The sequence below is a fragment of the Balaenoptera borealis genome (assembly GCF_965194805.1).
Source record: "Balaenoptera borealis genome assembly, chromosome: 3".
NCBI lineage: Eukaryota > Metazoa > Chordata > Mammalia > Artiodactyla > Balaenopteridae > Balaenoptera > Balaenoptera borealis.
Window position 1 is genome coordinate 49,396,676 of NC_138866.1, and position 288,358 is coordinate 49,685,033.

General features: G+C 39.7%; 5 protein-coding genes and 1 pseudogene across 14 annotated transcripts; 5 read left to right on the plus strand and 1 right to left on the minus strand.

The window, feature by feature from the left end:
- Positions 1–900: 900 nt before the first annotated feature.
- Positions 901–56,408, plus strand: CDKL1 (cyclin dependent kinase like 1). 2 transcript variants are annotated; one of them, XM_082384862.1, is made up of 10 exons: positions 901–1,033; positions 1,667–1,954; positions 30,621–30,742; positions 40,977–41,049; positions 43,456–43,546; positions 44,131–44,331; positions 47,218–47,300; positions 50,833–50,889; positions 52,053–52,208; positions 54,436–56,408. In XM_082384862.1, exons 2-10 carry the CDS (start codon positions 1,787–1,789, stop codon positions 54,541–54,543), a joined length of 1,059 nt encoding a protein of 352 aa, XP_082240988.1. In that variant the 5' UTR covers positions 901–1,033; positions 1,667–1,786; the 3' UTR covers positions 54,544–56,408. The 2 variants fall into 2 exon arrangements, with proteins under 2 accessions (XP_082240988.1, XP_082240989.1); XM_082384863.1 differs by lacking the exon at positions 901–1,033 and adding an exon at positions 1,242–1,520.
- On the minus strand, positions 56,350–67,837 carry DMAC2L (distal membrane arm assembly component 2 like). Its single transcript, XM_082384895.1, is given in 7 exon segments — positions 56,350–57,809; positions 59,587–59,758; positions 60,350–60,558; positions 61,857–61,968; positions 67,687–67,717; positions 67,719–67,744; positions 67,747–67,837. Coding segments are annotated over 7 exon segments (741 nt in total). The 5' UTR covers positions 67,823–67,837; the 3' UTR covers positions 56,350–57,694.
- Positions 67,838–67,924: 87 nt separating this feature from the next.
- On the plus strand, positions 67,925–126,862 carry L2HGDH (L-2-hydroxyglutarate dehydrogenase; the record flags this gene model as incomplete). 3 transcript variants are annotated; one of them, XM_082384852.1, is made up of 10 exons in its annotated part: positions 67,925–68,064; positions 75,838–75,953; positions 76,636–76,787; positions 81,785–81,916; positions 104,939–105,101; positions 106,362–106,396; positions 114,497–114,664; positions 115,562–115,719; positions 116,814–116,945; positions 124,830–126,862. In XM_082384852.1, the coding sequence occupies 10 exons, from the start codon at positions 67,925–67,927 to the stop codon at positions 125,023–125,025; spliced, it is 1,392 nt and encodes a 463-aa protein (XP_082240978.1). In that variant the 3' UTR covers positions 125,026–126,862. The 3 variants fall into 3 exon arrangements, with proteins under 3 accessions (XP_082240978.1, XP_082240979.1, XP_082240980.1); XM_082384853.1 differs by lacking the exon at positions 114,497–114,664; XM_082384854.1 differs by lacking the exons at positions 67,925–68,064; positions 75,838–75,953; positions 76,636–76,787; positions 81,785–81,916 and adding an exon at positions 101,750–101,820.
- Positions 108,290–114,486, plus strand: LOC309625404 (histone PARylation factor 1-like; annotated as a pseudogene). The gene is made up of 3 exons (XR_014249423.1): positions 108,290–109,629; positions 110,537–110,821; positions 111,194–114,486. The product of XR_014249423.1 is annotated as a histone PARylation factor 1-like (transcript).
- Positions 126,863–132,835: 5,973 nt separating the features above from the next.
- SOS2 (SOS Ras/Rho guanine nucleotide exchange factor 2) lies at positions 132,836–232,842 on the plus strand. 4 transcript variants are annotated; one of them, XM_082384801.1, is made up of 24 exons: positions 132,836–132,999; positions 160,102–160,227; positions 162,656–162,787; positions 163,729–163,893; positions 170,461–170,538; positions 172,741–172,944; positions 177,231–177,374; positions 180,051–180,161; positions 183,741–183,839; positions 198,027–198,154; positions 198,668–199,323; positions 199,420–199,501; positions 200,912–201,034; positions 205,319–205,422; positions 207,059–207,281; positions 210,668–210,787; positions 210,955–211,117; positions 215,044–215,161; positions 216,116–216,288; positions 219,713–219,829; positions 221,416–221,677; positions 222,220–222,261; positions 230,002–230,111; positions 231,121–232,842. In XM_082384801.1, exons 1-24 carry the CDS (start codon positions 132,913–132,915, stop codon positions 231,628–231,630), a joined length of 4,077 nt encoding a protein of 1,358 aa, XP_082240927.1. In that variant the 5' UTR covers positions 132,836–132,912; the 3' UTR covers positions 231,631–232,842. The 4 variants fall into 4 exon arrangements, with proteins under 4 accessions (XP_082240927.1, XP_082240929.1, XP_082240928.1 ...); XM_082384803.1 differs by lacking the exon at positions 210,668–210,787; XM_082384802.1 differs by lacking the exon at positions 170,461–170,538.
- A 137-nt stretch (positions 232,843–232,979) lies between these two features.
- VCPKMT (valosin containing protein lysine methyltransferase) lies at positions 232,980–239,476 on the plus strand. 3 transcript variants are annotated; one of them, XM_082384870.1, is made up of 6 exons: positions 232,980–233,748; positions 233,845–233,955; positions 234,134–234,206; positions 235,050–235,169; positions 236,135–236,239; positions 238,358–239,476. In XM_082384870.1, the coding sequence occupies exons 1-6, from the start codon at positions 233,483–233,485 to the stop codon at positions 238,370–238,372; spliced, it is 690 nt and encodes a 229-aa protein (XP_082240996.1). In that variant the 5' UTR covers positions 232,980–233,482; the 3' UTR covers positions 238,373–239,476. The 3 variants fall into 3 exon arrangements, with proteins under 3 accessions (XP_082240996.1, XP_082240998.1, XP_082240997.1); XM_082384872.1 differs by lacking the exon at positions 235,050–235,169; XM_082384871.1 differs by lacking the exon at positions 234,134–234,206 and having other exon boundaries at positions 233,845–233,944.
- The last annotated feature ends 48,882 nt before the right edge of the window (positions 239,477–288,358 follow it).

The window sequence follows — 288,358 nt, forward strand, 5'->3', positions numbered from 1 at the left end:
GACCCCATCTATATGCCACTCCATTTTCAAGGCAGCCACCAATCTCTCTCCTCCCAGCTCCAGCTCCTTCCTGAATCCTATCCTGATTTACATTTAGTGGCATGCTGCTTGGCACAGGATTGGTCCCCGTTTCTAGGCAGTATGCAAATTTTCTCTCCTCAGCTATTGCTTCCAGGCAACACCCATCTCAATGCTGGGCATATGGAATGGGATAGATGATAAAGTACTGAGGCAATCTGCCCAGTGGCAAATTACCTTATTTAGTGATTTCCTCCAAGTCCGTTAATTTTCCACCATTGTGCTCCGACCTGAGCGAGTAGGAGCCAGTCGGGAGAAGGATGTAAATAAGGAACGTAAGATAGGGCAGGCTCTGTCAGCCTCCATCTCCCACATTATAAGCCCAGCTCTAGTGGAAGTCAACGGTCAAGCACCGCCCCGCCCCACCACAACTCCCAAGCTAGTGGGGGTACGTGCAGACTCTCACCAATTTCAGTCATCGTACTGTCATCATACTTCCTCTTTTCCTCTCCCCCTTTCTCTCATTCATTCATTCATTCATTACTGGCTGCTACAGCACTGACCAGGACAGACACAGAAGCTGCCCTCAAGGCGTTCAGTCTCGCGGAGAATACAGGGGAGTAATCACAGTTATCACACGGGGTGGTACAGGCTGCGTGGGGTGAGGGGCTCCTAGCGCAGGCGTCTTCCCGGCAGACTCTGCCAGAGCTGCGTTTTCCACGACCTGCTGGAGTTTGCCATCTTGCAGGCCTCCTCTCCCCGGCAGAGGGACGTGCAGGGACCCGGGCCCACGTCCAGAACAGCTTCTCCCAGGCTCCGAGGCAGCCCACCAGGGCCTTTCGCCGCAGCAAGGACGGCGACCGGGTCCGGGAGGGAAGCTGGGGCGCTGCGGCCCCGCCCTGGCCAGGCCGGGGCGGGGGCCGGTTCCCATAGGGATCGCGGGCCGGCCGGCCGCGACCGAGCTGGGCGGGAGTCGGCGAGGCAGGAGCTAGGCCGGCCCGACAACTGCGGCACCGTGAGTCCTGGGCGGTGAGGGAGGCGGGGGCCGGGCCGCCACGTGGCGCCGCTCGAGGCTGCGCGGCGCGGGCCGGGGCGCGGGTGGGAAGCCGGGGCGGCGCTGGCGGGTTTCCCCGCGGCCGCGCAGCAGCGGCGGGGCGGGAGATGTGGCCCCGCCCAGCGGCGGGACGGCGCGGCCCTGCTTCCCACAGAGCTCCGGGCCCGCCCCTGGAGGCGCGGGGCGCCGGGCGCGGGGCGCGGGGCGGGGGCCTCGCAGGGCTCTCCCCTCCGGCGGGGCCTCGCCACTGCCGCCCGCGCGGGGAGCCGGGCGGTGTCTTCTTGCCGAAGGGAAATGAAACCCGATATCAGAACCGGGGAAGCCCTTACCCTTCCCGGTCCTCCAGCCAGCTCATGTGTCTTAGATAGGATGAACTTACCATTAAAAAGATAGATTGTCTTACAACTCAGTTCGTTTTAGGATGACGGGTTACATTTTAACTTGCAGGGTACATAACAGACGATTAAACTTGAGTTACCAAAGGCAGCTGACTCCAGGCTGTCACCCTTGATCAAGTGGCCACGGCTGAGGGGCGAGGCTTTAAGGGAATGGGTCGGTTCCTAATTCTATAACGAGTGCCGTCTTCTGTTCTAGGTCCTTGACAAAGACCCATCGTTGAGTGAAGCTCTAGTGCAGTGTGTTCATGTCAAGATTTTATAAGCGACATTTTCAAACAATGTGAAGATCCGTTTAAAGAAGATTTATTCTTCTGTGATGGAGAAGTATGAAAAAATTGGGAAAATTGGCGAAGGATCCTATGGAGTTGTTTTCAAATGCAGAAACAGGGACACGGGTCAGATTGTGGCCATCAAGAGGTTTCTGGAATCAGAAGATGACCCTGTCATAAAGAAAATCGCCCTTCGAGAAATCCGCATGCTCAAGGTAATGGATTTTTTTTTAAATTAATTTATTTATTTAGGCTGTGTTGGGTCTTCATTGCTGAGCGCAGGCTTTCTCTAGTTGCGGCGGGGGCTACTCTTTTTTTTTTAACATCTTTACTGGAGTATAATTGCTTTACAATGTTGTGTTAGTTTCTGCTGTATAACAAAGTGGATCAGCTATATGCATACATACATCCCCACATCCCCTCCCTCTTGCATCTCCCTCCCACCCTCCCTATCCCACCCCTCTAGGGGCTACTCTTCACTGAGGTGCACGGGCTTCTCCTTGCAGTGGCTTCTCTTGTTGTGGAGCACCGACTCTAGGCACTCAGGCTTCAGTAGTTGTGGCTCGCGGGCTCTAGAGCGCAGGCCCAGTAGCTCTGGTGCTCGGGCTTAGTTGCTCTGCTGCATGTGGGATCTTCCCAGACCAGGGATCAAACCCCTGTTCCCTGCATTGGCAGGCAGATTCTTAACCACTGCACCACCAGGGAAGTCCTGGTAATGGATTCTTTAAAGTGAATTTTCAGGGACTAAAAAAATGAAAGTGAGTCATGTTATGTGAAATAAATGCCTTGAGATGTGGTCACATCTTCTTCCTTCACGGACTTCTGTCCTCAGTGACACAAATGGGACATCTGTGCACGAGTCACCAATTATATAATGAATTAGAAAGTGGAGACATAAGTGCAGGGAACGATGGTATTCACTTTCAGACTTGCTGTGGGATATTTTATTTTTCTTCCCAGTGGCTTCTTTCCCATGTCACCTGTAGATCTGGTTCATGAAAAGCCATCAACTTTTATAGTACAGGAACTTTCCATGATTTTTAAACTTCTAGACTAGTTTCTGTTGATGTTCTGAGTCCATGAAGAGAATTAATCATTCACCTGTTTTCAAACAGCTAGGAAGCTGACAGGTTTTCATTATGCCTCACATTTATCTACTGCTGAACTATATAACGTCTTGTCTCTAGAAGAAGGATTTTTCTCAAAAAAGTGAAATGATTGCTTTAAGACTGTTCATCAGTTAACTCTTGGAGACCGTGATATGGGGGGGGAGGGGAGCTGTTTATTATAAGCTGAAGGTATTTTTTTCCTGGAATGGAAATGAAGAAGGAAAGTATCTTTCCTTCTTTTCTGAATTTCTGTGAAGATGAAACCCAAATCCTACCCTACGTAGAATGCGCCCTGTAATGAATGCAGTGTGGGTTAACTTTCAACAGATTAACTTTCTCCGTAGGGGTTGGTTAGGGCCTCTGTGTTCTGACAAGTACAACTAACTATCCAACAAGGAAAGAGCAACCTCGTGCGAGCTCAGTGGAACATCCAGGAGATTTTCTCTTACCTTTGCTTCTCCATTTTCTCCAGGCCTCTCTAAAAGTCTTCTTCTCCCCATGAATTGAGTGTGTGGGGTTATCTCTGGATAAGGACCCCAAATGGGAAGTGGAGGGCTTTGGATAAATTAAAACGGGTGGGGACGACTTTCTCTATTTGGGTCTAGGACATTCTTTACCAACTGGATGTTGTCAATTCTGAGAAGACACTTCCAAAGCCCCTGTGAAGTACTCCCCTAGGAAAGAGCGAGACAAGCAGTGTTTGCCCATCCCACCGCCTGGTTGCCCTGCCCTCCCACTCTACACAGGGAGAGAGAGGGTCTCACTGTTTCTCCGGGGCCCATGGATGTTTTTCACTTTCTCAGGCTTTCGCTAGCGGACAAGGTGATAATTGTATTTCAAAGGGCCCATTTACTCCAAAGAAAAGCCAGTCTGTTTCTAGTGGAGAGATACTCTTTTTCTGATTCTGAAGGTCACCTGTGAGCACCTCTCTGAAACCTCTCACTATTCTTTAGCAATACGGTGTTTACAAGTTTAGTCCCTGAATTAATTCAGTTCCGTCAGGATGGGGACCTCACCTCTAGATCTCTGTATCAACCACTTGGCATGTAATACCAATAAATGTTATTGTTGGATTGAAAAAAAGATGTTAACAAAATAAACTCTTAGGAAGGGTAGATGTTGCCAATAAATTAGGAAGTCAAATGTGTTCTCTTGAGTAACTGAATATTGATGTCCTCTGAAGGATACAGCTGAGTGCACAGGAGCCTGATTACAAAGCACACAGCATTCCATTCTCCAAAATCAAGTGCACAGCTGAGACTCCCCTGATCTGTATCAGGTGATGGGACTAGATTATCAGTAGAGCCTGTCCCTTCAAGCCCTAACTTTTCAGAATTCTGTGATATTCCTAACACATAATGGGTGCTTAAATATTTGCTGGATAAATGAATTGAGGGTTTGTTAAATGAAGTCATACTTTCTCCATTTATTTATTCAGTAAATATTTATGGAGCCCCATTGTACCTAAAACAATGTTTACGTGAAGTTGTACATCCTGCCTTTCAGATGCTTAACTGGCGGAAGATGAATTTCCCCTCAGCTCTTACACCCAATAGACTGGGTTCCTAATGGGCAGGGCCTGTGTCATTCACCTTGTCTCTCTATGCCTGTCATGAACCCTCTAAATAAAGTGTTTGGAGGCTTGCTTGAACTAGACTTTGAAATGTTTAGGGAGACATGGAATAAGAGATAAGGCATTCAGGGCAGACAGTCTCTCCTAGGGAAAAAAGAGGTGCATACGTGGAAAACAGTATATTGAAGGAACACAGGTAATAACCCCAAAGTCTTAGCCAAGATGCCTGCTGGGCTAACAGGCCTGGGAGAAAAGAGAAGGAAAGGAAGCCAGCGTCCATTAGGAGGGGGTGTGAGGAATTTCTTGGAAAACAGGTCTGGCCCTGGGATAAGTGATGATTAGCACATAGCTGCACCTTGGTCCCAGGTGGCCTTTGGGGTTTGGAACCTGCCTTGGGGACATGTTGTTGTCCCTGAGAACAGGAAACTGCTGAGGTCTAAGCTAGTGTTTTAGGGCCCCATCTGAGCTGCATTCAAGGCAGAGCTCTAGGGCCCATGGAAGGGGAATACTAAACCGGAACCAAGCACAGTTCCATGGGCCCAGGTTCAAGGGCTCAGGGGCTCAGTGAGTGTGAGTTCCTAGGATTTTCCTTGCACACCCCTCACAGAACTGGGGCTGTTAATGACCCCTGCTAAGGTCAAGAACTAGGAAGACTGAGGCTGAAGGTACCTCAGTGACCTTAGCAGGTGAGAACAAGCAAGGGCTGAGGCCCAGACTGCTCTTATTATGATAAGGAAAGCAAAAAAGGTAGATTAAGACCAGATGTAGAAGGCTTTGAATGCCAGGCTGAGGAATCTGGCTTTCACGTGAAAAGAGGGAAGCCAGCCAAGATTTTTTTTTAGAAAGTTATCATTTGCAGACTTTTGAATTTCATGGACCAATAAAATTTCAAAAAAATTTTTTTTTTTTTTTACAGATTGGTCGGCATTTTAAGAGACTGGGTTATCACCATCACTTCATAAATGAAAGGACGTTTTAATATTTTAAAAAAACTAGGAAAGACCCAATTTTAGGAAAAAAGCAGTCTTCCTGAGAGAGTAGTTGACAACTAAAACAACATCTCTCTATATATACATTTCTCAGGTGTGTGAGAGTGTATGAGTGTAGGTGTGTGTGTGTGTGTGTGTGTGTGTGTGTGAGAGAGAGAGAGATCATTGCCCTTATTTTTCTCATTTCACTATCCATTGATGAAAATGAAGACATCATCTGTTTTGTGCAGCCTAAATTTCATGAAAGTTAGTACTATGTCTGCGAACAAAGAGACTCCCCAGATCAGATGATGTCCTACTTATAGGATCTATCTTATACAACGAAATACTAGTACCACAAAAGAACTGAATGGTCCCTTGGATTTTTTTTTTTTTTTTTGGCTGCGTTGGGTCTTCGTTGCTGCGCATGGGCTTTCTCTAGTTACAGCGAGCAGGGGCTACTCTTCGTCGTGGTGCACGGGCTTCTTATTGCAGTGGCTTCTCTTGATGCAGAGTGCGGGCTCTAGGCAAGCAGACTTCAGTAGTTGCAGCATGAGGGCTCTGTAGTTGCAGAACGCGGGCCCTAGAGTGCATGGGCTTAAGTAGCTGTGGCACGTGGGCTCAGTAGTTGTGGTACATGGGCTTAGTTGCTCCGCGGCATGTGGGATCTTCCTGGACCAGGGATCGAACCCGTGTCCCCCTGCATTGGCAGGCAGATTCTTAACCACTGCGCCACCAGGGAAGTCCCTGGATTTTATGTTATAGAATTTGGCATGTATCTGTCCTCAGAGAATTGCTTGTATGTTTTTTAAACCATTTATTTAATGATTTAAAGCAGCTCCCAATAGTTGCTGTCAAACTCTTTTAAAAATTACAGTTGTTTCCGTTAAGCAGATAAGATCATGGGAGTGAATTGTCCAGCAGTCAATTGCATAATTATTAAGGCACCACATCTACAGTGTTTCTCGTTCTTGATGTGAAAGCATATATGAAGATGTAACTATACATTGGTAAATGATTTTAAGGATAATAATTATTATCAAGAAACCTATTTTGCTAATATTTTTAGAAAACATTTTTTCTGAAAATTTGAAACACTTTTCAAATAACATTACTTCATGCCATTTGGGGAAAAAAGTGTGACACATTTTTATGAGATAAATTCAGTATTTGTGCTAATAAACTGCTCCCTAAACTAAATGTAATTCGCTCTTCACCAAGAGGTCCTACTGCAGTCAACCCTTTAATGTTTTCATTTGAATCTTATATTTTCCAGGCTTTTAGAAGAATAAACAATTGCTCCAGTTAAAGTTAGTCAGCTCATACTCTAAGAACATTAAGTACCATTCTAGTGACAGTAATAAAATTATACTGCCATACCTGAGCTCAAAGCAACTATCCTACCCTTTCTCAAGCTCACTTTCCATTGTGGAAAAAAAAGAAAGAAGTCAATATTTTCAGTCAGTGTTTTTGATGAGACACCTGTGTGTAAGATAGTTGACATGTGTTCATTTGGCAAGTTTTTACAGAATTCCTGCCATGTACCAGACACTGTTCTAGGCTCCTGTCCTCACAAATAAGGAGAGACTAACAGTAAACAAATGATTATATGTCAAGTGGTGACAATGAAGCAGGATAAGGGGGTAAAGGTGATGGAGGGGCTTGCTTTTTTATATAGAGTGGTTAGGAAGAGCCTTCCTGATGAATGACATTTGAAGACATTCCAGCAGAAATGTGAAGGAGTGACTCTTGAAGCTATTTAGGGGGAAAGCATTCCAAGCAAGGGGAAGAGTAAGACAGAGGCCCCAAGGCAAGATCAAGTGAGGTGTTCTAGGTGTGTTCTGGTGTGTTCTAGGAGGAGCAAAGAGATGAGGGTGGCTGGAGCAGAGGAAGTGAGAAAGAGAGCCATAGGAGATGAAGTTAGAGAGATGAGGGGGTTAGATATGAGGGCCCTGTGGGCCATAGTAGGAACTGTGGATTTTACTTTGAATGAGATGGGAGCCATCAGAGGGTTTTGAGCAGAGGGGTGCCCTGGCATGACTTATACCCTAGAAGGGTTCCTCTAGCTGCTGGTTACTACAGCTCCATGAGCAGGAAGATCTGTTAGAAGACTGCTAATGTGATCCAGGTGTGAGGTGATGGGGTTTGGGTCAGAGGGGCAGCAGTGGAGGTGGTCAAATTCAAGATTTATTCTGAGAGAAGAGCACATAGGAATCCGATGGTTGGATGAGGAATCACGAATGACTCCAAAGTTCTTCAGTTGAGTACCTGGAAGAATGAAGAGATCATTCACTGTGATAGGGAGACCCAGGTGCAAATCTGGGGGAAAGGAAGTCAAAAGTTCTGTTTTGGATATGTTATATTTGAGGTGTAAACCCTCTGTAAAGTGGGCAATTAAATGCACAAGTCTGGCATTCAGGGAAAAGTCCGGGTTGGAGATACCACCATGGGGAATGGAGAGACAAATACCAAAGATTGAGCCCTGGAGCGCCAGCATCTGGAGGTCAGGAAGCTGAGGAACCAGCAAAAGAGGTAAGAAGGGGTGATCTTCAAGGCAGGACAATCCCAAGAGCAATGTTCTTAAGAGCTGAGAGAAGGGAATTCCCTGATGGTTCAGTGGTTAGGACTCTGCAGTTCCACTGCAGGGGGCCCGGGTTCGATCCCTGGTCTGGGAGCTAAGATTCCATGAGCCGTGTGGTGTGGCAAAAAAAAAAAAAAAAAAAAAAAAAAAGCTGAGGGAAGAAAATGTTTCAAGAATGAGGGGGATGCTCAATGGTGTCAAAGGTCACCTTTAGTACAGGCTTAGAATTAGCCATTGGCTTTGAAAATATGAGGGTCATTTGAGACTAATGAGAGCTATGTGGGTAGAGTGGTAGGAACGAAAGCTTCATCAGAGAGGGTTCAAGAGAGGATGAGAAGAGCAAAGTGAAGACAGTGATAGAGGCAACTCTTCTGAGGAGTTTTATTATAAAAGGAAGCCGAGAAATGGGGCAGTGTGTGCTTGGAAGGATGTGGCATCAAGAGAGAGTTTGTGAAGTCGTTTTTAATATGGAGAAATAAGTATATTCGTATGCTAATGGAGGGAGAGAATTCCTGTAGCCATGACCTTGAGTTACCAACCTAGACCATGACCCAAAATAACTATTATAATAAAAGACCAGTTCATGGACCAGCTAGGAGATTAGGCCACTTCTTCTTTTTTTTTTTTTAAATTAATTAATTAATTAATTTATTTATTTTTGGCTGTGTTGGGTCTTCATCTCTGTGCGAGGGCTGTCTCTAGTTGCAGCAAGCGGGGGCCACTCTTCATCGCGGTGCGCGGGCCTCTCACTATCGTGGCCTCTCTTGTTGCGAAGCACAGGCTCCAGACGCGCAAGCTCAGTAGTTGTGGCTCACGGGCCTAGTTGCTCCACGGCAAGTGGGATCTTCCCAGACCAGGGCTCGAACCCGCGTCCCCTGCATTGGCAGGCAGATTCTCAACCACTGCGCCACCAGGGAAGCCCCACCTCTTCTTTTATTTGGAATGTTGCTAGGTTCTTTCCACACACTCTTCTTAGTCTTTAGGTAACAGGACCCACAGCTGTCTTAAAGCTGTTGGTCTAGAACTTCTTCTAGCAGGGTGTACGACATCTGATTTGTGTGGTGAGCCATGACCCCTTCGGGAAAGTGTTCACCCCTTTTCCATAACTAGGGTTCAAGCATATAAAGGTATATTTTTCTAATTAATTAATTAATTAATTAATTTTGGCTGTCCTGGGTCTTTGTTGCGGCGCTTGAGCTTCTCTAGTTGCGGCGTGCAGGCTCTGGAGCAGGGGTCCCCAACCGCTAGGAACCAGGCCGCACAGCAGGAGATGAGCAGTGGGCGAGCAAGCAAAGCTTCATCTGCCGCTCCCCCATCGCCAGCATTACCGCCAGAAACACCCCACACCCCACTCCCGGTTTGTGGAAAAATTGTCTTCCACGAAACCGGTCCCTGGTGCCGAAAAGGTTGGGGGCCGCTGCTTTAGAGCGCGGGCTCAGTAGTTGCAGCATGTGTGCTTAGTTGCGGTATGTGGGATCTTAGTTCCTGGACCAGGGATGGAACCTGGGCCCCCTGCATTGGGAGCATGGACTCTTAACCACAGGACCACCAAGGAAGTCCCAGGCATATAAAGATATTTTGGATATGAGGCGCCACGGTCATGACAGAAGCCAGGTTACAGAGAGAGAGAGAGAGACAGTTCCTGAAAGGAAGTCATCTTAAATCAAGAAGTCTGGCATCACAGGCCTGTGGCGGGAAGTGGGTACTGCTTCTGCATAAAGCAGGTGGCAGTAATTGAACCCAGCCCCCTGGGGAATATCTGTGTGTCCAGCAAGCAAAGAACTGTGTGGTTCAAAACAAACACAAGCCAACCAACCCAGAATCATTGTATTACTAAGGTCCCAAGCCTCTATGCTACTGAACCTTCTCTCTGTGCGATGCAAATGGTAGAACTATTGGAAGAGGAATCAAAGAATTCCAGCCAGCAGCTATGAGGTGCCTGGGCAGATGTTGGGCAGCGAGGCAGACGGTACAGGGGCCTTAGAGTAGATCAGACTAACATCAGTCAGAGTTTGACTATTCTCCTTCCAGAAGATGAGAAAAGCAAGAGCAACAACAAGGAGAAGGAATCATATTGCCATTTGGTGACTCAGTGGTCTTGGGTGAAATGCCAAGGATTGTTACCTAGGATGCACAAACTACACTTATAACAACTTTAGGAGGTGTGTATTGTTATCCCGTTTTACTAATGGATGTAGGTCAATGATTTGTCATGGCCTCCGGGTTAGTGAGCTGGATACCGACACAGTTCTGTCTGTGCCCATGTCCATGCCGGGCTGCTGCCACACCTCAGAACCATCATGTTACACCAAACATGTACACCACTGTACTCTTTCTCAAGTCTCCCAGAGACTGGTCCTCAGGGTTTATCCCGCCCTTGCCTCCAGCTGGCCTTAGTGCTGAGACTCATGGCTTTCGTGGAAGCCTGGGGTTCTTACTGGAATATCAGTTTTTTCCAATTCTTATTCCTTAACTCTATAGATTATTTTAGCAGGCACAAAGTTATGGTTTGCTACCAACAAAGGTGGGGATAAGCATGGGGGAAAAGGTCCGTTTAAAACTTTACTATAAACATTACAATAAAGTTCATTCACTCTTAATGAGAGCAGTGTCACCCCCAGGAGGATGAAAATTGGTTCTTAGGAGTTGAGTCCTCACATTTTTATTGTATAAAGCACAGGTATACATACAGTACATATACATATATACAGTATATTTTTGGAATTAAAATTTCATTGAGAGATGATTAGGGAAAATGTGTAAAAAGACTCTTTTGAGTGACAAATATGAAAAAAAACAAAAAGGTCCACGGAGTATGGGAGGTTGAGAATGTTGAGTGTGTACTGTGTGCCAGAAACAGGCTCTCATTTGACTGTAATTAATCATGAATAGTAGTAACCTACGGAATGTTCAGAGCATTCCCTTTTTTCCTACTGTCTCCTCACTTTCAGTAACTTCCAGCGAGGCTGTGGGCGGTGTGACTGCTCGGGGACAGGAGCCACAGTTAGGAACTGCAGTTTCTGATCTGGCTCAAAGCTGTTGGGTGACCTTGGGCAAAAGCTCCAGTGCCCGCTGGAATCCGGCCCACCTTATTGCCGTGATTTATGTCTCTGTTTGGCATTGCTTTGCTGACGTTGCTGAAGGTAGCAGAGTGCTTTGGGGACAAACACTGAACAGCAGTCAAGCAGCCTTAAGGATGCCAGGGCAGGAAAGTAGAGGGTCCAAAAGAGCAGTAGCAAAGGAGAGAGGAGAGAGGAGGAGAGGGGAGGAGCAGTAGAGAAAGGAGAGAGAAAGGCACAGGTGGGAAGGCAGAGGTGGGGTTTCAAGGGGAGGAGCTGGAGGTGAAGCACTTCACGTGGTCTCCCCCGTTTCAAAACATCAGACCAGAAACACTGCTGGGCATATTACCATCCCAGTGACGGTAATGTGCTGCGGGGAGCAAGACTGTCAAGGTTCCCTGTTTTTCAAAGCATTTATGCAGTGCTTAATACCACGTGCTCTTGTGTCAAGGCCCCATTCCATGGAATGCTAGCAGAGTACCATGTAAATGCTCCCTAGCATTAGAATCTAAGCAGAGTTTTCATAATTTCTGAAGGCTTCGTCTCCCCTAGTATTAGTTGAAGGAATATTTCCCCTGTATTAGTTGAATAGCATTTCCCAACTCAATAGAAGTCTCCAGGGGAAATCCTGTGACATCTTTAACAATTTAATCTTGCTGTTGCTAATTGGTGCCATTTCTAGGTCCCTTTTCTTCATATTGCTTAATTGGCTTATTGAAATATAATAGATTAGTAACATATTTCTGTAACTTGTTTTAGCCATGTTCAGCATTCTCTGTTATGGTTTATGTGGGATTACAAACTCAAAAGTCTGTGGGGAATCACAATGGTAACATAAATGAGTGGAGTGGGCTGAATGCAAGACAAGATGGAGCAGTGGAGACTAGGGCAAACTGGAGACTGTCTTGTGGGAAGTGGGTGGCCACTGCCCACCCAGCTCACAGGCTGCAAGGGGGCTAGACTTTCAGAGTCTTTTTTTTAAAGCCAGAGATCAAAATTTTGTGTTAAGTCTCCTGGGTTTTCCCCCATAACTCTTGTTTTGAAAAAAAATTCAATATATATGCACACAAGAGGAAAGAATAATACAATGAATACCTACATATCTTTAACTAGATTCACTAATCTAGTTCATTCTAATGTTAGAATTCTGCTTCATTTCTTTTCTATCTCTGTCTCTGTCACACACACACACACACACACACACACACTTTTTTGGCTGACGCACACACATTTTTCCTAAGTATGCAGCATGAATCTCCTAGAATGAAGAAAATTTTCTATGTACCACAACGTGATTTCCACACTCAAGAAATGTATCATTGACTCAATACTATTATTTAATATACAGTCTGTGCTCAAATTTCTCATATTGTCTCAATAATATATTATTATTATATATATTATAATTATATATGTATATGTGTGTATATATGTGTATATACATATGTATGTATGTATGTGTATATTTTAATCCAGGATCTAATCAGTGAGCATACATTGCATTTAATTACCATGTTTCCATAGTCTCATTTAATCTAAAACAGTATTCTAAGTTTTTTTAAATTGAAGTATAGTTGATTTAGAATATTGTGTTAATTACTGCTGTACAGCAAAGTGATTCGGTTATACATATATATACATTTTTTTAATATTCTTTTCCATTATGGTTTATCATAGGGTACTGAATATAGTTCTCTGTGCTGTACAGTAGGACCTTGTTGTTTATCCATTCTATATATAGTAGTTTGCATCTGCTAATTCCAACCTCCCACTCCTCCCTCCCCCAGCCCCCTCCCCCCATGGCAACCACCAGTCTCTTCTCTATGTCTGTGATTCTGTTTCTGTTTTCATAGATAGCTTCATTTTGTCATATTTTAGATTTCACATATCAGTGATATCATATGGTGTTTGTCTTTCTCTTTCTGATTTACTTCACTTAGTATGATAATCTCTAGTTGCATCCATGTGCTGCAAATGACATTATTTTGTTCTTTTCATGACAGAGTAGTATTCCATTGTATATATGTACCACATCTTCTTTATCCATTCATCTGTCGATGGACATTTAGGTTGTTTCCATGTCTTGGCTATTGTGAATAGTGCTGCTATGAACATAGGGGTCCATGTATCTTTTTGAATTATAGTTTTGTCTGGGTATATGCCCAGAAGTGGGATTGCTGGATCATATGGTAATTCTATTTTTAGTTTTCTGAGGAACCTCCATACTGTTTGCCACAGTGGCTGCACCAGTTTACATCCCACCAACAGTGTAAGAGGGTTCCCTTTTCTCCACACCCTCTCCAGCATTTATTTGTAGACTTTTTAATGATGCCCATTCTGACTGGTGTGAGGTGGTACCTCAATGTAGTTTTGATTTGTATTTCTCTAATAATTAGTGATGTTGAGCATCTTTTCGTGTGCCTGTTGGCCATTTGTATGTCTTCTTTGGAGAAATGTCTGTTTAGGTCTTATGCCCATTTTTCAATTGGGTTGTTTGTTTTTTTGTTGTTGAGTTGTATGAGCTGTTTATATATTTTGGAAATTAAGCCCTTGTCGGTCGCATTGTTTGCAAACATTTTCTCCCATTCTGTCAGTTGTCTTTTCTTTTTGTTTATGGTTTCCTTTGCTATGCAAAAGCTTATAAGTTTGATTAGGTCCCATTTGTTTATTTTTGTTTTTATTTCTATTGCCTTGGGAGACTGACCTAAGAAAACGTTGGTACGATTTATGTCAAAGAATGTTTTGCCTGTGTTCTCTTCAAGGAGTTTTATGATATCATGTCTTATGTTTAAGCCTCTAAAACCATTTTGAGTTTATTTTTGTGTGGTGAGAGGGTGTGTTCTAACTTCATTGATTTACATGTGGCTGTCCAACAGTTCTCTAACTTTTAAATTCTTTTTTCCGTCTTTCATGGTATTGACATTTTTGAAGAGTCCAGGTCAACTGCTTTGCAGAATGTGCCTCAACATAAGTCTCACTGTTTCCACATGATTTGATACAGGGTAAATGTTTTCAGCAAGGATACACGTGGATGAAGCTGTGTCCATCACACTAGTTCTCTTCAGGAAGTACATGATATCATTTTGTCCTGTAATTGGTGCTCTCAGTTTTAATCTCTTGGTTAAGATGGGTCTGTCATATTCCTCAACTGTAAAGAAACATTTTCCCCTTTATAATTAATAAGCAATCTGTGGGGTGACACTTTGAAACAGTGTGACTGCCTTGTTCCCCAACAACTGTCACCCAATGATCCTTGCCTGAATCAATTATAATAAGAGTTATTGTAAAATGGTGATTTCAAAAATTCTTTCTACATTCATTAGTTATAATTTTTCTGTAAAAAGAGCTTTTTTCACCCATGCCCCTGCCCCCAATACACACAGTTTTTAGTGTCACTGTGAATTATGGATTTTTAAAAAATTCAACGTGTTACAAATCATCGCTGTCATTCTTTTTGATTCTCATATTGTCACACATTTGTCCATTTGGGGCTCCTTGGACCCAGCTCCTTGGTCTGACAGATGCCTATCATTCCTTGTGTACTTCTTTACCGTGGGGCATAACGAAATGTTCCAGGCTCATCCTGCCCCAGCTCTAGAATCAGCCATTTCTCCAAGGAGCCCTGGTTCCTTTTAGTGAGAATGCAATATGATTTTAAAATGTTGACAAGAAATTAAAAAAAATTTTTTAACACCATTCAGCCCCAACAAAACACATCAGCAGACAATGTTTAACCTGCAGGCTCAGTTTGGGACCTTTCGATTATACAGCTTTTATTGTATGCAGATGTTCTCACTAGAGACTGGCAGATCTAACCCTTCGAGGTTCATTGCTAATGTATGTAGGTGTTGGGAGTTTATGGAAACTGGTTGTCAGTTGGAGGACAAAGCGAAGCATTCCCTTGCCCACAATGATAGAAACCAAACAAAACCCGTTATCATCCTCTCTCCCTATTTGTTCTACAAGTGGAGACCTGTTTGATTTTATTTTTACAAGATAACATACTAACTGCAAATAGTAACAGACTGTTTTGTTTATTAGAGGATTTTTTTGGCTTAACTCACAGTGTATTTGTCTAGAAAGATTGTTCCCCCTGTGTAGTGACCTCCTAAGAAATAAAGCTGCCATGCTCATACTTCAAGAACAAAAGAAGCAGAAATCAACAAGCTGGCTCTTTACCTTTTTAAAAATACCCAATTTGCAAGGAGATTAAGCTCATACCGTCATCTGTCAGTGCTCTAAACGCCCTTACACACATCCTGCCACACACCTTACTCTAGAAAATAAAACATCATAGAGCAGGAGGAGGCTGAATAAATGATTTTATAATGCACATTGATAAGAAATATATTCTGTTGCTTTCTTTGCCACTTAATTTTATTTCCAGCAAAAAAGATTTATAGGTAGACAACTATGTTACATATAGTTATTATCAAATATTCAAACCACACTAGAAAGTAGTACTTTTTACGTGCAATAAAAAAATTTTTTAACGGGCCAGGCTCGTATCTTTCATTCTTATTTTTTTAATGTTTTAATTCACCTTTTTATTTGGCAGGATTGATGTTTTAGGCCACAAATTTGCTTTCAACAGGCATATTTTCTTGCTAATTATTAATCTTCTTTGTTACTTATTAACTTTAAAAAGCACTGTAGTAAAAATGCTTTGATGTAAAATTGCCCTGTTGAAAATCTTTGAACTCCATTTCTCTTTTTGTTAGAATAATGAAAGATGGGTTTCTAAACCAACTGACACTATCAACCAAACCAAAAACCTAAAAACCAAACTAATCATTTGTTTTATAACTATCAGTACGTTGCTGCATGAATATTTGGCCGTGTCATTGTTAATTCTCATTTTGATCTCGTTTGTACTATTGCTTCTTTCCTAGTACTTTTCATATACTTTATTAGTTAGTAAAACAGTTTAAGCCTCTGCTGTGTACATCCACATCCTGGGCTGGGTCCTGAGAGGAATCCACAAGAGGTCTCAGCCCAGGTCTCTGGCCAGAGGACCAGCCTGGCACATTCTGTTCTGTCCGTGTTGTCTGTTGCCGACCTAAAATAAATTAACTTCACCTCTTCACCTGTAATTCCAGGTTTTTTGATACTCCTCGCCTCTTCTAGCCATCCCCAAAACTAAGCCATTAGCCAGGGTGTCTACCACGGGGTTCTTGGCATTTGGAGAAAATGTGGGATCAAGGCAGCTTTTCTTTGTCAAAAGAGAGTGTTCTTCCACTCCTGGTTCCCAGACCAACGGATTAGCCACTGAAGACGCGGCACCATGTAGTGGCTGCTGGTTCAATGCATATACCCTTGAAGGGCTGGGGTACAGGTCCCACCATTCCATTAGGCTGGCTGGTTGTAGGTGATGAGGTAGGTAGTAAAACCAGTGGATCCCATGGCCATGTGCTAACTGTCATGCCTCCTTTGCTGTAAAACGGGCCCCCGGTCTGATGTTGTGTGGACTCCCATGCCAGTAAAGCCCTCGGATTGTGGTGCTGGCGGAAGAGGCAAAACCCATATCTAGATTTAGTATCAGTCCCAGTAGGGACAATCTCTACCCGCTCCGAGTGACAGCTGGTCTCCTTAAAGGACAGTGCAGATCAGTGCCTCAGTATCTGTTTTTTCTATTGGAGAGAAAGCCAGTGCTGCTGGGCCACGTATAACCACCATCCCTGCAGCTGTGGCCACTCTGTTCATAGGTCAATTACACAAGGGTTGGGCCGGCCAAAGACAAAGCAGGCTGACCCCTGAAAAGACATCCTCTGCCTGGTTGCTCAGTGCTTCCTCTGCAGTAGATGCTCTTTCGGTGGGTATTAATATGAAGCCCAAAGATCCTCAAGCTCTGTGCTCACTCCCACAAGTACAGTTTGTGCCTCTTCTCCAAATGATCTTTCCGTCTCACTCCATCTGGACTCTTAATCAACTAGGTGAGCTATGTGCCCCTGCCCACAGGTCCATGCCTGTCTCAGGTCCTTTCTTCCTCCGTACAGAGTCAACCTGTCCAGTGCACTGCTTGAAGCTCTGCTCGGGGAGGATTCCCTTTCACCACGTCCTTCGAGGCTCTGCCAGGTGGGGCTATAAGTATATTGGCAGTCCGTCTACAACTAGGTGACACAGGAGAATAGGCCACCTATTATTTGTAACTTGCTTGTTCCCTCCAGACCTGCTTAAACTGGGTAACAAGTGAATACTTTCCATAGTATAGTGGATTGCTGTTGCATCCATGCAGTCTTATGACAGTGGATCTCTATCACCCACTTCACAGTGGGCAGCTCTGGATCACATAGTTACTTGATGTCCCATGATCAGGTGCTCAGTCTCTACTAGGGCTCAGTGACATGTCAGGAGCTGGATACCTCTAGCATGATTGGATATACAGAGTCATCTGGCCTGAGTGGTAGTGTAGCTTTGACCCACTGTAAAGCTCTGTCTTGCTTTGGGTCCTACTCAGTATTGGCAGCCTTCCAAATCGATTGCCTGGTAAATTAAACAGAGCAGTATTCCCAAGGACTATATACGCTGCCTCCAAGATCTAAAGAGAACCACTAAGTGCCATGCCCCCTTTTTAGTGGTGGAGGATACAAGGTGCAACAATTTGTCCTTTCCTTTAGAGGGGATGTCTCATCCTGCCCCAGGCCATCGGACCCCTAGAACATTACCCGTATGCCATGCCTCAGAGGGTTTTCTCCCATGCTCTGGCAGACGTGTGTCTTAATTGGGCATTCAGAGTACTTGTCATTTCCTGCTCACGCAGGGGGTCCGATTAGCTTGGTGTCCTCAATGAAGTGGGCCAGCTTGATATTCTGTGGAGTGTCAAGATGATCAAGGTCCCTGTGGGCTTTTTGTAACAGGGAACAGGAGCGTTAACCTAGGCCTTGGGCAAGACAGTGAATGTGAACTGCTATCCAGTCCACAAAAAATGAACTGTTTGATCCTCTGTACTGATAGGGATTTGAAAGAATATATTCATCAGATTAGTAGTTTCATGTCAAGTACCAGGGACCGTGTAGATCTGCTCCAGGAGAGATAACCATACCTGGCTCAGTAGCTGCAACTGGAGCTACGATTTGGTTGAGTTTAGAGTAGTCTCCCAGGTGAATTGAGTAGGGGTATGATGGGGACCACCACTCCTGCATCCTTTAAATCTTTGATGGTGGTACTAATCTCATCAGTTACTTCCTGGGATGTGGTTTTGCTCCTGATTTACTGTTTTGGCCAGGGTCATGTTGGGGGCTGTGCAATTTCAGGCGCTTCTATTTGGTTCCAAATCATGGAACCAATGTGTATCCATCCCAATTATTCACTTGGGAGAAGAGGAAATAATCTCAAAAGTGGATCCATGGACCCTTTAGGCCCACTGTGAGGCATTACTCTAACGTGGGGCATGATAGCCTTTTGGGTCCCCAGATATCAGTGCCACCTTGGACTTTGTAGCCACAGCTCTTGAAAGGTCTGGGTATTTCCCTTTCCTCAGCTACTCTGGTAAATGGCTACAGATTGCTTTGGGAAAGGATTGAGGAGTACTTGTGGTAGCATTGTAGGATCCTTTGGCAAGGTGACTCAATCAACAGCACCTTTTGGCCTACAAACTTGACTTAGATCTAGAAACTGGGTGAGGACTGCAGTTTTCTAACAGTTGACATCAACTTTCTGCTCGCCATGTCTCCATTTCTTCTGGTAAGACAAACCTAGTAACACACCTGCCAACTGCCCTTCTATTTTACCTATAAGAACTCCATGGTGAGTTCCTATCTGTGCATTAGCACAGATTTCTGGGAAATGAGGCAGCTGGCCTTACTTCCCATAATGGTCTCTATGTACATCTTGCCACTGTCAGCACCTGGTCTCAGCCACTCCAGAATCTTATCACTCCCACTGGAACCAGAGAGCCTAATGCCATGGTAGCATCTCTAGCCTACAAATGACAAGCCTGTCCACCCAGCCTACAAAGGACAGCCACCATTGAGCTTCTCAGAGATGCTGTTGATCTCCTTCCCTGTGCCTTCCTTACTGCTTTAGTGCAGGGAGTATTCTCCTGGCCTCCCAAGGAAAGATAATGAGGATGTGGGTTTTGCAGTGTCGCCTAATAGGTCCACTCTAACATTTCCACTTCCTTGATTTCCCAGACCCCTTCCTCAATACTCTGCTGAGGCAGTTCCAGCATCTCCATCTTAACCTATTGAAAGCCCAAGTTTCAAATACCAGCAGCATACTAAAGATTGTCTCCACGTGTCATTGTCAGGAAATAAGTCCCAAGTTACAGGAGAGTGCTTCATGTCAACGAATCCTCCTCCCCGCATCCAGCTGTATATTTCACTACTGTCATGGTCCAACACCCTCAAGATTACTGCTGTTACATATGAGCCAGGCCTTGAGTTCTTTGAGTACAGTTATTTCCTCCTGGAGCAAGAGCCGTGCTGCCCTGCTCAGGCGCTGCTATAACCTCATCCTAGCTACAGGTCTGTGTGCCCTGGGAGGAGGTGGGGATAGAATCTAAGGAGGATGCACATCATCTTCTTAAAGAGGCATTTTCCTCAAGGAGGTGTTTTCAGGGTCTCTGTGTGAGAGGAAGTGTTTCACTTTGGCTAAAGGGCAGAAGTTGCTTCTCCCAGCCCAGAGAGTTTAGGGAAATTTGAGAGTTTAAGAGTCTCAGGCTCATCCTCCTAAATGTCCCTATTCCAGATCTCAGCGTCCCTCTCATTACTCACCAGAGCCCTTACGTTGGCCTAAGAGACCTGTTGAGGCTAAACGTTGTCTCCTTTGTATCTCTGCTACTCTTATTAAAGTCCTGAGCCTGGTTTTAGCACCTGGTGTCTGCAGGAGATAAATGTCTCTCTAAATACTGCCTTAGAGGCCTTCTGATTCCTGCAGTTGACCGGTGGCTAACCCAAACCTGTCATTCTTCTCTCTTCTTTTTTCAACAACATAAAGGTGTTAACAAAAGTCAGCTCATTCAGTAATCCCTGTAGTCACCACTGCCCCACACCACGCGTGTGCACTGCCATTGCGTGAGCCAAACCTGCACCTCATTCAAAACCAGCCTAATGGAATCTTAGTGATTGTGTTGCTGCAGCTCCCTAGGGCTTCTCTTACCCGACTTACCGCCAGCAGAGGGGTCCTTGTTGCCATCCGCCTGGTGATCGATCCAGTTCCAGAATCCCATTCTGAAGACCCACTGGCTAGAGTCACTTCTGGTACCACCTGTCTTAGCCTGTGTATCTACCAGAAAGTAAAGTCTGAGACAAAGGATTTCTGTTCCAGGATCCCATCTAGGACACCACATTACATTTAGTTGTCATGTGTCCCTAGGCTTCCCTTGGCTGTGACACTTTCAGACTTTCCATGTTTTGTTTTGTTTTTTTTTTAAAGGGGAAGAGGAGGAAAGGAATCTTTTTTTTTTTTAATTGATTGATTGATTGATTGATTGCTATGTTGAGTCTTCGTTTCTGTGCTAGGGCTTTCTGTAGTTGCGGCAAGTGGGGGCCACTCTTCATCGCGGTGCGCGGGCCTCTCACTATCGCGGCCTCTCTTGTTGCGGAGCACAGGCTCCAGACGCGCAGGCTCAGTAGTTGTGGCTCACAGGCCTAGTTGCTCCGCGGCATGTGGGATCTTCCCAGACCAGGGCTCGAACCCGTGTCCCCTGCATTAGCAGGCAGATTCTCAACCACTGCGCCACCAGGGAAGCCCCAGACTTTCCATGTTTTTGATGGCCGTGACACTTTTGAGGAGTACTCGTCAGGTGTTTTGTAGGCTGCCCCCTATTGGAATTTGTCTGGGGTTTTTTTCATGGCTAGACTGGGGTTATGGGTTTTGGGAAGGAAGACCGAATCACATCAAGTGTATATACTGTCACTATTGATGTTGATCTTAATCACCTGGTTGAGAATCACCTGTTTGACTGTTTTCTCACTATAAAGTTACTCCTATTCGGCTTCTCCACACTGTACTCTTTTGGAAGGAAGTCACCATATGCAGCCCACACTTAAGGAGTGGGGAGTTAGGTTCTCCTCCTTGATGACAGAGTATTTACATAAATTATTTGGAATTCTCGTACATAGATTTATTTATTCTCTCCATTCATTCATTCATTCATTCAGTATTGACCTATGGATATTTGTGTCCCTTTGACATACCTCCATCAATGTAGGGTTTGTTTTTGTTTTAGCACTTTCCTTTCTGGCACTGCAAGATACTTCAGCCTCATCTTGGGTTTTCCCGCCCTATATGGAATCATCCATTTTCTTTAAGGAGCCCTGGTTCCTTTTATTGGAGAAAGGTATTAGAGACTAAGATCTGAACACTAGGAGTAGCTGTTGCTACTGGATGTGGTTGTTTCTAGGCCCTCGCAGCTGAGGAAGCAAGGTAATGTATGTGTGCATACTAACCTGTGTGTATACACTTAGCTATCGTTATTCCTATTTGTGTCTGTATCTATCTTAAACTAAACATGACTTTATACTGGTGCCTCCGGCTCTAGTCCGTGCATGGATTGGATCATGAATTACACTAGCCTCCTCTCCTTGCTTAGATGTAAAGTCCCGCGCTAACAGGGAGAACCTGGCTTCCCTATCCGACATTCATTTACTTCATTGTTCAATTCCAACGTACATGTACAGCATTATCAGAATTGCTAATTCCTACTCCCATGGGAAACAGCTTTATCAACAAGATTATAATGCTTATGTGTAGTTCCTTTTGACTCTTGTCTTACGCTGTCTACCCATTTCCAAAGTTACTTAGGTCAGCACTTCCTCCCCTAATCCTCTTCAGTGCGGTGGTTTCATTTGTAATACAGTTAGATTCTTTTGTCACATTCTGCATTCCCTAACCTCCTAAATGATTTTTTTAAATTTGCATACATTAAGGTTCACTCTTTGTGCTGTAAAGTTCTATGTGTTTTGACAAATGTGTAATGTCACATATCCACCATTGCAGTATCACACAGCATAATTTCAGTGTCCTAAAAAATCCTGTGTGTTTCATCTGTTCAACCCTCTCACATATCCTTTGAACCCCTGGCAACACTGACCTTTTTACCGTCTCCATAGTTTTGCCTTTTCCAGGGTGTCATATAATTGAAATCATACAGTATTTAGTCTTTTTAGACTGGCTTCTTTCACCTAACAATATGCATTTGTTTCATACATGCCTCTTCATGCCTTAATAGCTCATTTCTTTTTATCACTGAATAATATTCCATTTTATGGATATAGCACAATTTACCTATAGGAAGACAATTTGTTTGCTTCCAGTTTTTGGCGATTAATAAACATTCGTGTTCAGGTTTTTGTGTGAATGTAAGTTTTCAAATCATTTGGGTAAACACCTAGGAGTGGATGGCTGGACCTTATGGTGCAACTGTGTTTAGCTTTGTAAGGAACTGCCAAAGTGTCTTCCAAAGTGGCTGTCCCATTTTGCATTTCCACACCAATGAATGAGAGTTCATATTGTTCAGTATCATCACTAGCATTTGGTGTTGTCAGCTTTAGCCACTCAAATAAGTGTGTAATGGTATCCCATTGTTTTTGTAATTTGCAATTCCCTAATGAAAAAAGATGTTGATCATCTTTTCATATATTTATTTCCCATCTATTTATTTTCTTTGGTGAGGTGTCTGCTCAGATTTTTTGCCCATGTTTTTGGGGTATATTATTTTGATAAATATTGCTTAAACTTTCCCCAAAAGTTGTAGCAGTTTGCACTCTAACCAGCCATGTGTGAGAAGATCCATTTCCCTGTACCCTGGGCAGCACTGGATGTTACCAATTTTGGAATGTTTGCCTATACGTTAGGAAAAAAAGTCGCACCAAGCTGTTGCTCTGATTTGCCTTTCTCTTACTACTAGTGAGATTAAGTATCTTTTCATGTCTCTTGATGGTTTATATTTCCTTTTCTGTGTATGTGTTACCTATTTATAGCTTTTGCCCATTTTTTCCACTAGGTTGTCTTTTTCCTCATAGTACATACAACTTTTTTGTAATATTAGGACTACCATTCTCTATTTGTCATAACTTTAACAAATATTTCCCTGACAATTATTTGTCTTTTGACATTGTTTATAGTGCACTTGTTGTTGTTGTTTTTTCTCTTGCAAACCAACATTATTTTATCTTTTTATTATGGTAAAATACACATATCATAAAACTTACCATTTTAACCATTTTTAAATGTACATTTCAGTGGCATTAAGTGAATTCACATTGGTATACAACCATCAGTTCAACCATCTTCAGAACTTTTGTCATCTTCCCAACATTATTTTATTTTTATGTAGCTAGACTTACCTATCTTGTTTTTTTTTCTTCTGGAACTCTTGTGTTGTTTTTAGGATGCTTTCTCCCCAAGCTAAGGTCCTACAAAGTTCTCCTAAATTTTTTCTACTATTTATATTATTTTATATTAGAACATTTAATATATTTATGTTAAATGTTTACAAATGTTTTAATGTATGTAAAATTTATTCCTGTATATGGGGTGATGAGATATGGTTCTAATTTTCCCAATGAGTAGCCAGTTTTCCCAGAATCATTATTAAATAAAGCACATTTTTCAACTATATTGAAATACTACCTTTGTCATATGTTAATTTCCCTTACGTATATGGATCTAATTCTAGACTCGGTACTGCTTCTGTTTGTTCATTTCTGTGTCTGTAGTCTGCTGGGCTGTTGATGATGATGACGATGACGACAATTACAGGTGCTTTATAGAAAATTTAACCATTTGGTAAAGCAAGTTGACCCAATTTTTTCCTTGATGATTTTAAAACAGTTATAGTTCTATATGAACATAAAAGCCATTTTATCTAGTTAAAAAGATCCTTTTTGTATTCTGATTGGAATTGCATTACATCCACATATTTTTCAGAAGAACTGACATTTTTATGATATGAATTCTTCACTGGTATCATTTTATCAGGACCATACTTGTACTTCCAAAGTCCTAAGTCCTTAAATGAGGTAAAGGTAAAATCTAGAGCTTTCTTTCTGAATCAAAAGCGAAATTGGGTACTGCTGCTATTAACTCTTACATTGAGTTGCATGATTTAGTTGAGAGCATTCATCCGGGTGAGAAGGAAGAACGAGAGGAAATATGAAGAACCTTGATTCTTTCTTAGTTTAGACAAGCTCTAAACCTTGCTGGGTCTCAAGTTCTTGAGAGTGTTATAATATGCTGATCTGGGAATCCTTGGGAAGTACCCAGGATTAATTATTATAAAGGAGGGGGACATCACTTTTCTCCATTCTGGGTGAATGTTAACTGATAAAAGATTCTTGCAAAGGGATCTGTGTAACTGAGACCAAGAGTCGAGTTCAAAAATTGTAAAGGCTTGTGAAAAACATTTTACCAAGACAGCTCTCAACTTTCTAAACTTTAATCCCTGTTCTTTTTTTATTTACCACAAATTTGTGGGAAAAGAAGAATGTTTTTGAAAGGAAAACAAGATATGATCCTTGAGAAAATGGTCTGTTTTCCTCTAAAGCACAGACAGGATAAATATCCCCCCATGCTCTGCACAAAGAACAGAGACCAGAGAATCCTTAGCACTTGAGGGATAGGAGAGACCACAGATGTAATGGTCTGTACACTGGTCAATCCAGAAACGTGTGAGCGCTGAGGCGTCCCTAGGGTAGAGGTCCCAAACCCAGTACCTACAGGGGCCAGGCAGGTGTGGGAGAAATGATTCACTCTCACAAACAAATATATTTTTTCTTATTTGTCTTAAAATATGCAGTTATTTCTATTGCTTGTACATTTTCCCACTTTTGATAGAGATATGGGCACATTAAATATGTCACTTTTAACTTTAAGAAAATTAATACTGGAGAGTGATGATAAAGGGCAACTTTCACTTGGCCTTAGTGTCAGGGAGTGGTCGGGCGTGTTGGGACTGTAATGAACTCAAGTATTCAGCCTTATCTAACGTGGACAGCTGCTTCTCAGTCCCGACCCACTGACGCCACCGACTGCAGGATTGCTAGATCGCCAGCGTTTTCAAGAGGATCTTGGTAACCAGGGTTTTAAAGTAACATTTCCTGATCTGAAATGTTGGCAGCTGGGTCAAAAATTCTTCAAAATGCTAAGGCCAAACGTTTGACCTTAGAGGATGTAGAAGCCTGAGCTTATCACAACGGATAGGTGGGCAGTGAGGACAAAGGGCCGATGACAAGGTGGAGGCGGCTGCCCAAGAAGCATGTGTAGCCTTCTCAGCTCTGCGGGGGAAACCAAGCGGGGCTCAGGTTAAATTCAGTGGGTGAAAATAGCATTCTTTTTTTAATGTCAGAGAAAATGCTTCGCTTCGCAGCATAATAGGAAATATCCATATTCAAAAAGCAGAGAAAATAAAAAGGAGACCAAAATAAAATAGCAGCAGCAAAGGCAGAAACTTTATATAAGAGACACTAAATCTGAGTCTGAGGCGGCCCAGGCTTCTAGGTATAGAATAACTGAAGGATGGTGACTGGCCTGGGAAGAGGCACTGACATCCTCAAGATTGAGCCAGCACAATTCAGAGTGCTGAGGAATGAGACCAGGCCTGAGGCTTTGGTTTCACATACTCATAAACAGGAAGGAATTAGAATGGAAAGAGCCCTGAACTCCATCTTCGTAGTACATATGGTAATTTAGTCTGTTCTATTAAGACTCCTATGTATAATAAGCATGTTGAGTAAGCCTGTGGACAGTCCATCCAGCATGTTGCTTGGTTCCTCTCATCTAATTCCTCCCAATGCCCCTAAAGGAACCCATTCAAGGTTGAAGAAGAAACATCCAAACCTTCGTCAATGCAAACATTCACAATATCGGAGCCTTGATCAAGACCTCCAGGCTACCAATTGCAGACTGGATTCAGGACCAGAGGTGTCCCTCTGAGCTCTGCCCCTGAGGTCAGGGGAGTCAACAGAGAAGAGTACGGTTTGGGGATGCTAAATCCGCCACATCTGGCTCCTGATCTCACCACTGCACTGACGCTGCTTCCAGTGAGGTCACACGAACCCCTTTGGGACGCCCCCCCGGGCGCCTCTCAGGCTTCTTCCCACTTGACTCTTCAGCACATCATCACCGTGGACCACTTCCTCCTTCCACGATATCTCTGTAGTGTCACGTTCTGCTGTCTTCTCTCTTATCTTGGGGGACCTTCTTCCCTTTCCCCTCCTCTGCTTCCTCCTCATCTACCACATATCTGGGTGCTGGGGTTCCTTGGCCTCTTCCTTCTCGCCCACTCTTCTGGGCAATCACTTCTAGCCATGGCTTTGCTTACACTCACACTGACTCCCCGGCTTTTATCTTCAACTCAAACTCCAGCCGACCTGACGACTGTATTGGTATCTCGGAGTCCCTGTCAACCCAACATGCCAGAACAGTAGTTCCTTCCCCCCAAAACCTGCCCTTCCCCGGAGTCATGGCACCACCATCCACCCCCATTATACAAACCTTTGGTCATTCTTGACACCCTCTCCTCCATGCCTCACCTCCAGTCCATCACCACCTCTGGACTATTCTAATGATAAGATCTCTCTCCAAACAGTGCCTTTCTTGCCATCGCTCCTGCCTCGGCACTGGTCCAAGCTGTCAGCTATCAACAGGCTCTTCACTGGTCTCCTCTCACCATATTGCCTCCTCTGAGCCATTCTGTATCCTGCCACCATAGTGAGCTTTTAAAAACCCAAATGGTAAGTTATCACATCTTGCTAAAAATTACTTCTGGTAGCTTCCCATTGCACTTAGGATGAAACGTAAATTTCTTAGTATGTCCTGCAAGGCCCCACAGGACCTGCCTTCTGCCTGTCTCACTGGCATCAGTTCCATGTGCTTGACACTCAAACCACACCATCCTGCAGTTCCTTAAGTGGCCTAAGTTCCCTCCTGGGTCAGAGCCGGTCCTCTGCCTGGAAAGCCACCATCTCTCTACCACCACCCCTTCCCTTGGTCTGGTCAGACCTTTCTCACCCTCCAGGACTCAGTTCAAAGTCACTTCCTAAGGACAGTTTCTCTAAGGCAGCCTAGTCTTTTATATATGGAGGGCTCTTCATGGCACTTCTTTGCTTAATGCCCGAGTCCTCCGTCCCATTCACCAGTGTGTCCCTAGTGCCTTGAACAATGCCAGAGGCTGAGCAGACACTCTCACATCTTTGTTATAATATAACAAAGAACACAGCCAGGACAGGGACTGGCTCCCAGATATCTGCTGCTCTGGAGTGTTTTCAGGTCACCCAGAATCCTGGCTACCTACAGAGAGTTAATAATTTATTTTAAAATATTTATAATTTAACGTTTGTAAGTCCTAATTAGAATTTAGGCTTAGCAATTGAGTTTTCTAAATGAAGAATTTTCTGGAAATCAGTTGAGAAATAAGTCATTGGCTATTTGCAGCTACATAAAGGTTGTCTCATGGCAGGGGATAGGAGAGACAAGTGGCTTAAGTGTCACATGACATCTTCCTATGTTGCCAGAGGCATTGGAAGCCCTCGAATTTGACGATAAACGTCACAAGCCTTAAATGTCTATATGCGCCTCAGTGGTATGGTGAAAAGTACTCCCACACTCCTGGCAGAGGTGTAAGTATGTTTGATCCTTTTGGAAAGCAGTTCAGCCATATCTGTTTAGAGCTTTATGTTGTACTCCTGGGACTCTAAATGGTGCCCAACTAACTTCTTAAATGGCCACCTTCCCCAAGGAGATCTTCCCTGGGCCACTCACTACCCTCGAGCCAGGTACCCTTTCCTGGGGGCTTTTTGTAACACTTATCATGTCTGTAGTTACTTGTTCCACATCTGTCTCCCCTCCTAGGTTCTAGGCTCCTTGAGAGTAGGGTCAAGTACTTGCTTTGTTTGTCTCTATATCCTTAGGACTAGCAGAGTGCCTTAAGCACATTAAGATAGATAAATACTTGTTGAATAAAATGAATTGAGAAAGTCAGCCTAAGTAGAAATAGATTGAACCCCCAATAACAATATTAACAGTTAAGCTTCCTGGAGAGAACAATGTGGCCTGACACTGTTTCATGTCCTTTGTGTTATGAAGCTGTCACGGCAGCCCTTGAGCTTCCTGCTCTCACAGATGGAAAACTGAGGCCTAGAGACATTAAATTAAATTATTCAGAGTCAAGGTCAGCTGGCTAGTAGCTTGTTCATCAAAACCTTATTTATAATACACAAAAATTGGAGAGAATCTCTATGTTATTTGAATAGAATATCCAGCAATTATTAGAATCTAGGTTTTCAAAAGGTGTGCAGTAACAGGAAGATGGGTGTAATATAATATTTACAGTCTCACTCGGTTCAGTGGATCCTGCTGTGACAATGCTCTTTACCTGCCACATGGTCCCCATGCTTGGGTTGCGGAGTTATAGCTCTTTTAGTTCATACCAGGGTGTCGGGTGGGGCAGAGGCGGGCCAGACGTAGAAAGTGCCATCTGGAGGATGGGAGTGTTTCAGAGAGAGAACTGGGTGAACAGGTCCTGAAGTGAGAGGAGGTGTAAGCCTTTGAAGAAGTGAGAGAAATTCAGTGTGTCTAGGGTTTAAGAGATGCGGCTGCAGAAGTAAGCAGAGGTCAAATTGAGAGGATCTTTGGGCTTTATCCTGTGGCAGCAGTGCCCCTGGTGATCACTGCAGGTATGGATGTGACAAGTTGGAGGTGCCAGTCTTGGCATCTGAGAAGGTCCAGGTATTTGTTTCGGTAGAATTGATACATTTGTACTTTTGCTAAAAAAGTTGGCTGAAGATGTGAGGACTACATATGGAACATGGAAAATGAAAAGAATCTAAGATTTGAGGTCTGGGCCTTCGGACAGTTATTTTTCAGAGGCTGTAGGAAAATCTCTGCTTTCCGCTAATTGTCATAAAGCTGCTATTTACCCCCTTTAAACTTGCTTGTTTGCTTTCTGTTTGAGACATCTGAGCCAATGCAATTCTTTGGTTTAAAACAGCAGTCAGTTCTGTCCTCCTATATCTGGAAAGTGTTAGTTCAGGCGAAAAGTTTCCAGCTATGGGAACGTGAATCTGGGGCTTTATAGCCTGGAGTGCCTTCTGTTCTAAGGCCCAAATGTGGCTAATGGGCTTTAGAGTGTCTTGGCTGTTTTATATTTGTTTCATCAAGTGTAATCGCTGGAGCAGGAATTTCACATCTTGAAGATAGAGGGGTTTTACAAAGAAAATGAGAAAATAATTGTCTTTTTTAGTATTTCTCTCGATGACTGTTTCTCTTCTCACTATCTATACAATTGTGCTAGAGTGTGCAGTTCAAGAACTTCAGTTTTTCTCCTTCTGTCTTTTACCATTTATGAAATATCTGTTTACCTATGATTAATACCTCTGTCTACATATCAAATCACCTGGAGAATTTGGGGAAATAAACCAGATGGCTGGGCCCCTGTCCAAGACCAATTCAGGATCTCTGGGGGTGGTGCTGGGGCATCTGCAGTTTTCAAAAGTTCCCCTGGTGATTCTGCTACAGGGTTATTATCTAGTGCTGCATTAACAAACCTCCTCAAAACTTAGTAGCTTAAAAAAGAATGATTTCTTACTTCTCACAGCTGTGCCTTGGCTGCGTGCTCCTTCAGGGGGTCTTGCGTGGGCTCGCCCACGTAGCCGAATTAGGTGAGGGCTGGCAGGGGCTGAGCTCAGCTGGGACACCTGCGCCCTGCTCTCCTCGTGGTATTTCATCCTGGGCTGGATCTGGGGTGGGGGGGGTCTCATGATTGCTTTGACCACTAGAATGAGGCAGAAGTTATATCACCTGATTTCTGAGACTAGGCCTTAAGAAGCTTTTCGGCTTCCTCTTTTGCTCTCTTAGATCACTGCCCAGAGGCCTTCAAGCCCTAAAGAAAGTTAACCATTTTTGCTCTCTTCACAGTAGTTTGCTTAGTTGTAGTGTTTCCAGTAAGATCATGGACAAGGAGGGGCCAGAAAGGTAAGTACAAGATTTATCTCTGTCAACACCGACATTCATTCCTGCCTGTGTTTTCTAGATACACTCCTTCAGGCATATCAGATTGGAGAGTCTTCCTCATTTTTCTCTTTTCAAAGGTTTCATCAGCCTAGGAAACCTGATTTACTCATTCATTCACAAATAATGATCGAATGCCTATTATGTGCAAGGTCCCATGCTGGGAATACAACATCATTCTGCGTAAACAAGAGAACACAGACCCTGATGTTTGTCATGGTTCTTATATTCTATAGAATGTATCCATTATATCTGTTGGCAGCAGAGGACATTAAACAATCAACTGAACAATTACTTAGTAGTTTTGAAAGAGTCCAAAAGATTCATACTTCAGGGGGGCCACGAGGGACACTGAAGCAGTCTAGGGAGATCTCTTTAGGAGGGGACATTTTCATTCTTTTTTCCCAGCCTTCTCATATCTCTTTTTACCTTCACTAACCACCAGGGTCATGATCATTTTTCACTTGCAGGCTGCTAACGAACAGCTCATAAAGAGAAGAAAGATAGTGCTATCGACAGCCTCCATCAATACAAGACAAGAATTTTTCTAAAGGACAAATAACTTTCTTCTATTGGGCCAAAATTAGAGAAAACTGTCTTTCACACTTCCACTTTAACACCTTGATTTTTGTATTTTCAGCAACTCAAGCATCCCAACCTCGTCAACCTTATCGAAGTCTTCAGGAGGAAGCGGAAGCTTCACCTGGTGTTTGAATACTGTGACCACACGGTGCTCCACGAGCTGGACAAACACCAAAGAGGGTGAGTGACCTGTCGTTTACAAACAAAACACAGCAAAACACCCTAGGGTTTGCGAGGGAAAATGAGTTATGACCCTTTTTCACAGTAGACAAGGACAGCCAGTGTTTGGCCAGCATACTCTGCTGCTGAGGGGTTACCGGAAATGTTGAGAAAGAAATCATAACTCATCATTTTCATGAAGAAAGCAGCAACTACATTATTCGGTTGAACTTGATTTTTTGGTATATTATCTCTGCATAAATGCTATGTCAGTCTCTAGGAAAGAAAAGGAGGGATATTAGTTACTCCGTGCCTGCCTAGGGAAGCATAAGGACTTGGAGGTTGAAAGGAAGAGGTCAAGGACAATGGCTAATAGGAAGTTTAAGGCTAAAACAAACGTGGTGTTTTATCTGAAGCAACCCAGGTATCTGGTCTGCTCTATTGGTCAGAACTTTTTTGGTTACAAATGACAAAAAAACCCAACTGAAGCCGGGTGTAGGTGAAAAAGGAAGTGGTGGTGGCTGTGATTGGAGAGGTGACTCTGGAGGTCCCGCTGATCTTATAACACATTTCTAGCACAGGCAACACCTTTGTGTGCAGCAGCAGAAGGCTCGGTGAGCAGACAGAGCCTTTGTTTGAAAAAAAAAAAAAGGCAGGGGGTGGGGGTGAGATCCCTTCCTCTTGAAGCTCGCTCCTTGCCAGGGCGAGCAGAATGCAGGCTGGATTTTGGCTCCCACCCACTCCCCAGCTGGGCATCTTTAAGGCACAGTGCCTTAGGTGGGGCCGTTCTCTCTCTCTCTCTCCCTCTCCCCGGCACCACCGACTCCCAACTCTTCCTCTCTGTGTTGGCTTCATTCTGCCTTGGAGTTGAGTCTCCTTTACAGGGTTGATTTTGGAGGGTATGCGTGTGTGCTGTGAGATGGAAGCAGGTAGGAAGGGAAAAGTGTGAAATAGAAAGCATTGCCACAGACTTTTATCAACCTGTGTAGCCATTCTAGAAGAAAGGAAGTTCTAGAAGAAGGTAGCGTCTGCATACAAAGTCCAGTAGAAGACTGATTGGCTCAGCTCAGGTGATGCAGCTACTCCTGGAAGCAGTCACTGTGCCAGAGGGAGAGGGTAGAATGATGAGAAGGCCCTGGGAGATATGATTCAAAGTGGGTCAATCAAAGAAGACTTCTTGGAGGAGGTGGCCTTTGACTTGCAAGGTGAGGAGACTCCAGAGAAGTCGAACAGGGAAGGATATCTCCTCTTCTCTGTCTTTTGCTGTGTTCCTGGGAGCCCAACTTTGGCTGAGGACGATATGCAGAGTGCACTGGAGATCAGAGTGATGGAATGGCACCCCATCCTGGCTCACATTCGCACTCCAGTGGCTGGAGGCTGAGGCTCTTTCAACAAGGCTTTCAAGCCTTGTCCAAGAGCTTGCTCTGTCATGTGGTGGTGGTTATGTATGATCTGCCATGACCTCTGGGCAGATGGGATTAAAGAGGTTCATGGTTCGTTAGTGACCATGGCACAGGCTTTTCTTGTTAATTTACACAGCCAGAGGGAGCCAAGAGAACAGACACCTCCCTCCCTTCAGCAAGTCATTGATACAGAGAAATGATGTGTTCAAGGGAGAAAACATTGACTATGTTGATATTTGCTCTTTTGACAGCTTGCAAGTGACACTTCAATTAAACCTACTAGTATAAGTTACTCGTGCTATGTGGAACTAGGGGGTTGTTGCAGGGAGTTTGATTAATCATGTTAGATGGAGTCACTTAGAAACACTGATTAGTGGGGGGTTGAAAGCAATTGGGAGTCAGTTCTTTTTTAGCATATAGTTTAAGCAGAAGAATAAAAAGACAGGATGAGGAGTGACCAGAGTCTTGGAAGCAGATTTTTTTTTAACTCCACTGGCTAAAATCTGTTATATATGTTCCAGAAAATGCTTTAATATAGAGGTGGGTTAGAGAAGGGAAAGACTGGTAGACATGTGTGTGGTTAAATACAAGCAGCTTCATTTCCAACTGACACTGTGCCATGGTTTGTCAAATATAAGATTGACTTAAGGAACACTAATAACTGAGCAAGTTTGAAAAGTAAGATTTATTCTAAGTCAGATCATATGCATTTACTTTGAAGTTTAAGGATGTGTGTGTGTGTGTGTGTGTGTGTATGTGTTTTAAAAATGAAAGTTATTTTCCATTATCCTGACTGTTTGGATTCTCCGATCTTTTAAATGCTATTTCAGAATTTTGCTTGTCATCATTAAGGAGTAAATGTTATTAACTCTGTCAACCAACGATTTTGAAATTCATAGGAAAACTTTATGTTTCAATGTAGAGATCTACAAAATAAAGCTATACTATAAAATAAAACTTTGTGAGTGTATTCCCAGTAAAAGTGGGCCAGCATCACCTGTGTGACCTTTAGCAAGTTGCTTACAGGTGTCCTTACCTCTAAAAATGAGAGTTTAGTACCAGGTAAAATTTAAGAGAACTTCCAGCTCTACAGTGTTATGAGTTGATGATCTAATACCTAGAGCTCAGAAGACTGCAGTTCTCTTTTAGTTTCATATGTGATCTGTTAGACAATATCAACAGAAGATAATGTGCTAATGCTGATGTTTTTCCTGCCTGGTGGCAGGTTGGTCCTCCCTGGGTTTGCACGTTTACCCCAAGAACGTCCTGTGATCACTATACTTCTGGGTACAAATTTCTAAAATATAAAGTGGATCATGCCACTCCCCTACATAAGTCATTTAATAGCTCCTCAAAGCTTACTGGTGTGGTAAAAACCCCTAGCATGGGATACAAGATCTCACTCACTCTGCAAGATCACCCCATTTCCCACCAGTTTCCAATCCCATGGAGTCATTTGCATCCTAGGCTTTAGGACACCTGGGTTGCCCTACCTTCTGTACTCTGCCTGGCAAACTCCTGCTTGCCCTTGGATACAGCTTAAAGATGACCTCCTTATGATATCTACCTTAGGAGACTCAGTAGTTCCTTCCTCTGGTATCCATTACATCTTCTGGAATTATTTATGTTTGCCCAGTGAACTATAAAATCCTCAAGGGCAAGAGCTGTGCCTTCCTCATCTGTGTCTCCCCAGTAATTTTTAGCTTAATTCTTGGCACTTGGTATATTCTCAATACTTGTTGTGGAGTGACTGAGTCAGCAAACTGATAAATTGATCCTTAAAGATGATTTTAAAGAAGAGTAATCATAACAATGTTTTATTTTTCATTTAAAAATACTTACTTTGATTAAAAATTTCTAAAACCTAATATTGTCAAAGGAAATTATTAGTACACTGCTAGAGCAACGTGTCCAGAGGGCAGTTTGGCAGTGGGTCTACTTCTGTTAATTTACCACAAGAAAATAATTGAGTATGTGCGTAAATATTTAGTTTAAAAAGTGTCTATTGTTAAAGTATTGTTTATAATAAAAAAAATTGGAAACAACTGAAATGTCCAATGATAGAGGATTGGTTAAGTAAATTATAGTATGTCTTTGGAATACAGTGGAGCTGCTAAGAATCATGCTTATAAGATAAAACAAACATTGACATAGAGAAATGTTCAGGAGTGGTTGCAAAATGAAGAAAAAATGCTGTAATAAAAAAACATTTCACTTTCATAGAATTTATATATAGGTAGAAAATAAAGAAAAGTAATTAATATACACGTTTTAATAGAGATTATCTCTGAGTGATGATTGTATAGATATTTTCCACTTTGTTTTTTTATATATCTCCATGTTCCATTTATTACTTTGGCAATGTTTTAATTATTAAAAATAATTCCTGCTAAATCAGACTCAAAGACTTATCTCTACTTTGAATCTGAAATGGATACTAATTTATCTCCTTGTAAGATGTTGGTAACTTCTTGAACTCATTTGGAAGGCTTTTGGAGAAGATTCACATTCATGTTGCTACTAACAAGCAAGTTTATGCCAGAATATATCCTGTTATAGTGGCATAAATACGTGTCCATTATAATTCCCAGTGCTGTGTTCGTGTTGCTTATATTTGCTCTCACACAAGGATATTCCTTATCTTCTGTAGGACTGAATAGGCCTTGTACTTGTTATTCTATTAACTATTGGTCTCTCCTCTGTTAAAGTTTCATAAACAACTGGTTTAGGTGTTCTCATTTTTCTGCCCCTAAGTGCAGCCAGACACTTCACCCATTTTTTTCCTGTGCAGATTCCATTACCACCAGATCTTCCTCTGACTCTCACATAGTTTGTTCAAAGAACATCTGGTGGGTAAAGGGAATTACTACAAGTTTTCAGTTTCTGACAATGGAATTCCAGAACTTTTCTAAAACTCTAAAAATCTCTTTTTTAAAGTGATGCACTGTTTGTTGTAAAAATGTCAAGCAACATAGAAACATATAGAAATAAAGTTTGAGAAATGGTTTTCTAATTATTTTTCTATGCATATATATATTTAAAGAGATTGAACTCTACATACTGTTCATTTTTTAAGTGTGTTTGGGAGCTGTCTCCCTATTCATACATACATCTCTACTTTTATATTTTTAAAATGGTATCGAATTCCATGGTGCAAATATACCATGGTTTCTTTATTCAACCCCCCCATTGATAAATATTTAGATTGTTTCTAGTTTTTCTCTAATAATAAGGCTACAGTAAACAACCACTTGCATAAATATTTCTATAGGATAAATTTCGAAGAACATATTATTTCTGTAGGAGCTTGGCCAGCCCTTTCGTCCCCATCTTTGTTGTAGCCTTGTGTAGAAGTGAAGCTTGAATGGATGTTGATTGTTTGACTTCTTGTAATGTGACAAATATCAGAGGAGCAGTGGTGGAAAGGACCGTTACTGTATTGAGAACCTGGGAAGAGATCCATGGTCTTTCTTTGTCATCTCTCTCATCTCTCTTATTTCTGAAGATGTGTTTAAAATGCAGTTTGATCTGTTCACTTTCACACAGCAGTTGTTTAGGTTTCTCTCTGCTCATTTCAATTTTGTTATCAGGACATTAGGGTCATAGTCCATCCTTTCCAAAACTTGGAAGGAGAGACAGAAGATTGCTTTCTGGGAGTTATTTTGTGAAACCAACACATTATGCATCGGGGCAGATATGCAAAGCATCCTTAAAGGGATAGGAGGCTGCCGGGCTGGTTAGATGTGACTGATTACATACGTTTTATCTAAGGAGGACACCTTCCTAATTTGGAGATGGGTGCAATTAAACTGTCTCAGCATAAAGGCAATAACCAGTCAAACTGTGTACTTTCTCTCATTCCAACTCTTTGCTCATCAAACACCATTCTGATTAGAACTTGAGTTTCTCTATGGAATTGCCTACAACGAGAGCATAAGCTGGCACTCAGAATTTAAAGATGGATGAATAAATTAGCATTCTGGCTTTATATATCAGGCTGGTAAATTTGTGTAATGTTCACCTGCCCCTTTGAAATGGATGCTGTCTTGGTGTGCTGACAGAACTAAGTGTCTGTATATGAAAACCCTGAAGACCATTGTAAAAGGAGCCAGGCTGCTGGCTGCCCTTCCAGATGAAGCACCACATTCGCTGTGTTGCTGTGATGAGATGACTTTCCCCCCGAGTTCTGTTCTTCACTTAATATTTTCTCATATGCATTTCTCTCCCCCACTCCCCACCCTCCCGCCTGCCTCTCCTCTCGGCAGGCACGCGGGATCTTAGTTCCCGAACCTGGGATCTAGCCCGCACCCCCTGCAGTGGAAGCACGGAGTCTTAACCACTGGACCGCCAGGGAAGTCCCTCATGTGCATTTCTATATATGCTGCAGTATAATTTTTAGATCTATTATTCACTATAAGATGTTACATCTAGTTACATTACCATCTAACTGTCCCTCCATTGTTGAACATTGAGGCCATTTTCAGTGTCTTGTCTGATAAATGATTCTACTCTCAAAATCTTCCTACAAAAAGAAGATTTTTCTTCTTTTGCACTTTTTCTTTAGAGGTTCTCAAAATGGGATTATCGGCTCATAGGGTTTGTCAAACTGAACCAATTCACCTTATCACCAATGATGTGGATTTATATATATTTTTTCCTTATAGTCATGCTACTTTGATTTCTATTATTAAAATATTTGATGAATGAATTCCTTCAAACGTATAAGGTAGAAATAATAGCAATCCTACAGAAACTCTTTCAGAAAATACAGAAGGAAGAGATACTTTCCAAATCATATTGTGAGGCCACTATAACCTGATACCAAAACTAGATGAGGGCATTTCAAGGAAAGAAAATGACAGATGAATATCCCTTGTGAACTTAGGTGTAAAAAACCTTAGCAAATTAAATCTAGCAATGTCATGTAATAAAAAGAGTGATGTACTGCTATTTCTTGATGTATTAATTTTTAGACATTTTTAGACATTATCTACAGACTATTCTGATAGATGAGGATTTAGCTCTCTTACACCATTATTTCCTCCGCTTCCCCTTCTCCCCCCAAATAGTTACATTAAAGTTTTATTAATTCAGCATCCACTGTTCCCATTATTATGCCTATGTAAATATTACTTATAGCTGAGCATTTTACCATACTAAGGTTTCTTTTTGTATTTTTTCTGCAAATTATATTTGCCTTGCTTTTTAAATTTGCTTATTCTATTGCTAACTTTTCCCACTCTTTTTAATAGTCTCTCAGTATACTTTTCCACAGGATAATCACATCAGGTAATCCATTAGTTCATTTTTTTGCCCCCTTGGTGATATCCTACCTTTAGACCCCCATTCTCCATCTGTTTGGCTTGTTGTTCTCCAAGCCCGCTGACCAGCTGTCCTCCTGGGACTTCCCTTTGCTGTCATCCTTTGAATCCCGTCTTGGAATTTCTCTATGGTTTGATTCACCACTTCCTGGATCTCCGGTCTTCCTCTTTCTGGGTTTGCTTACTTAGTGTGGCCAAGGATCTCTGTCTCCAATTGGCTAAAATGATGGTACAGTCACACAGAAATCTAGACCACAGACATTTCTAATGATACCCCCTTACTCCTCCTTGGAGCCGGACACTTGGGAAGCTTTTATGTTCCTGGGGGTGAAACAAAGTCCCCAAAGCAGGCAGGAGGAGTGCCGCGAGGTCACACTGGTGGAGGACCCAGGAGTGCACTTCTCCTGCACCTCTTCCCACGAGTGGAAGATGGATTCCATTCCACCCTCCCTGGAGGGAGTACCTCCGTCAAGCTGGACCACAGCTCAGTGGGCTCCAGAGGGACAGCTGTAGCTCTCACCTGCTGTCACCATGTCTTGTCTTGTACTTTTATTTTCCCAAAGATACTATAAGCTGCCTGAGGGTGAGATGATGTCTTATTATATTTAGATTGAGTTTCAGTGTCGTTCTAGTTAGGTTTTAGGAGAGAGTGAAATAGATGGGTGTGTTTAATCCACCATCTTAACCCAGAAGTCCTTTGAAGCACTTTTTTCAGTTGGCTTCAGTGACACTGTGTTCTCTTGAGTGTCATCTTAGTTCACTTGGTGTTCAACCCCAGTCTCTTGCTGGGTCCCCCTGCTCTTTCTGATCTCTACATGTTGCAGGGCCTCAGGGCTTGACCTTCTTTTCTTTTTTCTGGATTCATTCCTTAAGTGGCTTCATCCACTCCTAGGCCTGTAAGTCCCATCCTTATGCTTATGCTTCCCAAATTTATCCTTCTGGACCTTCCTTCTGAATTCAGGACTCCTTTCCCAGAGTCTTCCCTTGTATGGCTGAGAAGCATCTCACCCAGCCACCCTCCCTTCCCCTTCCCGAAACCGGCTTCTCCCCCAGTGTTCTCCACAGTAAAGGGCCCCACCATAAACCAGCAACTTAGGCTAATTACTTGGTGTCATTCCTTGATTTCTCTCTGAATCTCACATCCAATCTCTCAAAATCCTGAAGACTCTATTTTTAAAATATAGTCCAAATTTGGCCGCTTCTCATCACCTTAACCACTACGTCAGATGTTGTCCTAAGCAGAAAAGCTTTCTGGAGCACGTGTATAAGATAGCACCCTTTTCAGCACAGCACCCTCTGTACATACGTGTGTATCCAGTCCCAGTGAGGCGCCACAGAATAGATTCTATTTTTCTTCCTTTCCGTATCTGTAACTCCCTCCACCAACACTGAAAAACCTGGCTCCTATCATCCTCAGCTAAAAAGGGTCTTAGAGATAGAATCTGAGGCCCTGGCATTCCAGAGCAGAAACAGAGTAATCAAGAAGTGAAGTGAGGGACCTCCCTGGTGGTCCAGTGGGTGGGACTCTGTGCTCCGGATGCAGTAGGTCCGGGTTTGATCCCTGGTAGGGGAACTAGATCCCTCATGCACACACAACTAAGAGTCTGCATGCTGCAACTAAGAAGTCTGCAAGCCACAACTAAGAAGTCTGCATGCCGCAACTGAAAGATCACGCATGCCCAACGAGGATCCCGCGTGCCAAAGCTGAGACTGGCCCAGCCTAAATAAATAAATAATAAATAAATAAATAAAATATATATTAAAAAAAAAAGTGGAGTGAGTAGCTGACCCAAGATGACACTAGGTAGCTTGAACAGAATTTTTACGTTTGAAAACTGTGTAACAAGGTTGCTTAGTGTTAGAGGAGCGCTAATGATACGCTATTATAATTTACTTTTAAATGCTCTTTTTGCGTAATTTCTTTTGGGAAATGTTCTTAGAGACTAAAATTGCCTGGTACTGAATAACCTTATATTAATACTTAATTCATTACATAATCAGAATATGTTTTATTATTTTCTGGGTAAAAAATGGAGGCTGGGGGAAAGCACGTCCCCTGAAATGTCCTCTTCTTAGTTGTATTTTTCTAGGCCTTCTTTCTAGACAGGTGAGATTTTCTGGCATCTGTACCTTTATGTCGCTAGAATAAGGAAGGGAATTTGGAGAACAGCTACTTCAGCCCAGGAATGTCCCAGCTCTTCTTCATGGAAGTGGCCTCTTCATTTCCTCCACATTGTCCCCTGTTCCAGCTTCCCCTTATCTGCTTGAAAGGATTTCCTGAACATCTGGCCTGTGACAACAGTAACAGCCTCATAGCCCCTCCCGGAGGCTGGAAGTGACTTTTTTGGGTCACCTTGACACAAGTACTCCAGAGTTTCCTCCCTGGTGTACATATTAGTTCTGGCTGAGGATCACAACAACATTGTTTAATGTTTGATTTGTAAAAACAGTTAAGTCTAACTGGTGGGCGGGGGTCTTTGAAAATAAATGTACTCTCTCTGTAGTTCGTTTTGCTCATTGCCTAATATTTTTTTAAAAAATGCTCTCAGAGCAGGTACTGTTTTCTGATTCACACGAAGGACCTACTGGGGCCACTGGTTGCCCTGGTTATGTAAGCTTAGAGTCAGGGAGGAAGTGCTGGGAGCAGTGGCATGAGGTTTAGATGCTGTAATAGAGGACGGGGCAGGGAGATGTGAACAGGATGCAGCCAGCTACCAGAGAGGAGCGGTGTGAGGAAAGAACCAAGATGCCTACGTGGGCGTCTACTTATTCTGACCTTCTGTTGCCTGGTGTGCAATGTAAACCTCTTCCTTACCATGAGTAAAATCCTCATTACCTTAAAAAAAAAAGTGCTGGGGCTTCCCTGGTGGCGCAGTGGTTTGGAGTCCGCCTGCCAATGCAGGGGTCACGGGTTCAAGCCCTGGTCTGGGAAGATCCCACGTGCCGTGAAGCCTAGAGGGGAGCCTGCATGCAGCAACGAAGACCCAATGCAAGCATAAATAAATAAATTAATTTTAAAAAAAAAAAGTGCTGCCTAGGGAATCTGAAGAAACCATGTGCCCACCTGTGGAAGATGAGTTCTGCTTCAAGGCCATCAGTTGGGGCAAACTTGAAAAAATAAACAGCATCTTTCATGCTTGATATTTACTAATAACTTGCCATCAACAAAAAGCTCCTTATAGAGACGGAGCTCAAGTTACCAGGCAGGTTCCCAGTGGTGCCACAGATATTTGAGGTAGGTGGTCTTAAGTACTGGTTGAAATCCCTGTGGGTCTTCCTGGTCCCTCCCTCTAGACGTAGATGTTACATTGTTGTTACCTTGCTGTCCCTGGAATTCAGCAGTGTTCTGATCACGTGTTCTCTACACTTTGGACCCCTGGAATGCCTGTCGCATGAGTTGGATGACTGTATGTGTGACCTAGGATTTTCCACTACTTAAGCCTGTCTTAGTTTGCTTTTTTCTTTTTTTGAGCCGAATTCCATGGCAACACTAAAGAATGTGTCTGTGTTGCTTTTTTTTTTCTTTAATAGGGTACCAGAACATCTTGTGAAGAGCATAACTTGGCAGACATTGCAAGCCGTAAATTTCTGCCATAAACACAATGTAAGTCTCATGATCTCCCTCTAAAAACCAGAAGGCTGCCCTTAAGCTGAGGTGGAGCCTTTGTACGAAGTTTATATCATACTTTTGTGGATAGAATTTTTTACCCAAATCTTCGTAAGCCTGGTTGGAGTAAGTAGACGCTAAAAATGCCAACCTCGCTAGGTCTTCTTGTTCAGGTTTTAAAGATGCATTTTTATGATTTTAAGAAAGTAGTTATTTTTACGTTGCTTAGGAACTGCTCAGATTTAAGGTAGAATCCCATTCACTTGGAGTCCGTGTTGGTCTGGAACCCTCAAAATACTCTGAAATTGGGGAGGGGAACCCCAGGTGGCTCATGCTTGTTGAGTGCAGTACGTGGAGTCTCAAGTGCAATGCACACGTACTAGTGTCTGCATTGGTGAGATAGAGGTGCCAAGTCTGCAACAAAGCAGCCAGTGGAAACCTCTAGCGCTCCCAGCCACAGCAAGGCTGGCGGGAAGCACAGTGGACCGCTGCCCAGGTGGTGTGACTTCACAGATGCTGGGAAGCCTGCTGTTCCTTCCAATACAACATGGCCCAGTCCCCGTACACAGAAGCCAGACTCCAACATCAGAGCTTCATTTTGGCCACAAGGGCAATTTACTGCAATATGTCATCCTGACAACAGCCAGGGTCCAATTTCACTGGTGGGGCTGAATCCCCTTCCTCACGCTGTTCTAAATGGCTTTTTTTTTTTTCCTGAAGCTGCCTTCCCAGACAAGCAAATATGAGAGTAGGCAGCACTTCTCCCTGCTGATTCTCCACCTAGCTCACGGCTACAATCCTTGTCCAAATGCATGCGTAGCAGGGAGCGTGAACACCTTATAGGTACTGCGAGTGAGGTCTAGCAGTTTCCTGAGAGCAGGTTTTAGGACGGAGGAGCAAGAGAGACTGCAGAAAGGCCCTGGTGGGGAAAAGCAGAGACACTAAGAACAAATATAACGCATACCACAGTTCCCTGGAGAGCCCCTGAAGCTGTTTGGCCACATGTGCATGGGGGGAGGGTTGTAGAAACTTGTAAAGAATTCCCAGAACAGAATAAGAGCACATTCTTGCTTACAAGTACTTCTGACCATCTGTCATCATGATATTCAGGGGTGTACCCATTTATAGTAATATTTGAAGCCAGTGGTAAAAAAAAAAGTGGAGATCTCAGGGCCATTAATTGCTGAGAATCAGATAGTTTGTAATAAAATAATTCAGAAACTGTCTTCCCCCAGTTTTTCCAGAATAATAAATACCCATGGGGAAACACACTGAGGTCTCACCCTGAAGATCCTTTGGAGTGAGAACTAGGCCAGGCCCAAGAGGAAACTCTGTCATCTCTCCAGATTCTAGAGAGTCAAGAACATCCCAGGGTATCAGCCGCAAGCCAGAGAGGGTCTCTCAGATTGCAGAAGGCTCCAGCATTCTCCTCCAGAGAGGAAAACACTTGGAAGAAGGGAAGGTTATTAGGAACCTGGACAGTACGATGACCCCACAGTTGTTTTTGTGTAATTTTAATTAGGTTGTTGATTTGTTCCTTGCCAAAAAATTGCTATTTAATAAGAAAATCATGTGAAGATTCTTAAACATTCTTCCAGCATCACCCTGTTAAGCAATGTCAGCTGTGGTTTGGAAACCACAGGTGATTTGTGTCTAAACCCTGGCATGGGGGCTACATCCCGTGGGGTGGAGGCACAGAAAGAAGGCTGGATGTGTGTGGGATGGAGCTGACATCTAGCGACTCCCCAGAGGGTGAGCACTGCCTGCTCTTACTTATCTGGTGGGGACGAATGTCAGAGCTGGAAGGGAGGTCTCTTGGCAAGCTGCTGCTTCCCGCCCTTCTCTTTCCCAGCTTATCTCAGTAGGCCCAGGGCTTGTCCTGTTTACCAGGCTGAATGTGTTCTGTTCTCAGTTAAACAACTGGATTGTGAATTCTGCTTAGGCACCAACTTGCAGCTCCTGCAGCCACGCTGCAGGCCTCACCCAGAGGCCTTTTAACATTTTCCCTGTCACCTGAGGTAGCCAGATTAAATACAGGACACCCAGTTAAATGTGAATTTCAGGTAAACAATCATAACACTTCAGTATAAATATGTCCCTAACATTGCGTGGGGCATACTTATACTAAAAAATTATTTGTTGTTTATCTGGCTACCCTATTTTCATTTTGCCTTTCACACTTGTTGGTCTTTAGGGGCCCTTCAGGAGTTTGGGCTGACTCAGGCTATGATGGGTATGGTACTAGGTTTATTTTAGGCTGCTGTTTTGTAGTCTGTTTTCCAAAAGGCCAGTGAGAGGTTCAAACAATTTCTCAAATATTTGCTAAATATTCATATGTTTTATTTAGTCCCTGTGTTATAGTTGCTCCTTTTTAATCTGCTTTGGTTTGATGTTTGTGATTAGTGCATACACAGAGATGTAAAGCCAGAAAACATCCTTATCACAAAACATTCTGTGATTAAGCTTTGTGACTTTGGATTCGCTCGGCTTTTGAGTGAGTATTGAAGTTTTCTTTAGTTAAGTGTCAAAGTTGGAAAGATTTTTAATATGATAAAGAATCTAAATGCTATAGAAAGCTGGTTCCTGTATATTTAGGGCATAAGCTTGCTATAAATTACATGTCTGCAATTAATTGAAAACATGTAGATATACACTGGTTTAAAATGTATGCTATCTGTAAATTTTACCACAGTAAAGTGCTTATTAAAAAGTATGTTACCCTCCTGGTTTCTACCATGTTTTGCTAAAATAGTACTTTTTAGAACTACTATTTTAGAAGAGTAGTTTTCAACCTCAGCTGTAGATTAGAATCATCTGGGAAACTATAAGCTCTAACTATAAAAACTATACTGATACCCCTCCAGGGATTCTGGTTTAATTGGACTGGGGGGTGCCCAAACACCAGTAATTTTAAGAATACTGTATTCCAAGTGATTTGAATGTACAACCAGTATTGAACCACTGATTTAGGAAAGCCACAGATGGAACACAAGCTTGATTTCTCAGGTCTTCCCCCTCCTGGTTTTGATTCCTCGCTTGCACTGCTCTCTCTCTTTTCCATGTCCCATCACTGGCCAGCTGGACCGAGTGACTACTACACAGACTACGTGGCCACCAGGTGGTACCGCTCCCCAGAGCTGTTGGTGGGGGACATGCAGTACGGCCCCCCAGTAGATGTTTGGGCAATTGGCTGTGTCTTTGCTGAGCTGCTGTCAGGAGTGCCTCTGTGGCCCGGAAAATCAGATGTGGATCAGCTCTATCTGATTAGGAAAACCTTGGGTAAGTGGTGTTTCTGTCCCGCCTTCTGAAAACTGGATAGTTTTACCTGTGTCAGTGCTAGGCAGAGCCAAGTTCCTAGTCTCATCTAATGCCCTTTACAGTCACAAAGAGGGAAAGTCTCAAGGAAAGGGCTCCATGAAAGGTGTCCGGGTTTGTTTTAAGAAAAAGAATCAACAATTTTGAGTATGTTCTAATTGTCCAAAAAGACACAAGATTCTCTCTTCAACGTAGTTTGGATCAAGTTAAACTCCGAATAATGATGATAACAACAATAAAAACATATATTTCTATAAGGACCTAGCAGTTTACAGAATGCTGTTGTGTTTCGCTTCATTTATTATGATGTGGTAATTCCTTCTCTGGATGTCCTTGACTCCAGCCTGTCAGGCTAGTTTGCATTATTCAGATGCCATTTAGAAGACGCTCAACCTTCTAAGTGTCGGGAAGAAAGCCTGGTTCTTCTTATGTCATCCTTCTTGTTTTACTTCCCCACCCCAAAGTCCTTTCCTTTGTTTCTACTCTTGGGGAATAGGGGGGAGGAGAAGAGGGGGAAGGAAGGGACAGATGAAGAGATCTGTGAGCAGTGATTGATCCCTTCAGAAGTCAGGGAGTTGAGCTATGACTCCCAGTTTAAAGCAAACTTTTCTTCCTTGAAGCTCATGTAGCATCTGCCGTGGCCATGTCTTGTCTTGTACTTGTGTCTTGTGCTTGCATCATTCCAAAGGAACTGTAAGCTGCCTGAGGCTGAGATTCTGTCTTTTATTTCTATTTATCCACCACCAACATCTGCACACAGTAGGCAGTAAATATTTGCTGGTAGCTTTTGTTGAGTGACATGTAAGTCACCTTGGAGCCCTGCCAGGGGCACTAAGCCTTCCTTTGCTGTGTTTTCCCAGTGATTTTAGGGCACTATGTCCACGTCCTACCCCCCAGCTCTCTGGTGGAAGAAAGTTATTAAGGTACAGACAATGTGCTCATGAGGAAGCTCACTGAGACCTGGGACAAGGCATTAGAGAGCGTATTTTGGCTGCTCGTCCAAAATGGGCAAGGACGGCAGTTTTTGGATTTGAGTGAAAGGTAAAGTTCCGAGACAAACTGGTAAATTTAGACAACTTGATACCCTGAGGTCGGAACTCCAGCCCAGTCCAATAGCAGCGTTTCCGGGGCCCTGGCTGGCAGGCTTTCACTGTTCACTCTGCTCTGGGAAGTGGGCCTGGGTGTGCCAGGGGCGCCCTTCTGAGCATCTCCGTCTGTTCTCTGAACAAAATTCCTCTTCAGGTGTCATATCCCTGGAATTTTACATGAGGGCGATTTTAGCTTATTTGGCTGAAATGTGGGCAGGTGAGCCTCACATAATCCCCCAGAATATAGAAATGCTCCTTTTGTTTTATTACTTCACATCTTAAGTACTTCTAAACAGTACATAAAGTGGGATTTCCAAGTGATTGCTATTTGGTATAACAAGTAAAGGTGGTTCCAATATGGAAACATATTCCTTCTAGCTAGATCTTCCATGCTTTGTTTCCTCCCTCCCTCCTTCCCTTTCTCTGCTCCTTTCCTAACCCTAACCCTTCCTTTCTCAGATATTTATTGAGTGCTTGCTACGTGTCAGGCGCTGTTCCAAGCGCTAGGCCAATACACTTTTATCTCGACCCATCAGTATTCAGTGAATACGATTTTGATTTGTGGTTGTTGCACTTTTGCTATTTTTTTAAATTTAATTTAATTTATTTATTTTTTATGAAGCAGGTTCTTATTACTTATCTATTTTATACATATTGGTGTATACATGTCAATCCCAATCTCCCAATTCATCACACCACCACCACCACCCCCCGCCGCTTCCTCCCCTTGGTGTCCATACATTTGTTCTCTACATCTGTGTCTCTATTTCTGCCCTGCAAATGGTTCATCTGTACCATTTTTCTAGATTCCACAAATATGCATTAATATACGATATTTGTTTTTCTCTTTCTGACTTACTTCACTCTGTATGACAGTCTCTAGATCCACCCACATCTCTACAAATGACCCAATTTCGTTCCTTTTTATGGCTGAGTAATATTCCATTGTATGTATGTGCCACATCTCCTCTATCCATTCTCCTGTTGATGGGCATTTAGGTTGCTTCCATGACCTGGCTATTGTAAATAGTGCTGCAGTGCACATTGGGGTGCATGTATCTTTTTGAATTATAGTTTTCTCAGGGTATACGCCCAGTAGTGGGATTGCTGGGTCATATGGTAATTCTATTTTTAGTTTTTTAAGGAACCTCCATACTGTTCTCCATAGTGGCTGTATCAATTTACATTCCCACCAACAGTGCAAGAGGGTTCCCTTTTCTCCACACCCTCTCCAACATACTTTTGCTATTTAAACAAAGCCATTATTTGTTAGTGTGTGTATGTGTATGTGTGCGCACACGCTTCTGAGTTGTTTGGTTTGGACTCCTGAAACACTTTGTGAGCCTTTGAGGGACAAGAACGTTGCAGCCTTCAGTTTCCGTTCATGCCTCCTCTGTGCCTAACACAGTACTCCACCCACTGTGGGTCTCGGCACAGTTTGTTGCAAGTTCCCTCAGTGCCTCTCCCTCTGATTGGAGAAGCAAATTGCAGCCTTTGTAGGTATAGGCACTGACCAACACAGCACCAGTGGAAGGAAACTACAGAGCAGTGCTTGCTAACTGATCTAATTTTTTTTTTGAGAGGATGAAAAAGACTTTATTTTCTATTTATTTTCTGTGGGTTTTTTTGGTTTTGTTCTTTTAAATTTTTATTGACGTATAGTTGATTTATAATATCGTGTTAATTTCAGGGAGCTATACTCAGTATTTTGTAATATATACAACCTATCTAATTTTACCTTTCTCTTTCTTCTTGTCCAAAGGAGACCTCATTCCTAGGCACCATCAAGTATTTAGCACAAATCAGTACTTCAGTGGGGTAAAAATTCCAGACCCTGAAGATATGGTGAGTGACCCATTTTGGAAAGAGCTCTGCACGTCAGGGCTAAGGTTACCAGGGTGTTTAAGGGGGATCATTCATTCTCACTCGATGAATGTACATGAGGAGTTGCAGGCTAACTAGGTTTTGGTAGCTATGCACCACCCTGAGCCCCATGGTCCACTTTGCAATGGAAGATCAGTCTAAGAGTAAAAAAGAAAACTGGGGCAAATTGGCTAGCAAGATCATGGCCTTCAGTGCTAATTTATAGATTGCTGATAGCAGAGCTTAGCCAGCATGTTGGACAGGAATGCAGAGCTACCTGCCCCAGCCTCACTTGTCCTTCATCATTTTCAGCAGTGGAAGCTATGAAGCTTAGAGCCAATTAACTTTTAGACAATGTCTCATCCAGGGAAAATCTAGCGTTGTCCAAACCCCCTACTCTACTGTGCTTTCACTCCCAGACTGGGGGAAAACGGTGATGAACTTGCTTGGCCAGCCTTACTCTCATACCTGTCTTCTATGGCCAATGTGGGGAAAACACTTATTTTTCAAAAATTGAAAAAAATTTCAAACGTGCATATCCTAACCCACTTTCAAGAACTTATTACAATGAAACTATTAGACAAAGGCATAAAGATATGGCATTCTTTTTTTTAATTGGTGTATAGTTGTTTTACAATGTTGTGTTAGTGTCTACTGTACAGCGAAGTGGAGTTCCCTGTGCTATACAGCAGGTTCTCATTAGTTATCTATTTTATACACATCAGTGTATATATGTCAATCCCAATCTCCCAGTTCATCCCACCCCCACCCTTTTCCCCCTTGGTGTCCATACGTTTGTTCTCTACATCTCTGTCTCTATTTCTGCCTTGCAAATTGGTTCATCTGTACCGTTTTTCTAGATTCCACATATATGCGTTAATATATGATATTTTTCTCTTTCTGACTTACTTCACTCTGTATGACAGTCTCTAGGTCCATCCACGTCTCTACAAATGACCCAGTTTCATTCCTTTTTATGGCTGAATAATATTCCATCGTATATATGTACCACATCTTCTTTATCCATTCATCTGTCGATGGACATTTAGGTTGCTTCAGTGACCTGGCTATTGTAAATAGAGCTGCAATGAACATTGGGGTGCATGTGTCTTTTTGAATTGTGTTGTCTCAGGGTATACGCCCAGTAGTGGGATTGCTGTGTCATAGGGTAATTCTATTTTTAGTTTTTTAAGGAACCTTCATACCATTCTCCATAGTGGCTGTATCAGTTTACATTCCCACCAACAGTGCAAGAGGGTTCCCTTTTCTCCACACCCTCTCCAGTATTTATTGTTTGTAGATTTTCTGATGATGCCCAATCTACCCGGTGTGAGGTGATAACTCATTGTAGTTTCAATTTGCATTTCTCATGACATTCTTTAATAGAAATCATTTCCTTTAGTGTTCCATCAGTAGGGAATTAATTAAATAAGTTATGGTATGTCCTTACAATAGAAGTACCACATAGCTAATAAAAATAGAGTCATATGTAATCACCTAAAAAAAAATGTCCACAACATATTGCTAAATGAAAAAAAAAGTTACAAAACAGTATATATAATTTGACATAATTTTAATAAATATTTAATAAATACATGCATTTACATGTATAAATATTTAATAAAAACATATATTTACATGTATAAATATAAAATAATATGACAACCTCTGGAAAATCAGGCAAAGATTTTTACGTTTGTGAAATAAATGGCTGCAAAGATATATACCAAAATATTAACAGTGAATGTCTCTTTGTGGTGGGATGATTTGTTTCTTTCTTTATGGTTTTTTAATATTTTCGAAAGTCTTCTAATGAGCCTGTATTATACTCAAAAACATTTCTGAGCACAGTTAAGGTCTGTGAGATCCTGAGTTCCTACTGCCTAAGGAAGGTACTTTCAAACTGAACTAACCCTTCTCCATTGCTCAGTTTCCAGATGGAAGTTCCATCCAGTTCCACTGGAGCTGTCTGTTCTCCCAACCTCTTGGCCTGTCCTGCAGTGAAGTCTCCCACCTCCCACTTCCCCGCCACCCCTGCTCCTGCAGCGCTAGGAATAGGAAAACTGGGGCAGCTGGGAGCCTGCGGGGCCGCAGAAGCAGGAATGACACCTGGCATATGGGAGGTGACCCAGCCGGCTCCCTTGTGACCTGGACGTTCCCAGTTTCACGCTAAATATCCCTTAGCGATTTCCTGTTCGCTTTTCTACCGGGGAAGCCTCCGAAACAACCCAGGTTTCATCAGTTTCATCAGTGTAAAAGGCTTCCTATGGTTTCCCAGAGGTTGTGCTGCAGGGGATTTCCTGTTGACAGAAACACAGGAAGAAGTAGTGCAGGGGCTGTGCTGGTTGAACATCTGTGCCCTAGTCCCTCTGCCGGTCAGCAACCCTGCCCGGGAGAGGCCTGCTTGCTTCTGGGGCAGGGAAACCGGCTAAGCAGGCGGGATGGGCCCATCCTATCACAGCCAACCAGCCGGCCTCCTCCCAGGCGTCCTTGCTGAGACAGCAGGGCTCAATGTCAGCAATGTCAAGCCAATGTCAAGGCAATCCCCAGAGGTGCTCAGATTCAACACACAGAAATAGCAAGAGAAATAGTTTAGCTATGGGGGTGGAGAGGGCCGCTCTCAAAGGCTGATACAAATCCGCTTTAGGATTTTTTTTTCCCTGTTGGTCTTAAGAGCCTCAGTTTTCGAGTTTCCTATCTCTTACTCTTATTAGTGATGAATAACTGCACACTCAGGAATTGGTCATTTATTTGACTCCGCTTGGCTAGCTCTTAATTTCTCAGCTCCCCTCCTCTTTAGCCTCTTTATCAGCTGTATATCTCTTTAACTGGCCTGTCTGCCTGACATAGGCATTCCTTCTACTTTATAGTGTTTATTATTCCTGATTGTCTCCTGCCTGTGACTGGAGCAAAATAGTCTTAAAGGGCCAAAGGGAGATTGATGAATTGTCTGCTCAGGAGACTCTTTAAATAGTAGGATGATCAGGGAAACAGCAGGCTCTTGTGGGAGGAGAGGACAGTGTTTATTCCAGAAAACCAAGAAACATTTTCTGGGTAGGGAAAAAAAGTCTATTTTGTAGCTCCCTTTATGTAAATGTCAATAAATGCAATAATCAGAGCCCCTTTCTATAAATGCCAAGATAAATGCCAAAAGTTATTCCAAGGCAAGGCAAGTTATATAAGTTGAGGCAGGAAAAAAAAAGGAAATAACAATTGCTTGACGAGTGTTTTGGGTTTTTTTTTCTTTCATTAGTATTCCCTCACAATTTGCTACCTGCATCAGTTCTTCAGGAAGTGAAGGGGGTTAATGGTTAGGAAGAAAATTTGGAAAAGCAATTTGGAGGTGGGGAGAGAAGGAGCTTATGAAACAGACACAGGGAGGTGGGGTGGGCAGAGGGCGGGAGAGGCGAAGAAGGTGCCAGGAAGATGCTTCTCTCACTCAAATTCAATCTGAGGTAAACTTATATTGGAATATATGCTGTAAATAAACTCCCTGTTTTCTTTTCTTTAACAGGAACCACTTGAATTAAAATTTCCAAACATCTCTTATCCTGCCCTGGGGCTCTTAAAGGTAAAATCATGGCTTCCAACAGACCTGGAAGCACACGGCAGCTGTATCACTAGAGAATCTGAATGATGTATGTCAATCCATGGATTGAAAAGTGTTCCTTTTAGAATTCTTCTTCTCCTTTGAAAAGTATACATATTTTCCATTTTTAAAAATGGGTCACATAACAGTGAAAACATCTGAAAGTATTTTTCACTTTAAATAAACTTAAACTGCATTTGAAATCTAAATTAACACAAAATAGAAATTTAAGATTGGGGTGGTTTGTTTTACAAAAGGATCCTTTTCTTCAAAAAAATGTTTAGCCATAGGATTCTTTTAAATAGCCAACTCCCTAGCATATTGGAAATAGGTTTTGATTTTAAAACTTGATTTATATACACATTTTCAGAAATATAATAGCCCTTATGTAAAATGAGGTACCAATTAAAATGTTTGCAAGTTACAGACAATGTCCCACCCATTTCAAAAAGTATGTAAAACATTTACTATTTTAAAAAATGAGACAGTTCCTCGGGGTATGTAGTTGTGAGATTTAATCTGTCCAAGTATGAGCCCTCTGGCCTATTTACTGGCAAAGCAAATAGTTAAGAATGATGTAACATAAAGAGATGTATATTATGCCTCTCCCTCCTTACATACACATAGATACTTGTAATGCATGGACTATTTCTGGAAGAATATACTTAAAATAACTGATTTTAGAAGGGAGAATGGAAGAACTAGAGTGCTAGAGAGAGACTGCTGCATGCTGTATAAATTTTATTTTTACCATGTGTGATTTTTTAAATAAAAAACTAGTTTTTACTAAGTACAGGCAAGGAACCAAATGGGTTAGGTGGATTATTCTAGTGAGACACTGAGGTGAACTCAAAAATCGTATCCTACTCCCTCAGGGCAGAGCACCAAATGCCTCAAGAACAGAACAAGGTGGAGAAAATGATTTTTTTTGTTACTATTCCTAGAAACTATTTATTAATTCATTATGTGGTTACCCATGAATGATTGTGGAAGGAACGAAAGTCATGATTGGTGTGTTTTTTCCTACTTTTTCCCCCCTTTTGTTCCCAACTGAAGAGTTTAATCTTTCAAAGAAGAAAAAAATGACTTTAATAAGTTAATGCAATTTTAAAGAAGTAAGAAGAGGGTATTTTCTGTTCTTTCAGGGCTGTCTCCACATGAATCCTGCCGAGAGATTGACATGTGAGCAGCTGTTGCGGCATCCATATTTTGACAGCATCAGAGAAATAGGGGATTTGGCAAAAGAGCATGAGAAATCAACAAGGAAGACCCTAAGACAGAGCCAAAAGCACCTGCCGCGGGTAAAAATGGGGCACTGCTTTACAGAAGCATCCAAGGTTGCAATTTCAAATAAGCTCATACCTGCCACCTGGTGTGGAGAGTCTGAATCTATACTTGAGGTGGCAATTGTGGCTTGCAGCTCCAGCACCTTTATTCCTGCATGAGGACACACAGGTCACAAGATCTACCAATCAGGGTCCCAAAGACACCTGCCTGCTAAGGGCCCTTCTCCCAGAATCCTAAAGGTGACCTTGCCCAGCAGCTCCCTGCTGCCAGCCAGGGGCCAGGGCTTTTGGTGTGCGTGAGCATAGGTCCCAGCCAGGGACAAGAAGCGTGCTTCTTATGCTTTGGAAAACGAAATCAAATTTATCCCGGTTAGCTCTCTGTCATCGTGTTTACCTTCAGTATTGATTGGCATTCCAGGTTTATCTAAAAAAGGAACTGTTTTCCTCCCTGATCCATTAATCATCAGAGTTGGCTAGTGTACATGTGGTGATGATGAGTGCTTCAGTGAGAGCAGCCGAACAGTGCATTTAATCAGATCACAGCATCCAAGCTGCACTCTGGGAGCCTGTGGAGAATTGTGATTGGTGTAAAGTGGCAGAATGGCCTTACATTAAGTGTCTTGTCATAAGCCAAAAGCCGTAATAATTTAGGATGGACTGTAGTTGGAGCCACAGTTAAGATGAGCTGGCTGCTCCTGGTTGCTTCTGGATCTGCTCAGGTACCCCTTAAGCTATAAGTTATCTTGTCTTAGTCCTTCCCTTTGCAGCCTCCTCTGCCCAGTATGCTGAGTGGCACCTGGGTGGTGTTTGTGAGGTTTGGAGGAGAGAAGAGGGTGGACAGTCCATTATGAACAGGTACAGCATGAAACGCAGGGCCCTAAGAGACCAGAGTTACGAAATTAAGAATGCTTTTAATGCAAAACAGACTGGAAATAGACTTTCCCCTCAGAGTTACCCCTTATCTTGCTGTTTCTTTATTTCAAGAATCTTAGAACCCTTGACTTACAAGGAATTTTAGAAAACCTCATCCCTTCTTTTAAAGAAACTGGAATTAAAACTTTAAAAAGTGGGACTTCCCTGGTGGCGCAGCGGTTAAGAATCTGCCTGCCAATGCAGGGGACATGGGTTAGAGCGCTGGTCCGGGAAGATCCCACATGCCGCGGAGCAACTAAGCCCGTGCACCACAACTACTGAGCCTGCAGTCTAGAGCCCGTGAGCCACAACTACTGAGCCCGTGAGCCACAACTACTGAGCCTGTGTGCCACAACTACTGAAGCCCACACACCTAGAGCCCATGCTCTGCGACAAGAGAAGCCACCGCAATGAGAAGCCCGCGCACCACAACGAAGAGCAGCCCCCACTCGCCGCAACTAGAGAAAGCCTGCACGCAGCAACAGACCTGACGCAGCCAAAAATTAAAACAAAAAACAAAAACTTAAAGTGGATTGTCAATGGCAGAAAGTGAGACTTGTAGCAGAGTTGTGACTAGAACCTCAGGATGAGCCACCTGCCCGTAAATGCTACTGAAATAGGCACCAATTTAAAAAAAAAAAAAAAGAGGCTCTTGATGGAAGTATTTTTACTTGAAAGACTAGGGGAACCCAACTAATTTGTGTGTTGCTTGTAGGTCCCAACTGTTTGATTTAAAAGTACTTGTTTTTCAGATACCTAAGGCCATATAGTACTGTACAAAAAAATATGTGTTCCCTTACTTTCATTTGACATTGACGATAAATTCAAACATTTTCTGGCAGCGTGAAAGGAGCAGTTTTGCCTTTTTAACTAAGGTAGTAGGTGGGCAAATCACCTAAGTGCTCCAGACATCAGTTTTCTTCACTACAAGACAAGATATTGGCTTAAATGATCCCTAAGGTCCCAGCAAGCTCTTAACCCCCATGAATCTATGCTTTTTTCCAGTAATGTTAACATGTAGATTTTTCCCTTCTTTTTCATATTCTCTAAATTTCCTTTAATGTGCATGTTTTGCTTTATAATATAGAATAAATATTGAAAAGAAAAAGCAGAGACCAAATTTATGGGAGGGGGTGAGCTCCAAATCCTTCAATTCCGCCCCTGAGCAGAGACCAAATTTAAACATTTTGTCCTTTCTCAGATCCTGGATTCTGTGCAGAAAAAAGTATTTCTGTGCTGGAAAAGTTGTTTGTTTACCTCTTTTCGATGTGTTATCAATAATGAAAAAAGTGTACGGCGTTGAACGTAACTCTGTGTTTCGTATTTTCAGTTGCAGTACCTACCTCAGCTGACTAGCAGCAGCACCCTCCCAGCTTTGGACAACAAGAAGTACTACTGTAACACCAAGAAACTTAACTACCGTTTTCCAAACATTTAAAGAGCTTGGAGATTGATAACAAAAAAAGAATTGATCATTAATCTGAATAAAACATACATTTGATTGGAAACAAATCACAATGTTGAAAAAAACATCAGGAGAAAACATAAGTAACTAACTGGGGGAGGCCACTTGGCAAGACGTGAAGGGAAATTCCAGAGGCAGTGTTCCATGCTTGATTGACAATGGTGTCCAGAACAGAAAGGAAAAACTTCTTTGGATTTTTTTCACTTTTATTTTTGTTGTATCTAAGTAGCTGAGCTTATGGACAGAATATAAACTATCTACTGCACTCGCCCATACCTCCGGCAAAATTAGAGATAAAAAAGTTTATGCTTCAATTGTACCACATGCAACAAGTGAAAAAATGGATTACAGAATGCCCATATATGTTTCCTTGGATCTCTGTTGCTTTGAGTCCTACCTCCTGCCTTTTCAGATTTTCTCATCGTATTTAAGGAGAGTTAAGGTTCTCGAAACCAAAATGTTTAAAATTCCATTTCTGCTTGCTCTAGCTCTTGATTTTTATATATTGAAACTTTTTTGAATATATGAGATGTTTAAAATATTTAAAATCATATGGATGATCATAAAAGACTAATTTACATGCTTATATATTTAATGATATGTTTATAGACATTTCTTACATACACTTTGGTCTTTACCTTTAGTAAAGGATGCATCTTAGTCATTTTTGCAGGCAAGATGGATTTACTATAATCCATCTAAACTTGTTCACCCAATTCCCCTTGCAAACAATGGCATGAAGCTTGGCAGCTGACCCAGGGGTAGAACAAGAACTACAGGCTTCACAGGAACTGGGCCTGCCAGCCTGAAAGTAATTAGTACTTCATTCTCTCCAGCTCAGCCTCAGACTTGGAGACAGAGATACTGTCAGGACTATAGTGATCTGGGTTTTGGAAGAAACTGCTTATGAGCTTTTACTTGGGTCATAAAAGACATAAGGTTATAAGCTAATGTTTTCCCTGAAATATCTTTTTACACTATATGTGTATGTGTGTATATCTATAGTGCACACACATATATATGTGTGTGTATATACCAACCTAACAACTAGAAGTTAACAACTAATAAGAAAATAGACCAAAATGACATTATTGAGAATTCCTAGCTTTGTACAGTGATACTTAAAATGATGACATATAACTAGCTTTGATTTGGCCTATTGCTCCTATTCAAAAAGCTTTTTCATCCTTGTCCCCTGGACACAAGGGCAATATGAAGCTGATGTCTGCTTCTTATTGCTCAACCCCATTTTTGATTGATGTGCTGCTATTTCCTAGCAGTCCTCCGCCATGGTTTTTGAAGATGTATTTTACTGTATCTTCAAAACCTTTCTTCTGCATTCTCAGTTTACTGCTATGTTAATTTTCTTCATGAGAGCATTTGACCTTATTCACTTACTGCTAAGTAATCCACCAAATTCTGGCATCTGTTCAATAATTTTGGCTACCCCAGACCGTTTAGTGATATCCTGAGGCTTCCTAATGTATGTAGCTTCTTGCATAGAGCTGATAGCGGGTTAAATACTAGTCACAGTGTAATCTAATTCTTGTTATGTAGACTTGATTCAAATGACAAAGAAGGACATCCAACTTCTGCTAATAGTTTACATTTTGTGTTTTTCTTTTTTTCCTTACCCCCAACAGTGTACCTGACGAGGCAGATGACTGTAACAGCCTAATTTATCCAGTAGTTTTAAGGAATACCATTCAGAGTAGAAAAGTAGCTCCAGACTAACCTGTGGTCAATCAGTTGCTTCATCACATAGTAATCAAACAAGCCTGAGATAGAAGTGGTCATTTATTTCTAATGAGTTCTATTAAATATATGCTTATACTTAATTTAACCATATCTGTGATCTTTTCTTCAGCATGGAATCGCCACTGTTTCACATGAGACTGTTCTACATCCTTATCATTTTTTTATTTACTATTTTCTGATTTTTAAAATGGCAGTGGCAATTATATTAGTAAACAGTATATCATTTATGGTATGTGCTATTTACATAAGCTGGTTCCTAACACAACTAAAATTCATTTTTCTACTTTAATGCTGCATCACAGAAAGTGTTTATTTTAAAATTATCTCCAGTCAAGGTTATATTCAACAGATTAATATTCAAACCAAACATACAGAAATACACAAACAAGTTGGCATATAACTAACAAAAATAGAATCAGGACCATTTGAAGCAGGTAAAAATAAAAATCTGTTTATACCTATTTATGATATTCTTTATCACTGCTTTCTAGATGTAAAGTGAATTTGTGCTTATACTTCTTATGATGTCCCTTGAGCTCATGGGAAGTACTATCCAACATATATGAGGGAATACAAATTAGTTTCTAATTGACATGTTAAATTTTTCTGTTTGAAGCAGTTTTTTAATTTAAGCAAAAAGTAAGTATAGCTCTGATGGCCTTCATCATTGTTTCCTCTGTTCTATTGCAATCAGCAAAGCTATTTAAATCCAGCCAGGTATTTATGTCTAGTTTTAATAAGACACTAGACTAAGCCTACAAAATAGACAAATTAGCCAGAAACTGTTCATTCAGAGAAAGGATGTATGGTATAAAGAGCACAGGAATGCAGGATCATGACAAATGCATGCAAATCCTGGGAAGCAATATGAATGCCCCAGCAACCACTGACTACTTTGCATAATTGACTCCATCAATGAATATGAAATTCAGCTTTCAGTTTTTCATAATTGTATATTTATAGTAACATGCTTCAATAACTTTAAAGTAAAATGCAACAAATTACTGTTAAAAAATAAAGAATATCTGTTGTACCTTTAAATCATTTTAAAGAACTCTTAAGTATCTACATCAACAGATATTTATATAGGATTGATATAAAATAAGGAATATATAAGAATTAAAATGGTACCTGGTTTGCATTTTTCTTAAAATGGTTTAATGTACCTAAATTCTCACTTCTAACTTAGTAACTTTAGTGAATCACATCTGAATGTTTATTTTCTACATGATGGACTCTGCTAGAATGTCGTAGTATAACATTCTTATAGTTCTGTTGACGATTATGTAATATTTGTTGCTGTTTAGGATCAACAATTGCACATGATACTTTATATTGAAATAAGCACTTACTGAATATTATTATTTTACTTCAAGTCTAATTTTAGTTCCAGAGAAGGCAGTGATGTTTTAAAGGCTTGGACAATTTTTTCTTTTTCTTTTACGCCAGGAAGATCACTTAAAAACAAATACTTGAGGTTTCTGCAAAAAGAGAAATTTTTAAAAGTTAATTTAATTTGGCCTTTACTCTTATAGCATTAAAAATAAACTTGCTTTATTGACTTAAAAAAGCTACACACAGAATGTGTTCATATCATCCTACACTTTCAAAATGACTTTTAGAATGGTAGTCTTAGAGTACTACTTTAAATGAAATTCATGCTAGGCACTAAGCCAGACCTTGGACAGTTTAGTTGTTCTGAATTACATCAATAATGCTGAATTCTTCCAAATATTTTATGTATATTATGGCATAGAACTCCTTTGCATGTTAAATATAAAATATGACATCAGTCATGGTGATGATTTTTTGCACCTGACACTAAAAGCAAAAACAACTAAAGCAAAAGTAAACAAGTGGGACTACATCAAATTGAAAATCTTATGTACAGCAAAGGAAACCATCAACAAAATGAAAAGGCAACCTACTGAATGGGAGAAAATATTTGCAAATCATATATCTGATAAGGAACTAATATCCAAAATGTATAAAGAACTCATACAACTCAATAGGAAAAACCCCAAACAATCCAATTTTTAAAATGGGCAAAATATCTGAATAGACGTTTTTCCAAAGAAGACATACAGATGGAGAACAGGTACATGAAAAGATACTCTACATCATTATCAGGGAAATGCAAATCAAAACCACTATGAGATATCACCTCACACTGTTGTTAGAATGGCCATTATCAAAAAGACTAGAAATAAGTGTTGGTGAGGATGTGGAGAAAAGGGAGTCCTTGTGCACTGTTGGTGGGATTGTAAATTGGTGCAGTCATATGTGAAACAGCATGGAGGTTCCTCAAAAAATTAAAAACAGAACTACCATATGATCCAGCAATTCTACTTTTCAGTATTTACCTGAAGAAAACAAAAACACTAACTCAAAAAGGTATGTGTACCCCCATGTTCATTGCAGCATTATTTACAATAGTCAAGATACAGAAACAATCTAAGCGTCCATTGATGGATTAGGTAAAGAAAATGTGGTATATGTATACAATGATGTAGTTTCAGCCATAAAAAAATGAAATTCTGCATTGGCAACAACTTGGATGGACCTTGAGGGCATTATGCTAAGTGAAATAAGTCAGAGAAAGACAAATATTGTATGATGTCTTATATATGGAAGCTAAAAATAAATAAATAAGCAAGCTCATAGATACACAGAACAGATTGGTGGTTGCCAAAGGCACGGGGTGGGGAGTGGGAGAAATGGGTGAATGGTTTCATGTTTTTGTTTTTAGTTTAAGTAAATTGAATTTTAAAAATATGAATCTTAACCTAGAAAGGAAAAGAAATCGGGAAAGTTCTTAAAGGAACTCAAGTGTGTATTAAAAGGTGAAGCCTTAAAGCCTCATGTAAGAGATAAACAATCTAGTACTTTTGGTTCTAATGTTTAAGATTTCTCAGACTTCTGTGATGCTGAGGTTATTGGCAGAACATAAGGGAAATTAAAAGATGGGGAGGAAGTATAATAGCTAGTGCTTATTGAAAGCTTTCTGTAACAGGAACCATGCTAGGTGCTTTATGTAGGTCAATTTTTTAAAAAGATGCTCCCTAAAAAATGCAATACAACCATAACATATTAAGGGTGATAATTTAAACTGTTTTAAAATATTATAGCTGACAGTTAAGTCATTTTCATAAATTATATTTTTCAGAATTAAAAAAAAGACACCACCTCTCAACTGTTTTAAATTCCGATTATTCACCTTAACATTATCAAGTTTCCATTTTGGCACTGACCACCTACCTTAAATGATGCAAAGCAATGATACCTTTGTCTGTGATATTCCCACATGAAATTATTTCCATTTCCAACATGCTTTTTTGTAAATTTTCAAGTTGACTAAGTCTCTTCAAACAGTCATCCTCAATATAGTGACACTTGCATAGCCTTATTTTTTCAACATGCTGTAGGCCTTCTGGGGGAAAAAAAGTACAGTTTAAGAACCTGCTTTACCATTAAGATGATCAACTATCCTAGTTTGTCCAGAATTGTTCTAGTTTTAGGATTGAAAGTCCTAAGTCCTAGGAAACCTCTTAGCCCCAGGAAAACAGTAACGGTTAGTCACCCTATTAACCATACAAGGTATTCACTATACAGGTTGTGCTGATGGACAGGGCCATTCTGCAGTCAGATGCCCAATGCACTGGAGGAGAGAAATGCCCACACAAGCAGAAGCTGTGTGGATATAATTATTTCTACATTAGTGAGCGTTTCTCAATGACAGAAGTTTGACAAAGATAATTTGACAAACAAGGCCTTGAATTTTAAGTCAATAAAGCACAGAACAAAGGCATGTAGAGACAAGCTTAGTGCAGGGAGAAAGGAGAGGAAGGTATCTGTAACCTCTATTTAATTTAAAAATAAATATCATACACAGGAAGAAACAAGCTGGATTGCACTGAAAAAGGCAAAAAGGACACACCTATGACTATAATAGTGAGTCAACTGCAACCAAATGTCACTGCAAATCACCTGCATTTCCCATAACAAATGATAGGGGAGTTACCCATGTGATCAAATCCAATGCTCATGATACAAGAATCAGTGGCATCAATTGCCTGGATCTTGTATTTGTCCAGGGGGCCTGTTGGGAGGTGGTTGTAATCCTTCTGCCACCTCTCCTGGCCGTGGTAGCGCACCACAGCCCCACAGCGCAGCAGCCACTCGGACGCCGCCCTGTCAGGGCCAACATCCCGGATGCGTTCATGGTCCACTCTGTTGGCAAGAGAACAAAAGCAGGTAGCTTTTACTATAATCACTAGCTTCTTAACTATGTTCACCAACGTAAATACAGAAGAGCAACCACTTTTCACTTCACGTGATGAGGAGGGAGATAAAGTATTAGTGAAATCCATGTAAAGAAAACATTCAATGGCTCTACCTGCTACCTTTTTTGCTTTTGTTTTTGTTTTCAAGTGAACTCTGTCAAGGCATGTTATCCTTATGTGAGTTTATCAGGCAGACATTGAGTCTTCGTTGATTCGTATGTGGCACAATAGCTTCACACCAGGAGGTACTCAGTATCTGTGTTTTGAATGAATGACTACACTTGGTTATCATTTTTATTAATGACAAAAGATTAAAAGGAATAATTTTGAACCTTTGTTCAAATTAATGTCATTAAGTGATATTCATTAATTTTAACATATGCTTTTTTCTCTAGTTAGTGGTATTAATGCTATATTAAGCAACAAGGAGGTTAGTTTTGTCAGTTTCAAAATATTTCTAAGCATGCCACCAACTTTTTATTTTATTTTATTTTTTAAAATAAATTTATATATTTATTTTTGGCTGCGTCGGGTCTTCGTTGCTGTATGCGGGCTTTCTCTAGTTGCGGCGAGCGGGGGCTACTCTTCATTGTGGTGCGCGGGCTTCTCATTGCGGTGGCTTCCCTTTGTTGCAGAGCACAGGCTCTGGCTGCAAGGGCTTCAGTAGTTGTGGCATGTGGGCTCAGTAGTTGTGGCTTGCGGGCTCTAGAGCGCAGGCTCAGTAGTTGTGGCGCACGGGCTTAGTTGCTCCGTGGCATGTGGGATCTTCCCGGACCAGGGCTCGAACCCGTGTCCCCTGTACTAGCAGGCAGATTCTTAACGACTGCGCCACCGGGGAAGTCCCCCAACTAACTTTTTAAAACCTTGATTTCCCTTGATAGTATTCAAAAGGTTAACTACATCCCTTAAGAAGCCATAGAATAAAATATTCTAAAATTACATTTACTGAGCTTTTCTGATTACAAAAGTAATAAATGTTCATTTCAGAAAACTTGAAAGGCATTGAAAGGATGAATGAGAAGAATCACTGAAGTCCTGTAACCCAGATAGTTAATATTCTGTAATCTATATTCTGATCGTTATTCAGTGCTTGTATGTTTTATTTGCTTTAAAAGAAAGTTAGGATCGTACTGCACGCACGACACAAAAAACATTTGAAACACAAGAAATAACCAAATTAGCTACTGGGAACTCATCAAGCTGTAACAATTCCCATGTTTCTTCACTTTAGTTAGAGTAACTTACTTATTAAACACTGCATTCAACCAGCCCCAGAAGTATCGGGAGTCACGTGACCTTGGGAGTTTCTTTAAGCCACAGAACTGCCGGGAAATTTTTCCAAACAGCATCACTTGACCTAGACACATAAAACAGTATTCGTATTAGATCATCAGCTGGCAATCAGAGTCCCATACATACAGTAACTGACTTTACAACTTCAGAGTCAGTGCTCTTGTGCTGATAAAGCTGATGACTCACTTGCCACTCAATACTTATTAAGCAAGTTACTCCTGTCTGTTTTTTGGTTTCTTCTGCTGCAAAAATGAGAGGCTGAATTGAATGGTCTCTATGGTTCCTTCCAGCCTTGACATTGTTCTTTCTACTTGTTCACTCCTCAATTGGAGTCAGCCTGCCGTGGTGCCACCTGGTGTCCATTCAGGCAGTGCATCTACAAATTTACTGAAACCAGCTCCAGTCCCAATCTACATTTCCAGTACCAAAATGACAAACTAAAATCACCTAAGGAGCAATGTGTCAAGGTTAAGACACTTACATCCAGAAAAGGAGAGGAGTCGTGGAAACAGATCTTCCTATCACAAGGCTGCAAGTAGTGTCCCCAGAACAGTGCAAAGCAAGAGCTGTACAAGGGCAGCTGGGAAAGACGGGGCAAGTAACTTCACCTCTCTGACCCTTGGTTTTCTCATTTGTAAAATGAGATGGTTTGCTCAGATGATTTCCAGCTGTAAAAACCCATAACTATGAGTTGAGAAAGCGATTTTGGAATTGGGTCTCAACCTGATTTATCTGAATTCAAGTTTCTCTGATAGTGTGCCAGGTGGGGGGAAAACAAAGATAAATGAAACATGGTCTCTGCCTTTGAGGAGCTGACAACTTAATGCAGGGTGGAGTGAGCTAAAACAAGTTACCAGGTAGTTAAAATAAATGATAGAACCTGGAAAATACCTCAAACGAGTTAAAGACACACAAGGATTTCAATAGGCAAAGATGCCAGGAAAATGTAGGTCAGGTGATAAACTGAGGCAGGAACCTTTAAGGCATGTTGTAGTTCAGTTGGCTCAGCACATGGGGGTCATGAGAAGAGGAGGGAGACAATGTGCACAGTCACATCGGGAAGGGTCTCCCATGATCAGCCAGAAAGTTTGTCTTCTGCAGGTGGCTGGGAATCACTGAGATTTTAGCATAGAGCACTGGCATGGTTAGAACTATGCTTCAGGAATATTACTCAGACAGCAGCATCAAGATTGAGGGTCATGTAGAGATGAGGAAACTGAAGCCCTGATAATAAGTAACTTGCTGACACCCTAAATCCTTTCTGGAACAAGGTGGGGTATTAATAAACGCATGTGCTTAAAGGGACTTGTCCAATTTTTCATGGCTAATTGTTAGCAGTGCTGAAACTGGAACCTAGTTTTCTCTCTTATTAGTCCGGGGCTCTTTCCTCAGTCATTGGATGGTTCTAGAACTCAGGAAAAAGAAGAGGACTAGAAAGAGGCCTGAGTGGGAACTACCTTAGAGCTGAGGAAGTGCCCAAGGATGTCGGGTTGTAGAACAAAGAGAACTGAGGTCTGAGGACAGAACCCTGGGGTCATCTACTAGCCTCTTTATCCTTCCTCCATCATCACTCTGCCTTCATTACTGCAAACTTCTCCCCCTGCTACTTCCTCCCACATTCTCAGCCCTTTCCAGCTTTTGGTTAAATCTCTCTCCACCTGTGCCCATCTCAGTAACTCCTTTGGCTGCCAACCTTATTTACAAATCTGGGCTTTCTGGCTTCATCTCAGGCTGTTCCCTCCATTTACCATCCCTCCCCGCCCCCCAGAATCCTATGGAAATCTTCCCCAACCTCAAGACCTTACTCAAATGCCATCTCCATCCATCCATTCATTCAATAAATATTGAATGTCTGCTATACTTAGTGCAAGAGATTCAATGGCAAGACAGAAGCAAAACAAAACAACACAGGAGAGAGAGACCGAGAAAAACATGGTTCCTGTCCTCATGGAATGTGTAGTATATGTACCATATATGTATAGATGACATATAAACAAATGAATAACATGCAACACGATGTCTTAATGGAGGTATGGACAAGTTCTGTGAGAGCTTAGGGAAGGGAGTGAGGGATAGGCTTCATACTAGAGGTGTCTTCTGAGATGGGTCTCAAAGGATGATTAAGAGTTTCCAGTTAGGCAGAAAAAAGAAAAGTATGAAGGGCAAAAGGAAGAGCAAGAATCACATATTATTCATTTCCATTTTCCTTAGCACCTAGCACAGCACCATCCCCTAATGCAAGTTTAATAAATATTTGGCAATTAATAATCTTCAATGGGTGATACATTTTCATGCAGAAACCAGGGAAACTCATTAAGCGGGTAAATTAGAGAGGTTTGTGAAAACTGAAGTACTTTCACTTGATTCATTTTGGCCCACCTTGTATTTCAGCTTAAGGGAAAGATTAAACCAAATTTACTTCAGCTTATGATCTGTAAGAATATTATATATTATATATAAAATAATTTAAACATGAAAATTAAGTTTTTATTTAGCGAAAAATTAAAAATACGAATTGGTAGGTTTTTGCATTCTCAACTGCTACTTTGTTAATTGATATTAGGAATTTTAGATGAATTCAAGCAGCTACCTCTGAGAATGCTTTCTAGAGGGAAAGAGGAGACCTCTGGCGGTGAGTTGATGAATTTAGCTTTAATAAATTAAAAGCAACAAGTGAAATGCAAGTTAAAAAATAACCACTACTAAACTACCGCTGTGATAAATAATTTAGGAATTAAAATTATTTTAAAAATTCTTCTTACTACCATAACACAGCTTAGAGCCATAAGTTTGTAACAGAGTTTCTAAAAGTTGCTATTATGTTTGTGACTTAGAGAAGACCAGACCTCTAATGTGTGACTCAAAATAGGATATGGAGAGTCCCGCAATTTGCATATAAACAAGTTTTTGTTTTAAAGTGAAAGTTCTTTTTTTACATATTAAACATAATTACTTAGGTGGGCTATTCAAAACGTTGGCTATTTTAGTGGTCAAAAAGACTGAACTAGCCAACTCGTTCTTGAGGGCAGTAAAAGTGTGAAGAGAGAGGTGGGGTGGTATCAGAACTGGGGAGGTTTTTTTCCCCAAATTATAACCCCACTTCACTGCAAATTCATCCATTACTGATGCCAATTCTTATTCCTGAGGTGTCTAGAGTCTAGTGAAATAGAACAGCAGAGCAATTGCTTAGGAATTAGAAGCAAAGGTTCCAAAAGCCACTCTTAGGCTAATATCACTTGACACTCATTGAACTAATTTCGCATAGGTTCTGACCTAGATGGAAGATGAACACGAATTCTTAGCTGAGGAGGGTGGTGGCTGGAACACAAATGTCTCTAGCCAAAGACATTACAGGGTGAATGAATGTAAGGTGAGCTCTTGATGTGAGATTATCTAAATGAAACAAATTAATGTACAGTCAAGCCTAGGGGAGAAGGTAAGCAGAGAAAATTTTATAAAAAGAGCATGTGTATTTTGAGTTCTTTCACTTTGCTAAACTAAGAAGCACATGCTCAAAATCACAGAGTAGTAAAAAAGTCACTACTCTGGGCTGACCCATGAAAGCCTGACCACAGACCCTAGAACTGTATAATTCTGTACTCAACCTAGTAACAAATCAACTACATCCCATGCAATGGTTAAAATAAAAAATAGTGATAGTACCGAAAGTTGGTGACACTGAAGAGGAACTGGATCACTCAACATTGCTGGTGGGAATGTAAAATGGTACAGCCACTTTGGAAAACAGTTTGGCAGTTTCTTACAAAAGTAAACATGTGCTTATCATATGACCCAGCAATTGGACTCTTGGGCATTTATCCCAGAAAAACAAAAACAGGCTCGCACAAAAAGCTGTACACTAATTTTCATAGCAGGTTTATTTGAAATAGCTAAAAACTAAAAGTAACTCAGATGTCCTTCAATGGGTGAATGGTTAAACATGCTGTGGTACATCCATACCATGAAATACTTCTCAGTAATTAGAATGAACTATCAATACATGCAACAATTTGGATGGATCTCAAGGGATTATGCTGAGTGAAAAAGCCAATTCCAGAAAATTACATACTGTATAATTCTGCTTATGTAACATTCTTGGCATGACAAAATTTGAGAAAGGGAGACTAGAATGGGGAAGAGGGTGCCTTGCAGGAGAGAGGTGTAGTTATAAAAGGACAACGGAGGAATCCTGGTGGTGATGGAACTGTGCTGTAGCTTGCCTGTGGTGGATACAAGAATCTACACATGCGGAATTCCCTGGCGGTCCAGTGGTTAGGACTCTGAGCTCTCACTGCCAAGGGCTGGGGTTCAATCCCTGGTCAGGGCACTAAGATCCCAAAAGCCCCACGGTGCGGCCAAAAAAGAAAAAAAAAAAAAAAACCTACACATGTGATAAAAACTATACAGAACTAAATACATGCACAAAGGTAAAACTGCGGTTAACTGAATAAGATCCATGGGCTGTGTCAATGTCAATTTCCTGGTTGAGTTATTGCACTATCCTTTTACAAGATGTTACCATTGGGGAAGACTGGGTAAAGGGTACACAGGATCTCTACTGTTTCTTACAACTGCGTGGGAATCTACAATTAGCTTAAAACTAAAAAACTGAACTAACAAAATAACCATTTCTTATTTTTTTTCATTTGTGATGACCAAGCAGGCAACATTCCACATTATTTTCGCAAATAAAGAAAATATGTACAACTGTCCAGGTGATAAAACCATATAAACATAATAAAAGCCATCATTTTATCGAGCACTTTACTGTGCTAACATCTGATGAGCCTTATCTCGTGTAATCCACACAAAAGTCCTATGAAGGAGATCCTGCTATTACTCCTAGTTCACAGAGAAGGGTCTGAGGCAAAGAGGTGAAATGACTTCCCCAAGCTACCCGACTAATAACTGGAGCCAAGTTCACGCAGGCAAGTATAAGTCCTTCCAGCAATAAAGTTAAATGATCCTATTTTTGTTCAGCTGTCCTGACCCTAAAAATTAAACAACTTCCATCAAGCAGAGAGAACAAATGCTAGTTAAACAGGCATGGTGATAAAGGATCACGTAATTTAACACAGGTCGTTCATACATTACACGGTCCACTTCCCTCATTTTACAGATAAACAGGGGTGAAGTGACCTGCACAGGTGAGTCGCTGTTCCCAGGCCCGCACAGCATATTTAAAAGTATATCTCGGTCCAGGATTTTTTTAAAAAGGAAATAGATTGCTAAATGATGTCAGAGACCGAGCCGTCTGGTTCATCTAGGCGCTCAATATTTACAGGACCAATAAATGAATGAATGGCACGCCAGGAGCCACATATACGAAAGTCCAGAAGACTGCAGGCTATCAGGCGCTGCCATGACAGAGCCTCCGTCCGGAGAGGGCTAGGGCTGGACAGCGAGCGGCTCTCCAGTGGCCACTCCACTGGGTGGGAGCCGGGTTGGAGATCGCGGTGCCCTGCAAGGAGCCTCGAGTGACGCGGGGCGGGGCTGAGGGGGGCGGGGGTCGAGGGGGGCGGAGCCTCGAGTGACGCGGGGCGGGGTCGAGAGGGGCGGGGCCTGGCGGGAGGAAGGGAGGCCGCTGGGCCTGCCCAAACGACAGTTTTCACCATAATCATCCCGACTTTGTCCCGCGGCCCCGAGTCCGCTCGGCGGTGAAGATCGAGGACGCCCGACTCGGCGGGCCAGATTTTCAGTCAGCCTAGCGATGGGAGAGGGGAAAGGGCAGAGGGGTAACCACCACCCTAGACCCGCCCCACCCGGGGCCTAGCTCCTCTACTCACAGCGTCAAAAGGAGAGAGTGAGCTAGCGTCCCCAGCGTCTACGGCGGCGCCGGCCTGCCCTTCGCCCTCTGCCGCGCGAGTCCATTGGCCACTGGAGGCTGCTCTCACGTGGGGTGAAGGCGCGCCCCTCATTGGCCTCTGCTTGGGGGCGGGGCTAGAGAGCGCCTGGACCTGAGCAGTGTAGGGCTCAAGGGCCGGCTTCTGGGGCTTGAGGCAGGGGAGGAGGCGCAGGCGATGGTGCCGGCGCTACGTTACCTAGGCAGTGTCTGCGGACTGGCCCGCGGGGGGTTTCCCGGGGGCTTCTCCGCGGCGTGCGCGCCCGCGCCGGGGAAGCCCTGGCTGTTGTGCCAAGGTGGCCGCAGAGCCAGCACCAGGTGAGTAGCCGCTGGCCCGACCCCCCGCGGTCTGCGCTGCTTCTCTCAGAGGTGCCTCGTGCTGGACCTCTGCCCCTGCGCTACTTCCCTGTCCTCGGCGTGGGAGAGGGTCGGGATTCTGTGAATCCCGGGCTCCAACCTGTGATGCCAGGAGCTACCTGCCTGGATCATCTGTAGGTTTGTGGGCGAGAGGAAAAGAATAAGAAAGGCAATGTTGAGTAGAGGTCAGGAACAGTTCTGGCTTTGAATACAACCCCGCCACTTCCTATTCAACTCTGGGCGGGTTACTTAAGCTCCTTAAAGGCTCAGTTGTGAATAGGATCCTAGTCTCTCGCGTTAAGTGGTCGTTTTGAGGATTAAAGGACCTAACACACTGTAAGCAATCAAATATGCTGTTTATTCGCTGGCCTTCCTGATGTTACTTGGAAGATCTAAAACCGGTCTTATATCAATCAGTTCCTGGCACACGCATGCTGCATAGAGTTGCCTCTGTGAGAAGCAGCTCAGTTAGTTTCTAATCAAACCCTGCAGAATTCAGCGTCCTGTGATTTGAAGTTTGGAGACCACATTCGCAACTACTGTTTTTCTCTGCTCTTTGTAGAGGGAATGGTTTATGCGAAGGTGTCAAAGCTGGAAATGTCTTGGCTGTTTCGGGAACTAGAATGTGGGCAAGATGAGTGTGACTAGAGCTTAGCGGAACAGAGAGGGTGTGGAATGACACCGGAGAGGGGCTACATCACAGCACAGTTTTTGTTTTAACTACACGTGAAATTTTATTCTAAGAGCACTGGGAGGCTTTTAAAGGGTTTTAAAGAAGTGGTTAAATGTTGATGTTTCAGAAGTTGATTCTGGCTGCTGTGTATTAGTGGATTGGAGGGGGATTAGAGTGGGATAGAATTTGTGATTCCTCGTGGGGGTTTGTAGACAGCTCTTTTGGGAACCTTTTTTTAAGGGAAGAAAGGTAAGGTTAGTGAAGGTTTTGTTTATACTTTTTATTTTTATTTTTTCTTTTTATACTTTTTATTTTGAAATGATTATAGATCCGTAGGAAGTTGCAAAAGAACAGAGAGCTCTCATGTACCCTTCTTCACCGAATTTCCCCCAGCAACACCTTACATAACTGTAATAACAGTATCAAAACCAGGAAATTGACGTTAGCACAATCCACCGGCCTTATTCAGATTTTCATCAGTTTTAGAAGTTTTGCACTTTTTTTTTTAAATTGCTTTACTACTTATAGACCTTTATTCTATATAACATTTAGTATCTTAAAATATTATTTTGAAAATATTATTGAAATTATATTAGGTATATAGATTTGGGGGAGATTTACTTCTTTATAATTTTGAGTTTTCCCATCCATGAACTTGACATATCTCTTCATTTATGCATACTCATTTGTTATTTAAAGTTTATTTATTTGTTGATTTTTTGGCTGCATTGGGTCTTCGTTGCTGCGCAGGGGCTTTCTCTAGTTGCAAAGAGCAGGGGCTACTCTTTGTTGCGGTGCGCGGGCTTCTCACTGCGGTGGCTTCTCTTGTTGCGGAGCACGGGCTCTAGGCGCGCGGGCTTCAGTAGTTGTGGCACACGGGCTTAGTTGCTCCGCGGCATGTGGGATCTTCCTGGACCAGGGCTGGAACCCGTGTCCCCTGCATTGGCAGGTGGATTATTAACCACTGCGCCACCAGGAAAGTCCCTCATTTGTTATTTAATAGAGTTTAAAATTTTTCTCTGTGAAGTTCTTTTTTCTTAGGTTAATTCTTAGATTCCCTTATTGCTTTGTTGCTACTGTAAACAGTATCTTAATTATATTATTCTTTAAGCTGGATCTTACTGGTATAGAAGATGCTTCTTTGTACTTCTTATCAGGTTTTGGAACCTGGTTCATATGTGCTTCATAAAATGAGTTAGGGAGTTTTCAGCCTTTTAAATTTTTCTGGAATATCTTTGATGATAGAGATTATCCGTTCCTTGAAAGTATGGTAAAATTTATGTGTGTGTGTATTTAGGTAGAAAGCTTTTGATGACTATTTTAATTTATAGTGATTGATTCAAAATTTCTATTTCTTTGTGCCTCAGTAATTTTGCCTGAGGAGTCCCCCACCCCGTTTCATCTATGTTATCAAATTTATTAGCATATAGATCTCCATGATACTCTTTGATTATGTTTAAGATCCTTGTTGTGTCTTTACGTATTTTTTCTTTATTATTCTTTTTTATTTATTTGTGTCATCTCACTTTTTCCCCCATTACTCTTGCCAGAGGTTTGTCTACATTATAAATCTTTTCAAATAAAAGATTTTTCTTCTTTATTATATTTTGTTATATGTATGTTTGTTTTATATATTATATATACATGTTTATATGTTTGTTTTTCTTTATTATATTTAACTTCTTGAGTTGATAACTTAACTCATTAATTTTTGGTCCAGGAGTATTTTTAGGAGTGTCTCTTGCATGTTAAAGTTCCTGTAGCCTTGTTTACCCAAGAATATCTTTATTGAATCCTCATATTTATTTATTTATTTATTTATTTTTTAACATCTTTATTGGAGTATAATTGCTTTACAATGGTGTGTTAGTTTCTGCTTTATAACAAAGTGAATCAGCTATACATATACATGTGTTCCCATATCTCTTCCCTCTTGCGTCTCCCTCCCTCCCACCCTCCCTATCCCACCCCTCTAGGTGGTCACAAAGCACCGAGCTGATCTCCCTGTGCTATGCGGCTGCTTCCCACTAGCTATCTATTTTACATTTGGTAGTGTATATATGTCCATGCCACTCTCTCACCCTGTCACATCTTACCCCTCCCCCTCCCCATATCCTCAAGTCCATTCTCTAGTAGGTCTGTGTCTTTATTACCATCTTGCCACTAGGTTCTTCATGACCTTCTTTTTTTTTTTTTCCCTTAGATTCCGTATATATGTGTTAGCATACTGTATTTGTTTTTCTCTTTCTGACTTACTTCACTCTGTATGACGGACTCTAACTCCATCCACCTCATTACAAATACCTCCATTTCACTTCTTTTTATGGCTGAGTAATATTCCATTGTATATATGTGCCACATCTTCTTTATTCATTCATCCGATGATGGACACTTAGGTTGCTTCCATGTCCTGGCTATTGTAAATAGAGCTGCTATGAACATTTTGGTACATGACTCTTTTTGCATTATGGTTTTCTCAGGGTATATGCCCAGTAGTGGGATTGCTGGGTCGTATGGTAGTTCTATTTTTAGTTTTTTAAGGAACCTCCATACTGTTCTCCATAGTGGCTGTATCAATTTACATTCCCACCAACAGTGCAGGAGTGTTCCCTTTTCTCCACACCCTCTCCAGCATTTATTGTTTCTAGAATTTTTGATGATGGCCATTCTGACCAGTGTGAAATGATATCTCATTGTAGTTTTGATTTGCATTTCTCTAATGATTAATGATGTTGAACATTCTTTCATGTGTCTGTTGGCAATCTGTATATCTTCTTTGGAGAAATGTCTATTTAGGTCTTCTGCCCATTTTTGGATTGGGTTGTTTGTTTTTTTGTTATTGAGCTGCATGAGCTGCTTGTAAATCTTGGAGATTAATCCTTTGTCAGTTGCTTCATTTGCAAATATTTTCTCCCATTCTGAGGGTTGTCTTTTGGTCTTGTTTATGGTTTCCTTTGCTGTGCAAAAGCTTTTAAGTTTCATTAGGTCCCATTTGTTTATTTGTGTTTTTATTTCCATTTCTCTAGGAGCTGGGTCAAAAAGGATCTTGCTGTGATTCATGTCATAGAGTGTTCTGCCTATGTTTTCCTCTGAGAGTTTGATAGTGTCTGGCCTTACATTTAGGTCTTAAATCCATTTTGAGTTTATTTTTGTGTATGGTGTTAGGGAATGTTCTAATTTCATACTTTTACATGTACCTGTCCAGTTTTCCCAGCACCACTTATTGAAGAGGCTGTCTTTTCTCCACTGTAGAATCCTCATATTTAAATGGGATAGTTTGGGCTTCCCTGGTTGTACAGTGGTTAAGAATCCACCTGCCAATGCAGGGGACACGGGTTTGAGCCCTGGCGCGGAAGATCCCACATGCCGTGGAGAAACTAAGCCCCATGTGCCACAACTACTGAAGCCCAGGCGCCTAGAGCCCGTGCTGCACAACAAGAGAAGCCACAACAATGAGAAGCCCGCACACCACAACAAAGAGCAGCCCCCGCTTGCTGCAACTAGAGAAGGCCCGTGCGTAGCACTGAACACCTAAGACAGCCAAAAATAAAAACAACTAAATAATAAATTAAAAAAAATAATAAAAGAGATAGTTGAACTCTAGGTTAGAAGTCCTTTTTTTCTCCTTGAAAATAATGCTCCATTGACTTCTTGATTTCAGTGTCACAATTTAGAAATCTGATGTCAAGTGAATTCATGTTTTTTTTAAATTTATATTTTATATTGGAGCATAGTTGATTAACAATGTTGTGTTAGTTTCAGGTGTACAGCAAAGTGATTCAGTTATACATATACATGTATCTATTCTTTTTCAAATTCTTTTCCCATTTAGCTTATTACAGAATATTAAGCAATGTTCCCAGTGCTATACAAAAGGTCCTTGTTGGTTATCTGTTTTAAATGTAGCAGTGTGTACATGTCAATCCCAAACTCCCTCCCTCCCCCGACCCTGCCCCCTGGTAACCCTAAGTTTGTTCTCTAAGTCTGTGAGTCTGTTTCTGTTTTGTAAATAAGTTCATTTGTATCATTTTTTTTAGATTCTGCATATAAGCAATATCATATGATATTTATCTTTCTCTGTCTGACTTACTCCACTTAGTATGATAATCTCCAGGTCCATCCATGTTGCTGCAGATGACATTATTTCATTCTTCTTAATGGCTGAGTAGTATTTCATTGTATATATGTACCACATCTATCCATTCATCTGTTGATGGACATTTGGGTTGCTTCCATGTCTCGCTATTGTAAACAGCGCTGCAGTGAACATTGGGGTGCATGTATTCTTTTGAACCATGTTTTTCTCTGGATACATGCCCAGGAGTGGGATTGCAGGGTCATATGGTAGTTCTATTTTAGTTTTTCAAGGAACCTCCATACTGTTCTCCATAGTGGCTGTACCAAATTATATTCCCACCAACAGTGCAAGAGGGTTCCCTTTTCTCCACACCCTCTCCAGCAGTTATTGTTTGTAGATTTTTTGATGATGCCCATTCTGACTGGTATGAGGTGATATCTCATTGTAGTTTTGATTTGCATTTCTCTAATAATTAGCGATGTTGAGCATCTTTTCTTGTGCCTGTTGGCCATCTGTATGTCTCCTTTGGAGAAATGTCTATTTAGATCTTCTGCCCAGTTTTTGATGGAGTTGTTTGTTTTTTTGATATTGAGTCACGTGAGCTCTTTCTAAATTTTGGAGACTAATCCCTTGTTGATTGCATCATTTACAAATATTTTCTTCCATTCTGTGGATTGTCTTTTCATTTTGTTTATGATTTCCTTTGCTGTTACATGCAGTCATTTGTGTGTGTGTTACTATGCAATTTAACCACATGTGTTAATTTGTGTAATTGCCACCACAATTAAGAAACAGAAATGTTCCATCAATACGGAGATTGTGTTACCTACCCCTTTATATTCACATCCCATTTCTCCACCCTTTCTAACCTCTGGCAACCACGAATCTATTTTTCAGCTCTATAATTTTGTCAGTTTGAAAAGGTTGTATAAGTGGAATCACACAGTATGTAAGCCTTTGAGATTGGCTTTTTTCATGCAGCATAATGTCCTTGTGATCCATCTAAGGTGTTGCCTGTGTTGATAGTGGGTTCCATTTAATTGCTGAGTAGCAGTCTATGATATGGATGTATCACAGTTTGTTTAACCACTCCCCAGTTGAATGGTATCTGGGCTGTTTCAGTTTTTGGCTATTATGAATAAAGCTGCTATGAACACTTATGTACAGATTTTTGTAGGAATGTAAGTTTTCATTTCTCTGGGATAAATGCCAAAGAGTGCAGTTGCTAAGACATGTAGTAAGCACATGTTTAGTTTTTTAAGAAACTGCCATACTGTTTTTCCGGAGTGGCTGTACTATTTTACATTCCTACCAGTAACGTGTGAGTTGATCCAGTTCCTCTCATCCTCACCAGCGTTTGGTGTTATCATTTTTTTTTTTTTTAAAGCCATTCTGATAGGGGTGTAGTGATGCCTCATTGTAGTTTTAGTTTGCATTTTCCTAATGACTAAAGGTATTGAATATATTTTCATGTACTTATTTGCCATCTATATATCTGTCCTCTTTGATGAAATGTTTGTTCATATCTTTTGCCTATTCTCTAAATGACTTGTTTGTTTTAATAAATTTATTTATTTATTTATTTATGGCTGCGTTGGGTCTTCGTTGCTGTGTGCGGGCTTTCTCTAGTTGCAGAGAGCAGGGGCTACTCTTCGTTGTGGTGCGCAGGCTTCTCATTGCGGTGGCTTCTCTTGTTGCAGAGCACGGGCTCTAGGCATGTGGGCTTCAGTAGTTGTGGCACGCGGGCTCAGTAGTTGTGACTCGCGGGCTCTAGAGCGCAGGCTCAGTAGTTATGGTGCACAGCTTTAGTTGCTCTGCAGCATGTGGGATCTTCCCAGAGCAGGGCTCGGACCCATGTCCCCTGCATTAGCAGGTGGATTCTTAACCACTGCGCCACCAGGGAAGTCTTGACTTGTTTATTTTTAGAGTTCTTAATATATATTTGAGAAATGAGTCCTTTGTCAGATATATGGTTTGCAAGTGTTTTCTCCCAATTTGTTCATTGTCTTCTTATCCTCTTAGCAGAGTCTTTTGCAGAGCAAAAGTTTTTAATTTTGATGAAGTCCGGTTTATCATTTTTTTTTCTTTTATGGGTCATGGTTTTGGTGTGAACTCTTCAAGTAGCCCTAGATACCAAAGATTTTCTCCTATGTTTTCTTCTAAAAGTTTTATTGTGAATATTTGATGATATTTAAAAACTGAATTTTTTGGTTAGAATAATGACATTGTGTGTGTGTTTTTAAAGAGCCCTTTTAGAAATAACATATTGAAATATTTACAGATGATGTTTAAGATTTAGATCGAAATAATATAATGCAGGAGGGGGTGAAAAAAAATAAATGGGGGGAAGAAGCAAGATAGGCCACGTTCCTGTAAAACCTAGATTTGTTCACCATGAGATCAGTGCTTATGGTAATCTTTTAAGCTTCTCATTTTGTATTTAGATAGACTATACATACCCTTTCTAATTTTTTAAATGATTGTGTAATCAGAGTTATGGCTAAAACTGGTTCTGAGCCCGTTTCTGGACCACTTATTTCCTTAAGTTTGATGTTCTCACTGACTGTTTCCTTCTCAGCAGAAAAAAAAATTTATAAATTTTTGTACACTAGGTGTTAAAGACTTAATGTTAACTTATCCTCAAGAATATTGCACTTGAATTTTTAAAGAATAGATGGTAGAGGAGAGATTGTGATAGTTAACAGAGTAACCACTGATGTAGCCAGATTGGGCAGAGTATTATAGAGACTTAGAGCAGCTTGGGCAACCAGCCACTCTGCCTGCTGGCTGTAGCTGATTATACATGCATGTGACTTTTAAAGGTTTCTTTGTTAGTATAAAGCTAAATATCACAAAGCCCAATAAACATTTGATTTTAATGGTTACTAATTAATACTTTAATTGTCAGTTGATGATGAAAATGTTAAGTTTGATAAAGTCTGTTGTAAACATGCATTACTTTAAAGGTGGCTTTCTCTTAAAGCTCATTTGATGTAGTCATTATTGGTGGCGGAATTGTGGGGCTTGCCTCTGCCAGAGCACTCATCCTGCGACATCCAGCTCTTTCCATTGGTGTTCTGGAAAAGGAGAAAGATTTAGGTATGTATGTTCTCAGTGTTGCTTAACCTGAGCACCTGCTCATTTTGTCAGTTCTACATCTTTCATGCTGAATGTCAATGTTAGTGTCCCAGTTTGGATTCTTTAGAAAGCAGAGCCTAGGACTAGGATTTGGGTGTCGGTGGTTTTTTTCAAGGTTATCCGAGGAGGCAGGCGTGAGGAGGTGGGGAGAGTAAACAGGGAAGGAGGAAAAACCTCGTGAGGGTGCGTTATCCAGGTTGCAGCTGTGAGCTTAATTCCACTGAGCCCTCCGAGGAGCTACCTAATGTTTCCCAGGATTGTGCTCATTTGTCCATCAGCTTCTGTCCCTTTGGTTGAGGGTTGTCCATAGGGTGTTGAGCCCCTCTGCCCCCAAATATTAGAAAAGGCCCTGGAGCAGAAGGCAGAGAGCTGTAGTGGACCCTTGAAGTGGTTTGCTGGTGGTGAGGGGGGGTGGTTTGTGCACCAGAGTTGTAGCTGAAGTCAGAGATGGGCTGGAGGGATGTGACACAGACGCCATGGTTGGCTGCTACAGGAGGCTAGAAGTGCTCTGACTATAAGAACAAACTCAGGCAGAATTTTAAATAGTGGTCTCTAATAGCTTCAACTGTAAGTGTATTCCCCCACTTCTTAAGTTTTGAATGAGTCATGTACTTTCTCTTAACCTGTTTCTCTTGTTCCATAGCTATTCATCAGACTGGACATAACAGTGGTGTCATACATAGTGGAATTTATTATAAACCTGAATCTCTGAAAGCTAAGTTATGTGTAGAAGGCGCAGCCCTCATCTATGAGTACTGTAACCAAAAGGGAATTTCCTACAAGCAATGTGGCAAGGTATGGCATTTTACTAGGGCCTTGACTTATTTATAAATAGCATTTTCTTAGTAATCTTTAATGTTTACTTAAAAAATGCCTGGCTTTTCTTTCTCTGTATCCATGTAATTTGCAAAATCTAGATGTTTCATATAAATGGGATCATACAATATGTTGTCTTTTGTGATTGGCTTCTTTCACTTAGCATAGTGTTTTCAAGGTTCATTCATCTTGTGGCATGAATCAGTACTTCATTCCTCTTTATACTCCATTGTATTGGTATACCACATTTTGTTTATCCATTTATCAGTTGATGGACATTTGGGTTGTTTACAGTTTTTGGCTACTATGAGTAATGCTGCTATGGACATTTATATACAAGTTTTTGTATGAACGTATGTTTTCATTTCTGTCAGGTATATATCTAGGAGTGGAGTTGCTAGGTCATATGGTAACTACATGTTTAACATTTTGAGGAAGTGCGAAACTGTTTTCCTAAGTGCTGTACTATTTTACATCCCCATCAGCAGTTAACGAGGATTCCAATATCCTCACATCCTCATGAACACCTGTTATTGTCTGTTTCATTTTAGCTATCCTAGAGGATGTGAAGTGCTATATCATTGTGGTTTTTATGTAATTAAACATAGTAATTAATGATGTTAAGCGTCTTTTCATATACTTATTGGCCATTCATTTGTCTTCTTTTGAGAAATATCTATTCAAATCTTTTGCTCATTTTAAAATTGAGTTATTTGTCTTTTTATTGTTGAGTTGTATGTGTTATTTATATATTCTGGATATATAAATATCCCTGATCAGCTATATGATATTTACTAAAATACTATTAAAATATTAAAATATATATATATTTTTAAATAAAATAATAGTGATAGTAATGATGGTATTTTAAATATTAGTAGATATTTTCTCCCATTCTGTAGATTTTCTTTTTTACTTCTTGATGGTATCCTTTGAAGCACAGAAACTTTCAATTTTGATGAAGTCTAGTTTATCTTTTTTTTTCTTTTGTTGCTTATACTTTTAGTGTCATATCTCAGAAATCATTGCCTAACCTTAGATCATGAAAATTTGCCCCTACATTTTCTTCTAATGTCAAAGCCTTAGCTCTGATGTTTAGATCTGTGATCGTTTTTTTCCCCCAAATGAGTTGGTTTAATTCTGAATGTTATAGAATTGGAGCTAGAACAAAGACTGAAGAACAGACTTTGGCAGGATTCTGGGCTGGGTTTACTCTGACCTCACAGCTAAGGTAGAAATGGCTGAATGAGAAGAACTAAAGAGAAGATGAACCACTGTATGATTTCATTTTTTTAAACTTTAACAAAAGTTTGTTCTTAAATGTACAGCAGGCTTCAAGACAGCACTTCGTTCTAACTATAGGTGGCAACAGATGTTATGGCAGGGAATCCAGTTATTTAAACAGGAATGGAATTAAGGATCACCATTGCCTTTGGCACAAGGAACAGCTTACTTTTTGGCAGATTTCTTAATTCCAACTGTCGCCAGGAGGGCCTTCCCTGCAGCCTTTGCTTTTAGCTCCTCAAGTTTCTTTTGCTTCTCTTTTTGTTTCTGCTTGAATGCCTTATCATCCTCATCCAACTCCTTGGCCTGCTTCTTGGGCTGCTTCAGGTGCTTCTTCCCACCTTTGCAGTTGGCCTACTGCCCCTTCCCCAGACCCCACCACCAGAAGCAGAGCTTCTACCCCTACACGTATTCCTCCAGTGTAGGTTCACTTTTTAATTAATTTTGGTATATGGTGTGAGGAAGAGTTCCAACTTCATTCTTTCGCATGTGGATATCCAGTTGTCCCAGCACCATTTGTTGAAAAAACTATTCTTTCTACATTGTTTTGGCACGTGTATCGAAAATCAGTTGAGCATAAATGTAAGAAGGTTCGTTTAGGATTCTCAATTCCATTCCATTGATGTGTGTCTATCGTTATGCCAGTACCACACTATCTTGTTTACTGTAGCTCTTTATTTTTTGAAATCAGTAAGTGTGAGTCCTCCAACTTTGTTCTTTTTCAAGAGTGTTTTGGCTATTCTGGGTCCCTTGCATTTCCATATGAATTTTTGGGTCAGTTTGTCAGTTTCTCCAAAAAAGGCAGCTGGGATTTTTGTTAGAGATTATATTGAATCTATAGATCAGTTTGGGGAGTATTGCCATCTTAACAGTATTAAATTTTGCAAACCATGAACTTGGGATGTCTTCCCACTTATTTAGATCTTTTTTAATTTCTTTCAACAATTAAAAAAAATTTTCATTTTACACGTCTTGCACTTCTTTTGTAATTTTATTCCTTGATATTTTATTCTTGCTGATGCTTTTGTGAGGGGAATTGTTTTCTTAACTTCAGTTTGGTTTATTCATTGCTAATGTATAGAATATGATTGATTTTTGTATATTGATCTTTATCCTTCAAATTTGGTGAACTCATTTTTTAGTCTAATAGTTTTTCGTATGTGTGTGTGTGTGGATTCCTTAGGATTTTCTATATGCAGGATCATGTCATCTGCAAATAAAATAGTTTTACTTTTTTTCTTGCCTAATTTACCTGGGTAGAATCTCTAATACAATGTTGAATAGAAGTAGTGAAAGTGGATATCTTTGTGTTGTTCTTGATTTTAGGGAGAAAGCATTCAGTCTTTCACTATTAAGTATAATGATAGCTGTGGGTTTTTTGTAGATGCCCTTTATCAGACTGAGGAAGTTCCTTTTTACCTGCAGTTTGTTGATTTTAATCATGAAAAGGTGTTGGATTTTCTCAAATGCCTTTTCTATGTCTCTTGAGGCAGTCATGTGGTTTTTGTCCTGTATTCTATTAATATGAATTTATTACATTAATTGACTTTTGGCTGTTAAATAGATCTTGCATTCATGCAATAAATCCCACTTGGTCATGGTATATAATCCTTTTTATATGTCACTGCATTCAATATACTAGTATTTTGTTCAGAATTTTTATATCAATAGTCATAAGGGATATTGATATGCAGTTTTGTTTTCTTTTGATATCTATGTCTCGTTTGAGTGTTAGCTGGCCTTATAGAATTAGGAAGTGTTCCCTTCTCTTCTGTTTTTTGGAAGAGTTTATGAAGAATTGGTATTAATTCTTCTGTAAACATTTGGTAGCATTCATGAGGCCTGAGCCTTTACAGTTACTAATTCTGTTTCTTGTTATGGGTCTATTCAGATACTCTTTTTCTTCTTGAGTCAGTTTCAAAAGTTTGTGTCTTTCTAAGAATTTTCCCATTTCATATAGATTATCTAATTTGTTGCATACAGCTGTTCATAATATTTCCTTATAACTCTTCTTCATGTAATTTTTAAGAATAAAAGTTCATTGTCGCCATTAAAGATGCTATGAAGAATTTTTTTTTTAACGATGTGGGAAAATGGTCCTGATACAGTGTTAAGTAAAAAAAGCAAGATATAAAACTGTATTTACAGTTTTTATGGTTGAGTTATGAGTTTTTTGGTTTTTTTTTTAATCCTTTAAGCCGAAGGAACCAGACAACATCCACAACATCCACCTTTGAGAAACATACCATGCACCATGCCTACCCATAGGATGATTTTGAGCTCTGTAACACCTACTTTCTAGAGCCCTGAACACTACTTCATATTCCCTCTTCACATCAAATCACATCATTGCTTCTAACCCATCTCAGCTCAGCTCCAGGTATTAATTTACAGATTGCTGCTTCCAGGCCACAACGGTGTCAATGTGACTTAATGACCTGATTTCAGAGTTTTCCTGGTTCAGTCACTGATTTGAGCCTCTGAGTGTCTGCCCCTCCCCAACTTCTTTTTTTTTTTTTTTCAAGTTTGAAGTCCTTTTATTTCTTTAAATTGAGGTATGATTAACATATAATATTATATTAGTTTCAGGTGTACAACACAATGACTTGATATTTGTATGTATTGTGAAATGATCACCACAATAAGTCTAGTTAACATCTGTCACCATTCACAGTAAGAAAAAGAATTTTTTTTCTTGTGATGAGGACTTTTAAGATCTACTTTCTTAGCAACTTTCAAATATGCAATACACAATTATTAACTATAGTCACCATGCTGTACATTACATCCCTATGACTTATTTATTTTATATTTGGAAGTCTGTACAGAGTTTCTAAAGAGTTCTTTATATATTCTGCATGTTAGAGCCTTATCAGCGATAGTGATTTGCAAGTATTTTCTCCCATTCAGTGGGTTATCTTTTCACTTTCTTGATAGTACCCTATGATTCCACATATATTTTTAAGGTTAGTTATTTGTTGATTTAAATAACCTTTACACCTTGATTAGAAGTATTACTTTATGGAGCTCGGTTGACTCCTTGCTATGAAATAGTGATTTTTGAATTCTAATGTACTTGTGAACATCATCTGTGCTTTCCTTTGCTGGTAGCTGTTAAGTAAGAAACTACCTCAAACAGATACTTTGCCCAGAAATAAATAGAAAAAGAGTCTGGATGGATTTTCTGTTTTTCTCCTCTGCAACAGAATGCATTAGTAAATACTTTGAAATGTACTTTATTCCAAAAAATAAAATAGTTTTCTGTTAGTGATATTCCATTATACTGAATATTGCCTGTCTTTCTGAGGTACTGGTTTTTGTTTAGTTTTGTTTCGCTTTTGTTTTTTGTTTGGTTTTTAATGTAAAGACTAAGCAACCTGTGCTTCTTTCCCCTCTGGGATTGAGGGAGTGATGGTGATACTTCTGGCCAAGGTGCATGTAGCAACTGTGATAGCAGATGTGACAATTGAGGCTACATCTCACCTTTGTTTTAATGCAGTCTTAAGACAAATTTTTTTGGTGGAGGAAGAAAGTGAAGTCGTGAAGAAAGGGAGAAGTAGATACATGAAGCAAAAACAGTTTTAAAAAATCAACCCAATTTGAATCATACACTAATATATGATTTTCTATTGATTTTATCTATCATAGCTGATGATATATTTAACTCTATTCATGTTCTTTATCTTTTTAAGCTTATAGTAGCTGTTGAACAAGAAGAAATTCCCAGACTTCAGGCCCTGTATGAGAGAGGCCTGCAGAATGGTGTCCAGGACCTGAGGCTGATCCAGCAAGAGGACATAAAAAAGAAGGAGCCATATTGTAGGGTAAGTGACTCACTAACTGCACACACAGGCTCACAGGGTTAGGGCTCAGTCCTGTGACATGGAGGCTGAGGGTGAGTTTATAGGAAGCAGGAATCATAGAGACAGTTAAATAATCCTGTTACAGAAGCATTAAGGTGCCAGACACAAGAGGGCCTTGCCACAAACTCTGGACACCTGATTTCTTCTTTTCCTACAAGAAACTACCAGGTCCTGAAGAACATAGGCAAAAGCAAGAGGAGGTCTGAGACTCTATGGCATGTTTGGAAACCACTGAGTGGTGAGATGTGGTTGGATCATAGGGTGTGTAGCAAGAGATAATAGATGAGACTGGGAAGGCAGAATTAGCCCACATAAAGGGCTTGATATCCATGCTGATAACTTTGAAGTTTATCCAGTAGGCATAGGTAGCCACTAAAAATTTTTGCGGAAGGTGGCTACAACGTTGGATCTGTTTCAAGAGGGTGGGTTATAGAGTTTCTGGCTTAAAACATGCTGTGGGGAAAACCAGATCTTCTTTCTTGTATTTGTGATAGAAACACGAATAATAATATAATAGTTACTCTGCATATCAACTTCCATTGATAACCTTTTAGAGGCTATCCGTCCAACTCTCATTCCACTGACTGTTCCAATGAATCGCTATATCTCCTGTTCCCCATTCCTCAGTGTTTTAATGACATATTCCAATAGCTGGACTGTGGGTACCTGTCTTAGCGAGTGTGACCTTGAACGCACTGTCAGGCAGTGCTTATCAAAAGCTTGCTTTAGAGAAACACTATTTAAGGGAGAGAGCCTGGATGATATGTAGACCATTCATTCTTGTACATCTCTCCAGACCATCAGATTGTAGTACACCTACACTGTAGTGTTTTTCTCTCCCCATCCTACTTCTTGACCCCAGATTACTCTCCTTGCGTTGTGTTTTGGTTTTATGGCATCAGCCTGTGGAGAAAGTCATTGTGTCACTCACTGAGGCCTCTACTATAAGGAGGTGGTTGAGGACATAGGTTCACTGTCAAACAACATCTCTCTGAGAACACTCAGGAGAAATTTCAGACTCCAGTTCTAAGAATAATTTTGTTTTTCCTGAGCACAATTGGCTTGTTTTTATCTATGGGCACTGTGAATTCTTTAACTGATTGTATTGTCCTGTTTGCCTTGGCTCTAAGCAGAAACACATTTGTGCCCTACTCTTGCCAAATATCTAGAGCATTAAGCATACATTTTTATTTTCATGTACTAACTTTGCTCTTTGTTTCATCTTATCTTTCCACCTTTGTTTTCTATATGCTCTGATTTTTTGGAACTATTTATTGAATCACAGCATACATCCAAAATCATAAATGTATACAGCTTGATGAATTTTCGTTAAGTGTGATCAGCATCCAGATCAACAAACAGAACATTACCAGCTTCTCAGTATTCCCCTCATGCCCCCTCCTAGACACTACCTTTCCCTTAAGGATGACCACTGTTCTTTTACATCATAGATTTTTGAATTTTATGTAAGTAGAATCATATAGTATGTGCTCGTTTGTGTCTGGACTTCTTTTATTCAGTATTGTTTATAAAATTCATCCATATTATTGCATGTAGTTTTAATTTGTTGTCATTGCTGTATAATAATCCTTTGTATGAATATAACATGGTTCTTTATACTGTGGTTGGGCGTTTTGGGTAGTTTCCAATTTGGAGCTCTTGCAAATAGTGCTACTAAGAACATTCTAGCACATCTATTTTGGTGAACACATGTACACACTTTCATTGGGGATGTACCTCGGAGGGAAATTATGGTCATAATTTATATATACGTCTAGCTGTGGCAGGTACTGCCAAAGAGTTTTCCATAGCATTTGTCCCAAATAATACTCTTATCAGCAGTGTATGAGAGTTACAGTTGCTCCTTACCCTCACCAACACTTGATATTGTTTGTTGTTTTCATTTTAACCATTCTGGTGGCTATGTAGTAGTATAATATTATAGTTTCCCTGTTGACTCATAAAATTGTACACCTTTTCATATGTTTACTGGGCATTTGGATATTTTCTTTTGTGAAGCAACTAAGTCCTTTGCCCATTTTTCTATTGGGTTGACTGTCCTTCTTAACGATTATTAATTCTTATTAATTTTATAAGTTCATTATATAGTCTGAATATGTGTCTTTTGTTGTATATATGTGTGTGTGTGTATATATATATATATATACAATAGATATCTTTTATGACTCTGCGGCTTGTGTTTTCACTCTTAATAGTGTCTTTAGATGAACAGAGATTCTTAGTCTTAATGTAATCATTCAATCAATTTATGCATATATTTGTCTTTTATGCTTAGTGCTTTTTTGTACTCTGAGAAATCTTTGCCTATTTCAGCATCAGGAAGATATTCTCCGCTTTTTTTCTAAAAGCTATGTTGTTTTATCTTTCGCATTTAGATCTACCATCCATTTGGAATTGATTTTTGTTTATGGTATAAGATAGGGGTCAAGGTACACTTCTTTCCCCTCATATGTAGCTATCCAGTTAGCCCAGCACCATTTATCAAAAAAACCATTATTTCCCCACTGCACTGCAGTGTTACCTTTGTGATATCAGGTGACTATATATACGGGGGCTCTATGTCTGGAGTCTCTTTTCTGTTGTCTCTTCTTGTACCACTACCATAATATCTTAGTTACTATAGCTTTTCAATAGGTCTAGACATCTGGTTGAGTAAGTCCTTCAATTTTGTTCTTCTTCAACATTGTATTGCCTATTTTTGGATCTTTGCATTTCCATATACATTTTAGAATTAATTTGCTAAAGTCCACAAGATAACCTGTTGTGATTTCGATTGAGATTGCACTGACTATGTAGGTCCACTTGCAGACAGTTGACATCTTTACAGTATTGAATCTTCCAATCCATGAACATGGATCACTCCATTTATCTGAATCTTTAATTTATTGAAAAAAATGTATTACAGTTTTCAGTGTAGAGGTCTTACATGTCTCTTAGATTATTTCTAGGTATTTGATTTTTTATACTCTCGTAAATAGTATTGTTATTTAAAGTTTATTTTCTACTTATACATTACAGATATATGGAAATCAAATTGGTTTTTGACCATGTATTCATCTTGGTTGTTGAAATCACTTATTGATTCTAATAGTTTGTCTGTAAATTCTTTTTTTTTTTTTTTTTTTTTGGCTGCGCCACATGGCATGTGGGATCTTAGTTCCCCAACCAGGGATCGAACCCACGCCCCCTGCAGTAGAAGTGTGGAGTCTTAACCACTGGACCACCAGGGAAGTCCCAATTCTTTTGTATTTTCTATGTACAATCATGTCGTCTTCAAATAATAACTTATTTCTTCCTTTCCAACCCATATACTTGTCTGGCTCAATATTTAATGCTAGCATATATTGTTTTGTATGTGTTTCTTGTTTGTTTGTTTTTACAGGGTGCTTCAAATCCTTTCACAAAAAGACAAGATAGAAATAGATTTTTTTCCCTTAAGTTATCTGTAGTTGTGCAGTTAAAGTTAGATCAAAATATTTGATTTTCTTAATTAGTATAACGTTCCCAGGAGACTAGGAATCCAAACAGTGTTAAATGAGTTCTTCCTGCAGAGAAAGTCATAGCATCTTCAACTCCAGAAAACCTCACCTTTCCCTCCCCTCAGACTCAGTCAGAATAATCAAAGTGTTTGGCTTCTGGGAGTAGGTCTTCTTCTCCCTTTTCCTCTCCCCATGTATTTCTTATCTCTCTGAGATGGTGAATGAATGACTGATTTTTTTAAAAAAAGAAGACACCTTCACTGAATATCTAATTTTGGCTATTTCTTTCAGGCTTTGGGCAAATGCTACATGGTCTTAAGCCAGGATTGGCGAACTATGGCCTGTGGGCCAAATCCAGCCCACCACATGTTTTTAAAGACCTATAAGCTGTTTTAAATGGTTGAAAAAATTAAAAGAAGAATAATATTTTGTGACACATGAAAATTATATAAAACTCAAATTTCAGTGTCCACAAATAAATTTTTATTGGAGTACAATCATACTTATTCATTTATGTGTTGTCTATGGCTGCTTTTGTGCCAAACAGCCAACTCGAGTAGTTGAAACAGAGATCCTAAGCCTCACATGGGCAAAAATATTTACTATCTGGCCCTTTACAGAAAAGATTACCAGCTCCTGATCAAACAGTAGGGAGCCACTGAAGGATTTAGGCAAGAAAATTATATGCATACTGTGCTAATTTAGGAAGGTTAATCAAGTTCTGGTACGTAGGATGGAACTGGACATGGGAGAGAGGGGAGCCTTGAGGTGGGAGGTCAAAGCCATTTATATTTATTTTTGGAAGGCAGCTATGCTCACCATGATACCATCAACACCACTTATTTATAGTTATTTTTAGAATACCTGATTTCTTGCTGCTACTCTTGAATATCATAGGTTAGTAATTTCTAGACTTCAGGGAATTTTGACATATTATTCTTTATTTTATCTCACTATATTCTGTCTTTTTTTTTTTTTTTTCCATAAAGTGAGATCTGACATAAGGTGAGCAGCAGAATGTGGTGGCTGAGAAGCCAGACAGACATAAATTTAAATCTCATATCTGCCTATTTAGCAGCTGTTTACCTTGAGTGGGTTAAAATTGTTCTAAACTTCAGACTACTCATTTGTAAAATGCAGGTTGTTCTGAGAATTAAATACAGTGATATATGTAAGGCATCCAGCATATGTTAATCCTCAAGAAGTGGTAGATGTTATTTTGGGCTTATTTAAGCAGTAATTCTAATGAATTCAAATTGGTTTTGTCTGAGATACTTGGGGATTTTTCATGAAATCTGTTAAGATAACTTAGTTATGTTTGTTCTTTTCCTCCTGCTTTACATTTTCCCCTTTTCCTGATGCTTTGCTTGTAACTCATTATTTTATTCTATTTATTTTCTTTAAGCCATATCAATTTCTCTGCAGAGTAAAATAGGCTATTTAAAAACATTGTAGAGAGATCCTAGGATGTCTTCAAACCAGGGTTGTGAATAACTCATATAAGAGCTTGTCTTAGTCAGTTGGGGCTGCTGCAATAAAGTACCGTGAACCAGTTAGCTTATAAATGTCAGATATTTATTTCTCACAGTTTTAGAGGCTGGAAGTCTGAGATCAAGGCTCTGGAAGATTTGATTTCTGGTGAGGACCCACTTCCTGGTTCATAGACCATCTTCTAGCTGTGCTCTCACATGGCATGAGGGGTAAGGGAACTCTCTGGAGTCTCTTTTATAAAGGCACTAATCCCATTCATGAAGCCTCCATCCTCATGACCTAATCACTTCCAAAAGGCCCCACCTCCAAATACCGTCACATGGGTCATTAGGTTTCAACATATGAATTTTGGAGGCACACAGACGTTCAGTCTATAGCAGAACTGGTTGTTTAGACTGATTCCATACTTAAGGGGGAAAGATACTAGTATTAAAGAGATTAGGAGATTGGTTCAAGATGGCAGAGTAGAAGGACGTGCCCTCACTTCCTCTTGTGAGAGCACTGGAATCACAACTAACTGCGGAACAATCATCGACAGGAAGACACTGGAACTCACCAAAAAAGATACCCCACATCCAAAGACAAAGGAGAAGCCACAATGAGATGGTAGGAGGGGCACAATCACAATAAACTCAAATCCCGTAACTGCTGGGTTGGTGACTCACAAATTGGAGAACACTTATACCACAGAAGTCCACCCACTAGAGTGAAGGTTCTGAGCCCCACATCAGGCTTCCCTGGGGGTCTGGCAACGGGAGGAGGAATTCCTAGAGAATCAGACTTTGAAGGCTAGCGGGATTTGATTGCAGGACTTCGAAAGGACTGGGGGAAACAGAGACTCCACTCTTGGAGGGCACACACAAAGTAGTGTGTGCATCGGGACCCGGGGGAAGGAGCAGTGACCCCATAGGAGACTGAACCAGACCTACCTGCTAGTGTTGGAGGGTCTCCTGCAGAGGCAGGGGGTGGCTGTGGCTCACCGTGAGGACAAGGACACTGACAGCAGAAGTTCTGGGAAGTACTCCTTGGTGTGAGCCCTCCCAGAGTCCACCATTAGACCCACCAAAGAGCCCAGGTAGGCTCCAGTGTTGGGTCGCCTCAGGCCAAACAACCAACAGGGAGGGAAACCAAGCCCCACCCATCAGCAGACAAGCAGATTAAAGTTTTACTGAGCTCTGCCCACCAGAGCAACAGCCAGCTCTACCCACCTCCAGTCCCTCCCATCAGGAAACTTGCACAAGCCTCTTAGATAGCCTCATCCACCAGAGGGCAGACAGCAGAAGCAAGAAGAACTACGATCCTGCAGCCTGTGGAACAAAAACCACATTCACAGAAAGACAGACAAGATGAAAAGGCAGAGGGCTATGTACCAGATGAAGGAACAAGATAAAACCCCAGAAAAACAACTAAACGAAGTGGAGATAGGCAACCTTCCAGAAAAAGAATTCAGAATAATGATAGTGAAGATGATCCAGGACCTCGGAAAAAGAATGGAGGCAAAGATCGAGAAGATGCAAGAAATGTTTAACAAAGACCTAGAAGAATTAAAGAACAAACAAACAGAGATGAACAGTACAATAACTGAAATGAAAAATGCACTAGAAGGAATCAATAGCAGAATAACTGAGGCAGAAGAATGGATAAGGGACCTGGAAGACAGAATGGTGGAATTCACTGCTGCGGAACAGACTAAAGAAAAAAGAATGAAAAGAAATGAAGACAGCCTAAGAGACCTCTGGGACAACATTAAATGCAACAACATTTGCATTATAGGGGTCCCAAAAGGAGAAAAGAGAGAGAAAGGACCTGAGAAAATATTTGAAGAGATTATAGTTGAAAACTTCCCTAACATGGGAAAGGAAATAGCCACCCAAGTCCAGGAAGCACAGAGAGTGCCATACAGGATAAACCCAAGGAGAAACATGCCAAGACACATAATAATCAAATTGGCAAAAAAATTGGCAAAAATTAAAGACAAAGAAAAATTATTGAAAGCAGCAAGGGAAAAATGACAAATAACATACAAGGGAACTCCCATAAGGTTAACAGCTGATTTCTCAGCAGGAACTCTACAAGCCAGAAGGGAGTGGCATGACATTTAAAGTGATGAAAGGGAAGAACCTACAACCAAGATTGCTCTACCTGGCAAGGATCTCATTCAGATTTGATGAAGAAATCAAAGGCTTTACAGACAAGCAAAAGCTAAGAGAATTCATCACCACCAAACTAGCTCTACAGTAAATGCTAAAGAAACTTCTCTAAGTGGGAAACACAAGAGAAGAAAAAGACCTACAAAAACAAACCCCCCAAAATTAAGAAAATGGTAATAGGAACATACATATTGATAATTACCTTAAACATGAAAGGATTAAATGCTCCAACCAAAAGACACAGGCTTGCTGAATGGATACAAAAACAAGACCCATATATATATATATATATATATGCTGTGTACAAGAGACCCACTTCAGACCTAGGGACACATACAGACTGAAAGTGAGGGGATGGAAAAAGATATTCCATGCAAATGGAAATCAAAAGAAAGCTGGAGTAGCAATACTCATATCAGATAAAATAGACTTTAAAATAAAGACTGTTACAAGAGACAAGGAAGGACACTACATAATGATCAAGGGATCAATCCAAGAAGAAGATATAACAATTATAAATATATATGCACCCAACTTAGGAGCACCTCAATATATAAGACAACTGCTAACAGCTCTAAAAGAGGAAATCGACAGTAGCACAGTAATAGTGGGGGACTTCAACACCTCACTTACACCAATGGACAGATCATCCAAACAGAAAATTAATAAGGAAACACAAGCTTTAAATGACACAATAGACCAGATAGATTTAATTGATGTTTATAGGACATTCCATCCAAAAACAGCAGATTGCACTTCTCAAGTGAGCACGGAACATTCTTCAGGATAGATCACACCTTGGGTCACAAATCACGCCTCAGTAAATTTAAGAAAATTGAAATCATATCAAGCATCTTTTCTGACCACAATGCTATGAGATTAGAAATCAATTACAGGGAAAAAGACATAAAAAACACAAACACATGGAGGCTGAACAATACATTACTGAATAACCAAGAGATCACTAAAGAAATCAAAGAGGAAATCAAAAAATACCTAGAGACAAATGACAATGAAAACACGACGATCCAAACCTATGGGATGCAGCAAAAGCAGTTCTAAGAGGGAAGTTTATAGCAATACAAGCCTACCTCAAGAAACAAGAAAAATCTCAAATAAACAATCTAACGTTACACCTAAAGGAACTAGAGAAAGAAGAACAAACAAAACCCAAAGTCAGCAGAAGGAAAGAAATCATAAAGATCAGAGCAGAAATAAATGAATTAGAAACAGAAAACAATAGCAAAGATCAATAAAACTAAAAGCTGGTTCTTTGAGAAGATTAACAAAATTGATAAAGCATTAGCCAGACTCATCAAGAAAAAGAGGGAGAGGACTCAAATCAATAAAATTAGAAATGAGAAATGAGAAGTTACAACAGACACCACAGAAATACAAAGCATCCTAAGAGACTACTACAGGCAACTCTATGCCAATAAAATGGACAACCTGGAAGAAATGGACAAATTCTTAGAAAGGTATAACTTCCAAGAGTGAACCAGGAAGAAATAGAAAATATGAACAGACCAATCACAAGTAATGAAATTGGAACTGTGACTAAAAATCTTCCAACAAACAAAAGTCCAGGACCAGATGGCTTCACAGGTGAATTCTATCAAACATTTAGAGAAGAGCTAACACCCATCCTTCTCAAACTCTTCCAAAAAATTGCAGAGGAAGGAACACTCCCAAACTCGTTCTATGAGGCCATCCATCACCCTGATACCAAAACCAGACAAAGATAACTACAAAAAAAGAAAATTACAGACCAATATCACTAATGAATATAGGTGCAAAAATCCTCAACAAAATACTAGCAAACAGAATCCAACAACACATTAAAAGGATCATACACCATGATCAAGTGGGGTTTATCCCAGGAATGCAAGGATTCTTCAATATATGCAAATCAATCAATGTGATACACCATATTAACAGACTGAAGAATAAAAACCATATGATTATCTCAATAGATGCAGAAAAAACTTTTGACAAAATTCAACACCCATTTATGATTACTCTCCAGAAAGTGGGCATAGAGGGAACCTACCTCAACAGAATAAAGGCCATATACAAAAACCCACAGCAAACATCATTCTCAATGGTGAAAAACTGAAAGCATTTCCTCTAAGATCAGGAACAAGACAAGGATGTCCACTCTCACCACTATTATTTAACATAGTTTTGAAAGTCCTAGCCAGAGCAATCAGAGAAGAAAAAGAAATAAAAGGAATACAAATTAGAAAAGAAGAAGTAAAAGTGTCACTGTTGCAGATGACATGATACTATACATAAAGAATCCTAAAGATGCCACCAGAAAACTGCTAGAGCTAATCAATAAATTTGGTAAAGATGCAGGATACAAAATTAATGCACAGAAATCTCTTGCATTCCTATACCCTAATGATGAAAAATCTGAAAGAGAAATTAAGGAAACACTCCTATTTACCACTGCAACAAAAAGAATAAAATACCTAAGAATACACCTACCTAGGGAGACAAAAGCCCTGTATGCAGAAAACTATAAGACACTGATGAAAGAAATTAAAGATGATACAAACAGATGGAGAGATATACCATGTTCTTGGATTGGAAGAATCAATATTGTGAAAATGACTCTACTACCCAAAGCAATCTACAGATTCAATGCAATCCCTATCAAATTACCAATGGCGTTTTTTAACGGAACTAGAACAAAAAATCTTAAAATTTGTATGGAGACACAAAAGACCCCGAATAGCCAAAGCAGTCTTGAGGGAAAAAAATGGAGCTGGAGGAATTAGACTCCCTGACTTCAGACTATACTACACAGCTACAGTAATCAAGACAATATGGTACTGGCACAAAAACAGAAATATAGATCAATGGAACAGGTTGGAAAGCCCAGAGATAAACCCACACACCTATGGTCAACTAATCTATGACAGAGGAGGCAAGGATATACAATGGAGTAAAGACAGTCTCTTCAATAAGTGGTGCTGGGAAAGCTGGACAGCTACATGTAAAAGAATGAAATTAGAACACTCCCTAACACCATATACAAAAATAAACTCAAAATGGATTAGAGATGTAAATGTAAGACCAGACACTATAAAACTCTTAGAGGAAAACATAGGAAGAACATTCTTTGACATAAATCACAGCAAGATCTTTTTTGATCCACCTCCTAGAGTAATGGAAATAAAAACAAAAATAAACAAATGGGACCTAATGAAACTTAAAAGCTCTTGCAAAGCAAAGGAAACTACAAACAAGACGAAAAGACAACCTCAGAATGGGAGAAAATATTTGCAAACGAAACATCAGACAGAGGATTAACCTCCAAAATATACAAACAGCTCATGCAGCTCAATATTAAAAAAACAAACAACCCAATCCAAAAATGGGCAGAAGACCTAAATAGACATTTCTCCAAAGAAGACATACAGATGGCCAAGAAGCACAAGAAAAGCTGCTCAACATCACTAATGATTAGAGAAATGCAGATCAAAACTACAATGAGGTATCACCTCACACCAGTTAGAATGGGTATCATCAGAAAATCTACAAACAACAAATGCTGGAGAGGGTGCGGAGTAAAGGGAACCCTCTTGCACTGTTGGTGGGAATGTAAATTGATACAGCCACTATGGAGAACAGTATGGAGGTTCCTTAAAGAACTAAAAACAGAATTACCATATGATCCAGCAGTCCCACTACTGGGCATATACCCAGAGAAAACCATAATTCAAAAAGACACATGCACCACAATGTTCACTGCAGCACTATTTACAGTAGCCAGGTCATGGAAGCAACCTAAATGCCCATCGACAGACAAATGGATAAAGAAGAAGTGGTGGGGGAGAGGAGAGAAGATGGCGGAAGAGTAAGACGCGGAGATCACCTTCCTTCCCACAGATACAGTAGAAATACATCTACACGTGGAACTGCTCCTACAGAACACCCACTGAACGCTGGCAGAAAACGTCAGACCTCCCAAAAGGCAAGAAACTCCCCCCGTACTTGGGTAGGGCAAAAGAAAAAAGAAATAACAGAGACAAAAGAATAGGGACGGCACCTGCACCAGTGGGAGGGAGCTGTGAAGGAGGAAAGATTTCCACGCACTAGGAGCCCCTTCGCGGGCAGAGACTGCGGGTGGCAGAGGGGGGAAGCTTCGGAGCCACGGAGGAGAGCGCAGCCACAGAGGTGCGGAGGGCAAAGCGGAGAGATTCCCGCACTTCCCGCACGGAGGCTCAGCGCTGACCAGCACTCACCAGCCCGAGAGGCTTGTCTGCTCAGCCGCCGGGGCGGGCGGGGCTGGGAGCTGAGGCTCGGGCTTCGGTCGCAGGGAGAGGACTGGGGTTGGCGGCGTGAACACAGCCTGAAGGGGTTAGTGCACCACAGCTAGCCGGGAGGGAGACCGGGAAAAAGTCTGCAGCTGCCGAAGAGGCAAGAGACTTTTTCTTCCCTGTTTCCTGGTGCGCGAGGAGAGGGGATTCAGAGCGCCGCCTAAACGAACTTCAGAGACGGGCGCGAGCCGCAGCTAACAGCGCGGATCCCATAGCGACAGGGGCGCAGAGGGAAAAACGGAGAGACTCCCGCACAGAGGCTCGGCGCCGAGCAGCGCTCACCAGCCCGAGAGGCTTGTCTGCTCCCCCGCCGGGGCGGGCGGGGCTGGGAGCGGAGGCTCGGGCTTCGGTCGGATCGCAGGGAGAGGACTGGGGTTGGCGGCGTGAACACAGCCTGAAGGGGTTAGCGCACCACAGCTGGCTGGGAGGGAGACCGGGAAAAAGTCTGCAGCTGCCGAAGAGGCAAGAGACTTTTTCTTGCCTCTTTGTTTCACAGCGCGCAAGGAGAGGGGATTCAGAGCGCCGCCTAAACGAACTCCAGAAACTGGCGCGAGCCGCGGCGATCAGCGCGGACCCCAGAGACGGGCGTGAGACGCTGGGGCTGCTGCTGCCGCCTCCAAGAAGCCTGTGTGCGAGCACAGGTCACTCTCCACACCGCCCCTCCCGGGAGCCCGTGCAGCCCGCCACTGCCAGGGTCCCGTGATCCAGGGACAACATCCCCCGGGAGAACGCACTGCGCGCCTCAGGCTGCTGCAACGTCACGCCGGCCTCTGACGCCGCAGGCTCGCCCTGCCTCCTCTGTACCCCTCCCTCCCCGCGGCCTGGGTGAGCCAGAGTCCCCGAAGCAGCTGCTCCTTTAACCCCGTCCTGTCTGGGCGGGGAACAGACGCCCTCAGGCGACCTACACGCAGAGGCGGGTCCAAATCCAAAGCTGATCCCCAGGAGCTGTGCGAACAGAGAAGAGGAGGGGAAATCTGTCCCAGCAGCCTCAGAAGAAGCGGATTAAAACTCCACAAACAACTTGATGTGCCTGCATCTGTTGAATACCTGAATAGACAACGAATCATCCCAAATTCAGGAGGTGGACTTTGGGAGCAGGATATATTAATTTTTCCCCTTTTCCTTTTTTTTTTGTGAGTGTATATGTATATGCTTCTGGGGGAGATTTTGCCTGTATAGCTTTGCTTTACAATAGCTTTATTTTACTTCACTATATTATAGCTTCTTTCTTTCTTTTCTTTCTTTCTTTCTTTCTTTCTTTCCTTCCTTCCTTCCTTCCTTCCTTCCTCCTTCCTTCCTTTCTTCCTTCCTTCCTTTCTTTCTTTCTTTCTATTTTTTCTCCCTTTTACTCTGAGCCGTGTGGACGAAAGGCTCTTGGTGCTTCAGCCAGGCATCAGGGCCGTACCTCGGAGGTGGGAGAGCCAACTTCAGGACACTGGTCCACAAGAGACCTCCCAGCTCCACGTAATACCAAACGGCAAAAATCTCTCAGAGATCTCCATCTCAACATCAAGACCCAGCATCACTCAATGACCAGCAAGCTACAGTGCTGAACACCCTATGCCAAACAACTAGCAAGACAGGAACACAGCCTCATCCATTAGCAGAGAGGCTGCCTAAAATCATAATAAGGCCACAGACACCCCAAAATACACCACCAGACGTGGACGTGCCCACCAGAAAGACAAGATCCAGCCTCATCCACCAGAGCTCAGGCACTAGTTCCCTCCACCAGGAAGCCTACACAACCCACTGAACCAACCTTAGCCACTGGGGACAGATACCAAAAACAATGGGAACTACAAACCTGCAACCTGTGATAAGGAGACCCCAAACACAGTAAGATAAGCAAAATGAGACGACAGAAAAACACACAGCAGATGAAGGAGCAGGGTCAAAACACACTAGACTTAACAAATGAAGAGGAAATAGGTAGTCTACCTGAAAAAGAATTCAGAATAATGATAGTAAGGATGATCCAAAATCTTGGAAATAGAATAGACAAAATGCAAGAAGCATTTAACAAGGACGTAGAAGAACTAAAGAGGAATCAAGCAATGATGAAAAACACAATAAATGAAATTAAAAATACTCTAGATGGGATCAATAGCAGAATAACTGAGGCAGAAGAAAGGATAAGTGACCTGGAAGATAAAATGGTGGAAATAACTACTGCAGAGCAGGATAAAGAAAAAAGAATGAAAAGAACTGAGGACAGTCTCAGAGACCTCTGGGACAGCATTAAACGCACCAACATTCGAATTATAGGGGTCCCAGAAGAAGAAGAGAAAAAGAAAGGGACTGAGAAAATATTTGAAGAGATTATAGTTGAAAACTTCCCTAATATGGGAAAGGAAATAGTTAATCAAGTCCTGGAAGCACAGAGAGTCCCATACAGGATAAACCCAAGGAGAAACACGCCAAGACACATATTAATCAAACTGTCAAAAATTAAATATAAGGAAAACATATTAAAGGCAGCAAGGGAAAAAAAACAAATAACACACAAGGGAATCCCCATAAGGTTAACATCTGATCTTTCAGCAGAAACTCTGCAAGCCAGAAGGGAGTGGCAGGATATACTTAAAGTCATGAAGGAGAAGAACCTACAACCAAGATTACTCTACCCAGCAAGGATCTCATTCAAATGTGATGGAGAAATTAAAACCTTTACAGACAAGCAAAAGCTGAGAGAGTTCAGCACTACCAAACCAGCTTTACAACAAATGCTAAAGGAACTTCTCTAGGCAAGAAACACAAGAGAAGGAAAACACCTACAATAACAAACCCAAAACATTTAAGAAAATGGGAATAGGAACATACATATTGATAATTACCTTGAATGTAAATGGATTAAATGCTCCCACCAAAAGACACAGGCTGGCTGAATGGATACAAAAACAAGACCCATATATATGCTGTCTACAAGAGACCCACTTCAGACCTAGAGACACATACAGACTGAAAGTGAGGGGATGGAAAAAGATATTCCATGCAAATGGAAATCAAAAGAAAGCTGGAGTAGCAATTCTCATATCAGACAAAATAGCCTTTAAAATAAAGACTATTACAAGAGACAAAGAAGGACACTATATAATGATCAAGGGATCGATCCAAGAGGAAGGTATAACAATTGTAAATATTTATGCACCCAACATAGGAGCACCTCAATACATAAGGCAGGTACTAACAGCCATAAAAGGGGAAATCGACAGCAACACAATCATAGTAGGGGACTTTAACACCCCACTTTCACCAATGGACAGATCATCCAAAATGAAAATAAATAAGGAAACACAAGCTTTAAATGATACATTAAACAAGATGGACTTAATTGATATTTATAGGACATTCCACCCAAAAACAACAGAATACACATTTTTCTCAAGTGCTCATGGAACATTCTCCAGGATAGATCATATCTTGCATCACAAATCAAACCTTGGTAAATTTAAGAAAATTGAAATCGTATCAAGTATCTTTTCCGACCACAACGCTATGAGACTAGATATCAATTACAGGAAAAGATCTGTAAAAAATACAAACACATGGAGGCTACACAATACATTACTTAATAATGAAGTGATTACTGAAGAAATCAAAGGGGAAATCAAAAAATACCTAGAAATAAATGACAATGGAGATACGACGACCCAAAACCTATGGGACGCAGCAAAAGCAGTGCTAAGAGGGAAGTTTATAGCAATACAAGCCTACCTCAAGAAACAGGAAACATCTCGAATAAACAACCTAACCTTGCACCTAAAGCAATTAGAGAAAGAAAAACAAAAAAACCCCAAAGCCAGCAGAAGGAAAGAAATTATAAAGATCAGGTCAGAAATAAATGAAAAAGAAATGAAGGAAACAATAGCAAAAATCAATGAAACTAAAAGCTGGTTCTTTGAGAAGATAAACAAAATTGATAAACCATTAGCCAGACTCATCAAGAGAAAAAGGGAGAAGACTCAGATCAATAGAATTAGAAATGAAAAAGGAGAAATAACCACTGACACTGCAGAAATACAAAAGATCATGAGAGATTACTACAAGCAACTCTATGCCAATAAAATGGACAACCTGGAAGAAATGGACAGATTCTTAGAAATGCACAAACTGCCGAGACTGAACCAGGAAGAAATAGAAAATATGAACAGACCAATCACAAGCACTGAAATTGAAACTGTGATTAAAAACCTTCCAACAAACAAAAGCCCAGGACCAGATGGCTTCACAGGTGAATTCTATCAAACATTTAGAGAAGAGCTAACACCTATCCTTCTCAAACTCTTCCAAAATATTGCAGAGGGAGGAACACTCCCAAACTCATTCTACGAGGCCACCATCACCCTGATACCAAAACCAGACAAAGATGTCACAAAGAAAGAAAACTACAGGCCAATATCACTGATGAACATAGATGCAAAAATCCTCAACAAAATACTCGCAAACAGAATCCAACAGCACATTAAAAGGATCATACACCATGATCAAGTGGGGTTTATCCCAGGAATGCAAGGATTCTTCAATATACGCAAATCAATCAATGTGATACACCATATTAACAAATTGAAGGAGAAAAACCATATGATCATCTCAATAGATGCAGAGAAAGCTTTCGACAAAATTCAACACCCATTTATGATAAAAGCCCTGCAGAAAGTAGGCATAGAGGGAACTTTCCTCAACATAATAAAGGCCATATATGACAAACCCACAGCCAACATTGTCCTCAATGGTGAAAAACTGAAACCATTTCCACTAAGATCAGGAACAAGACAAGGTTGCCCACTCTCACCACTATTATTCAACATAGTTTTGGAAGTGTTAGCCACAGCAATCAGAGAAGAGAAAGAAATAAAAGGAATCCAAATCGGAAAAGAAGAAGTAAAGCTGTCACTATTTGCAGATGACATGATACTATACATAGAGAATCCTAAAGAGGCTACCAGAAAACTCCTAGAGCTAATCAATGAATTTGGTAAAGTAGCAGGATACAAAATTAATGCACAGAAATCGCTTGCATTTCTATACACTAATGACGAAAAATCTGAAAGTGAAATTAAGAAAACACTCCCGTTTACCATTGCAACAAAAAGAATAAGATATCTAGGAATAAACCTACCTAAGGAGACAAAAGACCTGTATGCAGAAAATTATAAGACACTGATGAAAGAAATTAAAGATGATACAAATAGATGGAGAGATATACCATGTTCCTGGATTGGAAGAATCAACATTGTGAAAATGACTCTACTACCCAAAGCAATCTACAGATTCAATGCAATCCCTATCAAACTACCACTGGCATTTTTCACAGAACTAGAACAAAAAATTTCACAATTTGTATGGAAACACAAAAGACCCCGAATAGCCAAAGCAATCTTGAGAACGAAAAATGAAGCTGGGGGAATCAGGCTCCCTGACTTCAGACTATACTACAAAGCTTCAGTAATCAAGACAGTTTGGTACTGGCACAAAAACAGAAATATAGATCAATGGAACAGGATAGAAAGCCCAGAGATAAACCCACACACATATGGTCACCTTATCTTTGATAAAGGAGGCAAGCATATACAGTGGAGAAAAGACAGCCTCTTCAATAAGTGGTGCTGGGAAAATTGGACAGGTACATGTAAAAGTATGAAATTAGAACACTCCCTGACACCATGCACAAAAATAAACTCCAAATGGATTAAAGACCTAAGTGTAAGGCCAGACACTATCAAACTCTTAGAGGAAAACATAGGCAGAACACTCTATGACATACATCACAGCAAGATTCTTTTTGACCCAGCTCCCAGAGAAATGGAAATAAGAACACAAATAAACAAATGGGACCTAATGAAACTTAAAAGCTTTTGCACAGCAAAGGAAACCATAAACAAGACCAAAAGACAACCCTTAGAATGGGAGAAAATATTTGCAAATGAAGCAACTGACAAAGGATTAATCTCCAAGATTTACAAGCAGCTCATGCAGCTCAATAACAAAAAAACAAACAACCCAATCCAAAAATGGGCAGAAGACCTAAATAGACATTTCTCCAAAGAAGATATACAGATGGCCTACAGACACATGAAAGAATGCTCAACATCATTAATCATTAGAGAAATGCAAATCAAAACTACAATGAGATATCATCTCACACCAGTCAGAATGGCCATCATCAAAAAATCTAGAAACAATAAATGCTGGAGAGGGTGTGGAGGAAAGGGAACACTCTTGCACTGTTGGTGGGAATGTAAATTGATACAGCCACTATGGAGAACAGTATGGAGGTTCCTTAAAAAACTACAAATAGAACTACCATACGACCCAGCAATCCCACTACTGGGCATATACCCTGAGAAAACCATAGGTCAAAAAGTGTCATGTACCATAATGTTCATTGCAGCTCTATTTACAATAGCCAGGACCTGGAAGCAACCTAAATGTCCATCGACAGACGAATGGATAAAGAAGATGTGGCACATATATACAATGGAATATTACTCAGCCATAAAAAGAAATGAAATGGAGGTATTTGTAATGAGGTGGATGGAGTTAGAGTCTGTCATACAGAGTGAAGTAAGTCAGAAAGAGAAAAACAAATACAGTATGCTAACACATATATACGGAATCTAAGGAAAAAAAAAAAGGCCATGAAGAACCTAGTGGCAAGACGGGAATAAAGACACAGACCTACTAGAGAATGGACTTGAGGATATGGGGAGGGGGTGGGGTGAGATGTGACAGGGTAAGAGAGTGTCATGGACATATATACACTACCAAATGTAAAATAGATAGCTAGTGGGAAGCAGCCGCATAGCACAGGGAGATCAGCTCGGTGCTTTGTGACCACCTAGAGGGGTGGGATGGGGAGGGTGGGAGGGAGGGAGATGCAAGAGGGAAGAGAAATGGGAACATATTGTATATGTATAACTGATTCACTTTGTTATAAAGCAGAAGCTAACACACTATTGTAAGGCAATTATACTTCAATAAAGATGTTTAAAAAAAAAATAATGTAAGCTGGGTCCAACTAAAATTTTTTTTTATTAAAAATATTACACCATCTGCAAAAAAAAAAAAAAAGAAGAAGTGGTACATATATACAATGGAATATTACTCAGCCATAAAAAAGAAACGAAATTGGGTCATTTGTAGAGATGTGGATGAATCCAGAGACTGTCATACAGAGTGAAGTAAGTCAGAAAGTGAAAAACAAATATCGTATTTTAATGCATATATGTGGAACCTGGAAAAACTGTACAGATGAACCGGTTTGCAGGGCAGAAATTGAGACACAGATGTAGAGAACAAACGTATGGACACCAAGAGGGGAAAGTGGCGGCGGGGCTGGTGGTGTGATGAATTGGGAGATTGGGATTGACATGTATACACTAATATGTATAAAATGGATAACTAATAAGAACCTGCTGTATAAAAAATAAAATAAATAAAGAGATTAGGAGTCTGTACGTATGGGGGGCAGGAAGTATATGGGAAATCTCTGTACCTTCTGCTCAATTTTTCTGTGAACCTAAAACTGCTCTAAAAAATCAAGTCTATTAAAAAAAAAAATGAAGCAATTAAACTCACATCTAAACAGTGCTTTACAAAAATTATTGAGCGCTTCCTGAATATAAAACAGCTAAACCGGTTGCTGTTTTATAGCTTTATGTGATTTTGATGGGATTTGGTTGTGAAATTATGATGTCAGAATCTCACTGATCTGTATCAATTATTACCTTGCCATTTGAGAATAAAATAATTTATAACCTCCCCCAGGAAGGCATGCTAATTTTTAACATGTGTTTCTCTTTTTATGTACTAATGAAAAGCTCTTTCACACTTTAAGGTTGGTGTAAAAAAATAAATAAATAAAAGGACATATGAGCCCCTGACCCCACTGTGGATTTAGTCATGATATAAAAGCAATATTGATTATGGAGTTTGGAAAACAGGATTATTGGTTTCGTGGCAGTACTGAAATCTGGAGTATTTGGAAGATTCCAGCTAATCATCTGGAACAACAATCGTTGTCTGTCATGTATCCTTGTCAGCACTTTAAAGGTAGAAAAAAAATAGAAACATGGACCCATGGTTCTTTTTTTTTTTTTAATTTATTTATTCAATTTATTTATTTTTGGCTGTATTGGGTCTTCATTGCTGTGTGCGGGCTTTCTCCAGTTGCAGTGAGCAGGGGCTACTCTTTGTTGTGGTGCGAGGGCTTCTCTCATTGCGGTGTCTTCTCTTGTTGCAGAGCACGGGCTCTAGGCACGTAGGCTTCAGTAGTTGTGGCTCACGGGCTCTAGAGCGCAGCCTCAGTAGTTGTGGCGCACGGGCTTAGTTGCTCCACAGCATGTGGGATCTTCCCGGATCAGGGCTTGAACCCGTGTCCCCTGCATTGGCAGGTGAGTTCTTAACCACCGCGCCACCAGGGAAGCCCCATGGTTCTTTATATCATGCCTAACTGTTAAAAAAGAAACAAAAAACAGGACAACTCTTCATAAATCATAAAGGTTAAGGATGAATCTGGATATTGTTCTGTGTACCTGACCATGTGATCCTCACGTGTCTTGGAATGAGGTAGATGAAGTATGTGTGTATAGATAATCAAATTACGTATGCATGCATATTTTTGTGTCTTATAAGTAAAGAAACTGGTTAAGGTAATTCTCCAAGGTTGTACAGCTCCTAAAGAGTTCCCTCCTCCCAGATCTGACTCAGAACTTGTATGTTTTTGTTCAGTTTAACCGACATTTTCTTCTTTACTATGTGCCAAACACTATGTTGGGCACTGCAGATGTGAAGGTGAGTAAGACATAGTTGTCATCCTGAAGGAAGTTGTAGTATAGCAGAAAATACAATTTTAATACAGTGATAAGTCTTCTGATACAACTGATACTCTGTCTTGTGCCAAGGTAAGGGAGAGCTTTTAGCTTAGTCTGAAAGTCTAGGAAAATCTTTTCAGAAGTGAACCCCCCACTTGAAAGATGAATAAATAGTGTAACTTATAAAAGAGGTATATCCTACTTTTCTCTGAGTCCTCTGCAGTAGTGATCTGCTTTATAGAATGCCACATTATAGTTATCAATGTCTAGGTGTATTGATATTTAGGGGTGGCAATGCATAGCAGAAAATATACTCTGGTTATTTCATGGAAGTGTCTTCAGTAAATTCCTTCCTTTTCCCCCAACTTCACCACCACTACCAAGAATGGGTGGCAAAATTTCCATGGTATAGGGTCACATTTGTTTCTTCCAGGCCCTCCAGAAAGAAACAGTTTGCCAGGGGAACTCTGAAAGGGCTTCTTGGACCAGATCTCTTTAAGAAGAAAATTAAGTGCCCCTAGGGGAAGTATCTTGGAAAATTTTAAACTGCCTCTGTAAACTTTGACTTTGAAGGATAGCTCTTGTCAGTGCTTGCTATGGGTAAATCCTGACTGCTTCCTCTGACCTTAGCTGTGGTGATCCGTCTGCCTTTTCTTGAGCACTATTGGTCAGGCACACGTTCCTTTGTTCCTCTAGCCTCCTGACTGACTTCCAGCTCCCAACTTTCCCTGACCTGCTTGCCTGGTTCTTTTCCAGCCACCTGACCTACCATAACCTCAGATTCAAGCTCTGACCTGCTAACCTGGACAGTGCACGCCCAGCCTGCTGGCTGACAGACACAGTCAGCCTGTCCCCCAACCCTGCCCTGGGCAGAGTGTCCGACTGCTGGGCAGCAGTGACTCGCTCCACCTTCCCCCCACTACACATATAGGCGGGGCACACCAACATCTCATGGGGACAGTCACAGCCAAGGCTAGAAAGGGAAGGAAGAAGGAAAACTTGTTAGGGAAGGTCTGGGGCAGGGGAGGAATCTAGTATGTTTAAAGACAGCTCATTCAGTCAGTAAATAGTTGAGTGCTTCTGTGTGTCAGGCATGTGCTGGGTTATAGGAGTATAAGATGACTAAAGAGGATATTTGGGATTATAAAAAAATATTGATATGAAGCACTTTTACAGCATGTTTTTATCACCCTGTTATCACACTTGTCACATAGTTTTTATGCTACGTAAGGAAGTTTTTTGTAACTAAACTCTTATTTTTTGTGGCTAAACTCTTAGTATTATCCTAAGTTAGCTTCCAAGGTTATTGTACCCCAAATACCATTTGTAGTTTGAAGTTGAATTATACTTATTTGACCTGCGAATTTAGGAATTTCAGGCAATATAAGTTCTAATGTAAAATCTTACGTGTGATTGTATTGAAACAGAAGGAATGATTTCCTGTTCTTGGCAAACGCTGTCATATTCTGGAAGCAAGGCTGTCAGGAAAATGATGAAGCTTGCCAAATGTTATGTTCAGTTTGTGAAAAGAGACTGTGAGGCATTTTGTGAGCCTTCACCTTTAGTGTCATCTGGCCATTTGGAAGCATTGGTCAGGGATGGGTGGCAAAGTCAAAAGCTTTTAAAGGCCAAGCAGGTAAATGCACTGGGGTAGAGGTGGAGCAGTGAATACAGATGAGATATTTAAAATAATATTATCAGATATCATTTTAAAACTGCAACAACAGTGCAGTCCTGGCCAAACAGGAGGGTAGCAGCATTTACCTGTCGTGCTCAACTTCTGGGTGCCATTTATCCTGGGAACCAGGCTACCCTCTTAGGGGCAATTGATTGGGAGAACTGATATACTCTTATATACAATAAGGCAACAGAAAATGGTGCCATTTCCAAGGATTCACCAAAATGTAGTCAATACTTTGTGAAATGCTACTCGTTTCCTTTTCTTCAGAATTAGAAAAGCCAATGCACATTCAATACTTATTCCAAAAAATTAAATAGGTGTGGTTGTAGATCATTCATTTATAGGGTTTAAACATGTTTTGAGTGACAACACACACACACACCCCAACATAGCAACAAAAGACCCAGACTATTAATTTCTCATATTACCTGAAGAGAAAGTTTGAATTAACCACATAAAATCTCCATTCAGTAGTTGTAGTCTTGAAGATAGATTCTGCAGCAAATCAAATCAACACTCGGCAAACACTGTGAACAACTCTGAGCTCTCACTGAGTGTGCATGACATATAATATACAACTGGGAAAAATCTCTAGTTTGTTTAAAATATAATTGGTGATACACTATTTGATTCAGAATCAGATATGAATCAGAATCAGATATGGTAAGGGATAAATAAAACAGAAAAACTCATTGTAGCAGCTGGAAGAGCCTGGAAAAATTAACTCCTCTAAGGAGGAGAATTATTTCCTGACTATAGAGGTTTTCTTATTTAGCTAGTATTATTTCTTTTATCTGTTAGACAAATTATATATGTATTCAATTTCAAATTTAGGCATTGAATTGAGCACTTTTATTTTTCTTTAAGACTATCAGATGTTTGCCAGGAAAGGCTAATTGTGTGTTATCCATCAATATAAACAGTAAAAAAATTCAGCCAAAAATCAAATTTATTGCGCAACCTATGCTCAGTGGTTTTTAATTGTATTGTCTTGACGTTTTCACAATTCTGTCCCAGGGTCTAATGGCTATTGATTGTCCTTATACTGGCATTGTGGACTATCGGCAGGTGGCTTTGTCATTTGCCCAGGATTTCCAAGAAGCAGGTGGCTCTGTTTTGACCAATTTTGAAGTAGAAGATATTGAAATGGCTAAAGAAAGTCCTTCAAGAAGTAAAGATGGTAAGCTATCCTTGTCTTTTCTTTTGAATACTGAATTCTAAACAAACTCGGGACTATTTTTGGCTAGGGTAGCGCTGATAAGAGGGCCACCAGAAGCTAGGCTACAGTAGGGCACAGAGCTGGAGGCAGGTACAGAAGGGGTGAGGGTGAGACCGGATATGGGAGAACTGGGACTTCTGGTGAGTCTTGCGCTGGTAGAACTAGGCACTGATGGGACACTTGTGACTGGTGCTAAAACCCGAACTGCCAAGGCTGTTTATGGAAAATTAGCCTGCAAACACTTCCCTATCCAGTAGGTTAGAGTCAGAATCCCCTGGGAATGCTTGTTAAAAATGCAGATTTTAGCATCACCCAGTCTTACTGAATCAGACTGTCTGGGGATAGGGCATGACTCAGCCATTCTGAACTCCCCCTCCACCCCACCCAGTTCCTCCATCATAGCCTGTACTTAGAGTTTGTTTTGTTTTGCTTTGGGGACAAATTTTTGTTTAAAACCAAATGGATTAGTTTTTAAGCCTTAAATTCGTTGTTGGGAAATTTGAAGGAGAAAAAAAGTAGTGCTCAGTTCATTCTTCCTTGACAGGGTTTTAAGGAGATCTGGGCTATCTGAGTCATTCTCCCAGCGTCCTTTTAAATTCTAAGATGATGCGCAAAATTGTTAAATAATTGAGATTGTTAGGTAGCATAGTCAATCAAATCTATGATATAAGTAAGTAGATCATATGTTTTACCTGCTGCACATATGCTTTATAGGTCTTTGAGATCACATGTATCTGATTGGGAACTAATTTTATAAATAGTTTATCATTGGAAATTTTGTGTTGTGATAACTCTTGCTTCTCTATACAACTTAGAATCTGCAAGGATTCAGATAACCAAGACTTGAACAACAAGTGTCATAGCATGAGTCCTGTGGGAAGATGCATACTGATTTATGATGACCCATTTTCTAGCCTGTTTTCTAGGATTGCAGTTCACGGAAAAGCTAGGACTGCCTATTTTGGAGCTGGGGTGGGCATGGTTTATAAGTATAGATTAAATGAATTAAAATAAAATATGCTAAAAACATGCCAGAGTTTTGTATATTGTCAAATATGAACTAGTTTAATCTTGTTACTTGGTAAAAAACTTTAGAATGAAAAGTAGGGGGCAATAATGGTCATGACAGAGACAATCCTTTAAATTTATTACTAGAATAATATTTCATTTAATGTAGGCTTTCTTTTGCTAAAAATAAATCTTTCACTACTTTTTTTTCAGGGATGAAATACCCAATTGTTATAAGGAATACAAAGGTAAAGATTCTTAAGCAAAACTACTTTCATCTACTTTATCTACTGTCATCTCCTTTCTTAAAAAGTTGAATTAACCACAGTGCTGTATTTTATGTCATTGAGTGAAATTTGTCTAATGTAAAAGTTATTCAGAGAGAAATCCTTTGAGAGCAGTGTAACAGCTTTCATTCTAAGAAGGGTTTCAACTTGGAAATGTCTTCATGAAGTGATTGTGCCAGCAAAGGATAGGATTATAAGCACTTAGAGTAATAAAAACTGATAGTTTTATTGCTCTGCCTACTTATCTACATTAACTTATGAACTGTCTGCTAATGAGAAGACTTTGCGGGCAGGGAGCAGGTTGTGCAGTGAGAGATGGACTGCTTTTCTTCATCTTCTCATAGTCTAAAACAAGAATTATTGAATGGCATAGAAGCATTTCGTTAGCTGTATGTTCACTGAATGGTCAGAGTTCAGTCAGGAGAGTAGAGTCATCAATGAGTATATTATAGGAATTAGGCCTTACACAATTTTTAAAAATATTTGTTTATTTATTTTGGCTGTGCTGGGTCTTAGTTGCGGCACGTGGGATCTTCACTGTGGCATGCGGACTCTTAGTTGTGGCATGCATGCGGGATCTAGTTGCCTGACCAGGGATCGAACCCGGGCCCCCTGCATTGGGAGCGTGGAGTCTTCCCCACTGGACCACCAGGGAAGTCCCCTTACACAATTTTTAAAGGATCTGGGGACGTGCGGGTTCAGAAGGGGAGCTGGTAGATCAGAGGCATCTCCAGCCTGTCTGAGAAGCCACGTGTGTCTAGCTGCTGAAGTGGGAATGCAAGCAGGAAGCTCATGAGGAGATATGGGGAGCTCTTGCCTCTGTCTCTACCCAAGCAGTGGGCTGGAGCAGTGCTTGATCAGTAGGATCGGTAGTTGGGAAGCTGAATATGGAGCTGTAATTTACTCTGCAGTGGGTGTTTGTCACTTCATTGGACTAGAAGGACCTTCAGAGAATAGTGGCTGCTGCTGTACTTCTGCCTGCCAAACCATATGCAATTCCTGTTTGGTCAGCTTTAAGCTGGAACCATATAGGGAAGCATTGTCGTTCCCAGCTTAACCAGATCGACACAGTATAACCCCCTGCAGTCCATCCCTTTTCAACTTGGCATCCGTTCACACCCCTTATAACCATATTTAACTTCCAAATAAAGAGAGTAGAAAAATTATGCTTCCATCCACAAGGTGCAACTATCTTCCATACACCTGAAGACATGCTTACTCTCCAAAAAAGATACGAAGTCTACTTTATTGATCGTGAATGTTCATTTCTTTTCTAGCTGAGTCACTCTCCCCCTTTGAGATCCTGCAACTTAAATACTGAGATAAAAGGTTAACCACAATTCAAGCGTCTTATATTAAATCAGTAGTTCTCAACTGGAGGCAGTTTCTCCTCCTAGGAGACATTTGGCAATGTCTGGAGACATTTTTATTGTCACATCTAGTAGAAGGGGGGCAATGCTACTGGCATTTAGTGGGTAGAGGCCAGGGATTCTGCTAAACATCCTACAATGTGAGAGACAGGCCCCCAGAACAAAGAGGTATCTGGCCCCAAATGTCGATAGTACTGAAGTTGAGGTGTTACACAATAGGGAAGTGACAGAGATGGGTGTGTCAGTCGTCTAGGACTGCCTTAACAGAACACCACAGACGGGGTGGCTTTAACAACAGAAATTTATTTTTTCACAGCTCTGGAGGCTAGAAATCTAGGGTCAAGGTGCCGTCAGGGTTGGCTTCTGATGAGATCTCTCTTCTCAGCTTGTGGACGACTGCCTTCACACTATGTCCTTACGTGGCCTTTTCTCCATGCGTGCACATGTGCAGAGAAAGAGCGGGAGAGAGCAACCTCTGGTATCTCTTTGTCTTATAAGAACACCATTCCTATTAGATTAGGGCTCTGCTTTTGTGACCTTATTTAACCTTAATTACCTCCCTACACGTCCTGTCTCCAAATACAGTCTCGTTGGGCGTTAGGACTTCAACGTATGAATTTGGGGAAGACACAGTTCAGTCCATAATAATGAGGATAAAGAAATAATTGGGTAATTTATAGACAAATATATTTATTTCAAAATAAGGAAGAAATACCCATAGCCACTACACTCCTCATTTCTGTCGCCAGTCATGTGGTCATAGCTGATATTTATAATTTCCTCCTTCCACTACTCATTCCATAGTCCCTTTGCCCTTGGCAAGCATCTCAGCTGGTCATGATTCCTAGTTTGGTGGGGTAACTCAAACTTTCATTCCTGAAGTGTCTGTGCCATTAGCAGCCCTGCCTGTTTTGGGTTGTGGTACTTTCCATTAACTTTTATAATAATACATGGGAAAATTAAGACATGTCCCAGGAGAGCTACATTCCAGACGTACTCCTCTTTATCATCCCTGAGCCCTCTATGTGGTAGCAACTCAGTTTCTCCTTGAGAGTCAGAATCAATTACCCCACTCAGTACAGTAATCCCCTCTGCCTATTGATTCACTGGCAGGGGGAACCCGAAGTGGCCAAGTATTGCAGTATCAATTTCTAACTTAATGCAACCATTGCTTATTCTCTAATGGAAGCGTTTTTTCCCTTGGGAACTAAGACCTCTAGACCATCAGAGCCAAAAGTTGTAGGGATAGGAAGCAAAAAATTTTACTGTAATAGTAAGGAGCTACTCCCATTTTCTACCTCTTGATTTCCAGGCCTGTGAATCCTGGCTATGGGAGAAACAACACCATATATTAGTCACTGGTTTAGAGCATGTAGAGAATCCTGGAAGACATTGCCCCAGGCCTGTAGGTGTTGCCAGCCAACTAGTGCTGTTATTGAATCTTCAAAAGCCCATTCTACTTTTTGTCACCCAGCAGCTTCAGGATTGTGGGGAAAATGATAAAATCAGTGCATTACACAAGCATGAGCCTATTGTTATACTTCATTTCCTGTAAAATAATCTCACTGATCAGAAGTAATTCTTCTAAGTAAAATACCATAACAGTGAATAAGGCACCCTATAAGTTCACAGATGGTGGTTTCCATAGAAGCATTGTGGGCAGGGAAGACAAATTTGTATCCAGAGCAAGTGTCTATTCCAGTGAGCACTGAGTGCTGCCTTTGGTTTTTGATTGAAGTGGTCCAGGGACCATATCAGTGGCTCTGTTGATTCCGCTGTTGGCAAACTGAACATTCAGCAGTGGCTGTAAACAGATCAGCTTTGGTGAGTAAGTGCATGTTGCTGAACCCTTGCATTACCTCCTTGCTGCCATAAACATTTAGTTCATGAAGCCATTGGGTGAGGACAGGGGTGCCTGGGGAAAGAGGCTAGCTAACGTCCACAGAGCAGGTCATCTTGTCTACTGATTATTAAAATCTTCCTCTTCCATGATCACTCTTTAGTAAACATTCATATAGTACTCAAATATCTTTTTTTATCTGAGCCTGTTTGGAGAGGTCCATTCGCATACCTCTTCTCCAGAGCTCTCTTTTCTGACCATCCAGCAAACCATTAGTCATTGCATATGAAGCAGTGTAAATCCATACTTCTAGCCATCTCTCCTTCTAGGTAAGATAAATAACCAAGTATGATGTTCAGTGTTCTGCCCCCTGGGAGGATTTCCCTTCACTACAGTTCTTCAGGGCCACTCCCGACTGGGGCTCTGGTGCTGTAGCTGTTCATTTTCAAGTGATGCCAGAATGTTGTGCAGAACCATTTGTAAACCAGGCCTGTATTTTTTTTCTTCCTTGGTCAGCCGATCACAGAGAACTTTCCATGGGGCCATGGGGGCAGGCTGAGAGGGAGGAGATGATTTAGCAGTAGAGGTCATGGGAATTTGAGCCACTTGCCTGCACAACTTATGTGTGCCTACAGGACCTATACAACCCTTATCTTGTATATTCCACTTCCTCTTGATGACAGAGTGCTGTGTACACACCCAATTTTACGGCTTGGTGAGTCAGACAATACCTAGTTCATAATGGGTAGTTCACATGGTTACTTGGTGACCTGTGGTCGGGTGTTGAGTCAAAGGCAGAAGCACTTTCTCAAAAGGAGGCTAATTACCTGCAGAGGATGGTATAACTTTCCTCCAAAATCCTAAGGTTCTGTACTGTGATTCCACCTCTAGGGGCCTACCACAGTCTCCATAAAACATCACTATCGGCCACGCACTTCAGTTACCATCAGAGCTGCTGGATCATGTGGCCCAAGTGGCAGAGCAACCAGGGTCTCCATTCAAAAAAGGATGAAAAAGCAGAATGGTTGGCAGTGGTGGGAAGTGCAGGCCTGGTGTGGAGGAGCAACAGTGTGAAAAAACATTTGATGTGAAGGAGGAGTAAATCCTGTAAAGCTGATGTCTCCAGTGACTTTAGAAAAGAAGTAGAAAATCATCATAAGCTTTCTCTGCCTGAAGATTTCTTTTTTTATATATAAATTATTTTATTTATTTATTTTTGGCTGTGTTGGGTCTTTGTTGCTGCACGCAGGCTTTCTCTAGTTGAGGTGAGCGGGGGCTACTCTTCATTGTGGTGCGTGGGCTGCTCATTGCGGTGGCTTCTCTTGTTATGGAGCATGGGCTCTAGGCGTGCAGGCTTCAGTAGTTGTGGCACGTGGGTTCAGTAGTTGTGGCTCGCAGGCTCTAGAGCACAGGCTCAGTAGTTGTGGCGCATGGGCTTAGTTGCTCCACGGCATGTGGGATCTTCCCAGACCAGGGATCGAACCCGTGTCCCCTGCATTGGCAGGCGGATTCTTAACCACTGCACCACCAGGGAAGCCCTGCCTGAAGATTTCTATCACTTCTGGAATTTCTGTGAAGAACTTGATCCTGAGAAGTCGGCTGATTCACTTTTCTGCAAGCCTTGGCCTTCGATTAGTGGGTCTTTGCGAAGTATAAAATGAACAAAAAATTAGCAAGCCCAATGTTAACCTTCACTGGAGATTTTACTATGACCTTCCTGAGTTCCAGACTGTTATTACTGGAGATAATAAAATTCAGTTCCACATGGGGTATTTCAGGGAGTCTCCTGATGAACCTCCTGTATATGCTGGTACAGATGGAGCAAAGAAAAATTGTATAATTGGTCAAAATGGAGATAATGTGTTTGCTGCAGTCAAATTTGTTTTGATGAAAAACTTAAGTAACATAAAAAGAAAACTAGTCCCTTGAAAAACATAGATGAAAACTGCACAGAAGCGGCCAGAGCACTGGGTTACTCATTGGAACAGAGAACCATGAAGATGAAACATAGAGATAAGAAAGTCAAGACAAAGACTTTTCATGATGCAGGCTTAGTCGTCCCAGTAGATGAAAATGATGCTGAGTACGGAGAGCTCCCTGAAACAGATGCCAACTTCAAGGGAATTTGCAAGACAATTGTTGAAGTACAAAGTGATGAGGAGAGACTAAAAGCTTTTGCTCCCATTCAGCGATGACTTTTGTGCAGTTTGCTAGTGATGAATGGGATTATGGGATGGGGCTTAAGTGGGAATGGACTTCCTTGTTATGGTTCAGACTATTGTCATAAAGTTACCTGCTAGCTTTTACCTCTTACCTATACTCTGTTGAAGAGAAGTCTCTTTGCAGAAATTATTGAAGATTATCTGGTAAACAGGAGTAAAGAAAACACAGACCAATTTGCAGCATGAATGAAAATTGGCTTTCTTTGGTGTATAATACTTTAAAGCATTAATATTAAACCTGTGATTTTTTGTTTTTAAGTAGTATATAAAATAAACTGATGGAAACGTTTACTAAAAACTTTTATAAAGCTAAAAAAAAAAAAAAAGATTAAAAGTCTGCTTCTGCCCCTGCCCTCATCTAAGGAACATTTTCACTAGAGTACAGCATCATGTGATGCAAGATATGCAGGGGCCTATGGGTTACCAGTGGTTGTGTATTTCACCCACATTTGCTATAGTTGTTGCTTTTATTTTGACGTTTTCTTTTAGTATAGTTAAATAATATAACTTAAAATTTAAAATATAATATTAATATATATTTTAAATTATAAAATATAATTTAAAATGTTGAGGAACTTCCCTCGTGGCACAGTGGATAAGAATCCGCCTGCCAATGCAGGGGACATGGGTTCGATCCCTGGTTCAGGACGATCCCACACGCCGCGGAGCAACTAAGCCCGTGCACCACAACTACTGAGCCTGTGCTCTAGAGCCTGTGCGCCACAACTACTGAAGCCTGCTCACCTAGAGCCCGTGCTCCACAAGAGAAGCCACTGCAATGAGAAGCCCATACACCGCAACGAAGAGTAGCCCCCGCTCGCTGCAACTAGAGAAAGCCCGCGTGCAGCAACGAAGACCCAGCGCAGCCAAAAATCAGGTAAACTTAAATCTTTAAAAAAATTAAAAATAAATTAAAAAAATAAATAACTGGAATTGTTTAAAAAAAATGAAAAAATAAAAGTTTGAGTCAACTTATCAAGTTGAACATCTATGCTTTTATGACAGGTTAAAAGAAAATGAATTTTTAAAATAAACTTTTGGGGAGAGGATTTGCAAACTAAAGATTTATAGATTGCATATGGGGAAAAAGTCTTTCACTTATGAAATAGCAATAGTAATGCATAGTTTATTTTTTTAAAGAAATTTATGTTTGAACAAATAATTCAATGTAAATTCAAAATTTCCATTTTGGGTGTGAAATTAATGTGTTATTGAATTTAATAATTGTTTCGTGTATAGCATAAACTGATTTCAGAGATGTATGACAGTTTTTAATCATTTTTTTCTTCAGAATTGTTCCTTGAGCTTTTAAGAGAGAACTTCTAGGTTATTGCATTCTGGTACCATTCTATAAATTCTCTTATCTTTACATTTATAAAGCTCCTCTTCATTTTATGTTGTAAGAACAAAGAGTTGCTGACCTTTAAAGCATTAACTAGAAGATTTATATCACATAAAGAATTTTTTTGTACTTCTGGTATATAACTCTAGATGAACAGGAAAGATACCAACCTACTTTTGTTTTTGTTGACATGGTCCTTTGACTTCAAGCATCTTAAAACTTTCATGGTTTAGTCTAGCTAATTTGAATTCACTACAAAGAAGTTTCATCTGATTTTTATCATCAGTGTGACTTGTATAACTCTTGAAAAGATGCTTATCTTGGTAGCTTAGCAAAAATAGGATGCACACAGAGATAAAATAAGGCTGAATCAGTAAGGGCTACAAAGAAAGAAAAACCGTTGAGGCAGGTGAGAACTCCAAGGCTTCAGAAATAGGTCCTCGGGGAAGGAGATGTAGGAACGAATTACCTGAAGCAAGAAGGTGTTAGTTGTCTCCTCTGTTAGAAATAAAGCGATAGAAATTAGAGTGTGGTGGTGAATTAGGGTTAAATGAAATCATTTAGGAAATAGAGTTGCAAATTGGCTAACCCTGGCAGAGTAAAGCTAAAAATACGCAGATGATAATCACAAAATAAAATTTATGAGAAAACACAGCCTAAGATTAGCAGTCTCCTAGTCATTAAAGCAAACCTTGACTGTAGTGTGCGTTCTCAGTAATTGTGGGTTGAATGAATGAGTTTTTGAAAGTAGCCTGTTTGCAAAGTAGATACTGATCAGGAAGCAGAAATTGGTTGGTGGGTAGGTTACAGTTGGAATTGTGCAAGGTTATTGAGTAATAAGATCAATTACTCCTAGGTAAGACAGGAGAAGCTATCTGAAATACAAAGGAAGCCAAATTGGTTGGGGCCACCTAAATGAAGTTTGCTACTTCATGCAACAAGTAGTTAAGTTCCGTGCTAGGTCTTAGTAAAATCCGGGTGTATGTGTGTGTGGCTTGTTAGGTATCCTCACTAGGTCAACCACTATATCTCTAGATTAAAGTACAAAATTTAAGGTACATCCTCTTGTGTGCCACTGCCCTAAGTTCCTACCTGCCACCTAAATGCTGAAGAACTTATTTTGCTGATACTTGTATTTAATTTTCTCTTTTAAAAGGAATAAAAAGAAAGAAGTCCATATCTGTGCCCTTATTGTTTTTTCTATCATCTATCCGCCCTCTCCCTCTCCCCCTCGTCCACCTAATCTTTCTACTTCCCACAAGTCACTGTTCTTTTCTCTTGCACTAGGGAGAGGAGGTTCGATGTCAATATGTTGTGACATGTGCAGGACTTTACTCAGACCGTATTTCCGAGTTGAGTGGCTGCAATCCCAATCCGCGAATTGTACCATTCCGGGGAGATTACCTGCTCTTGAAACCAGAAAAACGCTATCTTGTAAAAGGGAATATTTATCCAGTAGGTAGTGATGCTTCTGCCTTCTCAAGATGGTTGTGGGCAAAAAGGGGAATGAAACAAAAACTTTTCCCAGGGTGAGAAGTAAGATATTTTGAAGGGCTTTTGGTGCAGTCATTCCACCTGTTTCTCTTGTGGTTGAATCCCCAAATCTTTATTCCAATATCATAGTCATTAAATTATAATGACTTGCCCACAAGTACAGGAAAGCTTGAGTGCACCATGGGAAGGGCTGTGAAGAAAGAACCCAATTCTTCCACTTCTCTGGTGGAAGGCGTACTCATAACAGAACTTTTCCTTGTAGCATGCCCAGATGCCAACCCTCTCTCTCAGTTCACTGTCTATAAGTGCAGAAAAGGGGATTTGGCCACTGTGTAGTTTCATGGTGTAGAGAAGACAGAGCCGTTTAAATGAAAAGCTCATTCTCCTGTCTGGAACTACTAGGTTGAACAACCAGTATTCAGCTATTTAATGTTTTTGACCTTGCCAAAACTTCCATTTCATCTGTTCCAAGTATTGCATTCCCACTTTACAAAAGCCTGTGCTATGAAGGTGTGTTTTTTTCCAGCAGCTCTGATTTTATTTGCCACCCACATATATCCCTACTTGGGGAGGGTGGAGGCGGGGAATAACCTAAAGTAGGACAGTTGTTTTTTTTCTTTACCCAGAAAGAGGAATAGATGGGACAATGTGCCTTATTGTCATAGCATCGGGTTTCCTGTGTGGCATTTCTAGGCAGAAGCATGTAAATAGAAAAGTATTATCTGAGTACAGATCAAAAGTAATGCAAATCAGATGCATGGGAAGAAAGTGTTTTATATTACCAGTTGAATGTTTGCATGTGTAATAAAATGCAGTATGAAATGGGGCTAATAGTTCTTTGCTCTGTTAAATCCATAGGTCCCAGATAGCCGATTTCCTTTCCTAGGAGTTCACTTCACACCAAGGATGGACGGCAGTATTTGGTTAGGGCCGAATGCAGTTCTTGCCTTTAAACGAGAGGGTTACAGACCCTTTGACTTCAGTGCCAGAGATGTTATGGATATAATTATCAAGAGGTAACTTTATTTCCTTAAAAAAAATGATTTTATGTGCTTTTATTTTTAATATGGAATTTTTTTCTTTCTCGATATTCTGTTTATTGGCTAAATCTTCATATTTGTGATTGGTATATTGATTTTTTAATTAATCCAAATCAAGAGCTTTGTGGAATAAGCATAACATTTTAACTAGTTCAAGAACACTCTGATGAGCCAGGGTGATGTTTTGGTTAAAAAGAACAAGACCAAGAGCCAAGAGCGATCACACATCTGAGAATCCAGATCTTGTTTTGCTAACCTTCTAGCTGAGCTTGAAAAAAAACAAGCTTCTCTCAAAATCAGTAGATGGTTTACTTTGATAAGATCATTTCAGGCCAGTCACCATGATTTTGAAAACCTCTGGAGAAACTGCTGATAAGCAAGATTGTTTCTTTTTGTGGAAGACTAACAATACTGCTGTGTTGACCGGGAATGCAGATTGTTTACTATTGTAAGAAATAACTCAGTGAAGTGTTTTGTCCTTTTAGCACTGTTACTCTCTAGAGGGTTTCACATCATCAAAATCACTAGAAAGCTTTTAAAGCTATACTTGAGTTTTACCCTGCACAGATTCTGAAACAGGTTTAGGATGTGGCTTCCTAGCACGTATGCTTGTAAAAATACAGATGTGCGTAGGTTCCCCAGAGTCTCACTTGAGAATCACTACTAGAGCATCTTACCTCTGGCTGACTAAAGAAAAGTAGGGTAAATGTCCCACATGTTTAATGCCATGATTTAAAGATCTGTAATGCCTTTTAGGTGTGTTTTGAAAGCATGTAACATTGCATTAGAAAGCCTTGATGTTGGCAGGCTTTATGCTAGTTTGAAACCAGTATTCCCTGGGAATTTGAGTTTGAATGGTGTTTACTTTTAGAGTTTGGAAGGTATCCCTTTGATGAAGTTTCCTTCTTATGTAGGCCAAAAGCTGATTTTCTTTTAATATGTGGTTTTTCTGACTTTGCATAGATTTCTGTGATGCCACACCCCACCCCCAAATCTAATAGTTGTAAAGGTGTTGTATGATAATAAAGAATTCCTTTCTCTCATAAAGATTTTATTTTCTTTGCTTTCAGTGGCTTGATTAAACTGGTGTTCCAGAACTTTTCCTATGGAGTTAATGAAATGTACAAAGCCTGTTTTCTCAGTGCAACAGTGAAGCACCTTCAAAAGTTTATCCCTGAAATTACTGTCAGTGACATACTTAGGTAAGGAAAAGCCGTAAGGGTTGTAAATACAGTCATGTCCTAGGTGAACTTGGGAGGTGGGTCTGACTTGGTGATTTGTAAGCACACTTTCAATCAGTGTGTCCACTGAATTTTTGTGTGCTCTCTCTTTCCCAACAAGCTGTTCATTCCCCTTGCAGTTTGGGCATTGCTGCATCATGGCCCTTAGTGCTTGAACTAGGTCCATTTATGGTTATCTGGACTACCTTACAGCATTAAGCTGAAATCTCCATTGCAGTTGTGTTATGATGCCGCCTTCACCTTTGTGTCTAGCTATCACTCATGATGAACATCTCACCTGAAGTTTTTTTAATCTCCCTGGCCACTTACTCTTGTGATTCCAAAGCCTTCTGACTTTTAATTCTGTATAAGATTATTGATCACCATGTTACCTAATTAGGTAATAAGCATATTAAAACATTATACTTTGATTGATTCTTAAAAGCTTTTAGAAACATACTCATACCTGGCATCTTACCTTGCTTCCTCTCTACTTATTTTGTTCTTTCTTGGATCCTACTTCCCTCAAGGACTATTTGCAGAACAGAAGTGGGAAATAGTATGGTAGCAATCAGTCTAATTCCTTGCTATGGGGGTGTGGGGCAAAGGAAGGATTACTTAAAAAAAATGTTTTTTTCTTAAAGATAAAAGGCTTTCTGGACTTGATCTATACCTTGTTCTAAATACCACACGAGCCTATTTTCTTTTTGGTGGTATTTTTAGGGTGTTCATCTTTTTCCCTGAACCAGCCATTTGTTAGGCCTAATCAGCAGTGGTCTTTGAGATCCTCTCCTCCCTGAATCCATCCTGAAATGAATCTCTAGAGCACTAAGTGTCTGTCTGCTCAGTAACAGCTGCTGAACTTGCCTGGTGTAAAATATCAGCAGCTCGATTCTGTATCTGGGAAGAGAGCAATAATCACATCAGCTGTCTCCCTCAGGGGAGCCTCCTGGTCTAAATCTGATTCTCATGTATCATTCTCAGACCAGCCTCTTTGAATCCTTAGAAGAACTATTAAAACCCAGCTAATGTTTTTAACTCTTATCTCTCTTACCCCTCTACTCACCTTCTGAAATAGAAGGGATAAAAATATCTAGGCTTTATGTTCTTTCACTCACCTATAAATGAAGGCTTTTATGTTTTCAGTGGTCTGCTTTAGCAGACTTGTTATGTTTTATATCTGAAAATAGATTGGTCAAATCTAGTATCTTTTACTGCTGTTAATATTCCTTGGAAAACACAATAGGTGGGCATAGTGAATTCTGTGTATAAATAGTTGCAGTGAATTCACTACCCAGATTTGATTACCACTCTTTTGTAGAAGCCTGAGGAAAACTCTTTAGACCAGTGGATTTCACATGGTAGAGCTGAACCTTGGGACTTGTGGGTTTTGGTGAATACCCTTGTCTCTGGGTGGAAGGGTGTGAATTTCAGTTACCAGTTTCATTACCAGGTAGTAGAAAAGGGCACACAACACTGTAGGCAGGTGCATTTGGGGAAAAATTCAACCCAGTCACAGATGAGTTTCTCTCTGAAGATAGAGAAGCTGAACATATTCAGCAATTCCATTTGATTCCTGTAGCTCTTAAATGTAGGAAATTATCAGTAACAAAAAGAAAATTGTAGAAGATATGTTTGATACCATTTATATGTTTATACTGTGTATGTATATGGATTGCACATGTAATGTGAAAATAAAAACAAACATGAGAGTGATAAACACCTAATTAAGGAGACTGTTTGTCTCCGGGGAGACAAGAGAATGGGATGCAGAGAGTTTGACAGGGGGCTTCTGTCATATCTATAATGCTTATTTCTTAAGCTGTTTGGTAAAAAAAAAAAATTGGTGTTCATTATGTTATTCTCTGTACCTTGTTATATGCCTAGAATCTTAAATAATAATAATACAAAAAAATAAGATCAATAGACTTCCCCACATTTTGAAGCCCAAGTCCTGTTTGCAACCAGTATAACACCATAAGTGCTCTATCATTAATATTGGGGAAGAAGCATATTAGGCAGTTCTGGGTAGTAAAAAAGAACCAAAGCAACACTTTTAGTGGGATGTTTAGCTCAAGATGGTGTCCTTTAGTTGCAGTAGCTACCAAAGGGGATCCAGTTTGACTTCTCATTGCCCAGCCAGAGTATCTTGGGCAATAACTTACCAGTGAACATTAGATTGGAATGTAAAGTTATAACCTGTCAAATGTATGCATTAGGTATACAAACTTCTCATTATTAAATGATGATCTCTAAGGTTCCTAATTTTAGCTCTAAAGTCCTTTAATTTGTTCTGTGATTAATTTTGACATGGTAATCTAACAGTAGTTTGTATCTGTTAGCATTGTAAGGATGTAAAATATGACGACATATTTGCCAAGATCCCGTCTTTTTCCCACACTTCATTTTGAAAATATCTTCTTGGGGGAATTCTGTAGTAAATTTTCGGGCAAGATGTTTTCATTGTAAGTGATAGCTAAAGACTACACTATTGTGAAATGCGAGGGTAAAAGCCAAAAATCCTGCAATAAAGGTGATCTAGACCCTTTTGCAAAAAAGGGTTTCTCATTCTTGGTACTGTTGACATTTGGGGCCAAATAATTCTTTATTGTGGGGGACTGTCCAGTTCACTCTAGAACGTTTAGCAGCATCCCTGGACTCTACCCACTAGATGCCAGCAGTACTCCCCTAGTATGACAACCAAAAATGTCTCCAGACATTGCCAAATACCTTCTAGGGGGCAAAATCTCCCCTGTTTGAGAGCTACTAGTCTAGAGAATTTGGTAACCCTCACACTACAAAATACTAATAAGAGAGTCTGGAGAAAATACAATAAAAATCCCTTGAAATACTTATAGCTGAGAGTGCAAGAAAATAAGGGCATCCCAGAAACGAAAACAGAGAGGAAGTTGAATACCCAAGAACTAAGAGGAATTAGTGCTGATGCTGACCTGGAAAGGTGGGGAGGATTTTCTGATTTTGATGTAAATATAACTGAGTTTTGTTTTTAATTGATATGTGATTTACAGACAATAAAATATGCAGATCTTGAGTGCTCAGTGAAGTTTGGAAATTGTATAAACTCATGTATCCACCACATAAATCAAGATAGAAAACATTAGGGACTTATATTTTAATTGCTACTCAAGTGCTGGAAAGGAAGCCTTGGGTCTGTAAAAGGTAAAAAGTTGGAACTGAGATCCCTTTGTAAAACCAGGGACTCTGGAAGGGCTATACCCTCAGTGAAAAGGAAGTCTAGGAAAAAAATCTCCTAAAAATCTAGAACCCTCACAAGTACTTGGAGCTTCAATTTGTACCACTAGTTTGATCTAGGAACTTTAAGCTGAGAAATGGATCTAGCTTAAAAAGTAGATCCATTCTTATTTGGATCCTGCTTCAGACTAACACTTCTCCCTCTCACTCTCTCACTTTAAACAGATTAGAGTGAGTGAAAATCAGGGTAATTTGACCACAGACTGAATATGGTTGATACTAAGCAGTTAGTAGTTTCGTATTAAGAATCCTTTTAAGAGAAATATACATTGAAGTGAAATGATATGCCATCTGGGGTTTGCTTTAAAATAATCCAGTGGAGAGAGGTAGACAGAGTGGGGATATAGATGAAATAAGATTGGCTGTGTGTTGATTATTACTGAAACTGGATAATACGTACATGGGAGTTCCTTATACTGTTCCTTTTACTTTTGTACATGTTTAAGATTTTCCATTAAAAAAAAAAAAAGGTGTTCCTAGAATGGTTATACACCTGGAATGTCTGATAGAAGCAAATATAAAACCTCTGTGGAGGGACATAATTTCAACCCAACGCCCCCTGCTGAATAGGAACTCACCAGCAAAAGTTCCAAAGCACTATAAGTGAGAGTAAGCAGATAGAATAAATACTAGAATTAGACCTCTAACAACTTTGGGTAATAGTAATATTAGAAACCATAAAGTAAGTATGCTCCAATGAATTTTAAAAAGAAGGGAATGAAAAAAACTGAAAAAGAATAATAATTTAAAAAATACCCTAGGCAAATTTAGAAACCAAGTAATCAGAATTTCTAGAAATGAAAAATATAGTTCTTAAATTTTAAAACTCAGATGATTAAGTTAGACAACTGGTTGGACCTCCCTTAAGAGAAAATTAGTAAATTGGAAGGTAAATCTGAAGAATTTAGAGAACAATGTTGTAAGCTAAAGATGCATCATGTGCAAATTAAGACATGGAGAAGATGAGAAGTTTCCAGCCTACATCTCATAGGAGTTCCAGCAAGTTGAGAAGGGGCAATACTTTGAAGAGAAGTATTTGAGAATTTTCTGGAATGGACAAAAAGACATAAAATTCAAGATGCACAGTGAGTCCCATCTGAATAAAAAACTAAATACAAGAATGTAAATAGATTATATAACTTCCAAATAGTAGAGGAAGAAAAAAGAATGTAGAAAACTCAGTAAGTCAAGAAAGGAGGTGGGAAAACTTCAGAAAAAAATCAGGTTAAATAGCATAAAATAATATAGTAGAAATCAAATATCAGAAATTATAATAAATGCAAGTGTGCTTAACAGTTAAGACAGAGATTATCAGGTTGGATTTTAAAAATCCACCTATGTGTTAGGCAAATGCTTATTCAAAGAAAGATGAGTCCTAGGTTCATTTTAGATAAAAGACACTTTAAGGTAAAAAATTATTGTTAGAAATAAGGAGAGTCACTATAAACTTGTTGCATATGATAACAGAGCTATGAAATACAGAGAACAAAAACTGACATAACTGGAAGCAGAAATCAAATCTACAGTTGTGGTGGGTGATTTTAAGACATGTCTGTTGATAGACGATAGCTCAAGCAGATAAAATATTAGATTTGAGGGGAATTCCCTGGTGGTCCAGTGGTTAGGACTCGGTTCACTGCTGGGGTCCAGGTTCAATCCATGGTCGGGAAGCTAAGATCCCCACAAGGCACTCGGCATGGCCAAAAAAAAAAAAAAAAAATTAGATTTGAATAACACAATTAAAACACTTGATTTAGGGACTTCCCTGGCAGTGCAGTGGTTAAGATGCTGTGCTTCCAAGGAACTAACATCCCACGTGCCATGCGGCACGGCCAAAAACTTAAAAAACAAACAAACAAACAAAACCACTTGATTTAAGGGACGCATAGAACTCCCTCACCCCCGTTATAGAATACTCATGTTATTCAAGCCCTCACAGAACATTTACAAAGGCTCAAAATGATCTACGCCCTAAACCAGTTTGTCAACAAAATTCAAAAACTGGGCATGGAAAAACCATGTTCTCTTGTTGCAATCCAGTTTGGTTGAATATTAATAACAAAAATACCCTTCCTTCACATTTGGAAATTAAGATAGAATGGTTGACTTGCCCTATATCACCACTCCCAATTTAAATATGCTCCTGTGAACTTCTGTTTTTAGATTAACAGTAGATCCCATGTGAGTTTTATAAAATACTAAATTGTCCTATTTGGAACTGGCCAAAGATGTCAGTTGTAGCCTGTCATAGCTGTTTTCTAGCCCACAGGATTATGCCTGCCACAGAATAATAAAGCAATAAATACAACACTTCTCAGAAGAATGAGTGCCATTAGTTACGTATTTACCTGTTGTTTCTAGACATACTTAAGGGTCTAGGGCTTGCATTTCTACTAAATTTAGCTACAAATACGGCAAAATATGTGGCTACAAATAGCATTAAACAGTTAAATATAGCTAAATTCACAAATATTAAATTTGCTGAATCATTTGTTCTTAGCTATTAAAATAGAATTTAAAAGTATTGAGAGTTAAACAATTAAAATTTTCCATCCCTATTGAATACTTCCTATGTACACAAATCTAGACATGGGGGCAAAATAGGGCTGTTGTATAAGATTCAGTTCTGGCCCTGAAGATGTTTATGGTTTATTTTACCTGAAATTTCAAAATTATAATATTCATCTCAAGCTGAGATATTCTGAGGGGGAATGCCTATATGTATGTAATCATGCAAAGAAAAACCCTGAAATTTCATTAAGTGCTGAATAGGGAGCATGAAGAATTTGGTAATTTAAACATGCCATGTTAAATAGTTACTTTAGTTTGAACTAAAGTGAGTTTCTTAGAAAAAGTTAATCTTCTATATTTTTTTTACAGTTTGGATTATAGGTTTTGAATACTTGGGCGGGAGTGTAGGGGATGTCGAGAACATAGTTGGTGTTTGTAAGAGGAATAAATAAATACAGACACATTTTTAACTGTAGTTAATCAGTATTAACTTCTATTTGCTTAGAAAGAGTAAGGAGAATATACTAACTAAACCTTCATGGAGAGGAAAGTTTTTATTTTGAACACTCAACATCAGTAGCCAGTCATGCCACTGTGTGTCCCCTACATGTTGGCTTTCTGTGAGATAAAAGGAGAAGGACAAGAAAACTCATAGAGATGCTCACAACTGCAACAGGGGCATTATCCAAGAAAAGAGAGGAGAAATGCTGTTTTGATTGGTTGAGAGAAGCTACAAACACAGAATGTACAAAATAGACCATACACTGGCTAATAGGCTGTTATGTATCCTCACCCTAAGAAATTTCAGCTTCAGTCCCATTCTGTCTTTTTGTGCTGTAAGTGTTGTATCTGATTCTTACTTGGAAATCCTTACAGCTCAAAAATCTCCTGTCCAGATTCCCTGCAGCCTTCTATATTACAGATTACTTTTATTACAGAACCTGTCACCCCTGTTGTTGTAATTCTTATTTATCTCTCTACAGATGAACTGTATAGCTATGTAACTTCAGGCAAGTTACTTAATCTCTCTATTTTCTTTGCTGTTAAATATAAACAGTATCAGCCTCTTAGAGTTGTTGTGAGGATTAAATGAGAGAATTCCTAGCATGGAGTAAGCACTTGGTAAAAAAAATAGCTATTATTATCATGATCTCTCCTCAGCCAGGCTGAGGTCTTAGAGGGCAGTGCTCTCGTATTGTTCTTTGTATCTTCCTCAGGTGCTTATCTGCATCGGCCCAGAATCAATAAAAAGTGTTTAATATTGTTGCCTGATTTCTTGAGTCTTGCTGGTGTGTATAAGGCAGCTGTTTGCAAACTGGGTTTTCTTAAGCAGTTTCAGAGGAGGCGCTTTTGGACTCCAAAAATATTTTATCCAGATTTTATCTGTAAACTTTATTTTTAAAACTAAAAAAAAAAAAAAAAAAAAATCTAATTTGTAAACTCAAATGTTGTAAAACAGAACTTTTAATGTTAAAGGCTCTTACTGTATTAACATGCTGTTAATTCATTTTTGTGCTTTTCCTTTAATTAAGAGAGTGTGTCATTTCTCTTTAATTAGTTGAAGGTTATCCTTATATTAAATGCTAAACCGTTAAAAATCAAAACAAACTACAAAGCCAGAATTTGCTGCCATTTGCAAATATTTTTTTCCATAACTTTTAATAGTGTACAACCAAAACAAAACATAAAAATACTTAGAATTCTGTAGCGCATGTAGGAATGTAGCTGACACACATAATTCTTGCTTTCTTTACTTTGTATTATCTTGCTTTCTATTCTAGTGACTGATTTTATAATAAATTCATTTTGTAAATTTAAATAAAAATACATCTATTCTAATTAAATATGGGTTTATCTGCTACTTTTGGAAAGAACCCATTTGTGTATTTTAGGGTAAGGATATATGCTTGACAGGCTACAACTGGCAGCCTTTGGCTAAACACAAACCTATTGGGTTTTCACATAATTGTGCATTGAGAAGAATAAAGACTTTATTGCTTTAAGAATACTTTGAAACCACTGACACGTATGTAAAGTGTCCTGTCGCTTCTAGTCAGATGACTACCACTCTTGCTTTTGCAGAGGTCCAGCTGGAGTAAGAGCCCAAGCCCTGGATAGAGATGGAAATCTCGTAGAAGATTTTGTATTTGATGGAGGAGTTGGGGTTATTGGAAATCGCATTCTTCATGTGAGAAATGCACCTTCCCCTGCTGCCACTTCTTCCCTTGCAATTTCTGGAATGATTGCAGATGAAGTACAACAAAGATTTAAATTGTAAATAATGAAAGGAGCTAGGTATGCATTTTAATCTCCACATTCAGCAACAAGAATGTACTAACTGCATTCTTTAAGTCTCATTTAAGAAAAATGGTTTAAAATGTCATTTTTAGGTATACCATTTAGATAACCACTGAATTTTTTTAATTATGTAATGTGGAAATAATAATTTTTTAAAGTCCATGCTCTTTAAAAAGGTACAGTTGTATCTGTCCTGAATTCTTGACTTTGTTAATGACCTGTCCTCACCAACCATGATCTAGAGATTTGGCTTTTTTGGAATTTCTGGGAACTACAGCATGAAAAAGTGATTATTCCCTTAACTTTTTGGCTTTATAATATCTAAGCTTTTTTATCTTTCCTAGACAAGAAAATATATTGTAGGTTGCAAACCTTTTAATTTTGAAGAGTCATAGAAAAGCTCACATCATTTAGAGCAACAGTATTTGTATTTGGGAATTTAAAATTGTTGATCCAAATACATGAAATTTCACATTTTGAAGTAGTTTGAATAAGATTCTATCTTAGCTACATTTGTAAGAAATAACTTTGCAAAAGAAACTCAAAGCATTTATTATTCCCAGTTTCTTTATAATTGACTTGGTCTGATGTCATCCCTAAATCTAAACAGCAGTCCACTCTGAGTATTTTACTTACTCTTCAGTCTTCTGTGGTTGAGAAACTAAAAGAACTTAGAATCCTGACACTGACATACAGAACTTTGTAATTTAAAATAGTATTTATCTCTTATATCTCTGTTCTTCAGTCATACCAAGGTTCTCAAATGTTGGCCAAGATCACTAATGATTCATGCCTACTTGACTTTTCCAGAATCCTATAAACCTTTATGAGGATATTTCTTCATTTTGGGGAAATACCTAATTTTGAGGCATTCACTTTTGTACACCGCAAAAGTGCCTTACAATCATGTGTATTTCATGAATATTTTAAATTGTTGCCCAGTGCCATACTGTATACTCTGTACTATATATATATGTGTGTGTGTGTGTGTGGTATCTGTTGAAATGATTCTTGCAATTCAGAATGTTGGAAAATAGAAATATAAATGAAAATATGGTATAATATGGGGAAACTTATTGCAGAACCACCATTTAGGTGAGAAATTTTCATCCATTCCCTCACATATACTCTCTCTGGATTAATCTTCCAGTCTTCATTTTTTCTTTCCTCTCGTCTCTCCAAAACTGTGTGATGGATGAGTTAGAAAGATGAGCATTTTGGTTGATAGCAAAACTTACCAGTTTTCTTCCTTTTCACTTCAAGCCAATGATTACATTGATTGAGCTACCTCATCAATTAATTTGAAAGGCTACACATCATCAGCTCATGTTACAGAATAGCACATCTCAGGTGAATAGATTAGACAGTTCTTCAACACTTGGGTTGAGAACACTGAAAGCAGTTGGAAAGTATTCACAGAGGAAACAAGCCCTAATGGTTCTTCATAACAACTGATTCCTCCAAGAAATGTGATACACAGGGTATTTTCTGTTTCATTGCAAGACTATTAAGAGATGGAAAATATTACAATTCTCTATTTCATTAACAGTAAGATTGCATATACACTAAGCTGTGAAAGACTGAAGTTATAAAAATAACTACCCTAATTAAAGCAACCCCCATTCCATTTGGGTCTTTACTCCAAAAAATACAAGTGAAAAAATTATTGAAAGCGTTTTGAATGTGTAGATTATTCTATTTGTAAAACGTTTTTATTTATGTCAATAGAGTTTTGTTGTGGAATAATGCTATAATATTTAAAAGTTTTGTGTATTTCAAAGAAGAATTGTATATTAATATTAAAAATATTTTAATGAGTTTTGGTGTTGTGAACGTAATTTTTAGTTTCATAAAAATTCTGATTCGATACTTACGTGGGAGGGGATATACCATGATCATGAAGGTGGTTTTCCCAGGGTGCAGCTCATGCATTGCACTCCGGATGTGCTGACCCCTGCAATTTCCCCAAATGTGGGAAACTTGGCTGCATGATTTGTGGTATTGGGGAACTGTGTTTGAGCTTTCCCCTGTTTTTTTCTATTTTAACCATAGAGATCCTTCAAGACCGTTTTCTAGGGGTCCAGTGGTTTGTGTTTATCTAGTACTTAAGAGAACCTTTAGTGTATCATCCATTTAATATGGGTACTGGATGGTGGTTAATATGACACAGGGATATGGAGAAATAAGGATTTTTTAAAAACTCTGATTCATATAGATTTTGAACTATCAATAGGCTTTAAATAGCAGCCAATCAAGAAAAAAGCTTGTATTTGTATATAATGTAAAAATGAGGTAGAGTAGTTTATATTTTGGGTAAAAAGTGGAACACTAGGGACTTCCCTGGTGGCGCAGTGGTTAAGAATCTGCCTGCCAATGCAGGGGACACAGGTTCGATCCCTGGTCCAGGAAGATCCCACATGCCGCGGAGCAACTAAGCACGTGTACCGCAACTACTGAAGGCCACGCGCCTAGAGCCCATGCTCCGCAACAAGAGAAGCCACCGCAATAAGAAGCACGAGCACCGCAACGAAGTGAGGCCCCCACTCTCTGCAGCTAGAGAAAGCCTGCGTGCGGCAATGAAGACCCAACACAGCCAAAAAAAAAAAAAAAAAGTGGAGCACTTTCCTACTTACAAAAAATGGCTTTCCATTTGGTAGTGGTAGCAATATCTGGCTGTGCTTTTTCCATGGGGAGGAGGGCAATAAGTAAATCGATCTTTTGGAATTTCATACAAAATTATTGTTCCTCTCGGGAAGACATTTTTGGTATGCTACCTCTTACACGGGGTTGGTTGGGGTTCTGGGCATGAGCCTCCCATATGGGTTATAGGGCAAATGATCTGTCTGAGTGCCTGCTCCAATTTCTTTCCAGTAGGTGGACTGTTAAGAGGACCAGAGTTAGCTACAGCAACGGACCATGAAAGTGAGTGACAACAACATTTATTGTTTCCTGTGGCATTGCTTTGGTTTGCTACTGACTGGCAGCACTTGTAGCTTTAAATAAATGGAGGAAGTAGGAGAGAGTAAATGGGAGAAATGTTAAGTCCTCCTTGAAAATGTTTTTCAGTGAGAGAATATTAGTGGTAAAATTTTTACTGCCTTTTAAAATTTGAGATGTGCTTGGGTCATTCAAGTTATCTCCTTAAAGCCATTCTAAATTCTAAAACGGCAAGTAAAATTACAATGAGGTATCACCTCACACCGGTCAGAATGGCCATCACCAAAAAGTCTACAAATAACAAATGCAGGAGAGGGTGTGGAGAAATAGGAACCCTCTTACACTGTTGGTGGGAATGTAAATTGGTGCAGCCACTATGGAGAACAGTATGGAGGTTCCTTAAAAAACTAAACACAGAGCTACCATATGATCCAGCAACCCTACTCCTGGGCATATATCCAGAGAAAACCATAATTCGAAAAGATACATGCATCCCAATGTTCAAGGCAGCACTATTTACAATAGCCAAGAGATATAAGCAACCTAAATGGCCACCAACAGAAAAATGGATAAAGAAGATATCGTATATATATACAATGGAATGTTAGCCATAAAAAAGACTGAAATAATGCCATTTGCAGCAACATGGATGGACCTAGAGATTATCACACTAAGTGAAGTAAGCCAGACAGAGAAAGACAAATATCATAAGATACCGCTTATATGTGGAATCTAAAAGAAAAAAAAAAAGACACAAACTAACTTACTTCCAAAACAGAGACAGACACAGAAAACAAACTTATGGTTACTAAAGGGGAAAGGAGGTGGGGGGAGGGATAAACTGGGAGACTGAGATTAACATATACACACTACTATGTATAAAATAGATAATCTACAAGGACCTACTGTATAGCACAGGGAACTGTACTCAATATTATGTAATAACGTATAAGGGAAAATAATCTTAAAAAGAATATATATATATATATATATATATATATATATATATATATATAATGTGTGTGTATGTATAACTGAATCGCCGTGCTGTACAATGGAAACTTACACGACATTGTAAATGAACTATACTTCAATAAAAAATTTTAAAAATAAATTCTAAAGATATGTAAAATTACTATCAGATTCTTAGTATGATAGCATATTAATTTTAACTCAAATTTATGATTGAGTTTTTGTTATATATCCCTAGGCCCTCTCTCTCATGGTATCAGTGTGTTTAATACTTCTATTTTTCAACACTTGAAGCATGTGTTTCTAATGAGGTTGGAGTTTTTCATTTTAAAAAACAGCTTTTAATTAATGTTTTGAATAAGTACAACATTCATATAGTTGAAAATTCAAAAGTCATAAAAAAGTACACAGTGGAAAGTCTCCCTCTCTCCTCTAGCCCCCCAGTTCTCATCCCCGAGGCAACAAAACTTGTCAATATCTTGTGCAGCCTTGCAGAAATATTTATATATAATAAAATACTGTCTCCATTTTTTTTTTTACACAAGTGGTAGCATACTCTGCATACTGTATTATACATCCTGCTCTTTTCGCTTTGCGGTGTATCTTGGAGAATGTGCAAGTGGCCTGAACACAGTGGCCTGGTTCTTTTTAAATGACTTTATAGGTTCCATTCTCTGGATTTGTTATTTGTTGAACCAGTCCCTTATTCCTACTGATGAGTATTTAAATTGTTTATTTCTAGGGTGTTTTTTTGTTGTTGTTTTGCTGTAACAAACAATACCGTAATGAGTAATACTGTGCAAAGCCATTTCACATATGAGCAAGCATACCTACAGGACATATTCTTAGAATTTATTGGGTCAAAGGGTATGTGCCTTTGCAACTTGGATGTTGTCAAGTTGCCCTTGATGGAGATTGAACCAATTTACCAATCTCACCAATAATCTGAGTACCGGTTTCCCCATATTCTCACCAACATAGTATATAATCAAACTTTCTGATCTGTGCTATTCTAACAGGTGAAAAATGATAACAGTATTATTTAAATTTGCGATTTTTGTAATATGAGTGAAGTTGCGCATCTTCAATATGTTTGAGACATTTATATTTCCTTTTCATATCCTTTATCTTTTTTTTCTTATTAAGTTTTAGTCTTATTAATTTGCAGGAATTCCTTTAGATGTTAGGGAGATTAACTGTGTAGGAAATGAGTTGCAAATATTTTTTCCAGTTTGTTATTTCCCTTTTGGCTTAGCTTGTGGTGTTTTTCTTTGGCATACATTTTTAAAAATAGAATTTATCAATCTACATTTTATATCATAGTAGAAAGGTCTTTGTACTCCAAAGTTATAAACAGATTATTTTATGGTTTTATTTTTTACATTTAAATATTTGACACATCTTGGCTTTAGCCTAGTGTAGAGTATACAGTATGGATCCAACATGTTTTTCTAGGTGGCCCATTTGTCTGGTTGGGAAACTTTTTACTGGTGTCATTCTTGGATTATCTTCCACATGCACGTGGATCACATTTCTGTTTGCCTAGCCCAGAGATCACAACTCAGATGCCTGTAGAGACTAGGCAGGTTACATAAAAGGGTGAAGAGTGCCAGCTGGGGAGTATAGCCAACTGGAAACGGGATGGCATATTTTTCTAAAGAGGCAGCCACTACCCCACTGCCTGCTGATTATTCCCCTGCAGGAAGCATCAGGGCCCAGTGTTGCCAGATCTTTGTCAAGAGAAGCTGAAAATCCAGATTTTTATATGAAATCTCTTAATTTTAAAATATTAACAACAGTTTAAAAAATTTAAATATAGCTTTGGTTAAACAAAATGTGTCTTCAGACCTGATTTGACCCAGAGAAGGCTTCTAACCTCCTTAGCCAAGAATGAAACTTCCCATTAACAACTTTACTCTCCTACAAGAAAATACAATCACAGTCCAGTAGTTTGACAGCCTAGCAGTTTATGGCTGGAGTTCAGGAAGAGAGAGAAAAGTAAATACACTCTGTATAAGCCAAGATCTTTGCCCTCACTGATGGAAAGATTGGGGACATACAAGCATTTCCCTATCCTACCTTTATCCCAAGTATTGTATGTGGGAATGTGGATGTGGCCATTTATTAGAGATATTTTTTTTAATTGAAGTATTTCTGATTTACAATATTATATTAGTTTCAGGTGTACAACACAATGACTCAATATTTTTTATATATTATGCTCCACTTGAACTTATTACAAAACACTGGCTATATTTCCCCGTGCTGTACAACATATCCTTGTTGCTTATCTATTAGAAAAGATTCTTGATTCAGTGGATACTTGGATTAGAAAAATGGTTGAGTGGATACTAAGTTTTCCAACTCTGCCATTATGATTTTGCCAAAATGACAAAATGGTGCTTGTTTTAAGGTAGGATAATTGCTCTGCTACTGATCTGGAACTGAAGCGTGGCACAGACTTTTTTTTTTTTTGGCACCCTGTTCTTCCTTTCCCTTCCTCACTGCTAGTGGCTGGCAACAATGTATTGTAATTCATGTATATTCTCAGCGTCTTTAGTGGGATGAAATTTACGTTAATGATAAAGTTTCCAGAGTCTTCAACTCAGGAAAGCTTAAGGTCTGGGGATCTTTTTTGGGTTGCTAATGAGTATGGCTGGCCCCAAGGGCGGATCCAGGTTTTTGTGGCGCCTGACACCTCCACACCGCCACAGTTTAGAGGACACCATTAAGAAAACAATGTAAAAATATGGAAAGTTTTACCAAAACGGTATGAAATTTTTGTGAACACATAGGGGCTCATGCAAGTGAAAGACCTTTAAGTTCAAGCTTGATTAACGTTGCCATCTGCCTTTTTTGGCCCTACTGTGTGCTAAGGGCTTCCCACTCCTCACTTCCTTCAGTCCCCACAGCACCACGCTATGAAATAGTTACATATACAGAATAGCCATGTAGAACACAAATACATTAAATATCTTGTCCAGCCGAAAAGCCCCTTTCTCTACAAATCCCTATACTGCTTCCCATGACGGAGTCGTGGGGCTCGAGGAGTGGCATCGAGGCAGGATTGTCTCGGGAAGATCGAGAGGAGGAAGAGTGTGTGTAAAACGCAGTCAGTGAGTTGCGGAGTCTGTCTGGAACGTGCACCCAGCAAGCGCCCAGGAGACGCGTACTCCCGCGAGGAGGCCTCCGCTCCCGGCCAGCCCCTTTGCCAGTTCCGCGACGCGCATGCTCCGTGCGGGGCTGCTCCAGCTACACTGGATAATGAGCGCGGGGCGGAGGGGGCTGGCCGAGCAGCGCTTGCTGGGACCCGGAGCTTGGCGGCGGCCCTGGGGCGCTGTGCGCGGCTGCTGAAGGGGCGGCGGCGGTGGTGGTGGCCAACAGTGTGCGCGCCAGTGTGGCTCTCTCGCCCGACGCGCGCGCCCGGCCTGTCCCCAGGGCCCTCTGGAGGTGACTCGGGTGGGCCGGGCAGGGCGGCGTTGCCGGTTGGGAGGGCGGAGATGAGGCGATGAGGAGACAAGCCGCCGCCGCCGCCGCCGCTCTCCGCCTGCCGCGGCCGTAGCGGGAGTCCGAGCAGGGGAGAGGCCAGCTGTACCCCCGCCGGGTTGCGAACCCAGACAAAGGAGGAGGAGCCGCCCGAGAAGCGGGCCAGCGCCGCCGGGAAAGGAGGCCGCCGCTTCGGTCGCAGCCGGGGGCCGTCCGGGTTCACGGGCCGCCGCGCTTCCTCTGCGGACGCTGCACTAGGCGAGGCCGCGGGGCCGAGGAAGCCGCCCCCGGAGCCCCCGCCCGCCCGCCCGCCGGCGCCGCCTCCGAGCCGCCTCGGCCGTAGCCGCGGCCCGGGCAGGAGGCGGCGGCGGCCGGCGAGGCGAGGCGGCCCGCGTCCTGCCTGTCAGGCCACCGGCCCGGCCCGTTTCGGCCCGCGGGCCGCCCCCGATGCGCAGGCGCTGCCGCCGGGGCCATGCAGCAGGCGCCGCAGCCGTACGAGTTCTTCAGCGAAGAGAACAGTCCGAAATGGCGGGGACTGTTGGTCTCGGCCCTGCGGAAGGTCAGTGCTGGTGCCCGTGCGGCCGCGGGGCCCCTAGGGAGGTGCCGGGGCCGAGGCGGGAGGCAGGCGGGCGGGGCGCGCGGGCCGCGGCCCCTCGGACGCTCTTACGGGGAGCTACACGCCCTCCCCGCGCTCGGGGCCCGCAGGCCCAGCACTTTCTCTCCGGCCGGCGATGGGGGCGCGTGATTGCCTGCTGCGTCCAAAAGGACGTTTTCTCAAGTTCTTGCTTGGCCCCGGAAGGAAGGTTTTGTTATGATCATAAAACTGGATTTCACGTTGCAGTCATTTCGTCAGGCGACTTCCGCTGTTGACCAATTTGTTGTCCTCAGGCTGGATTCGGGCAAGGGAAAATCCCGCTGGTATTTAGTTTCTAAAACAAAAGCACATTTCTAGCCTGGGTAATTACTTTTAATTAAGTTCCTTGGGGCTGTTTCCTTAGGCGATTTGCTCGTGAAGGGTGTCCACTCACTTAAGAGGTGGTAACTTTTTTTTTTGTAAGATGGATGTGTTTCTCGAGAAATGTCAGTGAGCCATGATATTGCTTTTAACAATTCTTGAGGTCAATTTAAAGTGCCTCCTCCCTTCCTGCAAAAGGCGTCCCCCCTGTTTACGAGAGATTTCCCTTGTAGCATTTGGTCAGTTTCTTCACTGAGTGCAGTTTAGCACTTATAATCATTTTAGGGGGACGAAAAAGGAGCAGCTCATAAAAATGAATGTTTTAAGTTTGGGTGCATCACTAGGGTGCATCTCTCCCGTAGATGGTGTCAGTTTTCGTCTGCATTTAGGTAATAATCATACTATCATTTTTATAATAAAACCTTTTGTAAGGTCAAGACATTTAAAGAGTGTAAATGGGTGCAGGAGAAGATACCATAGCTACTGAGCGTGGGTTTTCCTTGCCAGTGATGCAAACTTAGTCCCTTCTACCTTTTGTGGAAAATAACCAAGAATAAATTTTAAAATAATAAAGAAAGAATAAACATTAATTTAAAAGACTGCCCTTGGAAAATAAATCTTCATACATTAAATTTCTACAAGTGAAAGGAAGTAGTATATTAAGTTAAAAACATTTTCCTCGTGCATTCAGAGTTTCAGATTTGCCATTATTTTCATAATTCTTATGAAGAGATACTGCCTCCCTTGGGCCAAACATCAGCTAGTATCTTTTTAAAGAATTTGGTGGAGGTGGCTAGGAGCAGCTAGACAGTTATCATTTCACAGGTATATTAGGTGTTAAAAGTATTAAATTGACCTTCCTTCTGTGGGCAACCCGATTCTATAAGGAGAGGGAAAGAAATGGAAAGTGTGCTGAGTGGTGATAATGAAAAGCAAAGGGGGGAATGCTTAGATAGTAATTAAATCTTACACCACATAGAAAGAAGTGTGAGTACAGTTATGAGGTAAGCCTGTATTGTTGGCAGTGTGAAGTAGGTCTCCACCTACTAGTATTTTCTGGTAGCAAATAGAATTTGAGTATGTGTTGCATAAATTATTCAGTAGGTAGCTTTGACCCTAATAATCCGTCATGCACAAATACAGTTTTATATCTTCAGGTTAGCTTGGAAACAAAGCCAGCGTTAGCATCCAATCCTAGTCCATTGCTTTGAGTCTGGTATTTTGCATTTATATGTTGTGCTTGTTTTCTTGGAACTCGGATGCCTTGTAGATCTCTATTTTCTTATTCCACAGTTCTTATATATCCTTTGCTTATGGAATAAATACAGCAAAGAAAATCTGGTCTTTTGAGGTGAATTCAAGAAGCAGTTTCTATTTAATTGATTAATTTACTGTTATTCTAGAATTGAGGTATATTCCCATGGAAGACATTTTTTATGTTTTTGGTGTTCATAATTCAGACTATGTTCAGTTTTGTGGTATTTGTGGTATTGCGACATGTAGGTTTGTAGTGCTTGCTAAGAGTTTTAGTTCTTAAAGAGCTCAAGGTTCACTCTTTCTTTGAAGGATGAGTTAAATTCTGGTCTATACTTGCCACCCTTGTCTTTGTACAAGGGATTCCTACCACTTATGGGGAGGCTCTGTCTTCACATTCAAGGCATCTAGAATTTGGTTTCCTTCTTCCAGCTGACCAGATTGTTACAAAGACTGCTAGGATTAATAGTAGAAGCAGCAATAGTATTAGACTACTAAGATTTTTCTCCTCCAGTTGGTGTTGCCATCAAACATGTGTACGCTAGTTTCATTTAACATTTATTGAACACATTTTAGGTACTTGGCACCAAGCTGGATCCTAAGAATACAAACATGAATAAAAGTAAAGGCCTTGCTCTAAAGGTGTTTACCACTTAGACTGAAAATTATAAACTTTGAGGTTTTGGTTTATGTAAATGAGATAGCAGTTATGAGCTCAAAGTTTTGTAAGGAATATCTCTGTGTGTGAAAAGAACAAGGTTGTTTAATTAACTCTGTGAGGTTAGTTCACTTGGGCATCTTGATGGAACCTCCAAAACTGTTAAAATGTAATTTTCAGAAAGGTAAAGTCACAACTCTCATACCGATGTGAACGAACATGTATCAGTAATTTTGATTCAACTTACTACTTAATGAGGGAACTCATGAGATCTTAGACCCACTTCAAATGAAAATTGGAGGAGGTAGGTATTTATAGGCAACTTAATAAAAGAATATTAAAGTAAGATTTTGGGGTTGGACACAAAGTTTGTTAATGTCCTACAAGAACATAAGCAGTAAGTTTGGGATTGTCTTTCCTGCTGATTAGATTTTGCCTCTGTACCAGACAAAAATCTCTAAGTTAATCTGATCAATTTGTAAAATAGCCCAGTCAGTAGAAAGTAATCAAAGGTTCAAGCATAGCACTGCACTGAAGAACACCTAGTTATCTCTTTTGCTTATTTTCAAGTTTTGGCTGATTTTTCTGGAAACCAAAAAATACATGTATTTGACAAAGTTACTATTACTGACTGAAAACACAAGGGATTTTTTTAAACCAGCATTAAATATTCATTTCACTAGAAGAAACACGAGCATAGAGAAATAGATTTAAGGAAAAATAATTTTGGAAATAGAAATGTGTTCTTTTTGTTTTGTTGTGCTGTTGTTCTTTAACTGTTAAAACAGAACTTCACCAGGACATTTAAGTACATACAGAACTACAAAGGGTAAAGTAGAGCGAAATGACACCACTAATGGATAACACATGCATTGTTAACATTACTGCTAAATTATGTATCTTTCCTAAAAGAGCCAGAGACATAAATGTCTTCATCACTACTCCCCGGGAAGATTGAAGCTATCATATTACTTGGAGGAAAAAAGAGTGTGGGATATATTTGTAAATGCAGCTTATTACCTGTGTCTTTGAAATGCCTGTGGTACTTTGTGCATGTGCTATTCGATTGTATGCTGAGAAAAATCAGTGTAGGCATTCTATATATGGGAAACATGCCTTAAAATCATTTTAGCAGGTTTTTTAGTCCCTGGTATTTCCATGGTAGATGCCTTTTCTGTAAGGCATTATTCAGCAGGCTAGCCAAGGAAGAGAAAATGTCTGTTGTCTTATTATCTGTAGTTACAAATGTCACAGAGAGCTAGAAAGAATTGGTAGTATTACCTTGTTCCTGAGTCTAATTTCATTCAGGTTAAATATCGACGTCCCACCTCAACCATTACAGTTTGCTCTTAGATATCTGTTAAAATTCAAGAGGTGTGAATGTTTGAGTTAATTAATAGCAGTCTATGGCAGGGGGGGAAGAAGGTTGAGGATTTTGATTCAGAAATGCTTTTGTGAAATCTGAAAGATTCTAGTGTTTATGCCTTTGTACTAATATCTCTTGGAACTATTTTAGAAGATTGTGCTGGATCTTTCCTGGGGCCCAGAAGAAAAGCATGGGGGTCCTTTGAGAAAATGAAATTGGTGTTACTGACATAAGAAGGTCAAGGAAGGCTTCTTTAAGGAAGTAACATTCATGCTGAGTTCTGGAGGATATATTCAAATATTTATTGAGTGCCTCCTGTGTGCCAGGTGCTATTCTTGATACTGAGGTTGTAGCAAGGCCTTGCTCTCATAAAGCTTCCATTCTAAATGGCTGTGGCAGAGAGGCCTGGGAGAGACAGACAGTAAAGAAGTTAATTATCTGAAAGATCAATAGAAATTAACAAAACAAAGAAAGGGGGAGAAAGGGTTTGAGCCCTAGGGAAAAGTAGGAACATGATTTGATTTAAAGAACCAAGACCAAGTGAAAAGGAGATGAGGTCTTCCCTGGTGGCGCAGTGGTTAAGAATCTGCCTGCTAATGCAGGGCACGTGGGTTCGAGCCCTGGTCTGGGAAGATCCCACATGCCGCGGAGCACCTAAGCCTGTGTGCCACAACTACCGAGCCTTTGCTCTAGAGTCTGCAAGCCACAGCAGCTGAGCCCGTGTGCCACAACTACTGAAGCCCGTGTGCCACAACTACTGAAGCCCGTACGCCTAGAGCGCATGCTCCACAAGAGGAGCCACCACAATGAGAAGCCTGCGCAACGCAGCAAGCCCGCGTGCAGCAATGAAGACCCAACACAGCCAAAAATAAATAAATTTTTTTTAGAAAGAGATGAGCTAGTTGAGAGACTCTAGTGTAGACCCAGGTTAAGGTCTCTACCTGTGAATAGGAAGGTCTATAGGGTTATTTATGTGACAAATTAATTAGATGAACTTGCTCAAACTTGCTTCTTTGAAAAGATAACTCCAACTAAAAGGAATAGGAGAAACTATGATTTTTGTGACATGAGGCCTGTTCTGGATTTCCTAAAGCCACTGAATATAATAGTAGAACTCTAGGGAGTCATTTGGAATTATTCCAAACTAATAATGCCCCAAACTGACCCAAGGGGTTCAGCCAGAACTGGATGAGCGTTAGGAATGCGTTTTAGCTTGCTGCATTTAGCTTCCTCTCAGCCATGATTTAGTAGTCTTCTTCTGTTTTCAGTTTAATTTTGGTATGGTATATTTGGAGCAATAATATTCGATTAAAGTGTTTTATGCTGAGTATCCAAAGCATTACTTGTTACCACTTGACATAAATCAAGTGTATATCTTTTATATTAACCATGGCCTTTCTTTCAAGGGAGCAGTAGTTTGATTATATCCTCTGTTAGCCTGCATAGTTGAATCAGGAAGGAATTTTAATGGAAGTAATGGATTTAGCATTGTCTCATGGAGTCATGTTAAAAATTAACAACCTAAAATTCTTTTTTTTTAAATTTATTTATTAATTTATTAATTTTTTGGCTGCGTTGGGTCTTTGTTGCTGTGTGTGGGCTTTCTCTAGTTGCAGCAAGCGGGCGCTACTCTTCATTGCTGTGTGTGGGCTCCTCATTGTGGTGGCCTCTCCTGCTGCGGAGCACGGGCTCTAGGTGCGCGGGCTTCAGTAGTTGCAGCACGGGAGCTCAGTAGTTGTGGCTCGCGGGCTCTAGAGCACAGGCTCAGCAGTTGGGGCACACGGGCTTAGCTGCTCCGTGACATATGGGATCTTCCTGGACCAGGGCTTGAACCCGTGTCCCCTGCATTGGCAGGTGGATTCTTAACCACTGCGCCACCAGGGAAGTCCCTCTTTTCTTTTTTTTACATAAGAACATATAGTAAGTAGAAAGCTTTAGAAATGTGTAAAGTGTTATGCACTTCACATTTTAATGTGTACACAACACAATGAAAATAACATCAAGATCTAGATATGAGCAATACTATGATCTCCAAGTAAAGTTTTCATTACGCCAGTTTTCTTCATTAAAACACTTTGTAAACTCAAATACTACTTCTTACTTACATAGCGCTTTGTAATTTTTTCTTAATTGACCCATTAGCAGCATTTAATAGTTTATCTCTTCCTCCTTTTTGAAATCTTTTCCTCATTTGGCTTCCAGGACACCAAACGCTGCTGGTTTTCTCCCTCTCTGACTATTCCTCCTAGTTCTTCTCCTTTGTTGATCTCCTCATCTTCCCATCTACATCATCCTGACCTCCCTGGAGCTTAGTCTTTGGACTCCTGTTTCTATTTACAGTAGATTTCTTGGAGATCCCACCCAGCCTCATTGCTTCACATTTCATCTCTATCTGATGGTTTCCAATTTATAATTCTGGCTCAGGTGTCTCTCCTGAGCTTGGATATCCAGTTTCTTTCTTAACACTTCCACAAAGATGTGTGATAGGCATCTCAACTAATACTGAGCTCTTTCTCTTCCCCTGAAAACTTGCTCCTTTTGTAATATTTCCAACATTAGTAAATGGCTACTCCATCATTCTAGTTGTTCAAAATATCGAGTTATTCTTGAATTCTTTCTTTTATAACCCATATCTAATCTGTCAGCAAATCCTTCTAGCTCTACTTCACACTATAGCAATATTCAGTCACCATTTCTCACTCTTCCACTTGTACCACCTGGGAACACTTTGGGAGTATCAGAGTAGCCTCTTAACTGGTCTCCTCTCTTCTACCCTTGCCCCATTCAGTCTTTTCTCAACACAGTAGAGATAAGTGGGATCATGTCACTCCTTTGCTCAAACCTTGTTCAGTGCTTCTCAGAATAAAAGTCGAAGTCCTCCCAGTGGCCTGTTAGGCCCTCTGCAGTCTGGTATTTCCCCCCGCTTCTCCTTTTACCTCACTGACCTCATTTACTGCTGACCTTTTTTTGCTCTACTCCTGCACCACACTGGCTTCCTTGTACCTCCAACACATAGATATGTTCTAGTCTCAGGGCTTTTGCATTGTACTTGGAGTTTCTTCTGCCTAGAGCAACCTTCCTGCAGATAAAAACATGAGTGGCCCTTTTACCTCCTGTAAGTCTTCAGACAAACATCATCTTCTTGAAGAGGCCTTCTCTTGCAGCCTATCTGCACCTCCTGCTTCCTGGACATTCATATGTAAATGTTCACAGCATGTCCCAATCCAAGCTTATTATCATCTTCCCTAAACTTATGTCTCCAGTATAAATGATACAGTACTCAGTTCTCAAGCCAGAAACCTAGGAATTTAGGCATCATCTGTTCCTTCCCTCTCACACCAGGTTCATGTCTAATCAACACCGAGTCTTGATTCGTTCTCTTAAAAGGAGTTTTCTAACTTTTTTGCTATGTATCCCAAAAGAATTTTGAAAAATTTATACATTTTTATGTTGACATCTAAAACTTTTCATCTTTAAGTTTAAATAGTTTCAGAAGATACAGTTTTATATGTTTTCTAAATACTGATGTTTTAAAATAAAATAGGGGCTTCCCTGGTGGTGCAGTGGTTGAGAATCTGCCTGCCAATGCAGGGGACACGGGTTCGAGCCCTGGTCTGGGAAGATCCCACATGCCACGGAGCAACTGGGCCCGTGAGCCACAATTACTGAGCCTGCGCGTCTGGAGCCTGTGCTCCGCAACAAGAGAGGCCACGATGGTGAGAGGCCCGCGCACCGCGATGAAGAGTGGCCCCTGCTTGCCACAACTAGAGAAAGCCCTTGCACAGAAACGAAGACCCAACACAGCCATAAATAAATAAATAAAAAATAAAATAAAATAGTCCCATTAGTCTTTTAAATGTACCCAATATACACTACCAAATGTAAAATAGATCGCCAGTGGGAAGCAGCTGCATAGCACAGGGAGATCAGCTCGGTGCTTTGTGACCACCTAGAGGGGTGGGATAGGGAGGATGGGAGGGAGATAATATGTATACATATAGCTGATTCACTTTGTTATAAAGCAGAAACTAACACACCATTGTAAAGCAATTATACTCCAATAAAGATGTTAAAAAAATAAAAGGGTAAGGTAATTAAAAAAAAATGTACCCAATGAAATACATACTGTTCATCCTTTTAAAATATACATGACAAAGTGCTTTTTTAATGGTTGGAAATTTACATTGTTCTTTTTTCTCTGTGAACTTTTCATTCTACTTTCCCCACATAATTATATTCTAATATAATATTTACTTCTATGTTTAAAAGTCTTTGATTGATCCCTCCTTTGTATTTATACTTCTTTGCAACAACAAAAATGTCTATATACTGAATTTTTAAAAATTTCCCCAATGACCATAAAGCTTTAAAACTTCCTTTTGGGTTGAGTTATTAGTAGTACTTAGTTGGTCAAAAGAACATAAATGTCATGAATTTTGAAAAATAATAATCATAAAGCACCTGACTTGAAAAATGACGTGTTACCTGGTCTTTAAAGTTATTCACTTTTTCATTTTCTAGATTTTCTAGGACTAGTCAAATGACTAATTACTATTACTGCTACTTTTTCACTTTTTTTATTTAGAAGTACCTTGTTTAGTCCAATATATCCAAGAAAGATTGGGAAAATAAAAATAGTATTAACTTTAATATACCTTAGCCATGACTATTTACTCATAAGATGTATTTTACCTTATCACACTCTTTAAATATATTTTCATTGAATCCTTGGAGCTGTAGATCTAGCTTATTGTATTAATTTTCTGTTGCTGCATAACAACTTATCAAAAACTTGGTGGCTTAACACAACACACATTTATTATCTCACAGTTACTGTAAGTTAGAAGTCCAGACATGCCTTAGCTGGATTCTCTGCTTTGGGTCCCATGGGCTGAAATCAAGGTTTTGGCTTGGGCTGCAGACTCACTCATCTGAGGCTCGGGGTCTTCTCCCAAGCTTATGTGGTTCTTAGCAGAATTCATTTCCTTTCAGTTGCCTGTCTGAGGCCCTCAGCTCCCAGAGGCTGCTGCCATTCCTTGCCATATGACCCTCCCTATAATATGTCAGTTTGCTTCTTCAAGGCCAGCAGAACTGCATCTGCTGCTGTCAGTTGTCTCACACTTCTAGACCTTCTTTTGAAGGACTCACCTGATTAAGGTCTGGCCCACCCAGGATAGTCTCCCTTTTGATTAACTCAAAATCAACTGATTACAGACCTTAGTCACCTTTGCCATATACGGTAATATTATCATAGGAGTGATATCTCATCATATTCACAGGTCCTGCCCACATTCAAGGGGAGAGGAGTGTACAGGGCATGTATACCAGGGGTGGGAATCTTGGGAGCCAGCCACCTTAGAATTCTGCCTACCACACTCACTATTTTATGGAAAGTATCCCCACATAACCTAATTGGTAAAGTCAATTTAGTTGTCAAGCCAACCAGCCTATTGTATTTATCTTGTTCAGACAAAGTCTGACTTTATTTTTCAATTCAAATGAATGTGTTAATACATGTCACATGCCAACCATCTCACTTCTGAATTCTAATTGTAAGATAGAAAGATAGATAAGGTGTGAAAACTTGCTTTGAATTTTTTCTCCTGAATGAAATAAGGTGATGTTGCCTGTATTTAGTTTTGTTTGTTTGTTTATTTATTTATGGCTGCTCTGTGCGGCACGCGGGATCTTAGTTCCCTGACCAGGGATCAAACCCACACCCCCTGCAGTGGAAGCACGGGGTCTTAACCACTGGACTGCCAGGGAAGTCCTATTTAGTACTTTTTAAATATGCTTTCTTTTCTTTGTTCTCATGAGCTTTTCCCTGCATTATAGTGTATTTTTTGACAGTAGGCTAGGGGATAGAAGAAGCAAAGTTAAATGAAAAATATTTATCATTGTCTCCTTGTTTTGTGTCATAGAATTTATTTATTTATTTATTGCACTGCAGAGCAATGCACCGTAATAAGATTCAGGATAAGTAGGAGATCTGCCTTTCTTCAGTTAAGTGGGAGGAGGGCAGTTGTGGAGAGGTGGGAAAGGAGAACCTGCTTTATTTACTCCTTGAGTGCAAGCACCTTGCCGGCAGATCTTCTTGAAGAAAGAGTGCATATAGTAGTTTTGGTAGTATGCTGAAGGACATGGGTATTTGGCCCAGGGAGTCTTAAACTTTGACTGAATAAAACATATTTAGTAATAGTGATCTTTTCCCCAGGTCACAGGGAAAAAAGCCACTATTAATTTTTTTCAATTTTATTTTTTTCTCCTAAGTTTTTCTTAAGTCTGTGGTACGTGCTGCAGTTTATTTGCTAATGAGTAGTGCAGGATTGTAAAATAAATAGACAAGAGATATAGAGGTTGTACAGGGAGAACTGCTTATGATACATTTTGTTTTTACTTACAAACATGTGCCTATAGTTTTTAAGTTTTATAGTCATTTTTATTAACATTCTTCTTGCTTACTATGATGAAGTGTAAGTATCTTAATATTTTATATTCTTCTAAGAGCACGGTGACGTCCAGATGCTCTGCCACTGGAACAAGTTGGGAACCATTGATCTAGCCTGTACTTTCTTGGCCTGATTGTATGGGAAGGTACTTACAGTTCATTTGCCATTTCATTCCAATCAAAGAAAATTTTAATGAGAAAACTTTCAGTTTCAGCTAATAGTCTTTCCTGTATGTTTTGATTGTTTTATGGTAAGCCCTAACCTAATATTAAGCTAAATAGAATGAGATTCCTGGCCTGTACTTTCTGCATTTTAAATAAACCCACCTTGGGGACTTCCCTGGTGGTACAGTGGTTAAGAATCGGCCTGCCAGTGCAGGGGGCACACGTTCGATCCCTGGTCCGGGAAGATCCCACATGCCGCGGAGCAACTAAGCCCGTGCGCCACAATTACTGAGCCTGCGCTCTGGAGCCTGCAGGCCACAACTACTGAGCCCGTGTGCCAACTGCTGAAGCCCGCGCACCTAGAGCCTGTGCTCTGCAACAAGAGAAGCCACTGCACTGAGAAGCCCGCGCACCGCAACGAAGAGTAGCCCCTGCTCGCCGCAACTAGAGAAAGCCCGCGCGCAGCAAGGAAGACCCAACGCAGCCAAAAGTAAATAAATAAAATAAATTAAAAAAAAAAAAAATCCACCTTGAAAACCTGTCAAGAAAGCACCTAATTAAGAACACTAAATCTAAGTGGGAAGTGAATATTAATAGACAGTGGTAATAGAGGAACATGCGGTGGGAATCCCCTCATTTATAATGTTATATGGGATAACTGAGTCTTCAGGTACATATCCAATGAAATAAAACCAAAGTTAATGGAGTTCTTAATTTTTCCCAGTCTCCGAATTTCAGCAAGTCCAGGGAATCTGTTTGCTACCATGAATTTATTTAGCAGCTGTTATTTATTATTTATTTATTTAGCTGTTTACTGAGTGCTTTCTTTATGCAAAGCATGGTGCTAAATTACCTTTGTGTTAGGAATAAAGGAGTGGGGAAATAGGAAGAGACCAAAAACATAAGAAATAGTTCCTGACCTTAATGAGTTCATAGTGTACAACTGTGGTTTCAATTCTTGATTATACACCCTGATCAGAAAAATGCTACCTCAGAATATGAATTTTTATATTATTTTAAATAACTTATTTGAGAATTAACATACAATAAACTGCACATATTTAAAGTGTACAGTTTGATAAGTTTTTATGTATGTATACTTAAGTGAAACATTCATAATAAAGATAGTATATCCTTCAGCCCATAGATTTCTTCTTGATGCTCTATAATTCTCCCTCCCATCCCTCCTGACCTCTAATCCACAAGCAATCACTGATTTGCTTCCTATCACTATAGATTGCTTTTTCTAGAGTTTTTTGGTAATGGAATCACACAGTATATATTCTTTTTTTTGCCTGGCTTCTTTCACTCAACATAATTATTTTGAGATCCATCCATGTTGTTGCATACATCAATAGTTCATTCCTTTTTATTGTTCAGTAGCATTCCATTGTGTGGATATACCACTTTTTTTTTTTTAAGATTTATTCATCATTTATTTATTTATTTATTTAATTTATTTTTGGCCGCATGCAGTCTTAGTTGCAGCATGCAGGATCTTCGTTGAGGCATGCAGGATCTTTTGTTGCGGTGTGCAGGCTCTTCGTTGTGGTGCCCGGGCTTCTCTCTAGTTGTGACGTGCGGGTTTTCTCTTCTCTAGTTGTGGCACACAGGCTCCAGGGCGCGTGGGCTCTGTAGTTGGCGGCACGCAGGCTCTAGTTGAGGCGCTCGAGCTCAGTAGTTGTGGCACGTGGGTTTAGTTGCCCCGAGGCATGTGGGATCTTAGTTCCCTAACAAGGGATCGAACCCACATCCCCTGCATTAAGGCGGATTCTTTACCACTGGACCACCAGGGAAGTCCCCACTTTTTTTTTTTTTTTAATCCATTCACTTGTTGATGTACATTTGGTTTTCATATCTTGGCTGTTAAAAATAAAGCTGCTGTAAACATTTGTATACACGTCTTTGTATGGGCATATATTTCCTTTTCTCTTGGGTAATTACCGAAGAGTGACTGGATCAGATAGTAGGTGTGTGTTTAACTTTTTAAGTAACTGTCACACTGTTTTCTATTTGAACTGTTGTACAGTTTTACATTCCCAGCAGCAACATATGAGAATTCCAGTTCTTCCTGCCAGTGCTTGGTATTTAAATTTATTTCTAGCCATCCTAATAGGGCTATTATACTGGTATCTTGTTTTAATTTGCATTTCCCTGATGATTAATGATGTCAAGCATCTCTCCTGTCCTTATTTGCCATCCATATATCTTCTTTGGTGAACTGTTTGTTCAGATCCCTTGCCCTTTTTTGTTAATTTGTTTGATTTCTTATTGTTGAGTTTTGAGGGTTCTTTATGTATCTAACTATAAATCCTTTATATACAAAGATTTTCTTTCAGTCTGTAGTTTTTTATTCTCTTAATATTACCTCTTTAAAAATAGCAGTAAATCTTTATTGGGATTTTTTTAACAAAATAATTTTTAAAAACAAAAAACCCCACATGTAAACAAGAAAGTAAATAAAGTTAGTTGGCATTATTATATATATATATACATCCAAGGATCAAAACAAATTCTGGGTTAACATTGCATAATCCAGTAAAATGTTTTGAACCATCAATGTTCATGGTAACTGTATTTAATACTATCAATAATGATACCTTATCTTTGAATACTATAAAATAGTTATGGATTATAAACTATATAGTTTAGGTTTTCATTCTTCCCACGAATCCATATGCCACATGTATACTAGTCTTAAAATGTATTTATGTTGTCACTATTAGTCCAAAATATCCGTCATCCCAAATTAACCAGGTTACAATTTTATGATCTCCATAATTTTTATGGTGACATGTGCTAGAACCCATATATGACAACTTCATTTTTCAAAACTAACCTAATTCTAAATTCTGTCTAATCTGCAACTTATTCATTTCTTCTCACTTTCTATATATACATTAAATACTATAGCAACTTCACCTTAAAAAGTATAGCTAATACATTAATACACATTTAGTTAATAATTTCTGACAGAGTTATAGCTTATTTACCAAGAAAAAATGCTTATTTTTATTTTAAAATTTAGTTCAAGTATTGTCATAGTAGTGTTATTTAATTGAGAATGATGGCTTCAACTTAGAGCATTCAGTGTACACATTAATATAGTTTAAAATTAAAGAATTAAATTATTCCTATGGAGAAAATCTCCTCAGTTCTTAAAAGAAAGACCAAAATATATTGTTTTATTACTATAAAATATTATTAGTTCATTGATTCCCTGATTATATTCAATCCACTCTTAATATTATCTTTTGAAGAGCAAAAGTTTTAAATTTTTATAAAGTTCAGTTTATCCATTTGCTTTTTTACAGACTGTGCCTTTAGTGTCTAAGAAATCTTTGGTCAACCTAGGGTGACAAATTTTTTCGTCTATTTTTTCTTCCAGAAGTTTTATAGTTCTAGGTTTTACATTTAGATCTATGATCTATTTGAGTTAATTTTTATATATGATGAGATAATTTTGTATCTGTTATGTTTGGTTTTTTTGTATATGGTTATCTGATTGTTCTACCATCATTTATTGCAAAAGCTATCCTTTCTCCTTTGCTAAAGGCCTTTGCACCTTTATCAAAATCATTTGTCTAGCAGACGTAGAGAATGGACTTGAGGACACGGGGAGGGGGAAGGGTAAGCTGGGACGAAGTGAGAGAGTGGCATGGACTTATATATACTACCAAATGTGAAATAGATAGCTAGTGGGAAGCAGCCACATAGCACAGGGAGATCAGCTCGATGCTTTGTGACCACCTAGAGGGGTGGAATAGGGAAGGTAGGAGGGAGACACAAGAGGGAGGAGATATGGGGATATATGTATATGTATAGCTGATTCACTTTGTTATAAAGCAGAAACTAACACACCATTGTAAAGCAATTATACTCCAATAAAAATGTTAAAAAATAAATAAAATTTGCATGAACGAGCAAAAAAATCATTTGTCTATATTTGTGTTTTTATTTCTGGATTCTCTATTCTGTTGCATTGGTCTTTTTTCCTATCTTTTAAAAATTTATTTATTTTATTATTTATTTATTTGGCCGTGCAGCATGCAGGATCTTAGTTCCCTGACTAAGAATCAAACCTACGCCCCCTGCAGTGGAAGGGCGAAGTCCTAACCACTGGACTGGTAGGGGAGTCCCTTTTTTCCTATCTCTACATCAATACCACACTATTTTGATTACTGTAGCTTTATAAAAAATCTTGGAATCAGGTAGTTTTAGCCTTCCAACTTTGTTCTTTTTCAGAGTTGTTTTGGTTATTCTAAGACCTTTGTATAGCCTGTCCATAGGAATTTAAAAATTAGCCTGTCAATTTCTACCAAAAAAACCCTGGAATTTTGATAGGGATTGTGTTGAATTTATAGATTATTTGAGGGAAATTGACATCTTAACAATATTGAGTCTTTAAACCTATACAGTTTAAATTTTCATTTATTTAGGTTTTTAAAAATTTCTATGAGCAATATTTTATAGTAGTTAGTATATCTTTAGGATGAAATTTGCTGCTTTTTCTTTTTAAATTGAATTTTAACTCTTACAACAAACAAAACTTCCAGTATTCTTAATTGGTGTTTGAGGCACTTGCATCCTTGCAGAAATCTTACCAGTAGAATAAAGATTTTGACATAAGTAAATGAACAGACTGTGCATCCAGAGGGATTTATTTCTACATTGTACCAGAAATGCAAATGTTAGTTGATTGAACAAGTGCACTAGCAAGATTTTTGTGTTTGATTGTGAGTATGGAGAACTGAAAAAATATATATATTAGGAAATAGCATTTCCGAAATTTGTCAAACCTAGTGTTTATCAATTAAAAATAAAGTTTAATGCTTTTATATGCATCTATGCATGAATCTATAGTATTATGACTGTTCTGTTTACAGTGTGTGTATAAGGAAGTACCTTCTGGCAATTTGAAAATATGGTGTAACTAAAATACAGGTCTGACTTGTTAATCTACTGCTAAAGATTGAAAATTATTTTAATTGCTCTTTTTCTGACCAGTCTTTCAGAAAAATCTGAAAACTTAGTTTGTTCTGATGTGGTAATTTTATGTTGACTGTCTCTCAGGGTGCTGAGATAGTAAATACTGTGAAAGTACAAAATATGGTTATCTTTCAGTGTCATCTTGATGTCCTTATTATTTATGGCTGGGATTTTAACACTATATTTGTTTTTATGACTTTTCATATTTTCAGTTTAACAAGTTTAGCATAAGAAACTCAGATGCTCAGTGTTAAGGTTGCTTTGTAGGTTATTTACTAAAATCATAATCATAGAAAAAAATCCATTAGACATTATCTTAATTCTCATGCACAGTCATTTTTACTGATTAGGGCCCTTGGCTTTTATGGAAGGATGTTATAACAAACAGCCTTATGAACTCCAAGCTGAACTTCCAATATAAATGTTTATTTTATATTTTTAAAAATGTCTTTGTTGATCTAATAGAAATGCATGGTAGGATGTAATTAAGTTTCCTCTTGTTATATGAAAGAAGTGCAGGTTGTAAGAGGAAATATTTATTTCTCCCAAATCTATTTGGAATTTCTAAAAAAATATAAAGCCAGGTTTTTTGGATGTTAGTCCTATATGAATTTCTAATTGCCTTATTTAAACTCTTCTTATCCAGACTTCTTCAAAGAGTAGTTTTTACTTACTGTCTCCAGTTTCATGTGTCCTTCCTCTTTCTCACTTCCCTACTTATCATGTTTCCTTGTAAATTTCTTTGTATTTTATCAAAATTATTCATGGGAAAAAAAAGATAAATAGCTCTATAAGGCTTGTTATGATAAAGAGCATTACCTCCTCACTATTCACAACATTTTTTGCTTCCTAGAGGCAGCCCCTTTAATTTTTCAAAGTGATTCATTTCAGTATTCTGTGTCTCTAAGGAAAAAAAGTGCTTCTGTTGCTACTTATGACTTTTCTGTTTTGGGCATTATCTGTTGATTTCCTACTCTGGAAGGTAAGGATTTAATATTTTTCAATACACATATACATTCCCCCTCCAACCACATATACTTCCTGTCTCTCCTCCCACCCCATGGTTATATCTTAATTTTGGTTGGATCAGTATTCAGAGTTTATAGTATTATGACCATAAATAATGACCATATACTATACTATATGTTATTTATAGTTAAACTACTTTTTCCTTACTACCTAACCCTTTACTTTTACTGAAGTTAATAATTGTCTTGTTTTCTTGTTTGTGTATTTTCTATGTATTTATTAATTTAAGCTCAAACTCTCTACCAGTTGTTTAAATATCCTCTCAAGAGTTTTAGGTCCATCAGGTACTCTGATAATTTCATCTTCTTGAGATAGCTTCTCTTAGAGCCTTCTGATCTGCTCTAATCAGACTGGTGACCTTTATGCGTGTTGTACAGCTCTCATCTTATAATTTTCCCTTACTTCATCCTGGGCATTCCTTTGGCTTTTCTTCTGTATTGGTTCCTTTGTTTCTTTTTTTTTTTTTTTTCAGAACTGTCATCACTGTAGTTCTTTTTTTTTTTTAATAGATCTTTATTGGAGTATAATTGCTTCACAACACCGTGTTAGTTTCTGTTGCACAACAAAGCGAATCAGCCATATGCATACACATGTCCCCATGTCCCCTCCCTCTTGAGCCTCCCTCCCATCCTCCCTATTCCACCCTTCTAGGTCATCGCAAAGCACCGAGCTGATCTCCCTGTGCTATGCTGCTGCTTCCCACCAGCCAACTATTGTACATTCGGTAGTGTATATATGTCGATGCTACTCTCACTTCGCCCCAGCTTCGTGCTCCCTCCCCATGTCATCAAGTCCATTCTCTGTGTCTACCTCTTTATTCCTGCCCTGCGACTAGGTTCGTCAGTACCACTTTTTTTTTTTTTTAAGATTCCATACATATGCGCTAGCATACGGTATTTTTTTTTCTCTTTCTGACTTACTTCACTCTGTATGACAGACTCTAGGTCTATCCACCTCACTATAAATAACTCAATTTCATTTCTTTTTATGGCTGAGTAATACTCCATTATATATATGTGCCACATCTTCTTTATCGATTCATCTGTAGATGGACACTTAGGTTGCTTCCATGTCCTGGCTATTGTAAATAGTGCTGCAGTGAACATTGTGGTGCATGTCTCTTTTTGAATTATGGTTTCCTCAGGGTATATGCCCAGTAGTGGGATTGCTGGGTCATATGGTAGTTCTATTTTTAGTTTTTTAAGGAACCTCCATACTGTTTTCCATAGTGGTTGTATCAATTTACATTCCCACCAACAGTGTAGGAGAGTTCCCTTTTCACCACACCCTTTCCAGCATTTATTGTTTCTAGCTTTTTTGATAATGGCCATTCTGACTGGTGTGAGGTGATACCTCACTGCAGTTTTGATTTGCACTTCTCTAATAATTAGTGATGTTGAGCATCTTTTCATGTGCCTCTTGGCCATCTGTGTGTCTTCCTTGGTGAAATGTCTGTTTAGGTCTTCTGCCCATTTTTTAACTGGATTGTTTGGTTTTTTTGATATTGAGCTCCATGAGCTGTTTGTATATTTTGGAGATTACTCCTTTGTCTGTTGTTTCATTTGCAAATATTTTCTCCCATTCTGAGGGTTGTCTTTTTGTCTTGTTTATGGTTTTCTTTGCTGTGCAAAAGCTTTTAAGTTTAAGTCCCATTTGTTTTTATTTCTGTTACTCTAGGAGGTGGGTCAAAAAAGATCTTGCTCTGATTTATGTCAAAGAATGTTTTTCCAATGTTTTCCTCTAAAAGTTTCATAGTGTCTGGTCTTACATTTAAGTCTTTAATCCATTTTGAGTTTATTTTTGTGTATGGTGTTAGGTAGTGTTCTAATTTCATTCTTTTACATGTAGCTGTCCAGTTTTCCCAGCACCACTTATTGAAGAGGCTGTCTTTTCTCCATTGTATGTTCTTGCCTCCTTTGTCGTAAATTAGGTGCCCATATGTGCATGGGTTTATCTCTGGGCATTCTGTCCTGTACCATTGATCTGTATTTTTGTTTTTGTGCCAGTACCATACTGTCTTGATTACTGTAGCTTTATGGTATAGTTTGAAGTTGGGGAGCCTGATTCCTCCAACTCTGTTTTTCTTTCTCAAGATTGTTTTGGCTATTCGGGGTCTTTTGTGTTTCCATACGAATTGTAAGATTTTTTTGTTCGAATTCTGTGAAGAATGCCATTGGTAGTTTGATAGGGATTGCATTGACTCTGTAGATTGCTTTGGGTAGTATAGTCATTTTCACAATATTGATTCTTCCAATCTAAGAACATGGTATATTTCTCCATCTGTTTATGTCATCTTTGATTCCTTTCATCAGTGTTTTATAGTTTTCTGAGTACAAGTCTTTCGCCTCCTTAGGCAGGTTTATTCTTAGGTATTTTATTCTTTCTATTGCAATGGTAAATGGGAGTGTTTCCTTAATTTCTTTCTGATTTTTTGTTGTTGGTGTATAGGAATGCCAGAGATTTCTGTGCATTAGTTTTGTATCCTGCAACCTTACCAAATTCATTGATTACTTCTAGTAGTTTTCTGGTGACATCTTTAGGATTTTCTATGTATAGTATCATGTCATCAGCAAATAGTGACGATTTTATTTCTTCTTTTCCAATTTGTATTCCTTCTCAATTCCTTCCAATTTGTAGGCTTTCTCTAGTTGGGGCGAGCGGGGGCTACTCTTTGTTGTGGTGTGCGGGCTTCTCATTGTGGTGGCTTCTCTTGTTGTGGAGCATGGGCTCTAGAGCACAGGCTCAGTAGTTGTGGCGCATGGGCTTAGTTGCTCTGCAGCATGGGGGTTTTCCAGACCAGGACTCGAACCCATGTCCCCTGCTCTGGCAGGTGGATTCTTAACCACTGCACCACGAGGGAAGTCCACCAATAATGTTTTTTATGAGCCTTCTTGTACATGTCTTCTGGTAAACGTTTGTGCTTATTGCTCTAGAGCAGTGCTGTCCAATTGAAATATAATATTAGCCACATATGTAATTTAAACTTTTCTCATAGCCACATTAAAAACATAAGAAGACACAGATGAAATTGATTTAAATAATGTATTTAACCCAATAAATCTAATCATTTCAGCATATAGTCAACATAAAAATTATTGAGATATTTGACATTTTTTGTGTGTGCTAGATCTTTGATGTCTGGTATACATTTTACTCTTATAGCCCATCTCCAGTTCAGTAGAGCTACATTTCAGGTGCTCAGTAGCCACATGAGGCTAGTGTCTACTGTATTGGACTGTAGAGCTTTAAAGAATATAAAATATTGAGTAGTAGAATTACTGGATCATAGGGTATGCTTATCTTGAACTTTAGTAGATGATGGCAAAGTTTTCCAAAGTGATAGAGCCATTTTGCACGCCATTGGCAGTGTGTGAGAGTTCCCATTTTTCTACATAATCACCAACACTTGGTATTACTACACTTTGGGTAGTAATTTTTGTGTTCTGTTTAGTAAATCCTTTTCTGTCCTGAGGTCATTAAGATAATTATCTATTATCTTGTTTTATATTATCAGAACTTTATTAGGTCTATTTAATAGGTCTAAAATCAACTAAAATTGATTTTTGTATCAAGTGTGAATAAGAGTTGATTTCATTCTTCTCCATATGGGTATCCAGTTGTTCACTATTCATCCACTTGCCCCAGCGTCCCTCAACAATCTTCCCCCTGCCCATAATGCCACCTTTGTTATACATCAAGGGTCTGTATATCTGTGGGCTTGTTTCTGTACTCTCTGTTCTGTTCTGTTCATCTGTTTGTCTATCATTATATCAGTATCACATTATTAAATACTGTAGCTTTGTAATAAATTCCAATAATAATTGGAGCAAGTACTTATATTTCTTTAAGAGTATATGACTGATTTCTTAGCTTTTTGTATTTCTATATAAGTTTTGAAATTATCTTTTCAATTTTAACCAAACATACTGTTTGGTTTTGACTGTGATTTTATTAACTCCATGGATCAGTTTGAGGAGAATTGATATATTTACAATATTAAGTCTGATAATTCATGAACATGGTATTTTATTTCATTTATTTAGATCTTTAATTTTTCTCAGAGTCTGGTTTTCTCCCTAGGAGTCTTGTACTTCCTATCTAAGATTTATTCCAAAATACATGGTATAATGTTTATTCTATTATAAGTGATATTATTTTAAAATTTTATTTTCTAACTTTGTTGCTGTTACATAGAAATAACATTTTATTTTTATGAATTGAAATAATTTATGTGTACAATATTTTAATTTTCCTTCATGGGTGTATTAGTCTGGAATCTTTAGAGAAACAGAAATACACACAGACACACACACACGCACACACACACACACACACACACTCTTATAGAGGCAGAGAAGTGCAAGTCTGCAGTCAGTAAGCTGGAGACCCAGGAGAACTGATGGTGTAATTCTAGTCCAAGTTCTAGTCCAAAAGCAAAAGAAGACCAAAAGCCTGGGCTGTCAGGCAGAGAGAGAGAATTATTTCTTACCCAGCCTTTTCTTCTATTCAGGCCTTCAGTGGATTGCATGAGGTCCACCCACTCTGGAGAGGGCAATCTGCTTTACTCAGTCTACCAGTTCAAATGTTAATCTCATCCACAAACACCCTCAGAGACACCCTCAGAAATAATATTTAACCAGATATCTGGGTACCCGGTGGCCCAGAAGTTGACACATCAAATTAGCTATCACAGTGGGCAATCAAATCATCGGCAAATTTGTTTCTTCTTTTCTAATTCTTATACTTTCATTTTTCTTGCTGTACTTCACTGACCAGGACCTCCAGTACAATGTGGAATAGAAATCGTAATAGCTAGTATCTTTGCCTTTTTCCTAATCTCAAAAGGAAAGCTTTCAGTGTTTTACCATTAACTATGATGTTTCTTGTAGCTTTTTTGTAGATATCTTTTACCAAATTCAGGAAGTTCATTAAGAGATTTGATTATGTGTGAATATTCAAACTTTTATCTGCTTTTTCTACATCTGTTTAAGATCATATTATTTTTCTCTCTTAATCTGTTAACATGGTGAATTACTTTGCATGATTTTCCAACATTAAGCCAACTTAACATTCCTAGGATAAATCCAGCTTGGTCATGTTGTATAATTTTTTAAAATATATTACAGAATTAAGTTAGCTAATAGTTTATTTAAGCTTTTGTTTCTAGGTTCATGAGTGAAAACGAGCTGTACTTTTCATCTTTTTGAGTTTTTATATCAAGGCTAGCCTCAAAATAACTTGAGAAGTCTACTTTTTTACTTATTTTTGAGAAAGCTTGCTTAAGATTGTTGCATTTCTTCCTTGAATGTTTGATGAGTTTGTCAGTGAAGCCATCTAGGCCATGCAATGAGCTATAAAAGCAAGTCTTAACATATTTCAAAAAAATTGAAATCATAGAAAGTATGTTTTCTGACCACAATGTGATTATTCTAGAAATCGATAAAGATAACGTGAAAAAAAAAACCCTGTGTGTTTAGAAATTAAGAAGTATACTTCTAAATTCCAAAGTTAAAGAAGAAACCATAATGGAAATTAGAAGTTAGTTTGAAATGGATGACTGCAAAAGTATTCCATATAAAAATCTGTGGGTTTTTTACAAAAGTAGTTCTTAGACAAAATATACATATTGCAAAAGAAGAAAGGTTGAAAATAAGTATCCATCCCAAGAAGTTAGAAAAAAAGAATAAATAGCAGAAGAAAAAATGAAGATGAAACATATAAATGAAATATAAAACAAACATAAAATGGAGAGCATCAACAAAGCCAAAAGTTGGTTCTTGAAAAGATTAATAAAATTGATAAACCCCTGAGAGACTGATCAAGAAAAGAATGGACACACAAATAACTGATATTAATGAAAGAAAAGACTTCACTGAAGTGTCTATGAACTTAAAAATGCAAGAGGCTATAATGAACAATTTTATGCTTAATTTTGAGAATTTAGATGAAGTGGTCACCTTAATGCTGTTTTCTTTGTGGGAAGATTTTTAACTACCGCATCAGTTTTCCAAAATAACTATGAGACTATTCAAAATTTTTTCTTACTTTTTATGTCAGTGGCATTGATATCCTTCTAATACCATGCATTAGAACAATACTTTTCTATTAATCATTCTTTCAACAGATATTTACATGACACCTACTATAACGCTAGGCACTATTTTTTACCTTCTTTTTCCTCATATTCAGTTTGACTGGATTATTTTTTAGGACAGATTACTAGATTCTAATTTTAAGAAATTTAACAACAGGGACTTCCCTGGCGGTCCAGTGGTTAAGACTCTGTGCTTCCACTGCAGGGGGTGCAGGTTTGCTCCCTGGTGGGGTCCTAAGATCCCGCATGCTATGCGGTGCGGCCAAAAAAAAAAAGAAATTTAACAACAAAAGAGGCTCAGCACAGCTGTGTGGCGACAGAAAGCAGCATATACCATTGTAAAAGAAATCTGACTAGCACCTACTTCATAGAGCACCTCTGTAATGTATAAAGTAGTATGGTTATTCAGGGATACCTCTGTTGCTAGGGTTCATGACCTAGTGTTCACAGACTTCTAGTAGGTTTATTTTATTTATTAACTTTGCAGCAGGTTTTTATTTTTGTTTTATATCTATTACAGTGTTTGAAACCTAAAGAAACACATTTTCTCTTCAAATTTGGATGTGTATATAAGTATCATTTGTCTGGACTCAGCACTCAGTGCCTTGGTTTCTTGGCCTGTATCTGCTCTGAAATCATCAAGCTGTGTCTGTCTACCCAGGGGCCCCAAGAACAAGAAAAACAATAGCCAGAAGTTTATAGTTCTTAAAAGCAAATAAATTTGGAAAGAAAAAAAGTGAGGTAAAAGGTTTGATTTACTTTCGTAGAGTCTGTAGCTGGGAACCCAAGCTGTTTTTGAGGGACATCTGGTCTGTCTTGGGTAGCTGGAACCTCATACATACCCCCTTTGCTTCTTTAGTGGTTCAATCAAAGACAGTTCCCACAAAAGCTGGCTAAAAGAGCCAATACCCAACTCCAGGGCCTGAGAGTTCTCGGCATGGCAGTTTTCTCTTCCCAAACCCAGAGGCCAAACATCTGACCTACATAAGGGAGCAGGGCTAGAGTTTAGCAGAGGGGTTCAAGTGTGTGCTAATGTGGACATCGGCAGTCAGGCTGGCCCAGAAGTAGTAAGGTGGGCCCAGACGCACTGAAGACCTTTATGACATACTACACAATTCTTTCTCCCAGTGTTCTGGGCCCCAAATTTAATGGTGCCTATTCTTTTTTTTTTTTTTTAATTTATTTTTGGCTGCTTTGGTTCTTTGTTGCTGTGCGCGGCTTTTCTCTAGTTGCAGCGAGTGGGGGCTACTCTTCGTTGCAAGTGTGCGGACTTCTCATTGCAGGGGCTTCTCTTGTTGTGGAACACGGGCTCTAGGCACGTGGGTTTCAGTAGTTGTGGCACTTGGGCTCAGTAGTTGTGGCTCGTGGGCTCTAGAGCGCAGGCTCAGTAGTTGTGGCGCACAGGCTTAGTTGATCCACAGCATGTGGGGTCTTCCCTGACCAGAGCTCGAACCTGTGTCCCCTGCATTGGCAGGCGGATTCCTAACCACTGCGCCACCAGGGAAGCCCAAATGGTGCCTATCCTAACTCACAGCCAGGTTTGATTCTGCACATAGCCCAGGCCTGATGCAAAATGCCCTCCCAGAGGAAAACTAACAGCTTTAATTTACAGACTTACTTGGTTTGTACTGACCTCAAAATTCTTCCCTCCCCGCGGTCTTCACCTGGGTGTGGGGCTAGGGAACAGACAATGGGATGACCGAATCCTTTATGAAGGCCTTGGCCAAAGAGCAGCTATTGCCTACCACATGGATCCCCGTAGGGCCAAATTCTTGGCTTGTTGGCTTAACAAAAAAATACGAAAGTTAAGACAGGAAAAGTACTGGACAAGATTGGTCTAAAATGTGCAATCCTACAACAGCTGTGGAAAAAACCTACTCTGAGAAATTTCTCAATCTCACACGCACTTATTTCCAGGATAGTCCTACCTGGAAGATACTGCTACTGGTTGTGAGCCTTTCCTGTGGTTCAGTGCGCTGAGCCCTGCACCCTTCCCCAGCCTGCCAGGGAGGCAGACAGGCACATACATTCCTAGGCCCCCAGCCAGCCTCCTCTCCCTAAGTGTTCCTGCGGTGCCTGCAGGGAGCTGGAGAATCTGGCTCCTTGCCTTCAACTGAGAATCCGGAATCTGAGCCCACAAGATGAATCTGCTGAGGACTATTCAGGATGCTGGATACCAAGCTGAGCGAGAAGAGCCTGGGGAGGAGAGATGTGGCCTGAACAGCTGAGCTGAGGCCTTCAAAGAAGGGCATGGGGGCGGAGGGGGCAAGTATTGCTAGGCGTGCCTCTCCTTCCCTTCTGTCTTGCTAGAAACAGGTAACTTTAGAGTATAGGGGGAAGACAGGTAGACATGAGAAAATGGAAATCCAGTTCATTCTGCTAGAGTTTCCATTTTAAACTGGTTTGGCTTGAGAGAAGTTGAAAGTTAGTGCCTGAGAGCCTTCTTTCTCTCTTCCTTGACTAAATATGATAGCAGCTATAATCTGTGCAGTTCAGCTCTAAAAAATAGGGCTCTTGGAAAGAGGCTTCCAGGGAGAAGAGAATAGAAGGAGTAGTCTAAGGGTTCTAGGTAAGGGGGAACACAAAGGGTCCCTGAATGCTGAAGTCATCAACACCTGTTCCTTGGAAGGGTCACTTGCACCCACTGGCCCAAGTAACCAGGCCGGCCAGGTGAGGGTGGAACCTGTGTGGTTCTAACAAGGTTGCAGCCAATACCAAGGCCAGTCAGTTACTTGGGGTAGCTCGGAACTGAAGGCAGGCTTCTAAGACCAGAGATCCTGTTAACACTAGAGAAGGTGGTGTGGCGGTGAGATGCCCAGAAGGGCTGGCAATAAAGAACAGCTGTCACTGTTCAAAACAGTATTTGAACACTTTAGCTAAGAAAAAGACTCCTTGTCCCTTTAATCCACACCTGAATATCTCAAACCCACCAGAGATCTTAAAATGGACATAGCCATGTGCCAAAATATTAAGATTCCAAACACATGTCTTCTCAGGCTATTCCCTACAGCAGGTTGGGGAGCCCCTCCATCCCTGTAATATCCATTCAGAAATCTGTCAGAAAGCCTCTGACTTCACCTAGGCCAGGGTCTGGAGTCCAGATGGGGGCTGCCCACGAAGAGTGGCTGTGAAGCCTGGGCTAAAAAATAATATTTTGCTTCCCAAGATGGCCAAAGGAGAGGAGACGCAAAAGATGATGTTACTGCCTCTATGGGCTGGGAGAACTTCACCTGTTGACTGAAAAGGGGGTCAGAGGAATACAGTGGGAAAACAGGGTCTGAGGAAGATACTAACAAAGGAAAGCTCCTTGAGCCCACGTTTATCTGATGAGAAATTTGTCCTCACGTTGTGCCCTGGGAGACTTCAGCCTTTGGAGTCCTTGTAGAAAACAGGCTTCAAGCAGTAGCTGATGATCAAAAAAGAGTCTTCTGTTTGGTACCCGGCCCAGATCCAAAGCGAAAGTAGATTTGGGAGGAACAGTTGGGGAAGGCCGGATGGATATGTATGTCTCACAATAAGAATTTGGCCCCAACGTCAGGGACTTAACTATTGCTAGAGATGTACAAAGTAGATCTTACTAAAATGCTCTGCCCTTTGGACAAGGGCAAGGGGTGGGGGTGGCTTGCTTTTGAACTGTAGGAAAATGGTTTTGTAATGGAGTCGGCAGGCCAAGTGAAGAGGGTCCTGCGCCTTGCCTACCTGGGGGAGCGGGGTTGGTTGGTACCACGCCCGGCCTGCAGAGCAGCATCTGACTCACGTAGGCGGTACAGCACTGGCGTCACGTTGCAGTGATAGCCACCAGCCCCAGCCGCCTTTCTCAGAAAACGCCTCTGGAGTGGGATCTCACCACTGGAAAGAGAAGGCAGATCCAAGACCAGTGGCCAAAAGCACCTGAACTTTTTATCTGTAAACAGAGTGGCATGGCTTTCAACTGAGCCAGAGGAGGATGTGGAGGAATGGGAGCAAGAATGGCATTGTTTCTGGGGAAGGGAAAATGCAACTTGGAGCAGGGCACCTGTGCCCGACCTCCGTGGGGAAGCAGGGACAGGGCAGATTGTGCCTTCAGCTCCACCACCGGCCTACACGTAGCTGACAGCTTCCTCCACCCCACCCCTAGCACCTGGGCTTCACTGTCACATGTAATCCACTGAAGCCTGTAGGCAAGCCACTGAGGCACTGCAGTAGCTCTACTCAAAGGGGAGAGAAGACATTAGGATTATAATTGTCACAGGAAGGGCAAAACCCAAACCTTGTACAAGGTTATCACGTAAGTTATCACAGATGGCTGCCTCTCCTCTTATCACAGAAATTTAGCAGCCTCAGGACTTTTGTGAGAGTGATTGATGTCTTCCCTGATTGGGATCTTGGTACATAGTAGGTTTATTAATTAACTTCAGGGTATCCATGCTTCCTTTGAAATTGTATAGAATATTTTATGTGCATATGCTTTTTTGGTGGTAAGGATGAGAGGGGCCAGTGGCTTTCAGCTGATTTTCAGAGTCTAGAAAAGATTAAGAACCACTACTCTGAGTTAAGACTTTACAGAGACCAACAAATACGGTTTTTCTTCATTTTTTGTGTTTTATATCTGTATTTGAGTGACCATTCTGATAAAATACTATAAATTATATAAGATTCTCTGACTTTTGTTTAATAAATATCATTTTGTCTGTACTTAAATTGAGAACTTTTTTTTTTTAAAGGTTCAGGAGCAAGTACATCCCAATCTCTCAGCTAATGAAGAGTCTCTCTATTATATTGAAGAGCTGATTTTTCAGCTGCTTAATAAATTATGCATGGCCCAACCAAGGACTGTTCAAGATGTGGAGGTAAAAATTATCTTGTTATTTCAAAAAGTCATTGAACCACTGTACAAATTAATTTTTATATCTAAATCTATATCATTCTAAATTATTATGGAAGCTAAAACCATTGAAATCATAATGGGGGATATATGGTCAGTTCATTCTTGTCAGAGATGTCAAGGCAATTCGATGAGGAAAGGAAAGTTTTTCAGCAAAAAAAGTGCTAAAACAACTGGATAAATTTATGGTGGGAAAAACCCTTGAAAACTATCTCACACAAAAATTAGTTCAAGATACATTATAGTCTTAAACATAAATGCTGAAACTGTAAATTTTCTAGAAGAAAATGCAGGAGAATATAAGCTAGTGTTAAATGTTTTTTTACAGAGGACTCAAAACACTGTAAATATCAAAAAATAAAATTGATGTGAAAATAAAAAAGGTATAAGTCACAGACTAGGAGAAAATGTTTCAATATGTATTCCTTACAAAGGGCTTGTATCCAGAATATGTTAAAACAAACAAACAAACAACCAAAAACTCCTACAAGTCAGTAATAAAAAGATACCCTGCTCACCCAAGTGGGCAAAAATCTTGAACAGACACTTCATAAAAGAAGATATACTTATGGCCAATAAGCATATGAAAAGGTACTCAAACTCATAATTCTTCAGGGAAATAGAGATTAAAACTACGATGAGATACTATTTCACACCCACTAAAAGGGATAAAATTAAAGACTGGTAACATGGAATATTGATGAGATGTAGAGCAACTAGAACTCTTATACATTGCTAGTGGGAGTATAAAATGGCATAAGTACTTTGAAAAATTGTTTTGCAGTTTCTTATAGTTAAATATATATCTAGCCTATGACCCAGCAATTTTACCCCTGGGTATTTAACCCTAGAGAAATGGAAATATATCTTCACAAAGAGACTTTTACATGAATATCCAAGCAGTTTTATTCATAGTAGGCAAAAATTAAAACAACTAAAATTTCCATCTACAAGAGAATGGGAAAACAAATTGTGATAGATTCATAAAATGGAATACTACTTAGTAGTGTTGTAAAATGAAAGAATGAACTATTGATATATGCAATAACATAGCTACAATCCACAGATATCATATAGAGCAAAATGAGACATACCCCAGAGAGTATGTATTATATGATTCCAGTTATATGAAAATCAGAAATAGCTAAAAGTAATGATGATAGAAATCAGGATTGTGGCTGCTGGCTGCCTATGAAGGGTGAGATTAAGATGATAGAAATTTTCTGTAATCTTGATTAGGGTGATGGTTACACAGGTGTAAGCATTTTTCAAAACTCATTCAATGGTGCACTTAAGATCTGTGCATTTTACTGCATATAAATATTACCTCAATAAAGGACTAGTATAGAATAAACATTTTACTCATTGATTAAAAAATATATATACATATATATACCTCTAAAAGATCGTGTGTAATTCAGTGCTGAAATACTTGTTTTGGCTCAGTTGCATGGGAGTATTTCTAGATTTTTAGAAATAACTGTCAGTATAGCTTTTAAAAGTTACTTTGGCATTATACTGTTTATATCACCTTTCTTTTGAAGATTGTTTCTATAACAAGGCAACAACTTCCAGTGTAAAGGATAATCTTAATTTGGAGTAATCTATTAAGATTTTCAGGGACTCTGGGAATTAAAGCATTTGTTTCCCTGTTCTCTGCTGTAAGAATTGGACATAAGTAAATATAATAGAAGTATACTTTTCAGAAGCTAAATATGTTAGAAGCTGAGAATATAATTTTAAAAATAGGAAATCCTGCTAAATTGGAGTTTGATTCAGCTATCATTACTTCTCATTATTCATGCCAATTACTGGTTATATTTAAGATTAGATGAACAAAATAGTAACATAAAAGGCTTGGATTGTTTTTGCCGAGAGATACATTTCCTTAAACCTTTCTGAGCTCTGCCACACACTTGATCCTTTAAGAGGTACATGATATTTCTTCTTTTAAAATTCTTCTCTATAAAGCTCTGAGATTAGCAGGAGAGAGACTGCATAATAATTATTAATAATGAGTTAACTTCTGCTAGGTAAACAGTTTTAACCCTAGAAACCTTGACCTTAAAATCACTGATAGAGTATTTCATGTTTGCTTTAATCTCCCCTAATATTATTACTTTTTCCTTTTTCCATTTTATCTTAATTATGCTTACACTTAAAGCTTTCTGTTTAAACTTCACCTTTTTCCTCACCTATGGGAATTATGTGGAAAAATCTTGATAGCATGTTGATCTTTTTTTTTTTAAACAAATTTCATTTATTGCAGGAATCAGAATATGTTACGTTACTATTAACTGCTGGTGTTATGGATGATGATAAAGTTTAATTTTGTGTGAATTTTCTGTTTATGAGCACTTCTATTAACAGTAGTTCTGCTGTGATCTGAACAGGAACGAGTTCAAAAGACCTTTCCTCATCCAATTGATAAATGGGCTATTGCTGATGCACAGTCTGCCATAGAGAAACGAAAACGGAGAAATCCTCTCTTACTGCCTGTGGACAAAATCCATCCTTCACTGAAGGTAGAACAAACAAGCAAACAAACAAAAAACACACAAAAAAACATTGGGGAGGTTACTTTTAACAAATAATACTTTATATAGTATTTGTGTATTTATATAGCATGGTCTTATTGTGTATGTGCACTTGAATGTGTGTACACTTGTTTATACACATACATACATATATACGTTTCTTAATACGTGTACAAAACAAAAAGAAGTATGCTTTGATGAAATCAGATTGCTTTTCAAATAATATTAAAGGTTAATGGTAAGAAATAATGCATCTTTGTGGCATCTTCTAATGATTGCTACCCCTGATTGACTTCCAGCTTTTTGTTGATTAATAAAATATATAATGCAAAAGCTCCTGTGAGTTCAGAACTGTTTTTAAATTAATCTGTATTTATCACAGATATTTTTCTGTACGTTGGAAAAGTTGTCTAGGGAATATTATTTAGTCTATAGAAAATAATTGGCGTACATGGATTTGAATACCATTTGGTAGAAATTTCAAGACTCCCCCTCCCCCCACCCAACACACACACACACACATACACACATCCTCCACTTAGTAAAAACCATTGTAATTTGGGGATATTAATTAAAGCAAGATCCTTGAAGATAGCAGATACTTGTCAGATGGGTTTCGGATAATGTATCAAGAGGTTTTCAGGGAAGTCCAGTCCAAGATTTCTGTCTTAGAATCAACCATCTCTTCTTGTTTGATACTAAAGGCAGATTTGTTAGTTTAGGTGTCTCTTTAAAAAAGAGAGAGAGAAAAAGAAACCCTGATACTGAGCCAACAGCTCATTTTATATCCTGTGGTACCTTTGAGTTTAGACATTTGGTTTATAGAAAGTTCTTTATAAGCAAGAATGTTAAATAAAATTTTTAAGTCCTTAACTGCTACTTGACAGTGCTGCCATTTTTTGGAATTAAATTGTTTATTTTTTCCACAGGAAGTTTTAGGGTACAAAGTGGACTACCATGTGTCCCTATATATTGTGGCTGTACTAGAGTATATCTCAGCTGATATTTTGAAATTGGCTGGTAATTATGTTTTTAATATCCGACATTATGAAATATCCCAACAGGACATTAAAGTGTCAATGTGTGCAGATAAGGTAAGTGTTAAAAGGTATTTAAACTTAACCTGAATGATAGAGACTATTTGTCACTTATACCTCTGTTTTTTAATACATGATTATATTAGTGATTTTTATAGTTCCTGGTGTTGGAAGACAGAAAAATGGTGGCTTTACAGACTAACAATGATATTTTCAGGTTTTTTAGCATGTGACAGGGTGAGAATCTTTTATCCAGCAAGAATTTTTTACCTATAGGAAAAAACATCCAAAGCCTCAAACCAGTTTAAGAAAAGTAGTTTGAGTTTTGTATTTTAAGAAAGAGAATAAATACAGAATATTTAGATATGTTTAAGTTTAAGAAGTAATTTTGAAAAACATGCTTTGATTTCACAACATGGGTCATGGGGCACAGGTAGAGAGAAGAAGACTTTGCAATGCCAAAGTTACTTCCTTTTGATAATTTTTTGTTACTTATCTTCTTTCTTCCTGGCTGTAAGCTACTGAGGAAAGAAATTGAGTCTTTTCTTTCTTTTCCTCTCTCCTCCTTTTCTTCCCTTTCCACTTTCCCTCCTTTTTTTTCTTTTTAAATCAACATTTTTGAGTACCTCTTATGTGTCAGTCACTGTCCTGAGCATTGAAAATACAACAGTGAACAAATCAGCAATCCCTGTGTTAGAAGGAGTTTATTTTAGTGGGAAATAAAAGTATTATAACCAAATAATTGCAGCACAATGTAATTAAAACTATTATACAAATAAATCAAAGGTGGTGGAGAAAGTGATTAACTCTGGCAAAGGGGGGACCAGGGACATTTCATAGAGAAGGTACCTGAACTAGACCTCTAAGGGTGAATTACCCCAGGACCTGGCACATGCCAGTGGTTCTCCACTTTGCACATCAGAATTACCAGAAAGCTTGTAGAGAATACTGATGCCTGCATTCACCCCCAGAGCTGATTTACTTGGCCTGGGATGGGCCTCTAAGCCTCAGTATTTTCAAAATTTTTGAAACTATCACAGGTGATTCTGATGTGCAGTTATGATTGAGAGTGATTGTACTATGCCGTAGTCTCAAAAATGATTTTTCACTTAAATTTTATAGTAGAACTTCCTTGTTATTTCTATTTTGACTTCTGAAAAAATGAAAAAAATGATTACATGTTTTTTTTAACTTTGTTTCTAGCTCAGACTTTTAGAAAAGTTGTATGTACAATAAAAATGCTCCCCTGTGCCCTAAACCCCTTGAGAGTAGGTTGCCAACATAGTTTAGTGTGTCCTACAAACAAAAACATTTTCCTGTATAACCACGGTATGACAATCAAAATCCAGGAAATGAATGTGGATACGTTATATTACGTAATCCTTAGACCCCCGTTCAGGTTTTGCCACTTGTCCCGGTGATGTCCTTTAGAGCAAAATGATCCAGTTCAGAATCATGTGTTGTGTCTAGTAGTCATGTATCTTTTTTCTCCTTGTTCATTCTGGAACAGTTCTTCATTCTTCTCTTAACTTTTATGACCTTGACGTTTTTAAGGATTATACCTGTTAATGTTTAAAATGCCCCTTCCTTTAGTTTTTTCTGATGTTTTCTCTTGATAAGATTTAGGTTATGGATCTGTGGCAGGAATATCATAGGAGTTCTTCTCATTGCATTTTCTTACACGACATACAATTTCACTGTGTCCCATTACTAGTGATGGTCACTTTGGTCACTTGATTAAGGGTTCGTCCTCTAGGCTTCTCTACTTTAAAGGACTCCTTTCCCTTTTGTAATTAATAAATATTTTGTGGAATATTTTAAGGCTATGTAAATATCGTGTTCCTCATCACACTTTAAATTTATTTATTTTGTTTATTTTAATATGGACTCATTGATTCTTATTCAGTGGAACACAACCTGTTACTTCATTATTTAATATTCATATTGTCTCACATTTGGCCAATGGGAACTCCTTCAATTTGGCTTCTCTGTCCCTGTCATTCTTTGAACACTTTCTTTTGACACAAGATGCTCCAGGTTCAACTTGTTCTTTACCTGCTGCTCAAGCCTGGAATTAGTTGTTTTCTAAAAAATCCTGGTTCCTTTTAGTGGAGAATGGTATTTAGAAACCAAGATCTTGGTGCTAGATGAGCTAATTGAAATTGGAGTGTCACTGCTCTGGTCTCTTAGAGGCCAGAATTAGGGAGTGTGTGTGTGTGTTTGTGTGTGTATACATATATACATACACATCATATTTATTTCTCATCTATCTTTATGTAAGTTCACAGATCTCTTCAATCCACGTTCAATACCACAGGATTCATTTTAACCTCCCCTTTTTACACTTGTAACTCCCTTATCTGATAGTGAGAAACCTGGCTCCTGTTTTTCTTAATATATTTATTTATTTGATCAATCCTTCTGTATGTGACCAGTCTCCCAGCAGGCCTCTCTCCCCCCGCTGGTGTAGGCACCCTATTTTGGCATAGAAACCCTTCTTCTTTGTATACATTCTCCTTACTCCACTCAAGTTCTGACAATCCCATGTTGCACCACTGCTGCTACTGGACCACCTTCCCATGCAAATACCCTCCTTATCCACTAGGGCTCCAGCACCCTGAATCAAGCTGCCCTATCATATGGATAGTCTCTTTACTCTGAATGATCTCTGACATCTTGTGCCAGGTTGTGAGCCCCCGCCCCCCCAGTAAACACCCTCCCTACTCCTCTCAGGAGCTAGCACGCTGAGACGGGCCCCCTCAGCTTTTCCTCACACCCTCGTGTAGGGATTCCTACCTTATTTGCCCTATTCCTCCCCTCCCCCTGCCCTCAAACAGTGGCCTTGGATTAATCAAACAGGATTATTGAGGGACTGTGGGAAGGAGAGACTTTATTCCATATCTGAGTCAGTTACCTTTTCCATGACTCTTTTAAAAGGCGAAAGTAGTTAAATTCTAAACAATTACACAGTCTCAGAATTACGAGACCAAATCCACACAGGTTTATCACAGGATATTGAATATATCAATAGTTCCCTGTGCTCTACAGTATGACCGTGTTGTTTATCCATACTATATGCAATAGTTTGCATCTGAATTTCCTGTTAAATTTCATTCACTAATTCTAGTCTCTCTTCTGGACTACATTAGATAAGACCAAACTGTTTTTCAGAATAAGTCATTCTGTTATTTAAAGCTTTTTTCCATGTACTAAATTTTTACCGTTTGAGACTTTGAAAACCAATCTTTTTGTGACATGATTTTCAGATCTCATTATTGCATTGCTCTTACACTGTGATTTCTAAAACTAAAGACAGCAGTCTAGATTTGGTCTGACCAATACAGTGCAATGAAAGGCTCACCTCCTTTATTCTATATGGTGTTCTTTTATAATTTCAGCATTAACCTTTTTGAGCACACATATGACTCTGTTTACTTAATGAGTTTGCAGATGTCTCAGCTCCCTGGGACTTTCCACATGAGATACTCTTGTATCTTTGATTTCTTACAGCTTGTGCTGTTGATATTTTTTTCCTCTAAGTTTGAACTCAAGTTTTTCTCTATAAAACTTTGTAATGTTACTGAGACTATGCTCTAGCATATCAAGATATTATAAAAATCGAATTTTGTCATTCATCATTGTAGATATCATACCAGCTTTTTGTAATATATGCCAGTCTGAGAAACCTAGTTTGTTTTAGTTGGAAATTATTTGTTAAAAATATTGGGAAAGTTTAAGAGATGAGATCTCTCACTTTTTTTTTTGTTTTTTTAAATAAGATATGTGAGGTACATCCTTAACATTTTTTTTTAAATTTTGTTTATTTATTTATTTATTTATGGCTGTGTTGGGTCTTCGTTTCTGTGCGAGGGCTTTCTCTAGTTGCAGCAAGTGGGGGCCACTCTTCATCGCGGTGCGCGGGCCTCTCACTATCATGGCCTGTCTTGTTGTGGAGCACAGGCTTCAGACGCGCGGGCTCAGTAATTGTGGCTCACGGGTCTAGTTGCTCCACGGCATGTGGGATCTTCCCAGACCAGGGCTCGAACCCGTGTCCCCTGCATTGGCAGGCAGATTCTCAACCACTGCGCCACCAGGGAAGCCCCTCTCACGTATGTTATTCGAGGCATTGTTCCAGGTTAATAAATTACCACTTTTTTTCACTATGGCCTTTTCATCAGCTACTGTTTTACCTCTTTGTCTAATTCAGGGGTCAGCAGACTTTACCTGTAAAGGACCAGATGGGTGGCTGAATATTTTAGGCTTTGTAGGCTACACGTCTTTCTTAGAACTACTCATCTTTGCCTTTGTAGCAGAAAGGAAGCCATAAACCAATGAGTGTGGGCTGTATTCTAGTAAAACTTTATTTATATAAAGGGCAGTAGGCTCACTGTGGCCTATGGGCTGTAGTTTGCCCATCCTTTTCTTTTTTTAACATTTATTTATTTATTTATTTGGCTGAGCCAGGTCTTACTTGCAGCACGCGGGATCTTTGTTGCCGCATGCGGGCTCTTAGTTGTGGCATGCTGGATCTAGTTCCCTGAGCGGGGATCGAACCCGGGCCCCCTGCATTGGGAGTGCAGAGTCTTAACCACTGGATCACCAGGGAAGTCCCCTGCCCATCCTTTTCTACTGTGATTCCAAGTTTGTCATGAGAGACTGTCATAGGTTTAGCTAAGATACAGATGACTTTATTTGTGGGACTAGTCATGTGAATGGATTAATGAGATTAGTGTGACATGGTGTGGTCTTAGTAAATCTAAACTGATTTCCTGTGATCACTATTTCAAGAGCTCACAAACCATCTGTTTAATAAACTATTCAAATAAATGCTTTCTAAGGATCTGTGTAATTTCCTAGACAAGGTCGTATAATTTGATAGAGAACTTGAGAACCAACCTTTTTTCTACGCTTAAAAATAAAAGAGGCATTTGACTATATGATGTATTCTGGCACATCAGAGATTGCTGAGAATAGTTAGATGGTCATAGGAAGGAATTTTAGAGCTCAACCCCTAATATACTTGTCACTATTAAGGAAAATGATACTCAGACTGGAAAAATAGAACATACATGCTTAAGAGGAAAATTGATGTTTAAGAAAGGCAAGAGAGAGTAAGAGAGCACAGAGCTGCTCTGAAGAAGTTTATTTCTGTGAGCCCAGATGTTATAGAAGTTGAGTTCTTCTGTATTTTTTCTCTTGTTGTAATATTACTCCATCTGTTCCAAGAACCAATTCTCCTTTATTATTCTTGTTGTGAACATGACCAAAAAATGCTTTTATTGTCCTAACATTTATTCTGATTTTTAACTCACTTGGGCTTTAGCCTTTCATTACAATTCTAACAGTTTACAAACATAAAATGCATATATGCTCTTTTTTTTTTAATAGAAATTTATTTATTTATTTATTTATTTATGGCTGCGTTGGGTCTTCGTTGCTGCGTGTGGGCTTTCTCTAGTTGCGGCGAGCAGGGGCTACTCTTTGTTGCGGTGAGCGGGCTTCTCATTGCGGTGGCTTCTCTTGTTGCACAGCATGGGTTCTAGGCACGCAGGCTTCAGTAGTTGTGGCGCGCAGGCTCAGTAGCTGTGGCACATTGGCTTAGTTGCTCCGCGGCATGTGGGGTCTTCCCGGACCAGAGCTCGAACCCATGTCTCCTGCATTGGCAGACGGATTCTTAACCACTGCGCCACCAGGGAAGCCCTACATATATACTCTTTAAGCAAGTATCTTTTGTGCATTTACTGTGTATCAAATGCTGTGGATTTTAAGGTGAAATCATGGCTCTTATCCTTAGAAATGTCAATATAAGTTAGGTGCTTATATAGAAAAGAGAGAGGATTGCTAATGGAGGACTGAAGCCAATGGAACAGATTTTGATAGAGTTCAGGGAGAGTTGGGAAAAGCTATACAAAGACAATTATATTTTAGCTAAGTGATGAAAATGGCTAGGGATTTATCAGATGAATAAATGTGAGAGTTGGAAGGAAAGAGAAGTAAGAGAAGACATTCTAGACAGGAGAATAGAAGGAACTGACGAGATTTAAGAGCTGTTTCTGAGTTGGAGTTAACAGGATTTGGGGACTGATTTGGTGTGGAAGTTGGAGAAGTGTTAAGTCTAGGGTAGTGACAAGTTTTCTAGCTATGAAAGCCAAGGAGATGATGCTGTGATTAGTGATTCTGAAGTAGAGTGTACATGTATAGGTTTGTCAGACAGAGATATCTAGCAAGCTTCTGGTAACACCTGCCTAGGGTCCAGAGAGATGCTGAGATAAATGTTTAGGGAGTTGTTATCTAGTAACTGAACATCGTTTAAGAAGGTGAGCTCACTCAGGAGGAAGTATAGTAGATGTTTCAGACTGGTGGCCTGCTAGTGAATAGGGACTCCAGGTTTACTTCTTAAAATTTTGAATTATTTGCAGTCTGTTTATATTTACAGATATGAAAATTCTTCATAAAAATCTAGATTCCAGACTCTTCTTGAAAAAAGAAAATCAAAAGGCCTGACAGAATAGCTGGCATTGAACAGTGCCTTTCTTCTTTAGGTGCATGCACCTTCTAGTTTGCCGCACTCCCCATCACCTCTTCTTATGTATTAACATGATATTATCTACCTGACTCCTATAGCATTTACATTCGGGATTTTGGGTGTTGTGTGACCAAAACAGTTCCAAAAATGGAACCCTGCAGTGGATGTTGGAGAAGGTGAGTAGTAGAGAAGGAGGCCTCACTGACAGAATGGTGTATGAGAAGCCAAGGGAAGAGAAAGTTTTAAGAAGTTCTGGTCAGCTGTGTTGATAACTAGAGAAAACAAAAAGATATTCAAAGGTCATTAGCGAGAGCAGTTTCAATAGAGTAGTGAGCTTGAGAAGTAAGGAATTAGAGCAAGTACAGACTACTTTAAAAATATCTCTGCTGGGGAAGAGAAGACTGTTCTGTGTCATACCTTCTGTTCTTTTGCGTGTCTGCTTAAAATCAGATTTCATTAGCTGATTCTGTGTGCAGCCCCAATGGTTTCTTCAGAGGTCTAATGTGGCTGGGAATCAGAGGTGATGATGGCAGGAGGGTGAGTTTCATGGAGGGGGGGCAATGAGGAGAAGATGGATTTTAAAGTATCACAGGAGATGAGGCTAGGGAAGTGGGCTGGGATTAGATTGTGAATGGCCTTTATCTTCATGAAATTAGAATTGTGTGCTGAAAGCAATGAAATCCAGTATCGTTTTTAGGTAGGGTATGACACAAATTTGGTTTTAGGAACATAATTTTGAAAATGGGGTTGGGAAGAAACCAGTGGCAGGGAGATCATATTGCAAGACCTTTTAATAGATGTTGTGATTGCTTAATAGTCTGATTTGAAGTGTGGAGGGGAATGGAGAGGATTGACCAGATTTAAGAAATATTTTTGAGTTAGATTTAAAAGAAGATCAGGAGGGCAGGGTTCATGTTTATTTCGCTTACTGCTGTGTCTTACCAACATCTGGCACAATTTCTGGTGATCAATAGATGTTTTTGAGAATGAATGAATGAATGAATATCTCATATTGTATTGTTAGAATTTCCTCTCATCCCCTTGAAATTGTTTTACTTTTTGGAGCTTCCTTTTTGGGATTGTGCCTTTTCTTTTTTCCTAAACTCTAAGAAAGTAGTTTTCAGTCAGTCTAGAGTATATAATTAAGTAGGTCCAATTTTTCTTTTCTTTTTAAACTATTTTTAATTCTAAAAAGTATGGTCACCTTTTTCCTATTGCTTTTGTTATACAGCTAGTTCTTGCCTGTTGGTTGACTTAAATCCATAGTAGCAATCTTTACTATTTTCTGAAAGGGGAAATTGTCACTATAGCAATTTAAGCATCTGTGGGGTGCTTGATTTTTTTTTTAAGATTTATTTATTATTTATATTTATTTTTATTTATTTTTGGCTGCGTTGGGTCTTAGTTGTGGCACACGGGATTTTCATTGAGGCATGTGGGATCTTTCGTTGTGGTGCGCAGGTTTTCTCTCTCTAGTTGTGACGCACAGGCTCTGTAGCTATGGTGCGCGGGTTCCAGAGCACGTGGGCTCTAGTTGAGGGGGGCAAGCTCAGCAGTTGTGGCACTCGGGCTTAGTTGCCCTGCGGCATGTGGGGTCTTAGTTCCCTGACCGGGGATGGAACCTGCATCCCCTGCATTGTAAGGTGAATTCTTTACCACTGGACCACCAGGGGAAGTCCCAGGGGATGCTTGATTTTAACAAATGAACTTAATAGCAGTTGTTGATGTAGTAAATATGCATCAGAAAAGTATCACGCTGTTAATATATTTTGCGTATCATTTTACTTTTCTCCTTTAAACTCTGCTCGAGTGCATATAAGCATCCTTACAGTAGGACAAAGAACTACCATTTTGAATGCCTACTGTTTGCCAGATGTAATAGTATGTGTTTTATGTCCATTACTTCATTGAATTCTTTCATCAGTTATATTTTACATATAAGGGATCTGACTTTCAAAAGAATAAATAACTTGTCTGTAATCACAGGTAAGTGGTAGAACTAGAATTTTGGTTCAGATTGTTGTTCTCCAAATGTGTGCTCTTTTTGCTATTATATATTTTATGTTTATGTGTGCGTATGTACCTTTATTTATATACACACAGACATACATGTATATGTGTACATATATGTATATATATATTTCACTGTTAGATTTATCTTATTTTCATAAATATTTATTTCTCCATATCCAGTTTTATTTGAACGTTATCTCACTTCAACTTTTCATATTTCTCTTATTTTGGATTTTCTCTTAAAATTTTAGCCTGTAATACACACAACTCTCATTGTTTAATAACGTTTTAATTCCAAGTACTTTGAGATGGTCTTATAACAGTAAGGAAAATAAGTTTATCCATTACTGATTTATATTTCTTAGGTTTTGATGGACATGTTTGATCAGGATGACATAGGCTTGGTTTCTCTTTGTGAAGATGAACCTAGTTCTTCAGGTGAATTAAACTACTATGACCTTGTCAGAACTGAAATTGCAGAAGAAAGACAGTATCTACGGGAACTAAATATGATCATAAAAGTGTTTCGAGAAGCTTTTCTTTCTGACAGAAAGCTGTTTAAACCTTCTGTAAGTACCTTTTGGGTTTGAAATTCTGTCTACCCCAAAAAGTCATATAGTAGCTTAAAATCATAAATAGTAACTTCATATACTTTATGAGTATGTAAACAAAATATTGTATTATTTAGTATTGTGGGGTTGTTTAGCTTTGTCTATTTTTAATTTTTTTCAGATTTTTTGTTGAAGTATAGTTGATATACAATATTATATGAATTACAGGTGTACAACATAGTGATTCACAAGTTTTAAAGGTTATACTCCATTTATAGTTATTATAAAATATTGGCTATATTCCCCATGTTGTACAATATGGTAAGTCCCCTACATACATACTTTCAAGTTGCGAACTTTCAAAGATGCAAACATGCCCCTGTATGCCAGCTGTTGTACTGTACTACTGTACTTTTCAAGGTACTGTACTGTAAGATTAAAAATGTTTTCTTTATATTTTGTGTTTGTTTTTTATGTATTATTTGTGTGAAAAGTATTATAAGCCTATTACAGTACCGTACTGTATAGCCGATTGTGTTAGTTGGGTACCTAGGCTGACTTTGTTGGACTTATGAACAAATTGGACTTACGAACCTGCTCTCGGAACGGAACTCGTTTGTATGTAGGGGACTTGCTGTACGTCCTTGTAGCCTGTCTTACACCCAGTAGTTTTTACCTCCCACTCCCTCACCCCTATATTGCCACCCACACCTTCTGGTAACCACTAATTTGTTCTCTTTATTTGTGAGTCTGCTTCTTTTTTGTTATATTCACTAGTTTGTTGTATTTTTTAGATTCCACATATAATTGTTATTTGTCTTTCTCTGTCTGACTTAATTCATTTAGCCCTCCAGGTCCATCCATGTTGCTGCAAATGGCAATATTTCATTCTTTTTCTTATGGCTGAGTAGTATTCCATTGTGTATATATACCACATCTTCTTTATCCGTTCATCTTTTGAGGGACACTTACATTGCTTCCATATCTTGGCAGTTGTAAATAATGCTGCTATGAACACCGGGGATATTGTGGGGTTTTTAATATGTGAATTGTTATACTAATATAATAAGTGCAGTGACAATGAAAATTAGACACAAAATTAGGGGGATTACACTGGAATAAAATCTTTTTCGGGCTTCCCTGGTGGCTCAGTGGTTAAGAATCCACCTGCCAGTGCAAGGGACATGGGTTCGAGCCCTGGTCCAGGAAGATCCCACATGCCGCGGAGCAACTAAGCTCGTGTGCCACAACTACTGAGCCTGCGCTCTAGAGCCCGCGAGCCACAACTAGTGAGCCTGCATGCCACAGCTACTGAGCCCACGCGCCCTAGAGCCCGTGCTCCGCAACAAGAAAAGCCACCGCAACGAGAGGCCTGTGCACCACAATGAAGAGTAGCCCCCGCTCGCCGCAACTAGAGAAAACCCGCACGCAGCAACGGAGACCCAATGCAGCCAAAAAATAAAAAAATTAAAAAATTAAAAATCTTTTTCTACTGTGCAGTATTTGAGATTTATAGTCATTCATTTGAAGATGGTGAAAGAAATGTATGGTCTAGAAAAGAAAGACTTATGCTTTTTCCTGTCTTTTGGTAAGTACTTTAGAGTGTAGTTTAAAGTTTTACTAGTGGAACTTTTGAAGAATGAAAGTTTATACAGAATATCAAATAAGCAAAGGCAGAGCTCCGCTGTTGAAAGACAGCGTAGGAATGGGGTGAGTAGGATGGGGATCCAGGGAGACTTGTCCATGTTTTCCCTACCTCTCTAGGTTCTGAAGTCCACTCTAAGGAATCTAGCTAGACAAGTACTGTTTTGTGGGGTTTTTTAAAATTTAGATTTATTTTTCTTTCCTTCATTTCTCACGTGATCTGTTTTTTCTTAGATGTCTGAGTGTCTTTCACTTTCTTTTTTTTAATGATTTTTAAAATTTTTATTTATTTATATTTTTTATTTTTGGCTGTGTTGGGTCTTCGTTGCCGCGTGCAGGCTTTCTCTAGTTGCGGCGAGCGGGGGCTACTCTTTGTTGTGGTGCACAGGCTTCTTATTGTGGTGGCTTCTCTCGTTGAGGAGCACGGGCTCTAGGTGCATGGGCTTCAGTAGTTGTGGCTCGTGGGCTCTAGAGCGCAGGCTCAGTAGTTGTGGCACATGGGCTTATTTGCTCCGCAGCATGTGGGATCTTCCCGGACCAGGGCTTAAACCCGTGTCCCCTGCATTGGCAGGCAGATTCTTAACAACTGTGCCACCAGGGAAGTCCCTGAGTGTCTTTCACTTTGAATATTTGGCTTTTCTTTTACTTCCTGACTTCCTCCCCCAAATAACTATTACATGAGTGAATAGGAGTGATGCTCAGACACAGCTGGCTGAGTGCTTAAGATTAGGATCTGATTTAGCTTTTTTTTCTTTCTTAAATATTTATCTATTTATTTGGCTGCACCGGATCTTCGTTGTGGCATGTGGGATCTTTTAGTTGCAGCATGTGGGATCTTTAGTTGTGGCATGTGAACTCTTAGTTGCGGCACGTGAGATCTAGTTCCCTGACCAGGGATTGAAGCCGGCCCCCTGCATTGGGAGCACGGAGTCTTAGCCACTGGACTGCCAGGGAAGTCCCTGATTTAGCTTTTTCATTCTTTTCCAGAAGAATTAATTTCACTGATAATTTAAGGTGTTTTTAATTGGCTTTTATCCTTTTTTAAAATATGCATATTTAGTTTAACATTTGATAATAACTCCTACTGGACACACTGCCTTAAGTAGTCAACATTTTATGTTTTTTAAATTATTCTCCTATTTTATGTGACCCTTAACAATTCTCTGAGATAGGTAGGACAGGTATTATCATTTCTACCTTACTGGTGAGGAAATTGACATAAAATAGTTATGATAAGTTAGTTATGGAGGTTGAACTTGAATTTTGGTTCTTTTATACCACAGTATAATTGGGTTTTGTCTATAGTGGTGTAAAGAATTAAAAGCTTAACAAATGCTGTTAGCTAATAACAATTGCTGGTAGCTAATATTATCCTCTTTGCCTTTTCTGCGTCCCATCAGTTTTCATTCCTCAGGAATTAATTTTTATGAGTCTCTTTTCACTGAATTTGTGCTGATTTGATAGAAAATTTTTATTATAATACTGAAGGGTTAAGAGAAAGAATCCCTTTTCTCTATCTCTATATCTACTATATTTTTTCAGCATAGTTGAGAGTGTAAACTTTTGAAATAAAGGCCATCTAAGGTCAGAGCATAGAACTCAGTAAATATTTGATAAAAGAATGAATGACTATTGATCTTAATTTACTCCTTTGGGCCCTACTCCTATGTTTTCAGAAAGCTCACATTTGTGGAAGGCCTAATATATGCCAGGAGCATTTTGTAGAAATCATCTCATTTAATCCTCTTAAGAACTTTATGGGTAGGTATTAATATACCAACTGTGTGACCCTGGGCAAATTACTTAACTGCTCTGTTCCTGTTTCCTCATTCGTAAAATGAGGATGATGATAGGATCTATCTAATAAGGCTGTTATGAAATTACATGTCAAGTAATCAATACTTATAAGTAGTGCCTGGAACATACTAACAAGAAATGTAAGCTGTTATTACTGTCATTATTGTCCTAATCCAGGGTCACTCATCTAGCAAGTAGTGGGGTCAGGATCCAAGCTCAGGTCTGTCAGGTTCCTTAATCTGTGATGCTTCCATTACAAGATGCAGAGTGAATAATAGTTGGCCATAACCTGGATAATCAGTCATATGGTCTTTTTGTTTCCAGAGGACTTAACATGTTTTAACCCAGATAAAATTCACACCTGAAAGCTTGAATGAAATCTTTAATTCCTCCTCAAATTCAAGAGACAGGCTACATATTGTGACACCAGTTTGTGTCTGGATTAGGAGTCAGATCTTCATTTTGATCCCAGCTTTTGTCATTAACCAGCTCTGTGAGACCTTGATCAAGACTTATAGCACTTAGCCAATTTTAAAATACTCAAATGCCAGAATGCTTTATGTAAAGAGTTGCTTAGAATCATCCACCATATGAGATTTACTGGATTTACTGGAAAATACAGATTCTATATAGTTCTGTTCAGTAATTCTAAATCTAATCCAAGAGGTTTTTTTATTTCTCTTCTTTATTCATGATTGACTTTTGCTATAATTTGGAATATATTCAATATTTTATGTCTTGAAATATACTGGTATGTTATTGGGTGAAAATAACATCCTTAACACTTACATTACTTATATTTAGTAATTCTTAAATGAAATTCTCAAACTGACATGCCTTACTTAACCTTCCTTTTTTTTTAGGATATTGAAAAGATTTTCAGTAACATTTTAGATATACATGAATTGACCGTGAAACTTTTAGGTTTAATTGAAGACACAGTTGAAATGACTGATGAAAGCAGCCCTCATCCCTTAGCTGGAAGCTGTTTTGAAGATTTGGCAGAGGTAAGTTTACAAAACTGTTTTCTCATTAAAGTCCTAAGTGCTGTATTAAGATATTTAGTAAGATATTATTTGTGAAAATTAGAAGACACTGCTGGCTGCTATAAAAAATACTTACGATTTAACCAATAGCAAACTAAAATTACATTGTCTTTATAGTGACACTTTACAGTGTAATTATGATAATATTTATAGCAAAAGTTGATAGACTAGTAATGTTTAAGATTTTTTTTTTTAATGGCAAGTGCATTTAAGGTGAAAGAAAAGAAATTTTATTGACCATAGCTGTTTAGCTTTTGTGGATTTTAGTCTTAATTTCCAAAAATGAAAAAGGAAGTTTATATTTTTTTCCCAAAGTACAAATCATATTTTTGTGCTTCAAATGATTATAAAAGTAATGTAGCTCATTGTAAAAATATTCAGAAAAATATAGATGAATATAATAAGACAAAAATAACTTCGTTTTGCAATACGTAGAGATTAGTTATCTTTATAAGATTTATTTATCCTTATGAACATTTGTCCACATATTCATACAAACCTATGTATATTTACAAAAATAGAATCTCACTATTTTATAACCTGCTTTTTTTCACTCACTATCTTGAACATTTTCCATGCTAATAAATATACTTCAACGCAGCTTTTAAAGTCTGAAAGTACCATGTTCTATGGAGACACTACATTTTAACTATTATTATTAAGCATGTAGGTTATTTCAGTTCTTTTTGTTATTGTAAACAATACTGTAACAAACATATTTATATAATGCCTTCATAGCCTAGTAATTATTTTAGGATGTAGTCCTAGAAATGGAATCGTGGTACTAAAGACTAGGTACATTTTTAGAACTTTGAAACATTCTGCCAAATTTACTTCCAGATAAGTTCTAGTATATGCAGACCCTCTTTTTACCCATATCTTCACTATCCCATTAATTTTTGTTATTATCCCATTAATTTTTGCTAGTCTAGTAGGAAAAAACAATATTTCATTGTTCTTTGATTTTGCTTTTTTTTTTTTAAACTAATGATGTTATACGTCTTTTCATACTCATTGGCCATTTTTATTTCTTCTGAAGTGCTTTCTTCAGATATCATGTAAATTTACTAGTTTTATAATCTCTTCCTAATTTTTCTGAAAATGTAAGTCACTTTAATTAATCCATTTTGTAGACAATGGAACTGATAGTATAGAAATACTCAGTTACTGATGCCTAACGAAGATATTCAGGCTTGCTCTTATTAGAAAGTTTTTTAATATTGTGATATCTTAGCATATTAATTTGTAGTCTGGTTGCTTGTTGTACTCTTAAAGATACGATGGTTCAAAAACATGTATTCAAAAATGTATTTTCTAATTTTTATTTTATTTTTGTGGTAAACATATAACGAAATTTGCCATCTTAACCATTTTAAGCGTACAGTTTAACAGCATTAATTAAATTCATAGTAGTATACCACCATTACCACTATCTATTTCCAGAACTGTTTAATCACCCCAAACAGAAGCTCTACTCATTAAGTAATAACTCCCTATTCTTCCCTCCCACACAACCCCTGGTAACCTCTAATCTATTTCTGTCTCTGTGAATTTGCTGATTCTAGATATTTGATAAAGGTAGAATCATTACAATATTCTCTTGTGTCTGCTTATTTCACTTAGCATAATGTTTTCAAGGTTCATCCATGTCATAGCATGTATCAGAACTCTATCTCTTTCTGTGACTAAATACTGTTCCGTTGTGTGTATATAACATTTTGTTTATCCATTTATTTGTTGATGGACTCTTGTGCTTTTTCCACCTTTTTGGCTATCGTGAATAATGCTGCAGTAAACACTGGCATATGAGTATCTGTTTGAGTCACTGTTTTCAGTTCTTTGGGGTATATACCTAGGATTAGAATTGCTGGGTCATATGGTGATTCTTTGATTAGCTTTTTAAGGAACTGCCAAACTGTTTTCCACAGGGGCTACAGCATTTTGCAGTTCCCACTGGCAGTGGACAAGGGTTCCAATTTCTCTGCATCCTTGCCAACACTTGTTATTTTCTGAAAAACATACTTAACTGCATTTTTAACATACAAAAATGAAACAAATCTTAGTTCTAGCTAAACATTGGGGATGTTGATTATTATAAAATAATAGGAATTTATTTCAGTATAAACATGGACAAAATATGGGCAGTTTCTGTTTTGTTAGTTTACTGTATGTTAGTCTTTACTTTCTTTTTCTAATTTTGAAAAAGTGGAGAGTGGATAAAACAGCGGGAATATCACTTTCTGTTTCCTTTGCAAGTATCCTCAGTGTAAACTCCTTTCAACCTAGGTGAACCTAACTGAAATTTCAAATCCCGGCCTTATTTTACTAATAACTACACCTTTTGTTTATCTGGGGTAAATGTGCGTATGCATTTTAATAGTTTGATACTTGTGACCACAAGTCAGTGACCTAACTTACGACCAGTAGCTTCTTGTCATCCATTGCCCAAGGTCATTACTTACATTTATTAAGAATTGCCAAGTTACAGCCATAGTTATTATTTGTCCCTGAAATAAAAAAAATTCTGAAACCTAATGGAGGCCTTAAATAAAAATTTGCCATTAAGTATTCTGTGCCATATTAGTAGAAAAGATGTTCTTTTAAACCTAACACATTTTCCTTTTTAAAAAAAAATAGGAACAAGCATTTGATCCTTATGAAACATTATCACAGGATATTCTTTCACCAAAATTTAATGAACATTTCAGTAAGTTGATGGCCAGACCTGCAGTGGCTCTACACTTTCAGGTAAACTTAAATTGAATGTTATTTTTTATAAAGCAACTAAAGAAATATTTCACCAATCCTTCAAAATCTGTTAATTGTAAGCCTGTTCTAGGTTGTTTTCTGTTTTCTGTCTTGAGTTCTTTCAATTTGTCCTTAATGTGGAAATCATTTATAGAATACCATGACAAATACTGATTGACTAGAAAAATCTGGCACATTCTGGATCTGAGATCTAGAGATGAATATGGAGAGCTATTTCAGGATCTTATTCCCTACAGGAGATAGAACCAAAATCATAAAGAGTGGAGAATATCCTCACATATATTCATACAGATTTCTCTATCAGACCTGTCATTTAAAGGAGATAGATATATTAATGGAGAGTACACAAGTTACTTGGTTCAGTAATGCAGTTAGGTAAAGTGAGAGTAAGTGGAGAGGGACAAAATTATATTTTTACTCTCTCAACACTTAATGAAGGTAACACTGGCATTGATGATCCTTGACTACTACTTCCTGCATTTAGACTGGCTCTTCTCAGCATATGAATATGGTCAAATCTTTATTGTCCTAAAACAAGCGAATAAATAAATCTTTGTCACTGTAGCTCTTCCCCTTTTTGTTTTTTCCATTTGTAGCCAGTTGTCTTCATATTACTTTTTATCATTCTCCATCAAACTGCTACCATCTGTGTTCTAATCAGGATGTAACACTAAAAACTGCCCTTGACAGTGAACTTAACCACCAAATCCTGTAGATATTTTGATTTCATATTTATGTCTGTAGTATTTATTTGTACCTCTGTTGTCCTTTTTGACTCCTATGATACTACTTACACCTAATTTTCATCTTCTCTGGTTTCTTCTCAGTCTCCTTAGTTGCAGGTGTTACCCAACTTCTGTTAGCAGCCCCTGCTGTTCTGTTCCTCTGTGCTGTCCTTGGGTGACTTTATCCATGCCCTTTGCTTTCACCTATATGCTGGTGACTTCCTATTTGTATTCTCAAGTCGTAACTTTCTTTTGAACAGTGGATGTATGTGTGTGTATGTATATACTTTCGTATAACCAGCTGCCCTTTGAACTAATTCATTTGAATATCCCACGAGGACTTCAAATATAAATGTTCAAAACTGAACTTACCTGCCTCCCTCCTTTACTGTGAATTCCCATTATTATCATCTTCTACTTCTACTCTACTAAAAAACTTGTCAACTTGGAATAAAAGTTACACTTAATTCTCAAAATTTACTTAATTGAAGGAATAATTCTTTAAGTTAAATCTTATATATTCATATAAACCATGAAGTAGGCATCAGTTAAATGGGAAAATCTGCTTATAAAATCTTTGCATACTCATCAAAAGCACTCACAACATTTCTTGTTTTACTCTTATTTTATTAGTAATTCTTACTATGGGATTTGAATGGGATTTGAAATTTGAATTTAAGACCCAATTATTTAAGCTGTTGTTCCAGATATTCAGTAAAATTCAGAGTTAGATATAAAAACCCTTTTCAGGCCAAACTCACTTGTACTGTATTAACTTAAAACAGATTCTTCATTTGTAAAATGAAAAAGTAATGTTTTTTCAAAAAACTTTAATAAAAGTTTTTTATTAAAAAAAAAACACAACAAAACTTCTTTAGAAGATGTAGGCACACTTTAAGAATATGAGCTTTGGAGTCAGAACTTCTGGCTTTGAGCCAATTAATAGTTGTCTTACCCTGATCAAGTCACTTAATCTCTGAGAATCAGTTTGCTCATTTGTAAAATGATGATGATAATGTATACCTCTTACGGTTATGAAAATTAAACAGGAATACACTAAGCACATTTGGCACATATTAAACGGTCGGACATTAGCTTGTGTTGTTTTTAGAGGACTCCTTACACTATAAACACATTGCATTAATATTTTAGAATGCACTTTAGTAGCCATTTCAGTGTTAATTAACAATACAAATGATTTTTGTAGGCTAATTTTAAAGTTTCATCTTGGTTCCACTTAAAGCACTGTATATAAAATATATAAAATTATATCTAGCATAATCTGTATCACTATCTTAAATGATAAAAGAAATTAATTTCTGCATATCCTGGTAAAAGTCTATTGAACAAATTGTAGTTTACTTGAGTTAACAATAGGTGAGAGTTATGGGAGTGTTTACCTATGAGTATATATTTTAAAAGCAGCATCTCGAACTCTTTCTTCACTTTGTATATTGCTTCTGTCTGTATTTACCTGATGAGAAATACCACTTTAAATAAGTCAGCCTTAATGACATTTAAAATCAACATGAGTAACTTTTAAATGCCTTATAAATTTTAGAAAATCATTTATTCTGCAGACTATTAGTTTTCAAAACTGGGATATACCTAACCCTAGCTATACACTAAGATTTTCCAGGCAATATAAGGGTACAGGTATCTTTAAGGGACTTAGTTTCTAGTCTAACCTTGTTTGTGTTGTTGCATTCTCTTCCAGTTTTTCTTACACATTACTTCTTGTCATATTGAATTTTCCATTATGCATTGATCCAAGGTGTAAAAACCTCCAGGGTACCAGCCAGGGAAAAGAAAAAAAAAAAAAAAGGGATTGGTCCTGAAGGAGAGTTTATTGAGTGCAAAGCAAAAAGGGTTCCAAAAGCAGGGGATGGGGTGATTGTGTTAACTCCTGGTAGCTGAAATGTCATATCTACCTTTGTCTTGTCATGTCTATCTAAAAATTAAGAAATGAGAAGGTTGTAACAAGGGTGAATATTACCTTTTTTAAAAAGTACTTCATCATTCATTGGACATTGTGATAAAGGAGAGGTGAGGCTTGTGAAGTTTTCATACCTGCATGTTTTATGTTAGAAACAGAGGTTCTTCCAGATGCTTGGTGTATGTGAGACTGTGACATTAACATGTGTATTTCAAGTTAAGAATGAAGTCAGACTTGTTGCAGAAATTTAGTCTGATCTGGCTATTTATTTTGACAGTGAAGATTGGCTTTATCAATTAAGTTATATAACAGACATTTTTCATAAATTAAATGAGCTAAATCTGAAATTTATTTGATCATTGTTTGGTGAAATATATTTAAATCACATCTACAATGTACCACATCCCCCAAAACATTTTTAATAAAATTGACATAAAAATGTGTGAGACAGTACACAGCTTTTCAGCATTCCTTTAGGATATGTGGAAGCCAAAACTTTTGAAGAAGAGCTGAGAAGACTATTGTTAAAGTTGTTTTAGCCGTGAAAGATGAAATGTATATATTTAATTATCTGATAACTTAAAGGAGGAAAAAACTTGATTTATAGCCCTTCAATTTCAATATAGAACATTCTTCCTATTATAGTTTTGATAATCTGTATCTTGTGTTCTTTTTTTTTGGGCAGGGGGGCGGCGCACTGCACAGCTCGTGGGTTCTTAGTTCCCCCCGACCAGGGATTGAACCTGGGGCTCTGGCAGTTAAAGTGCTGAGTCCTAACCACTGGACCTCCAGGGAATTCCCTGTAACTTGTATTCTTAAAATCTGCTTCTGTTAGGCACTGCTGTTATATAACCTTGATATCAGAGATATACTGTTTTTTGTCTTTTTGCTTTGCAGTCCATTGCTGATGGTTTTAAAGAGGCAGTTCGTTATGTCCTTCCACGCCTTATGCTGGTGCCAGTATATCATTGTTGGCACTATTTTGAATTATTAAAGGTAAGATGAAAGCTTCCTGAGGCAAAAAAATACTTGCATTTATGAGGCTTAAAACCTTTTTTAAAATCTGATGTTGTTTTCCATACTTTTTATTCATAAAAGTAAAGTATCTTAAATGTCTCCCTTCTTTCCACAGACCATAGAGAAACGCCTATATTTTTTATCTTCATATCATTTCCAAGTGGTAGATAAGAGGAAAATGTATATTTATCATTTGATAATATAAATTCTCAAAGTAATAACATAATAAAAAAGTTGACTTTTTAAAAATTATATTTTGGAGTCACACAGCAACAATGGTTTAACTCTTACTTTATATAAGTAATTAATAACTTTTATGTATAGCATTGTTCTAAACTTCCATCTTGCTATAACTTGTCAAGAAAAACGCTTTTAAAGTTGACACCTTTTCCGCATGCAGTATGCAGTGTAATAGCTAGAACCCAAGCAACAAATTAAAAAATAAAATTATGGTAAAACTTGAACTCTTTTTAAAGATCAGTACACATAAAAATATATTGAATTCCTAAAGTTCTAATATGTAGTATAAACTTTTTTTTTTTTTTTTAATTTTTATTTATTTATTTATTTATTATTTTTGGCTGTGTTGGGTCCTCGTTTCTGTGCGAGGGCTTCCTCCAGTTGGCGGCAAGTGGGGGCCATTCCTCATCGCGGCGCGCGGGCTTCTCACTGTTGCGGCCTCTCTTGTTGCGGAGCACAGGCTCCAGACGCGCAGGCTCAGTAGTTGTGGCTCACGGGTCTAGTTGCTCCGCGGCATGTGGGATCTTCCCAGACCAGGGCTCGAACCCGTGTCCCCTGCATTGGCAGGCAGATTCTCAACCACTGTGCCACCAGGGAAGCCCTAAACTTTATTATGATATATACATAGAGAAAAGTATAAAAACATAAACATGTTTTATAATAAATGTAATGCCTAAACACACCAGAGGGAAACCACTACCCTGACTTTAATGGTAATTACATTTTGCTTTTCTTTACAGTTTAAACACCTATGTGTATGTCACTAGAAATATATGTAGCCTGTTTCTGAACTTTTTAATCAGTTGGATCAAATTATATACATTATTTTGTGTCTTTTATCTCCTTTCAAAGTTATATTTGTATGATTCATTGATGTGGTTGTATGTTGTTCTAGTTTAATTTTCTCCCATTGTTTGAATAAACCATGATTTATTTATCCTTTCCTGGTTGAACAACAGTTTTTTGCTATTACTGATAACACTTGCTATGGACATTGTTTTTATATCTCTTGGTACACATGTGCATGCATTTTGTGTCTCTAGAGTATATACTCGGGGTTGGAATTGCTTGGTCATAGAGTGTGTATATTTTCAGATTTAATAGATGATGTCAAGCAGTTTTCCAAAGTGGGTTTTACAGTTTATACTCCTACCAGAATGCAGGTGATGTCTCTCTTTATGCATATTTTCATATTTTAAAAGTTCTGTCATATGGTATATTTATAATGGTATGTGGTGGTTTTGATTTGTATTTTCTTGATTATTAATGTGCTTGGGTATATGTTTATTGGCCTTTTGGATAACCTTTTATAGGGTTATTCAAGTCTTTTGCCATTGTAAATATCTTCTCTACTGTGACTTGTGTTTGCATTTCATATTTCTGTTTGTTTTTCTTGTTGTTGTGCATTAATTAAAACTGAGTATATTCCATATTTTTTCTAAGAGTTTAGTTTCACTGATGAGATCTGCGTGTGTAGGCTTCGTACGAGTAATACATTAGCAGCCCCAGATGTATATTTAGATTCCTAAAATTTTTTAGAGAATGTTCATGTCTAATTGGAAGTCCTATCATTAGTCTTAGAGTTGCCTTCTAATATTTGCCAACATTTAAAAATCCCGGCTTGACTGTAATTGAAGCTTATTTTTTTCTCCTATCTGGATGATTGGTTTTTAAAATCTCTGAGATCTGAATCTAAAATCAGACATTGACTATGATGCCCTGACTCATCCTGAGGCCACAGCTACTTTTACTACCAGTTAATTACTGGACTCCAAGTACTGTTAGCCATTGTGACTGGGACTAGTAGTTGGTCAGTTAATTAAAAATAAGGCAAAGAATCATAACAAAGAAGTATGCACATTTTATTTTAATAAATACACACAAAACCCCTACAAATGAACATTTATATGTATTTATATGCTAATCTGTTGACTTGGTGTAAAACTTTTTCTTTGAGTATGAATCTTGCTTAAGTACAAAAGGTATCTTCTATGACGTCTATTTTCCATTTCTTTTAGATGGTACATAAACTTGAAGATGCTTGTAAAGCAATCTGAGTGCAGATATCTTTTAAGTATTTATAATTTTTCCAAATCTTTTACGATGATCTTCCCTATACCTTTTTCTTTCTTTCTTTCTTTCTTTTCTTACTAGTCATCCATTTTATACACATCAGTGTATACATGTCAATCCCAATCTCCCAATTCATCACACCACCACCACCCAACCCCCCACCTCTTTCCCCCCTTGGTGTCCATACGTTTGTTCTCTGCATCTGTGTCTCTATTTCTGCCCTGCAAACCGATTCATCTGTACCATTTTCTAGGTTCCACATATATGTGTTAATATACGATATTTGTTTTTCTCTTTTTGACTTCGCTCTGTATGACAGACTCTAGATGCATCCACGTCTCTACAAATGACCCAATTTCATTTCTTTTTATGGCTGAGTAATATGCCATTGTATATATGTACCACATCTTCTTTATGCATTCGTCTGTAGATGGGCATTTAGGTTGCTTCCATGACCTGGCTATTGTAAATAGTGCTGCAATGAACATTGGGGTGCATGTGTCTTTTTGAATTACGGTTTTCTCTGGGTATATGCCCAGTAGTGGGATTGCTGGGTCATATGGTAATTCTATTCTTAGTTCTTTAAGAAACCTCCATACTGTTCTCCATAGTGGCTGTATCAATTTACATTCCCACCAACAGTGCAAGAGGGTTCCCTTTTCCCCACACCCTCTCCAGCATTTGCTGTTTGTAGATTTTCTGATGATGGCCATTCTAACAGGTGTGAGGTGATACCTCATTGTAGTTTTGATTTGCATTTCTCTAATAATTAGTGATGTTGAGCAGCTTTTCATGTGCTTCTTGGCCATCTGTATGTCTTCTATGGAGAAATGTCTATTTAGGTCTCCTGCCCATTTTTGGATTGGGTTGTTTGTTTTTTTAATATTGAGCTGCATGAGCTGTTTATATATTTTGGAGATTAATCCTTCGTCTGATGATTCATTTGCAAATATTTTCTCCCATTCTGATGGTTGTCTTTTCGTCTTGTTTATGGTTTCCTTTGCTGTGCAAAAGCTTTTAAGTTTCATTAGGTGCCATTTGTTTATTGTTGTTTTTATTTCCATTACTCTAGGAGGTGGTTCAAAAAAGATCTTGCTGTGATTTATGTCAAAGAGTGTTCTCCTTGTGTTTTCCTCTAAGAGTCTTATAGTGTCTGACCTTATATTTAGGTCTTTAATCCATTTTGAGTTTATTTTTGTGTATGGTGTTAGGGAGTGTTCTCATTTCATTCTTTTACATGTAGCTGCCCAGTTTTCCCAGCACCACTTATTGAAGAGACTGGTTTTTCTCCACTGTATATCCTTGTTTTCATAGATTAGTTGACCATAGGTGCGTGTTTGTGTTTTTTACGTTTTTTTCTCTGTAATTGATTTCTAATCTCACAGTGTTGTGGTCAGAAAAGATGCTTGGTATGATTTCAGTTTTCTTAAATTTGCTGAGGCTTGATTTGTGACCCACAATGTGATCTATCCTTGAGAATGTTCCATGCACACTTGAGAAGAAAGTGTAATCTGCTGTTTTTGGATGGAATGTCCTATAAACATCAATTAAATCTATCTGGTCTATTGTGTCATTTAAAGCTTGTGTTTCCTTATTAATTTTCTGTTTGGATGATGTGTCCTTTGGTGTAAGTGAGGTGTTAAAGTCCCCCACTATTATTGTGTTACTGTCGATTTCCTCTTTTAGAGCTGTTAGCAGTTGCCTTATGTATTGAGGTACTCCTATGTTGGGTGCATATATATTTATAATTGCTATATCTTCTTCTTGGGTTGATCCCTTGATCATTACGTAGTGTTCTTCCTTGTCTCTTGTAACATTCTTTATTTTAAAGTCTATTTTATCTGATATGAGTATTGCTACTCCAGCTTTCTTTTGATTTCCATTTGCATGGAATATCTTTTTCCATCCCCTCACTTTCAGTCTGTATGTGTCCCTAGGTCTGAAGTGGGTCTCTTGTAGACAGCTTATATATGGGTGTTGTTTTTGTATCCATTCAGAAAGCCTGTGTCTTTTGGTGTGAGCATTTAATCCATTCACATTAAAGGTAATTATCGATATGTATGTTCCTATTACCATTTTCTTAATTTTGGGGGGTTTGTTTTTGTAGGTCCTTTTCTTCTCTTGTGTTTCCCACTTAGAGAAGTTCCTTTAGCATTTGTTGTAGAGCTGGTTTGGTGGTGCTGAATTCTCTTAGCTTTTGCTTGTCTGTAAAGCTTTTGATTTCTCCATCGAATCTGAATGAGATCCTTGCCGGGTAGAGTAATCTTGGTTGTAGTTTCCTCCCTTTCATCACTTTAAGTATATCATGCCACTCCCTTCTAGCTTGTAGAGTTTCTGCTGAGAAATCAACTGTTAACCTTATGGGAGTTCCCTTGTATGTTATTTGTCATTTTTCCCTTGCTGCTTTCAATAATTTTTCTTTCTCTTTAATTTTTGCCACTTTGATTACTATGTGTCTCGGCGTGTTTCTCCTTGGGTTTATCCTTTATGGGACTCTCTGCACTTCCTGGACTTGGGTGGCTATTTCCTTTCCCATGTTAGGGAAGTTTTCGACTATAATCTCTTCAGATATTTTCTCGGGTCCTTTCTCTCTCTCTTCTCCTTCTGGGACCCCTATAATGCCAATGTTGTTGCGTTTAATGTTGTCTCAGAGGTCTCTTAGGCTGTCTTCATTTCTTTTCATTCTTTTTTCTTTATCTTTTCCGCAGCAGTGAATTCCACCATTCTGTCTTCCAGGTCACTTATCCGTTCTTCTGCCTCAGTTATTCTGCTATTGATTCCTTCTAGTGCATTTTTCATTTCAGTTATTGTACTGTTCATCTCTGTTTGTTCTTTAATTCTTCTAGGTCTTTGTTAAACATTTCTTGCATCTTCTCGATCTTTGCCTCCATTCTTTTTCCGAGGTCCTGGATCATCTTCACTATCATTATTCTGAATTCTTTTTCTGGAAGATTGCTTCTCTCCATTTCATTTAGTTGTTTCTCTGGGGTTTTATCTTGTTCCTTCATCTGGTACATAGCCCTCTGCCTTTTCATCTTGTCTGTCTTTCTGTGAACGTGGATTTTGTTCCGCAGGCTGCAGGATTGTAGTTCTTGCTTCTGCTGTCTGCCCTCTGGTGGATGAGGCTATCTAAGAGGCTTGTGGAAGTTTCCTGATGGGAGGGACTGGGGGATGGTAGAGCTGGCTGTTGCTCTGGTGGGCAGAGCTCAGTAAAACTTTAATCCGCTTGTCTGCTGATGGGTAGGGCTGGGTCCCCTCCCTGTTGGTTGTTTGGCCTGAGGCAACCCAACACTGGAGCCTACCCGGGCTCTTTGGTGGGTCTAATGGCAGACTCTGGGAGGGCTCATGCCAAGGAGTACTTCCCAGAACTTCTGCTGCCAGTGTTCTTGTCCCTTGGTGAGCCACAGTTGCCCCCTGCCTCTGCAAGAGACCCTCCAACACTAGCAGGTAGGTCTGGTTCAGTCTTCAGTGGGGTTACTGCTCCTTCCCCTGGGTCCCGATGCGCACACTACTTTGTGCGTGCCCTCCAAGAGTGGAGTCTCTGTTTCCCCCAGTCCTGCCGAAGTCCTGCAATCAAATCCTGCTAGCCTTCAAAGTCTGATTCTCTAGGAATTCCTCCTCCCGTTGCCAAGCCCCCAGGTTGGGAAGCCTGACATGTGGCTCAGAACCTTTACTCCAGTGGGTGGACTTCTCTGGTATAAGTGTTCTCCAGTTTGTGAGTCACCCACCCAGCAGTTATGGGATTTGATTTTATTGTGATAGCGCCCCTCCTACCGTCTCATTGTGGCTTCTCCTTTGTCTTTGGATGTGGGGTATCTTTTTTGGTGAGTTCCAGTGTCTTCCTGTCATGATTGTTCAGCAGTTAGTTGTGATTCCGGTGTTCTCGAAAGAGGGAGTGAGAGCATGTCCTTCTACTCCACCATCTTGAACCAATCTCCCTATACTTTTTTAAAAAGACTTGCTTTAAAATTATTTGATTTGAGTTTTCATATAAATATTTTTTATACTCTTATTTCTTTAACTTATATAGTAATTAAATTACATAATTACAGCATAAGCACAAGTGTCATACATATTTAGAAACATGTACTACTGATTCTTGGTAAATATATGACTCAATTAGTGGGATCAGAAGGACCTAGGTATTCTAGAGAGTGACCCACTTATTTATAGCATTATTGTCCTGTGGGAATCAGTCTGTATGTTATACAGTGGGAATGATCCATAGTCAGAAATACATTCATGTGAGTTGTACATTTAGTGCATTTCTCACACTGTCACATTTTACTTCCAGTCAGTTCAAAGTAGTATAAGTGAAGACACGTTCTTATCATTTTTCATTGCCTAGAGTAAAAAAAATAGAGATATATACATGGTTAAAGGCACTGAAAATTTTGGCATTTCTTTCTCAATTTTTGAGGCTTGGGGTGAGGAGAGTGAGGGTGATGAGTGGAAAGAATACCTGCAAACATCCTTAGATGGTACCCAGCTTAAAGGGCTGTGTTTAAATTTATGCTCCATATTTTGTTAGGAGGGCTACACTGGAAATTTCACTTATGTTTCCTTAATTACAGTTTTGTTACATGGGCAATATTAAGGTTGCTAATTAGTCATGTTTTATGAGTTATATCAATTTCCATGTATGTACATATATTTATGTATGTTAATTTATGTATGTATATTAAATTATTATATATGCATAGGCACTTATATTACACTTATACTGTTTAAACACAAAGTTTTTAGAATACAATATATCAGGCACTCTGGTTATATGTTAAAATACATCTCAATATGAATTAACTTACTGTTTTCCCAAATAGAAAAGCCTATGAAAAATGTAAGTGAATAATTGAATAGTTCCCAAAACTTTAAATTGCAGAGGAGTGTCTTGAGTGCTATATTGGGAGTGTTGGTGAATAAAGGATGCAATGGTAATGGTATATGACAAAAAAAAAAAAAAAAGAAAAATACATTTAACATCACAATGATGCTGTATACATGCGCGTGCACACACACAAGAAACAAAAAGTTTTTTGAAACACTACTTAGCATTTCATGCAATATATTCATGCACTATATTCTGTTCTATTCTGTTTCTTTCATTTTAAAAAAAAGGATTCGTTCATGTCATAATTCAATAGATTATGACATGCATTTTGAAAAACACAAAATAAGGACTAATTCTAGACAGAAGCAGAGAGGATTATCACATGGTCAGATTAGAAACTACTTTTTACTTTTATATCTGTTCTGACTGTGATACTGTTCCTTTTAATAACATTTTGTTTTTAATTGTGGTAAAGCATAACATGAAATTTACCATCTTAACCATTTTAAGTGTACAGTTCAGTAGAGTTAAGTATATTTCTGTACAGCCAGTGTCGGACACTTGGGTTGCTTCTACTTTTTGGCTATTGTAAATAATACTGCTACAGATATCGGTGAACAAATATGTCCTCGAGACTCTGCTTTCAATTCTTTTGGATGTATACCCAGAAGTGGAATTGCTGGAGCATAGGGTAATTCTATTTTTAATTTTTTGAGGAAGCACTGTACAATATTTCATAGCAGCTTTATACCATTTTATATTCCCACCAACAGTACATGCGTGTTCCAATTTCTCCATATCCTTGCCAGCACTTGTTATTTTCAGTTTTTTTGTTTTTTGATAGTAGCCATCCTAATGGATGTGAGGTGGTAGCTCATTGTGGTTTTGACTTGCATTTCCCTATTAGTGACAGTGAGCATCTTTTCATTTGCTTGTTGGCCATTCGTATATCTTCTTTGGAGTAATGTCTATTCAAGTCTTTTGCCCATTTTTAATTTGGGTTGTTTGTATTTTTGTGGTTGTATTATAGGAGTTCTTTATGTATTCTGAATATTAGTACCTTATCAGATCTGTCATTTGTAAATACTCTCTCATTCTGTTGATTGCCTTTTTGTGATACTGTTTGGGCTCAAGTACTCATCCAAAGGAAATTTCATTTCATGTTGAACTTACTTTGGGAGGGGAACCTATAAAAGAAGGCTTGTGGGCTTCCCTGGTAGCGCAGCGGTTGAGAATCTGCCTGCCAATGCAGGGGACACGGGTTCGAGCCCTGGTCTGGGAAGATCCCACATGCCGCGGAGCAACTAGGCCCGTGAGCCACGACTACTGAGCCTGCGTGTTTGGAGCTTGTGCTCCGCAATAAGAGAGGCCGCGACAGTGAGAGGCCCGCGCACCGCGATGAAGAGTGGCCCCCACTTGCCGCAACTAGAGAAAGCCCTCACACAGAAACGAAGACCCAATACAGCCAAAAATAAATATAAATAAAAAAAATAAAAATTAAAAAAAAAAAAAAGAAGGCTCGAACCAGTGTGACTTAAGGCTGTCATATTCTTTTGGGAATAGAAAACGCAGTCCTGGAGCAGTTTTAAGCCAGTTTTAATTTGAAATATCTGCCTCAGTCATATACCAAGGGAGATTTATTTGAGGACATAGTATTTAAATATTATTTGAGTTTTATTTCCCAGAATCAGAGTTTATGATAAGCAAGATAGAAAAACAACTACATAATGAGAAATTATGGGATATCATATATAGTTTTCCTGAAATTATTTTACAGTATGTTGTTGGATTATTATTTTTTAAAATCTTTGTTTGCTTGTTTATTTATTTATTTTTGGCTGTGTTGGGTCTTCGTTGCTGCGCGTGGGCTTTCTCTAGATGCGGCGAGCAGGGGCTACTCTTCGTTGCGGTGCGCGGCCTTCTCATTGCGGTGGCTTCTCTTGTTGCGGAGCACCGGCTCTAAGCGCACGGGCTTCAGTAGTTGTGGCTCATGGGCTTAGTTGCTCCGCAGCATGTGGGATCTTCCTGGACCAGGGCACGAACCCAGCGGATTCTTAACCACTGCGCCACCAGGGAAGTCCTAGATTATTATTATTTATAGCAATACTTTAAAGTTCATTTTATAGGTAATACGTTTCTTATTTTGGCCTTTTCCAATTTAAGCCCCTCTGGGGTTAATCATAAACTACTTTCATTTTCTTTATTTTTCTCAGATAAGTTTTAGATTTTTTCCTTAATATATATTTCAATCCTTATGTAAGAGGAAAAAGAAATAACAAATTCATTTCCTGATTTATAAGTATCTTTATAATATACTTCTTACATTCTAAGAAAAAAATATGTGTTTATCCTTCTGTTACTAAGAACATACTGACTCTCACTTAGGAACTGATTTATTCAAAGCTAAGTAATATTCTTTTACTCTCCAACTCTGGTCATTCTCTGGAAATTTAGTAATGGAAAGAATAAAAATTCTCCTCTCAAGAGAACTTAATCCATCTTAATTTAGTTTAAAGCTTAACAGGAAGACCTATTATTAATGACTTTAATGAGGTTCATTGGGAAAGGTAAGCCAATATTTCAATGAGACAATTGAAATTGTTTCTTTAGTAATACTTTTTTTTAACCTTTTACTTTGAAAAACATAGAAAAAAAGTTACAAAAATGGTATAGTGAACTCCCTTCATCTAGATTTGCTAATTGTTAACATTATGTAACAATTACTCTGTCAGTTTCTTTGCATTCCTGTGTGTGCTTATGTGTGTAAATGTATTTATAACATCAAGAACTTGAGATAATGTCTATTGAAAGAAATGTTCTGACTCTTGAAGAAAACGATGAGGAATATTTTACTGCATAATATTTACTCTTTCAGTACTGAAACATCACTCAAGGACATCTAAAGGAAGAAAATACACATTTTAAAAAAATCACATAAAGAAAAGTGATAGGTTTTAATGAGCTGAATTTCCCACCAAATTACTAAAATTCTATTTTTATGAAAATCTAGAGAGAAGTTTATTACTATCAAAAGAGAATTGATCACATATATTATTTCACATCTAAACTGAATTCCCAGAATAATGAATTAGAGACAAATTCATAATTTATTATAATTTCCCTTGTTTTAGGCACACATGTCTATAACAGATACAGCATTTTATAGAAATTCAAGAGAAGCATGGTAAGTATTTCAGTGAAGTCTCATAGAGTTAAGAAAAAACTTACGTGAAGTGTAAAATCTTGGGCAGGATACACATATACACAGCTAAGGAGAATAATGATTATCAGGTAAGCAAGGAATATATTCTTCAGTCAAATTCATAAGGTACTACACATTAATGAAAGATCACTTCCACTTTATTACTTAGTTTAAGTATATATTGCAAGGGCATTTATTCTCTTTGACCTCTTTTCCAAAGCACACTTACTTCATTTTATTTCTTAAACTGTGTAATTACCCAGTTTGTTTTTAAGATAGAGGGGATCCCCTTTAACTTGCGTTCACCAGATTTTGTCATAGTTCAGTATTTTGCGTAATTGTGTTTTGTGTCATTGGAGAGAGGCAGTGTAGTAGTATGGCAAAAAGCCTGGACCCTGGAGTCAGAGTTCCTGTGTTTGAATATAGACTCTGCCACTCATCTTGGGTGTCTCAGTTTCTTCATCTGTGACATGTGTATAATAATAGTACCTATCTTACAGAGTTGTAACAGACATTAAATAAGCTAATGCATAAAAGAGCATGCAAAGAATAAGAGCTTAATAAATGCTCATTGTCGTTATTTGTCTGAACACTTAACAAAATTATAAGTACTTATACAACAGTCACTCTTTCTGATTACCCTATTGGGTACCTACCATTTGTGGGTACTGTACTAAAAATGAATAAAATATATCCCCAAGCTTTAAGGAGTTCATGGTTTAGTAAAGAAGATGAACATCAGACAAATAATTACAATGTAGTAAGTGCCTAATAGAAGTAGTTCTGTGGGATTACTGAGTCAGGAGTAACTAACCTCTGTCTAGGAAAGTTAGAAAAAAATTTATATGAGTGTTGGGTATGCAGAGGTTTATCCTACTGTTCTGGTGTGTTGGTGTTATTTAATTGGGGGAGCCATAAAAGGCATATGCTGAGGAACTACTACAGATTAAAAGAGACAGTAGAAACATGATAGCTAAGTACACACTGACTGGATCCTGTATTGGGGGGAAATTGTACTAAAGGACAGGATTGGGACATTAACTAAATTGGATATGCACTGTAAATTAGATTACAGAACATTACTAATGTTAAATTTCCTGAAGTTGATCACTATACGGTAAAAGAATTTTTGTTCTAAGACACATTGCTGAAATATCAAAGGAGTAAAGGGGAATAACACTATTTGAGAGTAGTTTGTGATATATTTGAATTTTCCTATATTCCAAAAAGAATCTCAGAACCATTTAGCAATGGTTCACCTTCCTCAGCAAGGAAATGAGAGGACTGTATCACGAACTACTCTCAGATAGTTCAGGGGGAAAATGCACATACACTCACACACAGAATGATGAAGCCTGTGTGGCAAAGTGTTAAAAACTGGTGACTCAGGGCTTCCCTGGTGGCACAGTGGTTAAGAGTCCGCCTGCCAATGCAGGGGACATGGGTTTGAGCCCTGGTCCGGGAAGATCCCACAGGCCGTGGAGCAAATAAGCCCGTGTGCCACAACTACTGAGCCTGCGCTCTAGAGCCCACGTGCCACAACTACTGAGCCCACGTGCTGCAACTACTGAAGCCCGCACGCCTAGAGCCCGTGCTCCACAACAAGAGAAGCGACCGCAATGAGAAGCCCGCGCACTGCAAGGAAGAGTAGCCCCCGCTCGCCACAACTAGAGAAAGCCCGCGCGCAGCAAAGAAGACCCAACGCAGCCAAAAATAAATTTATTAAAAAAAAAAAACTGGTGACTCAAGAGTATACAGCAGTTACTTGTATTATTTTTATAACTTTTCTACAAATATGATATTTCAAAAGAAAAAACTTAAGGGGGGAGAAAAAAGGAAAGAGCTTCATAGGGAGGAGGCATTTGAACTGTATCATAGAGGCTGAATTCACCAGGTAGGTAAGGAGGAGCAGAGGCAGATAGGTAGAAAGCGGTAGCAGTGTGAAAGAGCATGACTTAACTTGCAAGGCAGTTCAGTGTGGTAATTTCCATGTCACTGTAAGAATGCATTCTTTCAAACATCTATAGAGAATTAGCTTGGATATTCATTAGTCTGATGTTTGTTGAATCTCACTGCCAAAAATTCAAGAAACGTTTAGCAAATTATTGGACTACGTTTATGCCAAAGAAAGCCATTGTTTTGTATACTTGTATCACCAAGAAATCATCGTGAAGTTTTGTTTCTCTTTGACAGCCTGTAATTCTTCATGGATATTTAGAAATGACAAGGCCATTTATGTGGAAGAGTTTGATCAGACTTAAGACCAAGTAGACAGTAGAAATTTAGTATCCTCATACACCTAAATTGAAAAGCAGTTCTCATTTTGGTAGAATCTCGTTATTAGTGATAATTTGGAAATTTGGATCAACAAAAGCAATAAGAATAAAAAACCTGTACTTAAGCATTTTATATCATCAGTGTCCATATTTACTAGGGAAGTATTTTAGAGTGGAGCTGAAAAGAATCTTTTTGTAAGAAGTCTTTCAAACAGCAAAATAAGTGATTTGGTAGTAATTTTCACCTTCAGAAGTCAGGACGATCGAGTGCAGATCATTTTTCAAACTTCCTGTGGTTTTTTGTCTCTTTTTCCTTATCTTTTCAATTTTCTGTTTCTTAAATCTAGAGATGAAGGTTTTATTTCTGATGTTAGTCACTTAAATTATTTATATTGCAAATCTTTGATAGCAAGACTTCTATATGTATCTTGAAAAATATCAGATGGCTCTGTGCTCTATATAGAGAATAATTTTTTTTTTTTAGAGAATAATTTCTAGACGTATAAATGAAAGTTAATGGATCTAGTACTTAAACAGTATCCATTCAGTTCCTTGCTGAGGAAAGGGAACCATTGCTGAATGGTTTTCAGATTGTTCTTGGAATATAAGGAAAATTTGTCATAAAATTTCTAGTGAGGTAGTTTAAGATCATGAAATACACTTAAATTTTAAAAAATTTTCTGAAGCAATTGTAATTTTTCCATATTCTCATGTATTCTCACATAAATTTGTATTTGTATCTACATAATCTCTGTATAATGCTCCACTTTGAATTCTTCTGTCAAACAAATTAAAACACTGACACATCATGCAATCTGAATTATTTATTATAAGATGAATTGTCTTCCATTTTGAGACTGATCTATGGGAGAAGTTTTTGGTTAAGTGAAATAAAGCCAGAGTTGTTAGGATTAATAACACAATTTGTAATTATAAATCTTATTTTTAAGATTAGTAAGATAGGATATTAACTCATGGTTTCTTGATGTTTACTAGAATAGTTGAATTTTACGATGTAAAAAATATCAGTTGAATTTTTGTGTGATGCTGTTTGTAGGAAAGTTTATGGTAGATTGAATTGCTAAAGTTAGCATGCTCGATTGTGTTGTATAACAAAGATATGCAAGCTTTTAGAAATCTCTAAAACTTAAGAATTTAGTCATTAGAGAATGTGAAGCAATACGTGTTTATCTTTTCTCTGTTCATAGTTACTCATAAATAAAAGTAACTTGTAAGCTTCATGCTTTGCATATTTTAAACTATTTTGATATATCTGGAAAATGTCCAAATAGTTATCACAGTTGCTTTTTTTTTTTTTCTGATTGCAATGGTAGTAATATCTGTGTTATATTTACATATGTAGAAAAAGGGCTGGTTTGAAGGATCAGGAGGTATGCATAATTATATAAAATTATAGTTGTTTTTATTAAGTGTATTTAAAATTCTTTTGAGAGTTCATAATATTTGTTGCTGCTTCCTCTAATTATGAGAAAGGGAAAGAATTGACCAATGCAGGTTTAATTTTTCTTTTTGGTTTTTCTTAGCAATTGAAAGCATGTAGTGAAGAGCATGAAGACAGAGAATGTTTGAACCAAGCTATTACTGCTCTCATGAATCTCCAAGGTAGTATGGACCGAATTTACAAGCAGTATTCACCTAGACGCCGACCTGGGTAATTCCAAACTGTTGAAAATATGAATGCTTATGGAATACTTCTCTTATGTCTGATGTCTGGTTTTCTAAAGAAGTGTTGCTTACAGTGATAGTTGCATTCTTGAAAGTTATAGTTTTGTTTTACATTTTTCTTTTGTCCTTTAGTCTTTTAAAATTGGCATTGTCATATTGTTAAGATATATTTAATAAAATTTTTTAAAGATACCTTCAATAAGTTTTGTATCATTTATATAAGAAATTTAGTGTTATTTTCATTTTAATTCTTATGGCATTAAGAATGATATATAGAGCCTGTACTATTTCTCTTTCACAATGATGAAATTGAGGCATGTATTATTTAGTGGCGAAGTTAGAAGAGAGTAAATGCTGTGTGCAAAATCTAGTGTTTAGTTATTTAATATTTTTGTCACTTGATTTGAGGTAGTTCATACCTAAGGCAATTAAGGTTGCTTAGCCATTGAATAAGCTAAATTTATCTGGGTTTTTTTTGTTGTTGTTGCTGTTTTTTTAGGGATCCTGTTTGCCCTTTTTATAATCGTCAATTAAGAAGCAAGCACCTGGCTATTAAAAAAATGAATGAAATTCAGAAAAACATAGATGGATGGGAAGGCAAAGATATTGGACAGTGTTGTAATGAATTTATTATGGAAGGCCCATTGACAAGAATTGGTGCTAAACACGAACGGCATATTTTTCTCTTTGATGGCTTAATGATTAGCTGCAAACCCAATCATAGCCAGTCACGCCTTCCAGGACACAGTAGTGCAGAATACAGATTAAAAGAAAAATTTGTCATGAGGAAAATACAAATATGTGATAAAGAAGATACTTGCGAGTGCAAACATGCTTTTGAATTAGTATCCAAAGATGAAAACAGCATAATATTTGCTGCTAAGTCTGCTGAAGAGAAAAATAATTGGATGGCAGCACTTATTTCTCTTCATTATCGTAGTACTCTAGATCGAATGCTAGATTCAGTATTATTGAAGGAAGAAAATGAACAACCACTTAGATTACCGAGTCCTGAAGTGTATCGTTTTGTGGTAAAAGACTCTGAGGAAAACATTGTTTTTGAAGACAACTTGCAAAGTAGAAGTGGAATCCCCATTATTAAAGGAGGAACTGTGGTGAAATTAATTGAAAGGTTAACATATCACATGTATGCAGGTATGTAAGGAAGGAAGCCCTCCAAAATATGGTACTCTGAATTAATTAAACTGAATAAATTGAATATGCAACCTGTTTTATGCTCTACTTTTTCAGATCCTAATTTTGTTCGCACTTTTCTTACTACGTATCGTTCATTTTGTAAACCACAGGAATTGCTAAGCTTACTGATTGAACGGTAAGAAAAATATTTCACTTATATTTACATTTTTTAAAAAGTTAACTGTTTTGTACCTTGCAAAGTGCTAGGTATCTAGTATGTACTCAGGTAGTTTTTGAACATAATTTATTTGACATTAAATTTGCAGTATTACTATTCTCTTCAAGCAGCATACTTACTGAAATCGCTGTTTATAACAGATCTTTTCAGATCTTAGCAATATTTATAGTGGTAATCAGAGAGACCCATTTTTACAGGATAAAAAAACTATGAATTTTAATGAAATTTTTTCTATGCAATAAAACAGTACTTCGTTGAAAGAGACTTTTTACTTCTGAAACAAACTTTTTATTGTGGAAAATTTTTAAACATAAACAAGAGTAAATAGAATATAATAAACCCCATCTATCAATCATCCAACTTCAATAATTATCAACTCATGTTTCATCTGTTTCCGTACTGACTTGAACACCCTAATTCCAGGATTATTTTGAAGTAAATCCTTGGCAACATATTTCATCTGTAAATATTCCCATTTGGTATTTCTAAAAGATAAGTATCCTTATTAAAAGCATAATACAGTATCATTATTAGACCTGAAAAAATTAAAATTTCCTTATTATGATTAATTTTTTTAAATTAAGTTTTGGATTGACTTTTTTTTTTACTGAGTATGTTAGTGGTACTTTAAATGCTTTATAGGTTAAATTATAGTATCTGGACTTCAAAATAATTTTTGTTTTACATTTTCAAACTTACTGCCAGAATTTTATCTGGACCTCTATCATTATGTTGTTCCATGAAACTAAGTATAGCAGACTGAGTTAGTGTAATGTGCTATGAAGATTTACTTAGCTGCCTTTCCATGTCCAAAATAAGGAAAGCACATGTTAGACTTCTATTTTAGCTATATTTCCTATGGTTGGGGAAGGTTTTTTTTTTAACTTTGATTTATTTACCTTTTCCACTTAGTTACGTTTTTTTAAATAATATTTAAAGTTCAGTGTGGGACTTCTCTTTGGATTTATATTCATTTATTTTAGGAAATTTACGTTTACTTTCATTTTAATAAAATAAATATTAAGGACAGATTATTAGATAAGGTATCTCTGTTATGTTCTTTAAAGAGGTCATACTCTTTATAGATTCTTTCTTGGATCTTTTCCACTGACCTTTCCTATGTTGGTCAATGCTAGTTATTAAACTTTTTTTTGATAAAAGTAAGAATATAAGTACTTAGTACTATAGGCAAAGGGCAGTTTTTTGTAGTATGTAATACTTTAAGAGAAGTTTATCAGTAATTGCACTTTTCACATAAATGGTAGTAAAGAAGGTTGCTTAGTTAAAATATTTTTCTGCTGTATTTGAAATCTTTCTCATTTCTGTATGAACAACAAAAAATTTCTCTCATTTTGCTTTTCTTCTTAGATTTGAAATTCCAGAGCCAGAACCTACTGAAGCAGATAAATTGGCAGTAGAGAAAGGCGAGCAGCCAATCAGCGCAGACCTTAAAAGGTTTCGCAAGGAATACGTCCAACCAGTACAACTTAGGTTTGGCCTGAATATTATATTTTTTATGTGCCATTCAATTTTCAATATATAGTTAGCACAAAAATTTTTACCTCTTAATTCAGATGTAGGTATTATTAATTTCATAGCAGTTTAAGTTAAACTTCCAAAGTTCTTTTTATGTGAAGCTACTCTTAATTCCCTGAAGAAATTTAATTATTAAAATATACTGTGTTATATGCATCAGATATCTCTAGCATGTGATATGTTATGCTTACAGACCAGGGTACCTAATAAATAAAAATTATAAAATTTCATATGAATTTTGCCTACTGTCAATCCCCCCTCCCCTTTTTTTCTTCGTTGTCTCATTGTGATCATTTAGTAATTCTGGGCTTTTTTTTACCATTTATAATATTTATGAAAGTTCTAGTTCTTTCCGTACTCTTTCCCCACAAGATACATAGACATTTGTTACTTGTCTAAAAAGTGTCATTTCAATAATTTCTTTTTTTTCATGCTTTTTCTTTTTAAAAAAATTTTTACTGAAGTATAGTTGATGTACAGTCTTGTGTTAGTTTCAGGTGTACAACAAAGTGATTCAGTTTTTTATATATATATTTTTTCTTTTTTAGATTCTTTTCCATTATAGGTTATTACAAGATAGTTAGTATAGTTCCCTGTGCTATACAGTAGGTCCTTATTGGTTATCTGTTTAATAATTTCTAAAAATGTATTTGATAATAACATCTGCCGGTTGTTAGGTTACTCTGTGTGCCTAAGTGCTTTATCTTTTTTATCTCGTCCTCACAACACAATTACTATTTCCACTTTGTATAAGAGAAAATCGAAACTTAACAGGATAAAGTAATTTGAGATAGGTCAAATGAAGGGAGTGACAGGAGAGGACCCATATCTGACTTGCTAAGCCAGTGCTTCTTTGTTTCAGTGTTCACTGAGCATTGAAAATTGGAAGCTCGTTTGATTAGGCTTATTTATAGTCCAAGTGAAAAACCAAAGTATTATCTACCTTTTTCCATGGGAAAACTGAGATATCTTATTAATTGTATATGATCTAAATATTGTTTCTTTCCCTGTAAGTGTTAAGTTTCCTTGATTAATGTTAACGAATAAATTGACATTTTGAAACTGAGTGTATTAACTGCTTATTTTCCAGGGTAATTGCCACAAATAAATGCAGTTTTAGAGGAATGATAGTGCTCCCAACTGTATGTCTCTCAGCCAAAACTTTTAATATGTCATTCTTTGTATAAGAAGATGAGATTATTTACCCCTGAACAATAAAGAAGTAATTAATTTTTTTCTACTAGCTGTGATGCATTTGTACTAATCCACACTCAAATTAAGCCCCTTGACATGAGGCACACATTTATGAGGTTGCTATATTAGAGCAGAATATAATATTAGACTCTCAGTCATATATGTTCTTTAAGTATTTATTTCTGAGCATTTTCTGTGTTCTCAGCCCTGTACTTGTAACTATAGTGAATACAGAAATAGCATAGAGGGACTTCCCTGGTGGTGCAGTGGTTAAGACTCCATGCTACCATCGCAGGGGGCACAGGTTCGATCCCTGGTTTGGGAACTAAGATCCTGCATGCTGTGCAGCGCTGCCAAACAAACAAACAAAAAGGCATAGAATATCCTCTTTGCCACTGTGATATTACAGTTTTATTGGGGAAAAGAGATACATGAAACAGTTGTATATTATTCTACTTTAAATGTTCAAGTGTTTAAGTGGCTTAGAAAGATACATCCTCATAAAATTTCAGGAAAATTTAGGGAAAACATTTTGGAAGAGGTAAAATCTGAAATTGCTCCCATATCTGAAAAGGATATGTAGGATTTAGATAGATAGGCAGAAAGGTGATTGTTGGTATTCAGAGTCGTGAGAAATAGTATGAACAAATGCAGGAAGGCAGAAATGAGGGTAGTGTGCAGAGGAAATAGGTAAGGAAAATGACTCAAGAGGAATGAATTGTATTGCAGGTAATATAGTAGATGAGATTAACTACGTGGAATGGGCGGAGTTGTCAGTGGCCTTGAAATCCATGCCAAATTATTAAACTTGGCCTATAAGCATTGAAGGATTTTTAGCAATAATAGTAATTTTTATAATGATAGTAACTTTTTCCAACATTGTATTACAAAATTTTTACATAACGCAAAGGTGATAGAATTTTACAGTGAACCGTACCACCTAGGAATCTACCACCTAGATCTACTGTTAACAGTTTACTATCCTTATTTTATCACAGATCTATGGATTTATCATTCTTCTCTTGGTCCATTAATCATCTAATTTGGGGGACATGTTTCAAAGTACATTTCTCTTCAAATACTTCAGTTTGTATGTAATTAACAGTTCAGTATTTGTTTATTCTGTTGTTGTAAAATGTGTATATAATGAAACACACACATCTTGAGTGTACTTTGAATTTTTAACAAATACATCTCTATAATTCACACTCCTGTCAAGGTGTATAAGATGTTACTATCACCCGACAAAGTTCCCTCATGCCCATTCTAATCAATTTTTGTTCTCATTGCCCAAAGCAGCTTTCAGTTTCCTATATAGATTACTTTTACCTGTTTTATACTTTCATATAAATGGATTTGTGTATTATATACTCTTTTGTGTCTGACTTCTTCCACTCAACATGCTTTTGAGTATGTTGTTGCTTGTATCAGTGTTTGTTCTATTTTATTGCTGAGATGGTATGCTATTAAATGAATATACCACAATTTGTTTATTCACTTTCCCACTGAAGGACACCTGGGTTCTTTTCAGTTTTTGATCATTATGATTAAAGCTGCTATGAAGTTTATAAGTCTTTCGTGAACATACTTTTTCATATATCTTTTGTAAATAACTCAAAGTGGGAGGCTGGGTCATAGGGTAAGTGTGTGCTTAATTTTAAAAGAAACTGCCAAATCTTTTCCCAAAGTAATTGTACAATATTATACTCTCACCAACAATGTATGAGAGTTCCAGTTGTTCCTTATCCTTACCGGTATTTAGTGATGTCAGTGTTCATACCTTAGCCGAACAGGTGGGGTATAGTGATATCTCTTTATGATTTTAATTAGTATTTTTCCAATGATGCAATGTTGAGAACTTTTTATTGTCTGTTATTGGCTATTCGTATTTATTTGGTCAAGACTATTAAAATCTTCTGCCTATTTTTTATTGAGTTGTTTGTCTTTTCATTATGGAGTTGTAGTAGTGTATTGAGTAGGATTGGATGCCAGTCTTTTGTCAGATAAGTGTTTTACACATATTTTCTCCCCGTCTTTGGATTATCTTACTTTTCTTAATTTTGTTGGTATCTAATGATGAGATATTTTTTTTCTTTTACATGATACAATAATTTTTAAATTACATTGGATTCTGTAGAAACTAGGAAGTAGAAAGGATGGAAGCACAGTTATTTGAAAACTAGTGTTAGCCTAGAAGCTAACAATTTTGTGATCATTTGAAATACTCTCTAAGCCACTGACCTAACCAGGCACTTAAGGTTGTTTTATTACAGATACCATTAGTAATTTAAAATAGTTTCTTAGTCTGGGAGAAAAACTATTGTCTGACAGTTGCTGGGGTCACGGGCAGTGGGTGGGAAGATAAACTAGAAATATTCATTGAAATAATGAAGGAAAAATGCTAATGTAGTTAATATACACTATCTGTATCTTTGTGGTGGAGAATGGAATGTTTTATTTGTATAGATTGCTTAAATCTCTATTGCTTAAATCTCTGTAAGTAATTATTTTTGAGGTACTGTAAAACAAAATAGCTCTCTGTCAGAAATATTTTTGTCTTTTGAAATAAAAGAATGTGAACCTACCTGTAAATTACATAGGAATTTGATTGATAGCGCTTGAATTTAGAACCAAATACACTACATCTTAGTTGGTTTTCCATTTTATGTGGAAAATATATCAAATTTTAGGCTTTAAAAAAAATCCTTTTATAATTGAAGAACTTAAAAGTTGCTTTTGTATTGTACAGAGTATGAATTTTCTACATATAAATAAAGAAAAAGTACTTTTCCAGAACATAAATGGATAATTAAGTATAGAAGCCATGATTTTTATGCTTATAAATTTTTTAAAGTATAATTTTTGAATAATAAACAGTTCATATTACTGAAGCACTTAAGGTATTAGTTAAATAGAAATTAGAGACTCTTTTGAGTGTTATATTGGCCCTAGTATATAAAAGTATCACCATGGCATTAGAGAAGTGAAAGAAGTATAACTGAATGCTTGGGTTTCACTAAAATGTGTTTCTTTTCATTTTGTCAGGATCTTAAATGTGTTTCGGCACTGGGTTGAACACCATTTTTATGACTTTGAAAGAGACTTGGAGTTGCTTGAAAGACTAGAATCCTTCATTTCAAGTGTAAGAGGTATATTATTTGAAGATTTGATTGAATCTTCTGTCTCATATGAGTTTTTTAAAAAATTTATATGACTTTCAATTTAAGAAGCTAAACTTTTTCATTTTTAAAAGGCAGAAATAACATTTGGAATAATTTTAATAGACTCTATGGAGCTCACATGTGTTTAGAACCACCTGAAGTGTTAAAATCTTGCCTTTTGAAGTTTTTTAGGAGAATCTTTTTTTCTTAAGAAGTCAAAAGTCCTCTTTAGTAAATTTAAGCCCTTTAATGTTATCTCATCTCATGGTTGCCATTCCTTTAAATAATTAAATATTTGTGTAATTTAATCTGTTTTCGTATCCTCCTTAATCTTATTCTTCAGTTTTGAATGGTTAACAGCTTCTTAAGTAATATTTACTTCCCCTGGAAAAGTTTTTGGTATATTTTTGACACCTGAAAGATAGGAGTTTCCTACCTGAAGTTTCAGAACACAGCCCATGAAATGAAACTCTAGGTGGTGAACATTAAACAAATGTACATATCAAATGTATGCTGTTGAATCAAGAAAATTCATGTTTTCTCTGATAGTATAAGGCATTAATTAAGAATACCGTAATTAAGTCTAGCTTCTTTCATCTCCTACTTGTTCTTTAAGGCAAATTTTACTTTAAATAGAGAATGTGATTCCTTTGTTCCAGTTTTGAGATGTTTAAAACACATTTTTATCATGTGTGCTTTAAAATTGTTTATAGTACTAAGTTAATTTTTAACTTAATGTTCTTAATGAAGACACTAGAGTATATGTGATCTAAGAAGCTTCTAAAATACACACACATATTAGAATAAAGCAAGTAAATGATTTTGTTTAAAGGCCTTTCCTATACAAGTTATACCTCAAGATAACTAAATAGTTGATGAGGGAAAGTTTTTAAAGAAGCATTGCAACTAATAAGTGAAGAAGGAATGATAGAATTAGAATATTACCATTTCTCAACTCCTAGTAACATCATAAAAAGAGAGACGTTATATGCCTCTTATCAGAAATAGTCTTGCAAGTATTCATGTCGAAAGTTTATCCTGGACCAGATCAAATCTGTATGTGTTGATTTACAGAAAATAGAGGGACAGAGAAACATGGCAAATGATACCACAGAGATGGAATTGGCAAAATTCAGACTTGGGAAACTCCACAAGTGATTGAATTTCAACAAATAAATTGCAAGCAAAAATGAGAGATGAAAGGGGAACCTGTAGATGAAAGGAGACTTGACACATACTGACTCAATGCAATATGTAGATCTTGTTCAGATCCTATTTCATACAAACTAACTGTAATAAAACATGAGACAATCAGGGAAATGTGAATACTAACTAGATATTTGATGATATTAAGAAGATATTGTCATTTTTATATGTGATAATTGTATTATGATGATTTTAAAGTTTTTAACTTTTAGATATACTTAAATATGAATGAAATTATATGATAGATTTGCTTTGAAATAACATAAGGAGTAGAGGGCAGACATGAGTGGGGTTAGATGAAACAAAAAGTGGCTATGAGTTGATAGTTGTTGAAGGTGCATGAAAGTTACAGATTATATGAAGATTTGCAGTTATATCTGTCAAGTAAAGGGCATTTTTGTTTGTGTTCTTTTTCTAGGGAAAGCTATGAAGAAATGGGTAGAGTCAATTGCTAAGATCATCAAGAGGAAGAAACAAGCTCAGGCAAATGGAATAAGCCATAATATTACCTTTGAAAGTCCACCTCCACCAATTGAATGGCATATCAGCAGACTAGGACAGTTTGAAATGTTTGAGCTCATGACACTTCATCCAATAGAAATTGCACGTCAGCTGACACTTTTGGAATCTGATCTCTACAGGTAGACAATTAACATTAATTCACTGCTCTGTTTTCAAGAACTTTGAACAGTTCCATCTATTTTCAGAACATTTTGAAAATTATTCATGTGTGCTTAAAAATACTTCATCCATTCTTGTGGGTTGGGAAGAAAGTTCATAGCACAGTTTTTAACTATAGTCTGTTCTGCAGGTGAAAGTCATAAATTATTGCTCTTCAGGCCTAGATTAGGTCCTAGCAATCCTTCACAAGAGGAGTGGCAGAGAGAAGACTAATGCAGTGCAATAGCAACCACTTTAGACAGTCACCCAGCTCCTATTCCTAATACTTCTCATATTGCTTTAGTTTGAGTTGGTTCAGTTAAGACAGTCAGTATGGATGCTAGGCTCTGGGCAGCTAAGTAAATAGAATATTGAGTGAGATAAGCTTTCTTCTTTTTTTTTCAAATATGTAATCAAATATTTTTTTTCAATATGTAATCAGAATTTTAATGTGGGGCTTGACTGGGTTAGGTTTGCAAGGCAAATGAATAACAAAATTCTTAGAGGAGTAAAGATTTCTTCACTTCTTTTAAGGAGTCTCAAGTACTTCAGCTATTTAAAGTCAATACTCACTTTAAAGAAAAGTATATTTTTGAAGTAGTGTGATGATGAACCATACTTAAAACTTCTGAACCATTTTCTTTTGTTTATAAGGATCACTAGAAATATGCTTGACTATTTATTTTTATCTGTATCCCATCATTTGTCTTTATATATAAAGCAGTTCCTGCCCCTGTATCCACACAGATCACCCATTTACAACCTAATCTTTTAGCTTCATGGCTTTATCACTTCCAATGTCATTCTTTACTCCAAATCAGACATTTCCTATGGTCATATTCTGAACCTGTCATCACTCCAAATTTTATTCCAGAATTACTAACTCACACATCTCATACCTTCCTAACCACAGTTTTTTCTCTTTTCAACTTGCTTTATCAACTTCTTCCTCTGTCATTTTTTTTTAAACCACTGTCCTTCCCGGTACATTAGCCTCTTTCTGTCCTCTCCTACCTCATAATTTAAGCTTTCTTCTTTCATTTACAACCCAGGCTCCTGTGAAGAGTAGAGGCCTTGCAAAAAAAAAAAAAAAAGAGTACAAGCCTTTTAGGTAATCGCCACCTGCCAGCCCCAGCCAGAAAATAAACCCCTACCACTATCATTCCATCAAAAACTTTTCTGCATTCAGGAGCCGCTTTTAAAATACAAACACCCTTAAGAAGTTATCCTGATTAGCAGCCATTGTTTTTTTTTAAAAACTGGGATTACACAGGGAAAAGCAAGAATATATAAAGTTTAGTGTAAATGGAGAATGTGGGAAGGCACCAGATATAAAACTTTACCTTCTTTAGAATTGGGTTTCTGATTTGCCCTGACTGTGCTGTTCAGAATTTACACACACATCAGAGTTTGTTACCATCTCATTCAGATTGTCATGTTATATTTTAAGTAATTTGGAGTTCAGGTGGTTTTTGTTGATATTGTAGGATTTTTTTTGTAGGAAAACACAGTTTTTTAAATTGAAGTATAGTTGATACACAATATTATATTAGTTTCAGGTGTACACTATAGTGATTCAATATTTTTGTGGCTATTTTATTTAAAGTTACTATAAAATATTGGCTATATTACCTGTGCTATATATCTTTGTAGTTTATTTATTTTATACATAGTACTTTGTTACCTCTTAATTCCGTCCCCCTAATTTGCCCCTCTCCCTTCTCTCTCCCTACTGGTAACCACTAGTTTGTTCTCTATATCTGAGTCTGTTTGTTATATTCATTTGTTTGTTATATTTTTTAGATTCCATATATAAGTGATAACATACAGTATTTGTCTTTCTTTGACTTCTGTCACTTAGCATAATATCCTCTAGGTTCATCCATGTTGTTGTAAATGGCAGAATTTCATTCTTTTTTATGGCTGAGTGATATTTGTGTGTGTGTGTGTGTGTGTGTGTGTGTATCTCACAAATTCTTTATCCATTCATCTGTTGATGGGCACTTAAGTTGCTTCTTTACTGTGGGATTTGTGATAGGTGGGAATGAAGGGACTTATTCCTTAGATAAAGCAAATAGTACAGAATCAGGTTTTTCCTTACAGTGTTACATGAATGGATGTCAGGAATAAGGGAGCACTTAGCTCTCTGTGGACCTACTTTCAGAACGTAGAAATACGTTTGTTAAGTGATATGTGTATTATGGAACAAGGGTACCATACGTAAAATACTGACACTCTTTGTAAACTAATTTCTGGTGAAATAATAGAACCACTTAAAAAAACTTACTTCTAAGACTGTTCAAAGTACCCATTTACACTCAAATCTACTGAACTTTTTTATCATTATAATAGCCAAGTCTGTAGGACAGTGATGGCAATGCCAATGGTCAATTTTTTAAAAATTATGTAATCCTGAATCACTGTATACAGTAATTTAATCTGCTCTTCCATCTGATTTTTTATTAAGTATTTCAGGTATTAAAAAAATATAAAAGATAATACAATGAGGGCTCATCAGCAACAAAAGCATTACAAATAAAATTGAAACCCTTTGTGTAATTCTCTCTAATCCCATTTCTCTTCTTTCTTCCAAAGGATAACCACTATCTTGTATTTGATATTTACTATTCCTATGTATGTCTTTATAATTTATATACATACACACATTCATAAACAATATGTAGCATTATTTTGCACATTTTAAGGCTGTTTATACTGATGTATCATTCTGTGACTTGTTTTTTACTTAAATTGATTCTAGCATTTGTTCAAGTTGCTGAGTATAGCTCTAGTTTGCTTATTTTAATTGCTATATTGTATTCCATTGTATGAATACTCCACAATTTATCCAGTCTCTTGATGAGGAGCCTTTAGGTTGTTTGGGATTTTTCACTCTTGCAAACGGTGCTTGACTGAACATTCTTAAAAATGTTTTCTTATAAACTGGTGTATCTAGAATATATACCTAGGTGTAAAATTGCTGGGTGATCTAGTAAGTATATTTTCAGTATTATGAGATATTGCCAAATTATTTTACAAAATGGTTGTATCAACTTTTACTTGCACATCAGTGATGGAGAGTTCCCTTTTTATCCACGTTTTTACCCATTTGGTATTACACTTCTGTTAGTGTGATAGGAATAAAATGGGATTTCCTTGTGGTTTAATGTTCTTTTCCCTGAGTAAGAGTTAAAGTATTTTTTCATGTTCGTGGCTATTCAGTTCTGTTTCTCTGTGAATTACCTGCTTCTATGTTTGTTCATTTATCTTTTAGACTCGTCTTTTTCTTATTAAGTTTTAGGAGACCTTTAAATAATTTTGATACTAATCCTTTGTAGGTTAAGTGCATTGATTTTTGCTTCCACAGGAAAGTTCAACCTTCTGAACTTGTAGGGAGTGTATGGACCAAAGAAGATAAAGAAATAAATTCTCCAAATTTATTAAAAATGATTCGCCACACCACAAATCTCACTCTCTGGTTTGAAAAGTAAGTTTTTACTTACTTTGTCTTATTACTTCTTAATGTTATACTTCTATAATATTAAGTCATATATAAGCAGAAATTCTGGCTGAAAATATATTTCTTCTTTTCTATGTGAAACAAGGAACTTGCTTTCTAAGCCATGATTTTCTGTTTTCTTTTTTTTTGGTTAGGTGCATTGTGGAAGCAGAAAATTTTGAGGAACGGGTGGCAGTACTAAGTAGAATTATAGAAATTCTGCAAGTTTTTCAAGATCTGAATAATTTCAATGGTGTATTAGAGATCGTCAGTGCAGTAAATTCAGTATCAGTCTATAGACTAGATCATACCTTTGAGGTAAGTTTTAGGCTTAAATAGTTCATCCTTTTGGGGGGAGAAAAATTAATGTGAAAGAGATTCCTTCTACCACTGATCTTTTTGAGTAAATCCTTTATAAATCCATCTTACTCCTTAAACACAGTGATATCACAATATTAGAAAATCTATCAGTATATATTAGTGAGCCTAGAATTCATCAAAGAATATGAATTTTGTGACTGTTTAATATGCTTACCTAAATGTAATGAAGTTCCAAATGGATTTTTTCAGTGGTACATTGATTGTTTCAAATAAATGACAAAGAATTTTAAATATAAATGTACAAATTACTTTAATCACCTGTGATATAGAGTCAAAGAAAGAATAACATGCAGAGAATGCTTTCTAGAACTTAGTTTTTTTTAATTATAAAATTGTGTATGCTTAGTGTTTTATCATTGAAAATTCGGAAGATATAGAAAGTATAGAAAAGTTAGAGACTCAGCCATGCAAATACATTTGCCTTTGGGAATGTGAACTTTTACAATGTTACTAGAAAGTAATCTGGCAGTATATGTTAAAATGCAGATACTTTTGGACCCAGAAATAAAAGCAGTGGACTATAAAGTTAAGGTACAAAGATCTAGTTTCTGCAGCATTAATTGTAGTAGCAGAAAACTAGAAACAACCTGTGTCCATCAGTAGGAGAATGATTGAGTATGTTATCCTATGCCTATGGCGTAGAATATTGGTTAGCTACAGAAAAAAAGTGAATAGAATCTGTGTATATTGTCTTGGAAGAATAGTTGTGACATTTAGGGGAAAAGCCATTTAAAAAATCTTTAGAAAAATTAATATGATTTCATTTTGATGGAACAAAACAGAACAAACTGTAAACGTGTAAGTGAGTTGCACAAGCATTGAGAAGAGTGTGGAAGGATACATACTCTTCTCTTCACATTGGTTCTTACTGTGGGTTGTGATTAGAGGGGAGTGGAGGGTTAGACTGATTTTATGTGTGTATTTTTCTATTTGAGTGTTTGCATGTTATTGATTTGTATGGACTTACTTATATTAAAGATATTAATAGTCAAATATTGCCAAATTATCTAATAGACTAATAATTTCAATTCTCATTTTGAAAACTCTGAAGGAGTGTATTCATTTTGAGAAGTTAAGCTTTAGTTTCTTAAAGTGTTGAATATTTATATTCAACAATATTTATAAAAATAGGTATATGGTATAAAGAATAAAAATACAAAAAATACCTGTTTACCTGGCATCCAGTTTAAGAACCCCTCCCAATCCATCTCCTTCCTTGCGCCTTCAGAGCCAACTCCTATGCTGAATCTTGTGCTTATCATTCTCTTGCTTTTTTCTATAGTTTTACTATTTGTATCTCTAAACATTGTTTCATTTTTCATGTTTCTTAATTATATATGAATATAATTCTTCTAAGACATTTTTTTACTCAACATTATATTCCGAAAATTCATCCATGTTGTTTTTTTAACTATAGTTCATTCTTTGTTTATAGCTGTATCGTATTATAGAAATAGCTTTACCAAAATTTCTTTCTTTATTTGCTTATTTATTTGTTTGTTAGTTAGTTAGCTAATGGTCATTTGGATTGTTTCTAGTGTGGCACTATTATCAGTAATATTGCCATAAACATTTTCTGCATCTATCCTGGTGCTTACATGCACAAATTTCTCTTAAGTTGTATACCTAGGAGTAGAATTATTGGATGATAGAATAGATAATGCCCAATTGTTTTCTCAAGTATTAATCGTACCAGTTTATACTCCCACCAGAAGCTTGAGTTCTGGTTGTTCCACATTCTCGCTAACACTTGATATTGTCAGTTCTCTTTTATTTTTCTAGTCTTGTGGTGTGGGTTTATAATTCCCTAATTTGTAATGAGTTTGAACCTCTTTTAAGATGTTTATTGGCTCTTTATATTGTGGAAATTTTTTACTTTTTTGGTTGAGTTTTTCTAATGAATTTGTATGAGTTCTCTCATATACTGGATTTTAATCCTTTGTCAGTTATGTGTGTTGTAAATATCTTTTTCCAGATTGAAGCTTCTATTTTCACCATTTTTTATGATGTCTTTTGATGAACAAAAATTCTTAATGTCACATTTACTTATTTTTTCCTTTGTAATTTGTGCTTTTTGGTGTCTTGTATAATAGATCCTCCTCTGTTACCTTAATGTTTTATCTTTCTCATTAAGTCCTTAATCCAGCTGGAAATGAGTTTTGAGTATGGAATCTAATTTCCATTTGGCTAGCCAGTTGATCTCACACATTTATTGAAAGTCCATTCTTTCTCCATTGACCTATAGTGTCAGCTGTATCGTAAGTTGAGTATCCATAAATGTGTGGGCCTGTTTTTGGTCCCTCTATCCTGTTCCTTTGATGTATTTGATTATTACTGTGCTAGTGCCACATGTTTAAATTACCATAATTTTATACTAGTTCTTGATACAGTATAGTAGGGCAAGTCCCAACCAATCATTCTTTTTCAAGAGTGACTTACTTTTTTTTTTTTTTTAGTTCTCTGACCAGGGATTGAACCTGGGCCCTGGCAGTGGAAGCGCCGAGTCCTAACCACTGGCCTGCCAGGAAATTCCCAAGAGTGACTTACTCTTGACCCCTTGCTATTATATAAATTTTAGAATCATTTTAAGTTTAATTATTTTAAAGGTTGGGGTTTTGGTAAGAATTATACTGGTTCTATAAATCAGTTATGAAGAACTGACAATTTTACAATAATGAGTCTTCCCAACTATGAACGTGGTGTATCTCTCCATTTATTTATTTAATAAAGTTTATGGTTTTCTTGATGAAGATCTCACATCTGTTTTGTTAGATTTATATTAGAATATTTTAATAATCTTGTTTTCTTTGTTGATGATATCTAGAAATGCAGTTGATTTTTGCCTATTGGTTTTATATCCAGCAATATTGCTACATTCTCTCATTAACATTCTATTTATAGATTTACTTCATGTCTTCACAGACAATCATTTCCTCTGTGAATACTGACAGTTTTTCTTTTCAATCCCTAGTCTTTTATTCATTTTTCTTGTCCATTCTAGTTAGGACTTCTGTATAGTACTGAATAAAAATTACAATGCAGTCACCTTTGCTTTTTCCTTAAGTTAAAGGAAATGAGTTGAGGGACTTCCCTGGCAGTCCAGTAGTTGGGACTTCGCCTTCCAGTGTGTGGGGGCGGGGGGTGAGTGTTTGGTCCCTGGTAGGGGAGCTGGGGTCCCGCATGCCTCACAGCCAAAGGGCCGGGGCGTGGAACGGAAGCAATGTTGTAGCAAATTCGGTAAAGACTTTGAATGTGGTCCACGTCAAAAAAATCTTAAAAAAAAAAAAAAATGAAATGAGTTGAATGGTTTTCCATCAAGTATAATGTTTGCTGTCAATTTGTGTGTGTGTGTGTATCTATCAGGTTAAAAATAAAATAATTCATTTTTAATTAAAAAATGTAATAAGGAAATATAAAATAAATGACTGCTTACTTGGTTTACTACATTTTTGTTCAGTTCTTGTCTCTCTCCCACAGCCTTCTCCTCTTTACCAAAACCTTATTACCCTTAGCCCCAAAAGACCTTTCAGTGGAAAAATATTTGAATGCCATGGGATTATATTTTTCTCCAACAGCTATAACTTGAAACTCTGGCTAATCAGGATTATAACTGATAATGTCCTGTGGAAGATTTTTTTATTGTTTAATCCTCTAATTTATATTAGAAAAAACTAAGTTTTAAAGTTTTATATTTATAGATAAGAAATCATTTCCAGCAAGTGCAGATAAAAATACTACTCATCTCTTAATTTTAAAAATTGTTTTTCAAATATTTGCAAAATTTTAAAATTGAAAGCTCTGCATCTATAAAATATGATTGAATTGTAAAAAAACAAATTATGCTCAGTTTATATATTTTAAAGGCATTGCAGGAAAGAAAAAGGAAAATTTTGGATGAAGCTGTGGAATTAAGTCAAGATCATTTTAAAAAATATCTAGTGAAACTTAAGTCAATCAATCCACCTTGTGTGCCTTTTTTTGGTAAGTTACTAAAAATGGATTTATATTTTGAGGGGGAGTTTGTTATATAGTGAAAAGAGACCAGCCTCTAGAAGCAGATTGTCCTGATTTTATATCTGAGCACATCTGCTTTTATTAGCCGTCTATATTGATAAATAAAACCTAAACTCTGTATGTAAACTCTATCTATAAAGTGAAGATTCTAGTAATTACCTCGTAGAGTTGTAAGGAGCTCTGTGGGATCTCTAAGACCAATAGTCTCATTCATGAGGGCACCTCTCAAAGGCCTAACCTCCTCATTCTATATCACACTGGGCATTAAGATTTCAATGTATGAATGTTGAACATTCAAACATTCAAACCATAGCATGCACCAAAAATGTCTCCAGGCATTCCCAGATATCTGTCCTCTGGGGGACAAAATTGCCCCCAGCTGAGAGCCACTGATTTAAATGAATCAGTAATTTTGCATGAAAGAGGAACTGAAGATTTTCTTCCTGTCCAAAACTGAAGAATAATTCTTTTCTATTTAATTTACGGGCTTTGGGAGGGCAGAATTAGTTTATAAATTTGTAGTCTTATTAACCAGAATTGGCTTAAAATTAATTTATTGATCAGTAATCATTTAAGATCATTGGCATTAAAGATTTATAAGTAAATATTAAAATGGTTAGAATAGATTTAACACTTACAATTTTAGACTTTGTGAATGATTCCTCCCTTTTATTTTAGGCTATTAGACTAAGAAATGGCAAATTAAGCTCTTTATAAACCCTAATTTTCTTTCAATTTTAAATGGTTTCCATCCATGTAAAAAAATTCTTAATGTAAAATTGATTATTAAATATATCAGAGATTTTACTAGTAAGAACTGCTGTATTATAGGTTGTCTTTTGACTTTACTAGATCAATTGTTTTCTCAAATGGTTAAGTAACCAATTTTAAAACTGTTCTTCAAATACTTTTTTTTACTAGGAATATATTTAACAAATATTCTGAAGACTGAAGAAGGGAATAATGATTTTTTAAAAAAGAAAGGGAAAGATTTAATCAATTTCAGTAAGAGGAGGAAAGTAGCTGAAATTACTGGAGAAATTCAGCAATATCAGAATCAACCTTACTGTTTACGGATAGAACCAGAAATGAGGGTAAATATTTTCTTTGCTTTTCTTTAAAAAGAGAACATGTTAAATCCTCTGCCCTCTCTAAGATACGCCATAACCATACATTATGATCTTTATTTTGCTATGAAAATAATGAGTTAATTTATCAATAGATAGAAATGGTGAATATTAGATATTCTGCACTAACAGTCTGCAGTTATTAATATTATTAGGCACTTTGTCTTGACATTGTTGTTTCTTTGTGCAACTGGTTTAAGTAACACTTTCAAAAAATGAATGACAAAGTGGAATGAAAGAAGCTTTCTGATGTCCACACAGTAAAAAGAAAATCCACTACCAGTACTATCATTGATTGATAGACATTTTAGATATTTTATATGTGCCAGTGTAACATTAAGTAATTAATCCCTTTATAAGAACATTGTGTTTAAATAGGGGAAGGGTTTGGGAGAGTGGTGTGTATATATGCATAGTAAAAAATGACTTTTTTAAAACATTTTCTCACTTGGTATTCTGTTTTGAGCAATAGTTCATAATACTGATTCTGTGGTACTATAAGATGTGAAATATCTTCTAAATTAGAGTAAATTATGGTATTATGTTTATAGTAAGTGAGTTTTATTGTATTATACTTATTTGAAATTCAGAACATATGATAACTATCAGAATAAGTTCACCTTTCACATTAAAAATTGTGCTACACTTTCAGATGTAGTCTGCAGGTTGGGCATGTTGAGTGAAAATGGTCACTATCATTCCCATCCTCCTAAATTGTAAGATGGTAACTATTCTTTGTTCCAAGTTCAAAGCAAAGAACCCTAAAGTCCTAAGAAAAAATGACCTGAAGAATACACCATTATGAAAATACAGACAGATACTTGCTCTAAAGAAAATTGTCACCTATTTCATCCCCTTCTCTCACTATTTAGCGAACCCTCTGTGATGTGATGCTTCATAGGGCTAAAGAATTGTTCTTGAGGGAACTTCCTGGCGGTCCAGTGGTTAAGACTCTGTGGTCTCACAGATGAGGGCCTGGGTTCAATCCCGGGTTGGGGAACTAAGATCCCACAAGCTGCATGGTATAGCCAAAAAAAAAAAAAAGAAATGTTCTTGAAGCCCAGATTAGAGTTCACACTGTATTTCCTCCCAGAAATAATGTTACATTGTACTTGGGTATAATTAAAATAGTAATTTTAGCATTCATATCTCAGTAATTCCTAGTAGGTTTCTGTGATCCGATCTAGACATCCTACTGTTGTTTAAAGCATTCTTTTGTGGATTAGGGGCAGAGAATGCTTTCTTTATGATTGACTCAAAGTAAGTTTAAAAAGTAGATAAAGTAGCTAATCACTTTCAAGCATAGTTAACCAAACTAAATAGTATTTTAAAAAATAGAGCAAGGGATGAGAAAAATCACGATTATAACTTTATAAAAGTCTTTAAATTACTGTTGGTCCATTTGATTTGATTTAGCTAACCTGAATATAAGAATAAATTGTTTCAGTATTGTTAAAGGAGTAATATTATTTTCTTGAAATTGGCAGAATGCCTGAAAAATGGAAGAATTTTATACTAGAAATTCTAAAGCTCATTTTGCCTACTGCTAAAGCTAAACCCCAGAACTTATTTTTATATATGCTTCTAAGCTACTTCAAAATTAAATAAAGCTAAATCCAGTAATTTGCTTCTAAGAAATTTTTCTAAGGAAGTCATCAGAAATGCACAGAAAACTTTATGCACAAGGAGTTGTTAATAATAATTATTACTATAATAGCAAAGAATTAGAAAACACCTATGTGGGTTACTACCTATATGGAAATCGGTGAAATAAATTCTGGAACATCCATCTGGTGAAGTATTATATAGTTAAAATTTGTATTATTTAAAGTAAATAAACCATACAGAAAAAAATTAATTGAATACTTTCAAGAGGCTAAAAATAGCTATGTTGTGATCCCAATTTTGCAGGAAAAAAATTGCAATATATGTATATGTGCATATATTCACACACAGAGTTAAAACATTGGAAGGATATTCCTATAGTAAAATGTTAACAGTGAGATCTCTGGTTGGTGAGATTACTGTTTATTTTTCTTTTTGTACTTTGTTAAATCATCTAAATTTTTTACTTAAAAACTTGTATTTTATAAGCAGCTCATGCAGCTCAATATCAAAAAAACAAACAACTCAATCCAAAAATGGGCAGAAAACCTAAATAGACATTTCTCCACAGAAGACATACAGACTGCCAACAAACACATGAAAAGATGCTCAACATCACTAATCATTAGAAAAATGCAGATCAAAACCACAATGAGGTATCACTTCACACCAGTCAGAATGGCCATCAACAAAAAATCTACAAACAATAAATGCTGGAGAGGGTGTGGAGAAAAGGGAACCCTCCTGCACTGTTTGTGACCACCTAGAGGAGTGGGATAGGGAGGGTGGGAGGGAGGCTCAAGAGGGAGGGGATATATGTACACATATAACCGATTCACTTTGTTGTACAGCAGAAACTAACACAACACTGTAAAGCTATTATACTCCAATAAAGATGAAAAACAAAATTTTAATATGTCTATTTTATAAACTAGTATATAAATAAATATTTATAAATAAACTAATTTATAAAACAACATGTAAGCTTGGAAAAAAATTTTTTTTAATTTATTAATTAATTTATTTTTTTGGCTGTGTTGGGTCTTCGTTTCTGTGTGAGGGCTTTCTCTAGTTGTGGCAAGCGGGGGCCCCTCTTCATCGCGGTGCGTGGGCCTCTCACTATCGCGGCCTCTCTTGTTGTGGAGCACAGGCTCCAGACATGCAGGCTCAGTAGTTGTGGCTCACAGGCCTAGTTGCTCCGCAGCATGTGGGATCTTCCCGGACCAGGGCTCGAACCCGTGTCCCCTGCATTGGCAGGCAGATTCTCAACCACTGCGCCACCAGGGAAGCCCCGGAAAATATTTTTTTAGTAAAGACAAAAAAGTTACTTTGCTAGAGGCTAACATAGATATGTTTATATAATTGTTCTTGAAATTACTTTTGAATAGACTTTAGTCCAATTTATCTCTTTTTTTCTGATCATCAAAGTTTCATTGTGGATTATAACTATAGTTCTGTTTTAAACACTTTTGACAGCTTATTACTGATGATCATTTTGTTGTTATAATGAGTAGGAATGTTAACTGAGGGATACTGAGCCATTAAGATGGTAATAAGTGAAAAATCTGTTCATCTTCTTAAAAGAACTTTAAGACTGGAATATACAACTTCCATAAAAACTTTATACTTTTATCCGAAAATAGAGAGATTGGAATCAGCAATTCTTGAGGACTTTTCAGACATTAGGATCTGTTAATTTGTTGATGATATTTTTGTATTAAACTGATGAAGTAAACGTTTTAATAAAATCTAAAATATGTACTCATGGATATTTGTTTAATTCCAGAGGTTCTTTGAAAACCTTAACCCCATGGGAAATGCTTCTGAAAAAGAGTTTACAGATTATTTGTTCAACAAGTCACTAGAAATTGAACCCCGAAACTGCAAACAGCCACCTCGATTTGTAAGTCCATTACAGTTTTGGAAAAATTTGTTTTTTAAAGCATTGTTGTCTTTAGCGTTCAACAGACTATTTCCATTAAAATTGTACTTTGCTCGAATAGCTGTTTTTTTTATAAATTTATTTATTTATTTTTGGCTGCGTTATGTCTTCGTTGCTGCGCGCGGGCTTTCTCTAGTTGCGGTGAACGGGGGCTGCTCTTCATTGCGGTGTGCGGGCTTCTCATTGCGGTGGCTTCTCTTGTTGCGGAACATGGGCTCTAGGCGCATGGGCTTCAGTAGTTGTGGCACATGGGCTCAGTAGTTGTGGCGTGCGGGCTTAGTTGCTCTGCAGCATGTGGGATCTTCCCGGACCAGGGCTCAAACCCGTGTCCCCTGCATTGGCAGGCGGATTCTTAACCACTGTGCCACCAGGGAAGTCCTCGAATAGCTGTTTTTAAGTGTTTTGTTTTGCAGTGTTTATACTATTTCTAAAATTATATATACTGTGGGGGAAAAGTTAGCATTTTGATAAAATCTGGTTTATCCTTTATCTTAGTACCACTTGTTTATCTGTCCATTTTTGATCCTTCCTAGTATAAGGGGAAAAGCTGTGAGAAAGTGAGAACCTAAATGGCAGGTAGCTAATGGAACAGGAAATGAAAAGACCTGGGAAGGAGTAAGGAGAGAGATCATAGTTCTTCTGACTTGACCCTCGCTCCTGCCATAAGAGCACCATTGTCCGTAGTTACCACTGGAACCCACCTCTCTTGCTAAAATTTGCTGCTATACAGTAGTTCCTTTTATTCCTGGGGTTCGCAGTGACAACAGAAGTAGTGGAAGACCAATTCTGAGTAGCTGACAGTGAAGCAAGGTGTGGAAGGAAGTAAAAACATTTGTGATACACCAACTTCGAGCCAGGTAGTTTCATGTTACCTCATCTCCACAACAATTGTATGATATTGATCTTACTCTCATTTTACAGACATAAAAACTGAGGCTCGAAGGAGATAAATAACTTTTTTCAAGGCTGCATAGCTAGATATGGGCACACTTGAGGTTTTAACTCAAGTTACCTGAATCTGAGTTCATGTTTTTTCATTAGTTTACCACTGGGAGAAGTTTTAAAAGGGAAGTAGAGGTTGAAGGTGGGAGATAATGATAGCAATTTTTTCCAAAGACTCTAAAGTATCATTGTGGAGGTTGGTCCTTTATTATTAGGGAGGGGGAAAGAAAAGGTCTTTTTTTTCTAAAGCACCTAGCATAATATGTTGCATATATTATGTCTACAGTGAATATTTGTAAAATTGATATCAGTAATTTGAAGAAGTTTAGGTTCAAATGTTTGGGGAGCAAACAGTTGTTTTCACACAGATTTTGCAGTATTTTATTTCTGTAGTATGAAAAGAGGTTTACTTATACAGTATTCGAGTCAATGTTAAAATTAAGCCAGTCAAATCCCAAAGCGTTCCACTGGAATATTACAGACTGTCCTTGCAGACTGGGATTTACTGTACTCTCTTAACTGTATGCTAGGAATTAATAAGGTAATACTAAGTCATAATAAAGTACATGCAAGTTTGTAATCATAATTATATTTGCTTTTCCTAGCCTAGGAAATCAACTTTCTCTTTAAAATCTCCTGGAATAAGGCCTAATACAGGCCGACATGGCTCTACCTCAGGTACTTTACGAGGTCATCCAACACCATTAGAAAGAGAACCATGTAAAATAAGCTTTAGTCGGATTGCTGAAACAGAGCTTGAATCAACAGTGTCAGCACCAACCTCTCCAAATACACCATCTACTCCACCAGTATCTGCTTCTTCAGACCTTAGTGTGTTTTTAGATGTGGATCTCAACAGTTCCTGTGGTATGTATTTGATGTAAACTATTTGGCAAAAAAAGGAATCTTGTGTTTCAGTTAATTCTTTTCATCATTTTAATTAGGAAACTGTAGAATCCTTTGCAAACTGTATTAGTGTGAAAAGTGACATCTATATGTGAAAATAGTGATTAACATGGACTCCGTAAAGCATTATTTGTGCATTGTTTATGCATCTTATATTCTAATTTATTCATTCAACAAAGATTTATTTAGAACCTTTTGAGCCCCAAAGCTACTCTAAAGGGGAGCAGTAGACAGTGAAAAAGAAAACAAAGCAGATAAGTTTTGTGAAGGAAATTTAAAAAGAGACTGTGTTAGAGAGGGAACTACTTATACTAAGAAAGGAAAAACATTCCAGGTACAAAGAATACCAGGTTCATTCTTTAAAAACTAACATGGCCAAAGATGATGATAAAATTCTGAACTCTGTGTGTGTTATTACGTATGTTACTTTATGCAAACATATTTTAAAAATATAACCGTACATATTACCTTCCTTTTCAAATTGATATTTCTCATTCCAATAGGAAGCAATAGCATCTTTGCTCCAGTCCTCTTGCCTCATTCAAGTAAGTAAGAATTTGAGTCGATTCTAATGAAATGACTATAAAGATAATAATTGAATTGATAAAATTTGTATATGAATATTTTGGGTTTTAGCAACATTTTAAAATTTTAAGAAATGAATGAAATTCTTATAAATAAATCAAATTATTTTCTTTCAACTGTGTACTATTTAAACTTTACTACAGTTTATTTTCATCATTTTACAACCTATCTATGTTCTAGGGGCTGTATGACATTGAACAAATTACTTAGCATATCCAGTTTGTTAAGGATCAGATGAGATAACTATTTAGAAGCAGCTAGCACATTACTTGGCACAGGATGAACAGTGATTTCATATCAGTTGCCTCTCTTCCCCACTCCTTCCAATTCATTTCCTATAGGAATAATACTAAATGTTCATCAGGTTCCCAGGCTAGCCTTGATCACTTATTTCTTCTCATGAGCTTTTTTTAGTTAAAGCAGCATTTTAAGTAAAATACTGTCACCTTTCTTTCTATGGTCATTTGTTTAAAACAAAATAACCCAAAGGGACACAGCAGCTTCAGGAATAATTCTCCCAATCTAGAGGACTTCTGCTTCTATCATAGTAAAATGTAAATCATTTAGATAGTAGCAAGAGAGTTTCTGTCTTGTGAGAAAAGTAAAGTTTTTCTTTTAAATGTTTAATTCTGTACTTTATTTTAATTTTTAAATTTTTATCAAGGTGATATATGCAAATACTGCTTAAAACACTTAAGATGAAATTAACAACAGTTCTACCCGATGACTCCCCACCCCTTGTTTTCCAGTGGTTCTTCCACATTTTTAAATGATGTTTTTATATTTTTCTCTCTCTAGAATCATTTATTTTAGACGGTGTTTACTGATTTCCTATTATGGTAGATGAAGATTTCACCCTTTACCTAATATACTTAGCGCATTTGGGGAAAATATTATTCACTGCCAAGTCAAGGAGTGTATACTCTGATCATGCTTCCTTTCTTGTACAGCTCTGTTTCCTGAAGTTAATAATAGCTTCATTAATGTTTAGGATTTTTGTTTGTTTGTTAGTTTTTTAAACATCTATTGCTACATCTTCCCACACCCTTTTACAGCACAGTTTTCCTTAAAGTCAGACCATTTAGGGAAGTTATCTAGGTTTTTTTGTTTTGGGGGTTTTGTGTGTGTGTGCTTTTTAACTTGGAAACTTCCTTCCTGATGCTCTTTTGTCCTGCTCCAGTTGGGACTGGTTGCTGTCTTGGCCTCTGACCCAGCTCAAATCCTAGAACTTTCTTTTGTTGTCATACTAGAAATTCCCTTCATCTCTCTTGTGTTGGATTCTTGTTTTTTGGATTCCTTGTCTTCTTTCTTGATATGCTTCCTTATTTTGGTAGGGGTACATCTTTAGTAGCTCCCTGAGAAAGCATACATAGGATATAAATTTTTAAGTTCTTGCATTTCTGAAAATGTATTTATACATTTAGTTGTTATTAGTTTGGCTGGGGGAATTCCCCAGCAGTCCACTCCACACTTTCACTGCCAAGGCCCCAGGTTCAATCCCTGGTCAGGGAACTAAGATTCCACAAGCTTCATGGTGCAGCCAAAAAAAAAAGTTTGGCTGGGTATGGAATTTTAAATCATTTTCAGTCAGAATCTTGAAGACAGTTTCCCACTGTCTTCTAGCTTTCATACTTGCTGTTTAGAAGTCTAATATCATTCACTCATAAATTATTCATGCATAATCTTTAAATGCCTATTATATGCAGGCACTGTTGTAGGTGTGAGAGAAGTGGCACTGAACAAAATAGACAAAAATCCTTCTGTCAGTGATGCTACATTCTTAATCCTTTTTTTGAAAACTGAGGTTTACTTGCTGTAGCAAAGAGACCCAAAAATACAGTGTCTTACATGAAATAGAAGTTTACTTCTCAAAATATCCAGAGCAAGTAAACAACTCTGCTCTATAAAGTTTTCAGGCTAGCAGGGCAATCCAGCATTCTCAAAATTTGGCTTCCATCTCTGAGTCTTGAACAACTGATTTGAGTTGTTACCATTTTTCTGCCAGCAGGAACATGGAGGGCAAGGAGCTTTGTTACAAAAACGTGATCTGGGAGTTGCAGGTATCACTCCTGCTCTCATCCCATTGGCCAAAACTTAGTCACATGGACACAGCTGCAAGGGAGGCTAAGAAATGTTGTCTGTAACTAGGCAGCCTTTTGTCTTGCTAAAATTCATGAGATCCTATTACTAAAAGGAAGAAAGGGACAGGTGCACTGGGGGACAATTGGCAGTCTCTGCCACATTAAATTCAAGAAACTTTTAGGATCTTCTGTTTATTCCTAATGATCTATACATTCACAATGATCTGCTTTGATGTGGGTCTTTTTTTCTTCTTTCATTTTGCTGTCTATAATGAGCCCTTTAACTTTAGAGATTCATGTCTTTGATTTCTAGAAAGTGTTCCTTGTATCATTTTTTAAATAATTTCTCCCCTGCCATGTTCTCTGAGTCCCTTTTTGGAGCTTCTTTTCCATATTGTACACCCTAGATTCATCCTCTGATTTTTTTTTATCTCCTCTTGTCCATCTCTTTGTTTATGTGTTCTGTTTTCTGGGAGATTTCCTTACTTTATTGCCCAGCTTTTCTATTTTTTTTTTCATCTATCATGATTTTGAATTTCTAAGAATTCTTTCTAAATTCCCTCTGATCATGCCATTTTTATATCATCCTAGTCTGGTTTCATTATTCAATTTTTGAAAAAAATTAATTTTGTTTCTGGTATGGTTTCTTTTCTGAGTTTCTTTCTTCTATTAGTTGTGGTCTGTTGTCTTTCATATTGGAGGTTTTTCTTTCTTGTCTGGGATCCTTAGCTTTCTGTTCATATTTTAGAGTGAGGCAATATAAACTGATGGGAAGTGCGATATCCGTGGGCAAAGCTTGTTGCCTTGTAGGTTTCACTGTTAGAGTGATAGAGTGATGAGAATTTTTTTTGCTTAGGAAGTCCCCAAATTTCAGAATCTATGAGGCGTTTTCTCTAAGAGTGTTTAGTTTCTCCAAAGAAAGATCTTTGAATCTTCTTCCTGGGAGATCTCTGCATTTAGTATGAAAATCTGTGTTTTCAGCACAGACTAGTGTTCCCAAGTCTGAAGTTTAGATTCTCCAGAGAATAAAACCCTCAGTCTCCTGCAGTGGTGGGAATGTGGTAATTGCCTGGCCTCACTAAGTGGAGAATAGGATTTGGGGGTTCTCACTGGTCCTTGTATAGACGTAATCATATCTTCTGTTTTCACGTCCATGCCTTCCATTATACCAAGTGCCTTTAATTCCTGATCCCTCCTTTGGTTCTCTGGGGGCAAATCTGCTGCTGTTTGTCAGTCCCACTCACTATAGACATTTGGGTTTCATCTTCCTCCATTTGTCTCCTTCATGTACATTGTAGTCCACCTTCATGCATTGAAGCTTCAGGATCCACATGTTTCCTGGCTTCATTGAAGTTTGTGCATGTTTCTTATTTTCCTGGTTGTTCAGCAGTGGAGATGTTTTTACTACATATATTAGTTTCTAGTGCTTCTGTAACAAGGTACCACAAACTGAGTGGCTTAAAGTCCAGTTCTGGAGGCTAGAAGTCTGAAAATCAAGGTGGCAGGGCTGTGCTCCCTCTGAAACCTGTACGGGAGAATCTTTCCTTACCTCTTCTGGCAGTTGCTGGCAATCCTTGGCATCCTTTGGTTGGTAGATACATCACTTTAATCTCTGTCTCTGTTGTCACATGGCCATCTTCTCCTTGTATCTCATTTTCTCATCTCCTGTTTTTATAAAGACACCAGTCATACAGAATTTGGGCTCACTTTCATCCTAACTTGATTACATATCTGTAAAGACTATATTTATAGATACGGTCACATTCATAGGTGCTGGGGTTAGGGCTTCAACATAACTTCTGTGGGGGGGGGACACAGTTCAACCCATAACACTATGCCATTTGAGAACCAGGAGTTCTAGACATTATTCTGGGTGGTAGTAAAATACATTTTCCATATGATAAAGAAAATCATGTTTTGAATTTTAATAGAAAATATTGAGAATAACTGCATAAAATTCTGAACATCTTAAAATCCTGAAAGAAATAAAAGTATGAAAAGTGCTCACATACAATGGGAAAAACAGCAAGACTGCATTAACAATGGGCATGAATAGACAGTTTACATCAAAGTATGAGCAAGCCTATGTTAAAAGATACTCATATATTACTTATCCCTTGTAAATTGATATATTAGTATGATCCTTTTGGAAAGAAATCTGAAAACAACATATCAAACCAAAAAAATGTTCACACCCTTTAGTTACTCATTCAATAGAGAACTGAGTACTTTGTACCAGCTACTCTGCCAAGTACTAAGGATTCAACAGCAAACTAGAAAGACAAAGTCTCTGCCTTCATTAATACCGAATACCAAAAAATTTTTGTGAAGAAGTCGCATACATGAAGATCACATTGTTCATCCTGCTCCCGTGGTTTTTCTACTTTACTTTTAGCTCCTTAGTCTCTCTTGCTGGTTTCTCTTCATTTTCCCAACCTATTAACATTGGAAGGCCCTAAGTCTCTGAATCTCTTTTCTTCTCACTCACTTGGTGTCTCGTTCACTGTTATATCGTCTATATGATGATAATTCCCCAATTTTTTTTCTCTGCCCAGAGCCTGTCTCTTGACCTTTAGGCTCATGTATTCAGTGACCTGTTCGACGTCTCTATTTGGATATCATCTCCTCTAAAGTTGTTCTTCCCATCGCCGCCTCTTCTCAGTCATGACCACATTTGTCTAATTGCTGAGGCTGAATATATTAGAGTTATCATTACTTCTTTCTTTTTCTCATACCCCAAACGTGATCCATCAACAGGTCTTATTTACTTTCAGAATATATCCAGGATCTAACCATTTCTTTACTGCTGCCACCTTGGTCCAAGCGACCACCATCACTTACCTGGTTTATTATAGTAGCATCCTAACTTCCCACCTTCCACACTTTAGTCTGTTTTCAATACAGCAACTAGGTCCTTTTAGCATGTAGGTTAGACTCTTCTCACCTATACTTAAAGCCAGTGGCTTTCCATCTTAGAGTAAAAGCCAAAACTCCTTCAAAAGGACCCATAAGGTCCTATGCAGTTTGGCCTTCTTTGATCTATCAGACTTCATCACCTACTCTTCTCTCCTGTTGTTTACTCTGCTCCAGCTACTCTGCCTCCTGAACAAAATAGACAGATTCCCACATCAGGACTTATGCTCTTGCTGTTCCCTCCGCTTGGAGTGCTCTTCACCCTTCTGGCCTTGTGGCATGCTCCCTTGCCTCCTTCAGGCTTTTGCTCGGTGTTACCTGAGTGAGGCCTTCCCTGATCACCCTCTTTGAAATTGCTCCCCCTTCCCTACCTAATATTTCTTCTTTTAACTTATAGCCATTATACTTTTACTTAATTATCATGTTTATTCTCTCTTATCAACCTAGAACATAAGCTCCAGAAGGACGTGAATTTTTGCTTCCTGTTCACTGCTGTATCGCTAGTGCCTAGAAGAGTGCTGGCACTATAGCAGATGCACAATAAATACTTGCTGAGTGGATGGACGAGTGAATGATAAAAAATTGGAAGTAACTTACATAGCTAGCTAACATTACAGAAATTGTTAAGTAAATTATCCTACATTCACTGGTTTGGAATACTAAGGTTATTTAAAATGCTCACAAAACCTGTATAATCTTGTGGAGAAGTGCTCTTAATAGAAAATAAAATTGAAGTTGAACTTCACACTTCAACAAGGGTTACTGAGTGCCTCCTATGGAGAAACATTCTGTGTTTAAGTGTTTAAGTGGGCTGACTGTAGAGTCAGACTCAGAAACTTTCATAGCTATCCCATTATCATTAAAGTATTTTCTGCTTCCATGAGCGTGTGTGTTTCTGTAAGGAAGAGAAGACTCAACTAAGTTTGCCTTAAACAATAAGCAAGCATTCTGACTCAGATAGCTGGAAGTCTGGAGGAAGGCTGCTTTAGGACTGGTTGATTCAGTTATTAATGATAACTGATAATGATAACTTTAATGATGTTATTAAAGACCAGATTTCTTTTTGACTCTTCATTGTTTTGTCCAGATTATCAGCTTTATCTGAGGCTGTTTTTCCTCAAGGTCATAAGAGTGGTGGCAGGAGTATTGGTTATGTGCTTTCTTGTTCAGTCAAGTGAGAAAGAAAGGTACAGAGAAAGGCTGACAGACCGCTTTTCCAAAAGAGCAAAGAACTTCCTTTTCAGTAGCCTCTTGCAAACCTCCTTTCAAATTTCAGTAGTCTGAATTAGTTCATGTGTCGACAGCCAGTTACTCTGGCTGAGGGAATGGTCTAATCAGGCCCCACCTCTGGAGCTAAGGGGTGAGGTCAGCTTTCACTGAAGCACACAGCTGTATGCATAAAAGAGAGGCAGATAAAAGTCTGATCAAGTTAAGACAGCGAGTCCTTTGTCCACTTCTTGACTGGAATTGGGGTGCCCTGGGCAGAATTGGCTGACTAAACCATATGGGATGGATTCACCATCACCAAGAGACAAAGACAAGGCAAAGTTTGCTGGGCAAGCAAAAGGAACATATTCACAGCAGGTAGTGCTCTACCTAACCTCCTCACACCGTCTGCCAACCCCCCCAGGCATACTTTTTGTTTCTGCTACTGGCACTGTGAGCCATCAAGACACCCTGAGGTGACTGCAGAGTCACGTGATCAGGACAGCAATTTTTGACATGGAGTAATGCGTGACATCTTTACTTGGATGTCCCATAAGCAGTTCACACAAATTCAGTGTGTTTAAAATTAAACTCACCAACTTCTTTCCCAACTAGCTCCTATAAACCCAGTCTCAGTACAATGATAAACAAGATATGATCACTATCTTTATAACAACTGTGTGTGGAGATATAAAATAGGAAGTTGGTCCATAATTACGGGTATTTTTTTAACCATATGAAAAAGACAAAAGAAATGAACATGAAAATCGTTCTTATTCTATGTCTGGTTGGCATGTTTATGGGTAGTTTTTCCTCTAATACTGTATTATTTTGTAAATTTCCTTTAATGCAGTTGTGTATTGTTTCCATTATCAATGAAAGACTTGCAAATAGAAGAGTCCTGTGATACAACCCTACCCTATGGTCTCCTATATGGAGGTTTTATTACCTGTGTAGAAATGTATCCAATATTAGCTGCTTCAAAAAATTCATGGTATTTTACACTGAGAATACTGTTGATTAGCTAAGGATTTAATTTTTGACTGTTGTCTAAAACCAGTCGTCTACACTGCATGTTTATGTAAGTTAACATGATGTTAAAAGAACTTAAGTAAAAATAATGTTCATTTCGGGGGAAAAAAAAAGCATGGTCTCTGTTTATGGATGATCTTTCTCTGGAAGTTAGTACAGTTTATACAAACAAAAGGCTTTTCAGGGAGCAGAATCTCCTTATTAATCTTAATTGAATAGTATATTTTCATTTAGCAGTAGTACCTAGTATGTGCCAGGCGCTACCACTGTGTTACATGCTACAGATATGAAAATAAATACACACTGCCCTCAAAAAGCTTACACCTTAATGGAGAGGATAGCTAAACCAACAGTCAGCTACAGTACAGTCTGACAGATACCATAGCAGAGGTGATCACAGATTGAAATAAAGTTTTGTCTTATGATTGCATTGTGACTTGTGGTTAAACTAATCTTTTTTACCCCCAGAGTCTTTCTTTAGTTCGTGTGGTAGTTTACATAGACTAAGTGAAGAGCCACTGATTCCTCCTCCACTTCCTCCTCGAAAAAAATTTGATCATGATGCTTCAAATTCCAAGGTAAGGACTTCCCTGGCGGTCCAGTGGTTACCTCCGGGCTTCCACTGCAGGGGCACAGCTTCCATCCTTGGTTAGGGAACTGTAGATCCTGCATGCTCCTCCTCGTGGCCAAAAAACAAAAACAAAAAATCAAATTCCAAGGTAGTCAACAGGACTTAGGTTTGCCTCAACTTATTCAAAGTTGTGAATCTTCAAAATAGGGCTTGTTCTTATAAAGAGTCTGTCAATTACAATTTGGTCACCCATTATGGTTTTTAAATATTTAGGTTGTTTTATTTAGAAAATACCTTAAATAATTGTTTAATCCTCATAATAATTTTTCTAAAAAAAGAGGCTGGGCAGATTCACAGATGCTCAGAAGAAATACTTTTATTTCTGGTGGAGATGGAAAGAACTGTAGTATTCAAACCATTCTCCAAACTTTCACCTGGTGCTTCTCAAACTTTAGGTTGCATCAGAAGCACCTGGAAGGCTTGTTAAAACCAGATGGCCAGAGTTTCTGATTCAGTAGGTCTGGGGTGGGGCCCAGGAATTTGCATTTCTAACAAGTTCCCTACTCGTGTTGATGTTGCTGATCCCTGGCTCACACTTCGAGAAACACCACTGAGCCTCACTGGGGATCGTAGAAGTAAATGGCCAAAAAGCAGAAGCTGGATGTTAAGTCCTCTTGTCCTTTCATGTCCTTTCATGTCTACAAAGCTATATATTCTTTTTACATCACTTGCCCATTATTATAAATAAAACCACACATTTATAAACTATATATAAAGCAAGATAATCTGAGGCTTTATAAGATTTCAATTAAAACATCTCATATATCAAAATATTAAACTGGGCCCTGAGTGAAACTGGGAGTAATTTACTCATAAATCTGATCATTAAACCAGATTAACCTATTTTGAGGCTCTGGATTTAACTTAACACATAAGAATTCTTTAGTCTTTTAAAAACTTTTTCTCACAGATTTTTCAGGAGAACAGAGGTATAATTTAATCTTTTTGTTTTTGAGGGAACTATGAAATCTGATGATGACCCCCCTGCTATTCCGCCAAGACAGCCTCCTCCTCCAAAGGTAAAACCCAGAGTTCCTGCTCCTACTGGTGCATTTGACGGGCCTCTGCATAGTCCACCACCGCCGCCGCCGAGAGATCCTCTTCCCGATACCCCTCCACCAGTTCCCCTTCGGCCTCCAGAACACTTTATAAACTGTCCGTTTACTCTTCAGCCACCTCCGCTGGGACATCTTCACAGAGATCCAGACTGGTTCAGAGACGTTAGTACGTGTCCAAATTCTCCAAACACTCCTCCTAGCACACCCTCTCCAAGGGTACCACGTCGATGCTATGTGCTCAGTTCTAGTCAAAATAATCTTGCTCATCCTCAAGCTCCCCCTGTTCCACCAAGGCAGAATTCAAGCCCTCACCTACCAAAACTGCCACCAAAGACTTACAAACGGGAGCTTTCGCACCCCCCATTGTATAGACTGCCTTTGCTAGAAAATGCAGAAACTCCTCAATGACCCTAGCCATACGTAGTCATTGACACTGGAATGGTATTTGTAAAGTTTTTTTTAATTTATTCAAAAGAGGCATAGTATTTTAGTACTTTTTAAAAATAATGCTCTTACAAAAATGCTACTGATCAAATAAGCTTTTAAAAATTGGAAAAATAAAAATACAGAAGTCCTTTACCATTATCCTCAGGTGATCAGTAGCATTGCCTTGTCTTGGATCCTCAGTGCTGCCCAAAGGCCAGTATAAAGAATTTATATTTGCACTGTAGACTCTGCTAAAATATGGTTTAAAGTGACATTGATTGCACTGAAAGGGGATAGTGCATTTGTGGAATTTTTCAAATTTGAGTAACAGATGACTTTTTAAGGCAGTAAATTTATACACATATAGGGGGTGTGTGGTGATACTGATTTTTAAGCCTCTTTGACCATCTTCTAGTTTTTACGTCTAGTTTTTACACTTAGGAAGATCGTGAATAACACCCACTGTTCTTAAACTCTTTAATGCCATGTCTTAAAAGCCAGAATTTGCTGCTGAAGACAAAAGTGAAAAACAGAACAAAAATAATAGAATGCACTGTGTTTATTGTTTTGTCGAAATGTAAACAGACTACCTAACCCAATCATAGAGGAAAAAAGGGCATATATCTTATACAGATGTGCCTTTTTGTTTTTGCAGACTATGGTGTCTTTAGCTAACGAGTTGCCTGTTGTTTTGGAAAACAAAGTTAATATGCCATACATGTACAGTTTTGTTTATATTGTACATTTAAAGATAATGCTAATAACCTATATAAATTTATGTGACTCAAGGCCTATAATACAGTCTGCTACTTTACTAATTCATAAAGCCGGAGGATAAGTTTCTTATGGCATAGGAAAAAACTGCATTGCCTTCAAAACCAAGTAACTTTCTCTATAAATCTCGTGTTAACTAAAAATTTTTAAAGTATTTTTTTAGATTGGTAATATTTAAACCAGCAGACACTTAAAGCTTTATTAAATTTTTAATCAGAGACGTGATTAAAACTTTTATTTGCCATTTGTACTCCTTCATTCTAAGTGATGAAAAAGCGTGTTTTCCTCTTAGTGCCGTAGCAGCAGTTGTAAAGTAGCCAAAAGCCACATTGTTTATTTACTGGTCTGTGGCCTTTTACTGTGCTTTGTATCAGAGTTCCTAACAAGATTAATAAATCACCCCAGTCTTAATTTTTAAAAGACGTTTAAAATATGTGTTTTCATTATAAGGAACAAGGGGGGTAAGATTGTTGAGTTCTGTAGAAGTAATATATACACACATTTTCAATAATTTGTGCAATTTAAGTTCCATAATCCCAAAGAATTTAAGTGGTGTAAACGTCAGAGGGATAACTTTGTCTTCACCGTTAAACGCAGTCACAGGCTTCTTGCAACCATTTTTACGCATTCAGATGAAAAATTAGGAGCATGTTAGGAATTCTCTGTAAGCAGGATTATAGCCATCCTTGGTAGGATCTTGGAAGCTGCCTTGATTTAAGGCCAGTAATAAAAAAACAAAAAAAAACCCAGTGTGAATCAACCTCCAACTAGATAAAAACACTCAGGTTGGCTTTGTCCGGAAAAGTAATTTAAACTGCCCGTTCGTTGAGGCAGACTTGTAATTTAGGGGAGAAAGAGGCGGTTCCGCGCGCAGGGGAAGCCTCGGCCTGCGGCTGGGCCACGCCGGTGAAACGCCGCTTTCCGGGCTTTGTGCCTTTGCGCACGCGCTCTGGCGCCAACTCCGCCTCCTGGAGGCGGCGGGCCCCTTGCAAGGCGGGGCCCAGGGCGGTTGTGTGGGTGTGACGTCGCTGCGCTCGACACTCAGTGTTGCCGGGCGGCGATGGCGGCTCCTCTGGAGTCCTCCGGGGAGGACCAACTGCGGAACTTTGTGCGAGTTTTGGAGAAGCGAGATGGCACGGTGTTACGACTACAGCAGTACGGCTCCGGCGGCGTGGGTTGCGTTGTTTGGGACGCTGCCATCGTCCTTTCTAAATACCTGGAAACGCCCGAGTTTTCCGGCGATGGGGCCCACGCGCTGAGCCGGCGGTCGGTGCTGGAGCTGGGCTCTGGCACCGGGGCCGTGGGGCTCATGGCTGCTACCTTCGGGTAAGAGCTTGGCGGGAGGGGACGCCGCTTTTCAGGAAACCGCGGTTACTGGCTTCCCATCCTTGTGCCTACACCTCAGTCAACGTTATTTTATAGGGCAGATGTCATAGTCACCGACCTAGAGGAATTGCAAGACTTGCTGAAGATGAATATTAATATGAACAAGCATCTTGTCACTGGTTCTGTTCAAGCCAAGGTACTGAAATGGTTTGTATGGCCTTTCAGCTTGTTTTAAGATAACTATTTGTAGTTTGCTTTAAATTGTTACACTAAAAGCATGGTTAATACGAAGGGGACTTTCTGGGTTTTGTTTGTAAAACAGGTCAAACAGGAATATTTTAAATTAGTGAAACAACAGTTTAAAATATTGGTTGACATTTTTAAGGGGGGAAGAAATAGAAGACTTTCCTTCTCCTCCAGACTACATCCTGATGGCCGACTGCATATACTATGAAGAGGTGAGTATTTAATAGTGAAGGCTCTTCCTTTAGAAGATTTAAACCGTATTTGGTGGATTCTAAAGCACGCATTTCTTAGCATTTTTACATCTCTGAATGCAGGATATTTGTTCCATAGTTGATGACACAGTAAAGAGAAAATAAAGGTCACCAGGAGCTACATATATACACTCATGATTAACATAGAGGCCCATGAAGCATATTGAGAAAAGTGATATGTGCATTTTGCGAGAGGTGTCTGTAAAATTTTTGAAGGATTTTGCCATTTGGATCTCCTGTAAAAGACTAAGATTTCTTCTTGTTTTTTATCTGATGAATGTGTTAATCGTGACATTAATAATTAAGTTGCATCGTAAAGAATTCATTGTTCTGTGGCAAGATTTATTATATTTATAGAATGATTTTTTTTAGAATATCAGTTTGTGTAGTGTTGTGGGCATCACTCATTTTTTTCAATAATGAGCATTGAACCAACTTATGTTCTAGTTAGGGTTGGACTTGCTTTTGTAGGTAAATTGTTGATTGTTTAAATCCCAAGTTAAATTAGATTAAGTTTAATTTTAAGAGTGCCGTCAATTCCATTTGTTTACCCATGGGGACTCCAAAATGCAGTCACTTGAATCCTTTCTCTGGAAACTGAAATTAATATGATGATTGATTAGTTAAGAGTTTACTAATCATCAGTTACAGAGCTGTAACTACGTTTACTTGTTTGGATTGATTCCAAGATGGATGAATTGTAGGGAAGTTATAATTACTCCCTCCACCTCCCCTACTCCCTTTTATAGTAAACATATAAATTTTTAAAAGTCATAAACAAAAATCATATTCCTTTTTGAACAGTCTTTGGAGCCACTGTTGAAAACCCTAAAAGATCTCAGTGGATCTGAGACTTGTATTATATGTTGTTATGAACAACGAACAATGGGAAAAAATCCAGAAATCGAGAAAAAATATTTTGAGGTGAGTACTCTACTAGATCTATCTTTGTAGTGATTACCCTTCAGAGAGGCTATATGTGACTTTGTGTTCAAGTGTATTGTGGTAATTTTGAGTAGGGAAAACATTCCGCTTGTATGAACCCAAGGAGAGGATCCTTCATAGCACACCATTCTAATAACCGCCAACCTCCCTCCCCACCGCCTTTTTCATCTTTTCTGATTATTTATTTATTTTTCTTTTCTAACTTGTCGATCTGTAAAACAATGTAAAATAATAATGTGACACCCTTGTCTTTCCTGAGAAAGTTTTCAGCGTTTCTTTATTAAACACGTTGCTGGCTTTTAGGAACATGTTAACGATGTATATATTATTTTTGGAAATTACATCAGAGAAACATGATATGTGGTATCTTTTTATTTTAGTGTTTTCTACTGTATTTTTATGATAGCTTTGACCAGTGTATCCTACCTATTTTGAGGTTTTTCTTTTTTTTTTTCTTTTGAAAGAATTAAAGACCCACAGGAAGTTGCAGAAGTGGTACATAGAATCCCATTTATCTTTCGCCCATCTTCCTCCAGTGGTCACCCAAGCCCTTTTTATGGGCAAAAATCCACCACATTACAAGTGACTCCTCATAAGGGTACATCTGATTAGCCCTGCAGTTTTATCCTCTGAAAGGGTTACTTTGGGTAAAGTGACTCTTCATGACTCTGCCTCAGATATAAAATGAAATGGTTTTTTATGTTTTTCTTGAATATGAAGAACGTTAATGAACTTTTGAAATAATGTATAATTGAAAATTTTATTTTATTAATCAACTTCAGTTGAGTTAAAACATGTAAAATGCACATGTATCAAGTGCTTAGCTCAGTTTTTCATGTGCCCCTCCCCAGTCAGTACTCCAAAGGTAACCACCATTCTGATTTCTGTCACCAGATGATAGTTCATGTTATTAACTATAAAGTATATCTTTTTTAAATTTATAGCTTCTTCAACTAGACTTTGACTTTGAAAAAATTCCTTTGGAAAAACATGATGAAGAATATCGAAGTGAAGATATTCACATTTTATACATCAGAAAGAAAAAATCGGTAAATACGTATTTGGCTTTTCATCCTCTGAAGCGATTTCATTAGCTGGACACTGTCTCTGAGCTTGTGTGTGATGTAGATGTTAATTTTCATGTGGGGAAACAGCTTTGATGATTCACTGGACTCGGGCACTAACTCTCAGCGTTAAGATTGCCTAACCTACCTGACCTCAGGTTTTTCCTCTAAAATAAGGCAGGCCTCTTTTGTAAAGGTCTTTTCTAGCTGTAAATTATATAGCTTTATAATTGGGCATTACCTCAGACAAGGAACTTAACTATTTATAAATTTCTGTTATCTGTTAGAGGTTTTAAAATGCCAGTTCTGTCCTTCGTGAACTCTCTCCAACCATTCATATGTTTTTTTAATGGTCCAAGTAAACTATAAAAAGGCAGATCTGTCCAATAAAGAAAAATGCATTCAGTTAAGTAGAATTTATATATGTTCCCCTTTTTGGTTGCTTCCTTTACCTGTTATACTAATTACATTTTATGCACGTTGCCTCTCCAATGCCTAGAATTTGAACCTGTAGAAAGGAAGAATTGTATCTCATCCATTTTTGTACTCCAGCACCTTCTATGTATGTGACTGGTATAAGGCAGGGGCAAGATCAGTTTTATGAATTGAGAGTGCTAAATTTACTTAGTTCCATTTGTTTCTATTATCTTTCCTTTGACTTTGTGAGGAAGTTTTTTGATTATGTGAATTCGAGCCAAAAGCAAATAATGTGTAATTTTTGGAGTCAAGACTAGGTGTTGAGACTATAAGGAAAGAAGAGCAGTAGGATTAGTAATTCAGATCAATTATTATGTAGCATGGCGCTAGAGACAAAAAGATAAATTAAAAATGTTTTATGCCTTAAGGGATCCAGTTTTAGCTGAAGCTGTTATATAGTTTTAAAAGTAGATTTTTTTTTTTTTGAGGCATAAAGATTTTGTGTTTCCTAAATATGAAGGCTTTTTTTTCTGCAGAGAATCATTTGTTTCTTTAACTTAATATAACTTACATACGATAAAGTTTACCCTTTTAGAGTTTACACTTCAGCGATTTTTAGTATATTCACAGAATTGGACAACCATCACCACTTTTTAAACATTTTCATCACCCCAAAAAGAAACCCCATACCTGTTAGCAATTACTTCTTTTTCCTGCCTCCCCCAGCCCCTGACAACCACCAATCTGTATCTCTGTGGATTTGCCTATTCTGAACATTTCATACAGATGGAATCACACATTATGTGGCTTCCTGTGTCCGGCTTCTTTCATTCTGCAGTGTTTTCAAGGTGCATCCATGTTTTATAGTTGAATAATATTCCTTTGTATAGATATACCACATCTTATCCATCCATTCATCAGTTGATGGGCGTTTCTGTTGTTTCCACTTTTTGGCTCTAGGGAATAATGCTGCTGTGAATATTCATGTAAGAATTTTTGTGTGGCACATGTTTCAAATCTCTCCAGTGTATGTATACCCAGAGTAGAATTGCTAGGTCATACGGAAACTCTACATTCAACTTTTTGAGGACTTGCCAAACTGTTCCAAAGCTACTATTACCATTTTCCTTTCTCACCAGCAATGTCTGCAGGTCCCAGTTTCTCCACATCCTCACTAATACTTAGTGTTGTCCATCTTTTTTATTGTAGTCATCTTAGTAGGTATGAAGTGGGTTTTATTTCCCTAATGACTAATGATGTTGAGTATCTTTTTTTTAACTGACCTTTTGTACATCTTTACAGAAATCCTTTGCCTATTTTAAAATTGAGTTGTCTTTTCACTGTTGGGTTGTAAACTTTCTTTATATATCCTGTATACTAGACCCTTACCAGATATATGACTTCCAAATACTTTCTCCCATTCTGTGGGTTGTCCTTTCGTTTTCTTCATAGTATGTCCTTGGAAGCACAGAGGTTTTTAATTTTGATGATGTCCAGTGTATCTGTTTTTTCTTTGGTTGCTTGTACTTTAGGCATCAGCAAAGACCATCTCTAAACATTATGCATGGCTGTTCATTTGAATTGCATTAGCCATTACTAGGAATATTACCTGGTATTAAGTACCCGGTAAATACTTAATTTATGATAAGAGATCAGTGTTTTAAGGTTTCCATTTTTTTCTTACAGAAATTTCCGTCGTGAAATCTAATCATCTTACCCAAGCCTCTAACAACGTGGGTAAGCTAACATTGTGAATGGAGCATGTGAATACAGCATGGGAAGATTGTGTTCACAGATTTTTCCAGCATGTCCTTAGGGATCCGATATGTAGACAACCACCACGGGCTGCCTGCAGTACGAAAAATGATCGACTGACTGCCTACCTGCCAATGGGCCTGAAATCAACTTAGTTTACTTTTAGCTCAGCATCAAGTTCTGCTTAAAAGAAACATGTTTCAGTCACTCCTCAAATAAAAATAGGTACTGAGGTTAGCCTAAAGTCTGCCAAAAATAGTGAAGTAGCATGGTTGACTTGGTGTATTTTCAGGAAACTAGAGATAAGTTGATCCAGTTTCTAAAGAGAGATATCAATTACTATTTAATAATGTTTAAATTCAAATCAATAAATTTTAGCTTGTCTTCAAGATAAATTTAAAAGGTTTTTATTTTAACGTATTTATGCAGTGGTTTTTACCGTAAGTATCTTCCACTTCATTGCTTTTAAGATAACTTTAATACTTGTGTTCTTTTACTTTAAAAAAAAAATGAAAATACTGTTTTGTGGCCAAGTTCTATGCTTTTCCTTCACCATACTGACTACAGTATAATGTACTATGTGAGTTAGATAGTAGATTATACCGTAGTCAGTTGATAAAGATGAAAGTAAGGTATCGGGAGATTGGGAGGGAGGAAAAGGTATCTTTACAAAATTGTTTACTTGAGAATGGAGTGAAAATAAAAAGTCCAGCTTCAGGCTCTTGCATTTATGTGGCTCATGCACTTTTCCTCACGTATAGCTTCCAGGAAAATGCAGCTAAAGTCACTGGTGTTAACTTGTTTACATGAAACAGAGAAAAGTATTTAAATGACTACAAATGCAGTTCTGTATACATTTATCAAATGATTTTGATTCTGTGTGGTCTCTGTTTTATGTTCTCATGAGAATCATCTGTTCACAGACTGATCTATCAGGACTTCAGTCGCATGGTTCCAAAGTGTAATGGTAACCAGATGGAATTCTGGTACTTACAGACATTGGTGCTAGGTGGCACAATTTATGTGTTAAAATAAACATTGTTTTTGAGATCCTGTGACTTTGAGAATGTTTCAGAAATAGCTTTTGAGAAAATGAACATTTAAAGAAGGTGACTGGTTTCCAGAAAGAGCAAAAGCAGCCCTAGAGAAATTAAAGATTAACATCAAGAGAACAGTTATTTCCTTCAGGCTTGCTTCAATCTTTAATGTTTGTTCTGCTGGGTTTTTTTTTTTTCAAACTGCTCTTAGCATTTCATTAAGCAGCTTACTAAGCAGTTAGTGTAACCTAAGTATATGATACTTTTTTAGTTACAAATAATACCAGGTATTACTAGTGAAGTCTTAGAACAAATGACCACTTTCTGGCTTGTTTCTTTCTTTTTTTTAATATTTATTTATTTAATGATAATTTTTTTCTTTTACTTCAGTGTTTATTTAGGCTGCACTGGGTCTTGGTTGCAGAATGTGGGCTTATTTAAGTCTTCTTAGTTCTGGCATGTATGCATGCAGGATCCAGCTGCATTGAAACTGGGTATCCTGTACGGGGACCACAGAGTCTTATCCACTGGACCACCAGGAAAGCCCCAATAAAGCTTTTATTTGCATATCATCTGCAAGACATGTAACTCTGTAACCCCTACCAGAGATTAAAGAACAAAAAACCCCAGAAACACCTAAAACTACACCTAATGGGACACAGATTTCTAGAAATTTTTTTTCACTTTAATACACCCACATAAATAGCCAAACAAACACTTGCAAGTCATCTTGCTGTTAGAGATGAAAACGTAATAATTCTTTTGAAAAGATAATAATTCTTTCATTCTTACCACAGTTAGGCAGCCTTGCCAAAACAAGGCCTCAAAAAATTATTGTAAGACTCAGTTGTTTCCCTCCACGGAAATCTTTAGTAAAAGGCGAAAGATTTATGCGATATGAAGAGAAATGAGAGTATATGGCTTGTTTCTTAACATTATAGAACTTGTAGAAATTAGTTTAACATTTACCAGCAATAGTAGTCCATCCAGATTCCTCAGATACCTTTCACCCTCCTCCCGTTTTCACTGTACTTCTAAAAAGAGTCGCTGTGGGTCTTGCCTGAAGTGCCCTTGACAGTCCTGTAATGAAAGCCCAGCTCCTTTACCTCAGACAGGTGACCATACACCAAAACTTCCTGGAGGGGTTGGGCTGAAGTCAGCCTCTTTGCAGCTTAGCCAGAATCACACCCTTGCTTGTGTGTGCTTCCTCTTCTTTCATGTCCTATTCCCACTCCCTTACTTATCACCTCCTTAATAAGTCACTTGCATACATGCATTGCCATCTGTTTCTGGGGAACTGACCTAATGGTACTGACTACAGAATTAAGTAATTTGTAACAGAAAGTCAAGTGAGTTTTATTTTCTTATTCTGGAATAAGGCCGAAGCAGACGTTAAAAGGTGCCCATCCCCACATTCTAGGATCAGAGAACCACGGTGATTAGGACCAGTAAGCACTGCAGGGCTTACTGAGGGGCGCCAGGTCAGATAACACCTGCTGTCACTAACCACCATCCCACAGACACCTGGGGAGGCCTGGGAGAGGTCTTCTTTTGGAGAAGTGCAGTGTTGGGGAAAGGGATTTAGTCCTTTGAGCTCTCATGAGGGAGGGAACAGAGTGCATCTGTACTCAGAAACCACAGGAGGGAGACCTGAGGGAATAATTCAAGACCCAGGATGCCTCCAAGAAGGGGAGACCAGCACCTTTTCCACCTGGTTGGGTTTGTCTTTACTCAGCAGATGAACACACCTGTTTAATCCCAGAGCATGGGAATGGAATTGGAGAGGCACTGTGGGGACTGTCAGGCCAAGAGGCGTTAGAGACGGATCGTGCGGCCCGAGGACTTCTGCAGCAACATGGGGAGGTTAAAAGGCAGGTGGTGCAGCAGGTGAGTGAGGCGTGATGCCACTGTCCGGGGATCCGCCAGAATATAGGCAACTTTGAAATCTCAGTGGACTGCCAGGGCCAGGAGGAACTGCTCAGGAATGGGCCTCTGGTCCTCCAGGCGAGTGGGGGTTGCCGCTGTGCACAACGAAACCCATAAGCCGCTTACCACAGTGCAGTGATGGCCAATTAGAAAGCCACCCCCCCCAGTAAGGCGGTGCTTCTCAAACTAGCTGTACGTGGAAAACTAAAAGCAAGCAAACCATGTCCAGGTCCCGTCCCAGTCCAGTTAAACCAGAGGCATGGTATTTTTGGTGAAGGGCTCCGGATGGTTTTAATGTTTAGCCTAAATTGAGAACTACTGCAATAAGAAACCTCTTCTCGCATCTACTTCCAAGAAGAGAGCAAAGAAAAGGAAAGAGAAGTATAAAAACCATCTGTGATTAAAGTGGGTCTGTACTTTAAAGGGAGGGAAAGAGCTTTGAATCCGATGTGGCATTTTCTATGAAATAGGTTTTAAAATAAACAGGGCTGAGTTTTAGAAACTAAATATCTGAAAATTTAGAGAATCTGGCAGAGAGGGTAAAGGTGATGCTATTCAAGAGTAAGGGGGAATTCAAGAGCTGGGAAAAGAAAATTGTTACAGGTGTAGCCTCCAGTGACTATATATCAGTTATAACTTTGAAGTCTTTTAAGGTTACTTAGCTTTAAATCTTAACCTTCTACAGTTCATAACCAAGGGTCCACGGATCATATGTTTGGTGAATTTGGGAGTGAAGTTAGGTTATTTAAAATTATTTTAAGAAGTATTAATAATCCAGAATGACTGTTAGTAGGGCTTTTTACACAGCATACCTAGTTTCCTTGTTAAATGATGTCACATACAGTATTAACTCAGACTACAGACATTGTATTCATTTAAAGAAAAGTATGGGTCATAGAAATATGACTGTTGTTCCTAAGGTTCCCTGTAGATGGCATTGCTTGACTTTGTCTTTAAACAGTTTATAGACAGGAAGTTGTTAAAATAGAACATTTTGAAATGGAATCACACTTGCATTTTAAAGGTGAAGTAAATTAGATTTTAAAGAATAAACGTACCTATCATGAGTTGCTTTCAGAATATTATGTGGTTGTCTTAGTTCGTTTGGGCTGCTATAACAAAATACCATAGACTGGGTGGCTTGTAAACAACAAATTTATTTAACAAATTTATTTCTCATAGTCCTGGGAGGCTGGGCAATGCAAGATCAAGTTGCCAACTTCCTCATAGGCCGCTGTATTATTGTAACCTCACAGGACAGAAGGGAGAAGGGAGAAGGGACTCCCTGGGATCTTTTATAGGGCACAAGTCCCACTTATGAGAGCTTCACCCTCTTGACCTACTCGCCTCCCAAATGCCCCACCTCCAAATACCATCACACTGAGGGACTAGGTTTCAATATATGAATGGGGGAGTGGGGGGAGTACAGACATTCAGGCCATAACAATAGTGTAAGTGAAAAGGGATTTTTTTCTTATAAAATTGTATTTGATTTATCTTTTTATTGCATTTTGATATGCCTTTTGAAATTTTGACTGTCATTCATATAGCTGCATACATTGCAATTCATAAACCATTTCTCTGCTATTGGTATCTTCCGTGAGAGACAGACATTGCAAAGTTCTAAAAATTAAGTTCACCTTGAAAGTACCTTTTATATAATGCATGATCTTACATCTGAGGTACTTGAAACTTCTAATTAATTTCAGTTAGTTTTACAAACCAGCATACCTTCTTCACTAGAGTAGTAAGTAGCTTTTACATCAAAAGACTGAAGCTCTGTCTTTGGCTAAAGCACAGTTCTATAACTGATATTTGACTTTCAGTTTTAATTTTTCCTCAAGGAACATCAGGATTTGAAAGAGTTTTTGATTCACTGGTAATAAACATTTTAAAAGTAGAATATTCAGTTTTCATACCATAGAGACCGTAAGCTATATTTGAATTAGAAAAAGTTTGTGGCAACAGAATTTTACTGAAAATTAATCAGGTAATGGATAAAGACAAAGTTTTCACTTTAAATGATTTTGGGTAGGAAAACAAATTCTGAAACCATTTTCACCAGTTAGGTTAAAACTGTTAGGTATTTGGGGTCATTTAAGACATTGTCTTAGGTCCTTTTGTGTTGAAGTTCTGGTAAAGATCTAGTGAGTCCATCAACTGTGAGATACATTTTATGTAATTCATTATTAATAACATAGTTTTCAAATAATAGGTTTTAAAATATGTTAGAGCAAATTATCTCTATGATAATGTTTTTCTCACGAGCATTCTGAAAACTATCAGAGCACAAGCCCTGAGACCAGATTATCTGGACTTAAATCCCAGTTCCACCATTTACTTAGCTCTGTGACTCTGTGCCTCAGTTTCCTCCTATGTGAGGTGAGGATCGTAATAAATTGCCTCATAGTTTGCCATGGGGATTAAATCAGTTTAGTACATGGAATATCTGGCACACGGTAAGCCTTCAATAAATGTTGTGATTATACTAGAGATGGACTTACTTTACATCAGGGGATGGGAAAATGTAATAATGCGAGTCTGTGTTGCAGTGCGAAATCTGGGCGTCTTTTTTTAGAGTATAGAGCCCTTATGAACATCACTGCTTCATCACGGTGGGAACGGCACCTGGGGTGGGAGGAGCCTGAGAACACGTGCACAGTGCTGTTAGTTGAACAAGTAAGCAATTTAGAAAGAAGAAAAAGATACAGTGGAAGGAAAACCTTTGTTCGCTGTTCATTTTTATGGTTTTAAAGCAAGTGCCATGAGCATTCAGAGGCCAACAAAAACAGAGGAGATCCTCATTTCCAAATAACGGAGCCTGGGCTTGCTGGCTGGAGCTCCAAGATTCCACCATCCTGGACCCTTAGCGAATTCTTCCTTCTGTGGTTCTTATCTGTATTAAACTGAGACCAGATAAGTAGTAGATAAGTGGCACCAGGTCATTTTTCTGAAGTCTGGGGCTTGATGTATCTGCATAATTACTTTCAGAGTTTAGATGTGTTCATTCTAAAAGAGCAAGGTGACTATAAAGTACTTGTGTAGCAGTTGCCTCCTGGATAAACCGTCTTTTACCATGTAATCAGTATATATGATGGGTTGCAGGAGCTTAGTTTAACTAATCCCTCAGGCTGACTGTACCAACAGATAAGAATGAGAGTCAGAACCGTGAATTGTGTCTGCTTCTCTGTCAGCCAGAGTAAAATAGCACAAGTGCTTAACTGCATTATATTAAACTTTCAAGATCTTTTTGTTTGCAGCTGATGGAAAAGATTGTCATGAACACTAGATAGCTGGTCTTAATTTTTAGAAACATCTATTGCTTACCTGTAATACACTAACTTACTTTGGTGAAAGATAAGTTCACACTTTTTAATATTCACAAGGTTAGAAACAATGATATTTCTTCTTTGCAAAACAAAATTAAGGCTTTTGAAAAAGAGCTGTTCTAAATGCAGACCTTACAGGGTTAAATGTTGAGTACTTAGCAGATTTCCTTCATGTCATTAGCTCTAATGAAGTACCGCTGGCAGTCTGTTAAACCCTTGACGGGTCAATGCTTTTAAAAACTCTTGAGTAATTTAACTTTTATTCCAAGTTGTTAATCTTCTGAAGTCCAGGCATTTAACAGTCTTGAGTTCCAGGTTCATGTGTTGGCTCATTGGTGCTTTGATAAATCATTGCCAGAGTTATGTGTATATAATACACACACTCCCATGTATCTACATTCAGTACCTGACCTTGTTCTTTTAGGAATGTGTCCTGAAAACCTGCTTGTACTGCATGCACAGTACAGTTGCATATTGGGGCGCACCAAAATAAATGGCATGTTTTATCCAAAACTTAGATGGAGAAGCTTGATATTTACATTCCAAGTGAGTGTAAAGGATAATCTCATGGCGTGTAATGGACATTGAACATAGGCCTGGTTTCCTGAAACGTAAAAACAGGAAAAACAAGTTTCACACTCCCACTCCCAAATAATAAATGTTTAACCAGAGAATGCCTTTAGGTTTCAGTGACATTTATGAACATAGGTACAATGTACTTTTAAAATAGCTATCGTCTTTCTAAATCTTGCCACAAGGATTTAAAAAAAATTTTTGCCGTTCAAAACTCCTTTCACTCTCCAGCATATCTCTGACACCCACATTCAGTCTGTTACTCTCTGTCTGAAATAAGTGTCTGGTTGTTAACCTTAGATTCCAAGGAAGAGAGAACAGTGGAGGCTTAGTGTGGCTGGTCGGAACAAAATTCCAAATTAGCTCTGGAAGACAGCCCCAGATCTGTTCTAAATCCACTCACCTTCCCTTTATGCACCCAAGCATGAACATTCTGTTTTTCTCCCAAGGAGAAAATGGCTCACTTGACTACCACCAAATCTAGCTGTATGTCTTTGAGCAAGTTAGTTTCTCTGAATGTTAGTGTCCCTCTCTGTAAAGTGAGAATGACGTCTACTGGATAGCACTGTGGTGATAGTTAAACTAGATAATACATGTGGACAAGGGTAGGGAAGAACACATCTCCCCAGCATAAGCCTCAATTATTTGCTCTGAGAGTTCAGACTGATAATCTCTTGCAAACTAGAGGTGCGATAGGAGTCATCCTAAGTAAACAACACATAGCCTGGGCCAGAAAAAACAAAAGCCTCTATTGTCAGAAAGGCGGGATTCCCAGTATAGCAGCATGCCTGTCGTTTACTTTTACTCCCACCTGACTTCTTCACCTTCTCTTTAGACTCTGCCTTCATCACAGGAAGGGAGTAAGAAGTCACAGGGGAGATCTTGCAATTCTCTTGATTCTAACCACAAGCCGATTGTAGGTTCCCACTCTCTGGCCCTCTGACTCTGACCCCTGTCCTAAGCTCTGGCCTCGCCTCTTCAGCTGCCTGCCTGATAGCTTCCTCTGCTCGCCCAACCAGCAGTATTTTTGTCCTGTCTTCCTCCCCTTCCTCTTTTTACTGCTGTCGCCTAAGGCCAGGCCTCATTACCTCTAATTTATGCTCCTGTAATGTCTCCCACTTGCAATACCTCCCCACACACCTGTGCAAACAGTGGTGCCGGAGCACTCTCCTGACTTGGAGTTCCAAACTGTTCAACGTCCTGCTCAAAAACCTCCCCAGAGGCTGCCAGGTGAAGTAGAAACTCCCATGCTGGGTATTTGATACCCTCTTCAGTGTATCTCCTTTTGCTTCCTTCTTGCTCTCTCACCAGAACTGACTTTTCTGGATGTACACGGTGTGCTTCATTGCTTCTGTTAAGAAGCATGATCTTTTTGTGTAGTGGATATTTGTAGCAATGACTTCTGTCCTCCATCAGACCTTCTCCCAACTGACTGATGAAGACTAAATCTCTTTCTGGGAACCCACTGCACTGACCCCTCTGCCTGCCCCATGACCAAGCCCAGCCAAACAGCCTCATGTCCCCCACCACAGTTTAGGGGTGGGTGTCACATGACCGACGCTAACCCCGGAGCCCTCCTGGGTAAGAGGCACTTCCTCTTTTCCAGGGTAGCTAATGCTAAGGATAAAAGTAAGACTTGAGCTGCCCCAAAATAAAAACACAGACGAAAGCAGAACCTAGGTGCAAAGAGAGAAATCAGAACACTGTCTTGATGATTCAGTTTGAGCCTCTGAAACCAACTTTGCCTGAAGCCAGCTGCACCCCCTCGACTCCCAGTTGTATAACCTAGTTAATTTTGTTCTGCTGGTTTGAGGTTGGGTTTCTCTTCCCTGCCGTGGAGCAGGTCCTAACAGGTAGGTCCTTCAAACTTTTCTGCCTTTCAAACCCTACCCCTATCTTATGATCCTTCTCAACCACTACTTTTCCCAAGAAGTAATCTGCTTTTTAAGTCTTCATTTTGTCCATAATACCAGCTAAATCATCCTAGCAGTTGATTTACAAGCTTCCTAGAATAGTGTTGGTTGCTGATCATACTGTGGAAGTCTTAACCTATGAAACTACAGAAGTAAACATCATAAAACTACTCAGAAAGCAAAAGTGAAGAAATAAAAACCCATTGTGAGAGCGGTTTAACTGTGTTACAAAAGAGCAAACCCACTGCCTTTGCACCCGGAAAATGTTCAAGCCTCCCCCGCTGCATCCCCATCATGGGGTTGTTACTTAGCATTGAGAAAATGAATTGTTGAGAAAATGAATTGCTTCAGAGAGAGTGGATTTTGGGGTAGGACTAACCCCTGTGGTTAGGGGGGCTGCCTGAAAAGTGGAGGGATAATTACAGCATGTATTAAGTGAGGTCTGAGATCTGGAAAGCAAGATTAGGAGCAGCAGGTGTCATCTAAGAAAGGTTAAAAAACTTCCTTGCTGCTTCTCATGGGTTACAGGAAAAGCCTACATTTAGTGTGAAGTTTTCATTTTTTACCTCTTTTATTTTAACTCCCTTTAGTTACGCAGCTTTCAGGAGAGTCTCATACCTGGGTCGAGCCTATATGTGGTGGCAGAAAGTGAAGAGGCCAGTGTAAGAAACATACTTGCCCCACCTTCACCCTGCAGGGGTCCCCACAGGAAGGGAGCAGCATCCTCTGCATGGAGATGGATCTGGAAGGCCCGGCAGAGCTCACCAGCTGGACAGGGCAGAGCTGGAAGGGCCAGGGAGGGTCCCAGGGCTGCATGGGCCACAGAGAGTGATGCAAAATAAAACCTCCCCTTCCCAGTATATGCTAGAGCAGGGCTCTGGAATGGAGGCAGAGCTGACCCTTGGGGTGCACATGTTACATGCAATAAACATTTTACTGAACTTTAGTAAAATGAACAGTCATGAACAGTCATGAACAGTCAAGGTATTTGGAAAGATTGAAGTGAACCTAATTTTTTTTTTTTTATTATCACCAGATTTGAAACTGTCAATACAGTTTATACTCACATCATGTTATTCCAAATAAATTGGTAGGGTAGTTTTTAAAATTAATTGTGACTTCTTGTATGGGATACCTGAGGTCCTTATGTTGTGACTATACAGCATCCTAAAACCAAGTCGAGAAAAAAGAAATCTAAAGACCATGAATTTAAGTTTCCAGAATGATCCCTGACTCTCATAAGGGCTAGTTTATGAAAGACGTAAGACAACCATTCATTTATTATTCCCACAATAGAGACTTGGGTTAATTTTAAAGGCAGCTTTGATGATTGACACATGATTGGCTGCAGTTGTAGCAAAATTAAATTACCAACCAATAGGAAACCAGATTAAATGTTGGCGTTGCATATGGGTGGGCTTGGGACTGTCAAATTTGATGTAAGTTCTACCTTATGTGATCATGCTTAATGTGATCAGGGCTAACATAAGACCCAAGCTAATAGCTAATATTGCCACTTAGCAATTCAGAGCTTTGCTTTAGATAAAGATCTGTGCCCAAGCCTGTGAAATGTGAGCAGAGAGTATGATGGTGTGTGTGTGTGTTGAAGGGTGGAGGCTGTAAGTAGGTTTGTAATTAATTGATAAAAGCCTGAAAGAGGAAAACAAATACCGTATGCTAACACATATATATGGAATCTAAAAAAAAAAATGCTCCCGAAGAACCTAGGGGCAGGACAGGAATAAAGACGCAGACGTAGAGAATGGACTTGAGGACACGGGGGGGGCGGAAGGGTAAGCTGGGACGAAGTGAGAGAGTGGCATGGACATATATACATTACCAAATGTAAAATAGATAGTGGGAAGCAGCTGCATAGCACAGGGAGATCAGCTCTGTGCTTTGTGACCACCTAGAGGGGTGGGATAGGGAGGGTGGGAGGGAGACGCAAGAGGGAGGGGATATAGGGACATATGTATACGTATAGCTGATTCACTTTGTTATACAGCAGAAACTAACACACCATCGTAAAACAATTATACTCCAATAAAGATGTTAAAAAAAAGAAGAAAAAAAAGCCTGGAGGAATTCTACGGCTTTATTTTTCTTACCAGTGTCTCTGGAGCACAGGTGTAACTTGCCAGGTAGCCTTGAAAAATGTGACCGTTATTCTTCAGCAAAAAGAATGGCATTGTTTGTGCTGTCCTGCCACGAGGACCCTAGCAAGGAGAGTGGGCTTCTGTAAAGAGCCCAGGGCTCTGGCCTGCTCAGCCTACCCTGGTAGGGATGGGGACAAAGTGGCTCCAGCTGGCAGATCTCCCCAGAAACACTTCTCCGAGCACAGGAGAGTTCCCACGACTCTCTGGACTCAGCTGTGAGTTCCCAGGGTGTTTTGCTACCACCTTTCCAAACAATCAATGCCAAGTGTTGACTGGTGGCCAAGTATTAGGACCCCCTCAGGTCACCCTGTCCCTCTCCTGGTTAAAGATGTGCCTCGGCAGTGTTTGGTGGAGATGTCCTGGGCTCAATAGAAGTCTGAGGGTGAAGGCTGAACTCCTACCTCTGCTGTTGACTAGCTCTGAGTCGTCGGGCAGTTCCCTCGGTCTGAGTTTGTTTCTTCATCTGTCAGATGGGGATGGGGATGGTGGTGGTGACATTTGTTTTGCCCACTCACAGAGTCCTTAGGATGCTCAAACAGGAAAATGGGTGAGAGAGCCCAATGTCGACCTGAAAGCTGGATGGAGGTACGAGTTACTGTGTTTGGTGCTTACGTCTGACAAAAGGCTTGAGCTTGATCCTTTTTCCCCCTTCTCAGCCAAGTGTGTGCCATTCTAAAATAAACAGAGGGGATCTACTTCATCTCTAATGAGCAGGGGTCTTAGCCAAAGGTCCACAAAAGGGAGGAGAGACAGACCAATTCCCCTTGGTCTCTCAGTCTTTCTTCTTTTCACACCCTGGTTGATCTTGGGCCAGATCTTATCAATCGTCCGCCTCACTCTCTCGTCACAGCAGACATACAGAGACAAAGTCACCATCTCTCCTCATTTGTGTTCAATGGGCCAGGCTTGTGGCAGGTGCTGGGGATACCCGTGGGTTGTGAGTTGCTTGCTGTCGTGGAAAGGAGGAGGTTCCTAAAAGCAGTGAGTACTCTAGGACGGGGCCCAGAGCGTGCCGAGCATTTTACAAATACTTCTTGTGGTTATTGTTACTCTCACTGGGGGAGCATAGATGACTGGCCTGGTTTTGCAAATGTGTTTCCCTCGACTCCTCCAGCCTATCAAATGAAAGGATTCCTCAACTCAACACTGCCTTATTTCATTGTTCTTGAAAGAATCGAGGGTAGCAGGTCTGCCCAGGCAGGCTGTAGACACTACTTGGCTTGTGGGGCTCCGGGGCCTGACTTAAAGCTGCCCAGCCTTGGGAAGCCTGCCATTTGGGTCCTCAGAGCCCCGAAGCCTGATGCTGGCCTGTGCCTGTATCCCATGCATTCTCTACTGCCTTCCTCCCGCCAGGGACACTGTCCTTCTCCACAAGAGTGTCCCCAGTCCTTACAATGTGCCTTCATTCTCTGTGACCCCCAGCTGTAGCAGGGTGGCTGGGGGTCCCTTTGGTCCTTGCTCCTCACTGTGACTTCATTGGTTCGCACTCACAGAAGCCCTCCGTGAACACACGAGGGTGCTCTTCTCCCGATGCCTCCATTTTAACGATTCTCTTCTGTTTGTTTCCAGTGTGGCTCTGGTGACATTTTTTTCATGTTTCTACCTTGTCTCACTAACTCCTTGGCCCCCTCCTTGAAGGCAAGAACAGTCTTCTTTACACCCTTCATGGTCCTTGCACATTTCACTCGAAGAATATTCCATTAACCCAACTATCTTTTCTTGAGCGCCTATGATGCTTGTGGTAGGTCCTGGAGGGAATACAAAAATGAGATATGAATAAAAGTGACAGAGTGGAGAAAGTGAAAGCAGCAGCTTACTTCATAGAGTTTGGGGGGAATGAGGGGAGAGTCAGGGTTGAAAGAAGGCTTGTACAAAAGGATGAGAGAGGAGAGATTGCGGCTGAAGATAAAGGGGGGCTTGAGGGGGCGGGGGGCAAGTGGAGGAGCCCACAGGGGAGGAGTGAGATGCAGAGCACAGGCAGGTAAACTGATTCTGGAAAGAAGAGGGTCAACTCTTCAAAAAGACTAATGGAAGGAAGGAAGAGAAGGGAAGGAGGGAGGAGGGAAGATGTAGCTAAATTTGGACATGGATGTGGGGGGAAAGAGGTTCACCACTAATGTCCTGGGTTTTTACTGTTAACTGAATGAAAGAGGGGACTTGGGCCTCCGCATTAAGGAGCTTAAGCTGCTAAAGGATCCATTACTGGGGTGACTTGGAAGTGGCATCTGTGACACAGAACTGCCCCTGTGGCCTGATTGGGGGAGATCTGGGGAAAGGGGAGAAAGAAATGCAAAGTTGAGAAACAGGAGTTAACTCTAGGGTCACCCTTCTCTCGCTCCCCCAGCCCATCCCATGTACCAGGATCTGGAGGCTCCCAGGGGAGCACTCTGCTGAACTGACCTTCCCCGGGTTTGGAGGTCCCCCCACTCCTTCCTCCCGCAGAACACCACTTCCTGGCCTCCTGTCAGCCACCTGCTGCCCTTGTTTCAGGAGGTGATCATGGCTTTGGGTGCTTTTCTCTTTCAGGTAACAGTGTGATACTCTCGGGGGTGGGGAGGTCCCAGTAGATTGTGGTTCATACAGGCTTTATATCAGCTCTGGATCAATATGCCCAATTGTTAATTCTCAGAGAGACTACTGAATAAAGTATCATTTCACCATATGGCCAACTTGTCAAATGTACCAAAATAAACCAGTGTACTGAAAGCTTGTTTCAAAGAGTCTCTCTGTATGAATATATTCATGCATATATTTTTCTCAAATATAGTCAGTGAATATAAATATATTCTTTATGCATAGTCAGTGATTCTGAAGATGTCCAATAAATAGGAATTTGTTTTTAATCTGAATATAGTTAATAAATATATATTTGTTTTGGGCTGAATTGTGTACCTCCAAAATTCGTATGTTGAGGTCCTAACACCTAGTACCTCAGAATGTGACTGTATTTGGAGATAGAGCCTTTAAAGAGATAATTAAGTTGAAATGAGACCATTAGGGTGGACCCTAACCACATATGACTGGTGTCTTTATAAGAAGAGATTAGGACACAGACGAATAAAGAGGGAAGATGATGTGAAGACGCAAGGAGAAGGCAGCTGTCTGCAAGCCAAGGAGAGAGGCCTCAGAAGAAACCAACCCTGCTGGCACCTTGATCTTGGACTTCTAGCCTCCATTACTGTGAGAAAATAAATTTCTATTGTTTTAGCCACCCCGTCTTTGCTGCTTTGTTATGGCAGCCCTAGCAAACTAACATAATAATCTTATATTTTTAAATATGAGATGCATTTCATTAGTATTTTAAGGAATGTTTGATTTGCCAAAAAGGTTTGAGTTATAGAGTGAATTAGATTTCTCATAAATATATTCAAGAAGAAGATATTCATGTAACATATTAAAAGTCTTAACATAAAAAGCAAAGAATTTGTTCAAATTCACTGACTCTTTTCAGGAAGAACATTTTTAAAACAAGATTTTGATAAATGTGGCAGATTGGTCATTGATTTCCGGCAAATCTGGCTGCTTCCCTGCTTGTATGATCCAACTGTCCTCTGTGCACAGGGGCTGGCAGTGCGGGACCTGGGGGTCTAGAGTGGAAATTCTTGTTGCACTGTGAGCGCACGCCAGACACTGTGCTGGATTCCTCCCCAAATGTGATTCCCTGAATTCTCACACCAGGATGAGGAGATGGACAGGTATCCCATGGTACATACAAGAATGTCAGAACTTAAAGCAGTTAAATAACTCCCCCTGGTCACAGAGCTAATCATTAGGGAGAACATTCCCTAAATTCTGATAGATCTAGGTACAAGTCCCAGCTCTGCTGCGTCCCACCTGTGTGACCTAAGGCAAGTAGCTTAACTTCTCCATGCCTCAGTTTCTTCATTTGTAAAATGGGATCAATACTGCTATCCACCACATGGGTTGTTGGATGGAGTAAATGAAATAGTATATGTGCTTGACACAGAGCCTGGCACATATGATGTTCTCAATTGTTAGCTATGAGTTTAGGAAATATGATAAATATAACACCAGACATTATATAGTATTATATAGTTTACAGAGTGCTTTCAGTTTTTCAGATGAGGAAATCAAGGCTGAGAGAAGTTGAGGGACTCAGTTGGGAGCCCCCCCCAAATCTTTTGTTCTCTTTAGGCCTTCAACTGATTGGTGAAGCCCACCCATATTAGGGAGGGGAATCTTTTTTTTCTGAAAGTCCACCAATTTAAATGTTAATCTCATCCAAAAACACCCTCAGAGAAACATCCAGAATAATGTTTGAACAAATATCTGGGCACTGTGGCCCAGCCAAGTTTACACATAAAATTAACCCTCACAATGTCTTTGCCCAGAAAAAGCAAGGATTTTTCTGAGAGAGCTTATGCATGGCGCTTACCCTATGTAAGTACTCCCCAAATGCCCTGAATAAGGTTGAGTCTTTGAGCCTGGCTCTCCCATCCTTTCTCCTTCAGAAGAAAAATGCTGTAGTGAAACAATTTACTTAGTTTCATTTTCAGACTTCACTTGTTGTATCAGGCTAGTAGGGTTGTAGGTGAACATTTTTTTTCTTTTGTCATTTCTTTTGAAATGGCTGTGAATGTTTTAATTATATATTAACTATAAGCTTGCATTGCAACTTAATGAACCAGGGGGAAAATGTGTTTATAATCCCTTATTTAATTATGGTACTTGATTAAGGTTTGCTTAAGCATTGCTCATTTAAAAAAAAAATTATTGCAGTAGAACTGATGACTTCAAAAATAGATTTTTAAAATAGTCTATATGTAGAGATGGTATAAAATGAAAAGCTAAATACTTCATAAACTGAAGTATCACCATCTTGAATATCAAGGAAAGGACACACCTTGGAGACTGGTCTGAAGTGCAGGGCAAAAATCAGGCTCTTGGGACTTCCCTGGTTGTGCGGTGGTTAAGAATCCACCTGCCATTGCAGGGGCACAGGTTCAATCTCACATGCCATGGAGCAACTAAGCCCATATGCCACAACTACTGAGCCCGCACGCTACAACTACTGAAGCCTGCACACCGTAGAGCCCATGCACCACAGCTACTGAGCCCACACACTGCAACTACCAAAGCCCGCGTGCCTGGAGTCCATGCTCCGCAGCAAGAGAAGCCACCGCAACGAGAAGCCCGCACGCCGTAACGAAGAGTAGACCCCGCTCACCTCAGCTAGAGAAAGCCCGCGCACAGCAATAAAGACCCAACGTGGCCAAAAAAAAAAAAAAAAAATCAGCCTCTTAAGCGTTAAATCTATAAAACAGAAACCGTAAGGCAACAGCTTTGTGGCAGTGCTAAAATTATTATAATTATTAGGTAAGCTTGCTAAGGTCAGTAAGTAGAAATTCTCATCTATTAATGCAAATTATAATACTGTAGGAATACTCAGCTGGCCAGATACCTGAAGCATGTCGAAGGAAGGACTCTAATAAAAACTAAACACCTTATGTTTATATGGCACTCTTAAGATTTTCAAACATCTTTCATTTACATTAATCTGATTTGATCCTTGCAAACGACCCCATGCTGCAGGAAGGCCAGATATCATTCTTCCCCTTGAGACTCACAGAGATTCTAGGTTATATGGCTGCAAAGTGGCAGGAAAGAGACCAGACCAGAATGGCTTTCTTCTGCATCATAATCAGTCCAGCTTCTTTGTTGGGTGCCTGGGACGCACAGCCAGGTTACAGGGGTGGGTGGAGGAGAACAGTGGACAAAACACAAATCATGGCCATTCTTTCTAACTGGCCCACCTCAAAGAAAACTAGAGTCAGTTCAAAATGGCATTGCCTATTTTGATTTTGAGACTTGGCATCATATAAATGTGCAGGCCTGCCCAGAACTGGTAAAGGCAGAAGAAAAAAAGAGAAGGAATGAACACTTCAACACAATTTACAGGCTACTGCCTTTCTCACCAGCAAAAAAAGTCTCCCAAGTCTGGAGGAATGGAAGTGGAGGAGGGTGAGGGAAGGAGCGCCACTGGTGACAGGTTTTCTCCCAAGAGAAGGGAATCACACCCTTGGAGCTGTGAAAAATGAATCATGTCTTTTCTATCAAGACTTCACACAGATTTTCTGGGAAACTTGTCATTGAGGATACAATAGAGACAACTGTCCTTTTTGGTAGTGTAGCATTTTCTGGAGGGAACTGTGTAAATCATTTTGGGGATTAAACAGCAAATTAAAATGAAGATTAAAGGTGTGTCCTGGGGCCTTTGTGGGCTGTGTTCACCTTTTCTGGAGGTCAGTACATCCACCTAATTGAAAGAGAAAATGTCACATTTAGTTGCACTAGTGTAAAGGGGTGACGTTTTTCGTCCCACCTTTCATGCTAGGATCAAGGTCTTCTCTTCAAAAGAGCAGTAAAGAGCATCTATGCAGCACCTTTCGGTTTACAAGGCACTTCCATGGGCATCGTTATACTCAAGCTTCACTAAAGCAGATTTATGGGGCCTGTCTTCTAGGTGAGATAGCTTAAGGTCACAGCTGAGGGCACACATTGGTGGGCTTCTAGCTCAAAGCCTACACTCTCCACTTCATCAAAAGGTGGATCCACTCAGTCTGTAGACAGGGGCAGAGTGATTGATGTGCTTTCTTGTTGGCGCCACGTTGAGAAGATGAACAACCACCTCAATTTGCCTGAGACTGAAGCATTTTCCAGGACATGGGACAGCCCTGGGCAAATTGAGACAACTGGTCACCTTACGTATTATGTCTCCAGAAGTCCTCATAGGAGATTCTTCAAGAGTCACATTGAGTGCTAAGATGTTTTAGGAGGACACAGCTATATATGCATGGGATTGGCATATAATTTCCTCCTACTCAATATTTGCAAGCATTTAAAAATTTAACATTTTGCTGTTCTCCTAAGGTCGTCATTTTGACCACTTTTTCTTCCTCATTTTTTCTTACTTCCTCGTTGTCTCAAATCCCAAGGGGTGTATGGGGAGGAGGGATGGAAACAGGAAAAAAGTAAGTAAAGAAAGACATTGGCTCCCATTTTTAAAATGTGGTTTTGGTTACAGTTTGTTGAGGACTAATTTGTAATAGTAATTCTCAAACTTGAATATGTTGGTAGACAGCCTCTAAGACGGTCCCCAGTGATTCCTGCCTCTTGGTGTGGATGATGTTGTGTAATTCTCTCCCCTTGAGTTTCCTCTGGATTTGGATTTGTCTTGAGGAGTCTCTGTGTGTGTGTGTGTGTGTCTCTCTCTCTCTCTGATCCCTAGCTCTGGGAAAAGCCAGCAGCCCATGTGGTGAAGAACTGATGTTTCCAGCTAATAGCCAGAAAGGACCTGAGCTTGGCAGCAGATTCTCCAGCACCAGTGCAGTCTAGAGATGTTTGCAGCCTGAACCAACACCTTGATTTCAGCATCATGAGAGACGCTTAGCCAGAATCACAAAGCTAAATCAATCCCAAATTCCTGACCCATATGAACTGTGAGATAATCAAAGTTGGTTGTTTTCAGCCTCTGTGTTTTAGGGAGATTTGTGTGGAAGCGATAAACAACTAGTACAAATGTGCATCAGAATCACCTAGATAACAACTTGATAAAATGTATATTTCTGGGTCCTATCCCTGGAAGTTTTATTCAGTAGATGTGGCCTGAAGTTTCTGCTTTTTCATCAGGAATCCCAGGAGAATCAGAACTGAACGAATATCTGCTTGAGAGCACATAGCAAGAAAAAACACTCCCTGTGAAGACTGGAAAGGGGTATGGTTGCCAGATAAAATACAGGGCACCCAGTTCTATTTGAATTTCAGATAAATAACAAAAAAATGTTTTAATATAAGTATGCCCCTTGCAGTACTGGGGACATATTTATGCAAAAACATATTTGTTATCTGAAATTCAAATTTAGCTGGGTGTTCTGTATTTCTCTTTGCTAAAAAACCATCCAAAAGGAAAGCCCCACCCAAGGAATGGCCCAACTGGAAATAAAGTAGTGCCTTCCTTTCGCAGATGGCAGGATTTTAGTCCCTGAGGGGCTGGTGAGGGGACTGCAGGTGCCTGGCTGGGCCCTGCCCCTCTCCAACCCCCAGGGCAGGCCACAGACTTCGGGGCCTTAACTCTTTTCTTTGGAGGATTTGGCGGGGGTGGGGAGGAGGGGGAAACGGGGGCAGGGTGGGGAGCTGCTCAGGAAGTCCTCCCACACGGCCCCGCCCACCTCTGACAGGTTGTGTCCGGCCCCTTGCTGCCCCAGCTGTTGGGTAAGGAGGCCCAGTGCCCCCAGCTCCCTGGAGAGGCTGGACCCGCTGTTGCGGATGCTCCTGTCTGGTGGGTACCACACTCGGCGCTGGGAACTTGCTCCTTTGGGTGCTGATGGCATCAAGCTTTTCCAGAGCAGTGAATGAATGCAGTCTTCCCCCACATCCCTCCAAGAACTCAGACGAATGCAGCTGCTCGTAATAATATGTGCGTTTCTCATTCTGAGTATGTCTGAGTCTCTGATGAGTTCTATTTATTGTAGCTCTCAGCCCTGTAAAGAGGAGGATGGTTCCAAAGACATTTCTTAACGACTGAGGTTTTAAGAACTCTGGTTTCACTTCTGTGTATGCTTCCTTGTCACAGGGAACCGTCTTAATTTTGATGTGTTTATTTTCCACTATGAAATATTTTCAAAGAGATCAAGAACGAATGAGAATATGTGTGTGAGGGAGAGAGAGGGACTTGGCTGGGTAGATCGAAATGCTTAAGGCAGGGATGGAAGATAAAGGCTCAGAAAATGTACAGCTGCAGTAGAATCAGAGACTTAAATATGTGCTTTGAAACCAGACACCGAAAGTGAGGTCACGTCACTCTGAGCTCTGGTTCAGCCTTGCCCGGTGGCCTGACACAAGCTGAAAACCCACAGGAGGGGAACTCAACGGAATCTCTCTCCTGAGTGAAACTGGAGGGGGCTGAGTTTTTGAGACGAAGGGAGGCGGTTTGGAATCAAATGTACAGCATAGCATCTCTGTCTGCCGTAGAGGCTCTCAAGGGCCCTAAGAGAGCTCCTTTTGTGCTGCTTCGTAAAACCAGCACGGCCAACACAAAACAGATTCGAAAAGTAGGAATCCAAGGATGATGGTGCCGATTCACACTTTGTACCTCAGGAAGAGCCCCACAGGAGTTGCCCAGTCCTAGGACTACCACCTCAAGTGTGGCTGACTTGGGAGGCTTGAGAATGCGATGAATCTAGACATATAGAATGGTCTAGAGCTGGAAGGGGCCTCAGTCATCCAGCTCAGGTTCCTCTTTTACAGAGAAGAATCTAGGCTCCCACTTTGGCCTTCACCGTGGCCTCTCTGGGTTTCTGAAAAATTAATAGCTACCTCAAAAGTTTATTGTGAGCTTCCGTGTAATGATGTATATAAAGCACTTGGCACTGAGCACTCAATAAATGGGAGCTGTTATTATTATTTCACCGTGTCTGTATATTTACGTGTGTGGTGGCAATTTTGGGGTCAGAGGGGAGTATTTTAGTATAGTTTAAAAAAAAAGAGCCCAGCTTCCTAAGACAGGGTTCATATCTACGCAGGGTCTTTGGACTGGAAAGAACCACTACACCATTTAATTCAATCTCTTTGTTTTAAAGATGATGAAATTCAGGTCCAGACAGGTGAGGGCTTGCTCAGGATCCTACAGCGACCTCCTTTTCTGGACCCCCCGGTCCTGCCACCAAGGTAGGGAAACTTCCATACACTCAGCCTAGAAACTCCATTGAGATGGTATCTCTTTTCTGCAGCAGCAAATGGGAATTTCTAACACATCAACTCAAGTGCTCTGTTGGACTCTTTCAGACACCACCACTGCTGTCACCACCACCACCAAGGCGGGCACCTAAACTTTTTGTAAATGAAAGTGCTACAGTCCCGACTCCTGAGAGAAGAACTAATAATTATGTACAAAGGCAAGTCTGGGTTTGAAATTAATGACTGTGGGATTCTAAAATGATTTTGAGATAAAGTGAATAGTTTACATTAATTTGCATTGCAGTAGACAACACTGCTTAGGAATAACTGCTCTGTTGAATTTAGGAGACAAAGATCAAGTCTGTTATTTTAGTTCATGGCCTCGGGGAGCTTGGATAGGGGACGGGCAGTGAGGAGTTTGAAGCTTTTAATGCTTACTGTGCAGAACTATGATTTTTTTTCTGAAATAGATTAGCTTTTAAGGATGTAGTAACATTGGTTAAGTACTTGGTATGTATTTTGCCTGTGTTTACTTTTTTAATCATCATGAAAACCTTAGGCAGTAGGTGCTAGAATTATGCCCATTTTATAGATTAGAAAACTAAGACCAGAGAGTAACTTATTCAAGATCAAATAGCTAATAAATGGCATCACCAGTTCTAAACCTTGGAATCCGGCTGCAGAGACTTGCTCTTACCCACTATATTCTACTGCCTTGAGAGAGTTAAAGTACCAAACCCAAGACACCAGGAACTATTTGACATTCCTCATGAGCATATACTTTTCATCACATTACTATTCCAAGGTTAAATGTATGGAGCTGAATCCTGTGGTCCCGAATGCTCTAGTCCAGCTGCCTCCACCATACTGTTGGTCTGGAAATGCCCTGGAAACATAGGTGGGATTTTTTTTATGTATAATCTCCAGTATTCACCCCTTACTTTACACTGCTGGATGAAAATCAGAACCCAACTCTGCTTTTCATTTCCACAGATGGCTTAAGAGACCAGCACCAGGCTCAGTAGTATAGATTTTTCAAAAGGACACTTACATGAACCCACTCCCAAGAACCCACCAATACCAGCTTAAAAGGAGCAGGATATTTCAGTGAGGAGGCTAATGAAGAGATGAGATGAGACCCAATCTATTCCATCTTTTCCTTGGGGGTATAAGGAGGCAGCTAGATCTTAATCTCCTTTCTCGTCATTTTGATTCAGAGATGATGGCACCAGGGCTTCTTAGAACAAGGTAAGTTACATGATAAGTCTTCAAAAATCTATAATAAACTCAATAGAAGTAAATACATGGAGAAAGAGGCACTTACCAGTAATTTAATTTGAATAAGTAAGTGAATGCTTTGATATCCTTTTTACGTACAAGGAAGCATACTACATACTACACCTGCTATACACGCTATACCCACTCCTCTGCACCTTTTACACTTAATGTGTCTTGTAGCATATTCCTTATTCAATATTATCACGTAAAAATTTACCTCATTCTTTCTCATGACTTCATAAAATTTCATTTTTGGATGTATCAGAATTTATTTAACCATCATCTATTAAAGAACATTTTAATTGTGTCTAATCCTATGCTCTTACAAATAATGCTGAAAGAAATGTTTACACACACGGGTGTATTTTTGTTTTGGCTTGGTTTTGTTTTTGTTGTTGTCATTATTATCCATGGGGCTGGGGTTGGGGGGGAATCCTAGGAGTGGAACTGTTAGGTCAAAGGATATTTGTATTTAAATTTTTATCACTATTTCCAAATTACCCTACAAAAAGTTTGTACTAACTTGCTCTCAGTGAGAAGGAATTTGAAAGGCTGGGTCTAGCGCCCTTGTTATTTGACTAGATTTTCATATAAAATACAGCTTTGCTGTGTGGTATGACAGGTAAGTCAGATGATGGTGAATAGTAATAGGAAATGGAATGGGCTCATTTGTCAAAATATTTTTAATTGCTTAGTGGTCGGGAGGGTGGACCCCGGCAGTGACACTCTCATGCAAAGAAGAAGGATCAGGTGTGGTTTTCGTGTCTGGTAACTGGCAAGTGGTCACTAGTGCAGGATATTTACCATATTTCACTGGGACCTCCTAACACCATACTCTTCTGTCTACACCCAGGTTGGTAAAGGGAATATATATGATGCAAGCTTGTACACGTTCCTGATTACATCAGATAAGCACATAGAACTCATCTCTATAAAATCCATTCCCCTCTGAAATGTACATCATTTTTTTTAACCATTTTTAAAATTGAAGTATAGTTAATTTACAATATTTTGTTAGTTTCAGGTGTACAGCAAAGTGATTCAGTATATATATATATACACACACATACACACACACACACATATATATTCTTTTCCAGATTCTTTTCCATTATAGGTTATTACAAGATATTGAATACAGTTTCCTGTGCTATACAGTAGATCCTTATTGTTTATCTATTTTATATATAGTATTGTTTATATGTTAATCACAAACTTCTAATTTGTCTCCCCCCCTTCCCCTTTGATAACCATCTTTGTGTTCTATGTCTGTGAGTCTATTTCTATTTCATAAATAAGTTCATTTGTATCATTTTTTTAGATTCCACATATAAGTGATATCATATGACGTTTGTCTTTCTCTGTCTGACTTCACTTAGTGTGATAATCTCTAGGTCCATCCATGTTGCTGCAAATGGCATTATTTCATTCTCTTTTATGGCTGAGTAATATTCCATTGTATATTTATATATCACATCTTCTTTATCCATTCATCTGTTGATGGACATTTAGGTTGCTTCCATGTCTTGGCTAGTGTAAATAGTGCTGCTGTGAACATTGGGGTACATGTATCTTTTCAAATTAGAGTTTTTCTCTGGATATATGCCCAGGAGTGGGATCGCTGGATCATACGGCAACTCTATTTTTACTTTTTTAAGGAATCTCCATACTGTTCCGTGTAAGTTCCATCCTCATCCTTCATTACTAAGAATGGTAACAAGTCAACTGCATTACTAACCTAGTCTGCACCTCTCAAGGTACCAGCAGGTGGTGCCTAGCCTAATCAAAACTCATATTTAGATGCTAGAAAATAAGTTTCCTGTTGCACCAGGCCCAGAGCATTCTATTACAAGATATGCTGAGTGTCTACCCCACATCCCCTCCTGAGCCAGGCACTATGGGAGACGTGAAAGAAATAGAAAGCGTTGGACACAGGCAGATTGCTGCAGAAAAGAGTAGATGCAGAGAATAGCTGGGAAGCTGTCACTGCTATTCAGGAAGGAGATGGTAAAGGCCTGGACTAGGCAGCGCTGGCAAAAGCAGGAGAGAAGCAGCAGTTAGGGAGTCACCAGAGGAAGCATAAATCAGGCTGAGCATCACCGCAGAGTGCCAAGAGCACGGGCCGGGTCTGAGCTCTACCACACCGCTGCGTGGCCCCAAGGCCCCGAATCGTTCCGAGCCTCGGTTTTTCACCTGTGAGATTAGGACAGTAACACTGTCCCCACCTCACCGGATTATTGAGAAGATCCATGAGCTAGCATCCAGCCCCTGGCCTGTCTCATCGTGGTGAGTGCTCAAAAATGTTTGTTCCCTTCCTTGTCTACCCACCTCTGTACCCCACCTCCTGTCTTGTGGTAGGAGATTGACTATAGCGGGGAGAGGGGAGGAGAGGGCCGAGCAGTGACGTCTGCTTTCCAGGTGGTGCCATTAAGCAGATGGAAAAAGTTAGAAAGGGGAACTATTCAGAAGGGGAAGATAGGTTGATTTTTTAATTGCAGAGTTTAATGGCTGGAAACCAAGGGCTGAGAGCTGGCAACGGAGGACAGGAAGGCAGGAGTCCTGAGCTGGGAGAGGCTGGGGTCGTTCAGGCTGCACGTGACTCTGAATTCCTAGAAGAGGCCTGCAGCAGCCGTGGCTAAGGTGAGCAAGCAAACCTGAGACTGCTCGCTCAGTAAGGAAGGCCCTAAAGATGAAGCTGACACATCCCTGACCAGACCACACGGAACCCATGGAAAATTAGACCTGAAGGTAACAGCACCCACGCCAGTCTCCTGGCTGCTTGGTTACAGATTTTCATCCATTTTTGAGTTGACAAGAGCAGGGAGACTGGTGTCAGAAGCCACTGCTTCTGCTTCACTCTACGTCAGAGTGTGTCTCTGGGTCCCCTGGATGGTTAAGTTCATGGAAATAGATGTATTTTATTCGACTATGTATATCAAACAGGTTTCCTGCTGAGCTGGAGCCAAAAACAAACAAAAAAATCATTCTATTCACATTTACTGAGTTCCTCCCAGAGGCCAAGGGCCTGACAGGCACAAGGCTCTCTGTGTTTGTAGAACTGGCATTGAAGGAGGTCATGGGAAACTGAGAGAAAGAAGTGACCAGACCGTCTGCCAGGAGCTTCTGGTGATAAGCTGGCTGGCATGAGACTGAATCTTTTTTTTTTTTTTTTTTAACTTTTTGGCCATACCGCGGGGCACGTGGGATCTTAGTTCCCGGACAGGGACCGAACCTGCGCCCCCTACAGTGGAAGGGCAGAGTCTTAACTGCTGGACCGCCAGGGAAGTCCCAAGGCTGGATCTTGATTGCACCACTGGTCTCAGGTAAGAAATCCCCAGCCCCCCACTTTGCTGAAGACAATCGGGCTAAGTCACGACTCCTGACAGCAGCTGATGCCAACAGAAGGGGCAGCGCAGTTAGAGTTGGGGGACCACCCCTTCCTAGCTCTGGGAGCTCAGCAAGTCCCTGAGCCTCAGTTCCTCCTTTATACAGTAGCACAGAGAGATCTCGGCTCTGCAACAAGGCCTTGGTGAGCTCGCAAGAAAGCAACCGTCTGATGGAGAACTCTGTGCAGACAGTCAGTAGTGCTGAACTCCAGGCCCAGAAAGTGGAATTTGTTTCCCATTTGTAGTGGGTTGAATTGCAGCCCCACAAAGACACATTCAAATCCTAACGTAACCACCCCACACACACACCTGTGAGTGTGACCTTATTTGGAAACAATCTTTGCAGATGTGACTAAGTGAAGGATTTTGAGATAAGATCATCCTGGACTTAGGGTGGCCCCTGAATCCAGTGATGGTCCTTATAAGAGAAAGGAGAGGGAAAATTTGAGACCCAGAGGGGAAGGTCATGTGAAGACAGAGGCAGAGATTGGAGCAATTTGTCTACAAACCAAGGAACCCCAAGGGTTGCCCGCAGCGACGAGAAGCCAGGAGAGAAGCATGGAACAGATTCTCTCTTAAACCTTCCAGGAGGAACCAACCCTGCCAATACCTTGATTTCAGACTCCTGTCCTCCAGAACAGTGAAAGAGTAGATGTCTGTTGTTTTAAGTCATGAAGTTTATTAATTTGTTACAACAGCTCTAGGAAATTAATACACCATTCAGGTGGAGAAGCCTTGGCAGGTGAGGTTGCCATGTGCTGGGTGACCTCGGCCGTCCAGCCTGGTCCGTCTGCCCCTGAGGGCCATGTTCTCCCTCGGCTGCTGACACTCCCTTTGGCAGCTTTTGGTTCACAGTAGCTGAGTAGCGTCGTCATATTTTGATAATGATGCTCCCCTTCTCAGAAGCTACCCTGAGTTCCAGTTGATTCCAAATCTCATTTAAAAGCATTCTCACATGCCTTGAAGTTTTGTTCTTGGGGGAAAAACCTGCACAGTCTCATTGCCTGGGACCATCAGATTTATCTTACTTGGTAATAACATAGTGATTGTGTGACAGTTGACAAAGCAAACCATGGCGCCTGAGGATCTGTCTCTAGCTTGCTGCTTAGAGCGGTGATTCTCAAGCTTTAGGGCACAGAGAATTGAGTGGAAGGCATGTGAAAATACAGATCACTGGCCCCCTTCCCTTCACTCCCCCCTTCCCTTCACTCCCCCCTCCCCACAAGTTTCTGATTCAGTAGGTCCGGTGTGGGCCCAGAGAGCGCTCAGTTCTAACAAACGCCCAGGTGATGCTAATGATTCTGGACGTTACTACACATGAAAACAGCAAGAGCTCAGAGCCCTGGTTCTCAGACTTTGCTGCACATTAGGATTACCTGGGGAGCTTCGAAAAACCCCATGCCTAGGCTGCAACCCATACGTATTAAATCAGAATCTCTGAGAGTAGGACCCAAGCATCAGTAATTTTGAAAGCACCTCAGGTGATTTTCATATGCAATCAAATTGAAAGCCAGTGGCTTAGAGGCACTCCCTCCCTCCCCGGGACCCTCCCTTGCAGCCAGGCCTGGTGCCTCTCTCTGGGAGGGCGTGAAGGAAGGAGACAGAAACCCGGGTCCTAGGGAAGCATTACCTCCCTGTGGCCACAGCCTAAGAGCTCCATCCAGGACCCAGCAAGAGAGAGAATCTGTAGCTGGGATCCCGAAGGCCTGGGTGTAAAGCCCTATTTCTGGCACTTTACTTGCTTCATGAATCTGGTCAAGTTGCTTAACTTCTCTTGGCTCTCCTTTCCTTATCTATAAACTGGGGGTAATAAAAATACCGACCTCAAAGTGAAACTGTAAACGATTAAAGGAGAAAATATATTTGAAGCGCCTGGCCCAGGTGCTATAAATGACAGATGCTCAGCCAATGCTCATTTCCCTCCCGCAGGCTTCCTTCTCACCTCTCACCTAACTGGGTGGGAGAAACAGGCCAGGGCGCTTGTCCCTTTGTTTCTACATTCACTACCAGAGGTCAGGACCTGACATCTTAGTCACACTATTTTTAGCGTTAACGGAGGTCTTTAGGACTCCTTCTTTTTTGTTTTTTATTCTTCCAAGATTTCTCTTAAATATACATCGCTACCCACCCTATCCCACGTTCTAAACAGTATACCTTTTTGTCCAGTTTGCTTTTTTCGTTCAACTATACGTCCTGAAGATGACTCCACAGCAGTGTTTGGAAATATTTTTTCTTCCTTTGCAGAGCTGCAGAACGTTCCATCATGTGTGTGGATATAGTAGTTTATTCAACCAGTTTCCTATTCACGGCCACTAGGGTTGTAACTAGTCCTTTGCTGTTAACAATAGTGCAGCAGTGAACACACCTGTGCACGTTTTTCATATTTTGCCAGCATGTCTTCAGGAGAGACTCCTGGGGTACTCCCCTGCTGCCGCCCCATCCCCACGACTGTTCTGGTGCCTTCAGCCTGGGCATGGGATGCTGGAATGCTAACTCCAGCCTCCACACCTCCTTTCCATTCGATTGATCGGCCAGGCCGGTAGAAACAGCAACAGGAAGGCGGTCTCCCTTCATTTTTGTCCCCCAGTCTCATACCACAGCATCTTATTGGGGGGAACCTGACTCATAACCAGAACTCTAGCTGGAAAGGAATCTGAGAAGTGCAGTTTTCCGCTTTCTTGTCTTTACCACACAGGACAGCTCGAAGAAGTGTTTTGGGTGCCAGTCACCACATCCAGCTCCCCACTTAACTCCTTTGTTTCACAGAAGAGGAAACTGAGGTTTGGGAGGGGTGTGTTATTAGCTGAAGATCACTAAACTGGTTCGTGGCTAACGGCCCGGCCATTTCCTCCTCACTGTCCCTGCCGATGGGAGTCCTTGTGAGTTGGAGTTTCACTGAATCAAATAACTTAAAAAGGCAGAAGCCACTCCATACGCTATGAACTTTTACTTTTCTCTGTAAAACAAAACAACTGTTCCCCAAGCCTCCTTTTGGAGGTATTATAATCATTTAGCAACTGTTATGGTTTGACTTGTGTCCCCCTAAATTTATATGTTGAAATCCTAACCCCCAGTTCCTTAGAATGTGACCAATTTGGAAACCGGGTCTTTAAAGAGGTAATTAAGTTAAAATGAGGTCTTTAGGATGGGCCCTAATCCAACACAACTAGTGTCCTTATAAAGAGAGATCTGGACACAGACAGGCAGAGGGAAGGTGATGTGAAGACACAGGGAGAAGGCGGTTGTCTGCAAGGCAAGGAGAGAGGCCTCAGAGGAAACCAACCCTGCCCGCACCTTGACCTTGGACTTCTAGCCTCCATTATAGTGAGAAAATAAATGTCTGTTGTTTAAGCCACCAGTCTCTGGTACTTTGTTACAGTAGCCCTAGCAAACTAATACAGAAACTAAGTTCTGGTAAGAAAAAAGAAACATGCTTTGGAAGGAGACTAATTTGGTGTCTCTGGTAAGTTGCTCCAGTTGCTAAGTGTGTCTTGCCATATACATTTCTCCAGCTGCCTTACCTCTTGATGCTTTTGCCAAGCCAGACCCTTTCTGGCATCTTTCCCTGTGAGCTGATGTCTCTCGGGAAAGTGCTGCCTGCATCTTGCACAGTTCAGGAGTCTCTGGAGTGGTGAATTGGCTGCAGCTTTGATGGTGACAGAGCCACCAGCCTCCACAGAAGGACCACCCCAGCTCCTGAGAGCTTTCACCTCATTGGGCACTCGATGAGAATTGTCACTCGCTTTTCTAACCCACCCTCTCGGGGAGCTGTGGCAATCTCGCCCTAAATGTATTTTCCCCCCATTTTCAAGGGAGGTAAATGTGGCATGCAAAATGTATTTTTAATGACTGAGATCTGCATTTAAGCGTATTTCCCATCTTTGCTGGGTCATTAAGGCTTTAAATCTGTCAATATTTTAATGATTTTTATAGTCCAGTGATGTATAGGTTTGTTCAAGTTTTCATTCTCTCCACACTCCCTTGCCCATAAGATGCTCCAGCGAGAGCTCACCAAGGGGTAATTGAACACATGTGCTGTTCTGAATGGGTTCTTTCCTGGCCGCCCATACCCTGTGCTGGCAATGATCACAGCAGAGCACATCACACCCAGGCTCAGGTTCTAAAGACTGAGAGGATGATCCAAATGACCCTTGGAAATCCAGTCAGAAGTTGCCGTGGTAGAGACCATGACACTATTTCTCACTAAGTGCAACAAGACCAGCTTCCCCTCCAGTGTTGGGACAGAATACTGTCTCTTCAGTGGAGCCCCAGGTGAAGGATTGGCCTGCGTCTAGGGGCTGTGCTAGAGCTACACAAAGCCTGACTAGTTCTTACACAATGAGAAGGAGGTGGGAACCAAGACCCACCGGGAACAGCAGATTTATAGCCCTTCATTGAGTGGAATAGCAGGCAGAATTACCTGCATTATACAAACAACTCTCTCTCTCTCTCTCTCTCTCTCTCTGTTAATTTTACATTTGCTGAACACGTGGCAGTTTACAACATGGCTGGATACAATATGGCAGACAGAGAACACCAGACTGGGGTTGTGAAGTCAGTTCAGCCACAGGCATTTTGAACAACGCTAAAGCGAAGGGACTTAGGCCATAGACTTTTAATTTTAATTGTTTCCATTTGGTCCAGGGCTTGGGTTAAAAAGCTGCCCAGTGGCTGCAGAGAGAGGCTAAGGCAGAAGCCCGGACACCAGGGTGATGCAGAGGGGCTCCTCAAAGGCTGCTGGGCTCCGGAGGCTCCGAGTTAGTCGTGCTTAAAGGTGAGCCTTTTGAAGAGCTCCTCGCCCAGCCCCCAACTGGGGCCCGCCAGCCCGGGAGGTCAGTCAGGTGGCCGCCCATCTTCTTGATGAGTTTCACCGGCTCATCTAGTTTGCAGCTCTCCAGGAAGTCAGAGCTGGGAGTCTGCGTGGCAGAACCCAGGGCATGCAGATCCAAAAGGACCGGGTTCAGGTTCTTCTCCACGACCGTGGTGGCTTCCACGACGTCTGGGTTTTACCTCACTCATCTTTGGAACAGCTTCTGCACATCCTGGAAGAGGGCACAGCCACTGAGCTGGTTTGGCATCTTCAACAGATGCTCAGTGCCCTTGCGCTTCTCCTCTGCCAACTCGAGGAAGAAGTGGCCCAGGCCCTCCAGAGCCACGTCGTCGCAGTCGAAACAGACGCCCGGGGAGAGGTAGGTGTGGGACGCCCACAGATGTGTGTTGACCAGGTGGTTGATGGCGGCCTCCACCTTGGCGGAATAATTCTGATGAATCCAGGGGCTCATGGTTGATCGGCAATAAGGAGCTAAGCTCAAAAAATGGTGTTGGCTGGTCCTGGGAGGTGGGCAGAGGATGTCTAATTGGTTGGTTCCAAAGGTTGCGACTGGAAAAGAAGTTGGAGGGTGGCCGGGGGCTCGCAGAAGGGGCATCTACGGGTGTGTTCCACCCAAACACTGTTGAAGCAAGAGACAGATCTGTGGGACCGCCGGGTGCACTGCAGGCCGTAGACACTTACAGCAAATAGAAATCATTACTTTCTCGGAGGTTCCGTTTCCTCACCTATAAGATGCGGGCTTTTGGGTGGGATGATCCCGAGGTTGAAGGGATCTCGGGATTGACATTGGTGAGTTCAAGCTCAGGGCTCTTGGCCGAGAAAGACTGGCCACCTAGGACCACCTCAGTAACCCAGTGGCCTAGAAAAGCAGCAGCCCCTCCCTGCTCCGCCTGGGAATGTCCTAAGACAGAATTTGTTAAAAGTAAGAACAAAGGTGAGAAATAGCTTCTGTAAGGGAATTCCTGGTTGTTCACACTGCTTGTCTCCACTGTCTCTTCAGTTCAGCAAATCTGAATTTAGCACCTGGTAAAGACAAAACAGGTGCTCTGTGTTGGAGAGGTAAAGACAGATAAACTGTCCCTGACATTGTGGAACTCCCAGTCTTGGTATAATTTTGAGTGGTTTATCACAAGTGAGAAGGCCGAGCATTTGGGCGGCGAGGGTTGGCAGGGCGGTGTTGAAATCCGTTGGTAAAAACTATGGTGTATCAGAGCACCTTTTGGCCTTTAATTCCTAGATTCACGTCTTCAGAGCTGTGGTAATCGTTAGTGCTGTTCACCAAGTATTTCCAGGTCTCCTTCTACTGAGCATATAGGTGGGCCGTATTTTCCTAAGCCACTGAAGTTAAGTGTGGCCGTGTGACTTGCCTTATCAATGAAATGTCGATAGCGTGATATGTTTCACTTGCCGGGCAAAAGCCTTAAGCACCATCAGACGACTCCCCCATGGTTCTTTTACTCCCACGGTTCTTTTCCTCCGCCATGTAACCAGCAGTACCCCGGATAGCAGAAGCTCACTAGTCTGTGCCTCTCAGCGAGGACAAAGTGGGAGTAGAGAGCTGACTGATCCATGATGGGTGTGTAGTAGGAGCAAGAAACAAATTTTTGTTGTTTTGTTGTTTTGAGATTAAATAAAAAATGTTTATTATGGAAATTTTCAAACATATGAAAGCAGAGACAATAGGATGTTGAACCTGCTATACCCATTACTTTAACTTCAACAGTTATCAAGATATAAGCCTCTGTGATTTGGGGCTTGTTTGCTACCACAGTACAACCTAGATTAATCCTGCCTAAAAGAGAGGGAAAAGGATGTTATTTCCTAGAAATACTAAATGAGTGACAGGTAAAAAGAATGGAAACACAAGATATGAGATTTTCTTTTGATGCCATATTTTTCTTAAAGTTGTTGATGCTTTTAGGGTTACAGGAGAGCTGAATGGATTAGCTGGAGTAAAAGTTGCTGGACCCTCAGAATGGGGCTGCTTTGTGGAATCTGTCTTTTGGCTCAGACTCAATCCACCTCCTTTTCGGCTCGGCCTCCAGCTCCTCTGGCAGGTGGAGCTCACCTTCTCATTAGCGGAACAATGCATTTCATGTGGGGAGAGCTGACACCCTGTGGCTTTGTGTGCTGCCCTGCCTCAGCTCTGTATGCCTCCGTGGCTTCTTACGTCCAGCATCTTGTTGCTGCTGCTGACTTTGGGGGGCAGCTCTAGAAAGTTAAGCCTGTAGGACATTAAGGGCTGTCCTCTCCACAGAGCCAGTTTCATGTAGTTCATTTTGAGTCATGCAGGGACCTCAAGGTACTGTTATCAAGGCTGTTCCTCAGGTCTACTTGTTACAATGGTAGCAGGGGAGCAGAAGATCCCAACAAAGCCTTAACTTGGGGCTAAATCCATTGAGAAGGTGTGCTTTTATGTGACATTTCGATATGTATGTATACACATACAGTCCACGGATGTGTCGCCGTGTTTTCTACTCTGCCCCACTGGTCTGTGTGTCACTGAGCCAGTACCATGCTGTACTGCTATGCGTCTGCAGCGTGTTTGATTGAGCAAGTCTCCCTTCTCTACTCTTCTTTTAGAAAGATTATTATTTATTTGTTTGTTTGTTTATTTATTTATTATTCCTCAAAAAGAAATCCAGCTGGAGTTTTGAGTGGGAGTGCACTGAATTTGTAGGTTAACCGTGAATTCAATTAGGTCTTTATAGAATCATCCAAGACAAGTCATCCTATATTCGGGCATCCAGTCCAAAAGCATGGAATGTGCTCTATTTACTCAGGTCATTTTCTGTTTCCTTTATTAGAATTAAAAATTTTTGTATAGCAGTTTTGTATGTTCTTGGTTAACCCCGAGATATTTTGTAATTCCTGTTGCCGTTGTTGTTCTTTGGCTGGGCAGCTTGTGGGATATTAATTCCCCGACTAGGGATGGAAGCACAGAGTCCTAACCACTGGACCGCTGGGGGATTCCTTCCTGTTGCTGTTGTAAACGGTATCTGTTTAGTAATATTTCCTAGTGGCTCTTGTAGCCGGGAGAGAGATGCTGTTGATTTGTGCAGGGAGATCTTGTGTCTGGCAAACATACTGAGCCTTATTAGTTCTAATTTGTTTGAGCCTTTGTTTTTTTCTAAGTTGACATTTTGTTTTTCCACTGCTGCAGTAAGAAGCCCCCCCTGCCATTTAATATCTGTGGTAAGGGTGTGGCGGGGGTTGAGGGGATGACTCAGTAGAAGGAGGGAAAATGTTTCCTCTTCTCCCTCCTACAGGGAGGGGCCAGACCTCTGTGATGTGAACATGTAGGGTCTCCACAGCTTCAGAGACTTGTAGTCAGGCCATTGGCCACCATGATGGGAGAAAGGGTGGCCTAAAGTTCTCTGGTAACAGGAAAGGGGAGGGGAGGGGATGCTACCAAAAAGAGAGAGGGAGGTGTTTGGAAAGGAGGAGGAAGATAGAGAAAAGGGAAAGACTCTCTTGAGGGGGACTTTGATGGGGCGGGGGTTGGTCTGGGGAAATATCAGGGACAGTAGACTGTAAAAGAATCTTCAGTTCCAGAAGAGTAGGTTGACCACACACCCACCATCCAACAGTGTCACCCAAAGAAGCCCTGGGATCCTTTGGTCACCTGACATGGGGCTGGGGAGGAGCTGGAGCACCTGGGGAGATGGGCTTGAGCACCTGCAGCCCCTCCCAGCACCAGCCCATGCCAACCAACTGATAGAGGCCCCACCCCATGCGGCCCTTGTCACCTGTGCTGCTGTGACCCTAACACCCAAAGCTGTGGGGCCTGGGAACTCCCAGGGTCTGGACCTCCTACATCCCCAGAACTCCCACGAGTCACAGCTAGATCCACAAGGCACGCTGAATTGGGGTCCCTACACTTGGTCCTGAACAGAAGTTCACTGAGGGAGGGTCAGGAGTTGAATGTTTTAACCAGGCAGCTGGTTTGCCTTGCTTGATGAGTAACTGTGGCTCAGTAGTAAGGTTGCTTTGGTTTGGAAACTTCTCTGCTCGCCCGCAAGGTGGGGAAATGGGGCTGCCTTCTGCCCTGCACAACATTTGATGGGGCTGCTGGGGGCAGGATGGGGAGGCCTTGGTTCGCAGCTGTGGTTGGTGACCCCAATTTCAGTTGCTGGTGGAATAACTGTAAAATCAGGAAGTGAGGGGGCCCCCTCCCCGCCCCTCCTGCCAGGGCTTCCCCAGGATGGGCTGATGAACAGGCAAGTGCAGCTAGCTGGTCTTGGCTGACCTCTGCCCCGCTTTGTGCCCCTTCACTGCCTTTCAGGGCCCACACCTCTGACCTTAAGGAATCGCTCCTGGAACTTGCTTTTTTCACACAGAGATCGTGATAAGCAGAGGCACCCAGGCTGGTGTGTTCATGCAGAGAAGCAGACAGATGCCCTCAGATCCGATCCGATGCCTGATCCTTTGCGTCTTGGAGGGAGACGGCCTGGCACTGCTTGTAAGCAAGCCGTGAAGAAGCCAGACTTCCCTTGGAAGTTTATAACGCCAAAACAAAGCAGGCTATTTTAGAGCAAAGAAGCCAGAAAAAGAGTCAGTGGGATGAGAGAGGGAAAGCCTGGTCCGGAAACACAAATGCCCTGAGCCTATCAAGGTGTTTCCAAGAGTGGAACAGCCGGGCTGGACCCAGGGCATCCCCCAGGCCTGTGCGAGGGTGAGGCCCTGTTTCTGGGTGTGCCCCTCATTTCCTGTTGTGGCCTGTCTCCACATGCTGAGTGGCTGTGAAGCAACGGCTGCCGTCCCTCAGCTTTATAAATAGGACATCTACAGTGAGGATGGCAGGAAATTCCCAGAGTCTTCTGCCTGGGCTTATTTTGAGTGTGCAGCTTACACAAGTGAAGTCCCAGGCCCCCCCTCCTCCAGCCCCCCTCCCTATAGCATCCTGGGGCGTCCGATTGGAGGCCCATCTCCCCTGCTCTGTGACTGGAAGTCTCCCAAGGGTGGTCCGAGAGGCACAGGGACTGGAGATGTCCACCTCTGACCTTGTTCAGACACTCCTGGGGGAGAACAGCTGACCCTGGTCTCCCGCCCCCCACATGCCACGCGCTGTGCATTATCTCGCCGACATTCACTTACTCCCAGGAGGAAGGTGCATTATTATTCTCATTTGGTAGATGGAGAATCTGGAATCCAAACCCATGTCTGACTCATTCTGGATCTCAAGGATTAACCACGGACTCAAGTTCCCCTGAACAGAGAACAAGAATGAGAAAGGATCAGAGTAAGGAAAGGGGAGCCCTCTGTTTTCTGGAGAGAAAGAGAGGAGAGGCTGCCTGTACCCTGGGCCTTTGGTTATATTTTCCTTTCCTTCTTTCCCCTAGTGACACATTTCTAGGCTGGTGGCTATTTCTGGAAAGCCAGACTTGAGCTTTGAGTGGCTCGATGGCCCCCTGCTGTGGCTGGGTTTGAAGGAGACACTGACATGACTGCCGGCACCAGGCAGGAGGCCCTGCAACTGGGAGGCTCAGGCCATTACAGGTTTAGGACTGAAATGCTGTTCAAATATTTGCCCAGCAATTTCCAGTGTGCTTTGCAACAGGTAGCATAAGCAGCCTTCGCGAAGTCATTGATGGCCTCACAACTAGCCAGGGTCTCTCTCACCCATCTGTTGAGTCCCCTGTGGTTGAAGAGTTCCCCTGTCCTTTTCTGTATTTCATGATGTTGATATTTTTATGGCCTGTCCCTCGGTTTGGATTAGTTTTTCCTCATGATTAGAATCAAGCTATATATTTGTTAACAAGAAAGCAGCAGAGGTAGTGTTGGGTCTTCTCAGGGCGTTACATTAGGGGGTCATGATGTCAATTTGTCCCATTATTGGTTGTGTTGTTTGATCCCCTTGTAAAGGTGGTATCAGCCAGATTTCTTTATTATAAGCTATCATTTTCCTTCCATACCTGGGAATGGCTAAATAAGTACATGTTTTCATGGGGATTTCCTGAGCTCCAGTTCCCACAGGTCAATGCAAAGAGAGCCAGGTGACAACTGAGACTGCAGTGGGTTACGTTACAGGGGAGGAAGCCTGAGCTTAGGGAACCCGAATATTTTATAATGGTCCATAGGTCCTGACCTCTTCTGCAAAAGGAAACATTATCTTTATCATACTGGACACTCAGTGCCTGCACTTTGTTCTATGGGGAGACAATGTCTCTGTCTTCCAAGACTATTCGCTATACAAACATCCTTGCAAAGACAGTCCAGAACAAAGGCAGCTGGTGCCTCTTTATAGGACACCCACAAATGTGAGAGACCCATGGAGAACTGTCTCCCAACAGATCTGTGAAAATTGTCTTTCTACATACAATCTGGTCATGTTATTCCGGTCATGTAACCAACCATGCTGTGGCTGGTTGTTCCCCAATATCCATTCTCTGCATGTTCAGTAATGGAACCCCACTTCCCCACAATAGCTGAGCACATGGCTTTTCAGAATGACGTCTGCATTTCCCATCTTCTCTTGCAGCAAGGTGTGGCTGTGTGACTAAGTTTTGAGCAATAGCCTTTAAGTGTAGTGTGTAACTTCTGGAAAGTGCCCTTAAAGGACAGGAACGTGCCATTTTCCTTCTCTTTACTCCATCCTACAACATAAAATAGAAATCTCCCTCTTCCATGGTGTTTCCTAATCCTCTCCTCTGCCTTTTTTTTTAATCTTCATAACACATAAAACCATGGACATACTATTTATTTTGCTTATGTTTTATATTGTCTACCTCTTCTGTAATGTAAACTCCACAAACAGTGCTGGTCCATTACAGTATACTTGTACCAACTGTTAAGATATACTGAAATATTTCTGTACCAGTTGGTGACTAGCCACTGCCCCAAGTCCCCATGTACCCCCCAATGGCAACTCCCAGCTACCCAACAGTCTTAGCTCAGGCTGCCATAAGAAAATTCCATAGACTGGGTGGCTTTAACAACAGAAATTACTTTTCTCACAGTTCTGGAGTACTGAGAAGTCCAATATCATAGTGCTGGTCAAGTCAGTTCTTGAGAGAGATTCTGGAAAGGGTACTCTTCCTGGCTTGCAGAATGCTGCCTTCTTGTACAACACACACACACACACACACACACACACACACACACACACAGAGGAAGGGAGGGAGAGGAAGACAGAGAGAGAACTCTCCTGTGTCTTTTTTCCCCCCTGCATGGCTTGTGGGATCTTAGTTCCCCAACCAGGGATTGAACCCAAGTCATGGCAGTGAAAGCACTGAGTCCTAACCACTGGACTGCCAGGAATTCCCTCCAGTGCCTTTTCTTATAAGGGCACTAATTTCATTGGACCACAGCCCCACCCTCATGTCCTCTTCTAACCCTAATTACCTTGCAAAGGTCCCATCTCCAAATACCATCACATTAGAAGTTAGGGCCTCAACATATGAATTTTGGGGAAATACAAACATTCAGTCCATAACAGCAACTAAACAGGCATTGACTCATGTAGTAGGGGGCTTGCACATCCTGCTTGTGCATTAAGGCCAGTGACTTCCTGGTTAATCAGTGCCTAGGCTATGCCCCTGAGGTGCTCCAAAAAGACCTCCTGATTGAATGCATGCTAGATTCTATTATAGGATGGCTCCAAGCCTTTCCATTGTCCGTCTCGAACTCAAGAGGAGCAGGAGTCAGATTTTTCAATAAATAAAATTGGGGAAAATACCAAGCAGCAATTTTCTGCTATTTTAAAACAAAGGACTTCTTATACCTTTTCTTAAGTCCTCCTGCTCCCATTCTGCTCTCTTCCCAGGTGAAGAGAGAGCGACTGAACAGAAACAGAGAAAGGGAATCATTCTTTTTTTTTTTTTTTTCTTGAGATAAATAATTGCCAGGACCTTCCCTATGTCCACCGTGAGGAATCAGAGAAGGTGGGAGAGGCAACAGCAAGTGTAGGGCTGGGAAGGGAACTCAAGTCCATCAGTCAGCTCAGAGCCATACACATCTTCTCACTTACTTTGCCTCCCTGGAGGTCCCCTCTGTGCAAATGAGTGGTTTAAAGGCATGTATCAATTACCCTAAGAAATGTGCAAGCCCTGTGAACCAGGCAATTCCTTCAAAGTGTGATATGAAGAAAGCAAAGAGAGGATAACAGGTTTGACCTACTTTGGATAGGAGGAGCAGGACAGGATGATCTGAGGAGGTGATCTGTGAGCTGAGGCCTGAAGGATGAGAAAGAATCATCCACGGGGACTTCCCTGGTGGCACAGTGGTTAAGAATCTGCCTGCCAATGCAGGGGACACGAGTTCGATCCCTCATCTGGGAAGATCCCACATGCCGCGGAGCAACTAAGCCTGTGTGCCACAACTACTGAGCCTGCTCTCTAGAGCCTGGGAGCCACAACTACTGAAGCCCACGTGCTACAACTACTGAGCCTGCGCTCTAGAGCCCATGAGCCACAACTACTGAAGCCCGCATGCCTAGAGCCCGTGCTCCGCAACAAGAGAAGCCACCGCAATGAGAAGCCCACGCACTGCAACGAAGAGTAGCCCCCGCTCGCCGCAACTAGAGAAAGCCTGTGCGCAGCAACAAAGACCCAATGCAGCCAAAAATAAATAAATTAATTAAAAACAAAAAAGAATCATCCATGGAAAGGGCGGTCTGGGCAGCAGCCCAGAGAATCTCAGAGGCAGAGCTGGCTATGGAATTTGCTAAGCCCAGTGCAGGGGAAAATGCAGGACCCCAGCCAGGGGTGGGCCAGTCAATCTCCCCTCCCTGGGGGCGCCCCTCCCCAACCCACAGCAGGTGGGAGATCCCAAAGAAGCACAACCTCTGTCCCAGGACATGCTTGATACCTGGATCCAGACAGGGAGAGAGACCCCTGTTATCACCCGTTAAATGTGCTGTGGGACTGCCAGCCTGGGTGGAGATGACATCACATCGGCTGCCTGTCTCCAGCCCTCCCTGCCACACTGCCCCGCAGTGAAGGGCGACAGCAGAACGTGGGCCTCGCCTGCCAGTGCACTGATCACTGCTCCTGGCGGAGGGAGGCAGTGGCCACAGGGAGGAAGGGGAGGCCAGGTGGGACCGGGGATCCAGGGAGCAGGGGCGCGGCAGGAGGTAGGACCGGAGGAGAGCTGAGGCTCTAAGCCCCGTGCAAAGGGTACGCTCCGTTGTCCCATCAGACTTCATTTGTAAAACACAAATTCAAAGATTATTACTGGGAGTTCCCTGGTGGCCTAGTGGTTAGGATTCCAGGCTTTCGCTGCTGTGCCTGGGTTCAGTCAGTACCTGGTCAGGGAAACGAGATCCTGCAAGCCGTGCGACGCAACCAAAAAAACAAAGAAACCCAAGATAATTACTAAGAATGTCAAGATGGCGACCACAGGACTGAACGGGTCTCAGACCCTTGAAGCCAGCCCTGCTCAAAACTGACCGGCAGCCAGCATGACCCATCCCAGCGAGCAGTGGGAAGCAGATGAGGGGCAGGGGCCACATAATGCCAGGATCTGTGGGTCACTGCAAAGATTTTGGAATTTGGTCTTTGACCGGTGAGAAACCACCAGAGGGTCCCAAGCAGGTGAGTGACATTTTAAGGTCACACTGGCTGTGGTGTGAAGAGTGGGTTGTGAAGAGTGGAAGTGTGGCTGACCAGTTCAGGCAAGATATGATGGGGACTAAACTCTGGCAGAGGCCGTGGAAATGGAGAGAAGTGGGTGGATGGGAGACGTTTTTCGGACATAGGGTCAAAGAAACGGGAGACAAAGACATCAAGGAAACGAGAGTCCAGGGAGTGGAAAGGTTCAACCAAGCAGCCATCAAAGCCACAGAGAAGGAAGACACATACTGTAGCGGGGAGGAAGACTGCAAAAGCCAGTGCCGGGTCCGTCGGAGACCTGCCTCTAACCCTGGGTCTCGGGAACCTCACTTTTGCAAATGGTACTTGGTTGCGTTGTTCTTGTATCTGGCTGAACCAGGTAGAATGAAGCGAGGTCTTCTCTGTCCTCCTAGCAAGATGGACCTCTCCCACCCAATCTTTTCCAGCAGACACTAGCCCAGAGGCCTCGGCTTGTCAGCTTGCAGGACGTCTTGCCTGAGGAAGCCAGCAAAGGCTGAGGGTGCCTGTCCTTCCCCTCCCATGTCCAGCACGATGGCCTTGCCTCTTAAAACCCACATACAAGAATGGGAACAAAGGTGAGCCCACAGGAGGGCCAGGGATGAAAGGAGAAACGGTAGTTCTATCTGTGAAATCAACCTGAGCCTTGGCTATCTCGAAGGTAAAGAGTGGCCTTCCCACCTGTCCGACCCCTGCCCTGTCTCTGTGGCTCTGAGGACCTGCAGGAAGGCAGGACCAGGCTGTTCTCCTAAGCAGAGGCTATGGCTGGGTTGCTACTTTCATTCAAATATCAGTGACAAAGAAACCTCAAGGTCTCCTTTCTGTAAATTGCTTAGAGATGTCGAAAAACAAGGGAAGAGGCACAGAGGAGAAGTGGGGGTGGGGAGACAGGAGGGTTAGGGAGGAGGAGAGAAAGGAGAGGTTTGCAAAGCTGAGCACCTGGTGAGCTTGACGCCCGCCCGCCAGGCCCCGGGGGGGCTGTTGGCTTCAGAGAAGCGGCCTTGGGAAGCACTGAGGATAGCATTTTCTCAGGCTTTGCTGGTGCTGATGCAGTTCTGGCTCGGCCTAACCAGCGGTCCTTCTTTAATCATTATTAAGAGCCGTCATTTGCTCCCTCCCTGGTGGCCAGTTTAGTGGTAAGAAATTCAACTAAAAGTAATGCCTTAGACCTATTAATTTGGAATGGCCAAAAAGAAAAGGAGCCTGCCAAAAACAGAAAACGCCTGCCTTTATTTCCTGTTAATTGGGCCAAAGGAAACTCTCTCCTTCAAATTACTGAGCAGTCCTTTTTGTCCCCCAGCATTTGCATGGAGCGCTGTCTGGGTCCAAGGCTGTGCTCAGAGAGCTCAGGACAGTCCTTTAACTGAGAATAAACAGCAAGGTGGGACTCAGCTTTTCTCAGCATGCCTGCAGGAGGTGAATAAGAACTCCCAGGAAAAATAAGTTTGGGAAGCATTGGGTTCAAAGAAGTAAAGTGGGTTTCTTAATATAAGAAAGAAATATACTTAAGAGCCTTAAATATACGCATGTGCAATGTGGCTCTCCAAGAAGGGTTTGAAAGAACCTGTTGATTTCCTACTCAATACACTTCCCCGCGCAGTCCCAGGGAGGAATGCTGGTTGGTCTGAGCCATTCCCCTGGATGGTGTTTGCTTTATTAAGCATGAGCATGTGATGCAGCCCTGACCACAGGCGGTAAGGCTTGGGGACTTCCGGGAAGGTGTTCCTTGCTCTCAAAACAGAACACAAGACAGTACTTGCCTGTTCCAGTCTTTGGACATTATCACAGGAAGAGGTGAGCTTGGAGCTGCTGCAGTCATGTTGGGGTCATGAGGAGAAAGCCGAGACCATCCAGAGATGCTGATCTCTATCACTGGTGTGAGATTAAGCTGTTGCTTTGACTCTTTGGGTTTGTTTCTTCCTTGTTCAGGCCTTGGGTGTTCCGTGTTTTTCAACTCACAGCATCCTGAAACCAATGGGGACACAGCATGCAGACATTCTCAAATTCCTTTGACTACAGATGGTCCCTCTGACTGGTGCTTACTGAGAATGCTGTGGGAAAGTACACCAGGGTGAGGGACGTGGAGTTGGGGGTCAAAGGCTTCGGTTCTGCTTTAGGTTCTGACAATCACGTGAGGTCCTGGGCCTCAGTTTCAACTCTGTGAGAAGACTACCTAACTCAAGTGCCTAATACCCTGCCAGGCACATAGTAGGTATGTCACAAACGTTGTTGTTAATAAAACGGGGCAGGGGAGGAGGAAAGGAGTAGTCCAGTTTCAAGTCTCATTTCTGCCTAAGAGTGCTAACCATTCCAAAAGTAAAACCTGTGTTTTCTGGCCCCCTACCAGCTTATAGCACCCTCTAGCCCTGCACTCAGCAGGCAAAAGATAAAACAGGTAGCATAGACGTCTCAGGTGAGCACCGTAGCTCTGGGGCCACAGCCCCTCACTCTTCCGCTAGAGCAAGCCTGGGCTCTGCTGGGCAATGCTCCCTGAAGGCAGTGTCCCTCTGTGCATGCTAATGGCTGCGGGACCCTCCTCAGTGAGAACTTCCACGTGTACTGGTGGCCCTACCTGCCCCAGAAGGACAATCTCCAGTCTAGACACTCATGTGGATGCCAAGGGATTGAGTTCCCCCTTGTCCAGGGCTCTGGCTGAGACTCAGAGCGGCAGCTGGCAGACAGCTGACCCGGGCTTTGCTCTCTCTCTCTCTCCATCTCTCGTGTCCATTGGGACATTTTATTTGTATGTAAGTGTTACATCCCTAGAAGAAGAATCCCAGGATTTTCCCTCCTGTGTGTTTTCATCCATGATGCCAACTGAGGTCATCACTACAGTGAAACCAAAGGGATAGGGACAGATGGTCCTGCTGTTACCAAATGCACATTCATGTGCCTGATGCATAGTGAAGCCAAACAATTGGAGTTTGGAACAGAGAAAGGTTTATTGCAGGGCCAAGCAAGGAGAACAGGTGGCTCGTGCTTAAAAATGCTGAACTCCCTGATGGTTTTCAGGGAGATGTTTTTATAGGTAAAATTTGGGGTGAAGGCTGCAGGGTGTGTGACCGTCCTCTGATTGGTTGGTGGTGAGGTAACAGGGCGGTGCTCCAGGAATCTTGTGCTCAGCCTGAAGTTACCATCCTCCTCTTGGGTGGGAGCCTTAGTTCCTGCAGAAAATGTCAGAGATATGTTGTTGTGTACATTCCTTGAGGAGGAACTAGAACTCTATTTATCTAGTGTAGTCAAACTGCACTATTGTTTTTTGACTGCTCTTTGCTTCTGCATTCTCTCCCTTCCCTGATTAGCAACTGTTTGAATCTGCCCCTTGGAACCCAGGGAAGGTATAGGAGGCAGAAGCCTTTTCCTACAAACAAGAAATGGGAGACACAAAGGCTTTTGTACCCAGAAGGGCCCCACAGGGTCTTGCTTGGTTTCACTGCCATTGTTCTCAATCTTTGAGTTGCACGTCAGATCTGGGGCTCCACCCACACTTGCTTAATGTGCCCGTGAGGTTCATAAAAATGTTCCCGGCTCTGTGACCAACAGTGATTTCAAAATTGCCAGTGTAACCATGCTTCATCATCACAGTTAGAAACCGGGCCATGACTGCGGAGCATGACCTTAAAAGAACCTGGTTTTGCCTTTCTTTTTGGCATTGTTGATGCTCTTGAGAGTATCAGCCTGGACATTCATGGGCACCATTATGGCGGCATGGAAGGATGATGGAAAGACTGGGGCTTTGCTCTGTTGGGTTTGGGCCGATGAACAGCAGGGAGAGGGAGTGACAGTGTGTGAGTGTGTGTGTGTGCACGCGCGCACGTGTGCGTGCACACCCAGACACAGTCATGGCTCAGTAGAAACACCTCATGGAAGCAGGTGTTGCAGGAAGGGGGACCCCTTGAGATCCCAAGAGTGGGCTCTTGTCTAACACTCAGAAATGAATTGTCCGAGGAGACACACGTGCTGACAATGCAAGAGGCTTTATTGGGAAGGGGCGCCCAGGCAGAGAGCAGGAGGGTAAGGGAACCCAGGAGGACTGCTTTGCCACATGGCTCGCAGTTTTATGGTGATGGGGTTAGTTTCCGGGTTGTCTCTGGCCAATCATTCTGACTCAGGGTCCTTCCTGGTGACACACGTATCACTCAGCCAAGACAGATTCCTGCAATGAGGATTCTGGGAGGTTGGTAGGACATATGGACTGGCATCTCCTCGCCCCTTTTGACCTTTCCCGAATTCTTCCCGTTGGTGGTGGCTTGTTAGTTCTGTGTTCTTACCAGGACCTCCTGTCGTATAATAACTCATGCAAATGGTTACTGTGGTGCCTGGCCAGGGTGGGCGGTTTGAGTCAGTGTTTCCCCTAACAGAGTGAGGTAGATCAGGCAAGTATTATTATTCATCTTTTACAGAACAAGAACTAGAGGTTCAGAGAGGTACAGGGGCTGCCCAAGGTGACATACCAGTCAGTGGCAGAGCCGCTTGTGAGAACAGGCCTCTGGCTCCCAGGCCATCTCTCTTCCCATGTTCTGTGAAGAACACGTCAGGTGTTCAGCAATGACCAGGACACTCGCTGTTCAAAGATGGAGGAGTGGTGGGCAGATACATAGAGAAGCATTTCTACTGCAGCCTGGGGCTCTGAACCCACCAAGAGAACTAGGCACAGCCTCTTTCACTCCTTCTGCCTTCCCCGCTCTCTGAGGGGAGAGGAGACCATGCCACATGGCCAGGTTCTCAGGAGAAAAGCAGAAGAACTGCATCACCCAAGAGGCTGGGTGAGGCAGGGGACCTGGGCATTTCGGGACCACCACCAGCAGAGAAGAAAGGGGAGAGAGGTACCAAGACAGGGGTGTTCCCCTGACTTTGGGGATACTTGGGGATTGAAATTCCTCTTTGGGCAACACTTTAAATATGACAGTTCTCTGCCACTGGACTGTGGGAGTCCTAACTTATGAACTGTTACAAGTATATGGTAGTCATGCCCAGTGCTAGTTTGGAGGAATGCTTGATGGGAGTGTGTCAATCTAGGAAGGCTTCCTGGAAGACGTGCTTCTTGAGCCAAGTTATAAAGTTGTGCTTCTTCTCTGAAGTGCATAGGAATCACCTGGGGTCTGAGCCAGTAGGGCTGGGGTGGGGCCTGCAATTCTGCTCTTCTTACCAGCTCTTAGGTGGTGCTGAAGCCTTGAGTAGGAAAGTTACAAAGGTAAGAGTTACTGTTACCGAACTGACCTTGGGTCTGCTCGCCTGCTGCAGAGCAAAGCCAATTTACTGACCCTGGGTTGTGGTCAAAGTACAGCATTTACTGCAGGCGCCAAGCAAAGAGAACATGCAGCTCATGTTCAAAAGACCAGAGCTCACAATAGCTTTCAGGGAAGGGTTTTTAAAGGCAACATCTGCGGGGAGGGTTGCAGGGTACATGACTCTTCTGATTGGTTAGTGGGGAGGTAACGGGCAATGTTTTGGAAATCTCAATCATCAACCTTCAGTTTCCAACCAGTCTGGGGTCTACAAGCTCGTGGTCAGCATGCAGACACCATCCTCCACCTGGGTTGTGGTGGGGGGGGGGTCTTAGTTTCTGTAGAACAACTCAAAAATATGAGTCAGACTGTATATCCCTTGAAGAGGAGCTAGGACTCTGTGTTATAGCTGAACTATTGTTTAAAGTATCATTGCTTTTCTTGCTTGACTGCTTTCCTTTGTTTCTGCATTCCCTTACTTCCCTAATTAGTAACTGCTTATGTCTGCTCTTTGGAACTCCGGGAAAGCTTAGGAGATTATAAAGTCTTTTTCTGTAAACAAGAAGTGGGGAACACGGAGGGGCTTTCGTATCTGGGAGGGCCCCGCAGGATCCTGCTCGGTTTCAGTGCCCCCTTTTCTTTGATACTCCTCAATCCTGCGGGGAACAGGGGCGGGACAAGAAAGGGAATAAAGTTTTGGATAGAGAGGTTAATCATAAACTTGGCAGGGGAACTCAGTTTTAGGGGGACTCCGTTTCATTAACTCATTGAAAAGAGGAGTCATTCAGAGAGGACATTCCTGGAAACAGGCAAGATATAACAAAGGTCAAAGATGAGAAGTACCTTGGAGAGCAGGGTGTGTGGAGGAGGGGGTGCATGAGTCAAGGAGGTGGCTACAACCTCACTGAAGAAGGCTGGGGATGCTGGACGCGCCTGGTAAAGTGAATGAGGAGCTTGGATTCCTCCCATGAATCACACTCTTGGGGTGGATCCACCCGCCCTCTACCTGAATCCCTGGGCACTAAGAGTGTTAAGAATGTTCATCCTTTGGCTTCACACAGCAGATCCTGGTTTCTTCTGGTTAGGGGCTCTCAAATCTGCATTTTAAAGAAGCTCTCAAAATGATTCAGATGCAAACTAAAGTTTGCTAACCTGTGTTGGGCAATTAAAGGGTTTCAGATGGGGGAGGGACAAGATCGAATTTGCATTTCAGGTGGATCCCCTGAAAACCAGAGGAGGACGGGCCAGGAGCAGGGAGGCTGGGGAAGGCTGGTGGTTGTACAGGCCAGAGAAGCTGAGGCCTTGGACCAGGATGCTGGCAATCAGAAGGAAGAAGAGGATGAAGGCAGATATTCATGGGTGACTCATCCGAGAGTTACTGCTAGATTCCCAGTCTTGGGTATCCAGGAGTAAGAGAGGTGATGAGTTTCATTTTAGACCTGCCAAGTTTGGGGGCCATCCAGGAAGAGAAGTCCATCGGGCACTCGGATTTCAGAGTCTGAAGTTCAGTGCAAGGACCAGGTCTGGGTATAGATTTGGAAGTCAGCAACTGTAGTGTATTTACCATTAAACATCACAGTGAACTTCATGTTGGCAGCAGTAGGCTTTTCAGACTTCCCCAGGGGAAAGGCAATCTGAGCACTAATTTTGCCAGACGTCAGTACTATTATCAACAGCGACGTTGATACATTGTGTGTACAGAGAGCAGACTCTTCCCGAGAATCTTGAGCACAGAGGAACGTAAGTTCTCCCCTCTTTCAAGTGGTGAGTCTAACCTCCCAGAATTGGTCTGAGAGAAGGAGAAACTCAGTAAAAAGGATCTATCTATCTTTCTGCTGTGATTTGACCTTGTAATGCACATTTTCTGATTCCAAGGGCAAATCATGCCAAATAGGATAGCGTCAGCTCTCCTAAATTTCTCACTCCCTTCACTTAGGGAGCGCTGCGCTAGGTTCCATTCCTTCAGGACCCACACTCAGTTGAAAGAGATAGACAAGGAGGTGGCTATCCGTGGTGCCTTGAGTGCACAGAAATGTAAATTAACCTGCGTTTTTAGGGAAGGCTTATTGGAAGAGGTGACATCTGTTAGATTTTGAAGGTGGAGTAGACGTTAGGTAGATGATGAATAGAGGTGGGGGAGAAGATGCGTTCTAGGAAGAAGAAAGCACCTGCCGGGCACCAGATCACGAACTAGGATGTGATCAGGGAACAGTGAATGATCAGATAGGGCTGGAGCAAAGAGCAGGTGTGGAACAGGGACTGGAAACGAGCCTACGTGGGAAGTAGAGCCTATGATGAAGGGCTGGCTTATATGCAAAGATACGCAATTTAAAATATCTTAAAAACACTAAGATGCCATTTAAGGAGGGGCACTTAACTGTGACAGCCGGCTGTGGGGTGCGTTGGTGAGGAACAGGCAGGAGGTTTTGCGGTGATCACCCAGGCGTGAAATGGGACTTGAACCAAGACAAGTCTTGGCTCTTCCTGACAGCCCAACCCCCAAACAAATCTCCATTCTTCTCCTCCCTACATCCGGCAGCCAAACGAGCCACCATCTCCTGGTCCTGGTCTGCACAGTAGCCCCTGACCAGTCTTGCTACTTCCACGCTTGTACTTCACAACCTGTTCCCCACAGGGCAGCCGGAGTGACCTTTTAACGACGTATCTGTCCCTTCTCTGCTTAAAACCCTTCCGTGGCTTTCCATTGACTGCTCCTGAAAGAAAATCCAACCTCCTTACCCCGGTGCATTTGATCTGGCCTTTCCTACCAGCCCAACCTCGTTTCCAGTCACACAGTCTGTCATTGTCCACACTCCTAACACCTGGCCCTTTTTTCTGTTCCTAAAACATGCCCGGCTCATTCCCATTTAGAGCTTTTGTGCCAGCTCTTCCTCCTGCCAGGATCCTCACATGGCTGGCAATCCTTGCTATTCCAGCTACAATTTAAATAGCACTTCCTCAGAGAGGCTCTCCTTGAAAATCCCCTCAAATCTACAGGAGCACAGATTGCTCTGTTTCAATTCTCTGAGCAGCTTTCATTACTCTCAGCGTTTCTCTGTTTATTTGTCCACATATCTATTATCTCCCTCCTCTGTAGTCAATAATCTCCAAAAATGGCCACCATCAATTCTTTCTCTCATTGTATGTACACTGATCACGAGGTGGGGTCTGATTCTCCTTTCATTGAATCTGGACTTCTTATTACTTGCTTTGACTGACAGAATGCAGCAGAAAGGATGCTGTCCAAGTTCTGGGCCTAACTTTTCAGAGACGTGTCAGCTTCCACTTTTACTCTCGGAAGCTGGCTGCCACGTAACGAGGCTGACTACCCTGGACCACCATGCTGTGAGGAACTCAGGCTTCCATATGGAGGAGGATGGAAGTGCCAGACATGTAGTGTTGCCTGAGTGTACATGAGTGAGTGATACCAGCTGACACCCAGGGAGGTAGAAGGGCTGCCTAACCTAGCCCTGACCAGTTCCTGACCAGAGAATTCTGAGACACAATAAGTCCTCGTTGTCTGAAGTCACTAATTTTGCAGGTTTGTTATGCAGCAGGGGATAACTGAAACATCTTCCCACCACAATGAAGCTTCACCAGCTTTGCCTGGCATACCTGGCACATGCATAGACTCAGTAGATATTTGTTGAATGCATGAGTTTGGGGAAAATGGAGTGGACCATTGACCAGAAGTCTCAGTGAAGCAAAAATGTTGATGTTTGACATTGTGAATGCTGGTAACCAAGTTTAGGGATACTGGAGTTTAACATTTCAGTCCTGAGTTTTGAGAACATACAGGATATGGTCATGGTTGAAGTGGTGAGAGGGCAAAGGTCCCTGAAGTTGAGGAGGTGGATAACTTAAGGCTAGGACACCCAGAAGAAAATTCAACTCTCCCAGGATGATGGCAGGACTAGCAGTGGGGAGAGGCCCTGGAAGTTTCCAATTGAGAATTGTAGGAGGCCCATGGGGGGAAGGTGGTTTCCTTGGAAAGATCTATTACAGTGTCAACCAAGGCAGAAAGGAGTCAGTGAAGAGTCTGCCCACGGGAGTAGGATGGAGAGGCCGTTCACAATGGAACAGAGGAAGACAACCCAAAGGAAGGGGTTGTCAGGGAAGGCTGCAGTGGGAGACGGGGCGGGGGCGGGGAATGGGGGAGCGCGGAGCGGGTGTCAGAAAGCTCTGCTGGCCTGAGAGTCGAGCGGAGCACAGATGAGGCTTTCACTCTGGGCGGAAGTGGAGGATGACCGGGATGAGATCATGAGGGAAGGTGACTGGTCTCAAGATTCTGGCCAGCCTGGAGGTATAAAAATTTGGTTTTCCTGCCAACACAGCCAGAGGATAGATAACGTTTGCTGTTGGCAGTAGAGTAGGCAATCTGAGGATTTGCTCAGGATTCCAAAAGAAATGCGAAAGGATGCCGGTGGGGCGTGGTTAGGCCCAAGTCGGGAAACACCCAGCGGGCCTGCCGGCCTAGGCACAGCCCCTCTGAGCAGAGAGGGGAGGTGTGGGCAGGCTGAGTCCTGGGGTCAGAGGGCAGAACTCGCCTGGACTTGTGTGCTCTGCAGAGCTTGGCTTTACAGGAAGGGTTGGCATGGCTGGTCGGAGTTACCTACCTGGACAGGCACCCTAGCAGTCTGTGGAAAGGGGAACTGGCTTGAGTGGCATCCATTCAAATCCTTTGAAACAATAAACTTTATTATTATTCTTTCATAGTATAAAAGTGAAGCATGATTAACATGAAAACTTTGTTTTCAAATCTCTAAAGCAAAAAGGCCTTCCACCCCACATTCCTCATTCTTGTCTCCTTCTACACACAAAACAATGAACATGAATGAGTAAGAGATACGTTCTTAACATACTATTAAATTCTCTTTTTAATAATGCAGTCACAGTCTCCCTGGGCTATTCTATTTCTTGCCCTGATTCTCAAGTCAAATGGAACCAAGCAAAGAACGGGTCATAGAACTAAACAATGGATTCCTTCAAGCCCTGCAGGTCTATTACTCG

What these genes read in the sequence shown, in the direction of transcription:
- CDKL1 (XM_082384862.1), top strand. Translation starts at nt 1,787, where the DNA reads ATGGAGAAGTATGAAAAAATTGGGAAAATTGGCGAAGGATCCTATGGA. An exon ending in TGGATTCGCTCGGCTTTTGA is followed by an intron (nt 43,547 to 44,130) that starts GTGAGTATTGAA and finishes ATCACTGGCCAG; the next exon opens with CTGGACCGAGTGACTACTAC. An exon ending in CTGCCCTGGGGCTCTTAAAG is followed by an intron (nt 50,890 to 52,052) that starts GTAAAATCATGG and finishes CTGTTCTTTCAG; the next exon opens with GGCTGTCTCCACATGAATCC.
- VCPKMT (XM_082384870.1), top strand. Translation starts at nt 233,483, where the DNA reads ATGGCGGCTCCTCTGGAGTCCTCCGGGGAGGACCAACTGCGGAACTTT. An exon ending in CAAGCCAAGGTACTGAAATG is followed by an intron (nt 233,956 to 234,133) that starts GTTTGTATGGCC and finishes GACATTTTTAAG; the next exon opens with GGGGGAAGAAATAGAAGACT. An exon ending in TCGAGAAAAAATATTTTGAG is followed by an intron (nt 235,170 to 236,134) that starts GTGAGTACTCTA and finishes TTAAATTTATAG; the next exon opens with CTTCTTCAACTAGACTTTGA.
- SOS2 (XM_082384801.1), top strand. Translation starts at nt 132,913, where the DNA reads ATGCAGCAGGCGCCGCAGCCGTACGAGTTCTTCAGCGAAGAGAACAGT. An exon ending in GTTTTGAAGATTTGGCAGAG is followed by an intron (nt 177,375 to 180,050) that starts GTAAGTTTACAA and finishes AAAAAAAAATAG; the next exon opens with GAACAAGCATTTGATCCTTA. An exon ending in ACTATTTTGAATTATTAAAG is followed by an intron (nt 183,840 to 198,026) that starts GTAAGATGAAAG and finishes GGTTTTTCTTAG; the next exon opens with CAATTGAAAGCATGTAGTGA.